This window comes from Primulina tabacum, chromosome 6 (assembly GCF_025594145.1).
Source record: "Primulina tabacum isolate GXHZ01 chromosome 6, ASM2559414v2, whole genome shotgun sequence".
Classification (NCBI taxonomy): domain Eukaryota; kingdom Viridiplantae; phylum Streptophyta; class Magnoliopsida; order Lamiales; family Gesneriaceae; genus Primulina; species Primulina tabacum.
In genome coordinates, this window is record NC_134555.1 from 3,829,259 (window position 1) to 4,117,290 (window position 288,032).

A 288,032-nucleotide genomic window follows, 5' to 3' on the forward strand; every position below is an offset into this window, starting at 1 on the left:
TGTATATATTTATAAAGTTTTGGATGTGATTCACATTTCATACATTTTGGATTAGATATGAGTTTTTAGGTGACTTTTTTTATTTAGAAATCAGGATTTTTTAATGCTAAAATATAAATGTTTCTCTTATTGTAATGTGGTTAAATGTTATTATTTGATTCATCAACAAATCATGTCAATTTTCATAAAAATAAAATGGGCACATGAGCTAATGATGGTCATATGAAGCTAATCACTACACACTCTCGGAACATAATCGATTAATGAGTAGGTCCTTTGTAAGACGATCTCACGAATCTTTATATGTGAGAGACAGGTCAACCATATCGATATTCACAATAAAAAGTAATACTCTTAGCATAAAAAGTAATATTTTTTCATGGATAAACCAAATAAAATGTTTGTCTCATAAAACACGAAATGTGATAACGTCTCACACAAGTTTTTGCATAGATTAAGTCATGAAAAAATATTTTTTATACTAAGAATATTACTTTTTATTGTGAATATCAATAAGATTAACCTGTCTCACAGATAAAGATTCGTGATACAATCTCACAAAAGACCTACTTTATTAAAATAGGTTGAGCCTAGTCTTTCAATTTATTGGACGAAAATTTATTTTATATTGCAACTTGTTTTCGTGAAATGTCACATACACATAACTTATTAAAAAAATAACATCAAATTTTCTGCTAAAATCTACCAAATTGTGAAGAAAAAATTCGTACTAATTTTTGTAGAGGTCGCAAATATTCTCCGAATAAAAATCAACGAATATAAAATAAAACAGCTTAAGTGCATTTTTATTTTTCGTAAAAAAGACTAATGTGGTGCAAATGTAGGCAATCTTTTCCCAAATGTGTTGTAATAAGTCAAATCGCTTTGATTATATCTACAACAACTGGAGAAGTATATGCCGCGGAATTCTCGAACAAATATGATTTTAATAATATTTTTTGGCTGTGCTGTGCAAAGATATGTTGACTTCTATTAAAATTTATATTTAAAAGTATGATCAAATTGTAAAAATAAAAAAATATGTTTTATGAGACTACTTCACGGACTCACATTTGACATTAAAAATAAGAGTAGGTATTTTGTGAGACGGTCTTACGAATATTTATCTGTGAGACGTGTCAACCCTACCGATATTCACAATAAAAAATAATATTCTTAGTATAAAAATAATATTTTTTCATGGATGACCCAAATAAGATATCTGTCTCACAAAATACGACCCGTGAGACCGTCTTACACAAGTTTTTGCCTAAAAATAACATTCTTTCATAAGTTGTGTCCGGTTAGAGATCCATCAGATAAAATTGACCGGACTCATTGACATTCTTATACAGAAGTTTTTATAAAAATAAAATAAAATTATAATATTTTGTTCATAATGAAATACGAGCAGTTAGGTTTCATCAATTTTATTTTTATTTATAAACATAAATAGTCCTTCAAACCAAAAATTAAAAAAAATATATAAAGAAAATAAAATTTAAAAAACCACCGAAACTAAACAAATAAAAAAATATTCACTATAAAATATAAGTATACATAAAACAAAGAATTTTATAATATTATGGATTTTCTACCTTTTTTCACACCAAAATTAGGGGTTGTCTTGAGTTGTTCTTCCCAAATTAAAATATTGATCCCTTCTCAATAGAAATATTTAGTACCATCTTTAAAAAAAAAAAATCAAATATCTAATCACAAAGGTCATATTTTCAATAAAGTTCGAAAAATAAAATATAAATATGAAAATATGATTGGAAATCTTGTTTTATTATTGTGGAAGTTATATTTGGAGCCAAAATCTGAAGATCCGTTTTATTGAATTAGAAAGGAGAATTACATTGGATAACTATTCAACCACTATTTATAGACCATTATAAATGGAAGAAGCGCTAAGACAGCAAACACGTTTTCTACTATGCTCAAATATACTTAAGCTCTATTATACTCAACACTCCCCCCTTCAAGGTTGCAACCCAAAACAGCATGGCAACCTTGGAAGAAAAGAAAGCACAGAAGGCACAATAGAAGGCACATTAACGGTTGCGACAAGGTTGATGTAAATCACGAACACCAACTTTGGAGAGCAGATAAGAATGTTGAGAACTCCCTAAAGCTTTAGTAAATATATCACCCAACTGTTCAGTGGTGGAGATATGTGCAGTAGTTATAGTTCCATCCTTAATTCGCTCACGCACTAAATGACAATCGATTTCTATATGTTTCGTGCGTTCATGGTACATGGGATTAGCTGCAATATGTATAGCCGCAGTGTTGTCACAAAACAAAGTCGTTGGAGCTGTCAACTTGAGACCCATGTCTGCCAATAAACCAGAAATCCATACTACTTCACAGGTTGTGGAAGCCATCGCACGATACTCGGCTTCTGCGGAGGACCTGGAAACAGTGTGTTGTTTATTGGTTTTCCAAGATAACGGGGAGTCTCCTAATTTAACACAATATCCTGTGAGGGAACGACGAGTCATTGGGCATGAAGCCCAATCCGAGTCACAATAAGCAGAAAGAGAAGAACACTTGTTCACAGACAGCATGATACCCAAACCAAGTGATCCCTTGAGGTATCGAACTATACGAATGGTTGCATCTATATGCGACTGCTTTGGTGAATGCATAAATTGGGTCAAGTGTTGCACTGCATAACATATGTCTGGCCGCGTGATTGTCAAATACAACAAACGGCCCACTAATCGTTTATATGCACTTGCATCTTTCAACAAATCATCCTTAGAGCCACTATGATCAGACTTATGTATGATAACAGCCAGCTCATGGGTTGTGAACTTCTTATTCTGTTCCATTGGCGTGTCAAATGGCCGAGCTCCTGCTACGCCAGTCTCTGCAATCAATTACAGCGCATACTTGCGTTGATTCAAGTAAATTCCCTCTTTAGATATCGCAACTTCAATTCCTAAAAAATATCTTAGACTCCCAAGGTCTTTAATCTGCAACTTGGAGTGCAAAAAACTCTGAAGTTTCTGAATACATTTCGAATTACTCCCTGTGACAACAATGTCATCCACGTAAACAACAAGAAGAGTAACAGAATCTGGTTCATGCTTGACAAACAATGAGTAATCATGTTGAGATTGACGAAAACCTGCCTCAAACATAACAGCAGCAAACTTAGTGTTCCACTGGCGTGATGCTTGACGCAAACCGTACAAGGACTTCCTCAACTTGCAGACTTTACGCTCTCCTTGTAACTTATAGCCTTCTGGGAGACTCATATATATATCATCATCTAAATCTCCTTGCAAGAAAGCATTAGTGACATCCATTTGCAACAATGGCCAACGATTGACTGCAACTTGCAATAGACACCTAATAGTCACAATCTTCGTCGTTGGGAAAAAAGTATCATGAAAGTCGACTCCTGGCTGCTGTGTATAACCCTTAGCCACGAGTCTCGCCTTGAATCGATCCACTGTCCCATCAGACTTAAGTTTAATCTTGTAAACCCATCGACATCCAATAGGCTTAACAGCTGGTGGTAATTCAACCACATCCCAAGTATGATTACTCTCCAATGCTGCCAATTCCAAGTTCATAGCATCCTGCCACCTAGAATCTGTGAGAGCCTCATGGTAAGAACTTGGCTCTGTTACAGAAGACATAGCAGCAAGATAGTCTTGGTATGAAGAAGAAAAATTGAAATATGTAAGGTACTTAGATATAGGATAAGAACAAGTGGCTGAATTGGTTTTAGACGGATTAGAACAAGTGAAATCCTTTAACCAAATAGGAGGAACAATGGTTCTAGAAGATCTTCGCAGCGGTGGATTCACTGAAGCTTCAGGATGAGTGACGGGAGGTGACTCAACAGCCTCAATGTTAATGAATGGGGAAGCATTGTCCATAAAAGGAGTGGTACATGGGATGTTATCAGAAACTTGACAAGGTTCAGTCTCAAAAGGAAATATGTTCTCATGGAAGGTTACATCTTTAGAAACAAACACCCTTTTGGAATGCAAGTCTAAGACCTTGTACCCTTTTTGTACGGTAGAATATCCCAAGAATGCACAACGAGCAGCTCTGGGAGAAAATTTGTGCCCAACTGGTAAAATGGAAGTATAACACAAGCAACCAAATGTTCGAAGATGATCAAAAGCAGGGGTTTTATGGAAGAGTATCTCAAAAGGAGTCTTATTTCCCAAAACAGGTGTAGGAGTTCTATTAATCAAATACATTGGTGTCAACACACAATCCCCCCAATATCTTAATGGAACATAGGACTGAAATCTTAACGATCTTGCTACATTAAGTATGTGTCTATGTTTTCTTTCAACCAATCCATTTTGTTGGGGAGTGTACGGACAAGAACTTTGATGGATTATGCCAAGGGATTGAAAAAGAGTGTTGCAACAAGAATTGAAGAAATCTGTTGCATTGTCTGTTCTGATTATTTTGACTTTGGTCGAAAACTGAGTATCAATCATGGCAAGAAAAATCCAAATCATACCAAGTGTATCTAGCTTTGAATGCATAAGGAACACCCATGTACCTCGAGAAAACTCATCTACAATGGTCAAGAAGTACTTTTCTCCACTGTACGTGGGAGTGTGGAATGGACCCCATATATCCATATGTACTAACTCAAACACCCGAGAAGTCTTAGTGTGACTCTCAGAAGGTAAACTCACCCTAGGCTGTTTTGACACAGGGCAAACAGAACAATGTGGGAACGTATCAATACTGGACACAAATGACAGTAATTTCATTCTCGAAAAAGACATATGACCCAAACGTTTATGCCATTCATAAAAGTTGATAGAAGAATGAGAAACACAAGGTTTGTCTACTGTCAAAGTATTACATCTTGTTTCAAAAGGTCAATAATTTGGTTGTAATGTTGAAAAATCATTTGGAGCAAAGTGATAGAGACCACACTCTTCTCTACAAATCCCCATTATCTTCCCAGTCTTGAGGTCCTGAAACAAACAGAAAAGTGGATAAAAAGTGACAAAACAGTGGTGACTCTTGGTGAATTTGGAAATGGATAAGAGATTGAATCGAAAATTGGGAATATATAGCACATTCTCGAGTGTAATAGCATTGTTATAGGTACCGTCCCTATCTTGCTTATATATGTTTTACTACCATTCGCATCCTCACAGATTTAGTGGAATCTGCTATAGACTTTGAACTTTGCAGCAAGGATGGGTCTCCAACCATGTGCTCATTCGCCCCGGTGTCTACAATCCATGCATGCGAAGCACAATGTGAATTGTTGCCTTCCATAGTTTTCAACTCCAGTTAACTGCTCAGTAATTAGATTCCAACCTGGAGTGACCGACGCATGAATGGTCATCGGATCATTGAAATTGTTTGCATTCGCCATGTTCGCGGGAGTAGAGAAATCAGATTTGATCTTCAAATCACAGCAAAAAAATATGCGATCTATGGTAATCACCAGTCACGCAAAGCTTGCCAGAATCCCTAGATGAAATTCCGCTGCTCTGATACCATGTTGAAGTTATATTTGGAGCCAAAATCTGAAGATCCGTTTTATTGAATTAGAAAGGAGAATTACATTGGATAATTATTCAACCACTATTTATAGACCATTATAAATGGAAGAAGCGCTAAGACAGCAAAAACGTTTTCTACTATGCTCAAATATACTTAAGCTCTATTATACTCAACAATTATTGTTCCAAGTTAATCTATATTATCATTCATTGGGTGAGAGTGGATACAAAAAGTTGTATGAAAATAGACAATGAAGTAGCATTGTGAAAATGAGTGAGTGAGGTGGACCAGTTCGACAGATCTAATCAATTTTGTGTTGAATTAGACGGAACAAGTGGTAGAGTGAGCCTATTTTATGTGGTAAGACGAGTCAAATTCGTTTTGACGAGTAGAAATGAGTGAACGAGGTGGATCGGTTCGACAGATCTAATCAATTTTGGGTTGAATTAGACAGAAAAAGTGGGAGGGCAAACCTATTTTATAGGACAAGACGACTCTAATCCGTTTTGACGAGTAGATATGCTAGTTAATAACACTGTTTTAAAATTAATTATGGCAATTAAGAGGTTGGGCCAGGCCCGAGTTTTCAGGCCAGCCCACTAATTGAATATTCAAAGTCTGCCCCGAACCAATACGAGAGCGCTTCAATTAAACCCTCGAATTTCGATTAGGGTTTAGAAAAGTATCGTTATTTCGGAGAATTTGTCTCGACAATATCTTCTCTGGGCAGATTCAAGACTGTAATGCGTTACTGTATCAACTTGTTATGTGATATTTTACGTACATTTTAATTTATTATTATTTTGTATGATTTTTCCTTTTTATTTTCTTACCTCTTTCTGGTATAATTTAGGTTTATATCTTTGAAAGTTTGCATAAAAGTTGCTAAAAAGGTGGGAATATGGTGGTGAAGGTAGATAACGATAGTAATTTAAATACAGTGCCCGCAGTGGAACAGGCAAGGAAAATTTCTGTTTTGGAATTTTTTTATCAGCTTTCATGAGTTGATTTTTTGATTAAATTAACTAAAGTTTTAAAACATGTTTGGATTTTCAGGGAAATGCTGAAGAGGACACGAATGTTAAAAAATATCTCAGAGGCGAAGGGACAAATTTAGAGGTGATTTTTTTTATATTTACAATTTTGTATTTATTTCTTCCGTGAAGGTTTTATCTGAATAATTTTATATTTTTCGCTTTAAGATTTTAAAAGATAAGAAATTGAAGGGTCAGCTAGCTGCAAGGGAAGAATTGTATGGAAAGACTGCCAAAGCTGCTGCCAAGGCTGAGAAAGTGACTTTTTCTTTATGCCATTGCTTGATATTTGTACTATTTCTTTGGTTATCCATACCCTGAATTTTTGTGTCTGTTTATTGGTATTGGAATTCTTTAGTGGCTTATGCCTAGTGAGGGAGGTTATTTGGAAGCAGAAGGTATAGAGAAAACATGGAGGATAAAGCAGGAAGTAATTGCTGGTGAAGTGGACATCCTGAGTTTGAGAAATCAATATGACATTGTCTTGCCAGGTTGAGGCCCGATTCTTAGTTTCTTCTGCATAAAATACTTGTGCAGTGATTAGATTCCTCTTTTAATCAACAATATTTAATATCTCTACTTTGTGTTGTGTGGAAGTGTCCTAACTCATTTTGCTTAGCTCATGGTCTTGTCCTTCGAAGACATGGAAGAAGTTTATGGTGTCAGAAATCATGCCAATACACTTGGTGACGAGTCTGTATTTATGCTATATGGCAAAAAAATCAGTGAAAATCGGGTCAGATGGATATAAAAACATGATTTTTTGACTGAATTGAACTTTTTTTCCTCCATAGAATGTTGCCTGTGTTCAAACCAACTATATATTCATTATCTTGAGCTCAATCTAGAGCTGATGTTGAATTCCATGTTTCCTTGTTCACAGTTACATTCTTTTATAATTTATCTGGTGATATTCTTTTGTACAAGCAAAGGCCTGCTTTATGGATCTTCTCTCATAATCCTTTTGAGATCAAAGATTTCCTGTAGCATATTGTGCCCTTCATTACTTACTTTTCCATTGCTGTGCAAAGTTCATACCTAAATGGTCCCGTTGAAGTGTGAATATCTTATTTTTCTGGAGTATTTGATTTGCAATTACAATGTTTTAACTGATTAAATGTCAAAAACACTCTTTACATTTCAGACTTTGGTCCATACAATCTGGATTTCACATCGAGTGGTCGACATATGATCGTAGCTGGACGTAAAGGTCATCTAGCCCTTCTAGACATGAAACGTATGGATCTCATCAAAGAGCTCCAGGTACCACATTATTTTTATACAGACAAAATCCTAGTTTATCCCCAGTTTTTTTTCTTTTTTTTATGTTAGGGTGGTTGGCATGGCTGACTGAGGTACCACTATGTTTTTTCTTGCATGAAATATATGACTATATCCGTCTATGGTAAATTTTCTTACAATTTTACTCTTGAAACATTCTCTTGGTAAAGCATGCCTTTCTTCCCAGACTGAAAAAATGGAGTCCATGCGACTTGAGAGTGTGTTTTTTTTTTATCAAAGTACTCGATTGTTTTTTTTCAAACACTTTATTAAAATTTGATACCGAGTTTCCGTGTAAAAGATCAGAAGTTAGAAGTTTACCCCAGAAAAAGGGATAAATAAGAGACAAAAATAAAAAAATGGCATAAAACCTAGAATGTCAGAAATTGTTAGATACTGTCAGATAGAATTTCAATCAACTTTTATAAGAAAAAAGTAGAAGGTTCAACGGCAAAGCTGTAAATTTTAGGCCTGGGGTGAAATAAGATGAGAGTTCGAAATGCCTCAGCGAGTTTTGGAGTAAATCCCTAGCTACTATTTATGTTTTTAGATAGTACCCAAGACTCTCCAAGGATACAAATTAATTTTTGAATCTACTAGGTGGAAAAACTTTACCCTTCTGAACAGAAAGTGTTTCAGGCTAACTCTGCTGCTATATATTTCTGTTTCTTGCACTTGCTCATGACCATCCACTACGATAGAGTTAGACTCAAAAATTATCCAAAACTTAACAAATTTATAGCAAGAAAACTATAAATTTGTTAACCAAAAATGCTCCTGTATAGAAGTCAGATTCTGCTGAAATTGAGGTGGATAAAGCAAATTGTTGTTAAAGATTATACGTTCTTGTTACTGCTGCATCCATATTTCTTTTTATGTGTCTCCCTTCTCAGTCCGTTCCATAGTACCCCTCATTACATAACCAGTCATTAGACTCTACGGATAACCGAGTGTTCATGCACGTTGTTGTTATTGAATTATGTTATATGTTCAGTGTGTCATCCATTTATTTTACTCGTGGAAGCATAACTATCTTCAGAAATGACTTATTAACCACATAATTACTTCTTCTTGAGAAGCTACGTTCTCTTGGATCTTGTAGGTATAAGTGTTCAATTGTTCAAGGCTTTTATTTCAGGTTAGGGAAACTGTACGTGATGCAGTGTTCTTGCACAATCAGAAACTCTTTGCAGCTGCTCAAAAGAAGTAAGTTCTTGCATTTGTTCTGTCATTGAAATTAATGGTTATCTGATACAATTTTTGATGTTTTTCAGTTTGAAAAATAAACTGATTTTACCATTAAATTTATAAGCTTGTTCGGTGCCACCGATGCTGCTGCTTCATATTACTTAATTTGAACAGTCTGCAAAAATTTATAGAGAAATAATGCTGCATGGTCAATGATTTTGTGATGTCAAGTTGAATTTTCGTCATTTTCATTTGTTTTCTACATCTCTTTTGATGCATGTAACTAAGATGAAGCATATTTGTTAAATAGGGTCATTATAAAGGTTGAACCCTTTTCCAGTTGCACATGCCTAGTTTTGAAAGTTAATTTACGATTAATTTTCTCATTTCCTTGCTGTGATATCAATTTTTGCTAGATATTCCTCTTTAGACCTCTGCTGGATTAGTCATGCTGTACTCATCTCGAGTTCATCCAGATTGGCCACTCAATCAATTATTTTTATTGGCATTGGTTGGATGGCATGGATCTGTTTATTCGCAGTAATTGCATGTTTTTTGTCTTGCTCTGTTGGTAGTTCTTGTACTTTTTTGGTGCTTGAATTGATGGATCCTGTTGATGTTTTAACTTCACTTGAAGTCGATTATTTTTCTTAGTAATGTTTTTCATAGAATAGGCCAACATGCAGTAGCCGTGCTTGTCCTTGTTTCTCATTTACCAACCTTACGTTGTTACCAACTAGCCTTCTGTTTAACTGATACATTGATTGTGTGGCGCTGACATTTTAATTAGCCAAAATAATTCAAGCTACATGTGGAAACACTTGAATTCCATTTTGCTTCAACTCGAGAAAATGATCATATCTTGATTATTTAATAATTATCATTAGTGATTATAGGTAGTATACTGTATAGTCTAGGCACGCATTTTTGAAGTCTACTTGCATGTTTCAGGTATGTATATATATATGGAGATAAGGGTACAGAACTGCATTGCCTGAAGGTTAGCAATCTAATCTCATGTGCTCGAGCTATTTTCAATTTTTCATTGTGCTAAGTACTCTCTCATGTTTGAAAGTACCCTTTGCTTTTATGTTATTGGGTTGTTGCATCAATCGCGGATGAAGTGAATTAGAAGATACCTCCTTTGTTATTTCCATTGTGAGATGTCTGTCAGATGACACTGGAAACCGAGTTTTGGGATTGAAACACACCTTTTGCAGAATGTTAAAGTGGTTTTTTTCCAAAGCTTAAGGACTATAGGATTTACATTCTACAACTTCTTTGTGCTCTATCCTTTACTTTATCTTTACGAAATCTGAACAATTGAAATTAAACCACCCTGAGAAGTTAGAAGGAATATAATGAAATTATTTTTTTTGCAAAGAACAGGAATGTTCGTTCTTGACAAAATCTTTCTTTTTTTTTCTTTTTCATTGAATCTTTCTGAGAGGGTCGTATTTTCTGTTTGTGCCAGCTTAAACTGGGTTTCTAATCGGTTTAATTGATGTTGGTTGAGATTTGGTAAACCTAAGATTGTGTACAAATTAATCATTGGTATTTGAGACTTGGGAGCATAATATCTTGAGGTCACTTTCTATTTCAGGAACATGGCGCTGCACTTAAGCTTCAGTTTCTCGATAAACAGTTCCTCTTGGCATCCATAAACAAAGTTGGGCAACTTCATTTTCAAGACGTTACCACAGGTGAGATGGTAGGCAATTTTCGAACCGGTCTTGGTCGCTCTGGTACCATGAAGGCAAATCCCTGGAACAATGTGATATCTGTCGGTCATTCTGGAGGCACAATAACCATGTGGAAACCTACCACCGCTGCTCCACTCGTCAAGATGTTGTGTCATCATGGGCCAGTTACAGCTTTGGCATTCCACCCGAATGGCCATCTCATGGCGACTGCTGGAACGGACAGGAAAATAAAGCTTTGGGACTTGAGAAAATACGAGGTTCTCCAATCGCTGCCATTCCAAGCCAAAACCTTGGATTTTAGTCAGAAAGGTTTGCTTGCTTCTGCCACCGGATCTTTCGTCCAGATATTGGGAGATTTCTCTGGCTCTCAGAACTATAGCCGCTACATGACTCACACCATGGCTAAAGGCTATCAAATACACAAGGTGTTGTTTAGGCCATATGAAGATGTTTTGGGCATCGGCCACTCCATGGGTTGGTCTTCAATCTTGATTCCTGGATCTGGTGAACCCAATTTTGATTCTTGGGTCGCTAACCCTTTCGAAACAAACAAACAGAGAAATGAGAAAGAAGTCCACTCTCTCCTTGATAAACTTCCTCCGGAGACAATAATGTTGGACCCGACAAAGATCGGTTCTTTTAAGCCAATGAGAAATAAAGAAAAGCTTACCAGAAAGAGAGGGAAGCTGAGATGGAGGCTGCTATTGAAAATGCTAAAAATATTTCTTTCAAAAAGAAAACAAAAGGTAGAAGTAAGTCGAGCAAAATGGCGAAGAAGAAGCAAGAATCTGTTGCGAAAGTCAAGAAAACTCTCTCGAAAGACCAAGTTGACAGCGAGAAATTCTCCAAAAAGAAGAGGAAGAGAATTGAGGAGGACAATCAACTACCCCGGTCCTTGCAGCGTTTTGCTCGGAAGGTCGCACCCTGAGCTCTCGTGGCAAGATTTCTAGGTTGGAGCCTTGTTAAGGTGTGTCATATTTTGGTTAATTGTGGCACGATGGCAATTATAGTTGGTTAGCATGTGCCATGATTGCAGAATTATCATGGCACGATGGTCGCCTGGTTTCGATAGTATGAATCACATCGAGAGCGTGAGCTTAGTGATATTGAAATGGATAATGTTTTTATTTTCTTGTATCATTAAATTTTGATTTATTGTATCTTATTAAGTTCAGAAAGTTTTTATAGATTATTCGATGGAATTTATTAGCCTAGAACGCGTAGAATTTAGTGGAAGGTTTATTGTTGAAAATTGTATTTTGGGTAAAGCAAAGTGGAGTTAAAATAATTTTATTACCAAATAATACATTGTGTACATAAATTTTAACAAGTAGAAGTGGGTTTCGGTTGCAAGCCAAATAAAAATCAATGTTCCCATTGTTTATTCATGTAAAGGGTATTTGTTACGATGATATCCGCTTGTTTGGCAATAGGATGGAGATAAGATGACCACCCAATTGAAGGACATGCCAAGCGGGTCGAGTGCCTTTTGTCCCTAGTTATTGTGCTAAAAATTGATCGGGTTTCTCTGCGTCTATCCAATAAATGACTGTTGGCCAAACAAATACTGGCTTTTACACCATACTTCCCATCCGCATGATTTTAGCTTGTACGGTATGTTGGTAACCAATTTCTTATTTTTTTCTGTCTCCATAATTACCCCTAAAAAAAATTGTGTTATAAATGTTTTGTACTTTGCGGACATAGAAAGATTACATCCTCGTACCAAACTATTTTACTCCAAAGCACGATTGTAACATGCCCTAGATATTCTGGCCCCGAGTCATCCTAAAGGAGTGCATGCATCTCTTTTTTATATTCGGTAGCATAAAAGCGATCACACAACTTCTTATTCATTAGAAATTTTATTTGCTCAGTTCATTGGTCAGATCGGTAATTTCAATTATTTTAGAAAAATTGATTCTCTCTTTTGTGAGTTGGTTCGAAATAACACAGATAAAACAAACCCACCTACCAACCAAAAATAAAGGCACTCCCCTTCCCAATAAGAAGCTATGGAAGTCGAAATAACCATAAATCGACTCATTTAACACAGAGATTCAATGTGTAAAGTCGAAGAATTACACAAGCCCTTGCAGAATTATGCACGATTGCAAGAATCCGATAATTTCTATGTGATCTAGCGAATGCACCTTTTGTGTCAAGGGTATAGCATAAAAAACATATCTTCGACCACACCACTCTCTCACCTTCTAATGAACTCATCAGAGATCGTCAGGATCTGTGGGAGGTTCATTATCTGACTTCTTACGACCCTTCCTTTCATTCCATCTAGTCCACGCCCATCTCAAAATGAAGAATCCGCCGATGGCATAAACCTGGATTCAATCATATAGAACATACATAAAATTAAAAACAAAACCTTCCACAGAATGCATAAGAGTTTCCTTTAATTTTTGTTTCCGATTTTTCCCAGGGGTGGGCTTGGGCTGTCCATATTTCAGACCTCAAATGGTTATGGAACACTCATCAAACTGAGCTACATTCTTCATAAGGGATTTTTTGTTCACTACATGCATTACTTAAAGTTGAATCATGTTGGCATTGGAACTAAATCCCAGATTCACATTCATTACCCTTGTGCAGATTTTAAAACAACCAAGCATGTTAGCAGTAGTTTTACGCTACACATTCTTCCCAAAATGATTCAAGGGAACAATTTTAGATATGAAAGCCTCATTGCACAATAACTCTATTTGCTACAGCAATTATACAATATCAATACCTACAAGCCCATCCTTCGTCCCATAGAACATCCATATCCTGTCTTTCCGGAGTGGAGGGAAAAAAAATCAGCTGGGATTTGTTACTTGAACAAAACAAGATCTTGTTTCCTTTAAGATATCGAGTGCCTTTTGAAAGACCTCTTTAAGTTCCAAGACTCACATGCCCAATACAACACACATGTAATCAAATACGTCAAATTTGTAGATGTTCACTATGCAACTAATTGCCAATAAAAACCCAATCCCCATGAAAAGAGAATGCATGAACAATAGCCATACCCTGCATCAGTTCAATGCGTGATAATAACATTTGACAAACCATGAATCCTGCAACGTCACAAACGAAAACTGGAAGAGCATCCTCTCAATCCTCTGAGGTAACTACCTTGTCCGCTTGTGGAAAGCAGCTTATCACCATGAAGGGTACTTAATGATACCTTACCAGCAATCAATATAAAATACCTATTCATGTTGCACGGTCCCTAATCATATGCTTCCTAGAAGGATTTGCCTACACTATTGACTCTCAGCCCCAACAAAAGGCGTGGCTGTACCCAGAGGTGTACCACGTAATTTCTTGGAGGGGTCAATATGAGGAGATTTAAATGTACTTGAAAGAAGGGAAACTATATATTTTTAACACCACGCATAAAGATTGAAATTTTTATATTTTTGGTGGTGCTTTCCACTGGGTATTCATGTGGCAATATCATGAGCAAAAATCAGCGTCACGCACTTACATGAAAATATGGTTCGGATTACCAAAGGTGGATCCAATTCCCCTTGACAGGAGCATCTAACCACTTATGAGGCTGGGGTAAGGCGTCTAGCAGTCATATCATACTCATAAACTATGCGATGGTCCCTCACACGTTAATACATACTCACCAAATTCAATTTAGGATCACCCAGGCTACACACACCACCAAGTGGCTGCTTTCTAGGTGCTTGAGGATCGTTGCTGCCTCATGAGAGATCCAAAAATCAACCAACTGATAATCGGAAGAATGCGATTCACGCATCATACATCCATTATAAAGCAGAAAGAGCTTTAAATCAACATCTTTCGAACGATGCAACGAGATTTACACAATACCTGCCAGAGAAGTATGGGGTTAGTGTTCGACTCAGCTTCAACAGATTCAGTTTCGAGCTTCAGCGAAGCAACGCCCTGCGTCGGGAACTTCACCGAAGAAGGATTAGTGATTTCATCTTCACTCGCGGTTGGCTTCTTCTCCATCGGATCGGCGGCGGGAGCAACAACATTGGCTGGCTCCACCGCAGCATCATTCTTCGGCAGAGGCAGCTTAATCCCGCGTAGTAAGTTTGAAAAAAATGCTAAAACAGGGTTTTCTTGAGTTTCTGCCATTCCTCTTAAGGGCGATGATTCCTATGTCGAATTTGGGTTGGGGCAGTGATAAATAACATCACACGCGAGGGGAGGAACGACGTCGCTTTAAGCATCATTTTTTTTTTCGAAAAATAAAATAATTTTGTAATTAATATTGTTCATGAGATATTCTGTAGAAGTAATTAATCTATTTTAAAACACGAGATATAATAGCTCAAATTTCTTTTGTTAATTACTAGATTTTCTCTAGAAATAATGAATCTGATGATATAAAAATTTTATCTCGGATATTTGGAGAGCTTATATTCAAATCTTCACAGCTGAGTGGGTCGGGTCAGATCTCTTGGTTCTGCACAGACAGAAACATGGTTAGAGGGCGCTGAAGAGTTTTCCAGCGTGACCCCTCCGATACTTAAGTTGGTCCGGAGAGCAAACTTAAGAGTGAAATATACTAGTGCCAAGTGAGCAGGAGTATGTAAATGTGTAAAATTGTAGCACATACATTGTATTTACAGAGGGAGATATTAGTTTCCTTGTCGGAGTAGAACTCTTGATGAGATAGAGTTCTACCTGAGATAGGAGATTTCAAACATTAAGACACTAGGACCATGGCGGATGAGAGTCTTGCCTCATCCTGATTAGATTTATCTGAATCTCGCATTCGTCGGAATCCTTATCTATTAATTTGAATATATTCATATCCTTTAGTAACGTCAGGGCTTAGAATTCCCGACCCTTTGGTGGGCTCGCATTTCCGATAATGCCAGGGGTTGTGAGCTTGGACTCCTGATAGGGCTAGGGATTGTTTTGGTATGGGCTAGGAATTTTCTTTATATTGGTTCGGATCCGTCGGGATGTACCAAATTTAGGGGAGATAAAAATCTTTTTTAATTTTTTAATCTATTCTATATATACATATAAAAGTGTGGATACTTGAAAAGTTTTCCAATTGTGAACGGACCTAATTACCCTTCACATATTTACTTATTTCAATTATCAAGTAACATATGTGATAATTTCACATTTAGTCTATTAATTAATAATTAGTACCAATTAACCATATTTTATGGTTATGGTTTTGTGCTTTTGACTTTTTCCCTACTTTTTTTTTCATTTTAACTTTTTTCCTACTCTTTTTTCATTATAATATTTAATTATGTCAAATTTCATTCAATTTCATTTTTTTTAAAAAATTATTTCATTCTATATACATATAAATGTGTGAGATGCGTTTACTTATTTCAATTATCAAGTAACATATGTGACTTTTGACTTTTTTTCCTTAACTAATTTTCATTATAATATTTAATTATGTCATATTTTATTTTAAAAAAATTATTTCATTCTATATATACATATAAATGTGTGGATAATAGAAAAGTTTTCCAATTGTAAACGAACGCGAGAGAAATAAAGTTGAGTTATATTCATAATGAAATGACTCATTATAAAGTATATATATTTTTAAATTTATACATTCAATAAACAAAATTTGATAGTATTTGAAACATCTGCTAAGAATGTTTAAGATTTAGGCAATAAGGGTCTAAAGGTAAACTCGACCATGGTTTTCAAGAACACTGAAACCAAAATAAGAACTAAAATTTTTATTGACTTCAGTTCCAAAATCAACTCTCGTAATATATAAATTTAATGCTTAACTGTTAAACAATTAGTTTCACCGTCTCATATATTGTATAATTATTTTATTTATATTTAAAAATGGATACTAATAGCAATTTTTAAAAATTTATATGTCAGACAAATTTATAAATTCTGTAGGACCGAGTGCTTACCGCTTTATCAAAAGCTATAGCTGGTGGTAATGGTGCAACTCAAATCTTTTAAACCCCACAACAGCTCAAGCACCACGGTTCGAACACTCTACCAAGCAGGGACAATTATTGCACCCAACAATCTCCCTCCCAATAATTGCACTCCTTGCAATCAATGAGAATCGAACCCGTGACCTTGGCTTTGATATCAATTGTAGGACCGAGTGCTTACCGCTTTACTAAAAGTTATAGCTGGTGGTAATTGTGCAACTCAAATCTTTTAAACATCACAACAGCTCAAGCACTAAGGTTCGATCGCTTTACCAAACAGAGACAATTATTACACCCAACAAATTCGATACACAAAATTTTTTAGTGTGTGATGTTTTGATATATAATTTTTAATTTATATATATTTTTAATTATTTATGAAATTTTAAGAAAATAAAAAAAAACCTACAGGAAAACAGGTGACATCAATATTACATATAATTTGACTATTATACAACTATAAAACTTAAAAACAAATGATTTCTAATGTTCAACACTACGACCTATTTCATATTAAAAAATATATATCATAAAAAACAAATAGTTTCAAATTTTGTAGGAGGTTAAATATTTTTAAATTAAATATTATGAGTTATAGTTTATTTATTTTGAAATCAAACTAACTAATTCAACAAATAAAAAAAAACATTTTTATGCAAGTTTATTTCTTTGATTATATTTCAATTTTTTATGAGAAAATCATACCGGTAGTTTAAAATTTATATTTAATAATTATTGTATGAGTTTATTAGAATTTATTTGATATTTACCATATAATCTTATTTAAATGTGTATTTCATTACATATGTTGATTTATTTATTATTTTAAATTTATATTTAACAAGAAATTAATAATCATTGATGTAGTTTATAAAATATCAATTCTGATATAAAATTAATTATATATGATATAAAATTTTAAAAACAAAAGGTAAAAAATTATGTAGGTGTTTAAATAGTATTTAAATGAAATATTATGAGTTATATTTTACTATCAATATTATTATTTCATTAGTTTTGATATTATTTTGATGAGTTAGCCATGATATTTTAAATTGATAATTATTTATCATTAGTGTGTTTAATTTATGTAAATTATGATTTATGCATTGATAAATTTCATAATTTGTGTTTTTAGTTTATTATGCTTTATACATGGTGTTTAGATATATATTTTTTAACAATTCGTTTCATTCATTTGGTTTTATATATTGTGCTAATTAAAATTTATTATATAACATAAAATTAACTGCTTGAATTTTAATTTGACAAAAAATTCAAAATTAAATTATATAAGTTCTTAATTAATTTATTCGTCTAATATAATCATAGATTAAACTCAAATAAATAACAAAAAATGTTTCAAATTATTTTTTTTAGCAAATCAAAATTTTAATATTTATCATATAATTGGTATTTACGTGCATCGCACGTGTTTCATGCTAGGAAGATAAAATAGGTAAATATACAAATTTTGCACGTGTTTCATGCTAGGAAGACAAAATAGGTAAATATACAAATTTTCAGTTTCACATGTACGACAACATGGAATCTGAAACAACATAGTATAGAAATGGACTTGAGCACAACTATTTCAGCATATACCTAAATGTGCAGAATTTCCCCGCCATTGGATACATCCTCAAGAGATTGTGTAATGTTTGAAATAAATACACAATTTGTTGATTTAATAATGTGATATTACTAAATAAATAACGATTTTTAAAAAATGAAATATGACATATTTTGGTCATATGAAGTCCAAATGATTTGAAATTTGGATACAACGTAGAAAACTCAAAGATATAAAAGTTTCATATTTTGAGTTTTAGAAAATTTGATAATTTGACTGGTTCAAAGATATATATCGGTGTTAAAATATTAAATATTATATAATATAATATTTAAAAAAATTGAGAAGGTGGAATTGAAATTCAATTTCACCGCAACAGAAGATATTCGACATAGAAGTGAAAGATTAGGTGTGTCTAGTCAAACAGTTTTGTAGTTGATAATAGATAGAGACAGTATAGTTTATTGTCTTATTTGAGTTGTGTATGTATTTATTATATTGTTTCTGTTACACTGATGTAGATAGTGTGATGATTGCACTATTTTATCGTATATGCATTATATTATTACGTCGTTGAAAAGAAAATTTTTATGCATATGACGTCACATGTTGTATGACTACGTTGCAATGTTTGGGACGTCACATATTGTCCTAAAGGTTACATGGAATTTAGATGTTCACAGAGTCAGACAAATGGCTCGTGATGCAGAGGGGTATGGCTGAATCTTTAGTCCTTGTATGTACTCTTTCCTGCAAATTGGGCTGGCATGATCAACTTTAGCAATTTCTTGATTTCTACACACTTCTTTCAACCAAATTTATGCACTCAATCAACCTCCGGATAAGCTGAACATGTCGTCGAAACCCGTAATATTCAAAATAAAACATGTCAAGCAAGCACAAATACAACAATAAAACACACACTATTTCAAACTGTAACAACATACAAAGGAGGTTTTATCAGCTTTCTTCCATCATACATTTCATTATCATTCATATATCCAAAAACTACAATGTCTTAATCTTAATTGGCATGAGTTTCAACTCAACTTTTTTTATTCACTGAACACTTGGTGTAATCCTCCTACAATATCTGTTAAAAAATGAACCTAATAGAAACCAAAATATATTGTAAACTTGATTTGCGATCATCATTTTAAACTCAATAACCAAACACAGCATTATCCGTTATCGGTTAAAATGAACGAGGCGTTCATTGTGCAACCTTTGGTATTATTCTCAAGGCATAGGCTTGAATTCACACTTTTCCAACTCCACTCCCTGTATAGTTTTATTTCAAATAAATTTAATTACAATACAACTTTACAAAGTAATTCCAAATCCTATGTTCCGTATTCTGAATCCCATCTTGTATATCATGTATACTGATGAGTTACAAGTCATGTGTGCTAATCAAATTTAAACTTGTAGCAGAGCCTGCAATAAGTAATATCCGAATTTCGGTAGAAGGGCATATATATAGAATAGATGTGAGATAGGTGGCGCCGGCTGTTGTTATAGTACGTTGCCGTCTTACAAATGTGTTTGACGAAAGAGAGGAAGTACTCCACAATGTTAGGCTAACCTGGAGAGCTGAAGCCTATTGGAGCCAACTGTTAAGAGACATTAAACCAGAGTAGTTGTTGAGCAGTATCAACCTCTCCTGCATCAGAATAGAATTGCTCTGTCCTATATCCAATCATCCCTAAAGAACTATTTCCTCCCCTATGAATATAATATTTCTTAACTTCAGGGGTGGAAAAATCATTTTTTGGGACTTGGGCACTGGGTTTCTACCAAGAAAAAAGATAAAATACAATAAATCAAATCAAAGTTATACAAGAAAATTGAATGAAATGTGATCAGATCATAAGTTATGGATCGGACCGATGTAAATTACCAGCCAATCCCAACAACCAGAGTTCACGAATTGGTTTGGAATTATGACATCTCCAATGTTCATGGAAGAGTCGAGGTTCCCGGAAATACCACAGTGGATCAGTCCATTGATGTCGAAGAGATCCAGCATCTGCTGTGTTGCTGCTTCAGCATTAACCTAAACATGAATTAACTGTTAATTGTCCACCTAAGTTGGATAAAATCTCTTAAAAAGTTTCATATATGGACTTGGACAATCATCTCCCTTAAATTAGTTTTGAGTTGAGTTAGGTTCAAGTCTCAATCTTAAAGTGATCAGAGACAGATTCTAACCGTTGCAAGCTAACTTTTGAGGTTGAGTTATAATCAAGTCTCGACAAATTCAACATTTTTTTTAGGAAAAAAAACCAGATTTTATGCATAATCATGTGAAAATTACAAACATACGAAGTCTAAAAATGCAAAGGTTTTACCATCCGTACTCCACATTTGACATACAGGACTTGCTTTCCTCTCAACGTCCCAACTCGAAATGACCTACCTTAAAAATAGTTCAGAAATATTATTGCACTTTTTAGGCAGATGCACGAAGAAATCTTGAACCAAGATTGAATATAGTTGAATCCAAATGAATTCAGTAAGTTACAGACAAATCAAGAAAGGGGTGATGAGAATCGGGGTGGAAATAACCAAGTGGAAAAGAATGCATTTTCTTCAAGAGAATAGAATGTGAATTCTCTGATTATTTCTAAAGATTTCAGTCTTAGTTTAGGAAAAGGGAAATCCCAATAAAGTCTAACTTGGAAAGTTCCAAATTTTTTTTTTGAAATAAACCTCAAATCAGGATCTCTCGGACACAAAATAAAGAAGCAAGAATTCGAGGTACTTGAGCCACTTCACGAGTTCAAAAGTTCTTTCATTTTTGTCAGTTCTTGATAACTTGTATGGTTTAAAACAATATTTACCCACGTAATAAAAGAATTTTGGTTACATTTTGGTCATGAGATTTTTTTTAAAAAAAAGAAAAAGATATTGAACATTAATATGTTCATAAATTAGCGATTGTCCTTGTCGTGTTCGAAATTAAGGTAAAAATCCATATTGTCTCATTTTCGTATTATTACCGTGACATCACAAACCAATCATATACAATTATTTTTTAAGAAAACGACCATGTCAAATATATTTCACCGTTCAAATTCAATCATCTAATTGTTCAATGAATGCAAACTTATTTATTTTTTAAGATAATAATAATTATAATAATACAAATAAGTGCAAGAATAACAATTTCAATGTACCTTTTTTCATTAAAAATGATATAAATACCACAATTTCATCCAAAACAATTTACATTTTACATACCAAAACTATGCACGACAAAAGTTCCCTCCCAAGCAGAATTCACAACCCTATAATTTTTTTATACACGAGCACACACCCAATGTCGCTTGATCTTGAGTCCTAAGTCCTATTAACTATAAGTCCCAACCATCCGTTCTTCGGCCGAATTCGACCTTCCGGTGAACCAAACTTCCATACATATCAGCAAACTTTGCCAGGCAGCTACTTCTGACTCCATAATGTGCCTTGGTATTCCTGCTAATTGCAACTCCTGAAAATTTCGAGGTATCAATCGCCCACGAGGGTTTAACGTATTCGACCACGCTGGACAAGCTTCCATTCGCGTACAAGTAGTTCATCAATACATCCTCACAGTTGAAAAATTCATCTACCAATGCTCGACCTGATGATGCATTATCGCTCCAGTACCTCTCGAACGCGACCTTACTATCCATGAAAGCCGCCCCAGTGAGAATCATGTTATATCCGTCATGTTTGCGAGCGTGTTTCTCGCCTCTATACTTGAACGGGATCCCATCCACAAGCCGAGGGTAAAATCCTACAATCCTGTCAGGGTGCTCTCGCCAGACTTTGAATCCTCTTTCAATATCATCACACGTCATCATGATGTCATCATCAAGCTCGAGAACTGCTCGAGTTTTGATCAGTGGATCAATTTTGAAACGATTGTTCAGCGAGTTCTGCTTCTCAACTCGTATTCTTACAGGAACCGCTGTGTCGAAATCGCTTAGTTCTGGAGGTATTCCTTTGTTCCACACAACGACTATCTCTCGGACCGAGGCACATCTAGAGTAATGCTTTATGTACATTTTCAGATTCCAAATCCGAGCGTCATAGGTCATTGTTAGCAACGTGAACTGGGAGTAGTGACTATTTATTGGATATGGCTCGTTTGCACCATTCCCTCCGTATATATACTCAACCCCGGTGCACATTAGTATCACAGCAGCAACGATAACCAATGCCAAAATAATTATTCCAGTATATGTACTCAATTTTATTCTGGCACGAAGCGCTGAGCTTGCTCGATTCAAACGACTGCAAAATAGTCTCAGCTTCGAAGATAGCACGCTGGACCTTTCCCAAGTCAAGAAAGTATCACTTCTCTTTCCCATGTTGTGAGGGCACCAACTCAATGGGACTATACATTTTACCACCCCGAGTAGAATTCCCACGAGTACCACAAATGCAGCCACAGATACAATTGAAACCAACCCAAGAATGAAGCGCCGTACTGTATCTCCCGAGCGTACTCGGTCCCCGTCAAGAACAGCGATCCATTCGCCAGAATGGAGCTGCTGAATATCAAGGTGATGACTACGAGCACCGTTCCAAGCATTTCGCCCCTTCCTCGACTCCTCAACACCCAAGGGAACCTCGACTTCTTTGAACTCGTTATTGGTCAGAACTTCAATTTTGAACACACGTGTACGTTTGCCATACGTTTCACCACAATCTTGACCAATACGATGAATATTTCCATTGTACACAAATGGCCTGCCTCCGTTACGAGCTCCCATGGTATTGTCTGTGTTATATATGGGGTTCTTCTTATGAGGTTTCCACGGACCAAGAGGCGAGTTGCTGTACCATATCTCAAGCTGCCCATTTTTCTTGGTGCCAATCCCGCTATGGTCCGAACCGAGAAGCCAGAACTTTCCTTCATAAGGGATTATGAAAGCATCAACGAGCGGTTTCTTCATGATTACCTTTTCCAGTGTCCACGACAAAGGGAAGTTAGTAGCACAATAAAGACGAAGTTCCCCTTTCGCACTACCCTCTGGCATCATATATATCTGTGAAAAAATGTACATTTGAAACTTATCAAGTTGAAAGAATCAATCAAGAATTTTTTTAGAAAAAAATAACAAATCGGTTTACTAGGTGTAAACTGCATTATTTATGATAACTGGGCTTCCAAATTAAAGATGAAAGAAGTGGCATTAATTAATGCAAAATCAAATGCACTTGAAATCTCACATTTCCATTATGGTTGAAGACGTATGGATATGATAAGTGCCAATCTTCATCAAGGGCTATACCCAAATGCTGCCACGTTGCTCCCTTATCTACGCTCCGCGAAACTCCAATGTCGCCTTGCATTGTAATCGAGTTCTTTGTTTCATAAAACAGGTAGAGGACATCATCCTGAATAACGAAACTCAAAATCAGCCAGAGTGATCACACGAGCATTATTTAAACATTCAAATATGGCACTGAGATTCAGCTAATCTTAGAGCACAAATGATCACACACATTTTGTCTCGAGCTCACTACTGATTTAGTAGGCCCAATCATTTTATCTTGTCAAATCTACAACAATCCATATGCGTCTCGATAACGTAGACAAAACATATGAACACCATATTTCTAGCAACTATATGCATATTACATGCTTATGCTACACGCATGGTGAAACTTTTAGACGTGATTCTCTTCCCGCGATCGTCAAGAATCAATACATGTACAACGAACCACGTTGAATAAAAAGTAAGTTTCTCAAATTGATAACGATGATTTTCTGTCTGATCTTTAGAGAATCCCAACTCAAATTAACTTTAAAACAAAACACTTAAACGAAAAAAAATCCCATACATCAAAACTCCAGCATATGGGTAACTGAAAACGTATAAAAAATACAAGAGAGAGACGGTTCTATGAGATTCGTCGACAACTTAAAAAAACATTATATCATTTTATTAAAGGAAAACGATGCATCCTATAAACAACTTGGATGAGTTTATACTAAACCATACATGCAGAGAAGAGATAAAAAATTCTGGATATTTTAACATTGTATTGACAAACTAAGTTCAAAATTTATAAAATAAAAAGAATAAGAAAAACAGAAATTACCTGCTGATAAAGAAAAGGATCAGCAACAAAATTACTGGGAAATCCTGCATTAGAAGGTGATGCACAAGTAACCACAGGGTTGGCTACAGGCCATGCTGCACTCTTGTCCTTCCATATATTCATCTGGAAAAAAAAACAAAGAATCGCGGAGGTGAGAAAAAAAAATGAAAATTTGACGAAAGACCCAGTGTTCCAGATCCCCAAAATTACCTATTTAAAAACTTCAAACAAAAGAAAATAAAGGAAGAAGCAATCAAGAAAGTAAAAGAAAGACCTGAGGAATATTAAATTATTTTAAATCCACTATCGGGCAAGAAACTGGAAAATTAGAAAGGAAAAATTCAAACTTGGATCTTGTTCACTGTCACCAAGAAATCTTAAACACAAGAAGACATGGTCAACATACGAACAGGATAAAGAAATCTTACAATAACTCTTAATTTAAGAAACCACATCTGTACTATGATCGACTAATTCATATGTTCCAGAAATTTAAAAGAAACACAAAATTAATGTATTTACTATCGGAAGTCAAACTGTTTTCTGTAAAAATCACAAAAAAATTCATTTTTTTTCTTCAAGTACTTGGGAAAATGGAAAGACGGTAACTGACCGCTTCGATGGGCTTGAGAGAAAAGGGCGAGTCCCCATAGAAAATGCCGATAGCCCAAGAACCCTCATTGTCTTCTGCGCAGCCGAGTGAGGTAACCTCCGAGCGCACGTTAGAGGTGAGCACAAGCCGACCGTATAAACTCCCAGTCAACCCCAAAACGACAAACGAGAACAAGAAATACGCAAACGCTGAAGACACGGCACACTGCTCACCGTTACTATTCAAAACGTTTCCGTTCTTATTACCGCCGCCGCCGCTCTTCCCACCACCATTTCCGCTGTGCCACCTCCACCTGAACCACAGACCAGAACCGCCACCGGAAGTCACAATTGGAATTGAAACCATTTCTGTAGGCAGGAAACTAATAATGGGTGGGGTGGAGCTCTATACTGCCGGTAAATTCTCAGCGCCGATGCTCAGGGCCAGCCTTATGCATGCAGCATTTAAGCTTGATATGATCGCGAAAAAAAATAATAAACTTCAATTACAAGAACAGAAACTGGCAGAGGTTTTAACGGGATTATAGCTCTATTTGCTTCTGGGTCGTTGGATTTCGTCTTTCTCTTCTTCCTCTGAAAAAGATTGTTGGATCTTTGAAAAATTGAACCTGGGAAGGAGACAACAAAAACCGCGGCCGGTTTTCGAGGGGGAGAGGAAGGAGAAACGCTGTAAACCCTCTTTTTGGATTTACAGTTTCATGACATTTATATTTATATTTATATGTTTGTTTTTCATATTCAAACATAATAATTCGTTTTCTTGAGATCGTCTCAATAATCTTTATGTGTGAGATGAGTTTAAGTATATTGATATTCATAAAAAAAATAATACTCTTAGTATAAAAAAATAATGATTTTTCATTGATGACCCAAATAATAAATATGTCTCCCAAAATACGACCTGTGAGACCGTCTCACACAAATTTTTGTCTAAACATTTATACATATAATAATAATTTATGGGATTACGATGATGATGTATATCTTGATTCTCTTTGGTTTGGGGATCAAGAAATTTTGACCATTAAGGCCGCGTTTGGTTGACTGGTTGGATTGTGCCTTGGATTTTTCCAGAATGGTCCGGATCGTAGAACGAGTCATTACATTTGAATGTTTTGAGTCAATCCCTTCCATTTATTTTCTGGAATTAGCTGAGAAAATACGCAGTTAGAGTGATTTTTTTTTAAAAAAAATTATTAGCATATTAAAATTACAAATTCAATAATATAAATTACTCTACTTTGCATTTTGACCATATAAATTGTCAATGTTTAGTTTTCATTCGATATCTTGTTATTTTTTTCGTTTTGGTCATTTTTCAAGTGAAACCACTAAATTCAACTAATACCGATTATTTGACATTGATATCCTTACACGTAGTTAGATCTAAGTTTTCTTAATTTTAGCTCTCTGTTGCATCCTACATTACCACAATGGCCTAATGTATTTTTCAATTCTGCTAATAATAATTTTATTATTTAATTTAACACAAAAACTTGTGTGAGGCGGTCTTACTGATCGTACTTTATGAGACGGATCTCTTATTTGGACATCCATGAAAAAATATTATTTTTCATGCTAATAATATTACTTTTTATTATGAATATCGATAAGGTTGACCCGTCTCATAGAGAAAGATTCGTTAGACCGTCTCACAAGAGATCTACTCTTAATTTTATTGGCATTTGTTTCCCTCCATTTTGAACCTCCACCATGCCGACGAAGAACAAGAGCTTCATTGAAATAAGTAAGATATCACGTAATGAAGTATGGACCGTGTATTTGAAATCTGTGCCTGGAGAAACAAACAACACAAGCCACAAGTTCGGGGTTACGAAGAATCCAAAATCAATTCCCTGCAAGTTTCATCACTGTGTTTGTGGTTGCTCTTGATTTTTATTTTTTTAAAGTTTTTTTAGAAGTAATAGCAGGTTTTTTCGCTAGACGGTCACACGAATCTTTATCTGTGAGACGGGTCAACCCGATATTCACAATAGAAAGTAATAATTTTAGCATATTTTTTTATGGATGACCCAAATAAAAGATCCGTCTAACAAAATACGATCCGTGAGATTATCTCACACATGTTTTTGCCTAGAAGTAATTGTAGTTGTTCAGAAATTTGGTGCCGGAATTATTATATCTATTTGCTAAATTTCAAGAAATCGTTCGAATTTTTTTGCACCAAAATCAGGTGAAACGCGGCGTGAGAAGATAGAGAATTCATGACGTCGATAAATTCATTACTATTAGCCACATAGAATGTTACTTGTGTTTGTCACAATAGCTAGATGTGGTTCATCAATGAAGTGCCAAATTATAGTACATTCACTTCAAAATCAAATCTCTATAAACGATAAATTCATCAATATTAGCCACATATGGATTATTGAACTCGAAACTCACCCGAATCTTTGAAGGTCTAACCCTCGCCGCATATACAATGACTCCAAGAATCCAAATACAAGACATAAAAAATAATATTTTTCATTTTGCAAATGTAATAGAAAATTCGTCTCACAAAATTGACATGTGAAACCACCTCATACGAGTTTTTTGTTATTTCAATGAACTACATCGGATTTCCCGTTTTGTACACTTATTAATATTTTTTTATTTACAAAATCGACATTATGTTCAATTCATTAGTTATTGCTTAAAAATTTCAGATTATATCATTGTTTATCAGTAAAATTTTAACTTTATTTACATAACATGTTGATTTTATAAAAGGTAGGATGATACAAGATTTAACAAAATAAATTATTCAGATGTGATTTGTTTTTTCTTGAAAAAAAAAATTAGGGGCCGATGATTTTGTTGCCTTTAAGCTTGGAACTATAGAAAATGAATCCCATTTACAACGCAGAATACATCTACACAGAAAAAGATTGGCAAATTTTTTATTTTATTAAAAAATTAAATTAAATCTTGGCTAAAGCATCATATTTGATCCGATCAGGGGTCACTGTCACCTTTGTCCAATAATTAAACACAAAAATTCTTTTGTTTTATCGGTTAGTTTTAAGGCAAATATCCAACTTAATACGATTTATCTTAAAAAAAATTATGTTAAGAATATTCTTGTTCTTGGCAGATCAACTCGTCTCACAAGTATAAACTTGTGAGATCGTCTCACAATAATCTTAGGCATAGTTTGGTACACATGATAAGATAAACATGTGATATATAATATAATGATAAGTTAATGATAAATAAGATGTAGGATATTATATTTAATGTTTGGTATGATTTTAATAAGAGTGATTAAATTTATGTATTAGATTGTAATGACAAAATTAACTTTATTATAATAAATTTTATAATTTCAAATTTGTTGCTTGAGTTCATATTTCTTATATGTTCATGCGCCGAAAGTGCTTGCATGATTTATTTTTTTACCTAATTTTATATATTATATAATATGATAATTGAGCCCTTAATTTTGTTAGTCAAGTCAAATATAAATTTTTAAGGTTAATTGAGTGATACTAATACTTTTATTGAGATTTATACAAATCATTTTATATAATAATCTCGAGTTCATTTATATAATTATCATATTATATAATATATAAAAATATTTATTTGATTTTAATTTCTACCTACAAGTAAAATGAGAGAACAATAGGGTTTATGATTTTTATATATTGATGGCAATTAAGTCATCTGTGTTGTTTTTATAATTAAATTAAAATTATCACATCTCATAAAATGGATATTTTATCCATATATAAAATTATTTATCACGGGTCCATGATAATATCATGGGCTTTCTAAAAAGGTACCAAACGTGGGATAAGAAATGATTATTTATCAATCCCTCTCTTATCTCATGTACCAAGCTATACCTTACACATTGTTGAGTAGGTTTATTGTAAAACGATATGTGAGACATGTTGATTCGATTCATATTTAAAGTGAAAAATAAAAAATTTTAGCATAAAAAATAATATTTTTCTCGTGTCGGTTAAATATGAGATTTATCTCACAAAATGGACAGATGAAACGATCTTATAAGAGTGGCTGTGTTTGATTAGAGCACTCGTAAACAATATTGTTCCACAAATTCAATGTGAAAATTAACTCTTTTACAATCACAAATATAGACCACAAATATAGACCACAAATATTTAATATTATTTTGTTTATTATTTTACCGATATATTTATACTCACGAAATACATGCAACAATTTTTTATATCATATCAAAACACTTATTAATTAAAAATAAAAATATATTTGTGAAATTCGCTTTTTTTAATAATTTTATTAAATCGAAGACATATATAGTCATAGAAGGCTTTTTAAAATATAAATATTTAACTATTTTTTATTTATTGATTATTCATTAGATATATCTAGATTTTCGTTTTATCTATTTCATGAGGTGTCATTTAGGCAGTTGGTTATGTATTTTCGGCCCCCACCATTTAATTTACCTAAACTTTGCATTTTGTCATTAATTAATGTGACGATTAACTTCTTTTTTCCTAAGATGAATCTCAAAGATTAATTTTATGATACAAATATTTTATTTGGATTATCGATGAAAAAATATTATTTTTTACGTCAAAGTATTATTTTTTATTGTAAATATGGACGCAATTGACCGTCTCATAATAAAGCTACTTAATATTTAATTTATATTTATATTTTTTTACTTTTAAATAAAATTGAAGAGAATATTATTGATTTTTTTTTTGTGAATAATAGATTATTTTAAATAACTTTAAAAATAATTATTAGTTTGAGTAGGTCTCTTGTGAGACGGTCTCACGAATCTTTATCTGTGAGACGGATCAAACCTTACCGATATTCACAATAAAAAGTAATATTTTTCATTGATGACTCAATTAAGAGATCTGTCTCACAAAATATGACCCGTGACACTGTCTCACACAAATTTTTGTCTATTAGTTTTTACTCCTTTAAAATATGAAAGAAAACTTTAAAATAATGAGGTATTTTAGGTTAAACAAAAGAGGTTTCCCAAAGCCATGCTTGACCGGTTCAATCAACAGTCGAATTATAAATTTTTAATCCGTAATAGTAAAAAATTTTAATCCACTAATTTCATAACTTACTATCATTTAATCATACTATAAATTGTGCTATTAATTTTCCCCACATGTAATGACGAAATCATTTAACTGTATTTTTCTAAATAGAAACTTACACTTTTATATTTATACAACATTTTTTTAATGTGAAATTTGATAACATTTTTCCTAATCATTCCGTATGGTTCTCGTTATTAAAGCCTCGTATTGATCATAAAAATATTAAATAAAATAAGGCTTATATAATTTCTTAATTTAATTTAACATATCTATATCTAGATATACAAATTTGACGAGTATCTATCTTGTGAGACGATCTTACATTTATATATCTGTAATATGGATCGATCCAATCCATATCTACATCGTCTCTTCTTCTTTGTGTGAATGAAGTTCACTAGAAGACTTTGGAAATTACAATTTTTGTAACAACTCTATTCAGTCGGGTTTTATCGCTACCTAACTGAAATTCTTAGATTAACTTACTTACTTACTTAAATAACACTGAAAAATACATTAATTGTCAGTTTACAAGTATTTCGAAATGAAATATTAAGAACAAATTGATCTTAATTATTTGATATAATATTTAAGCATGTGCAAAAAGTCTTGATAAGCAGTCATATTGGCCCTCCTTTTGTGATAATTTCAGATAGCCTAACTGATTTACAATATTTTTTTTATAGACTTGGTTCTAACGATCAATAAAATCAAATATTATATATGTTTCAAATATGATAGCCGTTAATCTCGTATTTTTCGCGTCACCGTCCTTTATGACAATCATACACGATAGATAGTGCTCGTGGATTTCTGAAAATTCATATATTGTTTGTACAAAAGACTCTATCCAGTAATTCAGTCTTGTAACTATGAGTTGAACTTCAGCTTTAAGTTCGATATACTTATATATCAGTTAAACATAAAAAAAGATTTGTGATACAAAACTCTCGGTCATCAAAATTTAATTGATCCAATATATCATGTTATTAATCTACTTGTAATCATTAAATATACATCAGTTAAATATATTAACTAGTCCCAATAATTTTTTTATATCATATTAAAAAATAATATGTTTTTCTATAATTTTTCAAGTCAATGTGAAAACACAGATAAATTTATATACATGGACGTCATATTCAATTAAATTTCCAAGAAATGGCGTTGGGTTCATCTTTGGAAAATGTCAATTCTTCTTCATTTTCCATTTGGATATTTTAAGAGTGTGGACGCGTTTCGTCTTCTATTTTGTGAATCGTCCCACATTCCTTATTTATTATTTGTATTTTGATTTTTTTTTGAAAAGAATAATATTTTGATTTGATTTAATTATCACTGAATGGATGGACAATGTTATTTTATATATATAAAAAAAATTATAAACCCACAGCGAAATAAGCCAATCATTACTTACTTTTTTTTTGGTTCGAAAATGTTTGATACATTATTTGTCCATTTGTCAAATCACCTTCTGGAAGCAATGCTCCCCCCAATAATTTAATGTTAGTGCTTTATTATCTATTTGGACAAAGTTATATATATATATAAAATAAGAAAACGTGAGGAACATGTCAACAAGAAATCAAAGACTTAAAAGTGGAGAGTATGTATTTTGTGAGACGGGTCAACCTTACCGATATTCACAATAAAAAATAATACTCTTAGCATAAAAAGTAATATTTTTTCATTGATAACTTAAATAAGAGATATGTCTCACAAAATACGGTCCGTGAGACCGTCTCACACAAGTTTTTGCCAAAAGTGTATTATAAAGATTAAGTCTCAACCATCGTATTTATCTGACAGAGTCGATCTGATTTGTTTTTTTTAAAAAAAAACCCATCTTATAAAGGTTTATGTTTTGTTAAAAAACTGAAAAAAAGAGTCTGAAAGTGGAGAAAAAGGTGAAAGAGAATAATTCTTTAAGTGGCTAATATGCATTATTTTCATCTTGAATTGAGGTTGTCACATATATTCTAATTAATTCTCAATAATTTGAACCTGTTAGTTCAAAAATTAGATATAAAAAAAAGTTTGGAGCATATACACAGACTGCAGGGGATTTGCCAATAAATTAATTATTTATATTATAAGTTGATATCAATTAAAAAACTATAGGAAATTTATAAAGTCTTGTTCTAATAAGATTTGTAGAATAATCGAATGTTGTGTTTAGATGAAAAGATCTTGATTTGTAGTAAGTTTCAAACCAGAAGATTTGAATTTCAAATTACAAGATTGGAAAATGAATTGGAAATTGAAACAAAAATAAAATAAAATTGAGTAATACAAGAAATTTCACATCCTACCATGGATTTGAAATGTGAATATAAAATAAAGTTGGTCCCAAGTCCTGATTTAAACAATATATCAAATGTACAATATAAGATTAAATTTACTATTCAATTTTATTTATTATTAATATAAATATATTATACTATTCCATTTTGAAGGAAAATTTCAATCAACTTTAAGATAATAAACTAAAGATGTGTTTGAATCGATAAATTTCAAATGTATTTTTGTTATCTGAAAACTTTAAATTCACTTGTCAAATTTTTATATGGAGTGGGTCTCATGTGAGACCGTCTCACGGATCTTAATCTGTGAGACGGGTCAACCCTACCGATATTCAAAATAAAAAGCAATACTCTTAGCATAAAAAGTAATACTTTTTCATGGATGACCCAAATAAAGATTCATCTCACAAATTACGACCCGTGAGACCGTCTCACATAAGTTTTTGCCTTTTATATGAGTAAGTCTCTTGTGAGACTGTTTCACGAATCTTTACCTGTGAGACAGGTCAACCCTACCGATATTCACAATAAAAAGTAATACTCTTAGCATAAAAAGTAATATTTTTTCATGGATGACCCAAATAAGATATTCGTCCCACAAAATACGACCCGTGAGATCGTCTCACACAAGTTTTTGTCTTTTTATATAGTATTTCATGTTAATTAAAATAAATATGAAGTTCACCAATTAATAATATAATTTGAAATACATTCTACTTTGTATACGGATCAAGTCATGCGACGCAGTTTATGTACTATATATACAATGAATTTTAATATAGTGTATAATTTTAAAGTAAGAAGCTTCTGTATGTATATAGGGAAATACATATAATGAATTTTCAATATGAGAAAGAATTATTCTCGAAAATAAAAAAATATGTTCTTAATTGTTTATTTTCTTAAAATAATAATAAAGAAAACAAACAAGTCGAGGGAGATAAAAGAGAGATTCTTTCACTTTCAGAATATTAATTTTTTTTAACAAAAAAAAAAGAAAGAAAAAATCTAAAGCCGCCATTTATATATACAGAAACCAAAAAAAAAAAAAATTAATAATAAAAAAGCATCGTGTATGGCAAAGAGAAGTAGCAATCTACACCCATTAATGGAAAGCTGTGACTCACGAGAATCATGCTCATTGATCAGAGGGGCTCCCCAGTTTCCGTTCAATCGCCACGTAGTTGCTGTCTCTAGCGTCAGCTCGAACCCCCTCGGTTTCGCAATGCGCCTCCTCAATCGTATCCATCACTTGGTTTTCATGTGATCTCGAAGAAGGCCTTTGCCCGCTTAACATGCAATGACAGTAATGTGAATAGATGGATTGCATTGTGTACTGGGATCTGATAGCTGAGCTGAACATCGGTTGCATGCACCACCGTCTCTCTGGGAGTTCACGAAGAGAAATTCGACATACGGGGCACGTGAAGTGCCTGTGAAGCCAAATGTCGATGCACGTTGCATGAAAGTAGTGGCCGCATACGGGGAGGATGCGTAATGTATCTTCATCATGGTATTCAGATAGGCATACCGTGCACCTGCGGGTAGGACTTTTTTTATGTTATAAGAGTATCAATAACATATATGTAAATAATCCATCAAACACGTTTAGATTCTCGATTAATGTTCGAAAAATAATTGTCCAAACTGAGCAAACAAAGCAGAGCAGGAGGGATCGTAGGGCTCGTAGAAGATGATCACTCACCGACAAATTTTTTGAATCTTAGATTAGTCCACCTTCACCACTCTGCTAGCTCCACAGCAAGCAGAAGATATGACAGTTCTCACAAAAAACACTAGCAATAGATTCTTAAAGGGGACAAAAAAGGTAGAATAACTAGTATTCTGAATGGGGTATAAAAATACCGTTTGAATACAGTGACGAGCAAAAGCAGACCGACCAGTTACCAAGCACAATTGAAGAATGAGAAACGAGCACAACGAAAGAAGCAATTTCAAGGTTCGTTAGCGAAACGATTTCAGAACGATTTATTTGAAAATGTTTTTCAAACAAAAGTTTCCATCAAATATAAAAATTCAAAACAATGTCTGTCGAGGCATAAAAAAGACAATCATAACATTCATGGAAATAGTGATGCGTAGCTTACTTCCAAGAGACTTGTACCTTCTAAAATCCAATAATTCAATAACATCTAAATTCAAATTTCCTTGCACGTTTCAAATTCGAGCTACAGAGTGAAACATTTTTGCACGTCATCAATCTGTAGCTATGCGATAAACAACAGCCCCTCATGGTAACTAGTTACTTGGTAAGTTTGGGGAGAGAGTCTACTAAAACAAACTCACTTCTTTTAATGTAAATATACAATATACATCAAGCCTGAGCCTGCTTTAGTTATTTTGGGTCTTTTTGGAGCATGATCCACTGAATTTATCATACAGTCCATTTCTTCTTGTTTATTATCTTAGATATAGATCAAATTTACTTGATGTTTTTTCCCCGTCATTTGAAATCACTAAACAGCAAAGTCTATATTTAAAAAGTTCCTAAACATCGAAGCTCACTAAACACGGAAGTCTAAGATCAAATAATTTGTGGCGTATGCATATCCTGTGCATTACATGACTGATTTCAGTAAAGGATGCACCCGCTTTCCTACTTACACTTGAGCCCCGAAAATAATTCATACCTTGATAAGCCTTGGACATTTTATCTATGATCGATCTTTCACTACAATTTTACAATCTTTACAATTATTGCCTTTAGTCTTTGAAACACATCAAAGTTAGGCTTCAAGGTTGAAGCACACTAAGGTTAGGCTTCAAAGGGCTTAGCCTGACCTTGTGTTGAGGTACAAAGGCTGAGCTTTAAGTGATGCCTAAGGGCTTTCAATAATTATGGTCAAAACAAGGTTTACGATCATGATCTCACCGGATTTCACAGAGAACCTGTTTTAAATCGTAATGACACTTAGAATATGCCCCACTCAACATTTTAATGAATTTACTGGCATAGTGACAGCGTTTATATTGGGACAAAGTACGAAGGGATGCTGCCAAAATTTGGTATATACTCTTTAAACATAAATGTTTGATCAATTCACAGTTCTTCCAAGAAATCATGTGAAACTCTGGATCAGAAATCTAACAGTTTCATGTTAATATTTCTTTTCTTTTTTTAAAAAAAAAAGAAAGCTCTAACAGTTTCATGTTAATATTTCTTTTCTTTTTTTAAAAAAAAAAGAAAGCTTTATGTTAATATTTCTGTTTGACTTTATACACTTGAAACTTTTTCGACCAAAAAAGAGGTGAAAACAAATACATGAAATTAATCCAATTTCTACTTTATAAAGTAATAAATGGGAAACACTTGAGCAAAGTCAAAGAACTTCAGTTTTTTTAAGTATCTTCTATGTCTATAAACAACCGACTCAAAATCAATGCAAGTGAATATCTCTTCAGCAAAAACTCAACTCCCATTAAAATTTTGAAAAAAATGATTCAGAGGACTGATACAAAGTCATAGAAGATTGATTAACTTACAGAGCATTTTCTTTCGAGGAGAAGCATAATTCTTGATACTTCTTTGTAGGAAAATTTGATACCACAATAGGCTCAAGGCCATGAAGGCCATGCTCCAACTGTATAAAACAAGTCAGATAAACAATCATTCAGATCTGAAAGTTTAAAGCTATCCAAGCTACAATGAAGATTCTCAATTGTCATTATAGAATAACAAAGTATACAATGAAAAAACAACAAAAGAAACTGTTGAATCAAAACGTATAGGAGTATTAATTTGGTAAAAGTCGGGCTCCCTATGTATACTGCCATAATGAAGTGATGGAGAGAAGTATGTACAAGTGAAAAAGCATAATAAACAATATTCCGTCCGAAAATGCTCAAACATGAGAAGAACTTCAGAACTACTCCAGGAAACAAACATAGCAAAATACCAAATTGATGACACACAGTCAAACTTAATTGACCAAAGATGCAACTCATGTTTGAAACTCAAACAATTACCCATAAAAATTATGATCCAAGACATATATAATGCGTTGGTTTCCATGCAGCAAATTCAGTTAATGCGAAAAATGCAAGGTGAGCACAGGATCATGTTTTTTCATAGTCTATAATATGAAGAACTAAAATACATGTAAACCTAATGTTCTAATTACGGCATCGCTACGCCTCAAATCTTTTTACTCACATAAATCAGTCCAAGTGTCACGTTTCGATGACCATACCACTTTAGAGCCATTGCTGATCAGATTTACTGAACTAATTCGGTTATTGGCAGGGCTTGATTTATTGTTTCAAATCAGGTGGTAAAATAAAGAGTCCAGACATGATAAACAAAAATAATATGATAAACAAGGGACTTGAAATCTGCATCCACACGAAAAACAGATCCAAGAATTACAAAAAAAGAAGTGAAAACAAATGCTTACACTGCTAAGATCAGATCTAAGAGCCCTGGAAAAGGACCGTCTCGACACGCTCAATCGAATCCGAGCCCAAATGAGCCTTGTGCATACAAAGACTATGAACAAAGTACTCACCGCAAATCCAATCACTGTCATTACCAAATTTATACCCGAAGATATCATTTTCTCTCTATATTTCAAGATTTCTACCCACTATATCAAAAACCCAATTCAAATATTCCTGTCCCCGCCCCTACTTTCTACTATTTCCCCTGAAAAGTTCAATTATTGCACCGTTGAACATAGCAGCTGAAAATCAAAAACCTTTTTCACAAAATAAAAAACCCACTTATAAAACGACTAAGAGAGTTCATCTGTAAACACCATTGCTAAATCCCTCATTTATCCGCTTAAAACCCAGATCTTTCTCCTTTTCCCCCCTTAAAAATCCATTCTTTATCAGCACAAAGCTCCCTTTCACTTCCTCAATATATCTACAGCATGTATATAGACTCACATTTTATCAAGAAGAAAATACTAATGGTGGTGGGACAGAATCCAGCGGAATTTGACCAACGCAGATTTCTTGAGGAAACCCCATGTTTGGGAAACAGATGGAAGGACAAGATTAATTATGTTGAGCATGAGAAATCAAGTTTAAGCTAAAATCCAAGAGCCAAAGACTCGATAAAAATGGGTTTCAACTCTCAACTACATATATCGACAAACATTAATCTTTTATTTATTGAAAAAATTTATCAAACCATAAGAAATTATTATTAAATAAAAAGCAGTTGTGGTCTTCTTCTTTTTTTAAAAATAATAATAATAATAATAACAATTCAGCCATGTGTTTCATCTAAATGGAACTGGTCCGAATTAGGGTTTGACGGTAGTGGAAAAATTGCATGCAGCAACAATCAAAACGAGACAAGGAAACATAACAATTATTAAATTCGTTATTTACCACATTAAAGTTTATAATTCTATAAAATAATATTATTTAGAGTTTGTTTACTACAAGACGATTTGACTAATTTTTATCGATGAAAGGGTAGATGCATTCATAATTATCATGAAAAATAATAGTTTCAAGATAAAATTTGATATTTTTATAAGTTTCGTCAGGTCAGAATTTTATATCACAAAATTGATTCGTAAAATAATCTTATAATAATTTATTAGTATTATATAATGATGTGGTGATACTTGGGTAATATGGAATCCAGTGAGATAAAATCTTTGTTGGATTTGTCACTTCAAAAGGAATAATAATATCAAGAGATTAGTAGAATTCATATCTTATTTTATACTGACAAAAAATCTTTGCATGAAATAATTTTAAAAAACAAAAATTCACGTGAGACGGTCTCATGAATCGTATTTTGTGTGACGGATATTTTATTTGGGTCATATATGAAAAAATATTACTTTTTATGCTAAAAATATTTTTTTTTATTGTGAATATCGATAGGGTTGACTCGTCTCACATATAAAGATTCGTAAGACCGTCTCACAAGAGTCGTAATCTTTAAAAAATATATATAATATCTTTTTTCTAAATATATGTATATGATATCTAGATGTAGGCAAAATTTGGGGGGATTGACATTTATGCCCCTGTAATTTTCTAATCATGGGAAAAGTGGGGAATGTGGTATCTAATCAGTGCTTTTTGGGTGCTAATCTTGCTGACTCTAATCCACATTAAGATTCGAGAAGTCATTTCTGCATAGATTTCAATTTAATTTATTTGGATTAAAATTTAAAATTCCGTTTTTGTTAAAATTAATTTTTTTTTCTGATTATTATAATGAATTTCAAATAAATCTGATACGAGTATCATTTCAAATTAAGACCTAAAATTATTATTAAAATTTGATATGTATACATAAATTGAGCTCATTCATCCAAGTACAACCCTCGAAGAACAGAAACTTGTATGAGATGATCTCACGAGTCGTATTTTGTGAAACATATATCTTATTTGGGTCATCCATGAAAAAATATTACTTTTTATTGTGAATAGCGGTAGAGTTAACCCGTCTCACATATAAAGATTCTTGATACTGTCTCACAAGAAACCTACTCTCATCGAAAATGGTGAATCTTGATATTGATAGCAAGTAAATGCTTACATGATAATAAAAAGAGAATCGAGATTTTTTATGTATGCATTGCGTCTTAGTATAACTTTTTTAATAAGAAATTTACGTTTTTTTTTTCCATTGTTTTAGTATAAATAATGATAAATTGTTTTTTTTAATGAAATAATGATAAATTGTTAAAATTTTATAAAGGTAAAATGGTGATTATAAAATTACCGGGGGCAAAGGGAAATTACTGAAATAAATAGGGGCAAATGAGTAAATAGCAAGACTTTTCAATCTCTAGACTCTAGAATAGGTACATGTAGGTACAGTTATTCTTTTATGACATGGACGCATAAGTTTCGCCAGCTTTTGTGTCCATTTATATGATAATTTATGTCGTTCACACTCCTTTTTTTTTTTTTTTTTTGGATAAAGCCGGAGTCATCTTAGGGACAATAAAATTTGAAAGATAATTTTTATAACATCAAAAATTTAATATAAAAAATTTCATAAAATAATAAAAAATATCACGATATAGTTAGTATAAATATCAATATACGATATATTTGTTGTAAATTTAACATTATTGAATTAGTTATAAGATATTGTGTTGAGGTCTAACAATTCTCCATGTTAGGTAGTGCTCTTATGCGGTTTAAAACATTTGAATTACTTCATTACCATCAGTTGTAGATTTTGGTAAAACGATATGCTTCTGATCCTAGTGATATGCTTCCGATCCTACAATTAGTATCAAAGTCAAAGTCAAGTATTTGATTCTCATTGATTGAAAAAAGTGTAATTATTTGAGAGAATTTGTTGAGGGGCACTAATTGTTCGTGTTGATGGTTAGAGCGATCGAACCATTAACTTGGGCTGCTGTGCAATTTAAAAAATTTGAGTTGCACGATTACCTCTAGCTATAGTTTTTTGTAAAGTGGCAAGCTCTCGATCCTATATATTGGTTAAATTTTATTTGTTTACGTTTTTTTAATCAAATTTTTCATGTTTTTTTATATAAATTTTACATTAAACGCAAGGTGCTCAGAATAGAATCATCTCTAAATTGCAGAAGATTAATATAAACTAGTACATCGACGCACGCGTTGCGTGCTTGTATAATATTTTTTATAATTCATTTGATTTACATTTAAATGATGATCAAAATATAATAATAAGAAATAGAAAAGGACTACACTGTAATTTTGATATATAAATTAAAAAATAAAATGAAAAATAAAAGAATAAAAAAATGTTGCGTGCTTGTATAATATTTTTTAAAATTCATTTGATTTACATTTAAATGAGGATCAAAATATAATTATAAGAAATAGTGAAGGACTACACTGTAATTTTGATATATAAATTAAAAAATAAAATGAAAAATAAAAGAATAAAAAAATGACTTCAGTGATAATTGAACCTATGACATAAACACAAAAAAACAATGACTCTATCCACTAAACCACATATAACTTGCATTAAAGTTTTAACATTTTATTAATATATATAATTACTAAAACAGACCATGACACCAAAATTAGTTACTCTAAGTGTCTTAAACTTAATAAAGTAGTATAGATGAATGCTTCTAACATGTAGGAAGATGTTTAAAATATAAATGAACATGTTTTAATATAAATGAATGCTTCTAGTTAAATAAGGAATCCTATTTCTATAAATTTTATCAATACGAACATTTATTATATTCAACATTCTCCATTTTAATAATTATATTATTTGTAATCAATGTAAATATAATCACTGACCTTAACTTTAATATAAATTATATGCCTAAACGCTTGTTGTTTTATCAAAAAAATATAATTGATAGTAACTGTGTGATTCAAATTTTTTAACTCATAAATCGATTCAAACATCACATTTCACTTGTTTTATTCAATATGTACGATTAGTATACTAAAAAATTTATATGTATATTAATTAAAAAATGTTGTCCCATATGATTTTTTTATTATTAAGTATGGTGTGGCTCAAAAATTATTGCGTCAATTTCATCTTTTGCGACATAATTTAAATATTAATAACAGTGTTAATAATTCATTGATGATGGCTATGCAATATGTGCGCATTATTGCCGTCTGACGGTTGACCAAAACGTTTTTTAAAATGCTCATCAACCGTAGCACCAAGTACTATCTTCATATTTAGATTTAATATACACAAAAACTCTTGTGATTTAATCTTATTAGTCAATTTTGTGAGACGAATCTTCTATCTAGATCACCAATAAAAAAATATTATTTTTATGCCAAAATATTATTTTTTATTATAAATACATAGTTGGTTAGTTTCACGAATAAAGATCCGTGAGACCAACTCCCAAGATATCTACTCTTAAATAAATAAATAAATATATATAATAGTAAACAAAACATTATCAAATAAAAAAACATAACAAAATCAGGAAAACATAAATAATTTGGATTTGATACACATACATGCGTCGTATGCCAAAAAAAAAAGTAAAAAAAAATCATATAAACGATGTTATTAATTATAGTAAGTCTCTTATGAGACGATCTCACAAATCTTTATCTGTGAGACGGGTCAACCCCACCGATATTCACAATAAAAAGTAATACTTTTTCATGTATGACCCAAATAAGAGATCCGTCTCACAAAATACGACCCGTGAGACCGTCTCACACAATTTGTTATCTATTAATCAATACTTTTATATTATTCTACAAGAAATCTTAAAGTCTTAGCCAAAACTTGTGGGTTATAAATCCACCAAACAATTGACAATGACTTGCATGGTATTGAATGCTCATAACCACAAGTTTGGCTAATATTTGATCAGCTAACGAATCTTTCTTTGCCGCTCACTACTTACTTGCATACGCGGCAATGCTGATTCATATGAGATGATGATGTCACTCATATGAAAAGGACGTCTTTTCAATCAAATAGGTTTTTTTACACGAGCTTCTTGATTAATTGGGCCCATAAAAATAAGCAAACATGAGTTTAATAATGTATTCTTCACTTATCACTCACACCAAACATACCCTAAGTACATTATTATATATTTGTCCGACTCATTAACACCCCAAACTCCACCCAAATCCATTCCCTTTTTGGTAAAAAAAAAAATTGAAAAAATAAACAATAATTCTTGAAGAAAATGGTGGCGCGCAAGAATCTTAACTGCAATTTGTTGAATTTGGAACTTTTGAAAATCTTAAAAGTTGCCCGAAAAGTTAATTTCCACTAACGATCGATCACATTAGTTGTTCTTAAACTTGATATGCACTAAAATGCGTCTATTTTTGGGAAGATATTGTCAGTATGAAAACTGTACTCACAATAAACTTTGCTTAAAATGCCACAAAAAAGTCACAAGATTAATGTACTTGACATGTTTGTATAATAATATCAATTCATTCTCGATGGGTTGTTATTTTTTCAACAAGGATAATATTTTCTATACTATTAAAAGGTCGCCTATTTATATTTTAAAACTGTATAATCGGACGTTTGTCGTTTTATCAAAAATTATAAATCTGTAGATTAACTCAAAGCTTACCCAACATATCGAGTGCTATATTAAATTAGACAAAAACTTGTGTGAGACGGTCTCACGGGTCGTATTTTGTGAGACGGATCTCTTAACTGAGTTATCTATGAAAAAATATTACTTTTTATGCTAAGAAAATTATTTTTTATTGTGAATATCGGTAGGATTGATCCGTCTCACAGATAAAGATTCTTAAGACCGTCTCACAAGAGACATAATCATTAAATTATCAGAACTCGACGAAACTTGACTTGCACCACCTTGTTTCCAATCGTGGGGGGAAAGCAAAGTCTCAAATAATTGTATTTTGTGAATTAATTATGGATTAATATATATATATATAAAAGAATTATTAATGCGAGCATATTTATTGTCAGACGGTCTCACATATCTTTAATTGTGAGACAGGCCAACACTGCTCGTATTTACAATAAAAAAACAATATTTTTGACATAAAAATTAATATTTTTCATGAATTATCCAAATAGAAAATCTGTATAATAAAATTGATTAATAAAACCGTTTCACGAGAGTTCCTGTGTATCAATATAGACAGTCTAGTTTCGGTTAGAAATTTTATTTTTGTGTGAAAATAGTTATATGGATATCACGCTTGTTACTATATCAATTATCATAATACTTATATTTTGGGTTGGCCCGAACTACTTGGAATGACCCATTTGTCAGATCTAGATACCCAACCCAAATAAATCACCCATTTCTAAACATTAAAAGAAAAGTATTTTTTTTTACTATTTTAATGAAAATATAATTTTTATCCTTTAGAATATATTTCGCTACACTTTAAGATAAATTTAGATTTAAAATTATTTATGAAAAAAATTGATTACTTTAATAAATTATTATATATTTTAAATCTATATCGCGTAAAATTTTGGTTATAAATTTGAATAAGTTTTTTGAAAATATAATTAATTTGAATAATTTCTTTTATAACTTGTGAGCCGCTACTATTCGATGTATACTTGGTAAACTCTCGAACTAACAGTAATAGCTAGTAAACCTACGTTTGTCAAGTAATTCATTTTGGACAAGGCATGCATGACAAACTATTGCGAAAATGTGTGTGCATGGGTAAATTTGAGTAATTTTACATCATTTTGAGGTATTTTTAAATTTAATAGATTATTTTACTGAAGAATATTATATTGGGGACATCGGAAGCTAGCCGTTCTTATTTAAATGAATGAATTTACTGTCAGGGGCTTGTGCAATGTGCTATATCTGTTGGAATTTTGATGCTTAATGAATGAAAATTAAGCAAGTAAATCAATGTGTTTGATTGAAAAAATTCGAAACGAAGAACGAAGCTTAATGAACGAATATTAAGTTCGGTGGTTTTGAATTAAACTCGAAATGAGTTCATCAAATATTGAAAGAACTTAAAACGAGTAGTCGAAACGTGTAAGGGATGAAAACGAAAAAAAAAACTCGGCATGTACAGTAGCAGGCACGCACTCACGCGCAAGTCTGCGCGCGGGTGCGCGCGTCTGTCGAGAGATCTCGGCAGGCACTGCCAAGAGCTGCTCGGCAGCGCGCGTGCGCACGCCTGAGCAGGCGCGCGCACAGACGCGTGCCTTCGTATTTTTCTGACTTTTTCTGACATTTTTTCATTTTCTTGGCATTGTTTGATGATTGTGGTCAGTTACAATGGCCAAGGGACACTCCTATGAATGAAAGATCATGTCTTTTAACATGAAAAACATTAAATGATTGATTTATTGAAAATCAAACATACATACACATAATTTTTCAAGCATTTGCATATTGTCTTCTTCCTTCTTCTTCAAGAGAGAGTTCCATTCATTTCCTTGTGATAGAACTTGAATATTTGAGTGCTCATTATTCAAGAGTTGTAGTTGTATCTTGGGAGAAGATTACCACAAACCTTAAGCACATTGTGAGGGGCAAATTCTTCTTGAGGAGAAAGTGTTCAACACTTGCCTCTACAAGCTATATTCTTTGTTTTCTTCTTGCTTTTCCTCTCATATTTGATTACCACAAACAACAATCTTAAGAAGAATTTTGGATTTTTGATCATTTGCAAGAAGAATATCAATGGCATCATCATCTACAACTCCACATGCAATCGTTGCACAAGGAGAGAAACCGGAGAAGTTTTCTAGCGCAGATTTCAAAAGATGGCAACAAAAGATGCTTTTCTATCTTACAACCTTGAGTTTGTCAAGGTTTTTGAAGGAGGATCCTCCCACCGTTGCTGAAAACGAAACGGATACCAACATGAGGGCCGCTTTGAATGTATGGAACCAAAGTGATTTCTTCTGCAAGAACTACATCCTCAATGGACTTGACAATGCATTGTACAATGTGTATTGTCAAGTCAAGACCGCCAATGAACTTTGGGATATGCTTGATAAAAAATACAGGGCGGAGGATGCTGGCTTGAAGAAGTTCATTGTTGGGAGGTTTTTGGACTTCAAGATGGTGGACTCAAAATCCGTAATTAGTCAAGTGCAAGAACTACAACATCTTTTGCACGAGATTCATGCGGAAGGAATGAGTCTAAGTGAGTCCTTCCAAGTTGCTGCCATGATCGAGAAACTCCCTCCATTATGGAAGGACTTCAAGAATTATTTGAAGCACAAAAGAAAGGAGATGTGATTGGAGGATCTCATTGTGAGATTGAGGATAGAAGAGGACAACAAGAGCACCAAGGCCAAGGCAAGTAAAATGGTAGCAAGGGTGAACATTGTTGAATCGAGTTTTCAATGGAAGAAGAGAAAGTTTGAGAAGCAACCACAACAAGGCCAACAACCACCAATAAGAAGAAATTCAAAGACACTTGTTATAACTGCGGAAAACCAAATCACATGGCTAAGGATTGTAGGAAGCCAAAGAAGGAAAATCCTCAAGCCAATGTATTTCAAGAAAGGTCGGTACCATTTGATTTTTCTCAACTTGATTTGACTGCAGTTATTTTGGAAGCAAACTTGGTTGAAAACCCCAATGAGTGGTGAGTTGATACTGGAGCAACTCGACACATATGCTCCAACAAAGGGATGTTCTCCATATACACTCCATCGACCTGGAGAAAACTATACATGGGGAACTCCACTACATCTGAGGTGGTGGGCACCGGCAATGTAGTACTGAAGATGACATCGGGTTTGGAAGTAACCCTTGTTGATGCACTTCATGTACCAGACATAAGAAAGAACCTCGTATCGGGATCTCTGTTGGTCAAACATGGGTTTAGACTAGTACTTGAGTCTAACAAGATTGTATTGACCAAGAATGGTCATTTTATTGGAAAATGATATCTCGATGAGAACCTTTTCAAGTTGAATGTAATGGCTATACGCCAAAATGTTGTTGAAAGTAATAAAGACAAAAGTTCTATTTACTTGCTTGAGTGTTCTCATTTATGGCATGTTCGTTTAGGACACGTAAATTTTAATACCTTGCAACGTTTAATGAAATTTGAATTATTGCCTAAACACAACGTCGATCTAAAACAAAAATGCGAGATATGTGTTGAAGCAAAAATGACCAAAGTGCCTTACCACTCGATTGAAAGATGTACAACTCCTCTAAAACTAATACACACCGATCTTGGTGATTTAAAGTTTGTACAAACTAGATGAGGGAAAAGATACTACGTGACATTCATTGATGATAATGCAAGGTACTGTTATGTATATCTTTTGAGGTCAAAAGACGAAGCTCTTGAAGCATTCCAATGTTATAAGATCGAAGTTGAGAATCAACTAGGCAAACAAATAAAGAGGGTTCGAAGCAATAGAGTGGGCGAATATGGAGCACCGTTTGATGAATTGTGCACATCTGTGGGTATAATTCATGAAACGACTGCTCCTTATTCACCACAATCGAATAGACATTGCCGAAAGAAAGAATCGAACTCTGAAAGATATGATGAATGCTATGTTAATAAGTTCAGGACTACCCAAAAATTGTGGGGGGGAAGCAATACTATCGGCTAATCACATCCTGAACAAGATACCCCACAAGAAAAATGACAAGTCACCTTACGAATTGTGGAAAGGTCACAAACCTTCCTACAAGTATCTCAAAGTGTGGGGGTGTCTAGCTAAGGTTGAACCTAAACAAGAGCGAATTGGACCAAAGACTGTCGACTGCATATTCATCGGATATGCACATAATAGTAGACTAGTGCCTATAGGTTTATATTGCACAAATCTGAAAATGCATAATTGAATACGGGCATGACAATTGAGTCAAGAAATGCGGTATTTTTTGAAAATATATTTCCTTGTAAAGAGAGGAAAGAAAATGGTTCTAGCAAGCGAAAACTTGAGACGGAGCATGTAGGTCAAGTACCTATACATGAGCCAACTCTAAATGAAAATGCTATACCATTGGAAGGCTCTTCAAAGGAGCAAGAGGCAAGAAGAAGCAAAAGGCTAGAATCTCAAAGTCCTTTGGTCCAGACTTCAATACTTTTATGTTGGAGAATGAACCAAAGAACATACAAGATGCTCTGGCTAGCCCTGAAGCTCCTTATTGGAAAGAAGCCATCAACTCTGAAATTGATTCTATTTTGCAAAACCATACTTGAGAACTAGTGGATCTTCCACCAGGTACCAAGCCATTGGGATGTAAATGGATATTGAAAAAGAAAATGAGAGTTGATGGAAGTATTGAAAAATACAAAGCCAGGCTTGTGGCCAAAGGCTATAGACAAAGAGAAGGTCATGATTTCTTCAACACGTATTCACCAGTTTCAAGAATAACATCCATTCGTGTGCTCATTGCTATTGCAGCTTTGCATAACCTTGAGATACATCAAATGGATGCCAAAACGGCATTCTTAAATGGTGAACTTGAAGAAGAAATATATATAGAGCAACCTAAAGGCTTAATTGTTAAAGGATAAGAAAGAAATGTCTCATTTAATTAAATCACTATACAGACTTAAACAAGCGCCCAAGCAGTGGCACGAAAAATTTGACAAGGTAGTATTATCAAATGGATATAAGATTAATGAGTGTGACAAATGTGTTTACATTAAAGGCACTCGAGAATCTTATGTGATAATATGTCTATGTGGATGACATGCTAATAATGGGGAATAGCCAAGAGTTGATTAAGGTACAAAGAAAATTTTGACAAAACATTTTGATATGAAAGATATGAGTATTGCTGATGTATTTCTAGGGATTAAAATCTTTAGAACTCCAGAAGCAATAGTCCTATCTCAATCACATTATGTAGAAACCGTGTTAAAGAAGTTTAACGCTTATGACTCTACCCCAGTAAAAACGCCTTTAGACGTGAATGTCCATTTGGCGAAGAGTCATGGAGAACCAGTTTTTCAACTGGAATACTCCAAAATTATTGGAAGCCTTATGTACATCACTAATTGTACTAGACCTGACATAGCTTGTGCGGTTAACAAATTAAGTTGGTTTACAAGTAATCCTCGTGATGCTCACGGGAAGGCGTTGACAAGGGTGCTTAGATATTTAAAGCACAACTCAGAATATGGACTAAATTACACAAGGTATCCGGCAATACTTGAAGGATACTGTGATGCAAATTGGATTTCTCATACCAATGACTCCAAATCCACCAGCGGCTATGTATGTATTTAGCATTGGTGGAGGAGCAGTCTCTTGGAGGTCATCCGAAACAAACTTGCATTGTGAGATCTAATATAGAATCGGAGTTCATAGCGCTAGATAAAGCTGCAGAAGAAGCTGAATGGCTTCACAACTTTCTAGAGGACATTCCATGTTGGATAAGTCCAGTGCCAGCAATCTTGATACATTGCGACAGTCAGTCGGCAATTGCAAGGGCACAAAACAATATGTACAATGGCAAGTATCGACACATTCGTCGAATACATAATACTGTGCGACAGTTGATCTCTAATGGAATTATATCTGTTGATTATATTAAATCAAAGGATAACTTAGCGGATCCGCTTACAAAAGCATTAAATAGAGATCAAATTTACTGTCTGTCAAGAGGAATGTGTTTAAAACCTACCAAATAAAGTTTTCATAATGACAACCCAACCTTGTTGATTGGAGATCTCAAGATCTTGGTTCAATGGGACAACTAAATTATGAAAACTTGAGGAATCACTCCTCATTCCTAAGACGATGAGTGAAGTTGCCTACAAAGGTAGTAAGGTTAAGTATTGTACTTTTAATGATTCTGTGGCTTGCAAAAGCGGGGTAAGTAGGATACCCCTTTACAAGGAGATCACCTATGTACGTGTGAGGACGGGCCGCCTCGATGAAACGCGTATGAAGCCAAGATGTGTTCCATGGCCAAAACGGACACAACCGATAAAACAAAATGGAAATGGAAGGAAGGTTATCATGTGGGTACAGTTGTCTGGGTTTACATAAACCGCCAAGAAGTTCAAGACATCAAGTTCACTTCGTTGCCTAGTAAATCCGATTGTATTCCACTAGGGCAGGTTCAAAGCCAAAAACTACCTCTCCTGATGTGATAATTTTTCTTATATACTCTCTCTTATGCATCACGAGCATTCATGCATTAATTTCATTCATGTGGGGGATTGTTGGAATTTTGATGCTTAATGAATGAAAATTAAGCAAGTAAATCAATGTGTTTGATTGGAAAAATTCGAAACGAAGAACGAAGCTTTATGAACAAATATTAAGTTTGGTGGCTCTGAATTAAACTCGAAATGAGTTCATTAAATGTTGAAAGAACTTAAAACGAGTAGTCGGAACGTGTAAGGGACGAAAAAAAAAATCGGCATGTACAGTAGCAGGCGCGCACCTGCACACGGATCTGCGCAGCTGCCAGTGGCAGGCGCGCACCCGCTGCGCAAGTCTGCGTGCGGGTGCGCGCGCCTGCCGAGAGCTGCTCGGCAGCGCGCGCGCGCAAGCCTGCGTAGGCACGCACATAGACGCGTCCCTTCGGATTTTTCCGACTTTTTCTGACATTTTTTCATTTCCTTGGCATTGTTTGATGATTGTGGTCAGTTACAATGGCCAAGAGACACCCCTATGAATGAAAGATCATGTCTTTTAACATGAAAAACATTAAATGATTGATTTATTGAAAATCAAACATACATACACATAATTTTTCAAGCATTTGCATATTGTCTTCTTCTTTCTTATTCAAGAGAGAGTTCCATTCATTTTCTTGTGATAGAACCTGAATATGTGAGTGCTCATTATTCAAGAGTTATAGTTTTATCTTGGGAGAAGATTGCCACAAACCTTAAGCACATTGTGAGGGGCAAATTCTTCTTAAGGAGAAAGTGTTCAACACTTGACTCTACAAGCCATATTCTTTGTTTTCTTCTTGCTTTCCTCTCATATTTGATTACCACAAACAACAATATCTTCGTGTTTTTCCAGAAAATGAAGGTCATGCAAGTGTAATTAAAAGTGAGACTCGTTGCATGCACAGCGACGAACCCATATTTTTTCCTATTGTTATGCTTTCTTTACTTCGGAGAATTGAAAACCCTTGATCGTAGTCTTTTTTTTCTGTGAATTTGATGAATTCCTACAATATCATCAAAGTGCTTGCCGATCAAGATGATATCCGACGTAGAAACAGAGGAGGAATCGGCAGATCACGGTGGCAACGAGGAGTCCGACGGTGTTAACCCGGTCATTGCCCGCCACCAGAAGAACTACACAATCTTGAAGGTAAAAGACATCTTGGACCGTCAAAGTCACGATATTCTGTCGATTTCGAACGTTCTTCACGTTTCAAGATTCGAAGCCTGCTCTTTGCTGTGTTATTACAACACGAAGAATGGTTTCCCACGAACAAAGCTGGGTTCGTAAAACCGTGGGCAATCACATGACGTGTCTATCACCTTGCCGATTCTAGTTTTGTTGGTTGTGTCTTGGAGCTTGGGATGAACACGGAAGTTCCCTATATGAGTGCAATCGGTATACTCAAGCTATGAGTGAAGAAGTCAGGAATCGGAATATAGTTAAAATTGAAAAAAGATTTGGAAAGATATGCACAATACTATGAACGGTGGGCTTCTAAGTTCTAATGATAAGTCAAAAAAGTCAGCTTGGGTTGATCTAAATCTAGCAAGAAACGTGTGTGTTCATAAATTTGCTCGACTAAAAGGAGAGCCCGATGTTCAGCTAGTTTTTGTGACGGAGGCGTGGGAACAACTGATAGTCGAATGAAGGAGCTAGGGTGTTGAAGTGGTCATATGCTTATGGATATTTCATTCTCGAAGACAGAAGCGGGAAAATGAAGTTATTCGAGCACTTGCAAGGGATGGCAGAGAGATCTCTGGAGAGTGGAGAGGCTCCACCATTGTGCAGAGAAGGAACTGATGGGAAAATACATCAGAGCCTCCGGCCGGCCTATGCCGGATTTCGAAGCAAGATGGTGCATCTCACTAGAGTTACAAGGGAATTCTTTGAAAATTTGGTCACACCGTTGCAGAGCAATCTGTCGGAAGTATCTTAAAATGCTCCCATGTTTGTGTTGGAAATTTTAATAAAATTTAGAGGTTGAATAAAAAATTATGTCTCATGAGTGTGAGAGTGTCTTTTGGCTCTCCACATTCTTGAGTTAATTGAAGAGTTTTGGCTCTTCATATTCTTGAGTTAATGGGAAGATTAATTGAGTTAATTAATCTTGCATGACTCTTGATGTATATTTTGGGGCTTATAAATAGTGTGTTCATTTTCTCATTTCATACACATGAAAATTTTCTCTTTCAAGCACTCTCTTGCATTACATATTGTTATCTTTTCATTTGGCCTCCGTTAAATCTTGGTGATAAAGTAAAGGTACGTCTTCAGCTCGCCGTAGTAGTGTCTCGTGCTAAGTCACTGCTGGTTGTTCCGCTGTATCCTGGAAAACAGACGTCCGCTGAAACCTCGAAACACATACCGGAGAGGGCGAATATGTTTTAAGGAAATTGTACATGCTACAGACCTCGGTTTGGTTTTGCTTTCTTTTACACAACATTCACACTGTAAACATCACACTTGTTTCGGTTATTGCTTTATCTCTACAAGTTTGTTTCTACGCTACTATTTTTAGCAAATTTTCTAACAGTTTGTTTGCAGACCAGCAGATCGAGGCAGCATGATTTTGCAAGTCATTCTTTCCATTAGCACTTGCATGTTTTTTTCTTGATGGCTACACTTTTGCTGAGTTTCAGTAGAGACTTTTGTTGTAGGAAAGACACATATAGGATAGGATGTTTTGACCTAAATAATTTAAACTTTATAAGGAAAAATTTATGTCACCTTCCTCTCACCATATATTGCAATTTTTGGAACCACAAATTTGAATTGATGTCGCAAATTAATTTGAATAAGTCTCTTGTGAAACGGTCTCATTAATATTTATCTGTGAGAAATGTCAATCATATCGATATTCACAATAAAAAGTAATACTCTTAGCATAAAGAGTAATACTTTTTCATGGATGACCCAAATAAGAGATCCGTCTCACAAACTACGACCCGTGAAACCGTCTCACACAAGTTTTTGCCTATTAATTTTTGTATTAAAATTTTGTTATTGTTGTTTGAAAATTGTCGATTAGAGCTAATAAGGGTACAATTAATATATATATATATAATGTATATATATATATATATGTAATGTACAATTGAATCATAAGAATTCATAAGCTTAGTTCATGCTTAAAAATACTTAACAAAAGGGTATGATTACCCCCACTTGACCGTCTTGTACAAAGTCAGGTTTGGAGTCTTGACTTTCAAACTTGACTTGGAAGATTTCAACCTTAAACTAATCATTTCCATCGTCATCAACTTACATATTATTTCCATTTAATTAAATAATAAAATATGCACAAAAATCATGAAAAAAATTATGAGATACGAAATATACTAAAAAAAATTGTTAATTTATTATTATTTTTTCAACTTACCCACGTTCTGAGTAAATCCAAAAAGTCAACACAATAATCTGTAAATCACGTTTATAAGTTGAATCATATTGGAAAAGTCATGTGTGACAGACTCAATGGGAAGACAGAGACGAGGTGAAATTGAACACCCGACCTCTTGATAGATGTCCATCATGTCGTACCATTGAAATTACCTCTTTTAGGCATTGTAGTTGTACTACTCGCACATCATTTCTTTAATTTTATGATGGAACTTTTAAAAATGTCTTCTATAAATACCTATAGGAAATTTGGCCTTAAATTGAGTTAATTTTGTCAATAACCTTTAATTATGTTTAGTTCAAATGATATCCTTCGGAATATTTTTACACTAACATGAAGATATTAAATTGAGGTAAAACGATAATATAATTATGAAACTACTACATATTTTATTATATATTTTTTGTTTCATTTGTGTAATATTGGCATATTAGTTTTTATATTAATATATTCTTATGGATATTTTATTCTTGAAGACGGAAGCGGGAAAATGATGTTATTCGAGCATTTGCAAGGGGTGGCAGAGAGATCTCTAGAGAGGCTCCACCATTGTGCAGAGAAGGAGCTGATGGAAAATACAACAAAGCCTCCGGCCAGCCTTTGCCGGATTTCGTCGAGCAAGATGGTGCATCTCACTGGAGTTACAAGGGAATTCTTTGAAAATTTGGTCACACCGTTGCAGAGCAATCTGTCGGAAGTATCTTAAAATGCTCCCATGTTTGTGTTGGAAATTTTAATAAAATTTAGAGGTTGAATAAAAAATTATGTCTCATGAGTGTGAGAGTGTCTTTTGGCTCTCCACATTCTTGAGTTAATTGAAGATTTTTGGCTCTTCATATTCTTGAGTTAATGGGAAGATTAATTGAGTTAATTAATCTTGCAGGACTCTTGATGTATATTTTGGGGCTTATAAATAGTGTGTTCATTTTCTCATTTCATACACATGAAAATTTTCTCTTTCAAGCACTCTCTTGCATTATATATTGTTATCTTTTCATTTGGCCTCCGTTAAATCTTGGTGATAAAGTAAAGGTACGTCTTCAGTTCGCCGTAGTAGTGTCTCGTGCTAAGTCACTGCTGGTTGTTCCGCTGTATCCTGGAAAACAGACGTCCGCTGAAACCTCGAAACACATACCGGAGAGGGCGAATATGTTTTAAGGAAATTGTACATACTACAGACCTCGGTTTGGTTTTGCTTTCTTTTACACAATAGTCACACTGTAAACATCACACTTGTTTCGGTTATTGCTTTATATCTACAAGTTTGTTTCTACGCTACTATTTTTAGCAAATTTTCTAACAGTTTGTTTGCAGACCAGCAGATCGAGGCAGCATGATTTTGCAAGTCATTCTTTCCATTAGCACTTGCATGTTTTTTTCTTGATGGCTACACTTTTGCTGAGTTTCAGTAGAGACTTTTGTTGTAGGAAAGACACATATAGGATAGGATGTTTTGACCTAAATAATTTAAACTTTATAAGGAAAAATTTATGTCACCTTCCTCTCACCATATATTGCAATTTTTGGAACCACAAATTTGAATTGATGTCGCAAATTAATTTGAATAAGTCTCTTGTGAAACGGTCTCATTAATCTTTATCTGTGAGAAATGTCAATCATATCGATATTCACAATAAAAAGTAATACTCTTAGCATAAAGAGTAATATTTTTTCATGGATGACCCAAATAAGAGATCCGTCTCACAAACTACGACCCGTGAAACCGTCTCACACAAGTTTTTGCCTATTAATTTTTGTATTAAAATTTTGTTATTGTTGTTTGAAAATTGTCGATTAGAGCTAATAAGGGTACAATTAATATATATATATATATATAATGTATATATATATATATATATATGTAATGTACAATTGAATCATAAGAATTCATAAGCTTAGTTCATGCTTAAAAATACTTAACAAAAGGGTATGGTTACCCCCACTTGACCGTCTTGTACAAAGTCAGGTTTGGAGTCTTGACTTTCAAACTTGACTTGGAAGATTTCAACCTTAAACTAATCATTTCCATCGTCATCAACTTACATATTATTTCCATTTAATTAAATAATAAAATATGCACAAAAATCATGAAAAAAATTATGAGATACGAAATATACTAAAAAAAATTGTTAATTTATTATTATTTTTTCAACTTACCCACGTTCTGAGTAAATCCAAAAAGTCAACACAATAATCTGTAAATCACGTTTATAAGTTGAATCATATTGGAAAAGTCATGTGTGACAGACTCAATGGGAAGACAGAGACGAGGTGAAATTGAACACCCGACCTCTTGATAGATGTCCATCATGTCGTACCATTGAAATTACCTCTTTTAGGCATTGTAGTTGTACTACTCGCACATCATTTCTTTAATTTTATGATGGAACTTTTAAAAATGTCTTCTATAAATACCTATAGGAAATTTGGCCTTAAATTGAGTTAATTTTGTCAATAACCTTTAATTATGTTTAGTTCAAATGATATCCTTCGGAATATTTTTACACTAACATGAAGATATTAAATTGAGGTAAAACGATAATATAATTATGAAACTACTACATATTTTATTATATATTTTTTGTTTCATTTGTGTAATATTGGCATATTAGTTTTTATATTAATATATTCTTATGGATATTTTATTCTTGAAGACGGAAGCGGGAAAATGATGTTATTCGAGCATTTGCAAGGGGTGGCAGAGAGATCTCTAGAGAGGCTCCACCATTGTGCAGAGAAGGAGCTGATGGAAAATACAACAAAGCCTCCGGCCAGCCTTTGCCGGATTTCGTCGAGCAAGATGGTGCATCTCACTGGAGTTACAAGGGAATTCTTTGAAAATTTGGTCACACCGTTGCAGAGCAATCTGTCGGAAGTATCTTAAAATGCTCCCATGTTTGTGTTGGAAATTTTAATAAAATTTAGAGGTTGAATAAAAAATTATGTCTCATGAGTGTGAGAGTGTCTTTTGGCTCTCCACATTCTTGAGTTAATTGAAGATTTTTGGCTCTTCATATTCTTGAGTTAATGGGAAGATTAATTGAGTTAATTAATCTTGCAGGACTCTTGATGTATATTTTGGGGCTTATAAATAGTGTGTTCATTTTCTCATTTCATACACATGAAAATTTTCTCTTTCAAGCACTCTCTTGCATTATATATTGTTATCTTTTCATTTGGCCTCCGTTAAATCTTGGTGATAAAGTAAAGGTACGTCTTCAGTTCGCCGTAGTAGTGTCTCGTGCTAAGTCACTGCTGGTTGTTCCGCTGTATCCTGGAAAACAGACGTCCGCTGAAACCTCGAAACACATACCGGAGAGGGCGAATATGTTTTAAGGAAATTGTACATACTACAGACCTCGGTTTGGTTTTGCTTTCTTTTACACAATAGTCACACTGTAAACATCACACTTGTTTCGGTTATTGCTTTATATCTACAAGTTTGTTTCTACGCTACTATTTTTAGCAAATTTTCTAACAGTTTGTTTGCAGACCAGCAGATCGAGGCAGCATGATTTTGCAAGTCATTCTTTCCATTAGCACTTGCATGTTTTTTTCTTGATGGCTACACTTTTGCTGAGTTTCAGTAGAGACTTTTGTTGTAGGAAAGACACATATAGGATAGGATGTTTTGACCTAAATAATTTAAACTTTATAAGGAAAAATTTATGTCACCTTCCTCTCACCATATATTGCAATTTTTGGAACCACAAATTTGAATTGATGTCGCAAATTAATTTGAATAAGTCTCTTGTGAAACGGTCTCATTAATCTTTATCTGTGAGAAATGTCAATCATATCGATATTCACAATAAAAAGTAATACTCTTAGCATAAAGAGTAATATTTTTTCATGGATGACCCAAATAAGAGATCCGTCTCACAAACTACGACCCGTGAAACCGTCTCACACAAGTTTTTGCCTATTAATTTTTGTATTAAAATTTTGTTATTGTTGTTTGAAAATTGTCGATTAGAGCTAATAAGGGTACAATTAATATATATATATATATAATGTATATATATATATATATGTGTAATGTACAATTGAATCATAAGAATTCATAAGCTTAGTTCATGCTTAAAAATACTTAACAAAAGGGTATGGTTACCCCCACTTGACCGTCTTGTACAAAGTCAGGTTTGGAGTCTTGACTTTCAAACTTGACTTGGAAGATTTCAACCTTAAACTAATCATTTCCATCGTCATCAACTTACATATTATTTCCATTTAATTAAATAATAAAATATGCACAAAAATCATGAAAAAATTATGAGATACGAAATATACTAAAAAAAATTGTTAATTTATTATTATTTTTTCAACCTACCCACGTTCTGAGTAAATCCAAAAAGTCAACATAATAATCTGTAAATCACGTTGATAAATTGAATCATATTGGAAAAGTCATGTGTGACAGACTCAATGGGAAGACAGAGACGAGGTGAAATTGAACACCCGACCTCTTGATAGATGTCCATCATGTCGTACCATCGAAATTACCTCTTTGGGGCATTGTAGTTGTACTACTCGCACATCATTTCTTTAATTTTATGATGGAACTTTTAAAAATGTCTTCTATAAATACCTATAGGAAATTTGGCCTTAAATTGAGTTAATTTTGTCAATAACCTTTAATTATGTTTAGTTCAAATGATATCCTTCGGAATATTTTTACACTAACATGAAGATATTAAATTGAGGTAAAACGATAATATAATTATGAAACTACTACATATTTTATTATATATTTTTTGTTTCATTTGTGTAATATTGGCATATTAGTTTTTATATTAATATATTCTTATGGATATTTTATTCTTGAAGACGGAAGCGGGAAAATGATGTTATTCGAGCATTTGCAAGGGGTGGCAGAGAGATCTCTAGAGAGGCTCCACCATTGTGCAGAGAAGGAGCTGATGGAAAATACAACAAAGCCTCCGGCCAGCCTTTGCCGGATTTCGTCGAGCAAGATGGTGCATCTCACTGGAGTTACAAGGGAATTCTTTGAAAATTTGGTCACACCGTTGCAGAGCAATCTGTCGGAAGTATCTTAAAATGCTCCCATGTTTGTGTTGGAAATTTTAATAAAATTTAGAGGTTGAATAAAAAATTATGTCTCATGAGTGTGAGAGTGTCTTTTGGCTCTCCACATTCTTGAGTTAATTGAAGATTTTTGGCTCTTCATATTCTTGAGTTAATGGGAAGATTAATTGAGTTAATTAATCTTGCAGGACTCTTGATGTATATTTTGGGGCTTATAAATAGTGTGTTCATTTTCTCATTTCATACACATGAAAATTTTCTCTTTCAAGCACTCTCTTGCATTATATATTGTTATCTTTTCATTTGGCCTCCGTTAAATCTTGGTGATAAAGTAAAGGTACGTCTTCAGTTCGCCGTAGTAGTGTCTCGTGCTAAGTCACTGCTGGTTGTTCCGCTGTATCCTGGAAAACAGACGTCCGCTGAAACCTCGAAACACATACCGGAGAGGGCGAATATGTTTTAAGGAAATTGTACATACTACAGACCTCGGTTTGGTTTTGCTTTCTTTTACACAATAGTCACACTGTAAACATCACACTTGTTTCGGTTATTGCTTTATATCTACAAGTTTGTTTCTACGCTACTATTTTTAGCAAATTTTCTAACAGTTTGTTTGCAGACCAGCAGATCGAGGCAGCATGATTTTGCAAGTCATTCTTTCCATTAGCACTTGCATGTTTTTTTCTTGATGGCTACACTTTTGCTGAGTTTCAGTAGAGACTTTTGTTGTAGGAAAGACACATATAGGATAGGATGTTTTGACCTAAATAATTTAAACTTTATAAGGAAAAATTTATGTCACCTTCCTCTCACCATATATTGCAATTTTTGGAACCACAAATTTGAATTGATGTCGCAAATTAATTTGAATAAGTCTCTTGTGAAACGGTCTCATTAATCTTTATCTGTGAGAAATGTCAATCATATCGATATTCACAATAAAAAGTAATACTCTTAGCATAAAGAGTAATATTTTTTCATGGATGACCCAAATAAGAGATCCGTCTCACAAACTACGACCCGTGAAACCGTCTCACACAAGTTTTTGCCTATTAATTTTTGTATTAAAATTTTGTTATTGTTGTTTGAAAATTGTCGATTAGAGCTAATAAGGGTACAATTAATATATATATATATATAATGTATATATATATATATATATGTAATGTACAATTGAATCATAAGAATTCATAAGCTTAGTTCATGCTTAAAAATACTTAACAAAAGGGTATGGTTACCCCCACTTGACCGTCTTGTACAAAGTCAGGTTTGGAGTCTTGACTTTCAAACTTGACTTGGAAGATTTCAACCTTAAACTAATCATTTCCATCGTCATCAACTTACATATTATTTCCATTTAATTAAATAATAAAATATGCACAAAAATCATGAAAAAATTATGAGATACGAAATATACTAAAAAAAATTGTTAATTTATTATTATTTTTTCAACCTACCCACGTTCTGAGTAAATCCAAAAAGTCAACATAATAATCTGTAAATCACGTTGATAAATTGAATCATATTGGAAAAGTCATGTGTGACAGACTCAATGGGAAGACAGAGACGAGGTGAAATTGAACACCCGACCTCTTGATAGATGTCCATCATGTCGTACCATCGAAATTACCTCTTTGGGGCATTGTAGTTGTACTACTCGCACATCATTTCTTTAATTTTATGATGGAACTTTTAAAAATGTCTTCTATAAATACCTATAGGAAATTTGGCCTTAAATTGAGTTAATTTTGTAAATAACCTTTAATTATGTTTAGTTCAAATGATATCCTTCGGAATATTTTTACACTAACATGAAGATATTAAATTGAGGTAAAACGATAATATAATTATGAAACTACTACATATTTTATTATATATTTTTTGTTTCATTTGTGTAATATTTGCATATTAGTTTTTATATTAATATATTCTTATGGATATTTGAAGACGGAAGCGGGAAAATGATGTTATTCGAGCATTTGCAAGGGGTGGCAGAGAGATCTCTAGAGAGGCTCAACCATTGTGCAGAGAAGGAGCTGATGGAAAATACAACAAAGCCTCCGGCCAGCCTTTGCCGGATTTCGTCGAGCAAGATGGTGCATCTCACTGGAGTTACAAGGGAATTCTCTGAAAATTTGGTCACAACATGGGAGAGCAATCCGTCGGAAGTTTTTTAAATAAACTCCCAGAGAACATTAATCATCAACTCTGTCTGAAGACCAGCAGAAGTAGTACGAGTTTGTAACTAATTCTTTGTATTAGCACTTTGCATGTTTGTTTCTTGATGGTTACACTTTCATTGATTTTTAGTAATATCTTGTAAGACTTTTGTGTTTAATCCCTTTAGATAATCAAGAACTTTGTTGAGTGACTCAATCAGTCAATTTTACTGGTTAGAAAGACACATATATTGAAGTACGATCAAACATTGTCGTTTTACCAAAAACTATAGCTGATGGTAACGGTGAAAACTCAAATATTTTAAACCATATAGCAGCTCAAACATCACATTTTGAAAAATTATTGCAACCAACAACATATGATAAACTAAATAATTTGAACTATAGTACAATTTAAATTTGGCAATATTCGTCTCACCATGTCATTATTTTTGGAACCACGTTATTGGTTATCCCCACTTGACCGTCTTGTACAATGTCAAGTTTGGACTCTTGACTTTGCAACTTTTCAACCTTAAACTAATCAATTCCATCATCATCAACTTATATATTATTTCCATTTAAATTATTACCATTTAATTAAATAATAAAATATGCATAAAAAATATGAAATACACTAATAATATACTAAAAAATAGTGTAAACTTTTTGCAATATCCACTCTTGATTTATAATTTTATTTATTTCATAAAGTTCGTTAAAAGGATGAAAATTTCGAATATATGCATGTTCCTCTTCAATTCTTAAGTGATGTTTTTTTAAATAAATTATTACATCGCAATTTCGAGAAACCAAGAACAGATAAAGAACATCAAAAAAAAAAAAAAACAGATGAAAACAATATATATATATATAATTATTATATAATTTCAAAAATATAAGTTAATCACTAAATTATATAATCCAATTTATATAATATATATATATATATATATACATTATTAAGTTTGAGACACTTAAAGTAATTAATTTTTGGTGTCATGATCTGTTTATATATATTAATAAAGTGTTAAAATTTTAATACAAATCACATGTAACTTGACGGATAAAATTTTTGTTTCCTAAACATCAATCTATAAGTTAAATTTTAATTTTAAATTTTTTTCTATTTATTTTTTAATTCTTACTTGCATGGTAGTCTCTCAATAATTTTTTCAATTGTATTTTCATCTTCATTTAAATAAAAATTAAATAAACTATAAAAAAACGAAACACGTATATATCGATAACTATATATATATATATATATATATATATAGTTTATTCTAGTTTTACTGGGGGTTAGTTTTTCCGTTGACCAGAAGTCAGCGTATTTCCTCGGGTCAAAACGCAACTCATATCCTTCTAATTATAAACTGTTTTCATTTTAATTTACTGACATCTAAACGAATTGTTCAACCTATATCTGCTCCTTAAATCAGTGAAAAATTTTCGATTTCTTGCTTTTTTTCCTTCTTACAGGAGCTGGAGCTGCTAAAAAAATGACTGGTTCTGTGAAGGAAGATCAAGAACCGAGGTATTGGCATTTCTTTTTTGTCTTTTTGCGTTAAACGAAGTTGTCTCAGTTCTTAATTTTCAAGATTTTTACGCTAAATCGATGTTTCGAGCTTTTCCTTTTCTGGGTTTTCATCTGTGTGGCCCCTTACCATTTGTCAAGATTTTTCTCTTCGGAATTGCTGGGTTTTTACCTTGTCCTTTCGAGAGTAGGGAATTTTTTTATTTATTATATTTTTGTATTATTTGATTTTTTAATTATTTGGCGATGTTTATGAATAGCTAAATATGATAGTTTGGAATGGGTTGATTTTGTTATGATCATGTTTATATCAAAGAAGACAACTTAATCCGTTCCAATTTAGTAGAATTTGAACTTGGAGCTTCTCTGCAGTAACAACAGCTTAAACATGCTAAAACTGGGATTGCATGATATGTGCATACTGTTTTTATCTAATTTGTAAGAATTTGGTTTGGTCATACGGTTCTAGTGCACGTGGAGAATTTTAGATGGTTCAGTTAAAATCTTGAAAAAAAAAACATCTTCAAGAAATAATATTAGATATTGCTTATCTAAATGTTATAACTTGGTACGGCATAGAAGGATTCTTGATTGTTGTCGAACAAAATTAAAGTTGATGAAGGGGACCAATTCGGGTGATTTTATTTTAGTTATAATGATAAGGATGTTGTAATTTTTGTAGTGGTGTTCAACCCATACAAGTTTTTGTATTTTCGCGTATGATTAACCTTCACTTGACTTTTGTATGGTATATTCAGGTTTTATTCACAGCATGAGAGAATATTTTATTTTTGTCATCCAAAGTAAACCGACTTGGCATCGATTGTTTTCTAAAAGTGATACTTTTCTTCTCTAGAATGACAGAACATATCATTTTATTTAACATTGATCTTATTTCAGTACACGTGTGATCCTTTTAAGTACTATTGTTACAGGGCCAACACGGGCAGGGAAGACTCCAGGGCAATGACAATTAAATTTCTTCGAGCAAGGTTGTTATCTGAAAGATCTGTCTCCAAAACAGCAATGCAAAGAGCCGAGGAACTGTCCAAGAGAGTGAGTGGCAGTATTTGATTTTCTATATTTTGTCTTGTATTTCCTGTCTTGTGGAATTTATAAAAATTCACTTTTAGATTCAGAAAATGATGGTCCAATTTTTTTTTAAAAATTCCAAAAACTGAGTGACTAAAGTTAATATCTTCAAAATGTGGTATATGCAACCGAGATCAAACAGGTGCAAGATAAGGGATTAGCATAAGCGTGAAGATATGCAATTGCCTCTTACCTGTTGGCCCCTTCTCCTCCGTGTCTAGTCCTATTTGGCAGTTATAGTCTCTAAAACTGTATTTATATCCAGGTAATGGAACTTGAAGAACAACTGAAGTTTATGTCTATTCAAAGAAATAAAGCTGAAAAGGCAATGGCAGATGTTCTTGCAATTCTTGAGAACCATGGAATTAGTGACATGCCAGAGGGATTTGATTCAAATTCTGATCAGGATGGAACCCTACATGATTTCAGGACCGATCAGTTGATGTTAAGAGAAACTTCAACCAAGAATGAAGCAAGAAAAAATGAAATGGGGGATTATTATAGCTCTGAAATTGAATCTTCACCATCAACCGGTGAAAGCTTGACCTGGAAAACTACTAAAGATTCCCAGTATTCTCTTCAAAAGAAGAAACAAGTGGACTCAATTAGTAGAAGAACTAGTTTTGCATTAAATGGTTCTTCAGCGCGACGGACCGTTAAATCATGCCGCAGGATAAGGCGCAAAGAGACTAGGTGTGTTTTCCTGACGCAGACTTTGAATTCTGGTTCATTAACCTTTCCCCTTGGACATATAACACATGAACTTACACAACTAAGAAACTCTTCAGAGTTATGCTTGAAATATGTTTTAAGACGGAAGACCTACAAAGTTTGACTTGATAAAACCACTCGATAGTTACTTGTTTTAAAGGAAAAAAAAAAGGACAAGTTTATCTTTTTGGTTATGTAATTTTGTGTTCCCTGTCTTCAAATTGACCAATCGATCACATTATACCTAATCTTGTGAATGTATAACATGCTCAACTAATTGCAGTTAAATTAAGTTAATACCTGAACTGTAAAGCCAGTTTCACAGTGCACCAAGAATGGTAATATTCATTATGTGTTATCAGAGCAGTAGAAGAGTTTCAGAATGATGGCCCTGTGAAAGCGTCATTTTCGATAGATGTTTCCAACAGCTTTGATGGTGAGACTGATGCATTATGGGATAGCAACAATCTTGATAGTGGGGAAAAACCAGTGGATAACCTCATGTTAGAATCAGAGAGTGGAAGCCAAAAATTTAATGGTCGTTACATTACTGTACATGAAAGAGATAAAGACATGGAAAGTGCATTGCAACATCAGGCACAACTCATTGGTCAATATGAAAAGGAGGAGAAGGCCCAAAGAGAATGGGAGGAGAAGTTTAGAGAGAGTAACAGTTGTGAACGGGTGAGTTTTATCAGTTTCTACTGTTTAGTCATTAAGGTAATCCATAATATGTGCAACATTATTTTCCCAATACCTCCATGGTTTGGGTTTATATTTGGCGCACTAAAAGTCTATGCTAATGAGTAAACTCACCTGTTCTATGCTAGTCCATTTTCACATAGCTAATGCTATGACACTTTTGAGGTTTTCTAGTTTCTTGTTTCACATAACAATTTGAAACCAGCTGGAATACTTTCTTCAAACCAGACGTCACACTGTTCTTCTTGTGAAAAAACAAAGGTAAAGAAAGTGTGTTGTGTTTTCAAGTGTTTTGGGTAAACATTTTGAGAGATATTGGAGAATGCAATGTGTATTTTAAATTATTTATTGAAGATAAATGTTTTTTGTTGTATATGTCATATCATGTAAGAATTTTGTGTTAATAGTATCACATCTTTCATATTTATTTGTCACACTGCGACGCTGTTGCATAATAGGCTCCTGTAGAAACTACTTTGCATCCGTCGTCAATCTACGAAACTGGTCAACCCAAGTTGCTAAGAAATTCATTTTATAAACTATTTTAAACTTTCATTTTTAACTCATGTGGTACAAGGATATTGCGATCTCCCTTCTTCAAAACACGACATCCTCGTATCGCCCTAATCCCACTACCCACTAAGTGATTTCTACATGTTCAAGATGTTGTTCTCGTGTATGTAGCATTTTATCTCATGGGTTCAAGATGTGTCTCCACACATGTAGCATTTTTGTCAACATAGCACTTTTTTTTTTGTTTTTTTTCTTTAACGTACAATCTTGAACGAGCTTTTGTCAACATAACACTTGTTTATTAGTGTTCCTGCTTGTAACTTGGCTATGATACCATCATGTGACACTGTGCACGACTGCTCAATGGGCTATTGTAGCAACTATTTCGTTTCTGTCCTCGCTCTGAGAAAATAAGAAACCCAAGTTGGTGTACGAGTCCATTATAACCTTTTATAAACCATTTTGAATTTTAATTTTAACCTATGTGAGAATGGTATTATAATAGTTATTATAATGTAGTTATTATAATGATATACGAGATATGTTAATTTTTTTTTAAAAAAGGTATTAGCTAAGTATATAAAAATAAAGTTTTTGGGAAATGATAGAAAGTTGAATTAAAAGTAAAGATTATGCCTGAAGACATAAAAGCGAGATGAAAATGAATTTTTAGAAAATTATCTTGGAGAACACAGTGCATTATTGTTTGGATTTTGAGAGAATGGAAATATTTCGGGGACATGGCAACAAATATTGCCAACATTGACATATTTCCACAGATATTGATTTATGAGGCTCAAGTTTGAACATACCAATCTTCTATTAAATGTATAAGGACAATATTGGCTGGAGAATAGAAATAAGCTCCATTATGTACCACATCATTAACAACAAATTTGGTCGATCTAATTTAAGTTCGGGGTCTACAGATCCAGGATATGAAACACAATTACAGCTTTAGCGAACAATCATTTCTCAGCAAATTGTCTTGTATGCTTTTTGTATGCATATTTTTTTGTCCTCACTCTTTTCTTGATACTTGTTATGATGGTTTTAATATTGTCCAGAATCCAGATACAATGCTTTATGCATGCTTGCCTTTTTTGACACTGTAGAATTGTCGATATAAGATAAAAATGTAGCTATAACCACCTAAGTTGACTTTAGTCTCTCGGAAAAAATCGAAAGGGTGATGTATTTTAGCATTCAGTTAATCCTAGTGAAGTAATTCTAGCCACTTGGGAACGGGGACAATATTCTTATGTTTTTCAGAATGGATACTGTAACAACTTTTTTAGGGGACACAAGGATTTTCTTGATCAGAACAAAACGCCATTCTTGTATTTTGCTGATCTTAGATCTTTGATGCATCAGATACATTTTGATCCCCCAGCATCGTTTTTATATTTTCTTGTCCATATTTACCAGGACTCAGGAGATCCTGGGAACTGTTCAGATGTGACTGAAGAACGAAATGATATTAAGCTACCTGAAGTAGCTGATGCCACTGGAATGTTATGTCCAAATAATCAAGAAACCGTCGGTATTTGCTTCAGTGAAGATCATGCTCCCAAATGTTTGCCATCACTGACCGATGCGAAAAAGAAAATCTTGCAGGATTCGTCAAAATCTCCAGAATCGGAAGTTTCAATTCTGGTGTCAAATGGTAAGAATGATCCAGAAATTTCAGGGTTGCATTACGACAGCTCTGTGCATATATGCCAACAATATATATCCATGTCAAGTAATATTTCATCCCCTTCATCAAAGGTTTCTTCTCATGCAGAGAAAAGCACACCGTTGTTTATTTCTCCGAGCAGCACTTCATCCCTCAATCTCACAATTGCGCGACAAGAAACTTCAACTAGTTTAGGATCAGTACTGGAGGCACTTCAACAAGCAAAATCATCGCTACAAGAGAAACTCAGTAGCTTGTCACTGGTGGATGGAGGAACTTCGAACACACATGATACTTTCAAAGTTCCCACTGGTTTTCATGCTCTTCTACGGTTGCCAAATGAAGATCAGTACAAAGCAACTACCATAGCCAACCATCCTGACATTGGGGTACCATCGATTTTTTCGAGTTTTCCACATGAAGTTTCTGGTGGTAAATTCTTTAATAGGCCTTACGTTGATCCTAGAATGGCTTTATCTAATGAAGTATTTTCCACAGCTCCTTCTAGCACTTTTACTGAAACCAGTTACAGAGTTCCTCCTCAGAGGTCCCTCAGTCAGCCAAGACCAGGCATAGTTCCTCCATCTTACAATCAAACTAACCACATTGGTCCTTACACAAATATTGTTCTCCCTTCTGTCAGAAATTCCTACCCGTTTCTTCCTGATTTTACCCCGACAATGAGAACCTCTTCAAGTTCAGAAACTTTACTACCTCCTGTCACACACCTGCGTTCCTACAATGAACTTTATCGGTCATACACGAATAGGTAGCCGCTCTTTGTAGCAAGCTGCTTTGTTGCTGATATTTTACGGCCTCCTGGATTTTATTATATGTATTTCTCTCTCTCTCTCTCTCTTTTATTTATTTATCATTTTCATATGAAAAAAGACTTTCTTGTATTGCAGACTTGTGTGTGTATAATTATGATCTGTGAGCAATCATTATGTAATCTGTTTGGTTTAGTTATCTTAGAAGCAGGGTGTTGAATTTTCAGGATTAATATTTTGTAGCTGTGATATTTCTTTGGCTCACTTTCTCTTTATATTTGTTAGCGAGTTCCAACATCATATTCCTAGCCTTCTTGAAGATGGGAGTTGTTGCAGTTCCTATTTTGTAATTCTATTGCAAGATTTATTTAATTTGTTTATCCCTTACAGATTGTATCAAACCGAAAGCATTGGTATAATTGCATGATTTAAATTGGGACAATCGAAAAACCAGGGATTGAATCGGGAAAATGATAAAACGGGTGACTAAATAAGAAATTATCCTGAAAACATTTGTATAAATATATGATTTAAATGACTACTCAAAGCCCTGGTGCCTTTGGATGCTCCGCCTGTCTTTTTAAAAATCCATTAAAACTTGTACTGGATTGATTACAAGTGTTCATTCAGTTTTAAGGTTTTACGACATGATACACATGTGTGAATACGTGGGGTATTTTGTTTTTTAACGTTGATCAACTATTTATTTACTTATTGGTCAAATACAATTGAAGATGTCATTTTTTTAAATAAATAGTTGACCAAGGCTATTTTGCAAATTTTTCTTTTAAATATCTAGGTCGTTCATATTTTTAGGGGTGGATTGGGTAGAGACTTGTCATGTAACCTCCTTATTTAATTTTTGTCCTGATAAGAATTGACAACTTTTTCCTCCCGATCCCGTGGCCGACGCGTGTCGATACCCGAATGTTCGGGATACGTCGGATAGGTAGAGTATATCCCGATATTTTTTTTTCATGCTAAGGTTTTGTTCAAAAACTAAATAAAATTATTGTATTTAAAAAAAATTAAAAAGTAGTATATAGAAACATTTATTTCTAAAAGAAAAAAAATTCAATTAGAAACAAATAAGATTAAAATGTTCCATATACAAATTACAAAATACAAAACGCTTGTGAGACGGTCTCACGGGTCATTTTGTGAGCCATATATTATATTTAAGTCACTCATTAAAAAGTATAAATTTTATGCAAAAGTATTACTTCTTATTGTAAATATGAGCATCACTGACTCATCTCACGAATAAAGATCAGACCGTCTCACAAAAGATCTGGTCATTACAAAATACATACATATTACAAATTATTGGATATATATTGTTAAATAGATGAAGGACATATTGCATCTCTTATTCTACATATTTTTCTAATTAAATTATTATAAATAAGAATTAATTAAATTATTAAAAAAATTAAAAATTTATAAGAATAAAATATCATTTCGTGATTCTATTATTCCATCATTTCAATATTAAACAATTATTAAGTCCACAATTAATTTTTGTACAGGCTTAAGCCCAATTATATTAGCTAAATCTATTAAAAAAATTATTAATAAACTATATTAATAATATTATTTCGGGTTTGGTCGGGAATCCCATCGAGATAAGATTTTTTTCTCGATCTCTCTATCGGGACATGAAAAATCCCGACAACTCGGGTAGAGATTTTTTTGGGACGAAAATGGAATGAGATTCAAGATAAGTTGGGATTTTGGGAAATTTTGTCAGTCTTATATATTTGATGTATTAAAATTATCAATTCAATATTATCAAGGAAAGAAAAACTGGAAAACATGTCCCCCTAATTAATGAAGTTTCAGTTTTAGTCCGATAATTTTGCTTCTTTTGTAATTTCAATCGTTTCTAATAAAAAAAGACTGAAATAGAAAATTTATCAATTTTATTTTCTCAATTATTAAGATGAATCAAGCATAATCAGACAAACAAGGTAGATTTAAAGTCACAAAAGTTATCATTTTCTGGCTCGTAAAAATTTTAACACCAAACACAATAAGGATAATTCCACTATCCAGTAAACTTTTTAGTCCAAATGGCTCCTCCATAGTACTATATAATTGGTAACACAAATTCAATGATTAATTCACGTTTCATTAGATATATGTGCAAATCTTGTTTGGAGGAGGACAAGACTAATCAAGTAATGAAACCATTACCCATAGTTCTATTATCGAAGTCAATGGAAAATTTCAAGCTCTTATGGTTGTCGAAACTACTGTCTGCACGGGCTAGGATCTTGACATGTGTCATTTCTTTACACATGTTAAAGATCATGTTCGGACATTGGATCCGTACAGGCCACACATGTCAAGATCTTGTTCGGATCTTGGATTTTTGGCCCATGTAGGCACGGGTAGGATCGACTTTACAGCTAATGCGATTCAACGCTAAAGATAAAAGATGTGCTTCAATGTTGTCTACTCCATCTTCTAAATTCTTGCCTGATGGGGTAACTAGTTTCAACGTCCAAGCGAAGTACAATGAAATCACCTCAATGGAACCACGAGTACTAACCACAGGGACTGTTTTTAAAAGTTAGGACGAGTTTAGTTACCAGGCTTAACGACGCAAACACAATACTGGAACCTTTGCAGTTGAAAGGTTCGTCTTTTGACAGAAACCATGCTGCAGTAAGACCAACCAATGGTTAAAAAGTTGCTATTAATGGGTTCTTGTTGGAAATGGAACTGCTGACTTACTGGTTAGGGGACTCATTACAACTGATGAAAGCAAGGTCGCGACGGATTGCACACCAGCTATGAATCCTTGCGCTTTCCCCTTATCCAAGATGGCCAAGTAGAAAAAAATTAGCGGTTTTGGTGCAGAGTAGTTGGATGGTAGAGAACGAAGCATGTGATACTTTTGTCTCACGTTGGTTCGCGGTAGGAGTTTATAATTGTTTACAAGATTATATGATTATATCTCTCTTCCACCCAGTTAGCCATCTTCGTGTGACAATAGTGGATATGAAGAAATTATTACTGCAGTTCACTAAATAAATTGTGTCTAACGAGGACCCGTGAGCGTAGAGCATGACAAAAAAGGTCAAGTCCAACCAATCATTATGTTTAGTTCATTCTCTATTTTCAGAATCTAACACAGGATTCGAACAAGAATATTGCAAAATACTTTCATGAATCCTCACAAATGATTTAAGATGTTTGATGACATAAGAATATCAAAAGTTGCAAGAACATGGGGGGTTTTTGGTCATGCAAGGTATGCCTTTTGTACATGAAATGAAACTCATGCAACTCTCATAGGAATTTCAAAGAATCCCCGACACTTGCAACAACACAGGATTTCTAGTCATGCAAGGTATTGTTTTTGTACGTGCCTGATTCACTAGATATTAGATCTCAGTCAAGCAAAAAAACCAGTCAGCTTAATGGAAGATCAACATTGAAAATCCTTTGCTTTCTAGCAAAGGAATTTGAAAGATTGGTGCAAATTTAACAATCAAGTTATACAAGGTTTGAGTTCCAATAATTTTCAGGGGATCGAATAATATCTTTATCTGTTACATCTCACATGACTTCAATTTCATGCTTTTGATTCCCGTAAGAACTACACCGCAAAAATTATAATAAGTTGCTTTCTTTGTCCTTTAACATAAAGTATTTGCGGTAGAGTGTAGACGAACCTGATTTACCAAGTTTGATGCCTTGGATATCACAACGCAAGTCTGTAAAATACACAAATAATGAGTACACACTTGGAATTAAACTGGATTGAAGGGGGAAAAACTTCAAAATCCTTAGCATAATCTTGCACAAATAATGGTGGAATGAGGTTTATGCAATGGTAAGTGTTCACAGAAGGTTTCACAAGGACGTAAATAACTCCAAAAGCGGCGCTCAAATATGGAACCTACAGTCAGCAAGAGACAAGTCAAAAAATAAAAATATAGACAAAATAACAAGGGACAGCACCCATTTACAAGAGGATAGACGAATCCCAAATTTCTTCCTTGGCTTATTATATAAGAAATTGTCCGGACAGCATAATAAGCATATACATTGGTTAATGGCAAGTAAAGCTGCAAAAATGCAATGTACTGAACGAAAGCATTACAATGAGTATCTATGTTAATAGAGTGATCTGGGGATGCTATGTTGCTTTATATAAAACAATTATGAAACCATAAGTCATTGGGATCTAAATACTTAACATAAATACATATCTACAGCTATGGTTTTTCATGTTTACAAGTGCAGAGACTAGCACCTGTTGAAATTTAAGATGTATGGATAAACATACTGGAAGGAACAATAGTTGTAGACTAAGTGAGAAGAAGCATCGGTTTACGGCCATACTCATCCGGCAGCTGACCTAGGAGTGGAAGAACTATAGTCTTGAATATTCCAACAACCTACAAGCGCAAAGGGCGGGTAAAGTTCTTGATTAACTGAACTCAAAAGTAGTGTGTTATACTTGACTGGCTGAGAATGACCATGAAGCTTGGTTTTTGATTTGTTTGTCACTGGAATGTTTGATTCTTATTAACGTTTACCAGCCCAAAACAGACACTTGTACTTCAGCAAAATAGAAAAATCATATCATTACTTTATTTACATTGATAGCATGAACTCGATTCTCCCCTTCCAACCCAGGCAGATGAATTAAAGATAGAGGCGGCACCGAGGGAGGAGTACGAGGAGCCAAGCTGAGTCAAGCCTTCTTTCTGGCCACTCAACTGTAACTCAAATTTTAATGAGGTTCAGCTTAGACAATATTTGTAGAACCCGTAAATCAGTAGACGTATAAGCCATGCATAATTCTAGATTTTTAAATTTAATTGACTTCATTGCATGATTATTTTAAATGCATTTATTTGAAGTTAATTATTTATTATTTCAGTTCAGTAATTTGATTTTTAGCATTTCAGCATTTTCAGTGAGGCCGGACCGGAGTTAGAGTTTAGAGATAGAATTTAAGATTCGAGAAATATTTCCAGAAGTTAATTTAGCTAGCAAGTAAGTTCATTTAAGTTAAAAAGAAGTTTAAGGAATTATTTAAGTTAGTTGAGGATTTTAATTTAAATTATTGGAGGTGATTAAGAAATGAGCTCATTTAAGTTACTTAATTAAGGGGTTAGTTCACTAAATTAATTAAAGGATTAGTAAGGCTTTCAAGGATTATTAGTTGACTAGATAACCAATTTTCCCCCTACCATTTATCATGCATTTTCGGCCACACCCCTAGAAGAACAAACTAGGACTTGCCAACTCACCTTTGACCCATTCTTGGTTGATTAGCATGCTAATTCTTTTAGCTATTTTTCCACCTTAATTAGTTAATACTAGACCACTATCCTAACCCTTGTTTGGCATGATAAAATCGGCCACTATAGTCTAGAACCACCCAAGAGATCATTTGATAGCAATTCAAAATTCAAAATTCAAATGCATGAAGACTTGGTCTTGATATGATCCTATTTTTGTGCACCCTTCTCCTCACCTTCATAACCATCACTCCCCCTCCACCTCCACCGAAAATAAGACCCCTTTTCAGTAGAAAAAACGTGAATAACAGCTAGGGAGAAAGGGAGAAAAATCGAGAGCCAAGAAAGGTAGAGAAGCAAGCCACTCCGTCTCCTCCGCGCCGTCTCGTCTCTTCTTTTCGTTTTCTTTCGAAACGAAACCAGGCATGTCTAGATTTCTTTCAAACCTCAATCAAGTCATATTATCATTTATTTTTCAGTACATGATCATGTTTTAGCAAGCAAAAACCGAGATACATGTCAAAATATTTTGGGAACACACATGCAGAATTTCGGCTCTTCATGGCAAGCTTCACGATTTCTTTTGGTTTGTGAGTTTCAGGTATTGGATCGACTCCAGGCTCCCAAGGCGGCTTGTATACATGTAGTAGGATGCATTAGGACCATGTTGGTCCATTCAAACCAGCCCCATGCTTGCTGGAAATTCAGAATGACAGCAAGTTCCCCATAAGTGCAGAAATGTGATTCGAAATTTCAGTTTTGTGTCAAGGGTTGTGGATCTGATCTTGGCTGCCCCAAGGGCCTTTAGCCATGGTTGGATCACTTCCCTAGCATGTCTAAGACGTGACTAAGTCGCCCTTTTGGTGGCTTGGTCCATGGCTCATCGGTTTTTAAATAATCAACAAGAACAGCCCCTTTCCCCATTCGGCCCTTCCATTTTTCAGCATATGGTTCGTTTCTTTTGTGGCTTGGTGTGGATCTTGGTTGGCCTATGGCCCTTAGCCACGGTTCATATCATGCTCCTAGATGTCTAGATCGTGCCATGGTCAATCAAATGGCCATTGGAATGACACGAGACATCGATCATAGCATAAACACTACACATGCACGTTGCTCTCGGTTGGACCCTTCGGTTGAGATTTGGTGTGATGCGGATTGTGGCTGGCCTAGGGCCCTTAGCCATGGTTCAAATCATTCCTTGGGATGTTGGTAAGAGTCTCTGGTCGGTGGTTCACTCCCCTAATGGCCGATAGTCTCGAAACCAACGCGAGTCTTGTAGTGCGCAGCTGCTGTATTTTTTTTGACAGCAAGTATGCTGCTGTTCAGAAGCGTCGTTTGAGTTCTTGGTTGGCTCTTAGCCCATGGCCTTGGACTGGACAGTGCCTCATTGAGTTACGAAGGTCATGTTTTCGACCGTTCGTCATTTGGATCATTTTTGAGGTCGTACGAGAATTTACGGTGCAATGTGCCAAATTGACTCTCGAAAGAGCGTTTCGTGTTTTGGCCTCCATTTCACCTAGATTTCGACCCTATCATTTTAGGAACATTATTTTATGATTTTTCAGCGTATTTTAATCATGACTATACGTCAGTTCAGTGTCGGTTCAGGTTGGCTCTGAGTCATGATTAAATGCGAAGTCATTAGGCGTCATAGTCGCATCTTTTGAACGTAAATTGCATAGTTGGTCATGTTTAAACTATTGCATATTTTTCATGGCACAGTTAGGTTGCAGCGAGCCTGGGGGACGATCCAATCCAATCCAGTTGGTAAAATTACAGGAATTTTCATTACGCCAGTTAATTATTTTACGTGCATTAAATAGAAAATGATTATTTTTGAGATTTATGCGATATGGCTTGTGGTTCATTCACTATGTGGGAGTGTTATTTTATACGGTCGCCAGTGACCGATCAGTTCAGTATGGTACCACCCGGTCGCCAGTGACCGGCCAGCTCAGATCAGTTTCAGCCTCCCCGGTAGCCAGTTACCGATCAGTTCAGCTTAGTGCAGTGGCCACAGGCGTAAAACATAATCTCAACAGAAAATTTTACCAGATATTTCAGTACAGGCTCCAAGGAGCAAATATTTTTACATTGACTTCCAGTTCAGTTATGCACGTATTATAATTGCTCAGTACAGATTATTTTCAGTATGCCTCAGGACAGGATATTTTATCACATGCATATTTTAAATTCAGATTTTTACTCGTTACCTGCGATTTATGCATGCTGAGTCTTTAGGCTCACTAGACTTGATTGTTGTAGGTACTGATGAGGCCAGGGCCGAGGGCGGGGACCAGTGAGCCGGCTTGGGTCGGCAGTAGTGGCACCCGAGGACCTCAGAGCAGCAGTTGTTATTTTCTTCGCAAACAATTTTTATCAGTTGTTGGATATTTTTAAATCGTGGTTGTTGGCAAAACTTTGATTTTCTTCCGCTGCAATATTTTGAAATATTGAACTTGATTCACCAGTGATTTTATGAATGAGGCCATTTAAGTTCTTTTAAAAAGAAAATTTTTAATTTTCCGCAAATTTTCAAGCAAGTAGTTCGAGGGCCTTCACAATATTGTTTAAACTGTAAGCTGGCTCATTTGTCTACGCCTCTCCGCGAAAGAAAACAAATAAAAAAACTACACACAGTTTGCTGGAATCCATTAAAAACTGGATATGGACAACAATAGGAGCTTGAAATTCGTCATCAAAATATCACTGATACATCTTTTCTCGATTAATTTCGTTTGTTTTTAAGTTTAAAAATATATCCCGAAAGTCATTTCATGTGTTAATATTATATTTGAGTTAGTAAGATATATAGAACTAATATTATTCGAGATGTTTTAAAAAAATGTAAAATATAGTATGCTTATAATTTATATTTGATTATTTTTTTATGAGATACACAAACAATAGTGTGTTACGTATGAGATAATGCGATATTACTTGGTGGAAGTGATTCTGTTGTACGTTGTGCTTTCGTAAATTGTATACTGGCTCTCCACCATTTGAGGCGTCTGGGAACTTGACGCTACACAACACCAACACATCCAAAAAGTAATATACATATCGAGTTTGTAAAAACTGATCCCGAATCCGAAAACTCATCCAAAACTTCGAACCTCGATGTCAGATGTGTTGTTATAAACCACCCGCTCGTAGATGGATTTTTGGTTCCCATAAATCTGTTCATTCGACGGGAAAGTGTGCACGCTAACTTTTTTCCAACTACACTTTTCATTTCCAATATACAAATATGTCTAGAAATTTTGGGAAGTCACTCATTTGGGAAACTACTTTTAAAAATTAAAAAGGAAAAAAAATAGGACACATAATTTCAATCTAGGAACCCGACTGTTACCCTGGATTCTTAGCTGCTTTAGCAAAAGACACGCAAACCAAACAGATAACACCAAAACTTCATTAACTTGTCAACCATTTGGAAGAAAGATTTAGATGGAAGAAAGTAAGAAACATAAGTAACAGAAGTAAGAAATCAAAAAACTTGATTTAACTTATGAAAGTGCCATGTCTAGCTGCCTCTTTCATCCATATTCAACATGAACATATGCTTCCTATGTTACTTTCAAAGCAAGATGAAAACCAGAATTATTTCCTCAACATAATACTAGGAAAAAGCATGACAAACATTAAAAGGGCATTGATGAAATATAAAACAGCAGAAACCGGGGGAAAAGAAGAGACGGATTGCACGGGAAGCTACTTAAACCTGCAGATATATGAGAATGCAAGCTATTCGTTTGGTGCTCCAGTTAATGCTACATCTTCTTCTTCAGCATCGAGCTCCTGTTCCACACCTTTGACTTCAGGCACATAGTGCATGAGCATATTCTCAATGCCAGATTTTAATGTAACAGATGAGCTGGGACATCCACTGCAAGCTCCTTGCATTCTTAGCTTAACTATCCCTGTGTCTGTATCAAAACCAACATATTCGATATCCCCGCCATCATCTTGTACTGCTGGACGGATACGAGTCTCTAATAATTCTTTGATCATAGCAACCGTCTCCGAATCATCTTCGTGGATAGCCGTGTCCATAGAAGCTGCGGTGTTTGAATCAAGGATCAATGGCTGCTCGGAGGAATAGAAATCCATGATCGCTGCAAAGATTTGTGGTTTTAGAAAATCCCATGAATTGTCCTCTGACTTGGTCACTGTCACGAAATCTGATCCAAAGAAGACCCTGGTGATTCCTATATGAATAAAAATTTAGATCAGAAATTGTTACATAAATCATTCACCTAAATAATGTCGGCAAGAAAATGATAACACACCTAATAGAAATCAGTAGTTCAACAACATGATTGTGGACAGTTTTACGAATTCTCTTGCAATATACACAATAGTTAGTTGCAGTGTGGGCTCACTACTAGAAACCTCATGCAAAAAGTACTTTCTTCCTTTATTTTTTCTTCACATCTCCCTCAGAAGTGCCAAAACAAAACATTGGTCCGAAAGTTGATTCTGCCCGATGAGAAGTTACACATTTCACAATCAAGATCTTGACACCAACACAGAAGTAAAAAAAATGATAAAGATATTACATTTTGTAAATAGTGTTTGTTTTATTGTTTACCATATACAACTCATTAGTTTTTCAATCTCATGAATTGTATGACTCACAAACTTGATGGTCATCCATAATTTGATACACAATAGATTTAAATGGGATTAAGATTTCCAATTCATTGCAACCAAAACACATAGTTGAGTCTTTCCAGTGTAGATGCAAAAACTATAAATGTGAACTGTCTACTCTAAATATTGCAGTTTTAATAATTATAGACAAAATTAATCTCTCTTAAGGCTCTATCCTGTCATCCACAATTTCTAGCTACAATCTTCCCACTGAACAAGCGTAGTACCTGCTTACTTTCTCCTCTATCTAATTTGTATATTCTCAGGAAGAATTTCCGATGGTTCATGAAGTGGAACTTTCAGCATTCATCCCATAATCAAGAAACAATGAACTCACAGAGTAATGCTTTTTTATGCATGCAAGCAAGCTTCTTGTACGAGAACTTTTAATGATTTAACACCATGAGCCAACTCAACCAAGAGAAGATCAGTAAAGCAGAATAATGAAACTAGTACAAGGTATTGACATCCAGCAAGTATTTTAATCCTCATTATACAAATACTTTAATAACTATGCTGCATTTTAATAACCGACACCACAACAAACTTCCATGTGCCACAAGCTGAAAATAACTGGTCAAGAAAAATAAATGAAACAAGACAGGATACACAAATAATGATGTTATTAATCAGGCTACAGAAAGTGGAGTCTTGAATCTTAATCGATCTTAGCATTCAAAAAACACAAAAAACAATCATTAAAAACCACAAACAAGTAAATTTAAATGAAAAAGAACTTGCATACAACTTCAATCAACCCATAATTTCGTATGTTGCATAAACCGGAACATGCAATGTAAAAAGATCATAAGCTCACCATCAATTCCAAATATGGTCTTTGCAAGAGGTGAACCCATAGCAGAACGTGCATTGGGGAAGTCTGCACTGCCAGCCTTCATGACCGGCTTCCCAGGATAGAACATGAGGGATGAAGGGTTAGGAGTTGATTGTGTTTGGATGAACATACTCCTCCTCTGCCCTGTCCAAAGCAATTGTCATATCATACTCACATCACCATCACCATAGCAATCACGAACAAAACCGGCACTACTACTACACTTACAGAACCTATCCCAACACGGCTAATTCAAGCAAATACAATAAATAAATACGGGTGAAAAATAACATCGAGCTTCACATTATATCCTCAAAAGATACAGCTCGCACTATTTTCTCGTCCAGCACAATTTTCACCCAGTATCTCAAAAAACCCAACTTTTTTGCATAAATCTAAAAATTATGCTTTCTTAACCTAAATGGATAAGTATCATCTACTCGGCCGCCCCTAGTCTAAACGGCCGACTCTTCCTGCTCAGGAATAAAATCAAACACTAGGCGCATTAAGAACATAAGAGTTGATATTACGAATCAAACCTTGTAAATAATTCCGTTGGCAGAGATGCATAGAATAACTCAACGATTTTGAATCGAATAAGCAAGGAGAAGAAGATGATGAGAGCAGGCGACGAAACATGCATGATCCTCTAGCTGAAAATTGTGAATTGTAGGGTTTGGACGATAGCACGCCATTGTTCCTGCTAGAGAGAATCGCTCGATATACAAATCTTCCGAGATTTTTCATCGTTAATCTCCCTATTTCTTCAGATTCCTTATTGCGGTGTTGATTAAATTGGCACGCCAAAGCTGAATAGCATCAAACTGTGTTTTTTCGAAGAAACTGTGTTTCACAACTTATTAGCAAAGGAGCAGTGTTTTGAGTAATTATTTAAAATTATTGTTATAATATAATAAATATATTTAAATTTTAAATATTATTATCCAAGAATTATTAATTATTATATCGAATATCGTGTTAAATTGACTTATTTTTTTCGTTAAATTAAATTGTTATTAATAAAAAAATAGAAAAAAATATATTTAAAAATCATATATTATTTTGTTTTTCAAAATTTTAACTTAAAATCATGGGCTTGCTTGTTTTATTTATTTTATTTTATTTTATGTTATTTTTCATTTTTGTTTTATTTTGGCGAGCTTCAGGGCCTATTGTACTTACCTTTTTATACAAATCTATATTTCCCTATTATTACCAAATTAAGGACTAGTTGCCATGACGTTGCTTCATCGTAAACTAAATATTATTAAAGGCCTTGTTTTTACAGCCTGATTATTCATCATTTTTAATTTTCAAAGCAGTTGGGACTACTTCCACTCTGCTGTCAACTGTGGTTCCTTTCACGACTATTTCTGATTCGATTGATTCCCCGATCACAAATACAATGTACCAATTTACTGGTTTATTTCCTGTAGACGAGGGTATACGGAGCAAACTGGCATGACAGTAACTTTAAGGGTACTTTTTAATTTCATGTTTTGAAAGAAAAAAATCACTTCCTTGGCCGGTGAGTGGTGAAATAGTCGGTGAAGAATCGGGAATCGTTTATTTTTTTTAACATAAGCAATGATCATCTCACATCAGAAAGTAGCAAAATTTGCAATCCAACCCGGACTATTCGACCCCGAAAAACCAGACCCTACTACATCCACCATCAGCTACTCCATGAAGGCTAAGAATGACTGAAACTAAACAAGTGGTTTCGTTCATTCCGAAACTGCAATTAACTTCTTACGAGCACAGCAACAAGGTCGGTTAAACCTCAACAAACTCAAAAGAAGGCCACAGAAAATGCTACTATAAAATCAAGAAGTATTGTTTATCAAGCGTCCTCTTATGTCACACACAGCAATGAATACATAAAAGTACGGTCAATTACACTGCACCATGGCTTCACATTTGAAGTCGTACCCATCTGACTAGAACAATCACTCTTGATCCACACTTTTTGCCCTCCAAAACTTTAACTACTTGTGAAAAATATGAAACTGCAACAAAATGGTACCTTTGTTTCAAGAACAAGGTTAAGATTTAGAAGATCAAATGGAACTCCAGCAGCTAACATCTTCGTATGGATATTTGTCTGTTAGTGGCAAGTAGCAACCCTTCTGAAAAATACAACTATACCATTGATGTGTTCACTTCTTCCTGTTCTTATTTCTATTTACTTTTATAAACTTTCGAGTTGACTTGTCACCACCACCGCTGCCCAATGAGAAACTGCCACCCGATCCCTGAAATGGGGATGGGTTCTGTGAAGCAACTTGATTTTCTTGTCCGCCAAATAAGAAGGGATTCGCTGGTGATGCAGCTGTTGATTCAAACATGAAGCCAGAGGGAGATGGGGAGACAGCTGGTTGACCAAATTGGGGAATAGAAGGGGCGGAATACTGCACCGGATCCTCGGCCATGCTATCGTCTGTATTCATTTGGTCACCATTTCCTGGAGAAGCTGCAGAACTAGAAGGTTCGTTTCCAAACACTGGTTGTGTAATATTAGGAGGCGGTGAAGACATGGCTGGATAATTAGCAGCAAATGAAAAATTGGGACTGGATGAATTAAAAGCTGAGGAAGTAGCACTCGTAGGAGCAAAGGTAGCTGAAGATGCACCAAATGAAAATCCCGTAAATGGAGAAGTAGAACCAAATACATTAGAAGGGGCGGTATTGGAGCTTAAGAAGTTACAAGCTGAAGAGGGAGCCGAAGAGCTAGCACCTAACTTAAATATGTCAGAAGCACCACTGCTGAAAGAGCTAGCAGTGTTAGGGACTGAAGAGGGAGCCAAAGAGCTAGCACCAAACTTAAATATCCCAGAGGCACCACTGCTGAAAGAGCTAGCAGTGTTAGAGACTGAAGAAGGAGCCGAAGAGCTAGCACCAAACTTAAATATCCCAGAAGCACCACTGCTGAAAGAGCTAGTGGTATTAGGGACTGAAGTCATAACAGAACTCCCACCTAGTCTGAATAGACTATTTGCTGGCTCACTACTGGAAGTAACAGCAACGGAATCTGATAAAGAGGCTGAAGAATTAAAGCTAAAAGTTTGGTGTTGAGCAGCAAACTGAGAATTGGACGAGGAAGTGCCAAAAGAAATACTGCTATTCATACTTGAGGATGGTACTAATACAGATGAAACAGATTGAGTCGATGTGATTTGTGAAACAGTTTCAACACCAGACACCAAAAATGTATTGGCACCAGCAAAAGGAGAACGTTGAAGATCATGCGCACCTGAATAACTGGCTGAAATATCAAGTCCTGAAGCGACAGTTCCAGAGTTGGCAGCATCGAATGAGTCAACAGCAGAATGCTTTCCACTTGAGCAGCTGATATTTGGTTCTTTCTGAGCTTTGGTTTTCAAATCAACTAATGCTGAATCATTGGCAGCTTGTGCTGCTGAAACTGTAGTGCTTGGATCTACCAAGGCACCAAAAGTGGCAACAGGTCCACCAGACACTGAAGGTGCCACATTTGACCCAAAAGAGCTACCACTGATAGCGGCTGAAGATCTAGCGCCATTCCCAGTAGAGCCAAAGCTTGCAATGCTGGTCGAAGGGTTAAATAAACTAGATTTAGCTGTGGATATTTGATTGGCAGCACAAGAAGAAACTGCAGTCAATGACGCTGCAGGGGAACTTAAAACAAGTGGCCCATTCAATGCAGAGGATGGTACAGTTTGTGCTTTTCCATTTGCATCTCCAGCCTTCAGTGGATGCAGAAGACCACTATGATCTGACTTTGGAATTACAAACTGTGAGCCAGTTGCAGAAGGAAGAACATTAACCAGGCTGCACATGCAGGTACCAAGATTAAAACAACGATAATATGACGTGCTAGTGTTAAACTGAAAAATAAAAACCACTTTAGCCTAGTTTTAGCTCAAATATTTCTAATTCAAAAAACCATAATTTACCAATCAGGTTGTATATAATGCGGCATCAGTACCCATAAACTTTAAAGCTAACCAATTAACCAAATGGGATATTGCAGTTTGTTAGCCAAGCTGGGGATGGCATCATCATTTAATAGAAGGTTACCATAAGTAAGAGCCAGGCAATAGTAATTTATCTTCAAGTAAGGATGGCTTACTTCTGGCATGGTAACATCATTTAATAGAACGATACTCTAACATAGTTACCAGTAAATGAGAGCCAGGTGATATTAATTTAATGCTTCGAGAAAGGTTGACTTATTTCTCCCACAGGGCATTCAGTTCCATGCCCAAAAATTGATACGACAAGATAAAAGTCTCAAACTGAAGTTGGAAAATTCATCGAATACAGGCTTATCGATCATTTGAGCCACTCTCAGCCCAATAATTGCAAATTCAAAGGTCAGGGAAAAAGCGGATAAAAATAGACATATATAAGCAGAGCATATCCAAATTCCTCGTACTAAAAGTGCATGTCATGAGCACAGGAAGAAAAGATAATAAATTGCTTTCACAGACTAACCTGCTGGAGCTTTCCAATTTCAATACCGTCGTTCTGTTGCTTGATCCAGAAGGCAAGGAGGGCAATTCATCCACGGTTCTAGAGCTAAAGAGAGACGAGGGAGGTAAATCCTTGGTTCCCTTTAGTTTCCCAAACAAATCAACTGAATGAGGATCAAATTCAGATTGGACAGCTGCACTTAAAGGAGGGAAAACGGTGCCACCATTTCCTAGTCCAATCATGTGCCCACCAAGAGTACCACTTTCAGTTGTTTTGTTTGAAATATGACCTGAAGGTACCATAGCTTTTGGTTGATTATTAGCTTTCAGAAGTATGGGTTCTTTGGTAATTGAGGCATCATTGTCAACAAAACGAGTTTCATTTGGTCTTTTTCCTTCAGCCAATGGTCCAGATGCAGCCTCATAACAATTTACGCCATCATCCTGAATCATTAAGAAAGCCATAAAACAAATGATCGTAATTTTGATTTAATGAATGTAAAAGAAAAAGAAGCTTATTTATGATTTCAGCTGTTGAACATGATAGATTTTAACCAAGGCGGATAAATATGCACAGTGGACGTGACATGCACCAGAGAGATATTGCACTAAATATCTCTGATTGCTGCTACATCATCCAATTCAAATGATGCTAAAAAGAATAAATAAAACTAAGTAGATTAATTAATGCATAAGTTAAAGAAACACTCAAACACCTACCTCTTGCGCATCCATCCTAAAAGCTCTCTCCTCAAGAGGAGGTTGAGCTAACACCCCATTTTTAACAATAGAATGAACGGTTTTACTACTAGGCCCAGGAGCTTTTAAGGACTCCACAATATCATTCTTCATTACAGCATTCAACAGTTCAGCACGCATAACAGGATTTTCAGTGGAAGTTTGTTCTGCATTTCCAGACTTTTGAACCGTAGAATCCCAAGCACCAGGTAGAGTTGCAGTGGACTGTATCCTCCATTTTTTGTCCATCTTGAAAATTCAGAAGATACTGCGGGGAAACAACATCCTCCTTGATCTTTACAGCTTGTCCGCCAAGCATACTGGGTGTCAATCTAAGAGGGGATTTATCCCGCAACTTAACTAACTTGGACTCTGGTGACTTTTCCTTTGGAGTCAACTTTTCAAGATGCTGCAAAATTCTAGCAGCCACCTCACTGGATCTGGAAGGGACATGGGTATAACTCGCACTCGGGTTGCTGTCATCCTGATTCTCCCCAACAGTTTTTGAGACACTACTCTTTGGTTTAACAATTACTGGGAGCTTCTGTTTTGAAGACACAAGCACAGATTCAAAACCACTTTCCGTTCCACTGGCAGTAACAGAAGTTTTAGAAGCTAATAGGTTGGGTTTCTGTCTGATTCTCCGAACGGGCCCAACAAATCCAAGATCGTCATCTAACACTGAATTCTTCCGCTTTAACGCCTGATATACAATATTGACAACTTTATAAATAAAAATAATATACTCAAGAAGTAAGAATCTAAACTCCCTAAGTTATATAATTACATGTCCATGCATACCAAGGGTTTAGACTCAAATTTTTCACTCTGTTCCACTAGCGAATGATATGATGGCATTGATGGCCCAGTATTATCATTATTAGTTAATCGAAATCCCTGAAATAACCATTAGCGGGAAAAAATGAACTCCGGATAACAAATTATTGCTTTTTCAGAGAAACAATAATAAAATATATATGGACCTTTTGGACAGAATGTGGATGAACTCTGGAATGTGGGGTGCGAGCCATGCTGTAAATAGCCAGTCTCCCTCGAGACTTTGGCGTTACAAAGCCAATTTCTGAAACACCAAAATAAGGAGAAGATTGCATCGTCAATCATAAGTTCAGTGATTTGGTAAAAAATGGAACATTACAAAGCGATCATGTACAGTTCCCACCAGATAAACTTCGTGTCCCTAACATTGACGGTGACATTTTGGAAGGTCTACTGCCCATGTAAGCTTTTGCTAGTTCAGCGGGAGACGCCAAATCATCTTCAATGACCTGGAGAGATTTTATATCATGAGAGATTTTATATCATAAAATTGAGACTTTGCTACCTTGAAAACATGAAGATAATTGATAGAAGCTACAAATTTCATCAATCAACGATATAAATACAAGAGATCGCGCGCTATGCCCAAATAAGAATATGAACATCGACGTGTTCATCTTAATCTTACTTTAGAATTGATGACAGGAGTTGACATAACTCCTTGTGATCTATCCCCCTCATATATGTTTTCTTCCAATGGACCACTGACAAAAGGATGCCTTCCAGAATCTGATACCACCTTCTCAGTTCTTTGGCTTTCAACTCTGAAAGAAGATTCTACAGCCCTTGATTGCAATAGTTCTATCAAATGGTCAACCTCCGACCTGCAAAAACAGAGTCACGTACTAAGATATTTTGCAGAACTTCAAAAAATTCAAACTAAAGAGGAAGGATGACTTAAGCACTTATAGTATACTTTATCAGAATAAATTGAATCCTACGGTAATCCCACCTGAAATAGTATAAATTTAATAATTCAATTCACAAACAGATGATTCTAAGGACTGATTCCTCCACTATGAAAATTGAACCTTAAAGATACATCGTAGACATATACAGTTACAAGCAACATCAATGATTGCCATTTCAATTTAATACACCTGACAGTTTCCAAGTTGGGAGATTACTGTAACATGACAACTGTTGAATTTAAGGAAAAATTCAAGAAATATAGGAAAATTGCAATCCCAACCCACCTACGCAAAAAAATGGGTACAAAATGCTTTGTTCTCGTCAATATTAAACAACTAGCAAAACTGGCCACTAAAGCAGACACGGCAGCTGCAAATGATGGAAGAAGTATGGGATTAAAAAAAACAGAACATGGAGAAATGAAGGAATATATAAGATAGCAAAACAACAAGAAGCAGAAGTGTTTACAAGAATAAGGGATGCGAGAAAAAGTAACATATGCTAATACAATCTTGTGACAATCGACGCACTTTCCACCATGAACAACTCTCACAGCCTAGAATGCAGAAACTAGAAAGCTCCTAATAGTTTGAACAACTAGCAAGTACATATTCCTTAATCATATGAAACAGAAATATATGTTCATGAATGAGAACTGAGAAGAAATTAAAACTTTACCTGCTGAAGGTCTTCTGCTTCAGCAATTGCTCAAGTTCAGAGATCCCACTGCTACATTGAACTGTTTAACGGATGGGTGAATTCACCAGCTTCAGACTTTTGTGCACCACTTTGATCCTTCAACAATCAGAGAAAATTTAATATAGCCAATGACACATTTAAATACCGAAAAAAATAATCATCATATGTAGGATAGATTGGACTAAAGGAGGACATGGAAAACAGTTAGTTGCTAGTGACAACTGACATTCTATTATCCGTGTGTATTTTGCGCATATTTCAAAAATATTGCTACATCACAATAGCGCAACGCAACAGGAACTACTCTACCACTAAATTACGCTGCATTTTAGCATGTGATCAAATGCATATATTGAAATGTAGCTTTGTAGAACTAGATGTCCTGAAGTGAACAACATATGTTGAAGAACTGGATCACAGGAAGTCATAACCCAGCAAGCACTAAACGCTTCAAACATTTCAATGCTAATTTCCACAAAATGTAAACTTCGATACTTGGACACATGAACTTTGTATAACTGCATAGTAAACTGTTTTACTGCACTACAGACAATTCCTGATCCTCAAATAGAATCCCTTCACATCTTCCATAATTGCCCTCGAGTCAGAACGTCAATAAGCAGAAACCTCTAGAGAAAAAAATAAATAACAAAAATTTCCTAACACTCATCCCGCTAGAGAACTTATCCCACACTTGCAAAAAGGTATATTTAAAACTATCAGTGGTGGCCTTCCAAAAAAAACTCAGTGGTGGGGATCTGAGGCACTGTTCTTCGAATCACGTTCCTCTATATTTACAAAATTTCTCATCATATAAATATATTTAATCCAGAAAACTCGTCCATGAGAAGGAAACGATAGCAATAGAACAAAAATCTCCAATATATAATTAGAAGAGACTTTAATTGTTTAAATTACACATCAAATATGCAAATTACAAATTACAAATTACAAGCACACAAACAAGATGCCATAAAAGATAAAGCTTAAAATAAAAATACTTAAACTTACATTAGAAACTACCGCATGAGGCTCATCAATCAAGTCACCATTTACCTCTGTTTACATCACGAGATAAATTAGATCAGTCAAGTGCATCCTCCATCGTGTTGAACAAGTGGGCAATAGCAAATGGGAGATGTATTCTTGAAGTTTTGGGAAAAAAATTGATTTGAAATGTTGGCATAATTTCATATTTATGTTTGTTATACTTTGATGTCATATGATTTGTCTTGTTAATACAACTTTTTAACAATTCCTGTATATCATGAAACACATTAGAGAAAATGGAGTAAATAATGACAAAATACACACCAATCGATGGAAAAATCCATGAGAAATGCATGTGTTAACGTCACAATGAAAAGAACGACAACAGGTGTGTGTGTATTCCAATGGCTGCTCTTTAACAAAATCTTACAGGCACTCACAAGTTAAATATACTTGATGACATACAGCAATGAATAAAACACTGATGAAACACACAACAAAAACCCCCGATCAAAACTCGAACCCAAACAATTGCCAACAAACCAAATTCACTGCTTGTGAAACAAACTCAACATAATAAAATATAAACATCCGTTAGACAAATAAAAAAATCGACATAGAACCTGTAGGCTGTGGAGGCGTGGGAGGAAGCGTCTTGCGGAAAACTGATCCGAAGAAGCGGTGCGCACCGTAGTTTATAAACTTGGATGCAGGGTCCACCACGAGCTTCGTGAACAGGCTACCGCTATTGTTGCTACCATTGTTATGACTATTTATGCCTCGCGCATATGTGGGGGGCCGATCGTAAGGCGTCGTTGGGCGGTGCCCTCTACCAAAAGGAATTTTACGAAACTTACCCCCAGCACCGGAAGTGTTGGCGGCGGCGGCAGTGGCTTCGCCTTCGCCTGATGTCGCCATTTGATGATTGAAGCTCGCGCAGAGCAGGGGAAAATGTGGGAAAGGAAAGGAAAGGAAAGGAAAGAGAGAAGGGTAATCGAGGGCGATATTTGTTAGGGTTTCGAATTTGGGGAAAGAGCGGCGGTCGCTCCCTGATTTTGAAAGTGGGATTCTTTTAGAATAAACCCTTCTTTTTGGAGTGGAATGTATTAATTCATTAATTAAATTTATAAAAATATTACAAATATTGATATGAAAAAAATAGATTTATCTTTGAAACTAAGGGATGTCAATCGGGTCGGATAGGTCAGATTTCGGGTCAACTTGCGCAAATTTTTTTTTTCCAACCCGAATCCGAAGCAACCCGAAAACCCTCAACCCGAACACGAACTCGTCTAACACGACTCAACCCGTCTAACCCAACTAACCCGAATTTTATTTTTATTTTTTATTTTAAAAAAAATTAATGAAAAAATTCGAAAAAATAAAAAATAAAATATTTTAATTTAAACACATAATAACAAAATTTTTGATTTAAATTTGAAAGTTTAATTTTAGAAAAATAAAAGTATATTTAATATATCAAATAAACAATGGTTAAAAAAATAAAAAATATATACAAAATAAATATTAAATGATGAAAATTTATCATATAAATATACAATAAATTTTGTTCAAACATACAATATATAAAAATATAGGTAATATTTTAAAAAAAATCGGGTCAACCCGCGACCCAACCCGACCCGACCCCGAACCCGAACTCGAAAAACCCTAACCCGAACCTGATTTTTTTTCGTGTTGGATCGTGTGAGATTAACGGATCGTGTTGCATTTTGCCACCCCTATTTGAAATAACATATTGAATTATTTAATAAAATTATTTTAAATATTGCATACTAAATTAAATTAAAATAAACAAATATAATATCATTTTATTTTTCTCGAATGAAAAATCGACCCGGAAAAAAAAGGCAGACCGTTGTCTACTCTCCGACATAATGAAACATGTTTTTATTCTTTAAAATGATAAAATTAATGTGTGAAACATCATGTTGCTCCCAAAAAAATCCGACATTGAACAAAAACGTGAAAATTTATTGTCGAAATAACCTTTTTGAAAATAATTTTAAGCATTTTTGTAACTTGATGTTTTAAATTAAAAATCAATGCATGATTTCTATTGGTTTTAGTCGATTTTGAGTGGTTATACGGTTTTTTCATAAAGAGGAAAACAAATTTGTTTGTGGTTGAGAGAATACAGTAGAGTAGAATACTGTAATTATAAAATTACAAATTGAATTATGGATTGGAATAATTATACTATGTTATTTATATAATTCAATCAATCGTTAGGTAAATTATCGAGACGATAATTTATTTGATCACCCCGACTATAATGTGTTATATTCAAATATTCGAGAACTCGAATCAGACACGAGATTCATCTCCATCGAATTTACTTTATCAAAAAGGATATTCTAACAATTGCATGAGATCATCATATAATTTCGATATAAACACAATGATTAGGATTCAATCATTCCAAATTTTTACATAAAAATCTTGATTAATTCGGATTGTATATGTAATGTCCGGTTACTCGTACAAATGATAATAAATGTAATTTAATATGTAGTGATTTAGCTCATTATATTTTACATGTTGATTGAGTTATTGATATTGAGATTGAATATGACTTCTAGATTGTCCATGGTGTATTGAGAATGAATATGTGTTTAAATAATGATAGTAAGATGTGTAGGTAGAAGTAGTGTAATGAAGTTGGTGGGAAATGAGATGAAAATATGGTAGTTCTTACGAGTTTTAGCATAATCATTTGAATATTGATCCAAATTGTGTGAGGCCATAACCATTAGAAAGCTAAGATATAATTTTACAACTTTCATGTTTTGGGTTTTGTCCAAATCATTGTGGAAGACAAGCCAAAAGCGCCCCAAAGTGTGTCATGTATATCGTCATTCCTTCACTGACACATGTTGGGAGAATAAGCATAACCTTTTACTCAGAGCTCCAAATAACATGAAACCTAGTTGGAGATTCAAGCCAAGACATAGGGCTACAACTTTCATGTTTACCACTTTTTCAGATTATGAAAGGAAAAAACGTTTTTGGAGCGATTTTTGATGAAACAGTGTGCAGAGCCGAAACTTGCGCGCCCGGGCAGATGTGAATGTCCGCCTGGGCGGACCTGCACAAAAAATAAAAATTTTAGGGCCGAGAGTTACCTGCTCGGGCGGTAAAAGACGTCCGCCCGAGCGCCGCCTCATGTATAAAAAGATAAGTATCGACTTTTTCAAGCATTCCTACCATTCTTACCTTTACTTACAGCAAGAACACGAAGCAAAACAAGATTTCTTCCTACCAAAAGCTTCCTTCTTCATTCTTTTCATCATTTTGAAGTTAGAATTAAGTTCTCCATCACAAGAACTTCCTAAGGGTGTAAGTTTTCTTCTCTTTTAGTTGTTCTACATGTAGAGGACAATAAATGAATGATTTTCATCTAATATATACATAGTAATTGGTTTATTGATGTATTTGACAGTATAGAAGTGAAAAACATCGTCTCAAACCAGTATTCGTATGCTTGGACTGTAAGTTGGCATGTTCTTGAAGTAATATATAAGTAATATTATGATTTCAAATACTTCTCATTGATTATTGCTATATGTACATTGTTAGTATCTTATTGATGAAAACCTAACACCATATTCCACTATTATGTATTAAATATGAAAGAAACTCATGAATATTGATGATGTGTGCTATGTTATGAACACGAACATGAAAGAAAAAGGACTGATTTTTACATGATATAGAGCTTGTTGACATCATAGATGGTTTTAAGTCCACCAAACCTATTGACCAATATATGATCATGGGGCGTGAGGTTGCCAAAGGTTGCTCCCTGACGTCCAACACAGTAGTAGCTATATAATAAAGCAAGCACGGTAGTACATGTCAACTAATGAGGCTCAAGTACAAAAATGAACATGAATATATGCTATGATATGACATGGTTTAAAGATTCATTGTTGTCACAACTTGATATGTATGTTTCTTCTACGCATATTGATACGTATAAGTGCCAACTTATTGAGTTTTATAAACTCACGTAGCTCATGTATTACAAGATCAGGTAGCGAAGATGTATAGGATGTCGGTTCCCCAATGGATGCTTGTGACGTGCCTCACCTCGACAAGAACTGAGACTTCTTATTATATAGCTTTCGCATATGTACTACACTAAATTTTATGTCAGGGTTTGAAACAAGTTCCACAATGTTTATGATGATACAAAGTATGCTTGTATATGATAATATGTATATGTATAACAATATGATGTATGGTTGTGTATCAAAATATAGTTGATGTTGTTGTATATATAGTATTGCTTGAGTTTTTGGTTTAAACAAAATGTAGGGACATCATGCCAAAATTTTATAAACCGTCAAATTGATGCCCATTGTTTGATTTGCTTCATACTATAGGTATATCATACAAACATTATTTTGATTATGGTAATTATGCTAAGTATAGAGTAAGGGTTTGACAGTATAACATGCTATCAGATATAAAAATTGTTAATTAATAACTTTAAGAATTATTTTATTTATTTACAAAATTAAATTTATATCACTGAGGTGTTTTCGTATTTTCATATTTTAAATTTTTTATTCTAAAACAAACAAATCTAAAATAATAATAAATATGTAAACAAAAATAATATTTGTATCACATTTGATGTACAATATAGTACAAACATCACAATCATTCAAAATTCAACGAGAATACAATCACCTACCGGTCGATCGACTTCCCAAATCATAGTCCAAATTCGCAAACCAAATTACTCGACTAGTCAGCGCAAAACTCCCAAGCCTACTAATATGTGTCTCATGTAGATTCACAGATTGTTAGATTAATCCGGAGATTTATTCAGTGTACATAAAAAAATAATTGTTGCGAGCTCCTACGTATAACCAGCGGGGATTCCAAACTCCGATTGTATAGATCTAATCTCAAGTGGCCGGAGTTAAGGATTCCGGCCATCTGAACAATTAAAAGTAGGTGCCGCGATTTTAAATTCCGTCTCCTAAAATTATAAAAATAAAATAAAATTATTTTGATATATTTTTCGCATTTATTTATTTATTAATAAATTAACCTCAGGTGAACTCGAACTTCGATCATGGTGGCTCGACTGCAGTCAAGAGTGTCCATATTCATTATATTGCACAGCCAACCGACTCCACCTACTTTCACATTTTACCTTCACAGAGAGAAAATATAGAGAAATTGACGCCAGAGAATTATTATTTCACTCCCAAAGAAGAATTGCTGATATTTTATTCTGTAATTGATGCATTTCGAAGAAAATGGTAAGTTTTCATCCCCGCTAATTCGATTTTACTCGTTTTGCTGGATTTTAGTGTTGTTGCTCTGGAAGAATGGAAATATATTCAGTCAGTTGCGTTTACTCAATCAATGTCCTGATTTATTTTTGAGAAGTGAAGATCCCGGATCTGTGAACTTAGTGTTGCTTGATTTTGTTTTATTGGGTGATACACGTTCTTGTAAGAAATTTGAAGAACAGGAAAAGGTACAATTCATGTAATTTAATTGATTAAAGTAGATGGAACAATATTTGGAATAGAGATACCGACCCTTTGATATGTTTTTTTTTATGTTTCTGTTTTACATGATTTCTAGATCGGTATATGAAAATCTAATAGAATTTGCGTGAGATAATAGAATTGTTGAAGTAATGGGAGTGTTAGTGGATTTGCACTATTTTACATTAATATCTATTTAATTTCCCTCATTTGGTGTGAAACCTAGAAATCGTGTTTAATAGGTCAAAAGGAAAATAGACGACTCCACAGAGGATTTGATGAAAATTTAAACCTTCATCAGAAAGCTGGAAATAGCTGTCGACCAAATATTATCTGTGCAACCACTTATCAAGAAAAATTCTGATTCAAATTGTTAGTTATTTTAATAATGCAACCTAAAATTTGAAACCAATTAAATAGCAAATAGCAACAACAAGCTGGCCTGAAATGCCGCATCCATCTCAGGGTAACAATCCGTGCTTCTGATCTGACAAAGGTATTTCTTATTTTATGTTCCTTCCATTATTTAATCTTGTCCCAGGAAAAGGAAGCTAAGAAGAAAGCTTTTAGAAAGTACCTGGAGTCTAGTGGAGTTCTCGATGCTCTAACAAAAGGTTTAGACCTACTTCAAGTCTGTAACCTACGTCTAATTTATTGATGGTTGTCCATAAACTTCTGTTTTTGATGCCTTCTCCATGTTAATTTTTTCATTTTTCTAGTTCTTGTCGAACTATACGAGCAGAACGACAAGCCTTCCTCAGCTGTTGAGTAAGTACAAGGGCCTTAAGGTTGTTTTGTTCATAACTTCATATATCGGTTGCTTTATGAACGGTATCAGGTATGATGTTCTGGCATTAGAATAGTTTAACTTTGTTGACATGTATTCCGAGTCTTTGAGTTGACTGCCTGAGAGCTTTCTGATTCCCAAAATCATTATTATTGATGTCTTTGGTATATATCATATCAGCACTCCTTGAGTTTGCCTTAATCATAGAAACACCTCAAAATCTTGAATAAATTCAACAAGGCTTCTGGAGTAAAGTTAAAGTTACGATGACCCACCTAAGATTTCATTTACATGTCCTTTGCTCTTAAATTTAAGCTGACATTTATGTAGTATTAGGGATTGGTTGTAGTTTATTTGAACCCCAGGACGATTCATCCATGATGATGCCATACCCCCTGGGTGTTGATCTAATTTACCCATCTCCTTTATTAGGATCTCGTAAAGGCAAGTCACATACTCTTTGATACAATAGGGGCATTAAATACCACACTTAATATGTATATCTTTACTTCTTTCTGCCTAAATTACCTGGGCTGCATAAATTGATTGAGTGATCGAACAGGTTCATCCAACAAAAGTTAGGTGGTCCGACGGTGGCTGAACACGAAAAGGTGCTGGCTGAAATTTCAGATCTACGAAGGCGATACGACAATCTTTTTGCTACTCACCAAGAAGTTTGTCGAGAGGTGTGACATTATTTGACTAATGTTGTTCTTTTGTCGATGTTTTAGCCTGTATGCTTAGTCTTTACCTGAAATAAGTTAAATTGCCTTGCTTTTAGTTCAATACTTTTTCCGTAGTAACAAAATTGAAATCCTCCATGGTCCTTGAGAGTTGAGACGCAAATTCTACTAAATCAAGGCTTATTAACTTCTATTCGCTGCAATTTTCATTTTCTCGAAGAATTTTTTATTCTTGAATTAAATCCACTTGATCATCATTATTGTTTCATAGATCGTAAGTACCTTTGAGAAACTTTTGTTATTTTGTATATGGGGAATATGAACTTCTTAATTTTCACTCAAGATTCCAAAATTAGATCAGAGGCTTCGGTTTGTTTGATTTGTCTTTGAAGTCGTGCATTCTTGAAGGATATGGTGGAGCAAACTGGTGGCACTCTTCTAATTTCTCATATAAAGTTTAATCCATCACCTCCCATTGTTTTCCTCGTATTTTTTCTGTGCGTACATTTTTGTGTTGGTGTGTGAAGGACAAAGGCTCTTTGGGTCCAGCTCCTCGGTAAAAAGCTAGTTGCTTTCCCTACTTATTATCGTTTGTTCTTGCTGCAGTTTGAGGAATTCAAACACAAACACATGCATGCGTCCTCCTACGAGTCTACCGAGGCTGAAGTTCCTCTTGAATTAACTGCTAAGACAAAGTAATTTCACGCACTTTCGATGCATTTATTCCATCAAAAGATCCGGCAAGACGTGCCAATATTTAATGGGGTGAAATAATGTGAAAGCTCAGTTCAAGGTTATGGCATTTAAAACTCTATTTTTCCCTATTTTAAAGCTTCTGAGATGTTGTCATGGGATATGTCAGATTATAAAATTGTCCATCTCACAGTTCTTTTTTCTTTTCTTTTTTCCCTGTTTCATATTGTTACATGTTTTGTGAATTGTTTCGTGATTGATTATTCGTCTTTGTTTGCGCAAATGATTTTATGATGGGAGATCATAGTTTTATTTTTTATTATTATTACATGTGTATTTCATGTTGGTACTAGCTTATGAGATGTTGTATCTGATGAAAATTATCGAAAACACAGTCAATGATTGAAATTTATCTCAAACGAAATTTTAATAAAATTTTCAAACATATGCTGTTAAATGAACAAGAGTCGATTGAAAGAATATCAGCGAGTCATTTCTAACATATCCCATTAGACTTAGTAATTTAAACTTAACTTAGTCTCACAAAATACGACTCGTGATATCGTCTCACATAAATTTTTATGCTAAGTGTTATTTTTATTGTGAATATTGGTAGAGTTGATCTGTATCACATATAAAATTCGTGAGACCGTCTCACAAAAGACCTACTCTTAACTCATGGTACAATTCGGTACTCCTTGGAACAAAATATGGGTGCATAGCATTTGAGAAAGATAATTTAAAATTTATAGATTTTGATTATAATATTATTGTTAATGATAAAATAATATATTAAATTTTAATTCATCTTAATTATCATATAAATATGCAAGTAATAAATTTGAAATTTATGATTTTATTTATCTAAAATTATAAAATTACATTTGAAATATATCGATCGAAATGTAACTAAAATTAGGTGTGCGTATACATTAATTTTTTTGTCATAAAAAATCGTCAATTTCTAAAAATGAAATCTCAAATTTAATAATAATAACGAAATAATAAAAAGTCAAAATCAGGAGTCAAATACCAATCCAGTGGCCGATGACGCACCACCCCAGAATAGATAATCTGTATAAATAAGCAAAAAAAAAAAAGAAAAATATATAAAAAAATCCCCAAATCACAAAAAATCTCCAATGGAATCCAACAATAATGACGGCAGCAGCAGCGGGCTCATCTCTTACTACCACCCTCAACTCCGCCACCAAACAACACCCCCTCCACCCCCGCCCTCCGCCGCCGTCCCCACACCCACCAATGGAGTTGTTGTCTCAAACAGTAACACTGGGAGTATATTGTACCCTCATTCCGTGCCCTCGTCGGCGGTTTCTTCGTCTCTCGAGGGTGTGAAGAGGAAGAGGGGAAGGCCGAGGAAGTATGGCACCCCAGAGCAAGCCGCCGCCGCTAAGCGGCTCTCGGCTTCAGCTTCCTCCTCCTCCCCGAGGACGAGAGACTCGGCCTCGGCGGCGGGTTCCGGCGTTCCTGCCTCCGGCTCATCTGCTTATTCTTCCAAGAAATCTCAGCTCGCTGCATTCGGTATTCTTGCGCTCTTTCACTGGATGTATGTCATTGTGGTGCATGTGTGTATAATCTTACGCGTAAATAAGCCATTATTGACGCTAAATATTCCGTTGCATGATAATGTTATGTATGACTTAGTCTTAGTACAAAATAAAGAGATGTTATGACGCCTAGTTTTCATTGATTTATCTGTCGTCTTTGCTTTACCTCTTTGATTCAAATTCAGAAAAAATGTTTTCATTACTGCCAAAAGAAAAAGCCCGGAAATATTTCACCTACCTTCGCCTGGATGGTATTTTCTAAATTTTAAACAAATTTGATGATGTAAGGTCTAGTGTTGAAGTTCCATTGGCTTTCTTTTTGGACTTGGTAACATATTTGTTCTGAGAAGAGGATATAATTTTCAACTTTGTTTCCTTTTTCCTCTAGTTATGTGATATGTAGTGCTTGTGGACTCTGGTTTTTGCATGCACTGCCTATCTGTGTAAAGACAAAAGTGAAGAATTCAACTAAATGTTTTGCTAAAAGGATATAAATATTAAACTTTAAAGGGAAGAGTAAATATTGGGGTGATGTCCAAGAAAGGTAGATACCTTGGGATTGAGGTGGATCCTGGTGTTAAACCAGTTTTATGTTCTCTAACTTATGGTTGGTATGATATTCTATTTCCCCCCCAAAATATCTCGTCTTTTGTCATTTGCAAGCGGGTTCTTTTCCATTGGGCTTTTATGCTGGCCGTACTATCCTGTAAATATAATTTTTTATTGTGAATACCTCTTTTCGATGCGAGTTTACCAGGCTTCATGCATTACCACACCAAATTAGTCATTTTATTAACCTCTTTTTTTTATCTTGTCGATGTAGGCAATGTGGGTCAAAGCTTCAGTCCTCACATTATTACTGTTGCTGCTGGAGAAGTACGTTTTTACATGTTAATTGTAGAACCTTCCTTACATTTTTATGCTAGGATAAACACAAAATTTTGTTCTCTCTGTCTATCACTATTTTAGAGGTTTGCCGAAATGTAATATTATCTTGCTTGTGATGGTATATCTCATTGGCAGCATTTTCTTCATATGATAGATGTGTGGTCACTGCGTCTTAGATGTTCAAAGCTGATATTAGATATATAGTCATTCAAAGATTAATGCATGCTCTTGCTCTTTTTTGAATATTCATATTGAATGCAGATTTACTTCCAAGCATGAACAGTTTAATTTATTCGATTTTGAATCAAACCGAAAGTATTGACTTGTTAACTTACTGGATTACATATATCAAGCTGTCGACATAAGCTTGGCTAATCCTGGTTATGGATTATGTTCTATGACTTGTTTGCATGTCATTAAAAATATTATTTTAAATGATGCCAGTTTTCGTTAAGATTCCAAATTGACATGACGGTGGAATGTCCTAAAAATTGGGAAGTGTGAAATTTTGGACCTTGAGGAAAGTCGAGGAAGATATTGGGAGGAAGAAGGTGGCATGGGTCAGAGCAAATGACTTTGTCTTCCTTTCTCCGTTGTTCGTTCCTAGTTCCTACATGTTCATGTAGCTTTGTGCGTACTTCTTTTACTGCCATTGCTAACATAGGGTCCTTTGCCGCCCGCGACTTTGGATCTTTCACACAAATCTCTTTCAAAATCTCATGGAGTAGCTCTCAACTCTCAACTTCTGCTTCGATAGCAGTAGTCTCGAATTGTATAACTTCGAATCTAAATAGATTGTCTGGTTCACTTTATATTTTTAGTTGCTAGAGCCTATAAAGTACTATATGAATTGCTTGTCGGACATGATGCTGTGCAATTAATGATGTTTTTGACTTTCGCTTTTCTTTTTTGATTCAAGCTCAATGTTTACGTGCAAATTTTTGAACCTTCTGCGGTCATATCTATAATAGTGAACCTGGTGCTTGTTTCTAATAGGATGTGAATCAAAAGATAATGATGTTTATGCAACAAAGTCAACGTGAGATATGCATTATCTCAGCATCTGGTTCAGTCTCCAATGCATCTCTACGTCAACCGGCCACATCGGGGGGTAGTGTTACCTATGAGGTAAATTGATACTTTGAATTTTCTTTGATAGACTTTGTCCTTCGATGTGAATGAATATACTGATGCACGTTTTCAATCATCTGGATTTCTCTTCCAATTTCCAAATTTCTTGGAGACGTGGATTCTATTCTCATATATGCCTTGGATAGGGTACTCTGATGAATTTGAAACATATAAGGATCGAGGAAGTTGAATGCAACTTCCTTGAAGTTTTGATCTTGATCAGCGTTTCGTCTTGTTTCTGAGTTGACCATTACCCACCCTTCACAACCCTATATTGCCAAAGATTAGCATGTTAAATTCACCAAATTGCTTACTGTAATTAATATGAAATGCAATTGATGCCTTCTCCAATAATTGAAAGACAATTTTTTAAACAGCATAACTTAAAAGGTGAGAATTGTTCTTTAAAGAAATTCTTTAATTGACTGCTGTAGATTACATACGTATTAGGAAATAATGTAATGCTTGAAAGAACATGAAATAGATTTATGTCTGAAGGACATTTTTGGTATTATCTGTAAAAGTGAAAAGACGTGCAACTTTTTTGACAACTCAACATGTATGTTTTCAAATTATGATCTTTAAGTGTCTAATCATGTGTCCTATGAACTTATACATGCTTCTGTTATTTTACGTTTATGCAAATAAAAAATGTTGATGCATGTTCACAGTTATTAGTTCCTGTTGACATAAACAGATGTAAAATCAGCTTTAAGAGACTAAGAATCACCATGTGAAAATGTGGTGATTATTTCATTGTCTACCATATCGACTGATTTCAAATCCTTTTCTTATATCCTTTTTTTTGTAAGATGGCTTTGTAGTGATGCATGTAATAATCTGAGTGGCATAACCTACTTTTCTTGGCATTATAATTTAGAACAATGTTAGGTTATCTGTGTGAAGTATATATAGCTCATGATGGAAATCAAATTTGTATGCGAACCATCCATCTTCCTCCATGTAACTCCGACCATATACACGAGTTTAAGAAACATTTCCTGGCATCTTTAATGAAATTTTAACAGTTCAATGAATACTGATTAGTTATAAGGCTTTAAGGTCGAGAAAAATGTTCCACGAAGCATAAGAATACAAGCACTACTTGGAGTTGAGGATGTTTTGATTAAATTGCTTTCACAAATTAGGCCAGTTAATAGGAAGTTCGGAACAAGGGAACTTGTTTGTTGTCATCAAGAGTAATTTTTCTTCACTGGTCATTCACAAGTTCCTCTTGATAAGCTTATAATATGTTTAAATTCATATTAGGGGCACTTTGATATCCTCTCTCTCTCTGGATCTTATATTCGTACTGAAACTGGAGGAAAAACTGGAGGACTTGGTGTGTGTTTGTCCAGTTCCGATGGCCAAATCATCGGTGGTGGAATTGGTGGACCTCTCATGGCAGCCAGCCCGATTCAGGTTATACTTTCATGCTAATCTTCTTCCCAGTGAGTCGCTTTTACTTGTTTCTTTCCAATCTTATCACCAAATAGTCACTGCTAAATTGTAGTCATGATATGTGTTATTTTTAGTGCTATAACTATGTAGTAATGATATTCTCAATCTATTTATATCATCAAATTTTAGTCTCGTAGTTATTCTACATCAATCAACTATAGTTCCTTTCACAAATATTTTTCTCATTAAAATTTATCTATTCAAGACTTTTAGGCAGGAAGAACTAAAATTTGTTGTGCCATGGATAATGCAGATAATCGTTGGTACATTCCTTACCGACTCCAAGAAAGACACCAAAGGAGATACCTCCTTTGGTAAGCAGCCATCACCCGCAAACTTGACGTCAGTGCCAGGTTTAAACTTCCGATCGCCTGTTGATTCGACTCATCAAATGGGGCTGGGAGGTAGCCAATTTCTGGTCCAACACTCAAGCATGCAATTGCCTCCTTCGCATTCAATGGAATGGAGGGGCAACACAGGTCATCATGGCCTGCACCAGTCTCCTGAGAATGGCGACTACGACCACATCTCCGATTAGAACAGTTTCAGATGAATTTCTCCCGTAAGATGTTTTTATTTTTTAGGTTTCTTTACCAGTCGAGACTTACCATTGTACATACAAATCGCCGACTGTTTACATTTGCATTTGACTCTTCGTTCACAAAATTCCGGAGCTAGCTTGCTAGAGTAAATATATTTTGCTTCTAAAATTCCATCCGATATATTCAAATATAAATGTATTGACAATAAATTTCTCCTTTAACCAGGAATTATTATTACTTATTTTCTTTGATCCCTTTGTTAGCCGTGCTTGCACATTTTGATGTGTTTTGTTACATATAGAACATGAATGTAATTTATAATTTTAGAGAAATTATTAAACAATTCTCTTGGTGACTAGTGATGTTCTTTTTTAGCTTCAAAATATACCCATCGAAGTGTTTTGAAATTAGACAAAAACTTGTGTGAGATGGTTTCAAATGTCATATTTTGTGAGACGATTATTTTATTTGAGTAATCCATGAAAAAGTATTACTTTTTATGTTAAGAGTATTATTTTTTATTGTGAATATCGATATGATTGATCTGTCTCACAGATAAAGATTCGTGAGATTGTTTTACAAGAGACATACTCTCGAAAGTATAATGGATTAACTTTTAGACATGGTTTGAAATTGGTTTTGGCCTTTTTCCCCTACGCATATCAGTCATTTTAAAATAGTTTTTCCAACTACAAAATTAAAATAACTTTCATCGTATAGATTTTTTGATAAAAAATACTAAATAAAATATTATCAGGGAACATGATTACGTGATAATATTTGAGTAAAATTCTTACAAAATTTATCGACAATTGAGAGAAATTTTTGTTATAATTGAATCTCGAATTCGAAACATAGTTTCAAATTTGAGAAATAAAATATTAGTCCCGAGCTAATGGAACGTTATTTAAAGCAAAACTTTAATGTTTAAAATATTTCTCGAAGACCGTATACAAATACATTGAGGTATTATTAAGGTAATAAAAACAAATAGACTAAAATTGCGAGTCTTTTGAATTTAAAGGACCAAAATTAACATATTCTCAAATATGAGGTACTAAAGTGCGAGTATTTTTATTCGATCACAAATTTATTTTCCGGCAGCATAATCGTCTCCGTGTAGCAAGGGCAAATCAAATCAATGGCGGGTGACCTTTTTCAAGATTTGCCACCCCCAGCTGTACTTCCAACCCATCAGTCTTCGAGTGCGACAAGCTCGGATAATTCTTCGCAAAAACCTCCGCCGCCGCCGCCTGCTCTGAAGAGCGCTCTGAAACGTCCCAAGCCACCGCTGGAGTCACAGCCTGAAGGTATCTATTTTCCAACTGTCGGGGAATTGCTGTATTTGTAATTCATATTTAGTCTCCGGGCATTGTGGGTTCTTTGTATGATTGTGTTTTTCAGTTTTCTATCGATTAAGTGTTGTTGGGCCCCCAGCCTCGCCCCGTACGCGGAAGAAAGCTTGAAATTTTATTTGACTTTTGGGAAGTAGTGTAAGTTGACGACCCCAAGTGCATAAAATCCTTTTGGTTTTCATAGTTCGCCAATTTTTGAGCTTTAATGTTTGCTGGTTTCAGGAGTTTTATGTGGGTGCATGATTCTGATTGTGGTGTCCGAACATAGGGATGTAATGAAGGGGAGGGATGATGGGCTAATTATTTTGTAGTTTTACTCACCACCACTGGTCTGCCATCTTAAGTCGAATGGTGATTTTGCTGATTGCTATGGTTTTAAGCTTTAAATGCTGGTGAACTCCATATGATTGTTGCTGATTTCAGAAATTAGAATTCATGTGATCATGAAGAAGAAAACATTTATTTCCTGTTTCCATTGATACATTTTTGCCTACTGTGGATTTTACACAAATTGATATTCTATAAGCCGATGAATCCTTGACAATTACTTCTTAATGCTCACATGTTTGATATTACGCTTGTTCCACTGATCTTTCTGCTACATGCACTTTCGTTTTGAATTTAATTTTCATGGTTTAATCTTCTTCAATAAATTTACTTTAGAAGTAGAAAACTGCAAGAATGCGGTCTACATGTAATGCACTTTTATGAATTGCAGCAGCAGCTCCTGGAAAACGTTTGAGATTTAAAACGACGACAGATGCCTCAGAAAAGCAAGTAATAGATGCCATGCAAAAAATAACATCCCACATTAGGAATCCATCAAAATTTTGTAAAGCATCGAAACTTGCAATACAACTAATTCAGGCTGGTAGTGTCAAACCAGCCACTAGCAATCATTTCTTTGCAATACTTGAAGGTGCAATGTCAACGTTGAGTAATTGCCATGATTCCTCTTTACGCGCCGACTATCATGCACTCTTCTCAGCTGCACAAGATACAACTGATGTAAGCCATTTGATTCCTTCTGTTGTTATGTTGACTATTTCTAAGTTGTTATAATTCGTATAATTCCTTGAAATTATTGCTGCAGTGCCTTAGCAAGAAGCAACACAATATGTTGAATTCATGGACGATTAGGGCTATCTGGGGGAATGATCTCTTCACAGATGACAGCTTTGTGGTATGTTTATCGATTTTTATGACTCTGCGTATAAATGGATTTTATATGCATGGAAAGATTATGATCTTGTTTGGTTTTGTATTCTTTGTTTTCTGAAAAAAATATTTTCTGGATAATATATCAGAGATCATGATGTTTGCTTGATCTTATTTACTGAAGTAGATTTTTTAATTCAGATGTTATATCCTGCAAGAATGTGATGCACTAGCGATAAATTAGAAAACTATAAATTTATTAGTGGGCTGTCATTTGTGGAGTATTTTTAGAATTTATAAATATAGATTAGAATATAATATAATTATAGAGCAATATCTGGAGTGGACGAAAGTCAATTTAAAACAATAATACTGTTGAGTAGACGTAAAATGATGGAAAATATGCTTTGCTGAAAAAACTGTAATGTTTAGTTCATTTTCTGAAAAAGGTGTGCTAGAAAATAAAACCAAACAGATATGTAAACTAATTCCAATGGACTATTTAATTGATACCGGTATCTTTTCACAACAAACTTTGGTTAGCACACATGCTTATATAAAGATGTTAGTGTGATTGCTTGATTTCTTGTTAATATCTTCAACAGAAATGCAGCTGTTGTTTTTTGAAGAAATAGCCCCAAATTGGACATTACATCTTTGTACTAATCTTTTCCTGTTCCGTATTTTCATAATATCCCAATTTAGCTAGGGCATGAGTTGCTACATTTAGCCCCTGGGGTGTTTCTGTTCCAAAACGGGTGGAAAAATAGTATAATTGGTTGTCAAAGGTTTGATGAATTGTGGTCATCTTTTTAAGAATTCTTGCAAAGGAGAGCATATTGTGGTAATTATTCGTGTTATGCCAATGGATGATCATAATTCAGTTCCCTCCAGAAAATTGTTATCTATTAAAATGACATAAAATCCCATTTGAAAAATTAACTATAAGATCATTGAAGATATTCAGATGTAGTTATCATATTTTGGAGTGTTTGACAGTTTGTTCGGTTGTGTAATGAGACCAAGAATCCTATAAACAGTTTGCCTTGGAATATATTTCAGTTTTCAAAAGCAACCGGACGAATAAAAGATGCAATATCAAGTCTACCGGTTGCAACTGAAGACGATGATATGGAAGAAGCTGTCAACCTCAAAGAAGTGCCCGGGATGGTAAATGCAGATGAAAAGATGAATGAAGTCTATCCCCATGCTACTTCTGAACAGCATGAAGAACTCGATCCATTTGGGCTGGATCGACTGATCACCAATACAACTAAGAAGGATGAAAAATCGAAGGGTAAAAACGAGCCGCTAACCAGGAGTAAAAAGGATGAAGAAGAGAACAGGATATTTCTCAAGTCACGGAGGGAAGCCTTGATTTCTTGTGTTGAGATTGCTGCAAAACGATACAAAACCCCATGGTCAGATTAGTTCTTGATTATTTTGTTGAAAATCTACAGTTCGGAGTGGATTCAAGGGGGACAAGGGAAAGCGGTCGCCTCGCCTGCTCCTCAAATAAAAAAGAAATAAAAAATATTTATAAAATTTTCTAAAAGTCTTGAGTTTTGCCCTTTGAATTTCATGAGTCGCCCTTCTCTATTGTGATCTTTACAACTTTGCATTTTCAGGTGCCAAACGACCATTGACATCTTATCGAAACACGCATTTGATAATATATCGAGGTTCACAACCGGACAAAGGTGTGCCATCGAGAAACTGTGGGCTTCTATTAGGGAACAACAGACACTCAGAAAGCAAGGGAAATCCGTATCTGGTAAACTTGATGTAAATGCTTTCGAGTGGCTCCAGCAGAAGTATGCGAATGAGAAAATCAGCATTCGGCATTGTGTTGGAGGGAGTGGGGATCGTCGTGCTCAGCAATGGCTTGGCTGATACTTGCCATATTCGTCTTCTCCGTGTTTTGTTAGGAAGGGATGCTCTATGTTACACCAAGTGAGGTATAATGGAGATGCATTGTTATTATTCTTCCCGCACATTTGCATTACCGGTGAAGTATATATTTACCTGAAGATTGGCATGCTATGATACTACAGATGGCATGCTATGATACTACAGATCTCGATTTGTATGAAATTTCTGTCTTACATTTAGTTGGGAAAATACCAGTTTTTGTCCCCTTTGTTATACGCTTTTGCCCGAATCGGTCGTCTTCTACCTCGTGTTTCAAATTCATCCATTCAACTTTCAAAAAACATCTGAGTTTGATAAAATTGAGGAATTCTTGAATGAAAATGACCATAATGAAAATTTTCAAGTAAAAATTATTTGGTGATATTTTTCACGTATTGAGAGTTTTTCCTTCCTTCCTTTTTTGTTTTTCCGGTAGACATTATTTATCATATAATATGAATAAGTTTTACATTTTACTTTGTTTGAAGATTGAACTTCATCCTAGAGTGTAATTTTATTGACCCAGAGAACTATTCTATTGACGTATTATATACTACCAGATAATATTATATGTTAGATTTTAAAATAAAAAATATTTTATTGGTCCATAATATTTTTAAACAATTAGGTGAATTATAAATAACAATGTCAAAAAATCCCATCCCACTATTTTAAATAGCGATGCGAGTCGGCCAAATCAAATTTGTATTGAATTTGATTGGCTGGGCTGGGCTGCAACCCACCATTAGGCAAGGCGGGGTTGGTAGGCCGGTGTTTCAGGCACTAACTGTCCTATTGAACCTGGGAAGAACTGGACCTGCGCCTTTCAGACAAAAGACTTCCCCTCCATCAGCTTTTCAAAGAACTGTGCACGCGCGTTTTGTCACATGGAATATGACTGCAGGTGCATTAAGGCCTAATTCATGGATTGTTTCACCCTGCCCGTGCAGGCACTATGAACGGCTCGGATCACTCCACATGAGTGATCCGGGCCCACCTCCATGTAAAAAAAAAAAAATTTGGCTCGGAAAAATTCGAGCCGTTGGATCGACCTTTGCGGGCACTGCCAGCATGGATAGGGTCGAGTAAACCCTAATTCACAAGGCGCATTCAATGTATTATCCCAAATATCTGTCCTCCTAGGATCCAAGGCCATCATTAATGGTGTACCAGTTTATATAGTGAATAATGTATCATATCTAACTCCCACCACACCATTAAAACTGGCTGATCAATTCACAAACGGCTCCGGCGTGTATAAACTCCATGGGTTCCCAGTCCATTCGTTCAACAATGCAGGGACATATGGGGTAGGGGTTTCTGTAGTGACAGGAGTTCATAAAGGGTGGATAGAAACTGTGTTCAAGAATGATCTCATCAAGGACATGGATTCAGGCATTTGGATGGGTTCGGGTTCTACGTAGTCAGGATAAGGTTTATCCGTTTCCTAGCTCTTAAGTAAACAGATTTGTCGACATAGGGTTATGAACATCTTGTAAGGCACAGTTTGGTACGAAGGATGATACGTTAGTTAATAACACATCTTTGTTACATCCAATGTTTAGATCAAATTATATCGTCTATGTATATTAATTTATTGTCTCTATATCATACATCTTTCATCATCCCATAGTACGATCAAATGGTGTCTAATAGTTATTGCAGATGAACTAAAAAATATCAGTGACAGTGATTGTATAAATTTATAAAAATTGCATATCAAAATTAAAGCACACTTTATATGAAACTGTCATTTCACATGGCATTTTTAGATATTTAGAGAAAGCAAAAACTATTTTTCTCTAATTTTCATTCAATTAAAATAGTTATCGTCACTATTAGAATTTAAGAGTCATTTTATGTATATCTATTAAGTGCCATCAAAGTTATATATATATATATATATATATTTTGGTGTAATTTATTTTTTTTCCACGATATCCTCCCTATACTAAATAGTTGCATTGATATCTTAATTTGTCCAACATTTGAAATCTCCATGTATCCTTTCTCTTGTTTCTAAAACAACCATTTCTATAATGATGATCTCTCCATTCTTTTGATATGATTTTTTTAAGACAAAATACCTTTTAATATAATAATAAATACAATTAATTGTTCATATTTCAGGCACAAAACACACATATAGTACCTTAGTAAGCAACACGAGTGTGGAATCTGAGATCCCAAAACTTATTAAATTGGTTCATGACGCTGATCCGAACCCAGCCAAGCAACGTCATCCTCCCGAAAATGTTCTCCTATGTGGTTTGTTCATTTCTAGCTAAACAGGATTCATATTCATGCTTTACGTTTCATACCATCTGAAAGCTCGATCCATTTTGAAAATGTTGTTTGGAATCCGCATTGACGATTTGGTTTGTGTTCCCAATAGAGATTTTTTATGAAGCTATTGCTCCAGTTGCTAGTGTACCAGCTTCTGAGCCACGGTAGTGAAGTTTAAAAAGGAATGATTTATGTATTTTGATTCAGCAGCCACGATTCCTATAATGGAAATAATTATTTCCTCATGTTGACTTCCCTTGCCAAAGGACAGGATCAATCTTTTATTTAAAAGGACTTATGGTATTACGTAACAACACATACTACACAATCAAATTCATAACTGTTACCAAATTAAAATTTTAAACAAAAATGCAGTGTATCAACTCGATCGAGATTCAACAAAAACAGAAGTCGTCCTAGAGGGTATTCTGAAACAACCTGAAGGTGAATCATATGTTGAGTCCTTAACAACGTCATCTGTTGAATTCATCTGTATCAAAGGTCACATACAGCGTATCACAGCATGAGACAACATTAAGAGGTAGAACTGACGTAAAGGTATGATTTATAAGTCTGTTGAGATGAGATAAAGGCCACACATTCAGAATACTACAGCCCAAGCCGAGTGTAGAGGGGTAGAACCGACGTAAACATATCTATGTTAGTGCAATTTCTTGACTTATTTCAACTCTTCCTTTACTCTTCTATCGAAAAGTTGTCATAGTAAAAGCATTTAAGAAAACATTATCACTCGCAACAGTTCGAGTCTTAAGAGTTTTATGATTACCTGTTATGTTTTATGCATTGCAAATGGATCATTCGTTTAGAATAATAACTTGGGCTGTCTGTTTTTCAGATTTAAGCTAAATTGGATTTGGATATACTCCAGTGATTTGGTTTTAAGACTCGCACATTTCAAAAGACGCTCAGATTTGATCAGAATGGGGTAAATACATAAAAGTAGAGTTGCATGTGATTCATATTAATGTACTATCACCAGTTCATTTCCTTCAATGCATTACTTCGCTATGCAATTTCCAAAGCCAAAATTGTACCAAGATTTTTTAATTTTTCCCGGATCAAGATCAGATTCTGATATCAAGAGTCCCGTAGGATTGAGATATGGATATTGAAGACAATCCTAGTGAAATTTATGTCCTCAGAGAAGAAATATCTCCATGCCCAGAGACAGATTACGATATGTTCTTGTTTTAAGTTGATTAAGCAGCTGAATCAGTTAGGGTGTTTGGGATAGGATGCGGCTGGGTTAAAACTTTATTTTTGGTGAAATATGAAAACTTAAAACTGGCACGTAGAGATAGATAAGAACCTGAATTGGGTGCAATTGTAGGTTTCTTCCCCGTAAAGCTGGGCTGGTAAATGTGACAACAGTTGGGGCAACATTAATGATGACAACAATGTATGAGTAGCTGCACGCACAAAACACATGATACTATTGACTCGTATAATTAGCATCACTAAATAAAACCTGACAAAAATACATTATCACCCACATGGGATCCAGTTGAGTAAGTCCGGCAACTCCATTGTATCCATCTTCAATGCTCATGACAATGACACCAGGGATCCATGATGGACCTGTACTATGAAACCGTACTCGTTCCTGGATGAAGATAGAAAAATTTTAAATAGGATCACAACCTTGTCTCAATGCCTCTTCTCTTGGAATGATTTTGAAAGATTTGAGAAATATTAGCGTGGAAACACCAGGTTTTATTTCCTGAAATTAGTAATTTTGTGAAGACAGGCAGAAAAGGCAAACAAAATTAAATGATCTCAAAACCATGAAAAATTCTAAGTGGATGAGAGAAAACTATGGTTTCCACATTTTTACCTGGATCGCATTCGCAGTCTTCAGACGGAAAAGTGGCGAAGAATATCTTATATTTAAAAAGCTTGAAAAATTCTCAAGTGCTGCCAGGATTTGACTCCTTGTAGGTTTAAAGGATGCATCGGCCAATCTGGTCTTGATTCTGAAGAAGAGGGAAAAGGAAGTGGTTAATAAAGAGCGTAGTAAAATAATATAAGAATCACATTTAACTTGATCCAACAAACATGGAAAAGATCGAACATGAAAAAGGGAATTATGCTCACAAAGGCCAGTTTCGCTCATTCTTTTCTTTTGGAGGAAGACCAACGCCCCAGTTATTTGAACTGTAGCTGAAGTCCAGCCTGAAAAGAGAATTTGAACCACGGAACTTCAGAATCAGAAACATTCACACATTAAATATGTGTTATTCCCCAATAACTTCAAATAAATTATGACATCTTACTAACTATGGACCATCTAGAGAAAGATTAGAACAGGGAGTGGATGCTGAAAGAGTTAAAATTTTGACATAGTTATTTTACATGATTGTGATGCCATTTTTTTCTCAACATCTCAATTCTACATGCAATGCGCTTTAAACAGATGAAGAGAACAATTAATGACTCGACTAATATAAATCGAAAAACTCGAGATTAGCATAATGAGCCACCTGTTGAACCAATCACCAGAATTGTATGAATCACGATCTAGCGATTTCGAGCGCAGGATCTCATCGCCGCAATGGAAGAAAGATATTCCCTGTAAAACTACTCCATTAAGAGTATATTAAAATTGTTATTCACGATAAATACGCTAATCTGGTGGATATTAGAGCCTTTGTTAAGAAAATCATTTTTATGGTGTTAGGTGGCAACTGTAGAGCTGTTAGTAAAATGCACTTCATCAGATGACTCATTCTTAGATCATCTAATGTTTTCTTTTGTGAGCTTACACACAGCCAATAGCAAGAACTTGAAATGCTTAATTTATAGAAGTTAATTTTTCAAATATTAACGCAGAAAGACAGTCAGCATTAGTGCAGCTCCATTTGAACCCCTTATCCTGGACAAAAATGCACACTGAACTATAAATCTATGGTTATATGATAAGTCTGTTAAATAAAATAATGTGATACCCATTTTTTTAACTCCAATGTTTTCTTATCGTAAGTGGACTGATTATACCAAATACTCCAAATATGAAGTCAATTTAAATCGTAGGCCTATCTACCTACCTATTGACGTAATATCTGTCTATACTAGCCTAATAAACTACACATTTTTCACGTAAATAGAACTTTCACTTGACAAAGATTTTTTGGTTACTGTAAATTCTATTGTTAACCTTTTTCCAAATAATTGAGGACAATATGCTACTCCGCATACAAGAGATAATGAAACAGAAGAATAGAATTATGAATTTAGTTGAGCCAAACCTGTGAAAGTGCTATTATACTAGTAGCCAAATGGTTCATCCTACATCTTGCATCTGCGGATATTCTCGCAGGAGTCTATTCAAAATGGAAATATACTCAGAGCAGCACCAAGACATGAAATATCTACGCATCGTCGAGAATTATGTATACCTTTAAATTCACAATGTCAAATAAGGTCTCATTGTCATGAGCAGAAACATAATTCACCTGAATTCATAAAGAATTATCATTATAGATGTATGAACGAGATATTTCAGTAAGAATCCACCTTCCATGAGAAAATAGGCAATAAAAGGTTATCATGATGCAATTTCTCTTCAAATAGGTGTAAATCGAATTTAAGAAATAAAAGGTTATCACGATGGAAAATTTCTCTTCGAACATGTGTAAATCCTTACTGTTTCGATGGGACTCGAAGCATATGCGACAGGTGCCCCATCATGAGTTGGAACTTCACATCCTTTAGCCTGATCAAAAGCAAATGGGTGAACTCCGCACAAAATAGTAAAAAAATAATTTTAGTTAGCATTCTTCGTAATGGATCAGGATCCTCTCCAGTACAAGGTAAAATGGAGAAATTGTTTCACAATAGAAAGGATGCCACATCATTTATTCCTTCCACTACGAAGTGAGCTTGATCTCTAAGATTATCTGCCGATGTTTTAAACCATGTAGGATGATTGGGAAAGAGGACATTAAACAAACACAGATTGATGGAACGAAAGAAAAAGAAGCTTTTGTAGTGTCAAGAAACACAATTACCTCCTGCCCCTCATAGTTGGTTAGCACAAATTCCTTTAGGTTACCTGCCATTCCGACCTGCCCTTAACAACAAATATCCAATTAGAGAATTTATTCAAGTTGGAAAAAACGGTAAAAAAAATCAATGACTTGGAAGCCAGAGTAAAAATATCCGAAGAGAGCAATCAAATATGTGTAATCTAACACATCCATGAAAAATATTATTTAAAAAACCTTCATTGTTAGTTATTGCTAAAAGCTATGTGCTCAAGAAAAATGGGATGATAGATATTATTTTTCTTTAGTTTATATAATATTTTGCAAAGATAAAAAAATTCATATCTATCAAATTTAATCATCAGGTTAGCAAAAAAATCAGCCAACAAATGGTCTCGACACCAGTTATTTTAATGTTTCAAAATGTGATAAAGGGAATGGAATTCTTAGCAAGCATGGTAAAAGGCCCACCCAGTTCACTGCTTGAATTTCATTGATGGGATTTGGTATCATTTAGGTGATATCAGTGAGGTATCGATATCTAAAAGGATGTATCTAGTTCAATTGTCAGAAATGGGTTTGCATTCAACAGGTATTCTACTCAAATGCAGCATAAACTCTCTGTTCTACAGCATCATGTTTAATGAGCCTAGTCAAGTTTCTCCCATAGAATCGTGGTTTGTGTAGATCACATCTTTAATTTGTGGTGCTACATAAAGATTTAACAAATGGAAAGAATTGTGGTAAACGACAGCTGCTATCTTATGATAAATTTTTGGGAATTAATTTTTTTCTTTGCTGATAAATTACCTTCAAAAGCCTCAAAGATTTGACCAGTCTGAAGGAAAAACAAAAACCAACTGTGCAGGATAACTCTTCTCTCTCTGCAGAATCAGCTACTAAACACTGATATTAAAACTAATTTCTCAAGAATATCCCAAATCTCAAGAAGTCAAGGTGAAATTTACTGCGAAACTCTCCATCGCCAATCTATTACTATATATTAAAGTTAAATCCTCTAAACTAACTACTTTTGGTTCGTTGATTAAGTTTTTTTAAAATTCCAAAATAATCCCTTAACTTCCTTACATTTCTCTAACTCATTATTATTCAGTATCTCTCCCCAATTCAATTTTGAAATATTGGGGAAAATTAGCCAGATATATGTAAGAATGGAACCTTCATTTTAAAAAAAAAATCCAATAAATATCACTTAAATTCCTTACATTTCTCTAGCAATTTATTACTATTCAATATCCATTTCCAATGCAATTTAAAATGTTGAGGAAAATTAGCTAGATACTCACAAGATTGGAACCTTCTTTCTTTTTTTTTTTATATGTAATAGTTATACCATCCAAATCTTTATTTTTTCTTTTAAAAATTTTAATCTTTCGAAAGCCCATTAGCAAATTGACGCACGACTACATTCTTGCCTTTGAGGATTGCTCACAGGCTTTGTGACGATGATCCAATTTGCAGTAAGCTATACAGATATTACATTAAAAGTCAAGATTTTGGTGTTTTAAGTTTTGGTTTTTGTTCCAAGTTACGAATTGTTAAAGGGACAAAAAGACCTATTTATGAGAAAAATTATGCCTTAAAATTTTTCATCATGTCTCGATGATTTTGTAAAACAATTTAATTATACTAGAAACTTAAAAATAAATATTTATCACACATATAACTTTCACAACATGTGTGCCACGGTCACCAGTTACTAAATATTGTTGAAGCAATTTTCTATCTAGGGATGATGACTATGAATTCACTCCCAATAAGATTTGTGTTCCCGTCAACTACTCATCAGGCTTCTTTAAAATTCAAACAAGTATCGTTCAGTTCATTTATCACTTACTTTCAGTTCATACCAGCTATCACGAAAGCAGATTAACAACAGTTATCATGATCAGAATGACTATTTGAGTACCTGAATGTGATCCTTTGCCACCGCAAGCATATGCTCTACAGCAGACTTGCTACCATGATCGTGATCGTTTGGCTGAAAAAGTAAAAGAACAGAAAAGGTTTTAATGAAAACCTATACTATAAGACTTATTTCATAAAAGTGTTTTTCATTCAAAGATTGTTACCAACTCCAATAGAACAGTGGTTGTTCAAGAATGAAAGAGTAAACTGAAATCTTCAAATATATCAAATAGTCAACTGCTGGTACAACTTAGAATATTGCAAAATAAGATTACCTCCAAAAATAAACCTGTTATGAAACCTTGTTGAAGAGGATGACCAAATGGGGATCCACCAAGCATTGCATCTCGAATCCGATCATTGAAGCTGATGCAGGTCTTAGAGAGTAAATATCAGATTTAAACACAATTAATCAATGACACAACTTGTAGGGGGGAGAGAGGTGAGAACTATAACCTTCCAATCCCAGTTCCACTGAGGTTATATTGTGATGCATTTATTCCACGCCCATTATTAGCTACTTCTCCAAAATCCCATCCTTCACCATATCTGAAAGTGAAAAATGGTAGAAGCATGTGGTAAACGTAAAAGGTGTGGAAACTGATATAAAAGTGATCAGTTCAAGAACATAAGCTACATTAGAATGTCTTGATGATGCATGAATAATAAATGAAAATGAAATAACATAATCCTCCAAGCGTACAGATAGATACTAGGCCCATCAACTCCATCTTCCAGTTTCGATAAGCTCTTAAGAACACTTCTTGCTTTTACCTACACCAATAAAAATTGAAATTATAGCACAATTATTTTCCTTTATCTGTTTTTTGTACCAAATTGTCCCGAAAGACCTCACTATGTTTATAAGAATACACCACTACATGGTCAGAGAAAATGTGTAGCTCTTCCACTTAATGTTTTAAAGAGAAGATCAATAGATTTCAGAACACCGCATCAAACATTTGTTTTTTCATGGGAACCAACACGCATTTCAAGAGCTTTGAAAAATATTTTCACATAATTTGTTCCACACTGGAAAGCAAAACATGATTTGTTCACTGAAGAAGTGTGTGATGGCAAGTAAATCATACCATGGTACGTTTCATTATATGTCCCATAAGGTCAAAACGAAACCCATCAACCTGCAAAAGCACCAAAGGATTAGAACATATAAATACAAGGAAAGCATCTAAAATGACTAGAAAACAACAGTGCATTCAAATGTCTCTTGTGAGAAGAAATCATTAAAGATGTCGTTTGGGGTTAGAGCTTTTCTAAATGATTAGTCTACGTGGACTTGATTTAAGACAGAATCCAACGTAAAGCAATGGCTGGGAAAATTTTTTAACTAAAATCTGAGAGGCATTACATGTTGGAGATCACAAAATAACTGGAGTGAACACTTTTTCGCTTAGGAGTTTGGCCCTATCCTTCACATAGAAGGATAATTTGGATGTTTATTACATGGTGGGTTTTCTGGAGTGTGCATTTAAGGCCTATTCAAGTACAACGAAAACAGAAAATTACTAGTGGAAAATCTTACTGTCATATTTGGTATAGAGCTATGTAATGAAGATGAGTGTGCACTTAGTGATGGTTCTCACATTTGGCGTGTCCGGAAAAGTTCCTTCTATATTGGCTGAACATGAATTATTTGAGTACATTGACAACAAAATCTGTATCCGCTATTTGATTAAGGGACCATCATCAAACTCAAGCAATTTGTCATAACAAGTAATAGTCCGCTTTATATGAGATAAATGGAGAAAGCATACCAAAACTGTTACCTTATAATTGATAGTCCAGTTCAAAATATCATCAATTATCAATCTTTCAACCATGAAATGCTCACTGGCTGTGTTGTTCATACACGTGCTATGCTCAATTAATCCATCAAGGTTCCTTCTAAGGTAGTAACCTGGAACAATCTGCAATTAGCATAGTATCACAGTTATAATAGCAGCACTGGTATTAATAAGGTGAACTTCCATCCGATGACAAAGTTAGACTCCCTGTTTAGACAAAAAAATGAGTCAAATCAAAATACGATATTATTCAGTTCAACATTAGAAGCAAAATATGTTTTGATAATGGACTCGTTCAGACCATACATTCCATATGGATATGGAGACTCACAAAAAACACATTCTTCCCCCCCTTCCTTATTTAGTGTCAGTCTTCGTAATCACAGCCTTTACCTGTATACAAAATTTCCATACCTGAGCAATGCTCCATCTCCCAAACTACTACAGAAAAAACTAAAACTTGATGGCCTGACACCATGCTATCAACTTGCTGAATGCCACTTTCCTTCGCATTCCAGCTCCTAGTTTAATCCCTCAGGTACCACTCTCCACTAGTTGAATAGCTATGTGAACGTAGTGGTGTAAACGAATTGAATACGAAGTTCAAAAATTTTAATATTTTTTGCTCGAACTTCGGCTCGAAATATTCGAACACATTCACGAGCTACTTGAAAATGAAGGCTTGAAATATATTTATTTAATATTATTGTATCATATTAAATAAAATATTAAAGCTCAGCCAACTGTTTTTCGAGCCAGCCTGATTCGTGATTCAGAAATACCTAGTATACAGGCTCGGTCAATTCAAATTATAAATGTGAAGGAACATACGGGATCATGATGAATAATAAGGTTCAAGGAACTATGTAATCATGGAAGCATGATGTAAAGAGGGCTAATGGAGTTGTTGACAAAGAAATGGGAAGACAAGAGTGGAAGGTAGTGATATAATATTATTCTGGAGAGAGAGAGAGAGAAAATATTGTAAATATCTTTGTTACAAGAAAAAAGTGTCAGCTGTACAGAAAAAAATAGCATCCCATTTTTTTTCTAAATCACCATTTTATGGACAGTTTTCTTCAGTACAATGACAACACTATTACATGATGAAGTAACATTAGAATGGATACGTACATAGCGATGAGGGAAAGAAAAAAATTTGTGACAAAACAAATATTTGGTGGATTATAACAGAAACAAGTACTGTCACATGACCTTGTCTAGGACAGAGTCTTTGTCATGGGGACCGCTGGCATGCAAATGATTGTAAACGACATCAAGCACAACACGAAGTCCAATGCGATTGAGTGCCTGCCATCAGATTCATTCGCTACCTTTGAGACAGAACAAATCAGAAGGCTACTGAAGCTTACAGACTTCAATTAAATGTATTACCATATGATAACATCATAACTATATCCTTTAAAAGAAGGCTGAATACGTTGTCAACTAAATGTATACCTGGACCATCTTGCGAAACTCTGTTATGCGGCTAATACCATTTGGATTACTTGCATAGCTTCCTTTTGGGACACCCCAGAGAACAGGATTATAGCTTTTCAGAGGCGGGAGCAGAAAATTGTCAGCCCAATGGGCACTGAACAAATTAGTAACCAGACAAGAAACATGGACAAAATAATGTGATATGTATTTCAAGTAGGACTAAGTGGCTCACCCCCAATTATATCCATCAACGTTCTGTATGGCAGTGACTTGAGCCTGTTGCTCTTCCGAGTCCGGTGGAAAAGATTCAAGTATCTGAAAATCTGTTTCAAGTTTCACATCATTCTGAGGCAGATCAAGATATATGATAACATATCTGAATAACAAGAAGGAAGGAAACATTCATTCAAAGACAAGATTAACTATGACCAGGAAAGCGATCAAACAAATACCAGCGAGCTAGTTCAGTTTGTACATGGAACAATGCAGTTTGCACAATTCAGCAACAAATGGCAGAAATAGTACTCACCTTCTCCCTCATGGATTAACATAGCTAAGTGTAAAGACAGCTGAAAATTTTGCCAAACAAATAGAGAATACCTTGGAATGTCATATCTTATACTTAATTTAGCCCACATGATCAAACTGACGGAAAAAAACAGATTTAAATTCAAGTATTTGCAGAATGCAAGAACAGAAAATGAGAATGAAATGATAAGGAATTTATTTCAACAGAAACAGTAGTCTTTTACAGATATGTGATCAGAATCCCCAAAGAAGATGTCATTGAGAACACAAATACAGAAGATGTCTTTGAGAACACAAATACCATGACTGCGTAAATTTTTCCCTCCTCTCCCCTATATCTGCTAATAACATATTACTTCTATATTTCCTTCCCCAGCCCATTCAAACTCTATATTTCCCACCCTTCTTGGATTCTTCTAGCGTAAACGTTCAGTAGGTGGCTTACAAATATTTTGATTGTCCTGGCCCAACCCAATATAACCCCCAAAGCCCAGGTCCCTAACACAAACTCAGAGTCAAGCAAAAGTCTTAATGTTGGATACTTGATTCTAATTAACATAAATATCATCCTGGGTTCTAAAAAATGCTGTTGAGAAAATCCACAAATACCAAATGTTGGATGTTTTTTTTTTCAAGCTACAGGCTTTGGACTTCCTCTCAAATATTTAAAATATTTTGATAAGGATTGAGGATAGATTACAATCAACAAATGCAACTAAAATTTTGGAGAAACAGATTAAATAGAAAGGAACAATACAGTTAACAAAACCATACCTAAATGTTTCCATTTATCCTTCTCATCTTCAACACCACCAAATTGGAAGGTTGGAAGCAGATGGACATGTGTGATACCAGCCTTGGATAACTTCTTAAGATGAAGCATTCCTGCCGACTCCTTCAAGTGAAAAATATTCCATCAGCGACAACTACCAACTACCAAAAGTATCAATAGTTATTTTTGTTGCCTTTGGTAAAGGTCGTGCTTCTAAACAGTTGTGCAGAGAGGCGCTTGTCGAAACTGATAATAATCAGAAACTAAGAGCTGCATGATTGTTAATTTTGAAAAGGTCAAGAGGAAGATAAAGTAAAAATATAGGATACAAAAAAAAAAAACTGATATCAGGTTCAAAAGAAACTGGTTCAAAGTTTTACCATGGAAGTGAAGGCAAGAAAGCCACCACGAAAGTCAGGATGAACAGTATTATCATTGGCACTGCAACACAGAGAGATAGATAATAGGAAAAAATAACTGAAAAGTTTTAAGGCAGTGATTTTGTTTCTCTGTCTGATTTGAAGACTTTGACGACAAATTCTTACAAATTAAACTTATTTTGGCCAAATAAATACATACTGGATTTGTTTTCGATTACTCAGTTTGAATTCCTTCGCTGATTCCAACTGTCCATATAGATACAATTATGAAGAGAACGAGAGAGAAAATTCCTTTGCCGTCAAATTGCATGCTTAGGTATTTAGATTTCCTCATTATTCAACTCTTCAAAACTTCAACAAGAATGACTCACAAAATCGGGTATAGATAACCAGAGGTATTCATATGACAAACATAGTTGTTTTACCTGAAATCTCTCACATGCAATTCATAGATACTGATGTCAGAAAAAGAAAGAAGATCTGGTTTTTCATCAACCAAGTCATCCCATCCTTCAGGTTTTGATGTTTCAGAATTTAAATTGACCAACAAGGTTCTCTTTCCATCAGCTGAGAGACTACACAAACAACATAGCTGTGTATGTAAATCATTCAGTATGCTACTTAATCCAGAAGTGGTGTAAATATATAACCATTTTTATACTACTTACCCCCTTGCATATGGATCATTTGCCATACATTTTTCAATTTTCAAGGTGCTAGGATGGTACACAGATACTTCATAGACATAGTAACAGCAATTCCAAGTTAATGGCCCACTAGCACTCCAAACTCCATTCTGCTCTTCTAGCTGGACAACTTCCAAATGATCTCCACCTTCCGGTTCCCCATATATCAGCGCACGTACGTCCTGTTATACATAGAGAATATACGACTGAAGTAGGGGGAAAATGGAATTAACAAGTTTAAAAAAAGAGAAGAAAAGAAGAACTGGAATAATTGTGCTTACCTGTGCAGTCGGTGCCCAAAGGTACAGCGAGATGGATTCCTGGGAAAAAATTGGGCCAAGTGGGCCATTGTAAGAGAATAATTCATCTAGAACACCAGGCAACTGCAAGCTAGTAATAGTGGTGCATTTGCCCCCAGCTACACATGAACATATGTGTCATGAGGCATGTCTGGAACTGAATGTGTCAAAGATAAAGGGATCAATAAAGGGAAATAATTGCTGAAATTTCAAGGAACTAAGATCCTATCAGCAGAAATCATTGCCTAAGTTATTTCACCTCTTTACGATGCACTTCTTTTTTGTTGAAGCTGGAAAATTCAAGACTATATCACTTAAATCTGTTGAAAGTACTGATAATTTAACAATGAACATACGAGGATACGTCGTGAAATTTTGCTTGGAGATAAGATTAAGAATTTACATAAAATACTCGAGAATGCTCAAACTAGCTACAGATGCATGACATTTATATAGGCTACTACCATCGCTCTTGTGAGAAAGTAAAACATGAAGCAAGAATTTTGAACTTACATGTTATAAAAGCAACAGCCAGTTGGTATTTGAGTAAACCTACAACATCCACAGTCGGAGGAACTTGAAAAGATTTATAGTCTTTAATGTGAGGAAATCTTTCGATTACCTAAAACCATACATAAATCACGGAAAATCAAAGCTTCATAACACTAGAATGTATGAACCTACAAATACACAAACACGCCAAGTAGCTTACATGTTCTGGAAGTTTATCGTTACTTCCTCCAAGGTCAATTTTTACATCATAGCCTGTATGACAAGCAGAGCGTATCAGTGCTCTATCCCCATGAAATCAAAGAATGTTACCAAGGATCCCAACTGTTCTAACAAAACCTTGAATTTCACCATTTGAAACAGACAAATTCGCAGTTTTGCTGCCATAAAGATAATATGAACCATCTCCAGCGTCCACGTCCCAAGCAATTGTTGATTTAGTGACCCAAAATGCTCTAGAATATAACAAGCTCTCCTGCAATACCTTAATGTTGCAAGAGCACATTATCAATAAATATAAATAACTGATACCCGAGACATATTCAAGATCTTTTCGTTTAACCCTGATTTTATTGATTAGTAATAACCCCCTCTTTTTTTTTTCCCTAAACTAGATACCCATCTCAACACCTCAAATTACAAGCATCTCAGTTTCATACCCACAATTCATAAACACACAACCACCAGAACAGTTGAAGACAAACGTCTTCTGGAAAAAAATCGAAAGAAATATACCTGACAAGAAGTACTGGATCCTCCATCAATGGCCATGGCTGAAGAGCATTGGATTGTAGGCGAAGTATTGAGCCTGAAACCGCGGCGGGAGGAAGAGCGTCGGCGCCGATTCACGCTCACCGATATCGAGCGAGACGTGAGAGGTGGACAAGTGTTCCAGCAAGTCCTGGAAGTAGCCAAAAATGGAGTGGATGAATGAAGAAGAGACATTTCCCAAATTCAGTTGAGTTTCGTTATCGCTCCCTCTTTTCCCTTGTACCTTAAATTTACCTTTGAGAAATTTCAGCTTCCATTTTTTTGTAATGATACTCGATATTTCGTCTCAAATTTAAAATATTAATATTAAATAAAATATAAGTCAATTTTTACTTAAAGATCATAATTGAATTTAGATTTGAATTTTAAATATATGGATTGGAATTTTTGGAAAAAAAAAAACAAATAAATATAATTTGAAATTTGATTTAACCATTAAAAAAAATTATTTTATATTAAAAAAATCTTGTATTGCTTATTTTTAAAATGATTTGTTTATTAACAATATTTATACAAATAATTTATAGAAAAAAAATATTTTGAAAAAATAAAAATATTTTTTTACTAAATACTTTTTTTAATAAATGAAAAAAAACTAGAAAGTTTATCACTAGGAAGTTAACAATATATTTACCAAATTTTGACAAATTAGGTTTAAAATATTAAAACAACAATTTTTTAATAGGAATTAATTGATTTGGAGTAATTTTCAAATATATATATATAACATAAATGTGTGCGAATTGATAATATATATTTTTAGATAAATTATACTTTATAAATTTTAGAACACTTAAAATTTATGAGCAAGTTATACCAAATTATTAGTAAAAATAATATTCGAATTAATATAAGTATTCGGAGATGGATTTGGATCATCTGCTGTAGCTGAAAACATATCACCTGGTATTGTGCTATTTTTACATGAGATGATCAGTTGATAATCTCGTTTCGTCTGACAATTTTACAATTTTATCCGACATTGCATGAGGTCCATAAGATGATCAACTGACCATCTCGTGTAAAAAGTGCACAACACCAGTTACTATATTTTGATCCACAGTAGATGATCCAAATCCATTCGGAGATGGGGCTTATAGCCCAGTTGGTCTCGCCCATTGCCACTTGTTTACAGATTAAGGTTCGAACCATCTTCCTCTTTGAACTAAAAAAAATTAATATAAGTATTTGTTAATTTTTGTATTAATTTAATTCATAACTTTCTATCAAAAAGTTTGAATAATATGCTCAAAAGGATACACACAACTAATACAGTTAAAAATCAAGAACAATGATTTATGAGCATGAGGAATGAATTCTGTTGACCATGATTTCAACGGACATTTAATAACTGGTTCGATTATTAAAAATCACATTTTGTTAATATATTCCGACCATATTAAGATAATTTTGATTACTTTTTTTCTTCGGAAACTCAACGATCAATAATTAGACAATATATACGGAGATAATTTTGATACGATGAATATTCGCCGTAAGTGGACACAACATCGATTGATGTGACGCAATCTATTGGATGTTCGTAATAATATCTCGTAAGTACTTATGAGTGAATAGTCAGAGTATCAAAACTATATAGAGTAGGTCTCTTATGAGACGGTCTCACGAATCTTTATCTGTGAGACCGGTCAACCCTACCGATATTTACAATAAAAAAATGATACTCTTAGCAAAAAAAGTAATACTTTTTCATTGATGACCCAAATAAGAGGTCCGTCTCACAAAATACGACCCGTGAGACCGTCTCACACAAGTTTTTGCCACCTATATATATAATATTCTATAAAAAAAACATTAATTAACACAAATGTTAATTGTACTAATATAATCTGGTCAATATGAATTTAATATTCAACGTTGAATTCAATTTATAAGGTCAGTTTATAAAAATAAATAAAACTTAAATATATTTCCAATTATGATTATATTTTCATATGAAATTTCTTTAGCATTCAAATATTGATTCTGATTACGATAGGTTTATGTAAATTGTATTTTAATTACTACATCCTCTTTAATTTCCAAAATCCAAATCTATAATTTTTCGGAATCGTGCAATAATTAACGAATTAATCTGACCATATAAATTGAACTTCAAAGGGATTGAAACATGTAAAGCAAGCATGGGTTCACTAAAAATCAAATACATTTTACCAATATTCCTTCTTCTTTTGAACCCTGACAACAACCTTGCATGTTTTCTTACCAGCAAAATCGCCGTTTACATCGTAAACAACCTTCATGTAAATTCTCCGACGTTGCATGTCCGTTGTCAATCTGGAGACGATGATCTAGGAAATCATACTATTCCATTTAACAGAAGTTATAGTTTTGAATTCTGTGAAAGTTGGGGTACTGGCACGATATTCTTTTGTCATCTCTATTATGGCAGAAAAGATGTGTCTTTCAACGCTTTCGCTTCAGCGGACAAAGAGCTTATATGCGAAGCTCACCTGTGCTATTGGGTTGCGAGGGAAGACGGTGTCTATGTAGCAAAAGAACCTCCGGCAAAATTAGTGAAAAAGTATGACTGGGTTATACATGGGTAAAGAAATTGTTAGATTGTACGATCGTAATAAATCAACTATTATATGAGAAGATGGTACTTTAATTGCTGTGACTTTTTTTAATTCCCAACCCTGCTTAAATAATTTTGGTGGATTCATGAAATGACTAAATAAGTAATCAACTTCTTATAAAATAAACTTTGAGAATGAGAAATCTTCATAAATAATATTATAGGGTTTTGTACGCATTATCAATTGGTATATCCATAAAAACTTGATTTTGTATATATATGTATATATATATATATGCATGTATATATATATATATATATATATAGTTTTGATATGATGTGCACCTATCGTGCACACTTATGTGAGTACCGATGATGTGATATTCATCTATTGGATAGACAATTTTTTTATGTTTCATTACATCTAATAAGTGAGTGACACGTCATCAGTGTTATACAGCATATCAAAATTATATATATATATATATATATATATAATTCATCATGCAAATAGGGTTTCAAATCACACACGCACGGTGAAAATATAGAGATATTTGGGTCCAGAGATTTGGAATAATAATTGAGCTTTTTCCAATAAACATTTATGCGTGTGTGTATATATATAATAGAATAATTTAATTTTTATTAAAACTGTATATATTACTTTTGATATGATGTTCATCAATCGTACTTACGAATATATAATATGAGTTAGACACGTAAATAGATATGGTATGGACAACTTATATATATATATATGTGTGTGTGGGCGCGCGCGCGGGCGTACGTGCACGCAATAGAATAAATCTATTGTATACCTAAGATCCACTATTGATGAGTAAAAATATATCATGCATAAAAAAATTATTTATTTCTATACACGGTAATTAATTGATCGATGTACTTCCAAAAATGCGTACGGAAACAATATCTTCGTGGGATAAGCAAACAATATATTCCTAAATAAATAACAATCACTCTTATAAATTGAATTTCAAAACCTTTAAGAATGTGACCATTAACCTAAAGCAGAAAAGCTAAATCATCCAAAGTATGAATTCACCGAATATCAAATACGTTGTACCACTGTTCTTCGTTCTTTTTACCCTAGACAACAATCGTGCATGTTTTCTTACTTCCAAAATGACCGTTTATATCGCGAATAATCTTGATGTAAATTCTCCGACGTTGCATGTGCGCTGTCAATCTGGAGACGATGATCTGGGAAATCATACTATTCCATTCAACAGAAGTTATAGTTTTGACTTTTGTGAAAGTTGGGGTTTTGGAACAATATTCTTTTGTCGTCTCTACTATGGCTATAAAGATGTATCTTTTAATGCTTTCGATACACCTGACAAAAAATTTATATGTGAAAGTCAGTTGTGTTATTGGGTAGCGAAAGAAGATGGTATCTATGTAGCAAGGGAACCTCCTGGAAAATTAGTGAAGAAATATAACTGGATAGTGCATGTGTAGAGAAAATTGTCAGATTGAGTATGTGTTCGTTTTAATAAATCAACTATATTATATGAAAAATAATACTTTAATTGCTCTGACTTTCTCTAATTCCAATTTCTATTATCCATTTTAGTTTTTTTTTTTTTTTTTTTTGGGGTTAAATCTTCATGCAAATAAGGATTTCAAATCTCAATTGTAGAGGTCCAAAGATTTGGAATAATTGAGCTATTTTCAATTAACATTTATGTGTGTGCATATGATACACACACACTAAATTCATCAATTCAAAGAATCTTGAATACAATAATTATTGATTTCTAGACAAAAACTTGTGTGAGACAGACTCACGGGTCGTATTTTGTGAGATTGATATCTTATTTGGGTCATCCATGAATTACCAAAACTCAAATACTTTTTTACCTCTAATCTTTGTACATTTCAACGTAGACAACAACCTTTTATATTTTTTACGCGATAATTATGCTGTTTATATCGTCAATTATCTCAATATAAATTCTCTAATATTGCATGAGTATTGTCAATATGGAGACGACGATCTGGGAAATCATATCGTTGCATACAAACACAAGTTTCCTTGTTGGAACCTCGCTCTTCAATAGGCCAAGAGATCATGTTACACAAATTTTGAATCATATATATACACACTATTACAATCCGGTGGGGATATAATCGATATTTTTTTAGGTAATATATCAATTTTACAAAATCTTGCACTTTAACGTCCCGGTACCATGTTTCGTCGTCGACAGCCTCATCATCCATGAAACGATGGTCTAGTGACGATGATCTCGGAAATCATACACTTGTTCGTAGTTAGAATTTCAACTTCAATTTGTGCGAGTCTACTATGATTTTTTCCATCTTCCTAATTTTTAGAGTTAGTTTTACATAGTAAGAAATAATAATAGTAGTAATAATAATTATTATTATAAAATTCATTAAAAAATTAATATTTAAACACATAACATATACGATACCTTTTAATTGTAGAAGAAGAGCCAATACATTACTCCGATTGTCAGATAAAATTATAGATATAAATTAATAGACAAAAACTTGTGTGAGACAGTCTTACGGGTCATATTTTGTGAGACAGATCTCTTATTTTGGTCATCCATTAAATTATTACTTTTTGTGCTAAGAGTATTAATTTTTATTGTGAATATCGGTAGGGTTGACCCGTCTCACAGATAAAGATTCGTGAGACCATCTCACAAGAGACCTACTCAAATTAATATTATATATAATGCCACGAAATTAATAATTCGAAAGCAGCAAAATTGTAAATTAGTTCACATATGAAAACCTTGACAAACCAAACATTATTTGGCCCACATGTAATATATTAATCTCTTTCCAAATATTTAAACATATAATTCAATACTTCTCTTGTCCTATTCAAATTGGTATGAAAAATTTATCCTAATCTATATATTTTATCCTCAATCAACAACAAGAGGTAGGGTCGTTCACAAAATTTTATTGCATAAATCGAGTAAATCTCGTGAGACGAATCTTTTATCCAACTCGATTCGTGAAAAATTATTATTCAATATGTCAAAAATATTATTTTTATGGATCGTATTTATCCGTATCATAAGATACCTACTCAATTTTATATATAATTTTTCCAAATTTATATTACGTTAATACGTCATTCGAATATATTAAGTTATCACCGCTCGACGAATTTTTTTATGTATAATGAAATAATTTTACGATATGTTCATTTTATCTGTCTCATGTCTTTTAATATATATATCAAATAAAATCCTTGAGAATGTGAATGGAGTTATATATACCACAAAAAATTTACGACGGTTTCACGAGTCAATTTTGTGAGACAGATATCCTATTTAGGTCACTCTTGAAAAAAGTATTACTTTTATGTCAAAATTATTACTTAGTATTGTAAATATGAACAATATTAACTCGTCTCACATATAAATATACGTGAGACCATACTCATTAATATTATATATACTTTCCATTATTTGATACTTCGTCTTTGGTATCTTTGTTTGTGAACCCCAACATCGATACTTTCTTTCTTTGGGGGTTAAAGTAAAAGATTTACTTTTTAAAATTTCCTCTTTTTTAAAAAACCTTTTTTTTCATGGGTCTCGAGGCAATGTACAAACATATATACATATATATACATGTGTGTGTATATATATATATAAACACACATAAAGCATTACTTTAAACTAAAATACACGTAGATATACCACTTGAAGCTAATACTTAAATTCCTACACACACAAAAAAAATCCTACACGACAATCTTATTCTCCTTTTCGTGCAACTTGCTGAGGTTGGCCAAGGATAACACATGTTTATTATAGAATCGAACGTTCATCGTTTTATCAAAATTTGTAGTTGATAATAAAACGTGATTTTAATTTTTAAACGGTACAGCAGCTCAAAAGTCAATTTTAATTATTCTATATCCAAAAACAATTATTGCACCCAACATATATCCATGTATATACACATTGAACATAAATAATACTTAAAGATATTTAATCCAATTGTCATATTCAAAGTTATCAATTAGCCGTTTTCACCGAAGAAGATTCGTGAAAAACATATCTTTCGCCAAAATAATCCAATTTTAGTGAACAAATTTTGAGTTGTATACATACCTTGGTGGCTAATTGTTTCAAAAACAAATTTTTTTTAAAAAAATAATTATTTTTTTCGATAATGATGATTTGTATTACAGAAAATGTTATCGCGAATTTTCAGTAAATAAAATTGTTTTAAAAAATTATCATGGATAGTCATTTCTAAATTGTTGCGACTTTCTTGGTATTCCCCATAACATAATTATGTAAGAAAATATTTTTTATTTTCATCTGTCCCAAATACATAGATTTATTTGTCTTTTTACACATATTAAAAAAATCAATAGAACAAAAAAAAAAAAATTCCAAGGGATCCCAACATTAATACACAGTGTTGGCCTACTTGTGATGCAAGCTTAGCTTGTGAAATAAATCCATACTTAATATTAACAATTAATATTTTAAAATATAATTTTTTATAAAAATTTAAGTTTACTATATATAGCATCTAACTAAGTGTTCAATATTATTTTTTTTAGAAAAATTCATATGAGACGGTTTTACGTCAATTTTGTGAGACATATATTCTATTTGGCTACCATAAAAAATATTATTTTTTATACCAAAAATATTATTTTTTATTAAAAACATGGGTATTATTGACTCATCTTATAAATAAAGATATATAAAATCATCTTACAATAGATCAACTTTTTTGTAAGAGAAAAAAAAAGAGCTAAATTTGTAGAATTAAAAACAATTAAAATTAGTAGCTTCTTTTAATTTTCACCATGACGCCATTAGGCAAAGAAAGTCAGCACACTACACTAGATTTTGAAAGGTATGGCTATCTCTGCGTGGTGCTTGTTTTTTTTTTTTTAAGATTTATTTTTTGTTTGGACCAAAAATTTCTTACGATAATTTGTAAGAAATGATCGTCTTACGATTTAATTTTGTGAGATGAATTTTCGACTCAACTCATGAAAAATATTAATTTTTATGTCAAAATTTTTTGTATTTCATGTTCATCTCCCAAAATACAATCTACATGTATATTAAAAGATTCAAGATCTGGTACATAACTTGAATTTTGTAAAAAAAAAAAACAACTATAAAATTGTAATATATTATATAATCCATCATTACAATACTATATATATAATATTACAGACATTTTTTTAAATAATATACATATATGTATGTATATATATATATATGGCTAGCAAGGTAGGAATCTGTTACAAAGAAAAGCGCAGCCATAAACAGAACATGTTCACACCAAATGCCCACAAAACACACACACACCCCCTCCCAAATCCCTATAACAGCCACCCCTCCAAAACTGAACAGAGTCCCTCCCCTTTTTTCATCTTGCAAAAACCCAAAAGCTTTTAAGAAAAACAAGACCACACACACACACACAACCTTCCACACAATCCCAAATTAACAGAATGATTACTATATAATAGACAATTTCTTGTAATGGTTAGATATCCCAAATCCCCCATTCAATAGCCAAGAAAGAAATCTCTTCCTTTCTTTGGTGTATCCTTTACAGAAACAGATCAAAACAATTTCTACAATAGCAAACCATGTACTCTTCACCACCCCCATTGTCTTTCTTTCCCTTCTTTTTTCAAAGAATGCTTCCCCAAAACAGCATTCTTTTGGTTTGCCTCTTCATTTACATTTCTTCTTCTGCTGCAGCTTCTGATTTCTTGAATCTCACTGTCCCACATCAGCACCCAGACCCTGAGGCTTTGGTTCAACAAGTGCAAAGGTAAAAGTTATTTTGTTCCTACATGTTGAACACATTTTGCAAGAAGAGTGATCAAGATTCTGTCTTGTTGTTTATACCATTTTGGGGATTTTGTTGTGTGGGTAATTCCTCTATTTGGCAGAAAAGTTGGGATATCTCAAGAAAAGAGTGTAGTGCTACATTTTCTATCTTGTTTTGGTTATTTGGGAAGTTTATGATATGGGAAATCACTGTTAGGACAAAATGCTCGAGAGCCTTTAAAATTTAGGCTAAAATTAAAATTTAGGCTAAAATGCAACTTGGTTTTGTTAAAGACTTCCCCTACCATGTGTTGTTTTTATCAGTTGACATTGAGTTTTGAATATTGTTTCTTGATTTCTTGGTGCTGAATAGCATTTCAAGAAATGGAATACGAACTAGCAGCAAGGTACTCACCAAATTTGACTTGTAGATTCCATTTCCAAGGTTTTTGTTGTTGTTGTGCATTATTCTGTTTCCCCTGTCATTTTATCCACTTACTGCAGAAAACACATGAAAATACCATGTAGGGTCCATTTTCTGATGACTCTAATTGATTTCCCTTCTTCATTTTTATTGCTTTCTTGTCGATTCGTCAATTCACAAAATAAGCGATTATTGGATGAACGTTGGGTAATAATTTTTATATTATATTATATTATATATATGCAGTTTCTCCAATGGGACTCATCTCTCCTCAAATAATATATAATAAAGTATATGTCCTCCTTTTTTTATTTTCTCAAGTTTCTTTCTTTGCCTTCATTTTCAAGTCTATATAATTTTTCCCATGTGACTTGTTGGGAAATAGTAAGACCTAGCAAACACCAAAGTCACACAAACTTGTGGCGATCGGCAATCAATGAGAGTGACCAATAATATATATATATATATATATTAAAAAATAGTGTATAAAATATTTGTGTTCTTGAATCATGGGACTGGGAGAGTTGATATTTTCACTCAATTCTTGCGACGTTTCTACAGGAAACTCAATGACTCAATTTCAAGAAGGCAAATGCTACTAACAAACCCACCCGAATGTCTGACGGGAAACCCTATCGACGACTGTTGGCGCTGCGACCCCGATTGGGAAGCCGATCGCCAACGCTTAGCCGATTGTGCCATCGGCTTCGGCCAAGCGGCACAGGGAGGAAAAGGCGGCCGCTTTTATCTCGTAACCGACTCATCTGACCATGACACAGTGAACCCTGTCCCAGGAACCCTCCGTCACGCGGTCATCCAAGATGAACCCCTATGGATCATCTTTCAATCCAGCATGCTCATCAAGCTCAAGCACGAGCTCATAGTCAATAGCTACAAAACCATCGATGGTCGTGGCGCCAACGTCCACATTACCGGGAACGGATGCATCACTTTGCAATACATAAGCAACGTGATCATCCATAATGTGCATGTCTACAACTGCAAACCATCAGGGAACACCGACATACGGTCCACTCCGACTCATGTAGGTCACCGTGGTCGATCAGACGGAGACGGGATATCGATTTTCTCATCAAGAAACATATGGATAGACCACTGTGCCCTGTCACATTGCACCGATGGATTGATCGATGCTATCATGGCGTCCACGGCCATCACCATTTCTAACAGCTATTTCTCACACCACGACAAGGTTATGCTGTTGGGACACGACGATAGGTACTTGCCGGACTCTGCAATGCAGGCATGACGAATGGTTACTCTTATTTTTTAGGGATTTCGAGTTAGTTTGTATCTTGATCGTGAGAGCTTCGATGCGACAGGTGACGATCGCGTTTAATCATTTTGGAGAGGGGCTGGTGCAAAGGATGCCAAGGTGTAGGAGAGGGTACGTACATGTTGTCAACAATGATTTTACACAATGGGAAATGTATGCAATTGGTGGCAGCGCTAATCCCACCATTAATAGTCAAGGCAATAGGTACACTGCCCCGGTTGACTCTAATGCTAAGGAGGTAATTTTCCCCAACTTTTCGTATCATCGATATGCTAACCTTCGTGTCCACCCGTGAGATGATCTTCGTTTATTGGATGTATAATTTGAATATGTTTCATCACATCTAATAGATGAGTGATACTTATTGATGGACACAGTAAGTATGCATGCAACATATAGTTTATAAAACTATATGTATGCATACATACCCAATGCCTTTTTATGATAACCATAGAATTGATAAATTATTACTTTTCTTAGTTAATAATATTTTATTGACTTGGGAAGTGGCATGGTTAGAAAAGTTGAATTCTTAGGATTGTGATATCCTTGTTTTTTCTATTAGCATGTAATAAACTAAATGGATCTAAAAGTATTTCTTGGTAGCCATCACGTGTGTTGCATATGAATAAATTGAGTAGGTCTCGTCTGAGACGGTCTCACGAATCTTTATCTGTGATACGGATCAACTCTATCGATATTCACAATAAAAAATAATATTCTTAGCATAAAAAGTAATATTTTTTCATGGGCCCAAATAATAGATCCGTCTCACAAAATACGACCCGTGAGACCGTCTCACACAAGTTTTGCCGAACAAATTAGACCGAATAATCAAATACTTGTCTGTGAAAATATTGTTTGTGTGCGTGAGTATAATTAATTATTTATTTATTATTGCAAGTTTCATTTCAACATGATATATATAGGTGACAAAACGTGTGGAAACGGACGAGAACGTATGGAGTGAATGGAATTGGAGAACAGAAGGGGACATATTGGTAAATGGGGCATTTTTTGTGCCGTCCGGTGCCGGCCGGAGCATCCAATATGCTAAGGCATCTAGCGTCGAGCCTCGGGCGGCTGTCTTCGTCGACCAACTCACTGTGAGCGCCGGTGTTCTTGGCGGCCCCAGGTATGTATAAATCATTTCAACTCCAATTTGTGCCCAAAAACACACACACACACACTTCAATAATATTTTATTTTAAATTTAAAAATACTCGAGAAATAAAGCTTTTGTAGCATTTTTTTAGTGGGTCACGATAAATGTGGTCCCTATAATTGGAAATCGATAATATGGGCCCACTAAACCATGATGCATACCTGTTGGGCCCATTGGACTTTATACCCAAAGTGGAGTTTGAAAAGAATCTTTAACCGATGTGAATAGTTTTGCTAATAATAGATCGACGACGACATGTTTTTAAACACTTTGCATTGAATTTGGAAATATGGATTTGAAATTCATTTATAGTTTTAATAGTAACGATGAAACTAATAAATCAAATTTTAAATTTATATCTTATTTATTTACATATTAATTGTTCAAAGTATAATAAATTTTAAATGAAATCATTAATGGATTTGAAACACCATATAATCAGGAAAATGTGAATTTGAAATTTATGGTCTTGGTTTTCTAAAATAACAAAAATACAGTTGAAATCCATCAATCTAAATGTAGCAAAAATTTGTTTGAGACGGTCTCACGGGTCGTATTTTGTGAGACGGATCTCTTATTTGGATCATCCATTAAAAAGTATTACTTTTATACTAAGAATATCATTTTTTATTGTGAATATCGATAGAATTGACTCGTCTCACAGATAAAGATTCGTGAGATCGTCTCACAAGAGACCTACTTCTAAATGTGATATAAAATGATTTGATCAATATATAATTCATATGTAATTTGAAACATCAAGTCCAATAGTATTTCTATTTCTTTCATGACTGGGATCAAATAAAACTAGGCTAACATGGGTTTACTATCTAAATTGAATATTTGAAAGTTGTGGAGGGGAAAGAAAAACAATTCATTCCATCCAAATATGTAACTTTCTAATATAGGTCTACCCAGTTGTCGTTTGCATGGACGTTTTGAACAAATTGAAATTTTTCCACCATCGTTATTATTATTATAATGCAGGGATAACAGCATTAGCATGTCATACGGTGGCCGTGGCGGTGACGATCGCGATAGCGGGTCCGCCGGAGACGGCGACTTCTTAGGAATGATATTCGGGAGCGGCACAACATCTACACAATCTTCTCCAACCACCATGATGTTTTTGTCACTTCTAATCATTTTGATTATTATACGCAGTGCCACCCACCCTCACTATTACTCTATCTTGTTGCTATTATCATAGGTATTAATAAAGAAATAATAGACAAGATTCAAAAATTGATAATGAATGCAAATGGCAAAGGCCCCGCTTATATTTAATATTCTTATCCAGATTGAGTTGCATTCGCCAGCTACTCGTTTACGTGCGTGTGCATGTTATGCAGATCATGTGTAAAGATACTTCATGGATGTTCCTTAAAATGGTAACTCATTTGACATTAAAAACGAGCACTGATGCAAAATACTTTCAAAATGTCTATAAAAATTTTGTCCAACAGGTTGAAGTCCCACCCATTGTCTAAATTCTAAAGAACGTGTATTAAAGCCTACTTTATCCATCCATCTTTCCGATTAACTTTAAATATGATTCAGGTTGCACAATAAACCGTAAATTACAAGATTTATTTACCAGAACAATAATTAAAGCATAGAATGCGGAACTAACGATAAGGAGCACGGTAACACACCTGTCATGAGTTGATGCCTATGCAGAATAGCATTATGTAGAAACCAGAAAAAAGCCAAATGCACAAATGGATTATCCACCATCATCAACAGAGTTATGATAGGCAAATATTTCAAATTCATCAAAAATCCAACATCCACGAATATTTACGAGCCTATCAAATTTTCAAAATACCAAAATAAACAGTTTGTAAGGTTAAACAGAAGGCAAGCACAATTTCCAGAGCTTGGCCATCTTTACCTGCAGCAAAATAGAATGTTTTCGAAGGTTGGAAATATAAGACTATGGATCTAGATATGGGTGATAGCAAATTACAGACAGAAAAAACAGTTGTAGAGTTGAAAAACCAGCAATGATATTTATAAATCCTCACTCACACTTGCGTATCTAGGGTCATAGCATTGCAAGGGCATACTAAAAATTTCTAAGAGTCAGGAGTTTGTAATTTTTCAAACTGGGTGTTTCTGAATTTACACCATAAACACGACATGCGCCCATCTAAGACCATTTTACCCAAATAACTCAATCGATTTTGGGATATGCTTAAGTTGCCTGCCCCACAAGGTGAGAAAAATGTTTGAGAACAGGAGGATTAGAGTTATTAAGTAAACCTATAATATTAAGGAACTGCCCCTCAATGGATGTAAAGTTGAAAGACACAAGTGTAGTAAGGTGCATTAATTCCAGTTGAACTCGTTGAACTTTCATCTCTTAGCATGCCGGCATATTTTGCATGTTGTCTTTCTCACACATGTATACCACCATGCTAAATATGTTGCTAATCACAATGGAATCACATTGGTCATCATATTCAGATGTACAGAAGATGACACATTATAACCCAAGCCCTTAAAAAGTACAAAAGACAGATGCATGGTATCTGAAGTTACCTCTAGGCGTCATGACCACCCTCCTTTGCTACTTCCGTCAGCCCAAGAGCTACTAGCTGCAGCTTTGCCCCAAGAATCTGATGGCCCTTTGTTCTGATCAGAATCTTTAGTCTGCCCTCCATCGCTAGCTTTTGGCCGATTCCAGTTTCCAAATGAGCTAGCATTATCTTGGGCGGTTTCCCTGGAGCCAGCTACGTCTTTACCCCATGAATCTGATGTTTCTCTGTCCTTGGTATATTCTTTAGTTTTATTTTCATTACTAGGTTCCACTTTGCTCCATCTCGAGGACTCATTTTGTGAGGCAGTTTCCCAAGAAGCTGATACAGCTTTGCCCCATGAGCCAGATTGTCCTCCACCTTTGTTAGATTCCTTTGATTGCCAAGTATCCATTTCAGAGTTATCAGATGGTTTATTCCATTGGGTTGATGGATTCAAATTTGTTCCCTGATTGCTTTCCTTATCTCCCCAGTTCCGACTACCCCTGCTTCCACTACCTTTCCATCCCTCGGAATCATCGTTTGAACCTCTATTCCAGCTGTAGGGCTTTTCCTCACGCAGATCACCTCCAGAGTTATTCCAATCACCCCGTCCTCTGCCTCTAAAACCACCACGACCACAAAACCCTCCCTTTCTGTCAGATCTCCCTCTACCTCCAATGCCACCCCTGTCAGAACCCCATCTGCTTTCAAAGCCGCCATGATCTGAATCACCTCTACCTCCAAAACCACCACGACCTGATCCACCTCTACCGCTGAAACCACCACGATCACCTCTTCCTCCGCGACCTCTCCAATTTCCACCTCTTCCCCCGTCGCCTGTGTCATCTAGATTATTGCTCCTATCAGTACCATTTCCAGAGTTCCAATTGCTTTTGCCACTCCAAGAAGAGCCCTGGTTACCACCAGTATCAGGTGTTTCACCTTTCAGCCAATTACTTTGGCCCCATCCAATAGATGATCCTCCATCAGCATTCTTTTCGCTCTTCCATGAACAAACTTGCGCAACTTGCCCACCTTGCGCATCATTTGCTTTGTCTTGGGAAACCGAAGTCCACACCAAGTTATTCTCCTCAGAGACTTCATAAGAACCCCTGTTGCCTTTTTTGCTCCAATCAGATGACTGACCATCAAAGGAAGTGTTTTCAGTGGTCCACGAAGGCTTATTATTTTCATTTGGTTTTCTTTCTTTGTTCCAACCATCTACATTTCCAGTGGACGTTTTTCCCCAATCAGATGAGCCAGAATTTTTGGAAACATTTGGCATGTTCCAACCACTGGGCTTATCATCCTCATTTTGTTTTGAGCTACTCCATTCATTTCCACCAGCAGATCCTTCATTTGGCTTGCTCCACGATGGTCCTTCATCATGCTTGTTCGACAAAGATGTGCCATCCTGCTTGCCCCACAAAGATTTACTATCCTGCTTCCACGATGATCCACCATCAACACCAACAGGCTTGGGTTTATTCCAACTGTCGGCCTGCCCTTTTTCAGTAGCAATTCCACCCACCATTTTAGTATCCCAGTTTTTAGTTTGACTGTCACTTGTGTTAGCACTGCCCGAATTAACCCAGTCCCCAGCAGAAATACCGATATGGACACTGTTTCCAACAGAAGCAGACTTATCATTCCATTTTTCTGACAAATTCCACTGAGAATGCTCCTGGTTTTTCTCAGAAAGACCTTCCAGTTCAGAATCTCTGCCTTTACCCCAAGCAGGCCCACTCTTTCCCCAGCCTCCCACACCATCTTTTTTAGTATCATCCTGGTTTTGCCATTTACTTTCATCTGCAACAGCAGAGTCCCGCAATGCAAACTTTATCTTTCTTCCAGGTACTTGCTTCTGGTTTATTAAGTTCTCGACTTGCATCACCCCATCCCCCACTCTGTCTATCTGATGAAACATCAGATTGGCCCCAAGATACCTTAATTCCACAGTTATCTCCAGCAGTGCTCCACTTCTCAGAAGCTTTCCCCCAAGATTCGTTTTTCTCTGCATTGTCAGAGTTATCAAGAGGTGGTTCAACTGATTTGCCCCAGCTATCAGAAGTACCACCACTAACAGCAGTAGTAGCTAGCTTCCATCCACTACCAGTTCCCCAACCATCAATTGGCCCAGCATTAGGAACTGTTTTCTCACCAACTGAGACTGCGCCCCATGATGAATTTTGATTTGAAGTCGCTTTGATCTGCCAACCAGAATCTTCTGCAAGACATTTTATTGCAAGAAAAATTAACCAAAAAAAATGATAATCAGAGGCTCGTACAAGAAACATGAATGCATTTTCCATCAGGATTGTATTCAGATTACCCTCAGTTAGAAACAAAATCTTCAAGGAAAGTAAAAACAACTACTTAAAGAAAGTTTAACCAAATAAATTAAGGCTGACATTAACTATCACTGCAGCTTCTGAAGACTAAAAGTGTCAAACACCAGTCTCGACAATCTAAGCTGATGGATGAAGCAATTACAGATTAACTTTTTTTTAACCCAACTTTTGTTACTTTTATAAAATTAGAATTGGATTATCCTTTTGAAAAAAGAAATGGCTATAAAAGCTCCAGAGCCGCAAGGATGGCATGTACCAAATGAACATGTATTGAAACTGGTGTATCTTCTATGTAAACTTTTTTTCCGCAAAAGGGACAGATGGAGTGTTCACGGATAAACTACCTCTAGTTAGCAATTTAAACTGTATCCAATTTTTAGGATATGAAGATGCACAACACATACCTTTCATGGCATCACCAGCTACAGGATCAACAGGACCAGATTCATTTGGAAGCTGCAAATACTTCTCAGTTCATCAACATTACTCGTGCACGAGAACAAACAGATGTTCTCCCATAACAAAACAGAATACCCTATAATCAAAACTAACCGAGAAGCTTGATGTTGGCAAAGACGACCAAGAAGACCGGCAAATATAAGCACACCATATCGTATGTCAGCAAGGGAAACCAACAATAACTCCAAACGCAAATGTGGAGGCAGTTTTTCTCTCAGTCATTTTCAATACAAGAAGCAATTCCCTATAGGCTATAGGTATTACATCTTCCATTTCATTAGCTAAATGGGGATCTTCTCACGACAATTCGATAAAGGTTGATAAAAGCATCTGTCTACAATTAATCAATCTGCAGTTTCGATAATTTAAGAAAGGACCACTCACAAATTATAATCTCAAGTCAAAAACGTTTTTGAGAACGAGACAGGTTCAAATTCTCAACACCATGATGATAAAAATATTCCAGAAAATTGAAGTTCAACCAAAATTGATAATGAGCATCAGTTAAGAGTTCAACCTTTCATTAGATCCACCTGCATTCCAAGTGTTAACCTCTGTTGACAATGTGGCCCCATCCATCCAGCCTTCAAACATCATACATGTTTTTTTCAATGGAACAGATATGTGAAAAAGATTGTAAATTAGACATGAAGGTGGATGCAAAATAAAGTGATTCAAACCATAAAAGGCACATTACCACTTGCGCCATCATGTGTTTCAAGGAAATCAAAAGGTTTTACATCCTCCCTGTAGAGCACAAAAAAGTTTTTCACAGACTATAGAAAACCAAACCAAAATTGAGAATCGCGTCAATTATTTTCAACTCAGAAGCAGTATGCTGCCTTACCCCTGGGAGATGGCTGGATTTCTTCCGCGAACCTCAGATAAATGCTCACTTTTCACTGCAACATTACAAGAGGTGTTTTAATAAAAATAATGATAAAGATCAATATTGCTTCATCATACCCGTTAAAATCTTTTTTTGCGAGTCCAGCTTCACAGTGACATCAGAACGACGAACAGCCAATACTCGACAAAGGTAACCCTTTAAAGGGCCAACTCTGATTCTTAATGATTGGCCAACAGAGAACATTCCATTTTCCTGGCGTTTATCTACATTGAAAAAACACATTTGACAGCTTAAAAGAAGTAGTAGTAGCTTCAAATGAGTCCAACGTCAGATTTTGAAATTTAAAACATACAGTTGCATTTATCATCCTTCTCTTGCCAAGATTTGCTTGGAGATAAAGGAGATTTTGGTGACGATGGTAAATCCATAAAGCTTGAAGACCCAGGTTCACTACCCTGAAACCAAGTCAAATTTTGACGGTAAGGGAGACCAGTATTCTGTCAAAACAAGAAAAGAAGTTAAAATTCCTGCTTTTTACAATTGAATACAGACAAACCTTTGCATTTGATGCAACGCCAGAAGAATTGACTTTCTCACATAGCTGTCCTTTAATGCAGATATAACCATCATTCTCCTGTTCACTTTCATCACACAAAAACAATATCCCTTTGTATATCTTTTTAACAATCCCTTGTTTATCCTACAATGCCAATTTAATATGCACTTAAGCATATTAGCCTTTCAAAACTTAAATACAATATAAAAATTGAATTTTCTAATAACAAGTTTAATGCCAGACCTTTAATGGACCTTCTAAAACCCGGACACAGTCGTTAATTGATACCGTGTTTGAGTGGTGGTCTATGACAGTGAATAATTTCTTATCAAACGATGCTCTTTTCAGGTCACTTTGTTTAATGGTGATCACCGATGGTCCTTCTGAGCCTTCTTTAATGACCTGAAACAAAGGAAAAGGAACAAAGGCAGAGTGGATCGACATATATAAACAGTTCAACCAGCTATAGTTTTATGAAGTGTAAAATGGTTATACCTTGACATTATCACCCTTCTCCGAGCCAATGACAACACCAAAATCCCTCCGCCTGGCACACAGGTCAGGATTGTAAAAATGATTTTAAATAAACCACAAATGCAAAAGGTAGATATAAATAAGTCCTAAAACATGATAACAACAAGAGACCCACCCAAAAAAAACCAGATCATGCATAAAACTTGTTCCAACATCAGAGCTAGAAGAACCCTTTGATTTCCCATCAGAGCTAGACGGACCTTTTGATTTCCCATCAGAGCTAGACGGACCCTTTGATTTCCCACCCCCTTTGTCTTGTTTTACATCTTGAACTAGCTGTTTCTTTTTTTCACCAAAAAGTTGAGAAAGCCACTGTACATCAGTAGATTCATCCTTTTTTGAACTCTCAAATTTCAAGAGCTCGACTTCAGTAGGAACTACACCCCAATAATTTAATGAGTCCATGGGTATTTTTTTGTACAAATAACCATCCTTCAGCATCATCCCATCAAGAAACTCAAACATCTCATTAGTATCACGGTCCCGGCGATATTGGATAAGAGGGCGGAACTCCCTGCATTTGTAACATGTTAAAGACTAAACCGTAAACACAGTGCAATAAATTATTGAACACCAACTTACTCAAGTTCACTAGAGCTGATCAGTCTTTGTGCCGGAATGGCAGTCCTCTTAGCAGGAATGCCTCCACCCTACACATGCATACAAGGCGAATATGACAGATATATTTACTAACATCATAAAAAAATGTGATTCATACGTGAACAACTTTGTGTAGTTGCAGGATGGACTATGGAGTAGCTAATCTCTTGGTCTAGTACGAATTTTACTGAGGAAAATGAATAGTAAGCGGAAAACTCATACTAGGCAATAAGTGAATTCAATTACTAGTCTACCGCCACCGCCACCAAAAGAAAGAAATGAAAAAAGTGATCAACATATTATCAGCACACAAAGTTGTAATGCAGCAGCCAGTTGAAATGAAGATTCAATGCCATGTCTGACATAACATAACCAGTTAGTTAGATCATGTAACAGAGTAGGCTGTTAAAAATCAAATAATCGCTCTCTTATTTCAACTAAATAAAAGAAGATGATGAGGCACAAAATATAACCTTCGTCCAGCCATCAAAACCAACTCCTGCAGGGAATATTAAAAAGGACAGAAGAAAAACGGGCTACAAATTCAGATAAGTTTAATCTTCATAAAAATCCCGGAAACAGTCGAAAGGTGGTAAATATAGTTCCAAACTTTCAATGTATGCTAATCCTAAGAATTAACAAATTTCGAATTGAAAAACATTAAATTCATCATCTTGAAAGTGAAAATTTCTTTCAAAAAGTAGAATAAAAAGGGTAAAGTCGTGTAAACATTAAAAAATATGCAGAAAGAATCAACTTACAAATTTTCCAGCCATTGCTTTCAAATCAATTCTTGGAATCAGCTTTGCAGTCACCTTTTTCCGAGAATCATTCACAGCTACAACCTAGAATAATCATTGAAACGTCACACAAGATTTTCGGAGAAATGATAACAAGGATTGCTGATAGCATGTTGGAAAGATGCACACCAAGATAAGGAACCAAGAGAATTTAACCATTTCAGTACAGGAACAAATACGTACCATAGCAAGATCACCTTTGTATTTCCCACTCTTTACACGGGCCCACATGCCCTTAGAAATTCCACAAGACTTGTTCCTCACAGACAACAGCTGAGACATTTCACTGTTCGGAAGAGGTGCTGACTTAGTTGAATATATGGTGCAAAGCCCTTTGCATGCCTATAGTTTCATAAACAAATGGATCAGCACTTACTCAATCCCAACCCTGAGCCAACAACAAGACGTTCAAGTAAAATGAGTGCAGAAAGAGTAGGAAGAGCACCTCATAGATATCAGATTGCTTGTCAGCTTCAATAAATATGAAGCCCTTTATATGATCAGGTGCAAATGCAGAAATTATCTGCAGCTTATTTCCCAAACATTTCAAATCCACATATTTCTGCATAAGACAGAATGCAGAATACCTCTCGCGGTCGACCTATGAGAAATTTGTTTGTAATAAATTTGAAGGAAGAAAAAGGAAGTGGCACATAAAAAACTTCAAAATGCTGAATTAGCATGTCCCACAAGTTTATAAAATATACCATGCATTTGACTTTCCAGATTGTTGGATCCTTGGTAGATGGCACATACATGTTCCCCTCTAATCTCTTGCGATCGTAAGTGTCTTCTGCATGAGTAACAAAACCAGCACCGGGTTTATATCGATCTTCCATCATTCTTTCAAACTCTTCCTCACTCATCACCTCCTCTTTAGGAATGAAAGAAACGGGCTGGACTTTCTCGGATTCATTCTTGTTATTGGACTTTTGTGCGAATTCATCTTCAAACAAATCTGTTCCAAATTGAGACAAATCGGTGAGTATTTTGAATAGGAAAAACAATGCCTGATACAAGAAGAAAAAATATCTTGATCACGATTTTATTTCAGATACGCGCATCCAAGTCTTTTAATTAAGCCCATACAGAGAACCAACCCAGCTATTAGCTAGCTTCCTAAGGAGTGCAAGTGAGTTTACAAAATATGGTTTAGTTGATACTTGATAGATTTGGATATCAGACATTATAATTTGGAAAAAGAAACTTAAAGGACAAAAGTTGGAGGCAGAAAAATGCAAGCACGCTGGGTAAATTGGCGAGAATTGACTCAAGCAGTTTATTGAAAGCCACCAAAGATTCATGCGTACTTCCCAGAAGTTAAATGCATATAAAGCTAAATTTAATTGGAAAAATAGTTCTGTTGGAAAATCGTCAAATAAATGTAGGTGCAAAATAATTTCCTCACAACTTCAAGAATGGACACATTTGAAAAAATGCAAACAAAAACCATCTTGTCAAAGCGCCTAATAGCACATAGGCATATACCCAAAAGGAAGTCCACATGAGAGAACAGCGGAAAATTGAAAAACCACACTTCAATCATTAAAAATCTTAATACCCAAAACAATTTCAAATTACAGAAAAAAATGACGGACCCTCGAGCACAATGTCGCAAGCCAAAAAAAATTCCAATCAATCACACAAAAAACAATTCTAAACTAGAATCAACACAAACAAAAACTCCCAAAAAACTCTAAACTTAACGCTTATTCTAAAATAAAACCCACAAAAAAAAATTAGAACGCAGACATAGCCACAGGATGACAGGAAACAGGATTGCACAGATCTTAGTTTTTTTTCTTTTGACAAATAATTACCGTAATCGAACATCTCGTCGTCGTCATCGCAGTCATCGCTATCCATGTCGACCTCGTATGACGCATCATCAAAGAATTTCAACGCTCCGCTTCGGTTCTTCCTTTTCCGTCCAGTTTTATCATCGTCTGCTCCGCCGCTCAATTTCCTCTTCCCCTTCCCACCACTGTCACTCACTTTCTCCTTACCTTTGGCTGACACCATTGCAATTTCTCAAAATTTCTTCAATTTTCGGGGGATTCCTCACTACTAACAGACGCAATGCAGCAGCATTTCGCACTTTTGTTGGAGAAAATTGGCGTGGAAATTTGATTTGATACTAGTTACATCGCGCGTGGATACATGTTTTTTTTTATCAATTATTCTAAAATGAAATTCAATAAATCAAGGAAAGATTAAATTTATATTTAAATTATTAAAATAAAAAAATAAAAAATGTGTGTTCAAATTTAAAAAAAAACAAAAAATAAAAGTGTAATATTAATATTATATAAAGATAAAATTAGAAAAAAAAATTGATTACGGTCATATCTTCATCTTTAATAAAATAGATATTGAATATTCAAGTTATTTTAGTCTTATATCATCGTGTGAAATTGGATTAATCAACAATTTTTATTATTTTTTTTGTTTTGGGTGTGAAGCAGTGCCCAACCAAAATACCCAACAAGCATTAGCTCAGGTTTTTTCGGAAAACTCTATATCGAAATCAAATTTGAAAATTTAAACTTAATAAATCAAAAATAAGAAAAATTAGTGAGAAAAAAAGTTATTTTGTAAAATAAATACAATATGTGCAAATGAAACAATTGTTTAACCTAATTGATTAATTTTAGTTTTCTAATTGTTAATTACGGTTAAATTAAAAACAATCTTCGGAAATTAGTATATATTGAAAAGTATAAATAAATTATATTATTCTAAATATAGTTTTTTTTTAACATATATTATGAATTTTATAATTTTCTTATGTGTAGTATTTAATCTACAATAATATTTGATTATCAGGTAAATTAACTATTAAAGTGATTATATAAACAAATTGGATTAATTATATAATTATTTTGTAATGTCCCTGGCGTCTCAACATGTGTATTCATTTAATTTATAATGCGAAAAAAACTTCAACATTAATCTTACAATTATTCACATGAGATGTTATTTTTAAAGATAACTTATATCCAACTAAAAGAAAATGCTTATCTTTTAAAACTAATGGAAAGTGGTTCTAAAACAACACGTCGTGTATATTTCTCTCTCATATCCCATTTATTTATCCGCGCACATACATGATCAAAACATAGCGAATTTAAAGACTCAACAAACATATTGAAGTACTATCAAATACGTAATAAAACTTGTAAAATATGCATAGGACAAGGGACTATATGAAACACTTTTTACTTCAATTTACGCGAATACATATATTGCAAACGTGATAACACTCAATGATGCATAAAAAATTTACTTACACACACGTCTGTGCCCCTTGACCCACACAACACCTTTTTTCCGTCCAAATCCATGTACGAAGACGCAGAAAATTGTTTCTATGGCAAGTGATTGCACAGACGCGCAAGCGCTCCCGATCGAGCCCTTCGCTCCTTCGCATGACTCACACACACGAAATGAATAAACACCATGAAACAACTCTCAATAATATCAAAACCACTCTATAGATACTAAATTAATCTACTTTCAAATCATTGCTCTCAAACTTGGACTTATGGCTCACACGTAATGACATCGTTTCACTTACTCGAATCAAAATACGTTGTTAATTGAAAATATAGTTTATCGCGCAATAACACATCGTATCATAAATATGCTTGCATCTCTAATCAAAATAATACATAAAATTGGATGATATATACGTCATTAGGGGATAATCCGGACTTTGAGAATCACGAATCTAGCCTTCATGGCAAAAAACAACTCCAAAATCTTCTTGAATTTGAGGATGTAGTTTTCGAAAACCTAGAAGCTGAGGGGAGAGAGGCGTGAACACTGAATGAAGAAAAGTGTTGTCTTCTTTTTGTTTCTTTTACTTTTATTACTTGTTTAACTTAGGATTTTGGAAACTCACTCATTGGTCTAATTAAAATAACGTAAAAATTTGTGTGAGACGGTCTTCCGAGTCGTATTTTGTGAGACAGATCTCTTATTTGGGTCATCCATGAAAAAAGTATTACTTTTTATTGTGAATATCAGTAAGATTGACCCGTCTCATAGATAAAGATTCGTGAGACCGTCTCACAAGAGACCTACTTTTAAAAAAAAAAGACATATTTTTTCCATTGTTAAAATCCCAAAAATTCAATAAAATAAATTGAAATGTGTATAATTTTTTTCTTATTTGGCTAGTTTCTTTTCTCTTCCTCTGTGTCATCCTCGATGCCTGAAAACATCAAAACAAGTTCTCTGTGTATCGTATACATTCATAAATAAATATTTAATCACCTATATTTATATTTAATCAAATAATTCATTTAAATTCTCTTGTGAGCGGGTTAGTGGATGTTGGATATTACAATTCCTATGATATAATTAATTATTTGTTACTTTAAAATCGTATAAATATTAAAATAATTATTTATATTTTTAGAGCATTACGTGTAAATTTAATATGTACATATATTAATAACTTTTAAATAGATGTTTGATAGGAAAAAAATTTATTATAATCGAATAATGCGAAATATTCTGAAACTATTATTTTTATAGGAACGTTTGAAAATTTACTTTCAAAAAAAAGTGTGAGTTAAAACATTTGGCTATGCTAAACCTTATGACTATAAAAACCCATAATTTTAAAAAATAACAATGATAATAAGAAGAAGTAATAACAACAATAATAATGTGATCTTAATTTTTTAATTTAACTATTCTTCATTTAAATATATATGGTTTTATATATAATTAAGTACGTATTAATTATTATTATTACAACATATAATATTGTTTCCATAAAAAAATGTCTTTACTTTTTAAACTTCTTGTAATTATGAAAGAGATCGATGAGGCTTTGGTTAAGATTGAGGCTTGAACTTAATTTAATCCCAGAAACTAGCTCAAGTTGGAGTATTGTTCAAGTCTACATATGCAACTCACAGAAACTCTATCTAACCTATGTATGACAACTTAGCACATCCTCCGACGCGTCCCAAGAATGAACAACTGAAGCATGAAGGACATTAACGGGTGTCACAACTATTAGTAGTAGTTAAACACAAAACGATGGACCTGAACTCTGATATCATGTTAAGATTAAGACTTAAATTTAAATCAATCCCAAAAATTAGCTCAAATGGAAGATTGTCAAAGTTTATATATGCAACTCTCATGAACTATATCCAACCGATGCGAGACATGTTAACAGTTGTAACTTATTTTATCCGAGAAAGCTATTAAAATATAATTGTGACAAAGTAACCAATTTAGTCGCATGTTTTTCTTTTGACATTATTTACTTTCGCATATTCATTGTCGTTATTACTAAAAATTACCCACTTCACAAAAAAAAATGAAAAATTAACAAATATTTTTGTAATCAGATTACGTCCACGTCTAAATACGGTCATTTACATTGGTTAAAAGATGTAAGGTCTGCGCTTCGGAGCGCAACAGATTTAAGAAACAATGCGCTTGTGTGCGCTTTACTTTGTAGCGCTAAGCGCTCGATTGTGCTCTTCATAGAAGTCGCGCAACATTTTTTTAAAAAAAGTTTCTGGCAGACTAAAATCGCACTTTGCATAAAAAATAAAATAAAATATTTGAAGCCCTGAAACCATCGTATTGTTGTCTCGCTTTTCTCACTGCCTTCGTCACTCACTGTCTCACCTCCGTCGTCTCGTCGTCCACTCTGTCCTATCTTCCATGTCGTGTTCCTCTCCTCTTTGCTGTCCAAAATTGGTAAAACAATAATTTATGAATTTTAGTACAAAAATAACTTTTATTTTTGTTTTTTGTTTTAATATGTAATTATTATTGATTTTCGGCTTTAATCATGTCAAATACAACAATTCTATCTAATCGAAAAAATATTACTAGAAATTATGCAATAATTTCAAATCTTAAGAAATCAAATATTGTATGTTGTTGTAAAATAACAAATTGTGAGATTTATCGTAACAAACTATATTTAGTAGGGACAACAAATGTGAAGCTTGTCTGAAATGTTCATAACATTTTAAAAAATAATATAAAGAGTTCATATAAAAATAGTAATTTGAATAATTAAATAGATGATATTCATGATTTAGAAGAAGACGATGATGTAAATTATCTTCAAACTAAAATGAAATGGAAATAATCAATATCTGATTCAAGTATCTCTCCTATGATACATAGTAAAAAATGTAAGCAAACTAGACATATTGATCTTTATCCAATATCCGATTCAATTATCTCTCCTATGATGCATAGCAAAAAATGTAAGCAAACCAGACAAATTGATCTTTATTTTACGAAAGACGTTGATTAAATTGCCAAACAAAGACTTTGAAAATAAAAGTCTATTCGATGAAAATAAAAAGACTCTGTAGTTGATAAATTTGCCACATTGATGTATGATGTTGGAATTCCTTTTCATGTTGTTAAATATGATTTTCTTGAGCATTGTATTAATGATATTGAGAGTTATGGATTGAGAATGAAATCTCCGTCATATCATGAAGTTATGGTTAAGTACGAACTTGCTTTTAAAATCCCATGAAAAATATCATGCTAAATATAAATGCACAATCATGACAGATGAGTAAACGGATAAAAAGAGTAAGACTCTTATAAATTTTATTTGGTTTTTTATTTTTATTATATTATTAGTGAGCTTTATAACGATACAATTATGTTAAAATTATTTAACACAAATTTTAGTCCAATTAAATGTACCTACCTCCGCATAAATTAATTTTTCTGTAAGTTCCAAAATTATATAACTTGCATAAGTATTTTAATTATAATCATTATACTTTTATGATTAAATAAAATGTTCACTCAACTTCTATCAAATGTGAATTACTATTTTTTCTTAATTACAATATCTCATTTCTTAATTCGTTTGAAAACCCAAAATTTAAATTGCACCGTCCAAACAAGTCCAAAATGAAATTCTGGTTTTGTTATAAAAAAATATATTCATGGTTTTCGTTTAATTTGGATTGGTTTGATTGGGTTTGAAATTTCATAAAACATACATAATGTGGTTTGATTCAATATTACTTAAAATCAAATCAAACTGTAGTTGAACACCCCTAATAATTACATATACCTTCCATAGTTACAAAAATATCAAATTATAGCCCTCAAGGAGTCCGAGGTGGTGAGCACTTGACATGAATTCGATTATCTTTATCAACACCTTCTCAAGCGAGCTTGTCTAATATGATTTACCTAATTAACGTGGTCTACAAGCTAATGCGTTAGTTCAAGGATTTACCCAGTGCATATCGAAAGATAGGAACAACGGATTCTCACGTGATAAAAAAATAACTATATTTAAATGTTATATTTACCGGTTCAAGATTGATGAAAAATAGTAAATAAATCCACATAATTGTTGGTTGATAGATGTAAATAACTCGAAATTAATTATAGGTAGCCCAATAAAAATAATTATTTATATTCTTACCAAATCACACACACAAAACCCAACCTTATCCAATACTTGATAAAACTCGTTTGCATTCTTGGTAAACAAAAAGTCATTCTGAGTGGCCACGTAACAATGGAGAAATAGTCTTCGTCCACGCCACTTTGAAAGAGACGGGGGGGGGGGGGGGGGGGGGGGGGGGGGGGGGCGAACCGCGACGAAGGAATCAACAAAGCTTCACAGAGATGAGCCCAAAAACAATACAAAGACAGGGGAGAAAGGGAAATAGAATCTGGCCATTTTCAAAAAATGAGAACAATATGCGACCAAAACCAAGAAAAAGACACCATTTTTGGTTCCTGCCCTACTTTTGTACTTTCCATCCAGTCTATAAATAGGCCCTCTCCCCGTTTTCAAAACTTTCTCTCTTCTATTTTCAGTTGGCCTCCTCCTCTACAAAAAAGGTATCTCTTTTAACTTTCTTTATGGTTTTGGTTTATTTTTTAATGTTGCTGTGTATTTCCGTTGTTTTCTTTTATGAGTTTAGTAATACTGCTATGGCTTTAGTTATATAAGTGTGGGCTCAAAAGCAGGGTGTGCTGGAACAAAAAAAAAAGTGAATTTTTTTGCCAAAGTTTTCAAAAAATACAAAATTCTCTCCAATATATGTTGAATGGTCCTGCCCGGGCAAAGGGATGTAATCCTGTAAATTGTGGGAGAACAGAAAGGGGCTCTAGTGGGTTTTTTATTTGGGGGTCAATATTTGTATCGTGTTCTTGAATTTCATTTGTTTAGATCAAGGTTTTATAATGCCACAGCTTGAGGTAGAGCACATGGTGTAATTCATGTGCCAGTTGCATTCCAAGAATTGAATGTGTCCGGATTTTTGGCTCGGATAAATCATGGTGTATCCCTAGTCCTTATCAGGATCATAAAGCCATGCATATTTTCGAAAAAAGAGCAGAATACTTGGTTTGAACTCCTGTAACATTTTTGTGAAATCAATGTTTACTCTGCCATCTGATTTTTCCCCTTGATCATAAATCATGCCTCAGCCCTTGAATACTGTCAAGTTTGGGTCTCTGGAGTTTATATTACAGTTAAAAGGAAGTGTGTGTTGAGGAGGATTATCTTTTTCGACCACCCGATTCCTATATGGTGTCATTCATGAAATGCTTTAGTCAGCTCATGCATGTTTCGTGATGTAAGTGATCAAAGGTCGAAGGGCGATGGTTATTGAATTGAGACGTGATGGAAATCGATACAAAAATTTCACACTTCAATGAAGAGAGGCCTAAGGGAAACTGTGCTCGTGTGAACGAGCCAAATACGCCAGTTGACATTGGTGCAAACACTTCTGTATTCGTCAATCAAGGTGAGTCGTTCCATACACTTTTTACCTGTTAAAAACATGGTAAACAACTGAATATGAAGAGATCTGAACAGTCAGGATATTAAGATTTTAAATTGTCAGATTTAGTCGTCTAGGATGTTCAAGGCCACCTGTTCATAGTGGAACTCATTTAATTCTCTGAATTTTTTAAATTTATTTCTTTTGTCAAACAATAGCTATCTCCTGGTCGAGCTTGTGTGCAAGCATGCATGTTTCCTACCAAGGCCTTTATTATTACATGTATGGGATGGAGTTATGGCCCTTCCCACATTATATGATTCGGCTAGAGGGAATTACTTTTCGAATGTTTGTGCTCTTTGGCATCTTTCATCATTTTGATTTGGGTTTTTTTCCCGGTAAACAATAGATATTGTACTTTTCTTGGGAACACAAATTTACTTATATTTTGTAGGGTAGATGGTATGATAGTTTCGTTTTGAAGAATGTTTGATGCCTAAAAACTAAGAAATGGTTGGTAATAGATGTATGATACGGGCAATAATGTTATGTAGGCGCAACTAAATGGAACGAAAGCAGAAAAAAGTGGGTTGGAGATCAATCCCAGAAACCTGCGAAGGCACCAAAAGATCCAATTTTAAGGTAATGTGAATACTTGTGTTTCAACACTAAATCTATATAGACTTTTTCTGTTCAGACAATTCAGGACTTCTTGGTCGTAAGTATATGACTGGTTTTTAAACTTTTTATCATTCAAGAATTCTGATTATAATGTTATACATCCTACAACTAACTAGTTTGGAACTCAAGCTTGTATGCTGCATTGTTGATTTTTATTAACAGGTTTGAGTTGGGTGACAACCAACTCTCATGGAAACATTCACTTTCAAATCTTTGTTCATGATGCCAGTTTACAGTTTCAAACTGGTTGGAGTCGGATAAAAGATCTTCAGTTTTGGTAAATTGACACTCTTTCTCCATTGCTTCTTGCTCTTGCAGCTGGTCCCTGACCTATGATGATCTGCTCTCGACCAACGACCCTTTCTCAGAGCCAATCCCTTTACCCGTAAGTTATCTTCATTCGAATATCACAAAATATTCACAACAAAAGTGCCACTTGGTCCTTAATCAATCAAGAAAATAAGATTTTATATTCTACGTTCCTTGAATCGACAATAACTTCAATTGTCATTGAAGCATTCATCTAAAATGCGATTATCATTGCCCCCCGCGACCGTCATTCTGGGAACATGGCAGTGCATGAAATAGAGTTTTGATGGACTTTGCAGGAGATGGTTGATTTTCTGGTCGATATTTGGCATGATGAAGGGCTTTTTGATTAAGGCAAAACACAACCATATAAATTCTCTCAATGTGGTGACATTATTCTACAGTACAGCAGATGTAATCTACATATTACTTAGATGAAGTAGTTTAATATATACTCAATACATTATTTCGCGCAAAATTTGAAATATTTTTGTTTCTAATATTTTGTGAAATCAGAAATATAACCGAATTCGATGTAAAAATATTTAGAGATTATATTTTTAAAAAACTTAAATAGTAAGTAGTAACTACTCTTGGTGAATTTTTTTTCCCAATTTCGAATTTTTCCTAAATATTCTAACTTTAATTCATATAATTTGTTCTTGAACTTATATAAGTAAGGAGGAAAAAAGTCTTTTTTCTAAGATCTTATCATATCTAAATATTTATATTTATTTAGAATTGTTATTGGTTTATGTATTTATTTAATTTAATAAATTGTGCTCGAATTTTCACTTTTTATAATTTATAAAAATGAATCTTGATTAAATCTTATGTTATTTTTTTTATATTTAATTTGTAAAATATTATAATTAAATCATCGCTAGTTAATATTAAAGGGTGGAAATGAAATACCCAAAATCTAATATCAGCGCCTTTGTCTTCGTTCCTTTTCCCGGTCCTCAGACCTCACGCACACAAATATGCACGGTTTGGAGAATAATCGCGAAGTAGCGCAGCAGGCTCTGCGGAAATGATGGAATCGACATTTTAAACTGGAGTTTTAGCAGCTGGTAGGGAAGGAAACTCGATCGATTCCATTCGACGCAGCATGCTCGGTGAAAATCGGTTTAAGCGGTGATTTAGCTTCAAATTTTGTAGAGGTATATTGGTTGTCCCTGCCTTAGATGCTTCGAAATTGGAAAAATTTGTTGTGTGTAAGCCCAACTCGATCTGGTTAAATATTTAGCATCTCGTCTTGTCATTTTGTTTCTGTTCCTTTTTGTTTTCAGGATTATAATATTGTTCTTTTTTTTTTTTTTGGGTCTTTTCGTTGTTATATTATTTTCTGTTCATCCTATGAATAAAATACAAATGAAACAAGGTGTTACTTCCAAGAATGGAGGGTTTTTTTTTTTTTTGTATTAACGGATACTTTTTCGGTTTTAGGATTCGATTTTTCTCCTTATCTGGCAATGGCATTTCCGAACTAAATGGTGAATTGATGCCTTTAGAGTCGATTATTTCTGAAAATTCAACATTGCTTACAGACAGTCAATTATTCCTCAAAAATTAAAAGACCTTTTGCAGCTTCTGCTTGGAGGATTGGAATTTCGCCTTGATTTTGCAATAAAGGATCTCACAATAATAAATTACGAATATGTGAAATTCTCAATAATTTCATGAGATTCCATGAAATATCTAGAATTTTTTGAGATTTTATATATAATTATGTGATATTTTATAAAAGTCGACAAAAATCTATCAATTTTATAAAAAAACAAGCAAATTTTAGTGCTGGCGGGTCGCGGTCCCATATTTTGTACTTCTTTTAAATATTTATATTATTAAGATGAAATGTCAATTTAAATATCGTATATATTGGTAGTCTAGATGTTTAATTAGATTAATCATAGTCACGTAAATATGTTTCTTTTATTATCAACTTTAGTCACTATTTCCAAAATCATGTAATTAAATGATCAATGTTATTGTTAAATTTTTGTAATTACGTGGACGTGAACTTAGCAACGTAATTATAAATTTTAACGTTGATATTAGTCACATAGTTACATTATTTTGACAAAAAAGACTAAACTTATCAAAAAAATTATAATTACGAAATTATAATTGATTTAACGAAATATATCTGACTGAACTGAACACGTCACAAACTGATACTTGCGGAACTGAAATTAAAATTTTGCCTATTATTAATTATTAGATTAATAAATCTTAGTTTTTCAAAAATGCACAAAATCGAACTCCCTCAAATTCACCATACACCATCAGCTGAAGAAGAATCAACTCCCACCTGAATAAAATAAATATATGTAAGCGGTCCAATTTCTCACACCTTGTTTAACCAGTAATATTGCTTTATATGATTGAGTGCTCTGCGGTTTTTTGGATGAATTTTCGTTGCAGTGAAATAATTAGGGTTTTTAATTTTGTGATATGGGTTTCTGATGATCTCGGGTGCTTATGGGTTTTGTAAGTAAGATCTAATTGGTGGTGGTGGTGGTGGTGGTGGTGGTGGGGGAAATGAGGAGTGGCTGTGTGCAATTTATATTTTTAGAAATATTATTTGCATCTCATTTTGTATTGTTTTGTTTAAGAGTTGAAGTTGGGGGGGACCTGTTTAGCTCGGATTTTCGGTAATTGTTAAGGTTTGTTATGTACATCTCTTCTTATTTTTTGAACTTATTTAGTGTTCTTCGATGTTTTTTAGCCAGAAAAATTATCCTAATATTGTAGAAAGCTGATGAATCATAATTGAAAGCTTATTTTTTATTCAGAAATTTCTGTTTATCTGCTTCATTAATCCACCGTGAATATGTTCGAGGGTCTAAACGGATTTAATTTGGTGAATTTCACATTGTGTATTTTGAAATCCAACTAGATTTGAGTATTCAGTAGATATATGGTGCATATTTTTTTATGATATTTTAATTTTATTTCCATGGTTTTTCATGACTACTACTTTAGTCTCAAATTCGATACGGGTGTTTTGAATCAATGTTATATATTTAATAAAGAGGTAATTGATTTTTCTGCTGGAGCTAGGTTTGTACTCATCAAGAAGACTCAGTATGTGGTGACCCGTCTTAGGTCGCGACTCACGGGGGAAAATGTCTGCAAAGGGTTACCACAGTGACAATGATGATGATGAAACCTTCTATTACCGATATTCCTCCACCGGCACTGCACCACAACCATCCTCCACTGCGACCAAACCCTCACGTGGCACCTCCGGCAGCGGTGGGCTTGCCCCATCCAAATCCACAGTCTATGTCAGCAACATCGACTACAACCTCACAAATTCTGATCTTTTCACAATCTTCTCCACCTTCGGTAAAGTGGCCAAAGTCACGGTCCTAAAGGACCGTGACACACGCCAGAGCCGAGGTGTGGCATTTATCCTATTTGTGACTCGTGATGATGCCTTAAAAGCAGCAAGGTGCATGGATAAAAAAATACTAAATGGAAGAACTTTGCAGGCCTCCATTGCTGCAGATAATGGACGTGCTGCGGAGTTTATTAGAAAAAAAGTGTACAAGGATAAGAGCAGGTGTTATGAGTGTGGAGAAGAGGGGCATTTGTCATATGAGTGTCCGAAAAATTTCTTGGGGCCGAGGGAACGTCCTCCCACGAAGAAAGGGCGAAGGGGTGGCGGAGAAGAAAGTAGAGGCAAAAGTTGTGAGCATATGTTCAGGGAGACAGTGGCAGAAGAGGAGGAAGAAGATGAGGATGGTGGGGAATTTGAAATGGAGAATTGGGCGTCGGCCGTGGATGGTGGAGGGGCCGAGGAGAGATTATTGATGGGTGTTGAGAAGGGAGGGGTGACAAGGGAGAAAAAGGAGAAGAAGAAACGGTATTTTAGTGATGAAAGTGATGATGAGGATTGAATATTTGGGTATGAATGGGAAATTTTTTAATTTTTTTCGTGAGTATTAGTTTGTTTGGAGTGATTTCTGGAAGCTTTGTTCTCTGTCTTTGCTTCCTGGAGTGAGCAGTCTCGTTAACTTGTTTATGCATCTTTTTTTTTTCGAGAATTATAAGTTTCTGTGTGTATGTATATATATATATAAAACTTTAAACAGAACTTATCATGTTTTTTTTTACCAACATTCCTCCATTTCGCATCTGAATTCGCTTTTGTTTTATTAATATAGCGGTGCTGGTTTGGTTATGGGTTATTCATTTCATGATAATTGGAATTTTAAACGAATGAGATTCACAAATCTTGATTACGATGAAAATTGTGGCTTAATTTATGACTTTGATTTTGTCTTTCTTCATGCATATGAGATTTGATGATGACCTTAATTTTGAGTCCGGTAAATCACATTTCTTGATTTTGAGTTTTACCAAATTGAGATGTTTCACTCTAATATACAATAGAGTGGCTCTATGTTATATCGAGATATTTACTATCAGTTTTTGTTTTGTATAAGTCGATCAGCTCATTTTAAAACAAAAAATATGGGATTTATCAATATTTTGATCATCTTATACAAACACGTTGAATTTTAATCTCAATATAACATAAACTCATCTTATAGAATGCTTATAGCCATGGGGACAAAAAGAGAGAAATATATATATGTATGTATATTTATATGTATATATATGTGTGTATTTGTATAATATTTATATGATAAAAACTTGTGTGAGATGGTTTCGTGGGTTGTATTTTGTGATACGGATCTCTTATTTGGGTCATCCGTGAAAAAATATTACTTTTTATGCTAAGAGTATTACTTTTTATTGTGAATATTGATAGTGTTGACCCGTCTCACAGATAAAGATTCGTGATATCGTCTCTCGTGAGAGCGTCTCACATGAGATCAACTCATTTATATTATTACGATAATATTACATCAAAGTAATAATATTCAAAAATAAGAAGACAAAAACTTGTGTGAGACGGTCTCACGAGTCGTATTTTGTGAGACGGATATCTTATTTGGGTCATCCATGAAAAAATATTATTTTTTATGGTAAGAGTATTATTTTTTATTGTGAATATCAGTAGGATTGACCCGTATCACGGATAAAAATTCGTGAGACTGTCTCACAAGAGATCTACTCAAATAAGAATTGTGCATTTAATAGATGATATTTGCATGTAACATGTGCAGATATCGATATATGTATATTTTTTTAATAAAATATATATATTTTGAAATTAAGCAACTTGTGTGAGACGGTCTCACGGATCGTATTTTGTGAGACATATATCTTATTTGGTTCATCTATGAAAAAGTATTATTTTTTTTCCTAAGAGTATTAATTTTTCTTGTGAATATTGGTAAGGTTGACCCGTCCTACAGATAAAGATTCGTGAGACTATCTCATAAGAGACATATTCTTGAAACTAAGAGAAGTTTATATATGAGATCTAATAACTTTTATACATCAATTTAATAATTTACCAATAGGATATATCATGTTATTCTGTAGTTAATTTTTTATAAAATATTTCAAAAAAAAATTTGTGAGATAGTATAATAAATCAATTTTATGTGACAGATCATACATGAAAAATATTATTTTTTATGTCAAAAATATTACTTATTATTGTAAATATTGACACAGATAAAGATTCGTGAGATCGTCTCACAAGAGACTTACTAAAAATATTTATGTTTGTTATTTGATAAAATGTTTCATTCTTTTATTTTTATTTGTTTATTCTTTTATTTTATGTCGTAAGCTTTGTTACTTTTATTTGTCATGCGATTATCTATCTAATGAGTATAAATTTCTCGTACATTTTCTAAAAATATAAGCAGATTTTATTAAATCATGTGTTATCTCGAATCAATCGCGATTACTATATCACAATAATATTTGATTTAATTTCAAAGTAAATATATAAAAATGAAGAAGTCTTTTAAAATTTGAAAAACCTAACAATTTTTTAGCCAAATTATTACGGAATAAATCCGCATCTCACTAGAGACCTACTCTTAAAGTTATGTTTTTAAACATGAAAATCGATTTAAAATGTCGCCATAGACTAAATCCATTTGCAATAACGAAATAAAAATAGAGCATGTCTCTTTTGACACAGTTATATTTACAATGAAAACTAATATTTTTGATATAAAAATAATATTTTTCATGAGTCGGATTATCTCAAATATCAGTTTTTTATGAATTAGATTAAATCGAAAATCTAGATTAAAAAATTGATTATGAGATTGTATCATATCAATTTTCTTTAAAAATAAATCACAAGTCAATTGTCAATCCTTACTTGTACCATTTAAATTTTTTAATAAATATAAATTTGTAACTGAAAATTGCAGCTAATATTTAATTTATAATCCTTTTAAGAAGCCCACAGAAGAGCTGACTCAGTGAGCAAATAGGGACAAAACGAAATCCCTTCTTCCACCTACGATACACTGCTGCGTATAATTTTTTTCAAGACCACGACATCAAGCCTAAATCAGCTAAAAAAGGATCATTTATCAGTTGGTTTGGATGTTTTGATTTTGTAAGTTTTTTAGGCCTTTTGCGTTATTTGGGTTTTAGAACTATTATTGGGTATATTATAATTCAAGCCTTTATTGTGAATCTTGACTCGATACTGATTGCGAGAATGAGTCCAAGATCGTGTTTTTATTAATGGGTTCGCAGTGAATTTTGATGTATATTCTTGGTTCGATAGGTGGAGGCACTTGAGAAATAATCGAGATTGTTTCTTTTCTTAATTGTGCAATCATTCTATGGAAAAATGTTGGATTTTTTCTTTATTGTTTTTACCGGATGAATTAGTGGCATAATCATTCTTTTTTTTTTTCCATTTTTTTGCGTGAATTTTTGGCGAAAAAAATAGGATTTTTGTAGTTTTTTTTTTTGGTATTATTGTGTTTCGTTGAGTAGAAGTCTCAATCTAGTTTGTAAGTTTCCGGTGGGATGCCTTTGACAACCTGATAATGGATGAATTTCTTGGATCGAAAATTTTTGCTGCTTTCCGCTTGAGTCTCTTTTTTTCTTTGTGAAAAACAAATAACAAAGATATTCCAAGTTTCATGTTTTAAATCTCCAGTTACAGGGGAAGCCATTAACAAATTTAGTTTGGTGAATTTAGTTATTTAGTAACTACTATTTACTTCTCTCTGAATTGGGTTTTGCAGGTTTTTCAAATTCGATTGCAGTGAGCTCGTCCGTCGGATGTATGATCTATGTTCAAGTAAGATTGATTCCAAATCTTTGCTGTTTCTTAAAGTAAAGTGTGATATTGTTTTGTTTGGATAGACATTTACATGGATTTCACGATCCACCAATCCTGGTTTCTTATGAGTTGTGGCTTTTTATGTGATATTCTTACATTGCTTTGAGATTTAAGCACAATGTTTTACCTTCTTTTTAATCCAGCGATGAGTATCCAATATCTTCCACAAATATGCAAGAATTTTCCACTGTCGATGGTTTTTTGGAAGTAACCGAAGACTTGGCAGACATGATAAAATACGTGGCAAATGAACCATCAGTTGGGCTTTTCTATGTTCAGAAGCATATCCAAAATGCAACGCCCAACCTTGTCAATCTCAAGAATAATGTTGTTGAAAAATCTCATGAGACGGTATTGCATACAGAAGATTCAGACGATTCTATAGCCATGATGAGATCAATGAAAGAATGTGGTTTCCCAATTGTGGAAGAAATGATTGGGGAAATTAAAAAATCTCTTTCCATCATGTCAAATAAACAACCAAGAAAAGGATTACTTTCTAGCTCCGGATCGGGTTATATTGGAAGAACTAGCTCTTGGTCACCAGCCACCTTTGGAAGTGACATCATGTTTCCTCATCGGGATAGTGAAAAGAATGGAGGCTATTTGTCTGGTGTTTTTAAGTCTGCAAAACAGAAGGTCACTAACTTAAAGTGGCCTCAAGTTGAGTCTAAGGAATCGAGAAAATCTGAGGATGATAATCTTCGGCTAAATCCTAGCCCGACATCCCCAAATGCAAAAGAAAGTCACTTAACTCTGCCAGAGGCTGAGGGTGAAGATTTATTGTCTAGTCAAGATGGTAAACAGCTTCAAGAAGAATCACGACTTAGTACAAGCGTGTCCCATCAAGCTTTACTCTCATTACACGAGAACTATGATGAGTTAAAGGCTGATAGAGAAATTAAATTAGAAGAATGGCTTGGAGGGGTCGCAGGCAATGAGGAGCGTCCTAGAGAGAAGAATTAGGGACCAAAGAGTTCAAAGAAGAACATTTTCAGTTGATGGATTTGTTGGGCTTGCTGATGTCTGAACCTGTATGATAAGAAAGATAGGATGAATGGACATTGAGTTTGCTTTGAGTCATGATGTATCATAGCTGTGCAAAGTTTGGTGAAAGCACATGTTTTTTAAGATTTATTGTTTGTTCTTCGGCATCAACCGGTAAATGAATAAAAAAAAGTTAAGTTTATGTGCATTGCGTGTGCATTCTTTGGAGTACCTATTTTGCCCCAATCTTAATGAATCCAAAATTATGTGGATGGAATGTGTACATATAGCTGTTCTAATATCATCGGTGCGCTGGCGGATGTGACTCTCCTCCGCAACATTGGATCAGTCCAATGGTCTTGTTGTGTTACCCGTGTTCCACTCTTTTGTCTATTTGATGGCACAGACAAGATTCTATGGAGTTCGAAATATAGACCATGATTTTCAACATCATTCTATCCTTAAATCGGATGAGATTTATGCACGGTTGCTCCCGATTTTTTTCATCGATCCTCCTCAACTATTCAATTTTAAAACTTTTGCCTTTATAGGTTCATTACTACATTCAGCAAGAGATGAAATCTTGAAAATTGTTATACAGGTTTAAAGTCCACTCTAAAACATTATACATTTTGTAAATTTTGTTCAGTTCTGAAGATGCTGAATGGATTGCTTTTATCAATCATTTTATTTTATTTTAAATTTTAAAAATATAATTAGTTTAAAGGGATCGCAAGTTCCAAAAAGACTATCTTTTCTGTGTTTGATGCTATCCATGTCCATTTTATTGCAGAAAAATGACTAAAGCATTTGATTCTGTTGATGCAAAATGGAAATAGACACTAATATATTCCCTTGCACCACAGAAATTCGGTATAGAGTAAATCAATTCATCTCTGTAAAATTTGACGCTGAGAATTTGAGACTAGAGAATTAGCATATTTATTGAATACCATTGATAGAAGTAGGAGGATTACAACGGTTGGTCTAAACAATGCTTGAATATCTATATTTCAAGCCACCAAAAACTACAAACTCGATGCTCACATAAAAAAAGAATGAAAAGGAAAGGGATATAGCATTGCAAAAGAGTGTTGGTATAAAAGGTGCTGGAAGATGGGGGAGACCGCAATCCGAACATATCTGATAATGCATGAAAAACATACAGTCTTTTCAACAGAGCTGTATTTCCGAGACAAGTCCTTCCATGACCCTAGAGAAAATAATCGCTTTTAGAATCTACGAGAAGTCGGTATGTGCGTAGAATGGTGTTAAGTATGCAGCAAGGGATTTGGAACACACAAAATTGTTTTGAAAAAACAAAGAGAAGTCTACATCTTTTATGCATGAAAAGGTATAGGTAAAGTTTCTCACAGCCGGGAGGTTTCATCCGCGAAGATCTCAAAATCATGAGGTTTATTAGAGAAATAATACAATTAAAGATGACTGGTGATATAAAAGTTACCTTGAAATATGGCCTTTATATTCTCGATTTCCATTTCTAAAATTTCCCAGTAACTTGCCAAGTCCCAGAGCTTGCGCCAGTTGGAGGCAAAAGTTCATTCATGATGTCTTCAAAAATATTTTCTTGAATAGATATGCCATCCATGCTATCTGAAATATTGCCAATGTAATCTTGAGACTCAAAGCTACTAACATTGTGAATTCACCCACTTCTATCAGTCAATACTACAGATAAGCATCATGTATTAAGTATATAATTTACATGCTCAACATATCTTAGATTAGAAAATGGGATTTCACTGAGTAATTAATATATTCTTTTCAAACTCGTCTGATTGTATTTTTTTAATTGCAAGTGTTGAATAGAAGAACAATGAAACTAAAACACATCACACAAAAGTATGATATCTCTACAAATCAGATGAGGAAAGCTTATTGACAATTAAATCTGTGCAAATAACTGCAAATCACCATTTTCATGATGTAACTATATGCACATAAATTTCACTCATGACTTGTTTTGCTAAGGGTACAATACAAGACGAATACAATCATATAGTCACATACAAAATTTTAGGTTTCTGCTATTTATTTCATAAATAAATCAAACCAGAGATAAAGCATGTGCAACACATACTTCTAAATTTCTCATGTAAAATGGAGTCAATATAACAATAGGAACACAGAAAAGAAAGGGCTTTAGTCATGCAAGTAATCTATGTATACTAATGTTTCCTAAGGATCAAATCACATTTAATTATTTATAACTAGGAGTAAAGAAAACCATCACATAATAACCTTTAAGAATCAGAAGCACCCTTGTCACAGCATCAGTAGGCTCCATGGTCTCAAACTTATGTGCAGCTTCACCTGCTACTAAGGCGATCAAGATTGGACCACCATCTACAGTTGCATAGCTGTAAAAAAGAAAGAATTCGCCCCGATGGCTAGGATCATGAGAGAGATGTCCAAATGTATCGAGGTCAGTTCCCCAAAAGGCATGTGAAAAGAGCATTGCGGCCTTATTTAACAAGCCAAATCCCAACCTTTTTATTCCATCAAGCTTTCTCTGAGGTAACTCAGGGATAAACTCCTATACACTGTGCACTTAAATGTCTTCCACCACATCGGTCACAGCATACATTCGAAGACCCAACAGCACCGCCCTCTCTAGTACTGCCTACTGGAGGAGCTAGATTGAGATTTCTTCTTAAATTGTTTGCCTCTTGCCTTGAATCTTTGCTGTTTCAGTTGCGGGGATGACTGTAGAGGCTGGTAAGGATGTAAACCAGCTGGCATCAGCATATTACTTCCAGATCGCTGAGAAATAGAAACTGGAACTGGAACTGGCTGTGGTTCTCCCATGAGCAGACTAGTCTCTATCTTCTTCGCCATCTCTACTGCTTGAACATAGGTATTAGGCGATCCAGTCATCACCAAAGTAAAAGTAGTCCTTTGTAGTCTATGCAGGAAACGTGAAAGTTTGGACCGATCATTTTTTGCAACATGTGGCACATATGGCAAAAGAGCAGAAAACTGATAAACATATTCAACAATTGTTTTATTGCCTTGCACCAACTGGTTAAACTCTTCTTCCTTGGCATAATAATACAAAGGTGGTGCATATTCCTTTGTAAACCGAGCACGGAATACTTCCCAAGTAATGATTTCGCCAGATTCTTTAAGTGCTTCCCCTGCAACTTCCCACCAGAGTTGTGCTCGGTCTTTTAACTGATAGACGGCCAGCTTCAGTCTGACACTTTGTGAATATTCGAGCAAATTGAATAGATGGTTTATACTTTTCAACCATTCTGCTGCTTTTTCGCCACTTTCATCGCCAAAAAATTTGGGAAGACGTAATTCTTGGAATCGAGAGATTATTAACTGCATCCCTCCAATTTTCTGAGTCAACTGTTCGACTTCTTGGTTCACCTCTTCTTCCACATTTCTAGCGATCTGGGCTGCCGACGACCACGTTTACCCCTAACAATATCCTCGAGTCCTCTGATATTTTGTGCTTCAGAGTCCAAATGCAACGCATCAGCAATAGGAACAGTGCCCATTCGTGCCAGGAATGCAACAATGAAACATCAAGCCACCGCTCATCCATGCACGTAGCATCGAGGGTCCAGGTAGCGACCCGGTCAGTCTTCGTGCAGTCATCAGGAATGTGCTAATCCTATCACTCGCTCTATCGATGAGATGTCAGGAGTGATCTAATCCTATCACTCGCTCCATAGATGACTCAACAGCTCAATAGATCAATAATGATAGCAATCAACGGAGTCAAGGCTCGAAATGCTATGCACTAATAGTATCAACTCAAATAAATGCGTGAATGCAATCACGTTATTCACAGAAGCACATAAGGCAGGCCACAATTCACTACCAAAATATTTAACGTCATTCCACAGCATTATAGATGTCATAATGAAACAGTTCATGCGTACCTCAACTGAATACCCAATTTATCACTGAAATATCATAAGGATTTCTCGAAGAATCTGATACTGTGGCAAATAATACATTTCATATCAAGTTCCATTTATTTTTTCAATATTTGAAAAATTAGTCTAAAATTCCAAAAATCCTCAATTTAGTCTTTAATATTTCTAAAATTAATATACGACAATTCTATAGCATCTAAACATCTAATTATTGAACACTAAAATTCGAAAACCCAAGTATAAAATTCTGAATTTTCGAAATTATGCCAAATAAATTCTAAAATTTTATTAATACCTCCAAGTAGCTCCGATATAACACCTACAATAATATAACATATATTAATTGTTGGAATTCAATTGAATCAAAATACCCAAAATTTGAAACCCTAAATTCTAAGATATACTTCTGAAAGTTTAGAATTTGATTCTAAGCTTCGAATTCAAGTTTCAAACAACCTAAATTAAGGTTTCTTTCAAATTTTTCGACGAAAATAGACGGTGGTTCTCCGATGGGTTTCCGAAAGTCGCGAGCTTTCTGCAAAAATTTGGTATAGTTAGCTAGCTCTTGGCGAGAGGTTTCCAAATCTATGCTTATTTTCGAAAATAGGTGACCGAGAGTGGAGTTATGGGCAGTCAAAGGCGGCACAATTGGTTGAAAAAAGAGATGCAACTTTCGGGAACAAACAGATATGGATGAGGGAGATTAAATTGTTATTATTATTATTATTATTATTAAACTTAGTCAAGTTGGGTTGGGCATTGGAACATGGGTTGGGCCGGCTCTCACAATGATGCTTGAACCACACCAAGAATTCCTTCACAACTAACTTCTCAGCTAGATGAGATGAAAAATTTCAAGTTATGCATTTTTCTATTGCAAAAAAACTTAGGCATTTTGACCATGTCACGACAAATAAAGTATGAGAATTATAACAATATCCATACTAACATTGAGTGCTAATTTCCTAGGAAGTGGTGGTCTTCAAATCGTGCTTTGTTTAATCTCTCATCAACAAAAATCTATAAAAAAAATGAACCATGAACATTTCTCACTTGCTCAGAAGCTCTAGCCATCATATCAATTGGTCATTGGAGACGTAATCCTTCCTTCAAACACTCGATTTTCTCTCCAAATTTGTTAAATCCCCCATTTGCTCAAAGTTCAAAACACAATAAAAATAAATCAACACAAAAGAAAATCCCTTGAAATTATTTAAAATTAGCCAAAAAATAAATAGTTTACATGCATATCTTACAAGCCATTTACAATATAAACTTTACTATTACTTCTGATGTTTGAACTAGACTTCTATTAATTTTTTAGGAAATAAAAAATCAACCTCACAAAAAAAATTTTAGATTGAAAATATATTTGTTTTAGTGATAATAAAATCATCGAGTTGTTCAATGTCTAGCTACTATTTCCATGTAATTAAAGATTTCAAGATGGATACCATGAAATCAAATCGGACATCCATAAAAGGTTATACTAAAGTCAAGATGTAAAGACCCGAAATCTTGCAAATGGAAGACCTTTATATGTCATAGGAAATTTCAGCTCATTTTGGCACAACGTTTTCGAGTTCCATACAGTCATAATCTTAGAAATTCGATAATCATTTTCCCCCTCATTATTGACAATTCATCATCATTTTAATGACTAATGTAAACCACAATAAATTAACCATTAAACTACCTATATTAAGAGCAAAATAATGATAATTAAGAGGAGGTTAATGACTTTGAATATGTGTTTTAAATATGAGGTTAATGGTCACGAGTAGGTGTCATTAAGAGGAGGTTAATGACCATGAATAGATGTTTTAAATATGAGGTTAATGGTCATGAATAAGTGTCATTAAAATGATGTATTAGACAATGAATAATGACATTTAAGATGTAAAGCCCAAAATAGTATACGTAAAATCCATGCATATATTTAATTTATGAAATTTATTATTTTACTTATTTATGTTTATTTAATGTATGTTAAAATGTTTTCTAGAGTTTTATGTTTCAGGCGATTATTCGAGGCGAGATCGAGGAAAGGAGATAGGGACGATTTTTTTTAGTAAATTTTAATGCAGTATTTTATTTAAGATAAGGATGGAGTATTTTAAATAATTTAATTAATTTTAGTAATTTAAGAGCTTAATTATTTAAATGATTAATTGATTTTAAAATTTTAAAGTTGTAGTATTTGTGCATCTTATTTAAATTTAAAATTTATAATGGGGTTAATATGAGATTTATTTTAAATTAGTATGTTAAATGTTTTTAAATAGATTTTTTAGTATATTAAATACATATGTTACAATTGTTTATATATATGTAGGTATATATATATATACACATATATATATCAACACACAAGCACACACACTTTGACTCACACACACACTCACACATTTACACACACATATACACGTACACACACACAACACAAAACACAAAACAAAACATGTTATTAAACTTTTTGACTAAAGAGAAGGTTGTGTTTTTAAAACACTCCTATCTCAATTTATTTATTTCATTTTCTTCCTTCTTTTTTTTTCATTCAACGAGAACATCTCCTCTAAAAATTTCCAGCATATATTTAGTAAGTTTTCTTTGAAGAAATTGAGCTAAGTTCGTCCCGGATCGTCTCCCGTATCATCTCCGCTTCGGTATCGTCGTTTCGGTATTTTTAAATATCAAAAGACACGTATAATCTGTTCTTGCTGCATCGATCATGTCATATTATGTATTAAGTTGTTTTTAAGCATAAAAATGTATGTATGATGTAGAAGTTTGAGCAGAAAAATCTACCGAATGTATTTGGAAGTATTTTTGGAGTTGAAATTTCGTGTTATGATGGTCTTTCGAAAACTGAGATTTTTCTGTACATATTTTGCGAAAACTTTCAACTACAAAAACGTAGATCTTTTTGATACGTTCGATTTGATATAAAATTCAAGTTATTTGGATTAAAAACGAGTGAGTTATTGTGTTTTTAGTATGACTGCTCAAATTAGATCCGAAAATTCCTGTTTTGATGTTCTTTCGAAAACTGCAATTTTTCGGTACATATTTTGAGAAAACTTTCAACTACAAAAACGTAGATCTTTTTGATACGTTCGATTTGATATAAAATTCGAGTTATTTGGATTAAAAACGAGTGAGTTATTGTGTTTTTAGTATGACTGCTCAAATTAGATCCGAAAATTCCTGTTTTGATGTTCTTTCGAAAACTGCAATTTTTCGGTACATATTTTGAGAAAACTTTCAACTACAAAAACATAGATCTTTTCGATACGTTCGATTTGATATAAATTTCGAGTTATTTGGATTAAAAACGAGTGAGTTATGATGTTTTTCGTATGACTGCTCAAATCGTGTTTCAAGAAAGTTATGAATTTTAATGTGTTCTTGAAGTTTTTATGTTGCAGGCTTTGTTGGGGATCGATGGGTGATCGTTGCTGCATATAAGAAAGTTAGTAATGATGTTTAGAGTATTTTTGAGGTTTCGATTCATGTCGTTAAAAGCTTGAATTATTAAGAAGTCGTAAGAAATAAACTTTAATATAAATGACAGTATTTTTGGGTCGTATAAATTGTAGGGTGATTATAAAAGTTTAGTTCATTGTTATGGTGTCCTAGAATGGTCTCATAGTGTGGAATCTTGATGCATTATGTGTTAATTGGGAGAATAGACATGTCATAAAATTTTCATCAAATAATTCGTTGGGCAGACGGACACGGACGACGGAGGTTAGCACGGGGTTCGTGCCTTCTCATTTCTTCGACACATATTTAAACGCACAGACACGGACCCGTGCACGGACCTAGGGACGGGGTCCGTGCTCCTTCTTTTACATGACACATATGAGGCAGTACCTACACAGACCCGGGGCCTGACCTGGGTACGGGGTCCGTGTAGCTTCAGTTTTTGGGATAAATATTTTATCACTTAAGGTTTGGTTTGAGGTGTTATGGTATGATTTAACATTAATGTTTTACAAGGTCAAGTGGTGAGAAATTATAGAATGTTCTAAGAAATTATTTAGCTTGAGATTAAGCATGACTTTTACGTTTAAGTTGTACACGTTAAGCTTATGAATTCATGTTAGTATGTTGCAGCAACGACACGATTGACATCCAACGAATCCCTCAGCGCTAAGTAAGTATGTATGACGTGCAAAGAAAATATTTGAAGTTTTTGAGGTATGCTAAATGTCTTGTGACCAAAAGTAAATGGGTTTGGAAGTCGGTGAACGTGGCCGAGGACCTCTCCACCCCGTTAAATTATGAACGGGTTTGAAGTTAGGATTGGAAAGCGTTAAATTATGAACGGGGACCAATCCGCCCGTTAAATTATGAACGGGTTAGATCGTGGTTGTGAAGCGTTAAATTATGAACGTGGATCAACTGGCCTGTTAAATTATGAACAGGGATCTCATGTACGTGGCAGTGGATACGTCCCTGTCAGCCCAGTACTGTGGTTTGTCTGATCAGATATTTATTATGTTATGGGTCACTTGCTTTGAAACATCCTCTACGCAAAATGATGAAGTTAAGTATGTTGAAGTATGAAAGCATATTTAAAGAAAAGTTTATGTGATGGCACGTCATATTATGTATGCATGTATGTTCAAAGTTTATGCAAAGCTCAAGTTTATGAAAGTTCAAGTTATTATGCAAATTCAAGTTTCAAAGTATGTATGTTTAAGTTCAAAGAAGTTTATGAGAGTTCAAAGTTATTATGAAAGTTTAAGTTTCAAGTATATATGTTATATTTTGAAGTTGTATGTGGTTTTATTATGTAATACTCGTTATTCCCAGTTTATACGTGTTGAGTCTTTATACTCACTAGACTTGAACGATGCAGGTGAGTACGTTGAGGAGGAGACAGGAGGTGGCGACCAAGGGGCAGGCTTGGACTGAGCGAAAGGCTAAACCCGAGGACCACTATGTTTATGTTTATTGAAAACTTTAAAATATTATGTTTTTATGTTGGATGTGAGATGATTTGAAATAAGTACTTTGTTGGAAAATATTAGTTGGGAATGTTGATTTTAATATTATTAAGTTAAATGACAAGTGACGACCGTATGAAATTTTATGTTTAAGAAAATTTTTAATTTTTCCGCAAATTTTGAAGTAGTAAAAGTACGGTACGTTACATAAGATGAAATAAATAACATTGAATAGGGTGATCATTCACCCTACCTTGGAGACCTATAAATAGAAGCTTTAGTTTAATATAAAATCGCACAAAAAATCCTCCCAGATCACTCATAAGTCTCAACCACTTCAAGCAAATAGAAGAGGCTGCATTCGGCTATTGTATTGATGTCAAAGTACGGCCCAAATTGTGACCGAGGTGTTGCCCGTGTTCGACCCAAGTTTTACCCAAGTATCGGTTAAGTTCAAATCGTACATTTGAACCAAAGGTAAGTGGCCTTTTGCTATGTATTTCTTTGTGATTTAAACTTTGTATAAGTATTTCATGACATGCTTGTATGTGTGTCAAATCATTTTCGAAAAATGCTATTATATATTTCATAAAATCTCGATCGATGTACGATATGTTCCTTCCATTTCCGATGTTCTTTGATTCTGCTGAGTTCATTCAAAAATTCCGATAAGTGCTGTTTGATACATCTGATTCTGTGGTGCACTGTTATGATTCAGTGGGATATGAAACGACGATTGTAAATTCTATATGGCCCCCATCAGTCGATATAAAACTGTGTTATGGCCCCCATCAGTGGATATAAAAATGTGTTCTGGCCTCACCCCTTAGAGAACTAACATATGGGGGACAATTTGACCATGGAAACAAGATGAATAACAGTGTTTTCGTTTGTTCTGATTTGTTCTGTTCTGATTTGTCTAATCTATATTTCACATTTCGATTCTGATTTTGATCTGATATAATATACTACGTTTTGAAAATTTGTTTGCAATATAAATTTTACATTATCTTTATATGTACTTGTGGTAATCGATCGGCCCCCACTAGCTGAGTGTTTACCAAAACACTCACCCCTTACATCTCTCCCCAGATAAGAACGAAAATCAAGTAGACGATGACGAATAAGACATGCTTCGGGGTTGGTGATGAAGTTTCGAGATATGAAGATTTCTCGCTTATGTTCTTCCTAAGTTGTGGTTCAAGCTGTACAACGCTTCCACACATATTATTTCGTTTTGGAATTTATCGCTGTAAGACAAGATTATTTTGAGTTAATGATGAAATAGACTGGTTTTGGTTTGTGCTGAACTACGAGTGATGATACCCCGTAAGAGCCCGGGTCATTGATGACCCGGAATATCAAATGGATTCCCAAATCCGAGTGAGTCTGCAGATGGATTCTTCTGGAGCGGGGCAGGTGAAGACCATGCTCTACTCTCCGGGCAGTCATAGGCCCGGGCTCTTGTATAAATCTCCCGGGAGGCATTCTACCCGGACACCTCGATAACAGTGCCGCATTCTAGTGGTTCAGAAGGTAAGATCTTGTCTCGAGAAGCGCACCTGACAGAATCCTATTAATGTGACTTGATGGAAAAGTAGAGTGGCGTGACAGGAAGTAGCAAGTAGGCACTGAAAACAAGTTACCTACTACCTTTTCTCCTATAAATAGCATGTATGTAATTCATTTGAGGGACTGGGGCTTCCTCTTCTTCTCTAGTGCTGGAGAATGATTCATTCATCAATACATGTTAATGCACATATTTACACCAGTAGCCTTTACTTTTATCTAAGTTACACTGATTATCATCTTCACCTGCTGAATTAAGCATCGGAGTGGCCACGCCGGACACCCCTCCAGCGCCCATTCACGAGTTCTTTTCTTATTTGCAGGTTACAGCGGAAGCCATATTGCAGAGATATATCTTCATCACATATATAGTTCTTGCTCAATTTCCTTCATTATCTTGATAGCAGATCCGGTGGAGCACCCGACCCTGCTCATTCATTTCACCAGGATCGCATCATTGGCGCCATCTGTGGGAAATTGAGCTCAAGACGTAGATATGGTTTTCATTCAAAAATAAGCCCAACTCTGCTTGGCAAACATACAAGTCCGACCAGCTCGGCACTCAGATCTTATATGTGGATTTCATATGGGCTCAAAGCTCAGTAGCTATCCCGGATTGGCATGAAGAGCATTTACTATGCACTCAGTAGCATACAGCTATATTAGTCACCTAATTTAGCTCAACCAGAGAAGTTTCACTCTACTGGAAATGAATTCGGATTCAATATTTCCAGGTTAGTAATTTGATTTTTAATAAAACTAAAACAGCAGGTAAAGCAAAATCTCTTAAGCCCGGGAGGTACGAGGCCCAGGCACATTATCTTAAGTCCAGGAGGTATGAGGCCCCGGCACATTCTTGAAAGTCCGGGAGGTATGAGGCCCCGGCACATTATCTCAAGCCCGTGAGGTATGAGGCCCCGTCACATTATCGTAGGTCCGGGAGTTATGAGGCCCCGACACATTATCTCAAGCCCGGGAGATACGAGGCCCCGGCATCTTATGCAAAGCCCGGGAGATACGAGGCCCCGACACATTATTTATAAGCCCAGGGTTCTCAAACCTGGCTCGGGGCTCCGCACCTCGACCACTCCCAAGTCCCGGGACATGCTCCCCGGCCCAAGGCTCCGCACCTTGGTTATTTATAAGCCCAGGGTTCTCAAACCTGGCTCGGGGCTCTGCACCTCGACCACTCCCAAGTCCCGGGACATGCTCCCCGGCCCAAGGCTCCGCACCTTGGTTATTTATAAGCCCAGGGTTCTCAAACCTGGCTCGGGGCTCCGCACCTCGACCACTCCCAAGTCCCGGGACATGCTCCCCGGCCCAAGGCTCCGTACCTTGGTTATTTATAAGCCCAGGGTTCTCAAACCTGGCTCGGGGCTCCGCACCTCGACCACTCCCAAGTCCCGGGACATGCTCCCCGGCCCAAGGCTCCGCACCTTGGTTATTTATAAGCCCAGGGTTCTCAAACCTGGCTCGGGGCTCCGCACCTCGACCACTCCCAAGTCCCGGGACATGCTCCCCGGCCCAAGGCTCTTCACCTTGGTTATTTATAAGCCCAAGGTTCTCAAACCTGGCTCGGGGCTCCGCACCTCGACCACTCCCAAGTCCCGGGACATGCTCCCCGGCCCAAGGCTCTGCACCTTGGTTATTTATAAGCCCAGGGTTTTCAACCTGGCTCGGGGCTCCGCACCTCGACCACTCCCAAGTCCCGGGACATGCTCCCCAGCCCAAGGCTCCGCACCTTGGTTATTTATAAGCCCAGGGTTCTCAAACCTGGCTCGGGGCTACGCACCTCGACCACTCCCAAGTCCCGGGACATGCTCCCCGGCCCAAGGCTCTTCACCTTGGTTATTTATAAGCCCAGGGTTCTCAACCTGGCTCGGGGCTCCGCACCTCGACCACTCCCAAGTCCCGGGACATGCTCCCCGGCCCAAGGCTCCGCACCTTGGTTATTTATAAGCCCAGGGTTCTCAAACCTGGCTCGGGGCTCCGCACCTCGACCATTCCTAAGTCCGGGAGATAGGAGGTCCTGGCACATTATTCAAAGTCCGGGAGGTATGAGGCCTTGGAACATTCTCTTAAGTCCGGGAGATATGAGGCTCCGGCATCTTATCTCAAGTCCATAAGACATGAGACTCCGACATTTCATCCCATTTCTGGGAGACATGAAGCCCCCGATGCTTTTATAGAACAAGATTGATGATCTCTTTGGGAATCCAGGCATGACTGATCGGGACAACGAGTATGACTCTAGCCCGACTATTTAAGGGATGTGTGATGATACCCCCGTAAGAGCCCGGGTCATGGATGACCCGGAATATCAAATGGATTCCCAAATCCGAGTGAGCCTGCAGATGGATTCTTCTGGAGCGGGGCAGGTGCAAGCCCATGCTCTACTCTCCGGGCAGTCATAGTCCCGGTCTCTTGTATAAATCTCCCATGAGGCATTCTACCCGGGCACCTCGATAACAGTGCCGCATTCTAGTGGTTTAGAAGGTAAGATCTTGTCTCGAGAAGCACACCTGACAGAATCCTATTGATGTGAATTGAAGGAAAAGTAGGGTGGCGTGACAGGAAGTAGCAAGTAGGCACTTAAAACAAGGTACCTACTACCTTTTCTCCTATAAATAGCAGATATGTAGTTCATTTGAGGGACTGGGGCTTCCACTTCTTCTCTAGTGCTGGAGAATAATTCATTCACCAATACATGTTAATGCACATATTTACACCAGTAGCCTTTACTTTTATCTAAGCTACACTGGTTATCATCTTCACCTGCTGACTTAAGCATCGGAGTGGCCACGCCGGACACCCCCTCCGGCGCCCATTCACGAGTTCTTTTCTTATTTGCAGGTTACAGCGGAAGCCATATTGCAGAGATATATCTTCATCACAGATATAGCTCTTGCTCAGTTTCCTTCATTATCTTGATAGCAGATCCGGTGGAGCACCCGATCCTGCTCATTCATTTCACCAGGATCGCATCAACGAGGATTGTTGTTTAGCGAATATGTGATTGTTGAACAACGTCGGTGTTGACTAACCTTGGTCTCGGGGCGTGACACAAGATGCATACTTATATGCCAAATCAAGCTGTATCAAAGACTGTAAGCGGGCTGTATAAGAAGATCAAGTTGTAGCTTAGTCTTTGACTAGTATGCTTGCGCACCAAGTTAATATTTGTACATATCGTCCCGACATTTTAAAAGATCATTTGACCAATCAATGCACATAATTTGATGTCTCCAGTGTCAAGAATGTCTCTTAAAAAGACAGATATGATCAAACATTTCTCTCTAATGAATAAACTTTTCAGAAGCCGTTTATTGTCATTTTTAGATACATATCAAGGTGCATTAATTGCGTCATACTATAAAGAAAAAAACAAAAGATAACTTTCTTTTTTGTTGTCTATCGGTACAAGTATTTGTTTTGTTGTAGATTTGATCGTTGAAGGAGTTGTGCATTTAAAGACATGATTCAAGACTGAAGAAGATACAGATGCTCGTCTTAGCACATGCTTTATGTTCATATCTGATAATTAATGATCAATTTGTGTTGCTTTAACAACTCTAGCTATTCAAGCTACTTGTTAAAGAGTTGTGTTTGTATCTGTCTGAACATAGGGTTTTATAAACAACTTGAGTTTATGTTGTAAAAGATACTAAGAGTTACGGTATGAGAATATGATAAATCATAATTAAAGTGAGTTGCTATAAGCTGTTGTAAAACCAAAATTTTTAGTGAATTCCCTATTTGATTCGAAGAATGAGAGATGTAGAAGGATTGTACATTCGAACTTCCATTTATCGTATGTTCTTTACTTTCATTTGTTTTCATATATGTCTATTTATCAATCTATCTATCTATACATACGGTTGCTTGGCTAAAAGATTGCTCAAAAGAGTATATATTGAATCACTAGTATAATAGAACCCTTACATACTTAAAAAATAATTTTCAGTGATCTAAATGCATCTAGCCGGTTAAGAAATAGATATTAACAACGGACAAGTGTTCAGGCCAACTCAAGTTTCAAATAACATTTTAAAAGAGTTTGTTCACCTCTCTGAACTCTATATTCAGTCTTACAATTTTTTTTAAAAAGAAATACATATTTTTAAAACATATCTATATTGCTTAAATATATTACAGACCCAATTGTTACTTTTCTGACCTTTAAAATACATTAATTAATTATCATCCATAATTTCTCTTTATTTTCATTTTAAAAATTGTAATAATATTAAAATAACTATCTTTTGTGGCATGTTGATTTTTTAACATATATCTAATCTAATGATTAAAAGTGCTTCATTTTTTATTTAAAAAAATATTATAAAAATATTTTTAAATAAATATACATAATCTTGCCAATTCAGTTTTATTCATAATAAATTGAATGTTAATATTAATAAATTTATAATTTTTTATTTGGAAATAAAATTTTGTGAAACCTAGAAAGTAGGAACTCAGATCTGTACACCCGCACCCAGACAATCACTCCCCTTTGAACCCTAACCTTGATAATACATAAATGATAAATCGTGCCCTCCCTTCCATCCGTAATTTTGTAATCCAATTTCTCCTGTGGAGCTGAAGTCGGGGGGACCTGTTTAGCTCGGATTTTCAGTAAGTTTCGAGATTTATTATGTAAAGCTATTGTTATTTTTGAGCTTATTTAATGTTATTCGATGTTTTTTAGCAGAAAAATTCCTGAGATTACGGCGGTGTAGATAGCTGATTAATCATGATTGAAATTTAGTCTTTGATTCAGTGATTGTTGTTTATCTGTTTCATAATCCACCATGAATATGTTCGAGGGTTTAAACTAATTTAATTTGGTGAATTTCACATTCTGTATTTATAAATCCAACTGGATTTGATTGTTTAATAGATGTATGGAGCATATTTCGTATGATATTTTATTTCAGCGCAACTGCTGCATGTTTTGGCCACTACCTGGATCGAGCTTTAATTCCTTTTACTTTGTCGCTTTCTAGAAATTAATTTCAATTTCTGTCAGGGTGTCCAAATTGGAATGGCTTCTGCAGAGGCATCCCCCAGTACACATGGCCCCAGATATGCGCCAGATGATCCTACTCTGCCTCAACCTTGGAAAGGATTGATAGATGGAAGTACGGACGTCTTATATTACTGGAATCCTGAAACAAATGCCACTCAATATGAAAAGCCGACAGCTTTACCACCACCGTTGCCACTAGGGCCACCACCTGCAGCTCCTACCCCCAAGCTAAATCCTATACCATCAACAAGAACAGTGCAATCAGATGGTTTTCAGAACCAGCAACATACACCGGCCCTTATGCTACAAGGGCAACTTATCAGCTCATCATCCCAGCAACACATTCAGCTGACACCACAGCTTTCTCAACATCAAGTGCCACCACCTGGTCAGGTGCAGGGGCCACACTTGGGATCGGGGATACAGCAGGGTCATTTGGCACCTGAACAAATTAGGACGCAAATGGTGGAGCAACCTGGTCAGCAAGTGCCATCCCTGTTGGGACAAATGTTTACACAGCCAGGTCAGCAAGGAATTTCGCAACCAACACCGCATGTTCCCACTCAACCAGGCAGCCAAGCATCTTCTCAACAGATGCAGCCTCATGGTCCACAAGGTCAAATGTATTCAAGCTCTCAGATGGGAAATCCACATGGTTTCCAATTTAACCCTTACCAAACGCCATACATAGCTCATCAACAGAACATGTCTCCACAGGGTCCACAAAGTTCCTTGCAGCCATCCCAGCATTTAATTCCGGGGTCGCTGTTACCTCACCAACAAGACCAAGTGGCAGGACTTGCTCCAAGAGACGACTCTAACTTTCATCATGGAAAGCACTCTGGTTTTGTAGCTGCCCACCAGCATATGATGCAAGGGCAACAGTTTCCCCGTCCCCGAGAACAGAAAAATGGAATTCCTCAAATAGATGATGTAGAGTATCAGCAAGGGAAGAAAGCTGGATTTTCACCTGCGCAGGTTCAGCAAACAGGGACTCCGTCTATGCAAAACTTGTCTGCAGTAGCAAGTTCCAGTCAAGCATCACATATGAGCACTACGCCAAACCAAGAAACCCTATATGGTGGCTTATCTGTCAATCTGCGACAAACCAATCCTTCGCTTCAGGTGCATCAAGCTGGGGCAGACTTAGCACATTCATATTATGGTTCTAGATTTCCAAATCAGATGGACCCTGGGATGATGCATAGCCAGCAGCAGAATCCGCCTCCTGTAGCATCAAAGATGGCTTATGAAGAAAACCATCTTGGAAGAACTGGAAATGATTTTAACTACAGCGCTGACAAGGGCGCCCCTGCAATGCATCAGCTGCCCAAGCTTGCACCCTTACCCATGGCAAGAAATCAACAGGTAATTTCTTTGTCCAGAAACATGGGAAAATAGGACGCCCTTAAATGAATATTTGACATGGGTGTATGCTCATATGTTAATGCCAGTTCGTGAAAACTATCTGTTGAGTAATGTTCTTGCTAGTTGCATATTCTATATGCTTCAAGTTGCAACAAAATCCCGTGTTGAATGTTTATTTAGACTAGTTATTTTTTGTACCAGGAAATGAGGATGGGTGATTTCCCTCAAAATGTCACTCCTATTGTCCCAGGAAGATTGAATGGTCCTGGTCCTTCTGGAGGACCTGATTTGCATGGGGTCTATAGTCATGCTTCTGGAGCCCCTCCTTTTCCCAACAATGCTTTTCTCAGACCTCCTTCAGCGATCACGGGACCTTCAGATCCTATTCATTTATCAGCAGCAGAAATTTATCGACAGAAGCATGAAGTAACCGCCACGGTATGGTCATTTTATCTTATCTTGGTTTTTAATATCTAAAATCCTAGAGGAAACACCAGTTATGCTTATATTAATGTAGCTGAATGAATAATGTGATAGATTGTTAGTTGCTGGATTTGACTTTGAACCTTGTAGAAGGGTTAAAAAGGCACAAGGTAATTTTCTGGTTACACATCTTTCTTGCTACCAAAAGGTCGGCATTCACGTGTTTTGACGTAGACGTTTGGACTTGATAATGTCTGCCACGCAAATTATCTATAGAGATTTTACTGTTGAACGATTTTAAATTTTGATGTATGACTGCTATAAATCAGCTGAGAGTACTTCAATTTTAAACACGGGGCAATATTTTTTTCCTGACCAAAACTATCTAGAGGAAAGTTATCAGGGTCGAAGGGACCATTATAAGGAGAAAGATGAATAATAAGTGATACTCAACTTGAATGAATATAGAGTCTTGAAAGCATGGTTGAGGAAATTGGGCCATGAGAAGTTATCCTACAGTTTTGTCAAGAGGAAATCCTTTTGAAATTACAAATAATTCTAGTCCCCCAAAGTTGTGTAAAATAATGACATTGCCTATCTAGTTTCATGTCATATTTTGCTCCTAATTTTTAATTTGTTTGCATTGAGGCAAGATGTCTCTTGCATTGGCAAAATCGGGTTCTGTTGTGCCATTTCTTTACTTTATTTATCAGAAAGAACTTCCAAGTAATTTTTTCAGACAGCACAAATAAAATATGTGCATGCATTTTTCTTGTCTAAGATGTGGAAGATCCTGTCATATAGCTCCTAATTTTCTCACAGTTCTCTAGCTTTACAGTTATTTGACTGAACTAATATGTCAAGCCTTTAGAAATTCTTTAATTTAGAAAGGTGACAAGGGCAAGAAGCTACTTCATAGGTTCAATTTTCATGCATTTAACTCAGTAAGTAATTAATCATGGCCAAGATTCACAGTTGCTATCAAATGGAATATATCTTCTGTTAAAATGGGGCCAATGGAAAGTAATTAAAGGCTCCATGGACAAGATTCATGTATTGGTTTGTTTTAGTGACAGCTTGTGTGTATTAAATTACCTTTGTATTGTTACACCTGTACCCCTCATAATTTTATTTGCAGTGAGATTGTTTGGCTGCTGCATTAATTATTTTTTCCAATAATTTCTACGCGAACGGATGCTCGATCATATCAAACTGAGTGATGCTTGGTTTATATTGTTCAGGGTGACGACGTTCCAGCTCCATTCATGACTTTTGAAGCCACTGGATTTCCGCCAGAATTACTACAGGATGTAAGTGTTTGAACCTAATTGGATGAATTAATATTTTCAAAATGCACATGTTATACAGAGGTGATGTTCCTTATGCCCTGCTTAATGTTTCATTTACAAAATTCATACTTTTAGCTCATCAATTCTAACTTGTCGCAGGTGCGATATCTGCTCCAGAGGGGGAGCACATGTCGTACGCTGCACTGCGATGCGCATTTCTGTGCGACAACTATTCTGAGTGTATAAGGGTGCTAATCAACTGTTGGAGCCTTCATTGGGCACTGCTTCTTGAGGGGTGGTTGGTGCCCGGTATCCAATTCACAATAAATATGTGACTGGGATTTCTAGCTATTGGCTCCGTTTCTTCTCTTTTAATTGCTCCTTTTTGTTGCCTCGAGTTGCTTCAGTAAGCAACCGCAAACCCCTTGAGCAATTATATTTTTATTTGATTTTGTTACCTTCTCCCACATTAGACTAGCGTAGGCTCAACTTTATGATAGTTTTGTCACTGGTTTGAACTTTCTTTGGAGCAGTCTACTGAAGTTCATTTTTACTCGATCTTTGCAGTTGCGTTTTGCTGGTTTCTCTGCTCCCACGCCCATTCAGGCACAAACATGGCCTATTTCTTTACAGAACAGGGACATAGTTGCTATTGCAAAGACAGGGTCTGGCAAAACACTTGGCTATCTTATTCCTGCATTCATTCATCTGCGACGACGACAAAACAATTCTCAGAATGGTCCAACTGTGTTGGTTTTGTCTCCAACCAGGGAGCTTGCCACCCAAATTCAGGATGAAGCGCTCAAGTTTGGTCGATCATCTAGGGTTTCATGCACGGTTGACCTTCAAATCTTTTTCTTATTAGCAAATCAGTTATTGCTTTAGTTATAGATGTAGACCTCAAGTTGTTGCTTTGTTTCAGTGCTTGTATGGTGGTGCTCCAAAAGGCCTTCAATTAAAAGAACTAGATCGAGGGGTGGATATTGTTGTGGCAACTCCGGGTCGACTCAATGACATCCTTGAAATGAAGAGGATTGACTTTAGACAGATCTCTTTTCTTGTTCTTGATGAGGCTGATAGAATGCTTGATATGGGTTTTGAGCCACAGATTCGTAAAATCGTCAATGAGTTGCCTCCAAGAAGGCAAACTCTTATGTACACTGCAACCTGGCCCAAGGAAGTTAGAAAAATAGCTAGTGATTTACTAGTTAATCCCGTGCAGGTCAACATTGGCACTGTTGATGAGCTCACTGCGAATAAGGCTATCACACAGGTATATATGTAAAAAAGGAAATGTTATCCCAAAGGGAAATTGAATCGTCAATAATCTTATTATACATATTCAAAAAATAAATATTATTGTAAAAATAAGTGGCTTAAGGGCCTGGAGTGTGACTAGTATGGCTATTCCTTTTGGTGGTTTCTGGAATCTGATACTTTTTATGTATGTGCTTATTGTTTCGTTGGTTGAATTCAAGCAGTTAAAGCATTTTGTTTGATATATCAATTTATTGCTATTAGTTTGACAGGTCTAAATTAGGACTGTGATACTACACCAGACTTACCTTTTTGCTCCTTCGTAGCATTGTATTCAGATTTTAGGTTTTTAGTGTTTGTCAGTGTTAGGAGTATATTACACGCATTTATATCGTTGCATTACTTTATTGATTGAAATAAATCTTTTAAGCACGTGTATTATGATTATCCATTAACAAAAAACTACTTTGCTGCAATAGCATGTGGAAGTAGTCCCAGAAATGGAGAAGCAAAGGCGCTTGGAGCAAATTCTTAGATCCCAGGAACGTGGTTCTAAATTTATCATTTTTTGTTCCACTAAAAAGTTGTGTGACCAGCTGGCTCGTAGTATTGGACGTAACTTTGGAGCAGCTGTAATTCATGGAGACAAATCTCAGGGTGAGAGAGATTGGGTTCTTAATCAATTCCGAACTGGGAAGTCCCCAGTTTTAGTCGCCACTGATGTTGCTGCTCGGGGGCTTGACATAAGAGACATAAGGTCTGGAACTTTTGTTTTTGCTTCGATTTACAATTCTAAGTATCTTTTGGATTATAACATTTTTTTGTCTAGTTTGTTTCACTTTTTCCTCCTTTTGACACTTCTGGCCATCAGTTTTAATTTTATGTTATCTACGCCTTTCAAAACTATCTTGTCACAGGGTTGTGATCAATTATGACTTTCCAACTGGGATTGAGGACTATGTTCATCGAATTGGAAGAACTGGGAGAGCTGGTGCTACAGGAGTTTCGTACACATTTTTCTCTGAGCAAGACTGGAAACATGCTCCTGATCTTGTTAAAGTTTTGGAGGGGGCCAACCAGCATGTGCCTCCTGAGGTGAGAGACATAGCTTTACGTGGTGGGCCTGGTTTTGGTAAGGATCGAGGTCCCATTAACCGTTATGATTCTGGTGGTGGTGGTGCTGGTCGTTGGGATTCTGGTGGTCGTGGTGGCATGAGAGATGGCTTTGGTGATCGTGGTGGGATACGAGATGGTGGCTTTGGCGGTCGTGGAGGCATGAGGGATGGTGGTTTTGGTGGCCGAGGCGGAATGAGGGATGACAGCTTTGGTGGACGTGGAGGGATGAGAGATGGTGGTTTCCATGGACGAGGAGGGATGAGAGATGGAAATTTTGGTGGTCGTGGTGGTGGGAGAGATGGTGGTCCTTCAGGTGCTCGGTTGGGATGGGACAGGGGTGGACGTGGCGCACATGATCGATTCAACAATTTAGATGTGAGAGGACGAGGCCGGGGCCGGGGGCGATTCGAAAGTCGAAGAGATGGCCCTGATAGAAGTAGGGGTCGGAGTTTCAGCCGGAGCCCTGATAGAGTTCGAACATGGGATTCCAGTCGAAGCCGAAGTTCTAGCAGAAGCCGTAGCAGAGATAGGAGTTATAGCCGGAGCCGGAGTTGGTCTCGGAGCCGGAGTCCAAGGAGCAGCCGAAGCCGGAGCCCTAGACGCAGCCGGAGCCGCAGCAATGATAGATACGAGAGAAGGCCACCACGCAAAACGAAATTCGACCAGGTAAATGTTTCACCACCAAAAACTGAGGTTGCACCCCGTAAACCCGAAGCATCCTTGACGTCTCCTGGTACTGGAGGCAATGCATTTAGTGGAGTTGAGCCAGCAGAGAAGGTTCCTTTGGTAGCAGCTGTGGATCTTGGCAACCTTGTTGCTGAAGCTGATCCTTCAAACAATCCTCCTGTCGAGCCCTAGGGTTGCAGATTTTGATCTCCACTATGCTGAATGCATCGATCCAGTTAGGAAGACGATTGGCATACCGTAATGCATGAATCCAAACTGGTTTTCTCTGTATTGCTAGTGTTCTACATAATTATGGTTACGACGCCACTGAGTGCCATCCAGCGATCTACCATTTTTCCTTTACATTGTCTTAGGTATTATTTGCATCCCCCTATTGAATTTGGCACATTCACTTATGGGTCTACAAACAAAAATTAATATTCGGAACTTTCGGTGTTATCACACTGCTTATTTTGTTTGAATCTACTTCAGTTTTATTAATGTGGTTTATAGCTAATTCTATCCTAAATTCTTGAAAGACATGTCCACGTGGGATGCTGTTATAAGAGCAGGGGAGATGTGCGTATCTTTTTTTGTTTAATCATATTTTATCACGATCTTTTTCACTTCCACCTTTAGTAAAGCATTTTGAAATTTACAGCTTCATTAACATTTTGGGAATTTGGGCAGCTATAGGTGTATGCAACATTCATCTTTTTTTTTTTCTTAATTGAAACTGGGGGCTCTTCTATTTTTGTAAATTTCAAGAGTATGGTACATTATCAATGTGTGCGAAGAGTTCGTGCATCACAAAAGCACATGCCGATATCACGTTTTATTAATTTCAGATATATAATTTTAAATAGTTAGGTCATACAGGTTCAAAGAACAATTTATCTTAGATTGAAATTGTGTGCACGAACTTGTGTATTTAACTGAAAAAACATAATAGGTTACATAGTACAGGGAGATGAGCAATCTAAGTAACACAAATTGAAGTCCGGTGAAAGCGTATTCATGACGAAGACGGCCGTGGCAGTCTCTTGGCGATTTCCTGCCCACAGCAAAACCGAGTTAAGTTCCACAGCAAGTGAAACCAAATAGCTTATGTTTTATGACAAAAGGAACATGGAGCAGAGTGCTCTTGCAAGCATCAACATCGACTTCAAAAAAAAAAGAAATAATTCATCACATTGTTGCAAGGTTAACAGACAGTAAGAACATTTGGACCATTTGATTATAACATAACTGGCCGATTGATGTGAAATATTGCATAAAAATGAAAGTAAAAATAAGGTAAAAATTTACCTCAAAGAGCTGGTTTATATTGTCAGCAGTCTTGGCAGAGGTCTCTATAAAGAACATTCCGTTCTTTTCAGCATAGTCATTTCCATCCTTCGAAATATACAAGAATGCTACAGTTTGACATACCAAAAGAATGCCAACAGTAGGGAAATCTAATGTAGAATTTATGTGCTTACTAGAACTGGTACTTCTCTTTTTTCAAGAAGATCAGCTTTATTACTACGAGAGCCATGACTATATCTGGGCTTCCATGCTTTTGTAACTCCTTTAGTTTCAATTATTGTCAAATGTTAATAGAGGAAAATGGCAGATTGTTCTGCGGAGTAAAATCTATGACGTTGTTGTGAGTGTAGAATAAGTACTAGAAATGCGCAATGAAATAGCAATCAGTTAAGTGCACAATACAGCTTCATATGCTAAGAACACATAACTGGTTGCTATTGAGGTTTTAATCTTACAAAGCCTACAGTAGAAGCTGCAACCAAACTTTAAAGCTGGATTCAACAGCTCAGTGCATAATCTGAGTAAGTTTATCTCGTCTTTTTTGAGAATTTTAGGATACATGATGTGGATCTCTTGGACATACCTTGACCCAATACTGTGCTTTGGTGAATGATTCGGGACTAGTAATATCATACACCACTACGGCAACTGCAGCACCTCGGTAATACAGAGGCGCCAGTGCGGCATACCTGCACAGCGGCAATGCTTGTCCGATCATTTGCACAAAATTCGTCTATCCAGAATTGGGAAAGGATTAGGTTAGGAGATTGATTGGTAAAAATAACCTTTCTTGTCCAGCAGTGTCCCATATTTCAAATTTCACTGTAGTTGAATCTTGCAAGGCTATTATTGTCTGAGACAAGAAAGATGCTCCAACAGTGACCTGTCAAAGATGTTACAAGTTTGGATAGATCCATCTGACAATCACATAATCCAACTTCTATACATTATCCAATAGTTACAAATTTAATGAGCACTATTTGGCATTCCACATAACATACATTATCCTTTACCTTAGACGTAGGATCAAACTGACCACGAACAAATCGAAGAACAATGCAGCTTTTCCCAACCCCAGAATCACCTAAGAGCACCAGCTCTGGAGATAATGGAAACTATTAAGTGCACAAAAGCAGATGCTTTTTAGTGCTTTCAACATTTTATCCAAATCATTTCAGAAAAACCTCAAACTAAAAAAATTCAGTAGTAATTGACAACCATGATCAAGGAAAACCAGAGGTGGTGAGGTGATAATGACAGCGCAACTTCTATCTCAATAGAAATGATGCAATAGGTATACAGGCCTCTGATGTTTAAAAGTTAGAATTGCAATTTGCATGGCTCAGTAGATGGAACCTGATACAATATATAGCAGAAGCAGAGTGATTAAAAATCATAGCACAGTATTATTTGATTTTATTAATTTCCTTTTTCACTAAAATATCATTCAGGCCCATACTTTCATTTCTTTGCAGCTTTACTATGCAAATTTACTTAATGTCATCTTGCCATTCCCACCTTCTATTCAATATCAGCATTAAAATCATGCACATGCACGCTATAAAATGCTCTAAACAATATAATGAACTCGACTCCCTCGTTTCTCCCGTACAGAAAACCTCACTGTCCTCACAGTGAAAATTCCAAAAAAAAAAAATTCAAAATAGGGTTATTCTGTAAGGTAGATGATTCATAGACTATAAGAATCTCTCATTAAAAGCCACAGCTGACAGCACATCTTCCAAGAACCTTCATATACACCCGTCCCCGACTTTCCACCTAATATCATCCTTGAATGAGTCTGCAAAGTCCTTAGTTGCTTTACAAGGACACACGAGAGTCAAACTCGGAAATGCCCAGCACCAATGGCCCAAAGGATGAAGTGTTCAATGATAACAAGCAGCAGCAATTAGTGATGCTCAAAGCATTCTGTCACCAAGTCAGCTCATTCATTAAAGCACGCGCAACAACAAAACACATCCAAAGACGGTAGAGCAAATTTTAGGATAATATCTGGTTTTCGAATAAAATATCCCTAGTTCGAAGCAGTTAAAACTGATTTAAAGACTCCACAACAAGCAGAAATCAGCTAACATCTCAAGTAGAATCTCACTATGAAAGGAAAAATGCTAGAAAGTTCACACATATACCCATTAGACTGTCCTACATTATACTTTGGGCAGACCGTAATACAATAAATGTAAACCCGTGATGAACTTCAGCCTTCACCTGATTTCAAGTGATAAGCTCGTGATTTTAGTTAATTTGAGACGAAACTGGGAAGACGGTGACAAGTATGAAAGTGGGATGGTTTGAAATTTCAAAATATACAGTGATACCCCATGGATGAGCCCACTACCCCTGGCCCATCCCTAGCCCAAATGGAAGACAGGCCCACCAAGGGCCCAGGTATTCTCCTATAAATACCAGGTTTGGGTGTTCAGTTGATGAATTCACTCTATTGTTTTCAGCAGCACCCTTAGCTGCTCCCCCATATATCCTCAGTCTCTGACTTGAGCGTCGGAGGGGTTACGCCAGGACACCCTCCTGGCCCCCTCCTAACGGTCTTATTTGTGATTTCAGGCCCAGGGTAATTCTGAAGCCCGTGTCTGGACTAGTGACGCTCGCTGGGATTGGACCCTCAATTTTCCGTGAGTATCACTTGGCGCCGTCTGTGGGAACACTTGAGTTGAGGCGTAGAGATGGTAAGCAAGAAAGGAAGTAGAAGAGCTACCTCAGCATCATCGCGTCCTCGGAGGGAACCCGAACAATCTCATGTTGAGACAAGACATGAACAACCGCGTCTTGAGACGAGACATGAACAACCTCGTCAAGAGACAAGAACCGAGCAGCCCCTTCACGAGACAAGGGTCGAGCAACCCCGTCCCAATGAGAATGTGGGGAACTTGACCCTAGAACAGTTGGGACAATTTATCACCCGGACAGTGGATGAGGCCATAAAGAGGAATCAAGAGTCTATGTTTGCAGAAGAGCAGGCCGCTCGCCAGGAGTGAGAGGAGAATGTGGAGGGTAGTCAGAGTAGGGTAGAGGAGATGCGACCCCTCCTCAGTGAGGAGAATCCGGAGATGGAGAAGATGTGGAGGGAGATACGGATGATGAGGCAGCAGTTGGGAAACAGAGCTGCAGCGCCCGAGAAAGGAAGTCCTTTTTCCCTCGCCATTTTGGAAGAGGGGCTTTCTCCAAATTTCCGACAGTCAAACGTTGGAGAATATGATGGACATACGGACCCCGAAGAACACTTGGGGAGGTTTGAGAATGCGGCTCTGTTGCACCAATATTCGAATGGAGTCAGGTGCAGGGTGTTTTTGGGCACGTTGGTGAGGTCAGCACATCAGTGGTTTAACACTTTGCAGCCCAGCTCTATACGTTCTTTTGAGGACTTCTCAGCTGCCTTCTTGCACCGATTTGCTAGCAGCAAGAGGCACCAGAAAAATTATTTGAGCCTGTTCGTGATGAAACAGCCAAGAGAATGAAACTTTGCAAGAATTTTTCCAGCGTTTCAACAGTGCAGCGCTGGAAAATACCAGCGGCTACCCCTGACATCATGATAAGTGCCTTCACACAAGGACTGAGGGGAGGAGAGTTTTTCAAGTCGCTGGTCAAGAAGCCTCCGTTGAGCTATGATGATCTGTTGGCTCGAGCTGAGAAATATGTAAACTTGGAAGATGCCCAACGGTACAGAAGATGGAGAGCCGGCCCGGAGGAAGTAGAGTTGAGGGAGCGGAGAAGAGAGGAAGGAAGAGGGGTGCGGGGGAAAGAGAGGAAGACAGAACTAGTAGTAGAAGACAATTCTCATACCATGTTCCCCTAGATAGGAGTCGGGACGAGGTGATGGAGGTGAGGGAGCCCGCGGGGAGGTGGGAGAAGTCGCGAAGGGTTGGGTGCAGTGCTAGATTGCCTTCACAGGATAGACGAGAAGGATCCTCATCAAGGAGTCGACAAAGGTCTCGCTCGCCCCCTAGGCGTGGTCAAGGCCCTCCATGGATAAATCAGAGGATGGGTGAGCAGAGAGGGGAAGGTGGATGTCAAGATGTCCCTCAGGAGCTCGTGGAACCGAGGAGGGGAATGAATGAGGATAACCACCCTACGAGAGGAATGATTCATATGATCTCGGGGGGTGCTACTGATGGAGACTCTGGGCGAGCTCGGAAGGCACATGGGAGAAGGTTGAAGAACTTTGAGATATCTAGGGGTGTAGACTTACCACAAGACCCCGTCATTAGCTTTGGGCCGGAATACCTCCGAGGCGTTGTGACTCCACATAACGATGCCTTGGTGGTAACGATCACCATTGTCAATTATGATGTGGCGAGAATATTTATTGATAATGGAAGCTCCGTGAACGTCTTGTTCAAGAGCACGTTGGATCAAATGAGGATGAGAGGATTTGAGTTTGAGCCGGTATCCACCCCGCTGTATGGGTTTGCAGAACACGTCATCTTGCCTTTGGGTCAGATTGTTCTTCCCCTATCCTTGGGGACTGATCCTCGGCGGGTAACAAAGGTGATAGCCTTCACTGTAGTAGATACCCCGTCAGCGTATAGTGGAATTCTAGGATGACCAGCCCTGAAGGATTTTAGAGCAGTAGCTTCCAGTTATCATCAGAAGCTTAAGTTTCATGTGGGAAGAGGAGTTGGAGTCCTATGTGGGGACCAAAAAGTCGCACGTCGTTGTTATGAAAGAATCGTGAAGGAAGAAGAAAAGAGAGGTCACGAGCATTCGCATGGAAGCTTGAGCTCAGTCTTGCAGTTGTAGAGTCATTCGGAGAAGCTTCTAAATGGGTAACTTTGTCCTGTGGAGGTACAAGAGGAGCTGAGAGGAAAGTTGGAGAATGCGCTGGGTAATGCTCTAAAGAGGCATGAGAACGCTTACCACCTTAGAGAATATCTTTACTTCATTTTTGATGTATTTCGTTCCTGAATTTGTCTTACGTTATCAGTTGATATTTAATAAAGCCAAGTTCTTATATTAAGTTCGTGGTTGTTCTTGTATTATGAGGATTATATGAATTTTATTTTACCTACTTAGGTTGCGCCTAGTAGAGGAGAGGAGTGGGAGGGAGAAAAGTTAAATTTTTCCTGCTAAGGCATCGCCTAGCAGAGGAGTAGAGGGTGAGGTGGAGAATATTTATTTTCCTGCTAAGGCATCGCCTAGCAGAGGAGCAGAGTGGGGGAGAAGAAAAATTTTATTTTCCTGCTATGTTGTCGCCTAGCAGAGGAGTTTGAGGGTGAGGGTGGAGAATATTTATTTTCCTGCTAAGGCATCGCCTAGCAGAGGAGTTAGAGGGTGGGTGCGTTGAATTTTATTTTCCTGCTAAGGCCCGGCTTAGCAGAGGAGTTAGAGGGTGGAGGTGTTGATTTTATTTTCCTGCTAAAGCCCGGCTTAGCAGAGGAGTTAGAGGGTGGATGTGTTGATTTTATTTTCCTGCTAAGGCCCGGCTTAGCAGAGGAGTTATGAGATGATGAATTGAGAGTTTGATTTTTCCTGTTAAGGCCCGACTTGACAGAGGAGTTAGAGGGTGGAGGTGTTGATTTTACTTTCCTGCTAAGGCCCGGCTTAGCAGAGGAGTTAGAGGGTGGAGGTGTTGATTTTATTTTCCTGTTAAGACATCGCCTAGCAGAGGAGTTAGAGGGTGGGCGCATTGAATTTTATTTTCCTGCTAAGGCCCGGCTTAGAAGAGGAGTTAGAGGGTGGAGGTGTTGATTTTATTTTCTTGCTAAGGCCCGGCTTAGCAGAGGAGTTAGAGGGTGGAGTGTGATTTTATTTTCCTGCTAAGGCATCGCCTAGCAGAGGAGTTAGAGGGTGGGCGCATTGAATTTTATTTTCCTGCTAAGGCCCGGCTTAGCAGAGGAGTTAGAGGGGAGTGTTGATTTTATTTTCCTGCTAAGGCCCGGCTTAGCAGAGGAGTTATGAGATGATGAGGTGAGAGTTTGATTTTCCTGCTAAGGCCCGGCTTAGCAGAGGAGTTAGAGGGTGGAGGTGTTGATTTTATTTTCCTGCAAGGCATCGCTAGCAGAGGAGTTAGGGGTGGGCGCGTTGAATTTTATTTTCCTGCTAAGGCATCGCCTAGCAGAGGAGTTAGAGTGGAGGTGTTGAATTTTATCTTCATGCTATGGAGTCACCTAGCAGAGGAGTCAGAGGGTGGAGGTGTTGAATTTTATTTTCCTGCTATGAACAATTTTAGCAGAGGAGTCAAGGGCACGGGGAAGTGGAAACTATTTCCCTTCAAAAGCTTAGTAGAAGACCTTGAAGATGGGGGCAAAGAGGGCATACTGTGTTAGAAAAATTTATTTCGTTTGTCGTTAACGAACAATGTTTGCCGCTGCGAAAATTACGGGGATCGACCTGCCCGGTCAGGTCGTGGGGGTGTGGGGGCAACGCCCCCATAATTTTTTCAGAAATCACACAGCCCTTCGCAAGGGAATATATCAAAATTCTCATCACTGGGCGAGCGTGGCACGGGGCTGGGCGAGCGTGCCGAGGTGTTGGGCGAGGTGTTGGGGCGAGGACGAGGTGCTGGCCGAGGTGTTGGGCGAGGTGTTGGGGCGAGGGCGAGGTGATAGGGCAAGGCGAGGCTAGCTGGAGGGGCGAGGGCGAGGTGACTGATGGGCGGGGCGAGGTGACAGGGCGAGCGTGTGTATGCGCGAGGGTGGCGAGGTGATGGGGAGAGCTGCGTGACAGGCGAGCTGCTCGTGCGTCGGGCGAGCTGCTCGTGCGTCGGGCGAGCTGCTCGTGCGGCGGGCGGGCGCGCAGTAGGGGCGATGTGCGCGCGGCGAGCGTGTGTACGGGCGGTCTATGCGCGAGGGTGGCCAGGCGCTGGGGCGAGGCGCGCGCGGCGAACGTGGGCAGGGCTCGGCGGGGAGGTGATGGGGCGAAGCTGCGCGCCGGGCGAGCTGCTCGTGCGGTGGGCGAGCTGCTCGTGCGCGCGGTAGGGACGATGTACGCGCGGTGCTGGCGGCGTGCTGGCGGCGTGAGGCGTCAGGCGTGGCGAGGCTGGTGCAGGCCGAGGGCGAGGACTCGGTAGGCGAGATGGATTGAGGTGGCGGCGCGAGTGGTGGCGTGATTATAGTGAAGTGGTGCTAGGGTTAACGCATAGGTGAAGCATGGGCCTGGAAGAGCTGGTGAAGTTTTTGTGGGAGAAATGAGAATGAAATGAGAAGGTGACCTCTATTTTTAGGGGAGTTCAAACCAAATCTTGTCATTCAGGACGAGATTGCGACTTGATTTGTTTTCAAATTTTTGGGGACTGACGAACGGCTGGAAAAACATGCACAACTCGCACCCGGTAACTCGGGGACAGCACAACTAATCGAACTTCGAACCTGCGATTCAGTTCGACTCGGGAGGGGGAGACTGGTGATACCCCATAGATGAGCCCACTACCCCTGGCCCATCCCTAGCCCAAATGGAAGACAGGCCCACCAAGGGCCCAGGTATTCTCCTATAAATACCAGGTTTGGGTGTTCAGTTGATGAATTCACTATATTGTTTTCAGCAGCACCCTTAGCTGCTCCCCCATATATCCTCAGTCTCTGACTTGAGCGTCGGAGGGGTTACGCCAGGACACCCTCCTGGCCCCCTCCTAACGGTTTTATTTGTGATTTCAGGCCCAGGGTAATTCTGAAGCCCGTGTCTGGACTAGTGACGCTCGCTGGGATTGGACCCTCAATTTTCCGTGAGTATCATACAGTATTTGAGAAGTGGAAGTGGAATTTGAAACAAGAAAGGCTCTCATCATTGGTAGGCATCGCCTGATTCACTGGTAATAAGGTGTCATTGTTTGCCACATGATTGCCTAATTAGAAGACCTCACTCAAACACGATGTTCTTGAGATCAGCTCTGAAATTCACCTTCAACGGATGATGCACAACCCATGGCACCGGAATATTTCGGGAATGGAATCTTATAGATTTATCCAACTTCAGATATTAGGGTTTTGGAGCGAAGAAATGGGATTGGGCGAAAATTTTAATCAGTCTTCGGAATTTGAGTTCATAAATTTTGAGTTTATTGTTGAACAGTGAAAGAAGAAAAGTTTTAATAATTTAAAAAAATTTCTTCATTTCTAAGAGTAAAAAAAAATGTTAAATTGTTCTTACCAAAATATTTTTTTTACTAAGTACTTTCTTTCTCCAAAATAAGTAAAACTCGGGTACATACTCAAACCACGTCAATAGTACTGGAAGGCTACGTTTGGTTTGGAGGATAAAATAAACTAATGATTAGTACGTAAATGATAAAAGAAATGATTGTGATATAAATGTAATATATAATGTAAAATTATATTTTGTTTGGTATGATTTTTAAGTGTGAGATAATTTTGAATTTTTTGATGAAATGACAAAATTGCCCTTTTTTTTTTCCTTCTTTACTCCAGTGGCGGCGATGGTGTGGTGGTCGGCCGGCCGGCTGTGGTGGTGGTCGGCCATCAGTAGGCGGCGGTCGACCTGCGACGGCTGCGGTATTCCGGCGGTCGGCGGCGGAGTCGGTCGGTCGTGGCGGTGAGTTTGGATATAAGAGAAGGGTAAAATTGAAAAAATAGGATGGATTAAGAGTTGGATAAATAATCCTAGGGGGTGAAGAGTGATTATTTTATCACACCTTATACAATCTAATCATTTATAGGAGAGATTGAGTTGGTTAAATAAAAATCGTACCAAACGCTTGATTAGGTGGGTTTAAAAATCATAAACCCACCTAATCCAATGAACCAAACGCCCCCTAAGTTCATTATATCATTATCATTTGAAATAACGTATGTGTACTTAAAAAAATATTTTTTAATTTTACTTATAATATTTTCGATTGAATATTTTTTTTATGATAACTAGTTTATAGTCCTATATTCTATTTACTTGCACAAGAATCAAGGATAATTTTGAAAAATAAAAAATATTATATTTTTTATTATTCGAATATTTTAATGTAATTTTTTTACTTACGGCCTAAAATTTTCAAGGGAGAGTTTTAGAGTCAATTTCCCTAGATAATAAAATCGTACACTTTTGGTTGGGGAAAGTACGTTGCTCCTAACTTGGGCCTGACAACATAATGGGCGGAATAGAATTGCTCTCTTATAACAAGAGTACGCCTGTGTAACAGTCCATAAATGATTTACAAAATAATTGATGTTAAAATTTTTGAACAATGGATGACTTGTGTCAAATCTGATATCAACTTCTCAAATTTAAGACAAGGTATCGAATTTCGATCTTTTTCTAGTTCAAAAAATTATATATATCAAGAATTTTCATGGATAAAAAATATAATATTCTACACAGAACATTATGAAATTCACACGCTATAAGATATGTATATGGGTAATTTTAATCACAAAATTCTTATGAGATCGTCTCGCGAGATAATTTTGTGAGACGAATCTCCAACAACTCGTCTTATGAAAAATTATTAATTTTCATTATAAATAAAAACGTGATTAACATGTCTCACAGCTAAAAATCGATAAGACCGTCTCATCTCAATTATAATAAAAAAATGCAAGCGTGCGTGATGGATAATGAATTTCAAAGTGGTGTCCATGTTAGTAGGCTTTGAAAAACTTGAACATAATGTGTGAGTGATATTTGGTAGATTTGATTTGACTAACCAACATCCTAAGGGAAAATCCCACATGATGTAAATTAGAGATAAAAAGGGTCCATTTTGAGCTTCACCATTGAAATTGGGGACATGGTTGGACTACTTGCTTCACACTCTTTTGAAATTGATTATATAGTCATCTTGTCATAACCATATCCTCAAATTGTGGATTGTGACCACCACCCTCTTACTAAGTTTTTGGGAGATGATTACAAAAAAGAATTTGATTATATTCTTGGCTAATTTCAGTTTGCCTACTTTTTGAATTAATTGAGCGAGAAATCGAGTCTCCAAGACATGCATGTTTCGAGTACGATATTATTCAATATATTTAAATTTTGAAGATTTGTGTGACTTAAACATGATTAGAGAGAAACAAAACAAATCGAATAGAATACTTTGCATATATTTTTTCAATATATGTAGATCGAATTATTAATGAAATTTGAACTTTTTTTATAAAAAAAATTAATCCTCGGTCCCAAACTTGACTTGATACACTCATTCTTATACGAAATTGTCCTGAGCCTGAAATCACGAATAAGACCGTTAGAAGGGGGCCAAGAGGATGTCCCTATGTAGCCCCTCCGACGATCAAGTCAGAGACCGAAGATATAAGTGGAGAGCATATAAGGGTGCTGCTGAAAAATAATATAGTGATATACATCCGAACCTGATATTTATAGGAGAATACATGGGCATGTCTTCCATTTGGGCTAAGGATTAGCTAGGGGTAATGAGCTCATCCATGGGGTATCAAAGCTGTATTTTCAAAGATATGCGTTGCTTGAAGAAAGAAAAATTTTGGTGAAAGCAACAGTGAAGAAGTGACACAATTAGCTGCAAAATCTTTTCAAATGAACTATTTTCTCTTTATAATCGATCATGATTGTTCTTCTATGAAAACATTTGAACAATTTTAAAATTTGAACAAATATTTGGTTTTTTATTCAATTTAGAGATGATACAATGTGCAGATGATGAAGCTTTATTGAGGTCATGCAATACTTTTGAAAATTTTCTGACTCGTAGGAGTTGTTATGATATTAATTTAAATGCATTATTTTGAAAGTGTTCGTTATCAATAAAAGCAAACTAGCACATGATGTAGAATTCTTGAAAAAAATAGATGGATGTTTTTCGAATGCTAACATTGCTTATAAAAACTTATTGATTATAGAGCGCGACAATCGTCTTCCAAATACAATTTGTGTTTTGTGAAAGAAGCATTTTAAATCACAAAATCGGACGAACTTATAAATGCTTCTCGAACTTTTTGTATGAATGAACTAAAATTACATACTACACTGTACAATTAAAATATAGAATTTCTATTCTAAGAAAATCGAGATTATTTATTTTTAGTAATAGAATATCAATAATCACTACATTCTTGCCAACAAACTAGCATGGTTATGCATCGGCGGAGGATGTAGAATCTTGCCCTCTCCTCTTTTATGAGACAGCTGCATCTCAGTCGAAACGACTTCAACGAGTGTCTCTCGGTAGGTTTCATGGCGGACGACGGTGGCAAGCTGTGGAGGAGTGGTGGCGCCGACGGTGGTTTTGAGTGAATAAATAATATTGTGTGATAGGAGGGAACAATGTGTAAGCATCTTGGTAAAGAAGCATGTGTTTATATAATAGGTGATCATTTCTTAAAGTGGGGGTCTACTATTTTTTGAAAGAAAATAAATAACTTTGTCAATTAATTTATTAATTTATATATATATATATTAGGAGGTGATGGCCAATAATTGGACAAGAAAAAAAAAGGTAGTTTATTTTGAATTTTTAGGCTACAAAATACATAGATCACATTAAAAAAAAATAGTTTGGATTTCATTTCCTTGTGTATTTTGAGTTAATTTTTTTTCCTAAATGTGCTGAAAATTAAATAGGAAATCTCCACTTTTTTCTAGGTTTGGATGAAATTGAACTAAAATTAATATCGGTTAAAGTTCTGGCTAGTCGTTCGGACCATACCTAGTTAACTAGATAATATGTCTAGGCTTAAACATTATTGAAATAGAGTGTTGTGAAATGATCTAAGAAGATTCGAAGTTCTGATCGTTGCTAAAACCAACCTTGTCAGATTTAAAAAGTATGACCAAAAAAAAAACCCCATAAACAATAGATAGAAGTAATACCCACGAATTTTTTTCCAAATCAATAATCATCCAAAAAAAATATATTTTTATAATAATTTGAATTATAAAAAATAATAAATATGAACTTTATAATTTTAAAGTCCCAGAATCATAGCAGTGACTTGGTGGGCTCAAATTTAGCCCATCTCGTAATATGCAAGCCCTTTTACGGACCAGATTGGTCGACATTTTTTGATAATGGTATTAAGACAAGACCCATTTAAAAATGGGCTTTAACCGAGCCCAATAGTGACCCATTGAATCTATATATATATATATATATATATATATATATTTAAATATGTCTATATTTCTCTGCTTATCATTATCATGGGCTTTCGTTGTTGTTGTTGTTTTTATTATTATTATTATTAAATATAAAGTGTTAGAAAACCCTCTTTGATTTATAATGCATATCAAGAAATGCTTAGTGACAAAATCGTTGTATACTTAAAAATATATAAATTTGAATCGCATTTAAAAAAAGAAGAAGAAGATTTCTAAATTAAATATCTCTCACCATTCAAATTCTAAATTTAAAATACACTAAAAAAATCTCTCATCCAAAACATAATAATACAAAGTACTGAAGAGGTTTCATTTGGAAATTCGCTGTGAGACGATCCCACATATCTATATTCATAATATATTGATATTGTCCATATGTACAAAGAAAAGTTATACTTTTTGACATAAAAAGTAGTAAGTTTTCACGAACGGTGTCGAATTGCAAATATGTCTCATAAAATTAATCCTTTAGACGATCTCCTAAAAATTTTATGTCAAACTTATATTTTTCAATACAATATCAAATTTAGATTTATGCATGCATGCAAGACAAATCTTTCCCTCGGCCAATATAGTTTATTCGTCTAGCAAGTTTGCTATTACGTTAGTTCGTGGATTTATCTAATACGTCTAAAAACTAGTAGTTGTGTCCATCATAAAAAAATTCTTAAAATTATCAAGAACAAAATTGGCCAACATGTGCCAAAAAATCGCACGTATTTGATTCAAAATGACAATTATCATTTAAACAAGAAACACAAGTAGATCGCGACATGAAGAGGTCTATCATATACTTTTCTTCTTCCAACTTGTGTACTCTGTTTTTCACATGCTAGATGATTAATCAATATATTTTAGATGTAGCAAACTTTTGTATTCAATATAATTTATATTGGGTTCATTTTTATCCGATCAAAATTCTAATTGTTTTTTTAGTATGTCTTATGTGAGACGGTATCATATTTGGAGTACAAAATAATAATTTTGATTGAATCGGTTATAATAAAAGACATATCTCACAAAATTAAAATGTGGACAGTTTCTTAATAATTTTTATGTGTTTTTTCAATAAAATGAGCTAATGTATCATGAGGATGTGGAATTTTGAAAAGAGAATACTACTATATCTTATGATAATTTAGGGACAAATTACATATTTGGTCTTATATATATATTTTTTTTCCAATTTTGGTCTAATTAAGAATGAATTTATATTTTTAGTTCAATAACTTGGATTTCATTTCCATAGTCCTGATAAGGTGAAATTTTATTTTTAATCATGTAACTTATATGTTACTTCTATTTTTTGTCCTTTTTTTTAATCGGAATACATTGTGTTTGTCAGACAGAAAAAACAAAATGAAAATAATATACAAGACCAAAAAAAACATACAAATTATTATACTAAAATTGAAAATTCAACAAAAGAACTGGCAATAAAAATATATGCAAGTTACATGACTAAAAAAAAATCCAATATTAAAATGACCAAAAGTGAAAAAAGTATAAATTACATAACCAGAAATATCGAATATCGGATAATTTAATATGAATTTTAGTTAGACTTATCTTAAAATAAATTAGATAAGAAACCAACTAAAATTCATCTCATATCGCCGAATAAGATGGTGTTGATTGAATGTAGAGACGTTAGAATGACGAGTTGTCCGAGACATGGAAAACCGATCACGACAATCTGTCTTTTTTCCCAATAATTCTCTAACATTATTATTGTTAATATTTGTTATTCCACCAAAAAATCTAAATAAGGAACAAAATCTATCACAATCTATTATAAAAAAAAATTATCACGATCTCTTTTCAATTTCATATGAAAAACAAAAGGATAAATAACAAAAAAAAAAATTGTGAGATGATCTTACGAGTCAATTTTGTGATATGAATATCATATTTAGATCATCCATAAAAAAATTATTACTTATTATTATAAATATAGACCTGAGTTGACACATTTCGCGAAAAAAGTTGAGAAAACATCATTTAATATAATAATATTTTTTTGCATTAACCTTTACTTTCAAGCATTCAATCATCACATAATAAGAGGGAGGGTGTTTGGCTGAGAGCTTGTAAGGTCTCTCGACGCTTATAAGATAAGAGCATCTGTTCATAGATGATTTATATATCCATCAAATTTGTAAGTTTGATACGAAGTTTCGTGTTCGATATTTAATTGTAAAAAGTTATTTTTAAATAAATAGTAATAACAATAAATGAACAAGCTTTTGTCGACAAAATTATGAACAGGTAACAGACAATGCATTGATGAGACAAATTAGATGGAATATGAAATCATTTAACTTTGTCATGAGATTTCACACGAGAAGAACTCCTATAAATAGAACCCTCATTTCATCAGTTGCATCCCAAAATTCATTCAGGTCTTCTCTCGAGTATATATCCTTCTTTGAGTGTGTAGTTCTATAAGGTGTTTTGTTATCCTGTATTAAGAGAATATGTGTTTTTTTTTTGAAACACAGTGAAGTTGTAACCTACAAAATATTATAGTGAAATCTTTTCATCTTACTCATGGTTTTTTCATGATAATTTTTAGACGTTTTCTACGTATATTTCGATGTCCGATTTTATATTTTATTTTCATATTATTATCTAAATATGCGAGGCTAAAAGTTTTATTCTCTGTCTTGCGCTGAAATAAATTTATAAATATAAATTTATAATTTAATGTAAAAATAAAAAGTTTAATTCCTACTATTCCAATTTCATCTCAATTGTTTCATCTACCATCCGTTGATTTATTTGGATTCCCACGCATATGCTGGTATGCTGCGTCGGTGCCAGCCACATTATATCATTTTGCAGACAACTAGACAAGTCCCTCAACTACAAACTTATAACAAGTCGGGCACAAAATTAGCAAAGCAACCCCTAGAAATCTAGGGTTCGCAGTTTGCAAAATCTTCAATGGAGGCCTTGTTGGGTGTAATAAATATCCTACTTATAGAGAGATCGAACCGTGGTGGTTGGGCTATTGTGCGGTTTAAAATATTTGAGTTACACTATTACCAATAGTTATAGTTTTTGGTAAAACATCAAGCGCTCGATCCAACAATTGATATCAGAGCCAATGACACATGTTCGATTTTCATTTATTGCAATGAGTGCAATTATTAGGAGGGTAATTGTTGGGTGCAACAATTGTCCCTGTTTGGTAGAGCAATCAAAGTATTTGGGCTGCTGTGCGATTTAAAAGATTTGAGTTGCACTATTACCACTATCTATTGCTTTTGGTAAAACAGCAAGCGCTCGGTCCAACAGGCCCAACCCGAGCGTCGCAAATATTTTATTTGTTTTCTTTGCTTGTGTGGGGACCCGGATGCTAATAATTTCTTAATCGTCTTTGAGAATAATTAAAAACAATTAAATAAACAGGGTCTAATTTTTTTTAAAAAAAATACAAAAGCGGAAACATATGAAATAAATTTTATTTCATTTACAAGATCAGTATCCAGATCTAAGTACAAGTTTTGTACAAAAGTAAATCATAACGACTACTGTTTATTCACTACATGTCAGGTAATGAAACAGCTACTTCTGTGTCCGAATCTCCACGCTAAACTAGTCCTCTCTCGTCCTCATATTGACCCTGGTGCTGTCCCACCTGTTGTCGTGCACACATACAAACAAGACAACTGCCGGATAACTCCTGTGAGAATTATATTCACATTAACATGCATTTCATATAAACAGATATAAAAATATGAGGCAGATATCTATAACATGTATCACGGTCAGAAACATGAATCAATATCAAACTGTAAATCACACTCTGAACATGTATCAAAATCAGAAAACATGAATCAATATCAATCGGTAAATCACGCTCTGTGACTCTGACTCGACTCATTCCTAATCTAGGGATCCCGATCTGAATAAGAACGCAACAATCTCCCACCTACTCTCCTGATCGTGGTGGCAGTACGTTCTTATTACGGACTTTGGTCATGTCCATATTGAATCTCGCTATAGAAGTTGCTCCACTCCTATGCACTATCAATATGACCAAAAGTCCGGTGTCTTGGCATATCCTGCCAAAGACTAGGCCTATCCGCCCTGGCATGTCCTGCCACTGACTCATCACAACACATACTAGACTATACATCCATAGCCTAGACATATCAAACTTATCAATTGCAAATATCAATGCAATAAGATAAAGTATATGATTTTGGGAAACTCAAGTCAAATCAAACTCGAGTTGTGCAATCCCGAATCAACATTAATTTATACCTTTCTCTTCTCGGTCTGACGAAGTCGAAGTCTCAAATTCAAATCTGTCCATATCAATCTGGCAATGACAATATCGAATAGACACGATATCAATATACTTCTCAATCAATACTGGATATAATTAGAACTCAATCAGATTATGTTTCAACGGCATAACGATACAATCTCGAAATACCGGCAATACAATATCAGTATATACAATCAACAACTCATCTGATCCAAATCTAAATAATATCAATATACCCAACAATACAGTACCAATCAGATATTAATCCCAACATCTCATAATCGATAACAACACAATTCTGATATCAAATCGGTCTAATCACAATCAAATCAACTCTGAAAATTCATAACAATTACATACGGTATCTGTTCTTCGATCCGGTTTCGATTATACGATGTCTACTATGTCAATAACAGCATATATCAATCATATCTGATTCTGGCAATATCATAATTTCAAATCATATCAGAACATAAGAAAACTTACGTCCAATTTTAGCCTGCGTCGATAGGAACAAAGTACTGAAGTTGGATTACAAATCAGACGGACGGATTTTGCGTAAATCAATTTCTAGTCTTCGAAGAAAATTCAATTTCCCCGGAGTCTCGTTTCTTGTTTCTTGCATTCTGAAGAATGAAATGGTTATATGTATATATATCTTGTATGTCCCAAGCCATGTGGCTCATTCTTTGTTAAACACGTCTCGCGCATATGCGCGACCTAAACCGACGCATATGTGCGAGACCTACTGGTCTCCGCGATAAGCTTCTCGGCAGCTCACGCATATGCGCGCACCACTTCCGCGCATATGCGCGAGGTTCTCTGGACATGGCATTTAGCTTCTGCACAACCCGCGCATATGCGCGCACACTTCTCGCGCATATGCGCGAGGTCTTCTGCCATTGTCGCGCATATGCGCGGCTCCTTGTCGCGCATATGCGCGAGGTGTTCTATCCTCGCACATATTTCATGTTTTCTTCCGTCTTTCCCAGTCTGACCCGTTCCGTCTATAATCACATCAGTTTATCCACAAACCATTTCAGATTATGATAATTAAATTCTCGGGCCTTACATTTCTCCCTTCCTAAGATCTGATTTCGTCCCCGAAATCACAGGCAATTCAATCAGATATCAAATCAAATATCCACCAGATACAATAAGAAATGGAGAATAGAACAAAATAAGAATACTCACATCAATAAAATAATTCTAGGAATCTTTGTCTCATGTCTGACTCATTCTCCCAGATAACTTCTTCGATGCGATAACAATTTCCCTGAACTTTCACAAACGGAATAATCTTCGTTCCGAGTTGCTTTTCTTTACGATCAAGAAATCTGAATCGATTTTTCAAACTAGCTCAGAGTTTCATCCCATTCGGCCTCGTCTGGTTGAATAACGTGTGAAGCATCAAACAGATATCTCCTCAATAACAATACATGAAAATATCATGTATCTCTGATAAAGAAGGACGGTAATACGAGTCGATAGATACGATCTCCTATCTTTTCGAAAATCTCGTATGGCCCAATATGTCGTGGAAACAACTTCTCCTTTCTTGCCAAATCTGACAACTCCTCCGAAAGGTGAAATCTTCAAGAATATTCAGTCTCCTACCTCAAATAATAACGGTTTATATCAAACCTTGGCATATTGGCTTGTCTATCTTGAGCTGCCTTCATTTTCTTCTGAATCAGCTTCACTTTTTCTGTCATATCTCTGATTTCATCTTTTTTTCTCAAAACTGTCTTTTCATATCATTGAACATTTTCTGCCATCAGGATGAACGCTGAATCGACTGATATGTGCTTCTGACAATATCTGTCGTTTCAAATATGAAATATTCGGCACACAAAACGATTATTAACATATAACACACTGTCACATACCTGTTACTCTGATCGATGCCCTGCCCTGACTGTCGATATCGAATTCTGAACATTCTGGACTGCTTTAATTATCAAAATAGCTCTGGTTCGGACTGTACAATATAAATTCTCCACTGTCTACTATCTGTTTCAAACACGGATTCAGAACAACAACAATATTCAATCAGATTCGAAACATCACTCATCGATACTGATCTGCCAAACTCATAAAACTGTAATTTCTGACAATGCTATCGGTCTCAACCAACTGATTACTTCTCAACTGGGCTCAGATCAACTGATATACCATTTTCGGATATAACATGCCCCGAATACAATCTGTCTCAGTCAGTGATTCACTTCTCGACAGTTTCTGTATATAACATCTCAGTTTCAGAATATTCAATACCATCTTCAAATGCTCGATTCAATCAGTCATATGCTTCGAATATCTTAGAATATCACAGATAACACAAGCATAAACTCATCAAAATATTCCTGAACATGCGGTTCCTCAACTCACAAATATAGATGAAACATCTCAAAGAGAAACACTCAATCAGATGTAACTTTCAGACAGTAAATCTTCTAACTGATCTTTCAATTCTTTCAATTCAATTAGTACTATCTGTCCAGTATTTCAAAAATAAGAACTGTACCTGGTACGCAATCAATGCTGAAATCTATCTCTCTGACTGGAAGCAATTCTGAATTCCCATATGATAAAACATCAGCAATTTCATATACCACTGGCAAATCAGCCAATGATAAGCTCGATTTCAGTAAATCAACTGAATACATAAAGAATCCCTCCGTTCTTTTCCGTAATAATCGAGTTCTCAACATCGTTCATATCCAAGGAATTCTAAAGCTATAATCTTTACCGTAATTTCCGTTCATCAATCATATCTATCTGAATCTTTCAATCTTCGGGAAAAATCAACGGTAGCTTTGTACTTGGTCAACATATCAGTACCGATAATAAAATCGAAATCGGACAACCCAAGTACAATATAATCTAACTCAATCTCATATCTGTCATACTGTAGCATACAAGATCTAACAGATCTCACTGATACAAAACATCTCCCCAACAGAAAAGAGATCAATACTACAGCAGATAATAACTCAATAGACAACGCATATGTCAATGCAATTCATTCAAGAATAATTGTATGGAATGCATTAGTATCTATCAATATATATGCAACATAACCATACAGGAAACAATTACCTGCCACTACCTCGTCAGGTGTGTCCTGGCCTTGGTTGTGATTGAGGAGTCGTCGGTGGTTGGAAGGAGTGAACAACAGATACTTGTCTATCTGTCTGAGCCCCTGATCCAGATGACTCTGCTCCCTGAGATCTTCGGAACCTCTCTGTGGACATACTCTAGCAAAATGTCCTGGCTGACGACAGACGTGGCAACTACCAAATACTCCTTGGCATTACTCTGTGGGATGTCTCCCTCCGCAAGTTCTGCAATAGACCACTGTATAACTCGGGCTAAACTACTGGAGCTAGAGGAACCACTCCCTAACTTCTTAAACTGTTTCTTGTAAGCTTTCATGAAATCTTTCTTTCCCCCACCACTACTGCCACTATCAAATCTAGACAGTGATTGCAAGAATTGAGCTGGAGGTTGTTGGTTCTGTGGGTGAGCAACATACGACATTCCTCGCTGTTGAATCAAACTTGCCTCAGCTCCCTTTGCCCTGTTCAAGGCGTCAGCAAAATAATGGGGTCGTTCCACATTTACCAATGCAGATATTTCAGGATTCAATCCGCTGATGAACTGATCAACTACAGCTTTATCATTCCCAGCCACATGAGGAGCAAAACGTAGTAAAGTAGAGAATTTTGCCACATATTCTTCAATATTCAGCTGGCCCTGTTTCAAGTTGGCAAACTCTGTACTCTTATCTTGTCGGTACGATACTGGGAGAAATCTTTTATGAAACTCAGCTTTAAAGATTTTCCACGTAATCACTGTACCATTCTGTTCTAAGGCTTCCTTGGTTGCAATCCACCAACTCTTTGCGACCTCGTGTAACTGGTGCCCAATCAATTTAACTCTACGTTCATCTAGGTAATCAAGTGAATCAAACAACACTTCAATATCATTCAGCCAACTCTCGCAGTCATCAAACGTCTCAGTACCCTTCAGAATCGGCGGTTGAAATGACTGAAACCTCTTCAACATTGTTTCCATCGGAGTTTCTGACACATCCATCTGATAAAGCGAAGTACCACCTGATTCTGGAATTCTTCGAGGAGGTATATCTGATTACCAAAAGAATTAGTAACCAAATACAACAAACATGTTTCAGTCCTCCTCTGATCATCTTATTTCTGATCAATAATCGGTTCTGGTTCATTCTCAAATAATACAAGTGATTAATCAAATCATATAATCAAGGAAACATGTAGTTTTAACGCAGTAAATCATGCTAGCAATCAAAAGCAAGGAAAGAAAACTCATTCTTCCCCGCTCACTAGCACTTCTATCTTAGTCTAAGGTACCTACTGCTCTGATACCACCTGCTGCGGGGACTCGGACGCTAATTCATTTCTTAATCATCTTTGGGAATAATTAAAAACAATTAAATAAATAGGGTCTAATTTTTTTTTTAAATACAAAAGCGGAAACATATGAAATAAATCTTATTTCATTTACAAGATCAGTATCCAGATCTAAGTACAAGTTCTGTACAAAAGTAAATCATAACGACTACTGTTTATTCACTACATGTCAGGTAATGAAACAGATCTACTTCTGGGTCCGAATCTCCGCGCTAAACTAGTCCTCTCTCATCCTCGTCTTGACCCTGGAGCTGTCTCACCTGTTGTCATGCACACATACAAACAAGACAACAGCCGGATAACTCCGGTGAGAATTATATTCCCATTATAAACCATGTATACATGCATTTCATATAAACAGATATAAAAATATGAGGCAGATATCTATAACATGTATCACGGTCAGAAACATGAATCAATATCAAACTGTAAATCACACTCTGAACATGTATCAAAATCAGAAAACATGAATCAATATCAATCGGTAAATCACGCTCTGTGACTCTGACTCGACTCATTCCTAATCTAGGGATCCGATCTGAATAAGAACGCAACAATCTCCCACCTACTCTCCCGATCGTGGTGGCGGTACGTTCTTATTACGGACTTTGGTCCTGTCCATATTGAATCTCGCTATAAAAGTTGCTCCACTCCTATGCACTATCAATATGACTAAACGTCCAGGTGTCTTGGCATATCCTGCCAAAGACTAGGCCTATCCGCCCTGGCATGTCCTGCCACTGACTCATCACAACACATACTAGACTATACATCGATAGCCTAGACATATCAAACTTATCAATTGCAAATATCAATGCAATAAGATAAAGTATGTGATTTTGGGAAACTCAAGTCAAATCAAACTCGAGTTGTGCAATCCCGAATCAACATTAATTTATACCTTTCTCTTCTCGGTCTGACGAAGTCGAAGTCTCAAATTCAAATCTGTCCATATCAATCTGGCAATGACAATATCGAATAGACACGATATCAATATACTTCTCAATCAATACTGGATATAATTAGAACTCAATCAGATTATGTTTCAACGGCATAACGATACAATCTCGAAATACCGGCAATACAATATCAGTATATACAATCAACAACTCATCTGATCCAAATCTGAATAATATCAATATACCCAACAATACAGTATCAATCAGATATTAATCCCAACATCTCATAATCGATAACAACACAATTCTGATATCAAATCGGTCTAATCACAATCAAATCAACTCTGAAAATTCATAACAATTACATACGGTATCTGTTCTTCGAATCCGATTTCGATTATACGATGTCTACTATGTCAATAACAGCATATATCAATCATATCTGATTCTGGCAATATCATAATTTCAAATCATATCAGAACATAAGAAAACTTACGTCCAATTTTAGCATGCGTCGATAGGAACAAAGTACTGAAGTCGGATTACAAATCAGACGGACGGATTTTGCGTAAATCAATTTCTAGTCTTCGAAGAAAATTCAATTTCCCCGGAGTCTCGTTCCTTGTTTCTTGCATTCTGAAGAATGAAATGGTTATATGTACATATATCTTGCATGTCCCAAGCCATGTGGCTCATTCTTTGTTAAACACATCTCGCGCATATGCGCGACCTAAACCGGCGCATATGCGCGAGACCTACTGGTCTCCGCGATAAGCTTCTCGGCAGCTCGCGCATATGCGCGCACCACTTCCGCGCATATACGCGAGGTTCTCTGGACATGACATTTAGCTTCTGCATAGCCCGCACACTTCTCGCGCATATGCGCGAGGTCTTCTGCCACTGTCGCGCATATGCGCGGCTCTTTGTCACGCATATGGGCGAGGTGTTCTATCCTCGCACATATTTCATGTTTTCTTCCGTCTTTCCCAGTCTGACCCGTTCCGTCTATAATCACATCAGTTTATCCACAAATCATTTCAGATTATGATAATCAAATTCTCGGGCCTTACAGCTTGCAAGTCCCACCTATAATTCTTTTCAGAACTTCAATATTTTTATATTATTGAATTATGACAAAATAATACGTCCGCAATTTGATGACGTTGTATGTCACGGTACGAGAATAATTCTTTGATTACAAAACTCCAGTGAGACTTTTTAATATGTCAATTTTGTGAGACGAGTTTTTTATCTGGATCGTCCCGTCTCACATACATAGATCTATTAGAACATTTCACATAAGAACTACTCTTCATTGATTGGGATAAAAAACAAATCGATAATTTTATGATGTTTATTTGCTATTTTGAAATATTTTACGTTGAAGTTTATATAAAATATCAAGACCGAGTATGTTTACATACAACTCGACATTTGTGGTTTGAAATCTCATGCCGCGATTTTGGTTCAAATGAATTTATTGTATAAGTGATATTGAATTGATTTCACATGTATCATTTAAATAACTATTGTTAAAAGTAAAAATTTACGGTAAAAAGTAAAAATATCAAACTCACAAAATATATTAAACTACACACTTTATAAAATTTTGTCTTACTCAGTTGTGTTCTTCTTCACAAATTGAGAGGCATATTAATAAAATTTCTTTGAAAATAATTCAAAAATAAATACATCATCACACACTGATTTTCAATATTACAACTCTTATTTTCAACATTAATAATTCAACTCTTATTTTCAACAACTATTACACTTGTACAAATAATAAATATTATGTGAATTGTTATTTTTAGACGACATCTAGCTAGCTTGTTTTTTTTTTTTTTGGTAGCTGTTATTGTTTATAAGGTATAAACGAATCGAGTCGGTTCGCGAATTTTTCAAGATGGTTTAGAAAATATTTATAACGAATCTGAGCTCAAATTCAATAAATAAATAAAACTTCGAGGCTTTTTTAGTACTTATTTTCGAATAATAATTCAATTAGTTCTCGAACATGTTCGAATCTTTCGAGTCGATTTCAAACTCGAGCTTTAATTCGAACCAATTCAAATCTAAAATTTTAAATTTTTTAAATTCAGGATGAAGCATGAATTCGAATAAAACTAATTCAAATAGAATTTAAAGATTTAAATTTTCATCATATTCCATTCATTCATTACTCTAGCTATTAGTCGTTAACTAGTTCAACCTCATCCACATGTTCCCTCTGATATTTAAAAAGTGGTATAAATAAAAAAAAATTCCAAAAAAAAAGAAAAAAGAAAGAGAGAGAATGTCGTCCTTGGATTTGACTACTGTCATCGCGAAATGCCGGTCTGTCATTTGACCGCTTTCTATAATTGCTTGTGTTTCTCTTCTTTGTATGCGTGAGTGGGCAATCAAGAAATAATGTGTAGCTACTGTGTGTAGTGGCCGTGTTTAAAAGAGGTTCATTTTTTGGGTGAATCTTGAATCTTCCAAGATTCATACTCAAGTCTTTGGTCTGTGCTCTGTTTTGCGAAAATTAAGGAAGAAAGAAGTCTGAACTTTGTCTACAAAAGTTGAACTTTGTCTTGCTTTCGGAGAAGGTGAAAAAAGACATCTTTATCCCACTTTCTATTTTCCACACACTGGCTCTATGTGTAAAGCTTGGTTGAATGACCGGGAAATCAGGTTCTATAAATGGAGTTTGCTATGAGAATGAGAGGCTGAGATTAATGGTGCTTAAGTCTCCTACTTTCTTGAGAGTTAGTTCTTAGAAGTAAACAGATCGTTGACCCTTGTCTGTTGCTATTTTTGTCAGTGGCCACCAATCCAACCGCAATTTTTGGGTTCATTAAATCATACCCTTTTGATTGATTTCATTGAGTTTCGAACTTCAGGAAATATAATCCCATATTCTTGGAAAAAAATGTACATGCATAAGATTTTATTATATTCAGTGTTTCTTGAAGAGATTCATGCTTTATAAGTTTCATGATGCTTGATGAGATTTCTTGTGGTGGCCTCACTGACAAGCTGTCTTGAATTTCCTTGTGCTTTGGCTGAAATTTTACAGCTTGATCTTCTTATGAATTGTAATTGTCTGTAAGTTTGTAAGGTGTTGTCTGGTTTGGATTTTAGAAAATTTGAAAGGAGAGGAGGATAGGAAAGACGACGATGAAGAATTCAGAATCGGAGCAAAATTTCTTCATTGAGAGTGAGGAAGAGGATGAGGAGAAGGCTTATAACAAAGATGAAGATGGAGAAGATGGGAATGATTCAGATTCATCGTATTGCTCGAATGATAATGAATATGCCAATCGACAAAACAGCAAGCCCAATTCTTACACCACTTCTTGGCCTCAAAGTTATAGGTGACATGATGTTCTTTTCATTCCTTTTTTTTACTTTCTTAAAATGAAAGGTTGAATGATGTGAAGACTTCGTGAATGGATTATGTCAGACAATGCTGGCGCAATTTGTTGAATTTTGAAGTCGTCAATTAGGAAATGATGTTAGATATATGATTAATTTGCCAGTCAAGTCCAAGTAACTAATTGTGAAAAACTTTGTACTTGGATGAAGATAGTACATGGATGAGATAATCCATATAAGGTCAATTATTTGTGATATTTCTTTCTCTATTTGTTTCTACTCACTAAATCCACTGAAACTGCTCGGTGCAGGCAATCCATCGATTTATACAGTAGTGTCCAGTCTCCAAGTCTAACTTTACTTGGGACACCATCGTTGGGACGCATAGGCAGCTCATTTCTCTCTTCGACTCTCACAAGGAGACATACTCCCGAAGTATTGCCATCTCTGACTAAGCCTCTTATACCTTCCGTAGAAGACGAGAAACTTCACGAAAGGCCTCCTCTACCCTCGAGAAAGCCTAGTGTGACATTTGCTGGGAAATCTGGCGTTTCACACGAACTTCCCATTTCCCGCCAATGTTCATATGGCCAAGCAGTGTTAAATGGTAGGATACCTTAATTTAAGTAAACAATGTGTAAGACCAACCGACCCTTTACTCGATAAGCACAAAATGATGTATTTATGACGGTTTTATGCAGGAATTAATGTGCTATGTGGAGTTGGAATCCTCTCTACTCCTTATGCTGTCAAAGAAGGTGGATGGGTTGGATTGTCTATATTGTTTATTTTTGCTATTCTCTCTTACTATACGGGGATTCTTTTAAGGTACTGTTTGGACAGTGAACCTGGGCTTGAAACATACCCCGACATTGGCCAGGCAGCCTTTGGTTCTATAGGACGTGTTGCCATTTCTGTGAGTCTTGCTGATTCAGTATTTTATTCTCCAACCTAACTTCATAATTGCTAATCAAATCATCTTCTGTAACACAATATAAATATGATTATTCAACACATATATTCTATGACATAACTGTTTTCATTAAGATAAAAAAAAAGGATGGATTAATTAATTTCAGATGTTGATTTTCTCTCTTGGATGCAGATTATTTTATACGTGGAATTATATGTAAGTGTTCTGGAAACTCGGTGAAATATGTAACATTTGCATCTACGACTGTGCAAGACCCAAATATATGTTATTTTAATGTATTCTTTGCAGGCCAGTTGCGTGGAGTATATTATTTTGGAGAGTGACAATTTGTCATCTTTATTTCCAAATGCATATTTGAACATTGGGATATTTGAATTAAACTCTCACCATCTTTTCGCATTGATTACCACCTTGGCCGTTCTTCCTACCGTTTGGTTAAGGGACCTCAGTGTTCTTAGCTACATCTCTGGTGAGCGCCAATATTTCCTTGTATTTGTCACATTTTTACCTCTCAGTAGAAACATTTTTTGTAGATTTTGAATCGACGATTTCGATCTAATAACCAAAAGATACAGTAATTTCAATGCATAAATTTCAAAAAGTTCAAGATTTTTATACTTACTTTAGGCTAATATGACCTCCATAACCCTTGGTACAATGACGATATTTGCTTTTCTTTTTCTTTGATTTTGATCAGCTGGAGGAGTTATTGCATCAATCTTGGTTGTAGCTTGCTTGTTCTGGGCTGGCTTAGTGGATCGAGTCGGCTTTCAGACGAAAGGGACAGTGCTAAACCTTTCAACTCTTCCTGTTGCTATTGGTCTCTACGGTTATTGCTACTCAGGACATGCTGTTTTTCCCAATATTTATACATCAATGGCAAAGCCCAGTCAGTATCCTTACGTCCTCTTAACCAGGTAAATTAAAAAACCTAAAAGTTAAAAACCTGCATTTTATTTGTTTTATATTTTCTAAGATCAAAACAGTGTTGCTTGAGTATGTGTTATAGAATATGATGTCTAGTGAATATTCGCTTTCTTGAACTCGTGAGTCGATTACCAATGCAGCTTTGGGATATGTACTGTGCTGTATGCTGGAGTTGCTGTGATGGGATACACGATGTTTGGAGAATCGACACAATCACAGTTCACTCTTAATATGCCTCAAGATTTAGTAACGTCTAAAATTGCTGTCTGGACTACTGTGCGTACACTCATGTTAGTCTTTTGTTGCAATATACATCCAATAGATCTCATTGTAATAAACTCTTTTTATATCTGTGATTGTGCAGGTGGTCAATCCGTTCACGAAATATCCTTTCTTGATTCAGTAGCTTGATTAATCCACAATGCTGCTTCATTTAATAACCCTTTATTTCAAAAATCTTTTGTAGCTGTAAGAGATTCAAGAGCATTTAATTTACTTTTAGATTCAGATGGGGTTTAACATCGTTTAATTTTGACTTTTTGAGGTTGTTTATACCTTAACTATGATTACATATGCATTAACCATGTCTCCCGTGGCAATGAGCCTCGAGGAATTGATTCCATCAAGCCGCACCAAATCGTATATGTATCCAATCCTCGTAAGAACAGCACTGGTGATATCTACTTTGATTGTGGGTCTTAGCATACCCTTCTTTGGTACGTTATCACTTTTCACTACTATGGTATTCTCGGATTTACAGAAAAATGACCTTTATTTCACATTCAAGGGCATTTTCTTGTGCCCTGTCTTTGTTACTTACCCTCTTTGAATTTTTTTCATATTCCTAAACGTAATGCCTTCTTTCTTGGTAACCTTTAACACATTGTTTTGTATCTTTTCTGTGACACACAGGTTTGGTGATGGCATTGATCGGTTCTTTATTCACAATGCTAGTTGTAAGTTCTGGTCTTAGTGTAACAACTTAAGTCCCTGCAAATCAACTGCTCTACCACTGTTTTAATTGGTCCTTGTTACTTTTGAACTCATGTTGTAGACCTTGATTATCCCGTGTGCTTGCTATTTGAGCATCTTAAGGGGGAAAATAAACCTCTTTCAGGTAAAAATCTTCGACGCTTCCTTCGTTTACACAATTATCAGAGACAAATACAATAACAAAGTTAATGGAACGCCTGCTTGCATTTTGGGGATGTAAACTTGCATTTTCAAAGAATATTCATCTGGAATTTGATACCTGTTGCATTGGGCTGGGTAGGACGCCCTCGCCTGGCAAACGAAAAGGTTTTAGCTCTTAGTTTACCCAACTTTTTTTTTGCTGTTCCTTTATTTTACAGGGATCCATGTGTGTATTAGTCATAGGTGTAGGCGTCGTATCGTCGGCATTTGGATCATACTCTGCACTCTCTAAGATAATCCAAAGCTTGAGCTGACATTTCGCAGGATGCCACATGCTCGTACGTCGCCTAAATTTGCCCCTGATCACAAAATGTCTTCAATAGTTGAAAAGTTCTTTTTTCGTCTTTCTGCTACAATTTCGAGTAGTGCAGGTCTCAGAGAAATTTTCTGATGTACCTTAGATAAAAACTTAGCTACCCGACATTTCATATTTTTATTATCTTCGTTATCAATTCAGGCGAGTCCTTTCGTGTTACTACGTAAGAATATGATGTTTGTTGAAATAGGAGCTATGGTATGAGTTATGTTAATGGATTTTGGCCTCTCGCATTTTGTAAATTTTTCTCTCTCTATTATATCATTTTTAAAGATACATACAAGCTCGTGTAGAATGTAGTCCGGTAAATATTCATATACTACAAATAACACATTTATGTTAGCAACGAAACCACAATATGAAATTAAACAAAGCTTTGAATAGTTTTTTTCTTTTTTTGGGTACTCTATAGAGCTTAAATGATCATCTACAAATTACACATTTACGTTAGCAACGAAACAACAAATATTGTTGTCATAAAACACAAATTATAATTCTTCCACTATTGCAAGGATCAAACCAGGCCTGGACAAAGATTAGGACCTTCTTAACTATCGAGACTCTTTTTCCCAACAAGATCTTCAAGAGTTAGATTTAATGTATCGGCCGATCCCTTCTTCACTTCCTCCCCACGGGCAGCCAGAAACTCCTCAACACTACCAGGTTCCCCAAACCATCCCAATCTATCAGCAATAAGGTGCAAACTGTTGCATCCATCGCATCTGGCCACCACCACACCTTTATCATATGATTCACGGCAGGTTGTCTTCATGGATCTTGTATTGCAGACTTTGCACGTAAATATCATAACACGGTCATGTCTTTCAGATATCTTCAATTTGGATTTTATAACGTGTTTTATGTCAGTCTTGTTATTTGTTGGATTAGAGACACACGTGACTTCGCCAGAGCCGGGTTCTGAGCTGCAAGTTTCTAGACGACTCTCAGCTACATTGGTAGCTTCTGCAAGTGTTTGACATGCTCTTGTATACCTACCATAGCTGTGATAAAATGAGCTCGACGCAGGATGAAAATCCCGAAACAGTTCTGCGAGGAAAAATGGGAGAGTTGCACATGAACCCAAATATCAATTGTTGCAGCACAAGACAATGCATGAAACCATGCTTTCGAGTTTCGACTCCACTTTACACAAAGAAAGGCACACAATTGCTTAAATTTAAGTAATCATAAAAGCTCCCTCTCTAGAACAAGAAATTTCCCAGATATTCACAATAAATCATCACATTCAATTATGAAAAGGTAAAAATAGGAAAACAAAGTAAAACCCAATGGTTTACGTGGTTCCTAGTATAGCCAACATCTCATCAAAAGAACAACATTTAAATTTCAAGTTAATTTCTTTTATGTAGTCAGTAAGTTTGGCCCCAAAAGTGCTCATATTATCATAATTTGGAAGGAGATTGACTTATGTTCAAATCGTAAACGAATCAAAACAATTCAAATCTTAATTGGCGAATCAAAAATTCAAACTTGAATACTTAACAAAACACAACTCCCAAGCCAATGATCCAGCAGACAAAAACGGCATAAAGTACCCTTTACCCAAAGCCTCCTTTTCAGTTTTCTCCTTCTACGATTCGCTTTCCCTCCTACTCAAATTCAGCTCCAATTATTTTCACAAAAGCGGCAATTTCATATCAAACAACGCAAATTCTGACTTAAAAAAATCAGAGTTCGAACGCGAATACAAGCAAAAAAAACACACAAAAATCTACGAATGCGGGGCGGGGTGTTAACACGTGAGTGTAGAAGTGAGTCACCTGCAGTTTTAGGGTTTTTGTGATAGCTTGCAGCAAGAAGAGAGAGAATTCGCCGAGCCGCCATTTCTGATTATCCCTCGAGTAATTTCTCTTATAAAAACCGATGCTACGTTAATATATTATGCTTCGGGTCGTAGAAAAAACTGAATTGATTTTTTTTACAGTTTAGGTAACCTGGAATACCTCGATCCATCTTGTCATATAAAATATATAAATCGAGCCAGTAATATTTGGTACTATCAAATTCTACACAAAATTAGTTACGTCAAACACTTGTGTGCTAAGATTATTATTTTTTATTGTGAATATCGGTAGGATTGATCGTCACACAGATAAAAATTCGTGAGACCGTCTCACAAGAAACATACTCATTAGTCATGCGGGTTGTGTTGATAATTTTCTCACATATTGCAGCGGATTATGAGTCGACCCGACACCTTGACTAGTATTAAGATCGCTATTTTTTCCAATACTTTTCTAAAAATATTTGTGAATTTCTATACATACATATTATATTATTTTTATATTATTATTATTATTATTATTATATTCAAGGTCAAAGTTTTTCTATTGTGTATTGTCAACTTTGTCCTTAGTTTGTACATACAGGAAAAATTTAGTGAGGATGTTTTTGTTAAATCAGTTATTATGATAAGGACAAAATTGTCAAACTACATTTATGTTAGATAATGATCAAGTTGCCAAAAAAACTGAAACTTTAAAATTCTTTGATTTTTATTTTCTAGTAGATGAATTGAACAAACTTTTTTCACAAAAAATATTAATTTGAAAAGATTGAAATACCAAAATATATTGATTTTATTTGCTTATAGATGAAGTAAAAAAGATTTTTTTCACAAAAAACTTAATTTGTAGATTTTTTCACAAAAAAGTTAATTTATAGAAGATTAAAATAACAAAATTCTTTTGTTTTATTTTCTTGTAAATAAAGTGAAAATATTTTTTGCACAAAAACTTAATTTGTATAATGATATGATGTTAAATATCTTTTATTTCACGTTCATTAAGATTAATTATTTTAAAATGAAGAATTAAATTAATGAAGCCAAATAATTAAACTAATTTTGTTTTAACAAGGTTGGTGTCATGAAGAAGGTTCGATATTTAATTACATTTACAAAATGATACAAGAATTATTAGATATAAATATAGATCATCCTAATAAATATTTTATTGATATTTATTTTATCTATATTTCTTTATCAAAATTCAAAGCCTTGGTTTATTATGAAAATTTAACGATATAAGATTGAATAATATATTTGTATTAATTTTAACTATATTTTTCTCTTTTTAAAGGCTAGAAACTATAACAATTATTTTATGAGAGATTCTTGCAATTAACGAATGATTATTTTTATAAGAGATATATATTGACAGATCAGTTATAGTTTTTGTAACATTAAAAGATATATCTTTGAATGTAAATTTTTAAAATTATGATAAATACATTTTTATAAAATTTATTCATTAGCAATACTCACTACTTCTCCATAGACAAAGTCAAAGCTAAGTTATTTGGTTTTTATTTACTTGTAGATGAAGTAAACAAATGTTTTTCACAAAAATAGTTGTTTGAATGTGATTTATTTTATTTCGTAGATTTATAATCTTTTGAATGATTTTATATATATATGCAAGAAGTTTATCTTTAATTTGGTGAAGAAATTTTTGTAAAATCAATTATTATGATGTCAAGATTATCAATCTACGTATGCTAGGCAAGGATCAAGTTGCCAATAAGATCGAAACTCCAAAATTCTTTGGTTTTTATTTTCTTGTAGATGAATTGAACATATATTTTTTTCGCAAAATATTAATTTGAGAATATTGAAATACGAAAAATCATGGGTTTTATTTGTTTATAGATGAAGCGAAAATAATTTTTTCCCAAAAAAATTAGTTTGTACAATATTGAAATACCAAAATTCTTTTGTTTTATTTGGTTGTAAATATAGTGAATTTTTTCCACAAAAAGCATAATTTGTGTAAGGACATGATATTAAATATCCTCTATTTTGAATTAATTGAGAATAATTAATTTAAAACGACGAATTAAAATAATGAAGCCAAATAATTAAATCATGTGGGTTGGTGTTATGAAGAAGGATTGACGGTTAATTACATTTTACAAAAATGATACAAAACATTATTGGATATAGAAGAAAGATGACCTTATAAATATTTCGTGAGTATTTATTCTATCTATTTTTCTTTATAAAAAAATCCAACTAATATTTTTCAAAGCCTTAGTTTATTATTAAAATTTAACAATATTTGATTGAATACAGACAGTTTTACTAACTTTAACTATTTTTCGTCTTTGTAAAGATCAGATCCTATAACAATTACTTATTTGATGAACTTGCAATTGACGAAGATGCATTTTTATAAATGATGGATATAAGTAAATCAATTATAAATTTATATAATCTGAAATGACATATCTTTGAAGGTAAATTTTTAAAATTTTTATGAATAAATCTTTACAAAAATTATTCATTATTGCTCAATATTTCTCCTTATGAGTTAAGATTGATAATAAGAAAGGCCAAATTTATTTGTTTTTATTTGCTTGTAGATGAAGTGAACATATATTTTTCACAAAATATTAAATTGAATATGATTTGTTTTATTTTGTAAATCTATAATCTTTTGAATGAGTTATATATGCAAGAAGTTTCTCAGAAAAAATTAATATATTCAAATTTAATACTTCCAATAATATAGTATGAAATATAAAAAAAATGTGTTATCGTAATTTTGTATTTTTGTATTTAAATAACATATTGCATAAATATGTTATATCATTAAGAGTTGAATACTTTTTGATAAATATAATAAAATGTTAATTAAATCATATTTTGTCAGTTGTCTAGAAGATAGAATAACCAAAATTCATTGATTTTATTTGCTTGTAGATTAAGTTAAAATATTTACAAAAAATAAATATAATTTGCAGAATACTGAAATAACAAAATTCTTTGGTTTTATTTGCTTGATGAAACAAACTTTTTTTTTCTACAAAACACTTAATTGTGTGGAGATTTGTAGAGGCATCCTATAGAGAAGAATATACATTTTTTCTCATAAGATTTGCTAATGAAGATGGCGAGAATATTGTTTTTTCACAGAGAAGAAAAAAATGATGACAAAAAAAATAGTGAAAGCAATATAAATTGAAAATATAAAAGAAGAAAACATTTGACGCAATAATTTAATTTAAGGTTTAGAATATATTATCTATATTATATTTTTATTTTTCATAAATCAATAACATGTGGTAAAATAAGTGGTCAACGTTATGTATTATACTTTTTTCTTCTCTCAAATTTAATTTTAATAACTATTGTGATATCAATTTTATATTATATTTTCTCCAATGTCTAATTTATACAAAATTATAATATTTATTACTAATATGTTTTTCAACAATTATTAATTTATTTAGATTGCGCTTGGATAAATTGATTTCAAATTTATGGATTAGAATTATAATTTTACTGTTAACAATGAAACAATATATCAAATTTTGAATCTACACATTACTTATTTACATATTATAATTTATATAAAAGTAGAATAAATTTCAAATAACATTATTTTTGGGTGGACTTGAAAAATATCATAACTAACATGAAATACTACTATATAAACATGAAATGAGTGGATTTGAAGTTTATGATGTTATTTCTCTAAATAACAAAAATACATTTGAATGTATTGAAATCCATGGATTTGAAATCCTTCCATTCAAGAATAACCTTAGATTTATAACACATAAAATTTTTAAACAATAATACATGTAGTACAAATTATATTACATTGAATTTCCTACGGATAATGCTAAAGGTACAACTAATATATCGTACTGCGATATTTACAACAATTATATCGTGAGATTTTGTTATTATCTAATGAGATTTTATATTTAATTTATCATGAGATTTTGATAAATGAAATTTCTGTATTGATTTTTTTGAATTGTTCTTATTGTACAAATTTGGTTGCACATGTAGTATTACTCATTTTCTATCGACTAATATAGCATGAAATCATTAATATATAATTTTTTGTAAATTAATCTCTTCTGATCTCATTTCTTTAACAACAATTATTGATAATAGAAATGTATTTTCACGTGCGTCGCACGTGTCTTTACCTAGTTTAACTAAAAAGCAATAATAATCTTGAATTTTAGTAATAAAAATATATTTTCGGTTGCATTTAGAAAAAGACAAAAACTTGTGTGAGATAGTTTCACGAATCGTATTTTGTGATACGGATCTCTTATTTGGGTTATCCATGAAAAAATATTACTTTTTATGCTAAGAGTATTACTTTTTATTGTAAATATCGGTAGGGTTGACCAGTCTCACAAATAAAGATTCGTGAGACCGTCTCACCAAAGACCTACTCTTAGAAAAATCCCTAAACTTAAGTTTTTCCTCCATCTTATGGAATCAACAAGCTTGGGAAAAGTGAACGTCTCTTTTAAATTGAAGAATACTTAATTCGTAATGGGAATTTGATACATATATCTCAATCAACATTACAAGCTTCGTATACAACTTGTTTCGAACTCCACCATAGATGACAAAAGTATAACGTTTTTCTAAATTAGCGACGGTTTTTCAAAAAACGTAGCTAAATTAGCGACGTTTTTTTAAAAATCGTCGCGAATTTATACGATAGCGACGGTGATTTAGAGACGGTTGTATGTTCTGTCGCTAAAACCATCGCTAATTTGATTAACCGTCGCTAATCACAAATTTTTTTTGTAGTGAATAGATCACTATCTCTATGTTATTCTTACTCATGCAGCTTAACTCAACAGATGTGATAGTTTTCATCTCCAACTCCATAAATTGAAACTCCATTCTAACATTTAATTTAATTAAAATCCTTTATAAGATTTGTAAAAGTTTTTTTGTTTTTTAGACATGTTTGCTCACGTCTTCTCAATTTTTTTTTATATTGCAAACAGTATATTTAATTTTGATTTATTGCTTATAGGACTTCTAGGCACTTTTAAAATGTTAGCATTTATATATATATAGAATTTTATAGTTTTAAAATCACTGAAAAATTTAGAAAATATGGAAAAAAAATTTCTAGATTGTTATAATAACAGAATAAAGATTTGTGTGTGTTACATGTAGCAACGTGCAAGAGTTATCATTCCAACAGAATAAACTCGAATTGAGGTGGCGCACAGCTGCATTTTTTGAGTTGTGAATCTAAAAAATCCAAAACCGAGTATATCTCATCAGATGCTGGGTGGTATTTATCACAAGCAGCAAATTGATGCATTTTCTTGGTCACTTCAATCCAACTCGAGCCTGCAAATATTTTCTCAACTCCACGTTCCTTCATGTTTCTTCTAATCCGTGCAACGTCGCACCATCGGTTCTCTTCGGCATACGTGTTGATCAAAAGTGCGAAATGCCCACTATTGTTCGGCTCCAGAATATTTAGTCTATCCGCTGCAACCTGAGCGATCTCTAAGTTTTTGTGAAGCTTACAACCGCCTAATAAAGTGCCCCAAACTACAGAATTCGGCTCCATTCTCATGCTTCTTATCATTTTTAGTGCCTCTTCAAGTAAACCAGCTCTGCATAAAAGGTCTACCATGCATCCGTAGTGTTCAATTTCAGGATGAATGGAGTATTTGCAAGTCATGTCGAGGAATTTTTTTCGACCCTCCTCGACAAATCCTGCATGAGTACAAGCAGCAAGAACATTCAAAAAGATGACACCATTTGGCTCGATTTCCTCCTGTTCCATTTTGTCGAACATTGATAATACTTCTTTGGCATATCCATGGAACGCAAGACCATCCAATACAGAACTCCAACAAAAAAGATTTTTCTCATGTAATTTGAAGAACACCACTAGCGCCCTCTCCAAAACACCGCATTTTGAGTACATATCAATCAACGCTGACCCTATATAAACATCGAGGTCAAATCTGTTGTTCATTACATACAAATGCATCTCCTTTCCTTGATCCAGCGCCCCAAGATGAGCACAAGCAGATATTACTGTGGCCATAGTCACTTCATCAGGTATAATTCCATTGCTCTTCATTTCATGAAAAGTGTCCAGTGCCTCTTGATAACGATTGTGTTTAGTGTAACAATTGATCATAGTTGTCCACGAAATCAAGTCCCTTTTAAGCATCTTACGGAACAACTCCTCTGCGGATTCCACAACCCCAGCTTCCACATATCCCTGAATCATGGTATTACAAACCGCAGTACTCTTTTCTGGCATTTCACTGAACACCCTTCTGGCAGAACACAGGTCACCATCACGAATATGTGCGGAAATAATCGCAGACCAAGCAAAACCATCTCTTTCATGCATTTCGTCAAACACCTTTCTCGAATCACATATCCTGCCAAATCTCGAATAAAAATCAACAAACGCAGTCTGAACATGAACACTTAACCCCAACCCATTCTTCCAAACCTGTCCATGAACGCATTCCCCAAACCCTACAAAAGATAAAACCCTGCAGCTCTTGACGACTGCTGGGAATGTATAACTGCTGGGAGAAACGCCATTCCTCAACATTAATGTATAATACCACAAAGCTTGAAGAGGGCGAGAGCAATTTACGAAGGCCCCAATTAATGCATTGTAGACGAATATATTGGGATCTTCCACCCGGGTAAAGCTGAAATGGGCAGCATCTACACAATGAAAGCTGGAGCAAGCAGAAATGTATTGGTTGATCAAGAAACAATCTTGGGCTGCATTGTTCTTCAGCATCATGCAGTACCATGATTCCAGCTCTTTCAAACTCAAGCATCTTTTCAATTGGTTGGCTACAAATCTTCCACTCCATTGCATGAGAATAACTATAACTTTCTTTGATTATTCAACTATTTTGAATTCACAATCGGTAATCAATTATACTTCTGGATAATCTGGCAAGCAATACTGGAAGCACAGTAACAGGTTATTACTGAAGAGCTTCTCGGCCGTGCACTTTCCGGTGAAAAAAATCCACAATTCTTAAATTAGAAGAGGTATGTCATATAATTTTTCTGTAATTCCAAGAAAATTCCAGGTTTCTAGATTTCTAAATTTTTTGGATTACGCTTAATTAATTTATTGTCTTTTCAAAATCATGTATTATTATTTTTGAATATGCAACATTGATACGTTAAAAAAAACATAGCTAGCTTCTATTTGATCTGTCCAAAACACTTGTAACATATTTTAATGTTTATTAAATTATATAGCTTACACTTCTATGTTTGTAAAATGAGTACATTATTTTTCCTGCACCTTATTGCTTACACTTGAGAATATATGGGTTGGTATGTTTAGTGCAAATAGCGGGTATGCAAAATTTCGGTTAAATCGAATAAATCGACCGAACCGAATTAATTCGAAAGTTCGGTTTTGAAATTTTAGACAATCGGTTAATTAGGTTTGGTTTCAGTTTTAATTTGAAAAATTTGGTAAACCGAATTAGTATATATATTAATTAAAATTGTATATGGGCATTAAAAATACATTACAAGAAAACCCTAAACCGAATTAAAATATATATTAATTAAAATTGTATATGGGCATTAAAAATACATTAGAAGAAAACCCAACTTTTCATATATTAAAGCAAGCTCATTCATCCAATGATTTAATCCTTAATATTTTTATTTGTTATTGATATTTTTTGTTCAATGTTTCTTGTTATTTATAAGCTCTCCATTGTTTTCTTTTTTTCATGTGTTAAAATTCGCATTTAAAAAAAATATCGGTTATTTCGGTTGGTCCGATTTGAAAATCGATTCCGTTAATTCGGTTTCTATGAATATTTCGCGGTTTGGTTATTCGAAAATAAAATCGGTTAAATCGGTTATAGATCTATTCGGTTTGGTCGGTAACCGAATAGACCGATTGCACACCCCTAACTGCGAAGGGCAACTCAATTCAATTCTTTGTTTGTGCCTATGTGCAATAAATAGTATATGTATCTATTTTAATTTTTTCATTTTCATATTTTATATAAATGAAAGAAGTGGCGATGAACAGTCATACATTCCCCAAGTTGGAGACAATCAAAAGCCAAAAATAAGGATGAAGCAATAGCAAAAAAAGTAAGAAAACAAACGAAATTATCTAGAAAAAATTTGTATGTTTTAAAGAAGAACATATAGATGAAATCAAATGGACTAAACAAACAAAAAGTGATGAACCAATAAAGGAAACAACTCGTTGTGAGATTAAAACTGGATGTAAGTCAAAGTTTTCAGTTGTGAAGGAACAAACTGATCGTGTTTTGGTTGTTAGTACCTTAATGGAAAGTCATAACCATCAACTATCAACTCCTTCAAAGGTGCATTTGTTACGCTCACATCGTATTGTTTCTGAATCAAAGAAAGCACTGAGTCAACAGTTTGCAGAAGCGAATTTACCCACTTGTCAACAAATGCAATTGTTTGAAATAGAGTCTGGAGGGCCTGAACACGTAGGTTGCACAGAAAGAGATATGAGAAAACTCTTAGGGATGAGCATAAGGGTATCAATGTCGAAACATTGATTGATTTCTTTCAGTCTGAGAAAGACAAAAGTTCAACTTTCTTCTTTAATTACGAGACTGATTCAGACAATAGATTTAGTCGGTGTTTTTGGGCAGATCCTGTATCAAGGAAGGCATACACTGCATTTGGTGATGTAGTGGTGTTTGATACGACGTATAACACCTAACAAATATGGGATGATTTTCGCACCATTTGTAGGAGTTAATCATCATCATCATACCATTGTTTTTGGTTGTGGATTTTTGAGTGATGAGAAAACTGATTCTTTTGTTTGGTTATAAGTTTCTAGAAGCCATGCCTAAAGGTGCACCAAACTTGATCATCACTGACCAGGATCCTGTTATGACGAAATCCATAGCTCAAGTTTTCCCTAAAACAATACATCGATATTGTTTGTGACACATTCTAAACAAATTCCCAGATAAATTGAACCTGGTGACTTTCCATGACCACTATCAAAGCATAAAGAACGTCATTGTACATTCTACAACATATAATGAATTTGAGAGATCATGGGAAGAGATTATGAATTGTGCTAACTTGGTACAAAATGATTGGTTATCATTGTTGTCTGACTTGCGACATAAGTGGGTGCCGACTTATTTCAACCTTATATATTTTGCAGGGATGTCAAGTAGTCAGAGATCTGAAAGTTCACATGCCTTTTTCAAGAGGTACGTCTCTAGCAACAAGCATCTATGAGAATTGAGTTTGGGGTTTACAATGTCATGAATTTTCAAGGTTCTTCTTCTTCCAAACCTAGGCTGCTTACGAATGTCATACAAAAAGACGATATATCATGTAGTTTTATGAAATTTCAATTTGAGGGTATTCCACACATGCATATGTTATCATTTTTTCGTATCAACCAAGTGTTCCACTTGCCTGATAAGTATATACTCAAATGGTGGACAAAAAAAGCAAAGTTGGAGTACTATTCTATGGCTGAGCAAAATGTGATCAACGATCTAGAAAGGTATTTGATGTCTAGACATATGAGGTTATTGTATAAAGCTTCAGCTTTAATTGATGTTGCATCTTTCAACGATGAGGGGACAAACTTCTTGGCTTAATAGTTTGATTCTATTAATATCAAAATGAAGGAAATGAATATTAATAGAGCATTAAGTAGTGGAAGTCAAAGGAGGAGAACCATGGATGGACCCATTGGTATCATTGGTCCTTCTGAAATAAGAACAAAAGGACGTGAGAAGAGATTAAATCATCAAAGGAGAAGTCAACCTCAAGGGGCAGACACTGACGTTTATGCGGGCGTCGTGGTGTGTCACATGACAATCGCAATTGTCCAAATTTTCAAGACCAGTATGTATTGATTAATTTCATTAATATTAGTAAGAATGATATATTTTTTTATCAGGTCAACTATAAATAATCATAACAAAGATGAAACTCATATGAAGAAGATTTTGGATCAATAGATAGTAAGTCAAATACATAAATTATTTTATGCATTTAAATTTAGTCTCATTGATAATATTTCACTAATCATCGTCTTCATATTTGCAGTTTTTAACAACATGTGGACAAGTGAAATGGGCTTTGATGATTGAAATTAATTTGTTTTCACTATTGTTTCAAAAATCATAATTAGAATGGTCTTCGATAATATTTTTTTAATTATTCCTCTGTATGTATTTATGTTTCTGTTGTTGGTGCTTGTATGGTACTAAATTTTGATAAGATGGTGTTCTGCTGGAATGGTCAGTGCTAAACTTTAATATTACATATTTTGTGTGTTAGTTAAACCTTTTGTATTATCAATATTCCTTGAGTAATGGCTTAATGCCCCGTAATCTCCATCCCTAGTTTAAATAGCGAGATTTGTTGTTAAAATTGATGGGTATTGCGTGTATATTTACTGGTGCTTGAAATATCTGCAAAATAAATCATAAATCTTTGCGTTTCGATTCTAAGAAAATATTCTAAGCAATTACAAACAAACTGGAAACTTCTTGCAACAACTTGCAAGAATATATTTAATCATGGTCACTAATTTGTAGATATTTCAAATTCTCTTGTATCTCTTCCAAATTCTTCTTTATCTCATCCAAGTTATGTTCTATCCCTTGCAACTTCTTTATTTGTTTAGGCTGCGAAACTTTTCCCCTTATATTTGAACTTGAAGATGTAAGTGAACTTGAACTTTTGTTTGCACTTGATTTGGAGGAAGTGCATGCAGCTTGTTTCACCGGAAATGCACCATAAGCTATTTCCACCTCATATCTATTTTTGAAAAACGGGTGGACAACACCTTAACTTCAGAAGATGCTTCTCCCCACGTGTCATAAATACCTGGTTAAGGTCCAACAAAGACGATATATGTTTTCACTGTAATGTATAAAAAATCACAAACTTTTTCAACATGCAGCAAGAAAATATTAAAATGACAGAAAATTAAAAATTAAACAACTCACCATTGTTAAAACTCAGCAACAAAGTATAGCACTGATGCAGGTCCTGGGCATCAATCAATGAGTTGGAACTACAACATTACAAGAAAAATGAATTGCACGGGAAAAAAAATTTTAGCAACTCACCTTTGGTAATGAATATATCGACTTTAGCAGATTTCAGCATAGACAATAGCTGATAATTAAGAAAAGAAGATGAACAAAGCTAGCTGCATAAGTAGAAGAAAAGAGGAAACAAAACATTCTTACTATTCAATTTTTCCACATGTATAATATTGCAATCCAAGCAACAGATTGCACACCTAACGAACGTTAATTATATATAGCCACACAACAAATGCATAAAATATATATACACCTAAATCGAATTTCACTAAACACTGGAAGAAGTGCATGGCAGATTAGCAGGTTTCATGCTCTAGAATTTAGATAGACATAATTCGAATTTCACACAATATATATCATTGGCTTCAAAATCCACAATTTTTACATAGTTGGATGAAGTGGGATCTATCATACCAAAATTACCAAAATCGTCGGAGGACGATCGTACGAGAGAAATTTCTAAGCGATTTCCCCTATAATTTTAGAATCATGAATTTTGTTCGCCGGAAAAAGCACGACCGAGAATCATGAATTTCCAAGCGGAATGAGAAACCCTCTTCTCTTCTGAGCATGAAATTGGCGATCTTCTATATCTTATTCTCAATTTTGCCCTTCACTCTTCTGAGCATGAAATAAGTCTTCAAAATTTGTTTTCCCTTCTGAAATTTGAGCATGAAATGAGTATTTTTTTTAATTTTGTGTTGTTTTTAAAAAAAAAACGAAAAAAAAAACAACTGACGCCCAAGAATACCCTGCATTCCACGACCAGACTCGAAATCCATAACATCTCCATGCCCCGCCCCATAGGATGCATTATGCCCATAAATATCAAACATCTTGTCATCCGCAGAGAAATGACCACTTTCTCATCCTTTAAATGTCTCCGTGGTCGAACCCCAGGGAGCAGAAGACATGATGTTTGAGCTATTGTAGGTTTCTTGACTCGCGGTATGATTTTGCTGTGAAGTTCCATTAGGCCTTCTGTTGCCAGAATTTGTGGTGGTCAAGGAAATGGACACTGATTGTTGCTGCTGCTGTTGGTTCTTCATTGGTGACTTCGGCCGGAGAGATTCGATTTCAGGAGTTGTTTGGATAAGGTGTGGTGCCTCCGGTGGAGGGTTCCTTCCTCCAACACCAACCCAAACTTTTCCGTCCTTGTCCGCGAAGTTCCTGATGTATGCCTGAAATGTACATCAGTCAGTAAGTCAGCAATACAAAATCAACGACACTGGAATAAAGCAGACATGGACAGAATTTTCAAATCTCGTGTGTTTTTAAAGATTGAACCTTGTCTTCCAGCTTCCTAACACACTAATTTTCCACCTATTGTTGAGCATATTACGCGGCCCAAACACAAGCTAGCAAAATACCCAACAGACAAAAAAGGACTCGTCATGCCATACAAAATTAGAGATATCAGTTGGTTGTCGGTTCTAGTCCGGCAAATATCGGATACAGCATACATTGAACCCACAAGATCCAACCATAACAACTGCAACAATAGTATTTTACGAGGTCTGATAGGGACAAAATTGCCGAAGAGTATTTTATCAGGCTTCAGAAAGGGCTGCATCTAGAAAGTATCCTGCGCACACAGGCCGCACCTGGCTGCACACAGAGCCTAGGCGAGCCAAATGTGCTGCTTTAACAATTGTTTGTAGTGTAAAAAAAATTAAAGATTATATTAAATTTAAAAAGTTAGATGATTTTATAAGATTTCTTGATAATTAATTGAAATTACTATTTAAGTACAATGATTTTCTGTTATTTTCAAAAAAATTATGGCCTTGTATAATATATTTTTTTCCCATATATTAACGGTAATATGGTCGTTTTATTATTATACCAATGGCACCAAGATGTTTATTCCACACATGTATGCCATAGGGATCGATTATTTGGAAATCACAAGAGCCAAATATATCAAAATTGATTATATATTAACTACTGAACTTTGAGAAGTGAATCTTCGATCAGAAGTACAAACAAACTCAGCCTCTTACTCTTTAGTTTCATTTGAAGGAGCAAAGGGTGGTGCCAAGTATGTATTCACGTGGCCATACAGATAGTACAAACATACCTCAGAATCGAAATTTGATGAGGATAATCCTCTACCAACTGTTAACCAACCAGAACGAATGTTATGATCTTCTCCGAAAAGCTCAACCCTTCTTCTTCCAAGGGCGAAATGCTCTATAATTCGGTACATATCCTCAGGCTTTGCAGTTGAACCTACAATTTCATTCCATATAGAAGCAGTAAAGCCGCCAACAGCAATGAAGACGAGAGAAGAAAAGTTTATTAAATATCTGTGAAGTAATCAAGGTATGAAGTGGGTAGTGGTACGGGAATACAAAATACTCTACATATAAATAAGTTGCAGCAGAATTATGTTGAAATTCATCATATTACCATTCCATCTCCCTACGAACACGTAATAATGCCTTTGGCACTCTCAAACCATTTAATCGTATAAATCTGTGCAAAAACCCAAAAATGAAAAAAGCAGCATGAACATAATTTGAACAGAAAATGGCCAAGTGCTACAGCACCAAAGGCTGCTCTGTTTTTGGAGCCACAGCAGAATGAAATTCATTGAACACACCAGAAATTTTACATCACAAATTACAGAGGTACCTAGAAGAACGAAAAAACAGGGTAATGATGATCTATTGATCTTTATAATTGGAGAAGCTAAAGTGTGCAGCCATACGAGGACAAAAGACCACTAACCCACAATCGGCCTCAATCAGATCCTTCCTAATCTCCACGAGATTAGAGCATCTCAAGGAATGCAACATGTACCTGTGTGTGTGTGTGTGTGTTTTTACATAACAAAAATAGCGCTAAAAATCGAGATATCAGTTGATTACAAAAACAAGGGAAATAAATGTCTACAATTTTCTACAGCCAAAATAGCCGGCAGTTCTAAAATGTTCTGTGGTGTCGTTCATTCACGCAAGCACCAGTTATGTGAAAAGTTAGAAAAGGAAGGTAAATAAATAATCTCATGGCATCATTTTCTCATTACAACTCCAACATAAACCAATATTATAGGAGCAAAAATGGTGATGACTACAGCTATAGGATAAAAAAACATATCGTAATCGTGCAAACAACAAATCACAACTGCCGACACCTATCCCAAGAGAAAAAAATTACAAAGAGAGGGTGATTTCCAGAAGTGAGGTATTACTATTACCGGGAAGCTACGGTAAAACAAGCTTATCGAAATGCAAGATCACCCTTACCATAAGGAGGCTCCTCTGCAATTATTACATCTGTGTCAATGTTGGCATGGATAATATGACCATCTGTACTAAGACGTACAGTCCCTTTTATCCCCATCAGGCAATGTTCCTTCATAACAATAACATAAAAATAAAAATAAAACATATTCAGGATATAGAAATACAATTATAGCACCCATTTAAACACATAAAACCATAAACACCCAAATGGAGCCAAGGAAACATCATTATCTGTATCAGAACACAACAGTTCTCAAACATAAGTCATACTTCACTTAGGAAGAGTAAATTGTTAAGAAACTAGCCATATTGCAGATTGGATTACAAATATATTTAACATCCAACAACTATGATTTCCTATTTGAACGTTGTAAATTTTTGCAAAGAAATGGAAACGGGGTTCACAACTTGTCACAGAAAACATTGCAAATGTAAAATACATGTCTGCTACTTACCACGTTTTAGGAGTCAGAACTCTTCATTTTATTTGAGCCTCTAAAATATTTCATGAAATTAAAAAAAAAAGGTGAGTAAATTAATATAATTATGATTATAGAAACTGTGGCTAAGAAGTTCTTTTTGCTACACATTTAAAACAAAAAGGAAACCTTTTTCATCACAAGTAGCTATTGGTTTTCTAATATTCTTGAGTAATACCGTAATCACGTTTTTTCATGAGAAAGACTCAATAACCGCTTATCAATTTGAGCTGGAGGTCTCCTCGAGATTGATGTCTAATTGATGTCGTGTCAGAATGCATTTCAATAGGCCCTCAATCATTTATGCCAATTAATTTTGAGATTTTAATTTGTATAAACAAAAGAAAGACACCACAATACGTCTCGGAAGACATTAGCATCATGCATGAATAAATAGTATGCTTTGAGCGTAACCTTTGAACGCCGAACCAAAGTATGAGAATCATGACGTAAGGCAGGAGTTGCATTAGCTTTGTTAGTCTTCACCCAACATATATCTTCACATCTGCGAAATCCCCACTAAATGTGCAAAGCAGATACTGAGAATTAATTATACAAATTTTTGGAATGGAGAGGAAATGGATCATTGAGACCAAAAAGAAGCAAGAGACAAAAACAAAGACAACAGATATGAGCTGGCTTCACCTTTTTAAGACATTGTCGACCTTGCTCTAGCCCAACACCTGCGCCAACCCATAGGAAGATGAAAGATGGAGTGTCAGCGATTGCCTATGAACATAGAAGAAAAGGAGAAGGAAAATCAAAATCTATCAAGTGACACAGAATGCATGGGGACAGGAAATTCTTCACAGGAATAAGACCAAAACAGAAGCAGAACCAGTGAATTTCAAATGGAGCCTTCACATACATAGTACAGACAAAAATGAAAACACCTCAATTTTCAGATTCATTATTTCTTCAAATGTCCAGTATTCCATATGTTCAGTGACGCCAGGAGCCCGGTGAACATATTCCTCCCAGGGTGGGTCTACAAGAATGACATCAAACTTGGTTCCAAATAACTCCTGAGAGAGCACCTGCTCTCGCAGGTCACACTTGTAGTACATTGGATGTGAAGCAGATTTTGCAACAATTTCATCCTTTCTCTGGATAAGATCACGAAGCTTTGGATAGTCTTCCACAACACTAGTGAGTTCCAGCTCTCTTATAAAATTCTGAGGCCGCGTGCCAGTGTCAACAAAGTTTTGAGAGTAATCATTCTGCTCCCCTCTAGAGGGAGCTCTGCCAGGGGGTCCATTAGATCTAGCAGGAAGCCATCCTCCGGATGATTTATCCTGCAACTGCCCGCATACCATTGGAGCAATAGCATTAAAATTTGGACCAGGCATGATAGGAAGAGCTCCTTTTCCAGGCCCTAAAGGACTGAAAACCAGAGAGCTATTCTGTGGATTTCCTACATTAGGAGGAAAAAGATGCGCCAGCGGCCCAGAAGGAATAGGTGGAAAACCTGGTTGAACAGGTAGCATATTCATCTCAACACCCCTAGCTCCCGGCCATATAATGGGAGCAGGCTGAAACGGTGGAACAAAAACTCCAGGAGATATAGGAGGACCTGGAGCAGGAGACATGTTGGGAGTTAAAGATTGAATTGGCCCATGAGGTGGAATTCCAAGTTGTCCAAAAGGTGATCCCACAAGGGGTATTGGAAAACCAGACTGCCGGCTGTCTCTTCCAGTAGGCCTACCCCTTCCTCCTCTCCCCATTCTATTTCCCCTAAAACCTTGTGAAGTATTTCTATTAAAGGAACCATTCTCTTGGTTTCCATGTGGAGGTAAGGAATCAATGCTATAACCTTGGCCACTATTGCCACGATTGGACAAAACACTATTCTGACCGCCAAATTTATCTGACTGAAATTCAGTGTCATCCCTCCATGAATTATGATCCTGAATAGCAAGGCCACCATCCATGATTTTACCTTTGGACTCTTCACCAGATTGTCCAGATCCATGTTCAATATCAAATTCTAGTTTTGTGTCAGATTGTTGAAAAACCTCACGTTTTTGGACAAAGGTTGAACTAGAATCATCTACTCCATGATCAAATGGTTTGGTACGGATTTCAATTATATCATAATTCTCATTTGATATTCCAAACTTAGATGAGGTTTTCACTGCTTCAGTCCTGCTTCCATCTTTTCTACCACCAGAGCGACCAAATTCACCATCAGTCCACTCACGACCTCGCCTTGGAAATTCCCACTCTCTGCTGTTACCATAGCTGGTTCCACCATCTCCAGTTTCCTTGTCTTGCCTTCTTTTTGAAGCATCTTTGAAGTTCTGTCGGTTCCTGTTTTTGTCAACCCAACTGTCATCTCTGGCTTTTGCTTTTTCATCCCATGACCCATTTTTTACCTGTTCATTCCTCTTAAAAGCACCCCGTCTCTCATAATCCGACTCAAAATTATCTGACTCGAACTGATGCTGTCCAATCTTCTCAGGAGTCCTGGACATATTGGAGCCCTCTGTATCTCTCATACTGTTATCTCTCGTTGCCATCTTAACACCTTCGCCTTTATCTAAAGGCCTTTCACTATCAGAAACTCTATCTCCACCAGTGTAATTTCTTTTCAGTCTATGCTCCTCAAATCGCTCTTTACTCGATCTTTCTTCACTCCTTTCTGAACATACTCTTCCCTCTTCTCCATCACGAGACTTGATAACTTCATCGTTGATTGAATTCATATCTCTGTTTTTCATATCAGTCGATTCAATTTCCAGATTATCACTTTTTCTTCCACACATGTTTCCAAGTTTACAATCAGAGGCCTTTCCACTTCTGACATCGATTATTTCTACAAAGTTATCGGCCATAACAACAGCATCAGATTCATCCCATTTAGAGCGCCTTCCATGCTCAACATACCCATAACCCTTTTCTCTGTTACTATCCCTTATCTGTGAATGTTTTGAATCTTTATCTACCACCTTGCCCAAATCAAATTCATGCCCAGAATGCTTAGTAGTTGACTTCTGTCTCTCACTTTCTTCAGCTTGCCTATATCCTCTGCTTCCGGACATGTTCTTCCCCTCAAGCTTATGTTCTAATTCTCCATCTTGATACCAAGTGCTCAAGCTGTGCAATGTGTTCTCCTCTGGTATTCTCTTCATCTGCTTCGAGTGTGACTGTTTCCTGTCACATTGATCACTATCAGCTCTGACTGAGCCACTCATTCTATTTCGACGTACTTTTTTTTCTCCCACTACTATCAAAGCCATCAACTTCTTCAACGCTACCTATTTTCCTCGACTTTCCTGACCTGCGCTTTCTCATATCTTCTCCATCCCAGTCATCAGCATCCCACGCCTTATCAATATCCACCTCCACAACATCATCAATATCTTGCTTCAAAACATTTCTGGCACACTCCGGTGAATCCATAGCAAAGAAGATCCTCAAAAATTGATCTCTTCACTTTATTAAAAATGAAGTGAACTAATGCAAAAGCTGCATCCTGCGAATTTTAGAGAGATAAATTAAGGGAAAAGTAATTTGTCAACCTAAACTTCCGTAGGATTTTAAAAACTTTATAAATATCTATAGGTATTCAAAATGTCAATAGACTTTTAATGACTCTATGGAATTCTATTGAGTACAAAAATTATAGCCTAAGGTACAACAATAAAATGTTAACAAAAGTTTTTGATTCAACCTAAAGATTTGGATGTACATTTAATTGAGAAATCTCCCAAATTCAATACAAGCTTTCATTCTTTTCTCATCTATTTATTTTTTTTTTATTTGTACTTTTAAAAAACATAATTAAAATTTAATTTTTTTATTAATTATTATATAACATTTTATTTTTAATTATTTTTTTTAATTTTAGTTAATCTATATATTAAATTATTGTATAAGCAAATTCATACTGATACTATACCAAAATTTTCGGTATACTGAACCAAAAAAACCTTACATTTTAAAAAAAATTATAATTTATTGTTTTAAAATATTATATATTTTAAATTTTTGTATATTTTTTCGATATTTCGGTATATATTAAAATTTTCAAATTGGATATCGTTACCGTACCGAAAAATTCGGTATTGTTACCGTACCGTATCGAATATTCGGTATACTTAAAATTCGGTAAATTCAATATTTTTTTTGTTATGGTAATCTCGGTATACCGAAAATTCGATATTTTTCCCACCCCTAACATGGCTTATATTGGCATGTGCTATATTACACAATTTTCTTTGAAAGAAGTGTCAATTTGATTAATTTCAAATTAAACTAGATAATGAAGCTCAATTGTCTTCATCAGCACAAATTTATGAAGATGACGACTTTGATCAGTTATTTAATACTCAAAAACAACAACGAGCAAATGCTAATGCATGGAGAGATATCATATCCAATGGAATGTAGAACGATGTTGATCAAATTTTCAGTAATGATTAGATTTTTTTTATAAAAGACTACTCATTATTTTGAGTGTTCTTTTAATAAAATTTTATTATGAACTTATAAAAATATTATTCATTAATATGTTGAATTGACATAAAGAATTGAAATTTTGATTTCAATAAATTGGATAGTTCATTTGTCGTTTTTCACAAATTAAATTGATTTAATTTTTAAGTAAGTAAGATTAATTTACATTCATAAATAAAAATAATAATTTAAAATTGAAGAGGTTATCTATGTCCAATAATTATTTTTAAAAAAATTAATAAAAAATAAATCACAATTATAAACTACAAAATTCACATAGTTCTATGAAAAAGTTTACAAAAGTCTACAAAAATCTTGAAAAAAATTCTATAAGAGTCTATGAAATTTGTTTTACAATTCCATGAGATTCCATAAAAGTCAATAAAAATCTATCAACTCCACAAAAGTCCATCATCTAAAAAAAGTCATTAAAAATCTTTGAAAGTATAGAATGAATACCCCCTTTTAAATCAGTGACATATTATTTTCATTTATACGAAACAAATTGATTGAAAAATATGTCACGTTAATATTTTTCAAAAAAATTTAAAAATTCTATATATTATATTAAGCGAACCATCAAGACGACTTCTGACAATCGAAGCAGTGAACAATCGTCCGGTGCCTAAGTACGTGCCATCTGAGGACATATTATGATAACAACATACATTTAAAATCAACTTAAATAAGTAAACACTACATATGCAACACTCGTTTTTATAAAATTGCCCTCCAATTTACCATGATTTCTCTTTTCTATTTTTGGATCTTTTCATTATTCAGGCTTTTTCTATAAAAAAAAAAATTAAAAATGACAAGAATTAGGTAAAGTAACGTGAGCGATAATGCAACATCCGCCAAACCACATGGAGGATGTTGCATTAATGAATTAGATTGTTCGCAATATGTATTTTTCGGTTCTTAAGATTGGAATGATAGTTTGGATTAAATGTTTCTCGTTTTTATAAAATAATAAAAAAGACAAAAATACCATTATATATGTTAAATTTAATAATTGATTTTCCTGTGACCAAAAATGGTATCAGAGCCGAGGTAAAATGATTTCAAACATAAAAATTTATTATTATTATTATGTAATTAAATGTTTGAGGAGGAGAATTTACTCAAATAACATGAATCCGAATGCAGGTTCGAAATTAATTATTTACAGGAATTATTCCAAATCTTTGGAATATTTGACAAAGGAAGATCTAATCAATGTTAGATATCAAGAAAACAGGAGAACTTATCAGAGTCCTAAAGTAAACTTATACTTCAAAATAACATGTTCCTAGAAATGGTACCGGATTCATCTAAACCTTCCGGAGATCTTAGAGAAATTCAAAAGACAATACATAATTATGGCAATATGTTGTATTATGTACCACAAAATGTGGAGAAAATATTTGAAAACCAAAAAGAAATTCTTGGAATATTAAAAGATATTCGAACAAGAATTCAAAACCTAGAACAACAACCAAGTTCTAGTAAAAGGACTTCAGAAGGAAGGTTATCACCATCATTTGGTACTGAACCCTTATTACATCAAAGAGAGAATGTCAAGTTGATGCCAAAACCTTTAACTGAAGAAGAAAAAATGATCAATCTAATCAAAATAGTCTCAAAAAAGAAATTAATCTGATAACAACTTTAGAAATGATTGGTCTAGAGGATCTCCAAGACGTTGCAGATTTTTTTGCATATCTCAAGATTGTAGATCTAAAGATGAACACAATTGGGGGTGAACAACACACTATAACCTGGTCATCTTCGCAGGAACCACCCAGAGAAAGTGTGGGATCTCATAATATAAATATGAGAGAATCCCAACCAGACTTTTACATTGGTGGAGAATCACACCCAGAAGGGACAAGATCAAGGAAGAATAAAATTCCTTTGCATCAAACACCCTATGGGAAATTTGTTTTAGAACATATACGTCCCCTTATGAGATTATGCTTATGTATTAGACTTCAAAAACAGAGAAAATCTCATAGATGATTGGACATCCGCTATGAGAATCGCAGCAGGTACACTTGATCTCAACAAAGAAAGATTAATTATAATTTTAGAAATGAGTCTTATGAGATCAGTTAAAATTGATTATGACATGAATTTGGTAGAAACCAAAGAATCAGTCCTAGTTAGAGAATCTCTTAGTGAGATAGTCGGAAGAATGTCTACCATTTTTAAAGCATAATTTATAGGGGTATATTATTAGTCAAGATACAGAGAAAAAAAATAAATATACTCAAGCTCTGTATAGTCTTGAATTACGTGACATATGTTTAGTAAATTAATATATATTCTGTTATTCACTAAATATAGATGGAATTCAGGGGTCAAAGATTATATAGCAATGCAACTTTTCTTCGCAAAAACGTCAAGTCCCTGGAGAGAAATGCTAATAAGGGAATATGTCACTGGCAATCTGGATACGTTGGCACGAAGAGCCTCTTTTCTCAAAGGAAAATTGACATAATGGTGTCATCTGACAGCATTACAAAAGAATTAGAAACAATTAAGGAGTATTAACAAACGAACTCCTTTGTGTTGTAAAGAAAATGATTTTCTAACAATTGTTGGAAGTAAACCACAAAGACATAAGAGAAAAAGTTCAAGAACTCATCCTTATGCCAGAAGTGGAAGAAGTATTTGGAAATCAAGAACAATTTGGTCTAGACAAAAGATCAGATCTTACAAATATGGGCAAAGAAGTGGACCATCAAGAAGTATGATATTATCTCAAGCATTGAGTACATCTCGAAGTAGAGGAAGAACACCTACGAAGAAAACTTTCAGAAGAGCTCACACTCGAACTAATGAAAGTTTTAAGGATTGTACCTGCTAGACATGTAGAGCAAGATGTCATATCTCAACCAACTGTTCAGAAAATGGAAAAAAAGTATTAAAAACTTTGATCCAACCCCGGATATTGAAGAAGCTGTTTATTATCAAGATCTTATTCAAGTATACCGATTTGAGGATATTGCCTCAGACAAAAGTATATATGAGGAAGAAAAAGTCTTAAGTCAGGAAGGATTTGTTAGAACATAATCAGAATCTCGCTGAAGACGAGGTGTTTCGACACGAAACACATGAATATTTGTCTGGTTTCTTTAGCCAGACAACAATATCCAATTACATGGTCCAAGGATCATGAGAGAAAATCTTAGTCTTCAGAGGTATCAGGGATTCTATGCAGGACAGGTAAAAAAATTCTTAGGAAGTCTTGGTCTAAAAAATAGAAAGTATCATCTAATCTATAAAGTTTTCAGAAGGGAAATGAAAATTCGATGGAACTTAAATGAAATAGAATGGAGATGCAACTAATTTCTTCCGAAGAAACGAAGGAGGAATTACAAAAACTCAAGATAGAAGTAGCACGAACCATGTCCTGGATTCATATCGAAGCAATCCAGATTATGATAAAAGCTATTTTTGAAGAATGAATAGATTCACCAATTGATATCGCTATATGCGATAAACGAATGGGTAACCTTCAAGATTCATTACTGGGAACAATATCAGGAAATCTCTATGCATGAAAAATTGTAGGAGTGATTTATCCAAAAATTGCCTACAACCTGGCAGATCGAGATTTTAGTCGAGCTTTGACGTTACATCAGACCTTCAAAGAAAAAAGGCTGATGAAAGAGGATAATAGATCGTATTCTATTACCTATAAAATCTGAAAAATTCAATGACCACAAGCTCATTCTCGATATACATTCCAATAGGAATGTTATACGAACGATATAAGGAATATTTTGCTGATTATATTGATTCAAGAGCTGAAATCTATACAGCAAAATGAGTTTTTTCAAATAATTTGAAAGAAGATTTACCTAAGATTGTTGGGAGAGATTTCTCTAGAAGGATTATAATCTTATGTAAAGGGATTAAAATGACAGAAATCGTGATTGGAGGTGCTGGACAAACACCTTGGTATAAGGTAAAAACACCACCAATTTATTTCCATGATACAGGAGCTGACATTCTGTTCGGAAATAATTTCTTACAAATGTTTAAGTACTACACGCAAGAAAATGAGACTAGAAGCTTAGTGTTCACAACACCTTGTGATCACAAAATCATAGTCCAAAGACTAAGAGAGGCATTTTACAGAAAATTTTAATTCAGTTTCGCAGCAAGCGTGGTGATGAAGGAAAACTTATGAACCAAAAAATGAAAGATTTTAGAAGGTTTGGAGAAACAATGCTCCAATTAAGAGAAGATAAACAGCTCCAACCAGAAGAAATAGGATGCCCCAAGATAGCTCTACATCAGAATGAGGTAGAATTTGAATCAAGGGTATCATTAGAAGATGTCAAGAAGAGGATAAAAAACAATTCCAACGAAGATCCCTTGGCATAGTGGGATAAAAATCAACTCAAAGCATGCCTTAAAAACAAGGAAGGAAAAGAATATGAATTTGTCTGATGCAAGCCTATCCCAATGAACATAATTGATCAAAAAGATATGCAGATTATAATCAAGCAATATCTGGATCTTGGTTTAATTAAAGTAGGAATTTAATCATACAACATTCCATGATTTCTTACGGTGAGATAAAAACGAATGAAATCAGACTAGTTATTAATTACCAAGAAATTAATAAGATTCTGGAGTTTGATGGGTATTTTATACCTAGTAGAGAACATCTAATTAGTTACAGACGCAATACAAAGATATTCTCTAAATTTGATTGTAAGTCTGGTTTTACCAAATTCAGATGCAGGAAGAAAGCAAGAAATTCACAGTTTTTTCCACACCACAAGGACACTATATCTGGGGAAGTATTACCAATGGAATTGGCTAATTCACCCATAATATTTCAAAAGAAAATGGATAATCTCTTTAAATATTATTTCAAATTTGTGTTTATCTATATCGATGATGTATTAATCGCATCTAAAAATATGGAGGAGCATATTTAGCATTTAGAGATTTTATCTAATGTTTGTAAAAAAGAAGGACTGGTTCTATCTGAAAAAGAAGCAGTCATTTCCACGAGAAAGTTTGAATTCCTCGGAATAGAAATCGATGATTCTTGAATAATTTGGCAGGATCATAAAATAGAAAATGTGCAAAATTTTCCAAACGAGCTAAAAGAATATAAACAACTTCAAAGTTTTCTAGGAGTTGTTAATTTTTCTGAAATGTTTATTAAAAACCTAGCGAAACATAAGAAAGTGTTCAATCCATTACCGAAAAAGATGCGAAATTTATATAGACGAAAGAACACACCCAGAGACTTAGCCAACTCAAGGAGATTTGTAAAAAAATTCAAAAAATAAGTATTTCCCAATATGAAGATGATCTGGTATTATATATAGATGCCAATAATCATTTGTGGGCGGTATTTTTAACCAAGCTCACAACAGAAAGAGAACAACCATGCAGATATTGCAGTGGACTTCTCTCAGATGCAGAAGCCATAAAATGGCATATCAACGAAAAAGAATTTTATGCAGTCAAAATGACTTTTGCAAAATTACCATTATTTTTACTTACAAAGAAATTTACTTTAAAAGTTGATAACATACATGTAAAAGCTTTCTTGAGCAATAGAATAGAATCTAAACGCGAGAAGGCTAGATTATCAAGATGGCAAGCGTTATGTCAAAATTATATTTTTGATATTGTGATTATTAAATCTCATGAAAATATTCTTGCAAATTTTTTAATAAGAGATGGACATGGGTGATATCGATGACATCATAAACATATAAAGGCATTTGAGGGAACACCTTGAAATGCTTCAAAACGAGTTCAATAAGCTTGCCCTAAATACAGAAGTTGCGGGTAGGCTACAACAAGCCGATAAGAGAATTGTTTCTAATCGTATCAGAGGATGTTAACAGGCTTATACTCAGCTATGATCTGTAATACAAAGACATATCCTCCAAAGCATTGAGAAACAACTGGTTTCCCAAATGGAGAGTTTTCGAGTACATGACTCTATACCTGGAACAAGGGATTCAAATACCTCTAGCACAAGTGTTAAGTCGGGATCATCTTCAGATAAGTCGACTGAAACAAAAATTGAAACTCCAGATTCAAATCTCGAGTCTTCAAGTGAACCCTTCACCTTGGGGATCGAAAAGTGAAAGATCAACCTTAGACCTAATACAGACAAAGGAAAATCTAATGTTGATACTAATGAAGCAATAATTTCTACATTTCAGATTTATCAACAAATGTGGGAGAAATTAAAAACAACATTATGCATTAGCCCCGCCACAATCAGGGTTGATGTTTCATGAAAATATCATAGGGTATGGATGAAACCAAATTCATATCTAAAGGAAGTAAAAGCCTGGTATGAATTCGGGGTTCTTGCCTCGGTTTATACTACATCACCTAGCTTCCCCGAAATTTCAGAACTATCTAAATGGATTCAGGAAGAGGTTCATGAAACATGGGCAAATAACGACTATTTGTCTAGATGAGACATTCTGGAGCTATACTTCTTTAGTACGACTCCAGAACCAGAACCGGCAGGAAAATGATCTCACGAAGACTTTCATTTCATCAAGTTAAGGATGCCAGATATTAATGTTCATAAATTCATCAAGGATCATCTGATAGAAGAAACATCCCTTGTTACTGAAGATGACATTTCCACCAAAAAAGCATGGGGTCTATAGGTCTATCTAACTGTGATGAACAAAGTCAAGTTTCCGTTTAAATTTTATCATAATTCGGTAAATGGATCAATTACTGTTAATTACTATGACAGTAAAAACAACAAGTTTTGCAGAAGATTTATTTGAAAAGAAAAGAAATCTTTTGTGGAATAGCAAGCTACCAGAGAGTAAAAAAATTCGTCGAAAATTCTGCAACATGGCTCATGTGGGAAGATAGTCAGAACATATCTGCCCAAAATGTCCAAATCAAAAGGAGACAGAAGTAAGTAGGCATGTAATTTGCACACTAACTAAAAGACTTGGACCCGAATGCACCTATAAATACAGAGTAAATGGGAACAAGAAAATCACACAAGAATTAAAACGAAGTTTGGAACCAAAAAAATTTATTCTACATATTTCAAGATTTCCAGAAGACGGAACAATACGATAAGAAAACAGCTGGTAATCTTCAAAGATCTATACAAACTGTTAAAAGAAGCAGTGAATGAGATTTCAGCTGATATGATCCAAACATATATCTACTGGTTATGTCAGAAAAAGCTGTTTCTAAATTAATGATCATGAAAAAGACAATTCGAGAAAAAATCGAGGGACCATTCAACCATCAACTCAACCCACTCAATAGATAATGTCGAATACAACTGGAATGCATTTAAAAAAAAAAAGCTAAGGCAAGTTTTGAAGTCCGAAATTAATATCCGCAAAAAGCTTCTATAAAAATCAAGACAGAAGGAAAATGAAGACATCATTCAACCTCTTCATTTTCTTTTAAAACATCGTAATATTTTCTTTTTCTAATTTATGTGTTTTAACTTTGGCTACTATAAGTAGCTAAACAAGTTCTTCATCCTCTACAGGAAGTTACTTCGTAATAATATTTTATATGTTTGAATAAAAAGAAAAAGTTTTTGCCCCTCTCATGTATTAGTTTCAAATTGAACTACTTTATTATACACCCTGAGGTAGGAAATGAAACAGGGTTGTGCTAAGTGCTGTTGAAGGAATCTGCGTCAGAAACCATCGGTTGCGATTATGCGGTTGGGCTGTGAGGAGAAATCTGTAAAAATCGGTGGATATAACCCCAGACACTCTGATCAAAGAGGTAAACTGTTCAATTTATTATACGGAAGCATGATGAGCCATTTATAAAAAAAAAAAAACCGATCATCTGAATATGATATATATGCTGGAAACCTTGCGTAGTTGTATGTCTTGAGGTTATATGCCTTTAAGAACATGCTCGATATGTAAAACAATACCACGTATCATAATTATGAAAAGTAAGGGTGATTTGGGAAATTTTAAAAAATTGACGAGTTAAAGCAAAGATTTGAACAGGTATGAAGTAAAGATAAAGTTGAGGATGGAGATGAGGATTTATTGTAAAGTTGCCCTTGTTTATTCTCCTCATTTATTTTATTTTCACGATGAAAACAATCATTATTATTTAAATAGCTTGTTTTGAAAACTCTATTTTTCTTACGAGGAAAAAAGAACCTAAGTCGTACCGAATAATCAATAAAATAGTAAAATGAGCCATTCCAACGTTTCCTAGATAATTATATTGGATAAATAAAAATTAATGCATTGGTGATTTATTATTTGGATATATTGATGATTTTAATTATTTTTAGATAGGTTAATCTTGTTTACGTGAAAATTTTAATTTGATTAGCAAAATAAAATATTTAGTTTGTGAGGTCTTTTTTTATTTATTTTTTCATCTTGTTTAATCACCTCACAATCATAAAATATATATAATAGGTTTTTTTGTAAGACGGTCTCATGAATTTTTATCTGTGAGACGGGTCAACCCTACCGATATTCAAAATATAAAGTAATAATCTTAGCATAAAAATTAATACTTTTTCATGGATGACCCAAATAAGAGATTTGTCTCATAAAATACAACCCGTGAGACCGTCTCACACAAGTTTTTGCCAAATATATATATATTTTTAATAAATTTTCATATTATATTTAGTTATCATATCTTAATAAAACATTTTTTATATTTATATAAACTTTTTAACTTTTAAATAATCGTATCAGTTATAACATAACATTTTAAATTTTAATATAATGTTTATATTTTATTTAAAAATTATTTAACAATAATATTATTAATATATATGCACTAATATTATTAATGGGCACCTTTCAGTTTTTCTTATTTTTTAAAATTCTGAACTTATAAATTATTCGAAATAAAATGAGCATAAAACAAGGGAAGGGTAAAATCGTAATTTCAGAGAATGGTGCACTTCCTTCAAGCATCATCATCATAATCATCCGATCTTTTTTCATTCAAACGGAACGGAAGAGAACAAGAAACACAGACCAACAAAAAACAAGCAAAAAAGTTTGCCAAACATATTTTCGCAGCGCCTGAAATCCAGAAAATATACGAGTTTCTTCATTTGATTCTCTGGTTCCCTTCGGAGGAATCAGAGGATCACCCACCAGTCTCCTCCCACCTTCCCAAAATCCTGTTTTTGTTCTTAGACTTGCGTATATATACATTTTTCGTGTATATATATGCGTAAATATCTCGCATAACACGTCCTTCGGATATTATTGAAATGGGTTTTTGAACAACAGGGAATCGTCTCAAAAAGGTGGGATTCTTTATATATAAAAATTTGTTTTTTTTTTCGGGAGTCTCGGGAAAATGGGTATGGCGGAAAGAGAAGGTATGATGCGGGGATGGCTTTATTTGATTCGTTTCAACCGTTTTGGGCTGCAATATTCACGTAAAAGATACTTCATTCTTCAAGATAACTGCCTCAAGAGCTTCAAATCTATTCCTTCTTCAGATACAGAGGTGCGTTTTGATTTTTATCGTTGTTTTTCCATTTTTATTTCATGATTCCATTGGAAACATGCAAAGAATATAAATATATATGTGTGTGTATTTTTGTTATCTTTGTATCCTGTGTTTCTGTATGGGACATGCATGTATGATGCAAGTATATATAACTAAGAATTTAGCATGAACTCCATTTATTTGGGCGAAACTTATAATTTCAATAGATTACAAATGAATTTCGAATTTATTTCCAGGCCGCTCTGTGTATATATGTATGGATGATGTATCCCGTATGTGTCGATTCCTGTGAAATGATTTGGCTTTTTTTGATCATGATTCATGATAGTTGAATATCGTGTACTTTTATGAGGTGAAAGAAAAGATTTCATTGTTTTGTATTATCTCCTGTGTTTCCTGTATTGGCATGTTGTCATACCATAATCTTGTTGTCTCTGGTTTGTCCTTATTTTAATTTTTCATCTAATGATTGACATAAAACTATCCAATCGACTTTCAATCTGTTGGAATTAATTTTTTAAATATATAATTCTATATTTGTGCTATACAATATATAAAGTTCTTTGTTTTAATAATTGGTTTTGTGTTATAGGGATAGGTACAATGGTTGCTGCACTAGTCTTCCTACCTTTGATCACCAAATAAGTATAAAGGAATCAATTAAATAATATTCTCAAATTATCTATCAGAAAGTTGGATATTCACAATGGACCACTTATTTGATATTAATTTCAAGCGAAAGCATATCCAAAGAGAGTTGATATCGATTCTCTGGAGTTGTCTCTTTTTATATTTGGGAGAACGAACAAAGTTTGTTATCTGCCAGCATTTCTATAAGATTTTAATTTTGACTGTGTTTAATTATGTAAAATCAAGGATTTGTCATATGTAGACAGAAAATCAAACTGATGATAATTAAATAAAAAGAGTTTCCATATGAGGCATGAAAATTATATTTTCATATCTTCCACTTGCTATATAGGGAAATAACGAGGATTTTTATTTAGGTGAGTGAGTATCATTTCAATGTAAAATGCTTGAGAGTAAAACAAAAAATGGAGGGGCAAAATTTACCTTTTAAAAAATTGAACATGCTAATCACTCATACTTTCAATGTGCTTCTCTTGTTTGACAGGGGAGCGTCATCGCTCACCCATTTTAGGTTCCATTCCTGGCCAGTTAGTCACCGATACATCCTTTCGTAGTCATTTTTGTCCTTAATGAAATTTTGGTGCCACGCCACAAGTCTAATGAGAAAAAAATAATGGATATTATCTTCTTTTGCTAATCCCAGTCCTTTGCTTTGTATTAATTGACCATTCTTGTGGCAGGAGCCGGTGAGAAGTGCAATAATAGACTCCTGCATTCGTGTTACAGATAACGGAAGAGAGAGTCATCATATGAAAGTAAAATTAATTTCTGATGAGTCAGTATTAGTAAGCAAAGAGCAAAATTTGTATTACCTTTTATACTTATATATGATCTATCTTGTTATGTACAGGTATTTTTTATTTTTACCCTCTACAATACTTCTAATCATAACGATCAGCTTAAGGTGATTTATCCGGTCTTGATTTTTATAACTCTTAAAGAAGACACGATGATAGTAATGGCGAATGACATTGACATACTTTAATAGCTAGGGGCAACCAGTTCTGAAGAAGCTGCTAGATGGATTCGTTCTTTGCAGGACACTGCTCTGGACCCCGTGACTAACTCAAATTGTTCAAAAAGGAGGTGGCAGCCTTTCAGGTGAGAATTCTACAATTTAGATACTTATAACTTGAAAATAACTTTTGGGAGTACTTTTGCCTATGTATCTTGCCATTATCCTTGCACAATCTTGTTTTACCTTTTTCTTAACAGCTTAAGTGTTTCAAAGAGAATGGCGAATAAAAGGTCTGTCGACTGGACTTCAGCATCTTCTGAACATGTAAATGCCATGACTTCGGATGTAATTGGTCCTTCACCGTGGAAAATATTTGGCTGTCAAGATGGTAATTACTTGAATGTTGGTTTTTAATTGTATTATTTTGCAAAAGAAATTTTCTAATATTGCCTCTTTAGGATTGCGTCTCTTCAAAGAAGCGAAGGACAGAGATTCCAACGGAAAGGTAGTAGATTCCTGCGACTCGTCTATGGGGGACCCCTTAGAGTTCATGACATTTTTCCCTCCTTTTGATTTGTATTTGAATTGTTATGTACAGCATTGGGACGACCACCCAGCCATAATGGCCGTTGGTGTGATTGATGGAACTTCGGAAACCGTTTTCCGTACGCTTTTGTCTCTTGGTACTTCAAAATCTGAGTAAGGATCCCATAATTTTTTACTTTTAGGAAAATTCTGCAATAAAGATGGAAATTTGAAGTTCTTGAGTTTTACTTATTAAATACTTTTGCAGATGGGATTTCTGCTTCTACAGGGGAAGTGTGATTGAGCATCTTGATGGTCATACAGATATAATACACATTCAGCTATACAATCATTGGTTACCATGGTCGGTCTTGTAACTAACAAGAATACATTTTGTAATATAATGATATCGTTAATCACATTTCCATTTTCAGGGCAATGAAACGAAGAGATTTGCTGCTACGCCGTTATTGGAGAAGGGAAGATGATGGCACATATGGTATGGTACTCTCTAACCCAGAAACTGATGCTGTGAAGTTAATAACTGTTAAAGTTATAATTAAAGTTAAAAGGGTTGTTCCTCTTATTTTTCCATCATTTTTTTATTTCGTGCCCATGTTCTTGTATAGTGTCGAGTTTATGTTATTATAGATATGAACTTGATAGAAGTTAAAGCTATAGCTAAAGTTAAAAGGTTTGTTACTATTATTTTTCATTTTCGTCTCCATGTTCTTATATTGTGTCGAGTTTATGTTAATAGACATGAACTTGATAATTCTATTGCTTTTGTTGCAGTGATTCTTTACCACTCTGTGATCCACAGGAAGTGTCCACCGCAAGACGGATATATTCGAGCTTGCCTTAAAAGTAATGTATGCCTTGAACTGGATTTGATGGAAAATATGGAATTCGTGTTATCTAAAATTGACAGATTGAGAATGAAAATGGATGGAAAATGTTTATGCTAATTGATTATTTCGGTGTTTTATATTTTGTAACTGAGCAGGCGGTGGATATGTGATAACTCCCACAAAACAAGGTAAACACTGTGTCATAAAACATATGCTCGCTGTTGATTGGAGATTTTGGAAGTCCCGTTTCAGGAAAGCATCTTCAAGATCAATAACTATTCGTATGCTTGGGAGGGTCGCAGGTGAAGTGCACAACTTATGTACATTTAAACAATACTTCTGATTCTAAATGGATTTTCATAATGGCGAGCCTCGTTTCTCACAATGCAGCCTTAAGAGAGATGTTCAGAGCTAAGGTAGGAAGTACTACCAACGAGTTTTTATTGGGAGAGCTTGCAGTGGAGGTTGGGATTCCTCAGAATGAGAAGGAAGAGATCAAAACTGAAGTAAACCTTAAAATGGTGGAGAAGATAACAGAAGACGAGGGATTGAAACGTCTTTCTGAAGCTTCGAGTCTTAAGGGGTTGAATGATGCTGCTGATGAATTTTTTGATGTTCCTGAACCGTTTGAAGATGAGGCAGCAGACAATGGGTGGACTTCTGACACAACCCCAGAATTTTGTTATGTGGTATTTTATACACTTGTTCCTCATCTTGTTTCCAAATTTTTCATCGCTGACATATATATTTGTGACTTGTTCTTTCAATCTGAAATGCTCAGGACATCTATCAGCCAAAATTGTCATCTGCTGCTAATTTTGTGAAAAAATTGCATGATCTTGCAGGTTAGCCCATTTAGATACATCTTACCATAACAAATATATGTGAATTTTAAAAAAATAGAAATGACTCGAAATACATAATATTTGCAGTCCAGAAAAAGGGATATGTCGACTTGCAAGAACTGTCTTGGGGAGAAAATGTTTCATGCTGTTATGGAGCCACACTTCCAAAAGATTCAAGCTTCAACATGCTATGTAGTTGGGCAGCTGCTGATCCTTCATCCTTCCTCATCCGTGGTGATAATTATCTCGAAGACCATCAAAAGGTCACATATTGATATCTTTTATTTACTTTGATCGTATTACTCTATCCTTATATCACGAAAATAGATGTATTTATATCGTTTCACTTCATATTATCAATTTATCATTATTAATATCTCCTGGAAATTGCTTTATTTTGTTAGATTAAGGCGAAGAGCACATTAATGCACATGGTTGCTGCAGATTGGCTAAGATCCGACAAGCGTGAAGATGATCTTGCTGGTCGTCCTGGAGGCATTGTTCAGGTTTCAATTATAGTTGTTTTTTTATCTTTTAATCTTGAATTCTCGAACTCCTGAATTGTTCATACTCACAAACTTTATAAAAACGACAATCAACTTTTAACTCAAATGGTCATAGAAAGGTGCCTTACTGCCTTTAACCCTCATTTAATAAAAAACTCTTACACACGTGTATAAAGAGAAAGGCTAACATCAAATTTCAATGAACAAATATGCAGAAATATGCAGACAGGGGTGGTTCAGAATTCTTTTTTGTCATGAACATACAGGTAAAATCTTACTTCTTTCCTTTGATACTTTCCATGTTCCTGATGATCTCAAGTTTAATGTATATGTATGTGTTCCATCTGCTACTAAATCAGGTTCCTGGTACAACAATGTATAATCTGGCCTTATATTACATGTTGAAAACACCCCTAAATGAAACACCTTTGTTGGAGCGTTTTGTCAATGGAGATGATGCTTTTAGGAACTCAAGATTCAAGCTTATACCATACATTTCGAAGGTACTTTTGTAGCGATGTTTCTTTTTTCTTTCTCAATAATATACATTTTTCACCTTTATCCTTTAAAGTAACATATTTTGAATCTGTCTCCCCGTAAATTTTTTTCCGCATGATACAAAATAGGACGATGCTCACATGTTTGAAGTGATTCTGCAGGGATCTTGGATAGTAAAACAGAGTGTTGGTAAGAAATCATGTTTGCTCGGACAAGCGCTTGAAGTGAATTATTATCGAGGAAAAAACTACTTGGAGGTGTCATATACTAAATGAGCCTTTTGGTAATCTTTAAGTAAAAAAAAACATCAATATCTTTAAAATGAAATGTTTAAATTTTCAGCTGGATATCAATGTTGGCTCATCGACAGTGGCAAGAGGAGTCGTTAGCCTTGTTCTTGGTTACTTGAACAATCTTGTGATAGAAATGGCATTTTTGATACAGGTAAAGCAGCAGTATAGACAAACTACAAATTATGATGAAATATGTTACTACTAAGTACTTACTAGGTTTATGTTAGGAAGCAACAAAGGCCTCCAATGCCTTGCTAGCCTCTCGATACAGGAGTGATCAAACTGTGATGCCTATGCTAATATATGGTTTATAAAATTTGAGTATATTATCACTATGACTTATTATTTTTAGTACAACAACGAACACTAAACGTCTTAACAGTTTGTATTATTTACATAGCCATACCGAGAAAAACGATGAAGAGTTTTGCATGATGTTTAATGCAAACATATGATGGTGCATCTTATCCGTTTTGTGAAGATTATGTGGTTGACTCATGGTTTAAATTGTTTAATGGTGTTTGTTTTGGACTTACAGGGTAATACACAAGACGAGTTGCCGGAAGTCCTCCTTGGAACGTGCCGACTGAATCATCTAGATGCAGCAAAGTCTGTTTCGACTGACTCTATACGTATCATCTAGTCGAACCACATAAAAGAATTCTTCAAGCATGAAGGTGAATGAAGGAAGAGAGACCCTCCAACTGATTCATATATATTCAATTTTTTTCTTTTTTAGTCTCATTAGTTTGAGGCATTGGAGGCAAAGGTGGAGGCTAGTTAAATTGATTCGTGAAAATTTCATATTAATTAATTCTTATTGTAACTACAAAAATAGTGAAAGTGTTAAAAAAATATTGATTTTTTAATTAAAAAATATTGTTTAACAAGATGATACTCTATTATATTTGATGTATGCTGAATGAAAATGTAATCAATATATATATATATATATAATAATAAAATCTATTATCCCGTATGGAGCCGTTGTTCTTCATCAACGTATCGTTACCAACATTGATTATCCTAAACTGGAAGCTCGTAGCTCTCTCGGACGACTTGTGGCCTTAATGATGTAGGAATCAATAATAGTCGCCTTCATGTTGTGTATCTGTTCAGTCACTAATAAATTTTTACATATTATTGTCTAAAATAAAATTCATGAGCTAATGTCCGTAATCAGCAGATGTGGTAACTACCATGTCTTATCGAACATTACTGCTGACTATAGTGAAAAGGGTGAGAGCAAACAAAGACCTTGCGAATTACAATGAAGCAAGAATCCTTGCCCCACCAACCAAACAACCTTTCTCATTAATTACTTCCCGTATTTTCAAACTTTCTTCCCTCTTTACGATAAATCTGCAAACAGAATCACATGTTGATACATTGTATTCATTTATATACCCAACATGTGACTCTAGAGCTTCCGTGAAAGTGACGGTAGTAATGGAGGAATAGCAGTAGCATGGAGGTAATGGTTCTTTCTTTTTCTTTTTTTTTTCTCTTTTCTGCATTTTTGAGTGCTGTGTTTCTTGTTTCAGACGCACGGGTTTGGCCCGGCATTTCTCTCTCTTTCTCTGTTTTGTTTTCTAAATTAAGTGTATTCGATTCAAATTTTTGATCATTTTTAATAATTTTTTTAAATGACAGAGTTTTATTGATTTTATAGATTTTTATTAACTTTTATATAATTTTATAGATTTATGTGGATTCATGTCGACTTTTTTGTAAAATTTTTATAGATTTTTGTGAAATTTTTTTTATAAAATTTTATAAATTTTGTACTTAATTATAACATATTATTTTTTATTAATTTTTTTGAACCAATAATTAATTGACATACATAACATATTCAGTTTGAAATAGTTTTTAAATATTTATATTTAATAAATAAATTTAAAATTTAAATCATTTAATCCTTACATGTGTATAGACGTGGGTTTGTATGCATGTTTGTAAATTTTTAAAATACATAAATTAATTAATCTGTTAGCTTGTTTTTGAATTGATAATATACATGTGAAAAGAATATTATTTAGCATTGTGTGGATATAATTTTGTATAAAAATATCATAACTTACATATTAATTAAAAATGCTAAAAAGAATTTTAAAAATCACAGTTGTTGCAAGCCTATTCAATTATTAAGAATTAAGCGACATTTTTTTGGATCATCTTTTATTATTATTGAATATTACATTAATTGTATAAGTCATAATTTAAAAATCACAAAATCAATTTTAAAATTCAAAATTTCCTATGATATTAAAATAAAAAATTATTAAATGAACAATCAGCCAAAAAATGAAAAAAAATTTGAAAAAAAAAAAGATGAAAATATATATAGAGATACACTTCGAAAATTTGAGATAGTGATAGAGATAGATGAGATGAGAGAAGATAAGAAGAGAGGTGATGTGAAGCGACATAGATTGAAATAAATAGATTATATATGAATATGAGTTAGAAATTTTAAAAATCCATCCAAATATGTGAATTGAACCAATACAATTTTTGACAATTTATAGTCGTACCTTAGGCTTTAATGTTAGTATATTAATTAATTTCATGATGTTATTAAAATTCTATTGAAAATTTGAATAGGTCTAGACTTTTATAGAGTTTTTAAAAATCAATATTTGATACCACTTGACTTATTAAAAATCTATGAAAGTCTATTTTGAATACCACTAAAAATATGTAAAAATCTTAATTGAATACGTCTAAACTTTTAAAATCCACAAAAATTCAATAAATATCTTACGTTAAATACACCCCTCTGAAATTTGGGATATGAATACATTATTGGCTTTTTATGAGCAAAATCGTCCATTTTTGGGTCCATTCTTCCACTGTTTGGGTTTTCTTTGGCCCCCCTTTTGCTGGCTGAGTTGAAGAAGGTTGAGAAATTGGTAACTGCGTGAATCTTTTTGCTCTATTCTCGAGGAATCGTTTTTAAAGTTTGAGTCTTTATTATCGTACGTTGTTTTCGAAAGGGGAGAGAAAATTTTGAATTATTCATTATTCAAACAACAGAATGTCATCTTTTTTGCAATTTCTTTCTTGTGAGTAACCTTTCTTGATAATTGTCATATTTAGCTTAATTATTACTTGATTTTGCTCTATTTTACCATTTTGAGAAACAATTACTTTAAAATTTTCCTGGGTACATTCATTGTTCCTGTGTTAAAACTTACCACCTCCATCCCATTCTCTTGCAGGAAAGTAGTCTAGTACAGTAAGTTTTTAAGGATTTCTCATGATTTTGATTTTTGCCATAATCCCACGAAATAATAACAATAATAATTCAAGATTTGCTCAATAATTCTGCTTTTTGGCATTAATTTCTCTTTCTTGTTTGGTTTTTGCTGAAAAATAACAATTTGTTTAGCACGGTGCTCTCTATTCAAGCCCTGTGTTAACATATACGTCGGATGAACTGTATTTCATTCCATTTTCCAGCTTTTCTTGTTTCAGAATCTGTGAAATATTGCATATTATTTTAAGAGTCATCAGTTGTACTTTTTGTTATTATGGACAAGAATCCAAAATTGCTTTTAGCATAAAACTTATCCTTTCTGCTAATATGCTCCGGGGACCCCATCTCCTCATAAGCTGGCAAGCATGATTTAGCTAGCTCGTACCGTCATCACACCAGCAAAGTCCCCTTCATGGCCCTACTAATCTACATCATGTGCTGCACTCTATCATCGAACCCCCATTCCAAAAATCTTGTGATCATTGCATGCATTTACTTGGCTTAGAATATATATACAGTGTGTATATTCTTTGTGTAAGCTGTATCCCAACTTCTTCTTATCTCCATTTTTGTTCTTTTTCAGAAAAGTTTTGTCCGAGTAGAGTGATGGAATCAAATTTCATGGATGAGATTGACTTCACAACCTTCTTTGAACAAATCGATGACTTGATTGAATTCCCAACCGAAAATGATTCAGGTGGTGTGAATTTCGAAACTTCTTGTGATTCCAAGGATATCCCAAGCATGTGGAACTGCGGTTTGCCGGAGAAGACCAGTCGTCTTTTCTCTGGTAGCCGTGGCACCGCCCCACCTGACCTCTCTGCAGAGCTCTTTGTTCCGGTGAGCATATGCCTTATTACATGATTGCCATTACTTATAATGGACCTTGAAATGGCATTCGGTGACACTCTAGTCCAACCATGTGTAAATTGAGTTAATGAAGCGAACTTGCATTATTACCATGTTGATTTTACTTGATCCAACGATAATCAATGTACTCCATATATTGTACATAGAAAGATCCATTCACCTGGTCGAGCATAGATTTTCTATGAGATGATTGTTTGAAAATTTAACTTTCTTCATGAAGTGATTTTGATTTTTTTTGGCAAATTGTCTGTCAGGATGTAACATCAAGCTGAAATATCACCATTTTAGACTCACGCCTATAAGTTAGAAGTTTAAATTTTCAAATTTGTAGTTTAGATTAGCTAGTCCACTTGATACAACAAGATTACATTTCGTGTGATGGATTTTTAATACGTGTTGTATTTGAATTTTGAGACAATAGTTTAGGACGAATAGAGGCTGAAGAAAGTGAGTGTAGCTTCTCAGTGGAGTGACCAACCGGGCTGGCCGTTTTTCAAGTAATGGACGTAAAATGGATTGAGTGGTTCACTATTTTCCGTTTTCGCACCTTTTGGCTTGTAAGGTGTTTATGGATTACATGCACAAAATGTTTTTCTTTAATCTCCTCTAATTCTATCCCCTCTTTGTGTGGTTTAATTTGTCAGGACGAAGACATTGGGCAACTTGAATGGCTTTCAACGAGCGGTTCTTTTTCTGGGGAGAAAACTACACCTTCAAACACTGATCACCATGGTACACAACGAGCTCGAATCAAACGCCCTCATCCAGCAACTTCCAATGCAAGGGCTGCCATTCAACTCATCTCCCCTGCATCCACCTTCACCGAGTTGCCATCAACAAAAAAGGTCTTGAAACCTGTTGGACTGGAACCGAACCGAGAAAAGAAAACCGAGTTGACTTTGCCAGCAAAACCAACAGATGCACATCAGGACCCTCCACCTCTACCAGTTAGGAAATGCTTGCATTGTGAAATAACCAAGACTCCTCAATGGAGGGCTGGTCCCATGGGCCCGAAAACGCTTTGCAATGCTTGTGGTGTTCGCTACAAGTCTGGTCGTCTCTTACCTGAGTACCGACCCGCTGCTAGCCCCAAGTTCGTTCCATCTGTCCACTCTAATTGCCACAAGAAAGTGATTGAGATGAGAAGAAACGTCGTCCCAAAACACATAGCAACTACGAAAACTACTACTGCTTCTTCTACTGCTCTCTTCGCTCCAATACTCGAGCACGTTACTGATTGTTTGCCATAGTATGCCACGGTTCTTCGTGCTCGTTCCAATCGATTTTCTTGGATTTTAGTTACTTGTCCAGTGATGTAATGGATATTTGACTGTTATTTTAGATGGTAGAAAGAGTGTTAGGCTAATGTTAGGAGTAGCGATTAAGTTTACAGTTGCAGTTTTCCTCCGTTGGGGATCTTTCTTGGAATTTCAATTGATACTGGTTTTGCAGTTGATACCACTTCTTGAATGCTGATGTCTGCCCATGTCATTCTTTTTCTTTGGTTGCGTTTCATTCTTTTGATGAATGCATTTTTCATAACTTATAGTTCATCTACTATCAATATCTCAAGTTTGAGATTAAATGTCGATTTTGAGACTCAATAGTAACATATTTCCTTTCCAACTTTTATATATATATATATATATATATATATATAGTTTCGATATGTTATAAACTCACTGTGCACACTAATGTGATAACCGATGAGTTGACACTCACACATTGGATGTACTGAATCTCCTCACTGTGCACACTAATGTGATAACCGATGAGTTGACACTCACACATTGGATGTACTGAACCTCATGTGTATTGACATAAGTGTCCATGGTGAATGTGTAATATATCAAAATTATATATGTGTGCACACGGGCTCTTGAATTAATCGGTATTTTGAAAACTACATCATCATCTTCGAAATAATTGATTAATATTGTGTATAATTTTGGTCTAATTTATAACTGTTGTACAAATTTTTTACTAGAATATTAATTTGTATTTGCTTAAAAAACATTTATTATATTGTGCCGGGAAAATTATTGGTCATTTTGGGTCAAATTCATTTATTTGTTCGGGATTGTTTGAAATTCTTAAAAATATTACATCCAATAACGGATTAAATCCAGAATTTGTTGTCCGATGGTGGGTCGATTAATAGATTCGGCCCAAACTTAGGCCCAATATAATCTAGCTTAAGAGATTCTCAGGCCCATCACTTAAGAATGAAAAAAAAATCAAAAGCTTATTTTAAATAAAGATGAACAGACAAATAAATCAGTTAAATGAAAAACAAGTACCATTTATTTGGTAGTGTATTGTAATAATACATCCATTAAATCTATAATTAATTTTCAGCCCTCTATGAATCGTTCGTCTGATAAACATACAAATATGTAATTGTAAAATGTTCATCTTTCAATTTATCGAATCGCTAAAAAAAAACTTTAGATTTTGATCATCCTCATACTCAATCTAGATATATACCTGAGTCGAACCGCTGGTGAGATCGAGTAAATTCAAGTAACTCCAATATGATATCGATTTTCAAGACAATCTCAAACACTCGGTACAGCATAGAATATTTCAACGTACCATTAAATCAAATCTGCCCATCATTTAAAATTTGTGGAAAACACATGACGGATAAAGGGGAAAAAAACACCAAGTAAATGTAGTGAGTGTAAAGTGAACTCATAAATTGTAGACCACATGTGTTTGGTAGCACATCACATTCTATGTTAGTTTTAGTACAATTACATATTTAAGGCATAAGACATTACATACTTGTCAAAAGTGACACATGGAGTGTGACATTCCATGTTTCATATCAAACTAAGGTGCATGTGCAAGGTTTGGTGCTATGAGGCCCCAAGATTATGGAGTTATATAGCCTTTTCCTATCTTAATAATAATAATAATAATAATAATAATAATAATTTCCAAATTAGGATGGATTATTTGTTACTATATATATATATAGATAAAAACTTGTGTGAGACGTTCTCACGGGTCGTATTTTATGAGACGGATCTCTTATTTGGGTCATCCATGAAAAAGTATTATTTTTTATGTTAAAAGTATTACTTTTTATTGTGAATATCGATAGGACTGACATGTCTCGCAGATAATGATTCGTGAGACCGTCTCACAAAAGACCTACTCATATATATATATATATATATATAGACACACACACATTATTATTTGTTTGTGATTCAAGTTATCGTAAAGATATTTATCGTACACGAATTACGTTTTTGACGATAATTTGCAGAACTAGTATCCGACATGAATTCGAGATCTCTTCTCATTTCGGGACATCATTCAGCCACAAGGTCATGTAAACAATAAGTAGACATTTATTTTACAGCTAAAAATTAGTATAATTTTATGAATAGACTTATTAAATGAACAACTCACTCAAAATATAATAAATTATCGAACCATTATAAAAAATAAAAAAAAAAAAAAAGGTTAGACTTGTCCACGAGGGAGAGTAAATTATTTAGATGGACCCAAATATTAATGGAGGGCCCATTAAGAAATAAAGCGCTTGCTTTGGCTGTTGGAGGAGTTTGAAGTGGGCCTACCATGTCTTAATCCTTACAATGTTCCAACACAGCTGTTCGGCAGCCAACAACAACGTCCCTGTCCATTTTTCCTTCTAAAAGTTTGTAAAAATTCTTGGAATGTTTGATAAATTCTGACAACCCATCTCTTTTTTAAAAATAAAAAAAAATAATTGTTAGCACGGATAAATTCTCTGGATAACACAGTCATCCGCAAATTTCGTAACGATTTATCTTCAAGACTTATTCGTTTATTATATTATATACACAACACATATACTTGGCATCTTCCCGCTTTACCAAAAGTTATAGCTAGTAGTAATGGTACAACTCAAATCTTTTAAACCATACAGCAGCTCAAGCACCACGATTCGATCACTCTACCAAGCAGGGATAATTATTGCACCCAACAACCTCTCTCCCAATAATTGCACTCATTGCAATAAATTGAAATCGAACATGTGACATTGGTCCTGATACTAATTGTAGGATCGAGCGCTTGTCGCTTTACTAAAAGCTATAGCTAGTAGTAATGGTGTAACTCAAATCTTTTAAACCATACATCAGCTCAAGCGCCACGATTCGATCGCTCTACGAAGCAGTGACAATTATTGCACCCAACAACATCATTATTGATTGAGGGTTCGTACATAACTTGCTATTGAACACGGCCTTTAATAAATTACATGAATCATTGGTTTTGGCTCAAAAAGTGTAGACCAAGTGGTGTTAATCTTGTCCACAAACTTAAATCTAAGTGCAAGAAACAAATTGTAATCAACAATGTTAATAGCGACCTTAAACTTTATTAATGGGTCCATTATACGGCAACGATTGACTTAATCATTATATTTTATAAAATCAATTATATCACTAAGATTTTCTAACTCAAAAATCATAATCAAAAGGAATTTTTCCTCGAATAAATTAATCAAATGCCGATTAGTTTCGACTTATCTTAAATCCATTCCTAATGAATAAAAACTCGTCTCTAATATTTTTGTTTAACAATCTGTGTTGATTAAACAACGTTAAAATTTTAGAGGATATAATAAATCGATACAATTATAAATCACTCTAAAAAAAATTATCAGCCGCGTGAAAATATAATTGTTAACATATAATATAGTATATTGTTAGTCACTCGATTTGAATTCCTGATTTTATCGATACAACTTAAATATTTTAAATCATATATATCTATATCATTTTTCAGTTGATTAAAATCAGTTGTTACATAAAATCTAAAGCTAGTGTTAATAATTTATATTAAAAAAATTAACAATGGAAAAAATAAATAAAAAAATTCCAGAGCTTACAATATATTAGACGCCAGCTTCTGAAGAATTAAAATTGCAGGGAATTAATTTATAGCAAATTTTTTAAATATAAAATTAATATATTCTTAGACATATGTTGTTGCTTTACGTTAAATGTAGACATATATTTAATATTTATTAAATCCGTAGTGATATTTTCAAGATATAAAATTCTTTAAATAGGTAGAAGAAAAGATCCGGAAAAATTAATTTTTGACATTGAGATTAATGTGTTCTTTTACTTCGCATAACTTCATCCGGGCTTGCATTTAAGTGATTTTGATTTTGTTTTTTTAGATTTCCAAGAAAATTCAAAATCTTAATTTGAAATATAAATTCAATTGATTTTAAAATGTTCTAATTCGTTTTGTTTATATAAAATTCTAAGATAATATGAATAGGTTTGTAAATTATATAATATATCAAATTTTAATAAGTCCATATATCGTTAAATATTAGAGACATACACGATTTATGTGTTATATATTTTGTTTTCGAAAAAATGATTTTTAAAATTTATATAATGGTTTTTAAACTATATTATAGGATTAAAAGTTTTTCACCCTTTTATTTTTAAAAAGAGTAGGTCTCTTGTGAGACGGTCTCACGAATCTTTATCTGTGAGACGGATCAACCCTACCGATATTCACAATAAAAAGTAATACTTTTAGCATACAAAGTAATATTTTTTCATGGATGACCCAAATAAGATATTCGTCTCACAAAATACGATCAGTGAGACCGTCTGTGGCGCCCCTGAACCTCGCCACGTAATCATACAACATGTGACGTCATATGCATAATTTTTTTTTCTTTTCGACGACATAATAATATAATGCATATACGACAAAATAGTGCAATCACCACACTATCTACGTCAGTGCAGCAGAAACGGTATAATAAATACATACACACATAACTCAAATAAGACAATAAACTATGCTGTCTCTATCTACTATCAACTACAGGACTGTTTGACTAGACACACCTAGTCCTTCACCTCTATCATGTCTCACAGCATAGTCCTGTAACCTGTCCAACAGAAACAGCCCCAAAGGGTGAGCATACACAACAATCATCATCGCAATACATAACAGTTATATTAACAACAACATAAGATATAACTGAAATGATAACAGAAATACCCACTTTGCCGTTTCTGGATAATCAGCCATCAACAACCTCAACAACATCACACTGCAACAATAACATCGACGGTACGTCGCACCCCAACTCCGGCGACAACAATATCATCGAACGAACAACAACATCGACGATACGTCACACCCCAACACCGGCGACAGCAATATCGTCGAACGAATAACATCAACGATACGTCGCACCCCAACTCCGACGACATCAATATCGTTGAACGAACAATATCAACGAGACGTCTCCCAACAACGATAGTCAACAATATCAACAATAATAAACAACAAATATAATACCAAATCATCCAATTCCGGTGATTTATCATCGTTCAACGCAATAGTATTCATCAATACTAAACAATAACAACATATGCTCGTACGTCAACACGTACCTGATAATCGAGTATATATATATCAAATCTGGCTACTTCTTTGATCCTGAGGCTTGTGATGTATCTAAATAATTCAATAATAATTATCAGATCATTGTCACCGTATCAACATAATCATAACAGCCTCAATATATAACATCAAATAGCCCAACAACAATTAATTCAACAAAATATAAAACTCGATTATAAATTATTATCACTCAACAATTTAATATTATGGTGTATTTAATTCACAATACTACCATCAAATACACTCTAATTAATTTAACATCAAATAATAGGCTATTTTACAACATCCGTCAAATTGCGAAAACTTTATATCAACGTGTAGTCTATACTTCGTAGACTCCGAATATACAATCAGAATTAATAACAGCTGACAAACAACTCTCCAATCTCAATCCAATGATTAAAAATCCCTAATTATAACAAATTAGGAATAATTCAAAATAACACCACTATAATCTTCTCTACTTCGTTAAAATAATACACTATTCAACAATCTTCAATTTCAGTATGATTTAACAATTTATCGGATTTATTCCAGAAATTGACGAATTTCAAACATCACCAAAAATATAAAATTTATACCTCAAATCGAAGACCTCGTGTCAACGATCTCAAAACTAAAGTCGGTTCGTCGATTCGATTAATCGATAAGTCGTACGATCGAAAAGAAAAATCGAAAACTCTTCTTCTCTTTTCTCTCACCTCTCGCATCTAACTTTCTGTTCAAGTTGAATTCATTCATTCAACGTAAATTTCAAAGTTATCTTTTAATTTTAATTTTTTTAAATTATATTATATTAATAAAATAATATAATATAATATAATATATAATATTTAACATTTTAACACCGGTATATCCCTTTGGATCAGTCAAACGATCAAAATTTTCCAAAACTCAAAACATGAAACTTCTATATCTTTGAGTTTTCTACGTTATATCCAAATTTCAAATAATTTGAACTTCATATGATCAAAATATGTCATATTTTTCTATTCAAAATCATTAATTATTTAGTAATCTCACATTACTAAATCAACAACTTGTAATATTTACTTCAGGCATTACATTTCTACCCACCTTAATTGAATTTCGACCCCGAAATTAATCAACAACAGTAATAACATATATAAATAAAGATACGTCATACCATCAGAATAAGTAGTGTAGAGCTCCCTTATATGTCGCTCTGTCTCCCAAGTGGCCTCTTCGACACCTCCATGCTCCCACTGAACCTTCACCATCGGTATAAGCTTACTACGAAGCTTCCGTTAAGATCGATCCAAAATACAAACTGGTCTCTCAACATAAGACATATCAGGATCTAACTGAACTTCAGAAATATCCAACACATGTGAAGGATCCAGCTCATACTTCCGCAACATCGACACATGAAACACATCATGAATACCAGATAAAGATGGAGGTAGAGCCAAACGGTAAGCCAAAGTGCCTATCCGCTGCAATATCTCATACGGTCCAACATATCTCGGTGCTAACTTTCCTTTCATACCAAATCGTACTGTGCCGCGAAAAGGAGAAACTTTCAAAAATACTCGATCGCCCTGCTGAAACTCTAAGGGTCTTCGTCTTTTATTTGCATAGGCGGCCTGTCTATCTTGAGCTGCTTTCAATCGCTGCTGTATCAACTTTACTTTCTGTTCCATCTCATGAATCATATCAGGACCTGTGACTACAGCTCGATCAACATCATCCCAGTATAAAGGAGATCTACAACGTCTCCCATACAATCCTTCAAATGGAGCCATCTGAATACTACTCTGATAACTATTGTTATATGCAAACTCCACTAATGGAATAGATGACTGCCAAACAGATTTAAAATCCATAACATAAGCACGCAACATATCTCCAACGTCTGAATAGTACGCTCAGTCTGACCATCTGTCTGGGGATGATAAGATGTACTCAATCTCAACTCTGTCCCCATCGCAGTCTGCAATCCTTCCCAAAAATGAGAAGTAAATCGAGGATCTCTATCAGATATAACAGACACTGGAATCCCATGCAACCGTACAATCTCTCGTATATACAACTGTTCCATCGTCAAGTACGTACTACTCATGCTATAGGGTATAAAATGTGCAACTTTCATCAATCGATCAACAATCACCCAAATAGCATCAATAGTTCCAATACTTCTTGGCAAATGAGTCACAAAATCCATCGATATGTGCTCCCATTTCCAAGTCGGTATTTCTAAACTCCTCAATTCACCTCCCGGTCTTCTCCTCTCCGCTTTGATCTGTTGACAATTAAGAAATCGACGTACAAAATCAATCACATCACGTTTCATTCCCTTCCACCAAAACTGAGAACGTAGATCCTTATACATCTTCTTGCCACCAGGGTAGATAGAATATCGACTACAATGTGCACGCCGCAACAGACCCTGGCGCAACTCAGATGCATCAGGAACTTCCCATCTATCCTTCATCCTCAAACTGCCATCATCAGCCACTCTAAAACAAGTATCTTGTTTTCGAGAAACCAACTCCTTCCACCGCTGAACTCTCTCATATGTCATCTGTGTATCACGAATACAACCATATATATCAGGTTCAGCTAATAAGGTAGATACTTGGATAGGAGTCACCGATATATCAAAATCATATCCCAAGGAACAACAAGACATCATCATAGCTGATAAGCGACCCACATCCTCTGCCGTACAACTCACTTTACGACTCAGTGCATCAGCTGTAAGATTGGCTCGACCAGGATGATACTCAATTTCACAGTCATAATCTTTCAACAAATCTAAATATCGTCTCTGTCTCATATTCAATTCTGTCTGGGTAAACAAAAATCTCAAACTCTTATGATCCGTATAAATCGTAAACGAGGTACCATATAAATAGTGTCGCCATATATTCAAGGCAAAGATAATGGCCGCTAACTCCAAGTCATGCACGGGGTACCTGGTTTCGTGTGGCTTCAGCTGTCTCGAGGCATATGCCACAACATGTCGATCCTGCATCAAAACACATCCCAAACCATGTAATGATGCATTAGTATAAACAACAAACCTCTCGTTTTCTGTAGGGATTGATAACACCGGTGCAGTCGTCAGTCGGTGCTTCAACTCCTGAAAACTCCTCTCACATGCTTCAGACCACTGAAATCGCACACATTTCTGAGTCAACTGTGTCAAAGGCCTAGCAATCTTTGAAAATCCATCGATAAATCGACGATAATAACCTGCTAAACCCAAGAAACTACGGATCTCTGGTACAGATGTAGGTGCAGACCACTGTAACACGACTTTGACCTTCGTTGGATCAACTGAAATCCCATCTCTCGATATAACATGACCCAAGAAGACCACTCGATCCAACCAAAACTCACACTTACTGAGTTTGGCATACAACTGTCTATATCGCAACACCTGTAACACTGAACGCAAATGCCCTGCATGCTCAGCCTCACTCCTGAAATATATCAATATATCATCAATAAACACAATAACAAACTGATCAAGATAAGGCTGAAATACCTTATTCATCAAACTCATAAACACAGCTGGAGCATTTGTCAACCCAAACGGCATACCAAAAACTCATAATGCCCATATCGGGTCCTGAATGCTGTCTTCTGAATATCCTCCTCTCTAACTCGTTTCTGATGATATCCTGACCTCAAATCAATCTTCGAATATACTGAGGTTCCCTGCAACTGATCAAACAAATCATTAATACGAGGGAGGGGATATTTATTCTTAATCGTTACCTTATTCAGCTGTCGATAGTCAATACAAAGCCGCATCGTTCCATCTTTCTTTCTCACAAATAAAACTGGTGCACCCCAAGGCGATACACTAGGGCGAATGTATCCCTTGTCCAACAAGTCCTGCAACTGGACTTTCAACTCTCTCAACTCTGCTGGTGTCATTCTGTAAGGAGTACGAGAAATAGGAGAAGTACCTGGCATCAACTCAATCCCAAACTCCACCTCACGGGCTGGTGGGAAGCCTGGAATCTCATCAGAAATACATCAGCAAACTCAGCAACTATAGGTATCTCCTCTATTCCCACCTCCTTCTTCTTCTCTGTCAATCTACAGCATAAATAAGATAACCATCATGCCCATGCTCCAATAACTGAGACATCCGGATGGCAGATACCAACGGAACACGGGGACGAGAACCCTTCCCATAAAATTTTCAACGCTCTTTCTCATCTGTATAAAAATATACTACTCGCTGATAACAATCAACAGTCGCAAAATATCTCCTCAGCACATTAATTCCCATAATACAATCAAAATCAGTCATGTCTAGAATAATCATATCAGATCTCAGCTCATAGCCCTCATAAGAAATAATATCATCTGATATCACTGATACAACTGATATATCAACTCCAGAAGGTGTCGAAACAGAAAGAGGCATAGACAATGGAGACGAGCGCATATGATGCTCAACCACAAACCTCTTCGATATAAATGTATGCGAGGCACCAGTATCAATAAGAATATAAGCAGGATAAGAACAAAAATAACACTTACCCGCTATCATCTCCTCTCGTGCATCCTCTGCCTGCTCTCGTGTCAAAGCATACACATGTGCCTGAGGCGGACCAGCTCCCTGCATACGTGGCTGTCCTCCAGAAGGTCGTGGTGTAAACTGCTGAGGCTGTCGTCCTCCTCTCTCTGAGGATCTACCTCTAGCACTCCTAGGCTCTAGTGTCCCTCACGACTAGGACACTGTCTCGCCAGATGGCCAACACCGCCACACTTAAAACAGGTGATCTCGGTCTGTGTACACTTTCTGATCAGATGAGGTCCCCCACAACGAAAACATCTCACTGCTCTGGACTCTCCTCTCTGCCCCTGAACAGACTGAGAACTGCCCCCACGACTCTCAACACGTCGTGAATCAAATCGACGCTTCCCAGATGATGTCGAAGAAGAAGATAAACCCTTCTGATATTTAAAAGACTGTCACTGTGGTCGCAATGACTCCCTAGTCGGCTCTGATAATCATCTCTGAGCTCCATACTCCTGCATAACTAACTCAGCCATCTCAGCCCTCGTCACTGCATCCTCAAATGATACCGGGTTGTTTGACAGCACACGATCAAATAACTCTAACTTCAATCCTTTCAAGAAATGCCTCATCTTAGCATGAACATTCGTAGCAATATGTGGCATATATTTCAATAATGCAGAATATCGAGACTCATACTCAGCAATAGACATACTGCCCTGTCTCAAATCCTCGAATTCTCTCTCTTTCTTTTGTCTGGCTGCTATAGAAAAATATTTATCAAGAAAACGAGACCGAAACACATCCCAATCAACAGTACGGCCCTGAGCTCTCAATCCGGCCTCAGTCGTCTGCCACCACAATAGTACATTCCTCGAAAGCTGAAATGTAGCCAATCGTAACCAAGCAGACCTAGCACACGGAGCGGTCACAAATATCTGCTCTATCCTCTCAATCCACTCCTCGGCTCGCTCACCAGTCTCAGAACTATCAAATCTCGGCGGAAGATAACTGCTGAACTGTGCCAAAGTCAACTCACCAGGCAATAAAGGCTGATCTGCAGGTGCTTGTCCCATAGGAGGAGGTGGCAATGGATTCATCTGTCCAAACCCACTGTCAACCTCATCTGTTTCCTCGTGTGGATGTACCTATTCTCTAGCTGACATCACTGGAAATCAAATTGTTAATCATATCATTTAACAATTACAATCCAGTAATTATCATCACACCTTTCGCACGAAAGCACACGCAACTAAAGAACAATCAATCACATCGAGAAATCATCAATAACAAGTCAAATGCACAGACACACGCAGATAATATCGTCATCCAACTCCCTCATCACAAACCCAACTCCTAACCATCCCAGACATCTAACATATGCTCTGATACCACCAATGTGGCGCCCCTGAACCTCGCCACGTAATCATACAACATGTGACGTCATATGCATAAATTTTTTTTTCTTTTCGACGACGTAATAATATAATGCATATACGACAAAATAGTGCAATCACCACACTATCTACGTCAGTGCAGCAAAAACAGTATAATAAATACATACACACATAACTCAAATAAGACAATAAACTATATTGTCTATATCTACTATAAACTACAGGATTGTTTGACTAGACACACCTAGTCCTTCACCTCTATCATGTCTCACAGCATAGTCCTGTAATCTGTCCAACAGAAACAGCCCCAAAGGGTGAGCATACACAACAATCATCATCGCAATACATAACAGTTATATTAACAACAACATAAGATATAACTGAAATGATAACAGAAATACCCCATTTGCCGTTTCTGGACAATCAGCCATCAACAACCTCAACAACATCACACTGCAACAATAACATCGATGATACGTCGCACCCCAACTCCGGCGACAGCAATATCGTCGAACGAACAACAACATCGACAATACGTCGCACCCCAACACCGACGACAGCAATATCGTCGAACGAATAACATCAACGATACGTCGCACCCCAACTCCGGCGACAGCAATATCGTTGAACGAACAACATCAACGTGACAACATCAACGAGACGTCTCCCAACAACGATAGTCAACAATATCAACAATAATAAACGACAAATATAATACCAAATCACCCAATTCCGGTGATTTATCATCGTTCAACGCAATAGTATTCATCAATACTAAACAATAACAACATATGCCCGTACGTCAACACGTACCTGATAATCGAGTATATATATATCAAATCTGGCTACTTCTTTGATCCTGAGGCTTGTGATGTATCTAAATAATTCAACAATAATTATCAGATCATTGTCACCGTATCAACATAATCATAACAGCCTCAATATATAACATCAAATATTCCAACAACAATTAATTTAACAAAATATAAAACTCGATTATAAATTATTATCACTCAACAATTTAATATTATGGTGTATTTAATTCACAATACTATCATCAAATACACCCTAATTAATTTAACATAAAATAATAGGCTATTTTACAACATCCGTCAAATTGCGAAAACTTTATATCAACGTGTAGCCTATACTTCGTAGACTCCGAATATACAATCAGAATTAATAACAGCTGACAAACAACTCTCCAATCTCAATCCAATGATTAAAAATCCTTAATTATAACAAATTAGAAATAATTCAAAATAACACCAATATAATCTTCTCTACTTCGTTAAAATCATACACTATTCAACAATCTTCAATTTCAGTATGATTTAACAATTTATCGGATTTATTCCAGAAATCGACGAATTTCAAACATCACCAAAAATATAAAATTTATACCTCAAATCGAAGACCTCGTGTCAACGATCTCAAAACTGAAGTCGGTTCGTCGATTGAATTAACCGATAAGTCGTACGATCGAAAAGAAAAATCGAAAACTCTCCTTTTCTTTTCTCTCACCTCTCGCATGTAACTTTCTGTTCAAGTTGAATGAATTCAATTCATTCAACGTAAATTTCAAAGTTATCTTTTAATTTTAATTTTTTTTAAAATTATATTATATTAATAAAATAAAATAATATATTAATAAAATAATAATATAATATATAAAATTTAACATTTTAACACCGGTATATCCCTTTGGATCAGTCAAACGATCAAATTTTCCAAAACTCAAAACATTTAACTTCTATATCTTTGAGTTTTCTACGTTATATTCAAATTTCAAATAATTTGAACTTCATATGATCAAAATATGTCATATTTCCCTCTTTAAAATCATTAATAATTTAGTAATCTCACATTACTAAATCAACAACTTGTAATATTTACTTCAGACATTACACCGTCTTACATAAATTTTTGCCTAAGGTAATATAGACTAACGAATATTACACGAGTTGCATACACATGCCTGATATTTTGTGTTGAATTTAGTTTTAAGCTTTCTTATGATAATATTTTATATTAAATTTTAAAAAATAAGATAAATATTGTGGGGACCCGGACGCTAATTATCTTCTTAATCGTTATTAGGATCAATTTACTAATTAAGTAATTAGGGCCATAAATTTTTTCTTTAAACTGCGGAACGTTATGAGATTAATCTAATATACAAACAGTATAAAACTACAAGTTTTGTACAACATGCATTCTAGTTCCAAATTAAGGTTCAACTACTACAATCAAGTAATGAAACCTATCTACATCAAAGTCCGGAATCACCACTTTAATCTCGATCTCTCATCATCTTCTCGACCCTGATCCTGTCCCACCTGTTGTTATGCACACATACAAACAAGACAACAGCCGGATAACTCCGGTGAGAATAAATCTCAGTATAAATCATGTATACATATATTTCATATACCAGCATATATAAAAGCATGAAATAGATATCAAGACATGTATCATAATCTGAAATCATAAATTGATATCAAACAGTAATTCATACTCTGAACATGTATCACCTAAGAAATATGAATCAATATAAACTCTGAATCACACTCTGTGATTCTAAGACTCTGACTCAATCTCTCATCTAGGGATCCCGGCCTGAATAAGAACGTAACAAGTCTCCCACCTATCTCTTACGTTCGTGGTGGTTGTAATTGATACGTCCCTATTCCTGGACTTTGGTCTGATCTGTATCGAATAGTCTGCAATAAGGGCTGCTCTGTCTCTTAAGCACATCGATACACCAAACGTCCAATGCCTTGGCAGATCTGCCAAAGACTTGGCATGTCTAGCCCTGACAATGTGCAATGGGCCAGTGATCGCTCTGTCAAAACCTAGCCCCTCTGTCAGTGACTCTCCCTCAATAGCTATCTGCTATCTACTGATTTTATACACATCAATAAAATCAGCATACTCAAACAAAGCATACAAAGGTATGAAAACAATAACATACAAGTATGTGGTTTATGGAAACTCGAGTTAAATCTAACTACAGTCGATCTCCCAATTCACATCGATTTATACCTTTCTTTCCGTCGGTCTGTCGAAGTCAAAGTCTGGAATCTGAATCTGTCAATGTCAATCAATCTGAAATGACAATATCGAGGAGTATATATATCAATACACAACTCAATTCAAAACATGTTCTGATCAATACTCAAATCAAACATAATCTGATCCATATCAACGATATCATGATACAATCGAATTCATTACTGAATCTGATCAATCTAAATCAACTGATGTCTCGACGGCATAACAATACAGTCTCGCTAATCCCGTCAATCTCAACATCACAGATATAATACCAGAGCTCATAATCAATATCAATACAACTCGTAATTTCAACGATAAATCAAATCTAATACCGAATCTCAATCAAATCGACTCCGAAAATCATAACAATTACATAAGCAGTCTGTTCTTTAATCTAACTTCAAATATACGATGTCTACTGTATCAAAAACACCATATATGATTCATGTTCAATTACTTACAATATCGTAATTTCAAATCGTATTTAAACGTAACAAATCTTACGTCCAGTTGTAGCCTACGTCGATAGGAACGCAGTACTGAAGTCGGATTAAAATTCTAACGGACGGATCTTTCACAATCACAATCTAAAAGGCGCAAGGATTTTCTTCTCAAAAGCTTCGACCCTTTTCTGAATTTGTGAGGGGAAGACGTGTAATTCTTATATATATATTGCATGCAACACCAGGAAACGTGGCTTATTTTTCATGCTGCACGTCACACCGCGGGTGCGCTCACTTTTGTACCGCGGGTGCGCTCAGTGTACTGATATACATCAATTTTTTCAGAAGCTTGGACCGCGGGTGCGCTCGCTTTTATACCGCGGGTGCGGTGACCTCACTGTAGCAACACCGCGGTTGCGGTCTGTCTAGCACCGCGGGTGCGGTTACCTTCCAGTAGCAAATCTCATACCCTACTGGCCATACACCGCGGGTGTGCTGCCTCTGGGACCGCGGGTGCGGTGACCCTACTGTAAAAATGCCCAACTCTCTGTCCATCAACCGCGGGTGCAGTAGCTTCCTAGCGCGGGTGCGCTCATGCTACTGTAACTCTTCCACATTTCATGAACTACAACCGCGGGTGCGGTCCGTTTCTTACCGCGGGTGCGGTGGCACTTTGCCAATAAACTCAAGTTTTGCAACATCGTTTCTCCCCTTCTGTTCTTGCATTTCTTATTCATACTATATATATATATTATTTCAGACATATCACCAAGAATCTCGGGCATTACAAATATTAAAGAAAATATTTCAATAGTTATAAATTTTTTAAAAATTATATATTATATTAATAAAAAAATACATAAAAATGACATCAAATTAGTTAATCTAGTCAACTCAAGAATAATAATAACCAGTAAAATATGAACATGTGTTGTATGTGTTATTATTATTTTTAATTTGATCCAATAATATTAAACAATTAAAACGATATTATTTTCAATTTAGAAGAGTTATTCGATTTAAAATGGAAGTTTTGTTTAGATTTTTTTTCTATGCGAAAGATAGAGTGACTTGAAGAGAGTTTTACGAGAATACTAAAGATAATCATGAAATTAAATATTTTGGTTTCTTCTAAAATTGTTACTCAAAAAATCTCACACTTTATAATATAATAATAAAAATAATATAGTATATATAATAATAATAATAATAATAATAATAATAAATTAATTAATTAATTAAATTAAATTAGTCATAAATTTAAATACATGTAAATATGTGAGTGTGTGTGTATATATATATCACCATAAATTGGACTTGTGTGTGTCATTTGTCAAAATTAATTCCCTCTGCCACCCTCTGGTCGGCAAACGAAGCTTCAACTTCAGGTGTCTCTTCAGACCCCCGCCCTCCACTGTGTGTTATCTGTGTCTTTGGTCTCTGTCTGTCCCCGTCTCCTATCATCACTCCTTCTGCTTTGCTTAAATACACCCCATTCTCTTCTCTCTCATACACAGATCACTTGCAGTTTCTGTACTCCAAAAGGTGTACACACACCCAACATCATTACTTACTCACATCTGTTTTTGGATGTGTTTTTTTTGGCTCTGTGGATTTGATGCGATGAAAGGGATAGAGTGAAAAAGATCGAGAATCTTTGTGAGTTTGGTGTGCTTGCTTTTTTCTAATTTACACCGCGTTCGATTTGTGTTTAGAAGTTGCAATTTCTGCTCTTGATTTGTTTTTTATTTTACATAATTGTTGATCCGGGTACCTAAAGGGGTACTGGATTTTGTTCTTTTATTACCTGTTGTGATTCTTTTCTGCGTCTTTGTGTCTCTTTGGCAGAATTTTACGCAAATGACTAATGTTATTCACTCGCTGAACAAACCCATGAATCAAGTGGAAAATATCTTGGATCCTCGGCTATGGCATGCCTGCGCTGGTGGGATGGCTCAAGTTCCACCTGTAAACTCAAGGGTCTATTATTTTCCTCAAGGCCACGCTGAATATGCTAATAAAACTGTGGATTTTGGTGGATTTTGGAGAATCTCACCTCTTATACTTTGTAGGGTATCCGTCATAAAATACTTGGCTGCTAGTGAGACTGATGAAGTTTATGCTAAAATTAGACTATTCCCTTTGAGAGGGAGTGAGTGCGATGTTGCTGATGAGGGCATGCTGTTGGGATTTGAAAAAGATGAGGAAAAGGAGAAATCCAATTCCTTTGCCAAGACTTTGACACAGTCTGATGCAAACAATGGAGGGGGTTTTTCTGTACCAAGATACTGTGCTGAGACCATATTTCCTAGGTTGGATTACTCGGCTGACCCGCCCGTTCAGACGATCTTGGTTAAGGATGTCCATGGTGAGGTATGGAAATTTAGGCATATTTATCGAGGTACCCCGCGGCGCCACTTATTGACAACGGGTTGGAGTAATTTTGTTAACCAGAAGAAGCTTGTAGCTGGGGATGCAGTTGTGTTTTTAAGGGCAGAGAATGGCGATCTTTGTGTAGGGATACGAAGGGCGAAAAAGGGGATTTGTGGGGGAGTTGATGTTGTGTCATCTGGATGGAACACTGGTGCTGCAAATTGTGCAGATTCTTTGTGCCGAGGCTTCTCCGGTTTCTTGAGTGAAAATGGGAATTTGAGCACTGGATATGCCAAGAAAGGGTGTGAAAATGATGAAATGAGACTGAAGGAAAAAGGATGTGTAAGGGCTGAATCTGTTGTTGAAGCAGCAAATCTAGCTGTGAATGGCAGGCCGTTTGAGGTTGTCTATTTTCCTCGGGCAAGCACACCAGAGTTTGTTGTGAGAGCTTCTGCAGTGAATGCTGCCATTAGAGTGCAATGGTGTTCTGGAATGAGGTTTAAAATGGCTTTCGAGACGGAGGATTCATCTCGAATTAGTTGGTTCATGGGAACCATTTCGTCTGTACATGTGGTTGACCCTGTTCGTTGGCCTAATTCGCCATGGCGTCTTCTTCAGGTGATTCAGCGTTGTACTCCCATTTCGTCCATTTGGTAAAATTCATCTATTGAATGCTTAGTTATATTGTATCATAGAAGATTGGATATATTCACAACTATAAGCCATTTCCATCAAGTAGTTTCAAATGGATAGTTTGTGAATTTCTTGTCTGTTCAATGTGAAATACTCGTTATAAATGTAACAAGTGTGTTTGCATGAAACTATAATTTTGATTATTTTAAGCGTGGCCATGTTCCTGGTTTTTTACTTTGTTTTATAAACTCGTTTGAAGGTGGTATGGGATGAGCCTGATTTACTACAAAACGTGAAGCGGGTTAATCCATGGTTGGTTGAATTGGTATCTAATGTACCGGCTATCAATCTCTCTCGCTTCTCACCGCCAAGAAAGAGGTCACGGTTTCCACAACCTTCAGAATTCCCGTTTGTGCATCTTTCGATGCCACCTCTACTTGGCAACCCCCTCAGTCCAAGCAACCCCTTGGGTTTTTTTCACGAAAACATTTATGCAGGCATACAGGGAGCCAGGCAAACTGAATTTCGATTATCTTCATCACATCTCCACTTCAAGAAACCGCAGATGGGTCTGCAATCGATTGATTTCAAGCATCTCGATTATACTAGCCCGCTGCCTAAAATTCCCACAGGGAACTGCCCCTCAGGACAAACAAAATTTGATGCATTGCGATGCAGGTTGAAAACGGGAAGTTCTACTCAAGATTTTGAGGAAAACAATGAGGCAAAGAAACCCGTGTTTGTTTTGTTCGGCCAGCCAATTCTCACAGAGCAGCAGCTCTCTCAAAACGATTCATCAGGCAGAAACCAAGAAAACATGGCCAACAATTCAAACGGATCAGGATCGGCTGTCATTCAGAATTGCCCGCTAGAAGCCTCTTCAGATGGAGAGTTCCCATCGGAGAAAGAAGAGAAGCTTGACTTTGGATTCGGTGTTACAGGACATTGCAAAGTGTTTGTGGAATCTGAGGATGTTGGCCGGACCCTTGACCTTTCACTGCTTGGCTCATACGAGGAGCTGTACAAGATGCTCGCCTCCATGTTCAACTTGGAACAATCTGAGATGTTAAGCAATGTAGTTTACAGTGATGTAACCGGCGCAACTAAACACATGGGAGACGATCTCTTTGGGTAAAACTCGTATAATCAATCACTTAATTCCATTTTTTGCAACATACAACAACTGTATCTGTGTTTAACCGATCTTTATTGTCATCGATTCTGCAGCGATTTTACGAAGAAAGCGAGAAGGCTAACCATCTTGATGGATTCAAGCAGTGACAATCTTTGAAGTTAAAACAAGAACTTGTTTTGTGATTTTCATTGTACAGTTCCAATTTAACTTTCTGAGAAATGTATGCCCTAACTTGTGCACATTCGCTATTTGTTTTCTTGTCAAGTTCTTAGATTTATTTATGCAAACTCTTAAATTCGAATCACTTTTTCAAGAAATACTACGTATCTAAGTCAAACAAGTAAAGAGATTTATTCATTGATAAGAAAAAGAAAAAAACACGCATGATCTTAGGCCTTAACTTACCATCCATGGAGGAATTTTTTGGTTTTCGGACATGAGTAGGTCTCTTGTGAGACAGTCTCATGAATCTTTATATGTGAGACGGGTCAATTTTATCGATGTTCATAATAAAAAGTAGTAACTCTTAGCATAAAAGGTAATATTTTTTCTTGAATGACTTAAATAAAACATTTGTCTCACAAAATATGACTCGTGAAATCGTCTCACACAAATTTTTGCCTTTAGACATTGGATTTTTGGTAATCAATTGTGATTTCTTTTGGAGTTAAATTCGTTATTCCATGGGAAATTTGGGGAAAAGGGAGTGCATTCTGAAGTATTTAAAAAAAAGATCGATAAGTCAATTTACTTAAATGTCCTTGTATTTTAAGTGTAAATACATAATTAAATTTGATTACATATATACATTTACTTTAAACACGTAATTAATTATCATCAGTCGACTCAACCTAAATCCTCTCTGTCGACCCCCTTTTCATTTCCTTTCCGACTACAATTTTCAACACAAATCGACGCAATGGCTAATAATAATCTGATAATATTAACGTTTATTTCGATTTATTGTTTATTTTCGTTGGTCGATCGACTGATTGAAGAAGAAAATTTCGACCATGTTTTGGTCGACCCAAGCGTGAGTCGATCAAGCTTAGATCGACCATCTATCAATGGTCAACCAAAGACCAAACAATGGTCCACCATTGTTTCATCGACCAATGGTCGACCATTGTTTTGGTAATGGTTGTTGGTCGACCAAAGCTGTTACCAAAGCAACAGCTTTGGTCCACCAAACAATTGGTGAAATGACCAAAGCAATAGTTGCTTTGGTCGACCATTGTTTTGGTCGACCAGAAAATTGCGTAGGTCACCTACGTTGTCGACCCAATGACAGCTCCAATACATTGGGTCGATCATGGTCGATTAAATTGATTTTGAGTCGACATATCTCGATTTGGGGAAAAAGAATCGTAAATTTTAATTGAAGGAAGATGTGTGTCGACAGAGAAGAAAAAGAAGGGAAAAATTAATCAAATTAAATAGTTTAATTGTAGTTAATGTAATACTCAAAAGTCAACTCCTTGTTTTTTTAAAAAAAAGTCAGAGTCCTTATTTTTTAAATATTTTCTATCTCACTCCTACTTTTTTAACTGACCCTTATTCCATCCCGAAGTATTCATATCCAAAAATATTAGGGAATTTCAATTGTCAACATTTCGTTTTAATAATCAACATGTGGTGGCCACACTCTGAAATAAAGAGTTTACTTATACCTTCTCATATTTGTCATATTAAAGTAACAATTTATTTTACATGTATTTGCCTAATATGGAATATATAATGTAAATAAATAACAGAGTGCCAAATTACCAGTGAGATTGTTAACAATTGAGCCACTGATGACTGAATGAATCATGACAATTTACTTTCGACACTTAAATTTTATAGAGTTGGTTACGGTTTCACGAATCTTTATTTGTGGAACGGGTCAATCGTACTGATATTTACAATAAAAAGTAATACACTTAGCATAAAAAATAAAAATTTTAATGGATGACCTAAATAAGAGATCCGTCTCATAAAATACGACCCGTGAAACCGTCTCACACAAGTTTTTGTCAATTTTATATCACTATTTAAATCTTAAATTATTTTTTAATGGTTAAGCATGTTAATCATGGCAATAATTATTTTATGTTTCCAAAATATTTCCCCCCTAATTTTCTTATGAAGTATAAAATATAAAGAAATAAAAACTTGAATGAAAAAATTTATTTACTTTTTGTCTCTTGTTTTTCATGCTTGTTTATAAATTTATTTAAAATAATATGTTGCTCTTCTTAACAACTTATATTCATCAATTTCAAGGGTATTGATTGCATGGAGTGATTTAATCTTGTGGTTACAACTGTTCATTTAATTAATAGTTGTTGCACCATATAATATTAAGTTATATTAGTTGTGTTGTATTTATTAATTATTACAAAGCAAATTGTACATGTGATGATGATGATGAACAAACAGATTAAGTGGATCTAATTAATGTAACTAAATAATCTCAACTCTTTGTATAGTTAATTTTTGAGTGCTTCATCAAAGCTTAACATGTGTGTTTCATAATTGTTATACTGCATTGATTGTCTCTATTTGTTAGAGTATTCGAAACGCGGTGTTTGAGTTGTTATCCGATTTAAAATATTCGAGTTTTACCGCTACCAGTTATAGATTTTGATAAAGTCGCAAACGATCGATATCATTTATATGTTTGATTTAAATAATGTAGGAAAACAAAAATGAGTAAATCACGATATGTGTTTGAAACAACTACGTTATATATATATATATATATATAATATATATATATATATATATTCACAATCTCAATTATTTTTTTATATCTTTTATAAATAAATACGGAATAGGTCTCTTGTGAGACGGTATCACGAAACTTTATCTGTGAGACGGGTCAAACTAACCGATATTCATAATAAAAATTAATACTCTCAGCATAAAAAGTAATACTTTTTCATGGATGACCCAAATAAGAGATTCGTCTCACAAAATATGACCCGTGAGACCGTCTCACACAAATTTTTGCCATAAATACGTGTTAATCAACAAAGTTTAAATAAATTTCAAACATTCGAATTAATTTAAAAAATTATGATCGGATGCGTTGTGATTTGACTTTAAAACTCAGACCCCAAGTGCAGATGAAGAAATCAACTTCCAGCCATGAAAGACCAGCAATGGTGGCGCAAGAGTGGGGAAACTCAATTGGGATTTGAGCAAAATATTAGTATAATTAGGGGGCTTAAATTAAGATTAAGTAGGGTGGACCATACATACATATATGGATCGAATCCCTAGTATAATGTTTAATACTTTGTCGGCCAAACAACACCAACAAACAAAGATTTATGGGATCGGATTCAATATTATAAAATAACCCTTTTTACCATGTTCATTCAAAGGGGATTTTGCCATGTTATCTGCATAGGTCGTGCTCTTAACAACTCAACACACGACACATGTGCTCAGCAGATAAATCATTGTTACTCATTCAACCATGATGTATGGATGAATGATCATGATTCATCACTCAACACACGTCTCATGTACTGAACGGATGATAACACTGCTGATACGAACATCTACCAAGTCATTCAAGACAAAAACTTGTGTGAGAAAGTCTCACGGGTCGTATTTTGTGAGACATATATCTTATTTGGGTTATCCATAAAAAATATTACTTTTTATGCTAAGAGTATTACTTTTTATATAAATATCGGTAGGGTTGTCTCACAAGATACCTACTCGTCATTCAAAGGTACATTGGTGGCTTTAGGATTTCACATATATTTTTAAAATTTTCACCTGTTAAATCAAAGTAAATTCTAAGTCAACATGTATTTGATATTTTCTTCTTCAACATCATCTATTTCAGTGCTCAATCTTTTGAAGTAGTAACTTTATGCCATTGTTTTGTTTAAAAGTGAGAACCGGTTTGTTGGAATGATGCTACTAATAAGTGATCTTAAAAAATTTCGCGCTTTTCGTGTTTAAAAATTTCTGATGAAAGGAACAGTTACTGAGGAGATGATTGTTTATGTCCAATAATTATTCATGTTAGAAAAATAACTAACATGTGATGTTTAGACTCTTGAATGATTTAAAAATATTAAATTCATGCGGTTATATTAACTATGATTTTTGATAAAAAGTAAGCGGAACCGTAATTCTCAACAACGGTACAAAATTTTATCACGCAATCATGGTTGTTAATTAAATAATTAATTAAATGAACTGGGCTCCCCCCTCGAGGCCCAGAAACAACGCTTGCGCCGTGTGGATGCTTGGGCCTTTCTCACTTCGTAACTAATACTATCTAATCTAATAATATATAATAGCAATCAATTAAATTATTAGATTACTAATCCCATAAATGATTATTTTTATCATGTGTCATAATTCCATAATTAATGCAACTTGACATAAAGTCAATTTCCCAACTGTAAAACACTGTCTCGGTCACAATTTTACTGATTTTGTTCTTTTTTTAAAAAATTCTAAATGAAATAAATCCATAACATGTTTTATTTTATTTTAGTTTAATAAAATATATAGATCCACGACAAATAATCCTAGAGTGAGCTGGATAAGAAAACCTTTGCTTATTTAATTATTTTGAATTTGAATTTTTAGCCGCTCAATTATGTGATCAGTAGTTAATTTCCAACTACTTAATTGTATTAGTGTACTAGTTTCTCGCATTTGAGACATGACGGAAGCTTAAAATTTTAATTTTCGACAGTCGAAAAGTTATTGGGCATCTTGTAGTTCTAAATATTTTCATTGGATGTTTATTGAATGCTGCATTTAGCGTTTTAACGGTTGACTACAACTATTCATTATTTTAAGGGATATAACTCTTATTGTATCTCCCTCGAACAAGCAACTGGAATTTTTCGTTCTTCGATCTCCAATAATTATGTCCACTGTTGAAAGTTATGTTCCTCGTCTAGATAGTACTAGAAATCTAGTTGAAATTTGTGTCGAGAATCAATGACTGGAAGGTGACGGCAATCTGGAGGTGACACGACGAGTGGTGGTTGTGAGGTGATGGCTGAAATCTTAGTCAAAACCGAGGAGGTGGCCTAGTTGTTGAGTTGAAATGAGAGAGAAATTTTCTTGACTGCAAATTTGAAACACAATGTCGCATTTATAAAATTAATGGATGATGTAGAATCCCATTAGGATTCTTGCTAATAGCTTTGCGAACTATGATGCTTACTAGTAGGTGTTTGAGTGGATGTTTCAGCTCAACTGGTCAAAATTTCTATTAGTGGTCTAATCTAAGTATATTATTATCTATATAATTTAAGCTTTTTTAGATTATGTGATCTCATCTAGTTATAGTTTGACTAGGATATTTCAATCAAATGAGTCAAAACTCATATCGGGTATTTTGTCTATCCAAAACACCCACTAGTTAGAGTTTTACTAGGATACTCCAAACACAATTCATTAAACAATCTATGATCATGGTTTCATCATAATTTCGATCGATCATATATGAGCGATGTGGAGAGAGTACAGACCTCGTTATAATAATGCAAAGTCAAATTTTTCAAAAAACAACTTACTCATAGTAACTTCTACTAACTCTATTTTGGCAGCTGTCAATTATAAAACTTTTTCACATATTTCAGGCATTTGTATTATACTTACGAATTTAGCAGTCATGCTAATTTTCACTTTTAAATATGAAATTCACTAATAAACACTTTATATGACGTGTTCGATCTCCATCAAACACAACCATCAAATTCAACTCCTTGAATTTGATTATCTCAACGGGAACATAAAATCCAATGTTTATATAACCCTCAATAGTTCAGAATACAGCTAGTCGTGGTTCACAACTCATGTGATTCGAGACAACATGTGTTCCTTATACAAGATTATCTTGGTTAGCTCAATTCTTTGCATCAACCTTTGATTACAAGAACGTCAAAACTCATATCTGATTATACCTTCAAATCATGGTAAGAGCGCTTAGTAACACCCCAATTATTTTATAGGTATCATTAATAGTTCCTGTAATAACAAGTATATAATGATTAACGATCGAACGGTGGTCCATTCAACTCATATATCCCGATCGAACCTACAACCACGGATTTATCGAGGGTTACATATAAATTCGATAATGATGTGATATATATTTGAGTAATCATAGTGACATCATATGTTCAACTAGCAAATCACTTTCCCCAAAAGCACATTTTTTACTATGACCATAGATTCCTTGCATTATTACCTCATCAAATCACATATGATATACACACTCTTACAAATACAGTGAATCTCCGATTATAATGCTTCAAATTCTATGTATATCAAAACTACACTCAAAATCATCAGTTGATGATCCTCGCAAAGTCGGTAAACAAGTCCAAGTGCAGCACTAATACGTAGAACCTTTATGTTGTCCCGGGTCCAATAACTAATGGTGTACATTCATAACCACGTATTTATCTAATTGATATATGACAACCATCTGGAAAGTAAGACGAAAGATTGATCAGTGACTGATCATATGGCACTCATTATGTATGATAAGAAATCTTTTATGTATTTACCAATGCAACATGATATATAACATCAAATTAATCTACACTCGATCATGTAATCAATTGATTGTCGATGTGCTAAATCTGTAACCAATAGAATCACGACAAAAAATATAGCAGGCTAGCAGCCTTGGTACATAAAAAAGATCTTGATTTTCTTTAAAATTGTGGTAACAAAGACTAATTTACATGAACGATACAATTCAATTCTTTTAATCATGAATCAGATGTCATAGAAGCATCATACCTACACCAGTGATCTCTTCCGAGGCAATCGCTTGCGCTCACCAGAAATCAAAACCATGACCTTGGCTCCCAGGTCACCCGTAAAAACGAAAATCCATCATTGAGCTAAAAGGCCACCAAATTAAAATTAGACCTGGAAGATACGTTTCACCACCTGCAACTTGTCAAATGTCCATGTACACAAACATTTACGCTGCTTTCAGTTTTATGGTTTAGATGAGATACAATTATTAGTATCTTCAAATAAGTTTCATCATGAAGTCGAACTGCATATCAGGTGAGGTTTTTGGCTGAGGCCAAGTTGCATTTTCAGGCACTTTAATACATTTGAAGCCTAGACTTGCGTATAAACTTTTGGCTCCAAGGTTTTGTAAGTCGCAGTGTAATGCAATTGCCCGACATCCCCAACTTCTGGCTTTCACCTCTGCTTTAGCTATTAGCATTTTTGCTATTCCCTGTCTACGGTAGCTTTGTCGGACAGCAATGTTTGATATGTAAGCAATTCCTTTCCTATACACAATGGCATCATGTCTCATTCAGACTAATAATCGGATTTATCACTGACAGAAATCAAAGATTAAAGTTGGATGTTATTATAATTATAATGCATTCATTTGATACAATTTTATTTTGATCTGGTTTTACGAAAGAGTTTTGCCACTCCAAGCTGTCCTGGAAATAGTTCTTTATGGCGAACCGAACCACATAAATTTTATATTTTTAATACTGAAAATTCAACAATCAGTTCTAAACACATGTTGATTTTTTTTGTGCTCCAACGTTTTGGAGGGGAAAAGGACTCGGCAGATGTGACTTGAAGCCCGGGCTAAGCTTACAAAAGTGAATTTTTTTTAATGTTTCTTGAAGAAACTAAAATAATTAGTCAACTTCCACAAAAGAAAGATTTTTTTATACTTCCAATCTAAAAATAAGTACTCAAAAATGAGAACTAAAACCTACCTTCTTTGAAGAAGAGGTCCTTTTCTTGGAAGAAAATCAGCGACGGTGTCCACAGTCAAAATCCCAATCACATATCCTTTACTTTGACTATGTTTTCCGTTAAAAAATCCGGCTTTGAAATCATCACTCCCCGTGAAGAATGAATCTACACCAGAACTTCCAGCTACAGCCACCATGCAAGTTCTTTTGCAGCCATTTGGTATTGAAAATCCAAATAGCATACCTATAAGCCTGTCAATTCTCAAAACAACATCTAGAGGAAAAGAATATTCAGGGAAGAAGGAACTGCAATGTGTCTCCGCCACTTCCCAGCAGTCTTCGATCCTGGCATCGCGAATGAAGATTTCAGGAGACGTGGGGAAAATTTCAAACACTTGACTAGCCCTACAAAGACCTACGAAGAAGAGAAATCCTTTAAAACAGGAACATCATAAATATTTAATTAGTTCAAAATCATTTAAACTCTGCTCTGCCTATACAACAGAGTGCTAGCCACATACTAGTTCACTTCTTATAGTTTATGTTGTTTGTCACCATTCTAGCATTGTCTATCTTTAAGTACCAAACCTTAAATTTGCCTCCAAATCTTTTATTCTCTGCACTCACTATCATAATTCATATGGTTTCGACTATAATTTCAACGGCTACCATAAAGTTCAGTTGAAATGCAAGAGATTGAATTTTCACGCTGTAAATATCAAGTTAACAATTCTTGCTTTCAAAAGAACCACGTGACAAAATTCGGTAGGCAGGTAAATGAAACATTAAATGAAAATCATTAATAGAGCAAAAAAATCATCTGACTCGTGACACTAATTCTAATAAATACATCTAGGAATTCACACTTGGATCCAGAGATAGCTCCAACACAAAAATACACCACTCATATCAATCTCATCCAAAACCCCAGTTTCTTACAAATAGGTTCAAATGAAGTAAAAATCACATCAGTCACGGTCAAATTTCTTGAATTTCTTTCGACCATCTATTTATGCTAGACTAGATGAGATGATTCACCTATGCATCGATTGTTCTAGTGGGACTTACAAGGTACTGACTATAGATCATAGCACACTGGTATCAGCATCTATTGCAATAGTGTAGATTTGTAATCATATTGGCACACGATTAAAATCATGTCAACCCAGCCTGTTTCTGGAACACGAGCACCACCATATTTGGTCACCTATTATCATGATAATTGAGTTAAATTGTAGGAATTTAATCAGACTGATACAAGATTCCAACTTCTTCTTCTTTAGCTAAGGATCGAGTTCATACCACATGGCCTACACAAAGTAGAGTTCAATTACCAACCTAAAACTTGATTTTTGATTAAAATCAATAACAGTAAACTGAATCTTATCCTTATCACACAAACAAACAAAAGCTCAAACCAGGTGCAACATAGTTTATCAAGGATGAAAAACTAACCATTTCAAATGAAATAAAATGAAAACTTTTAATTGCCCTACCGGGTCCGCCCCAACCTGATATTGTAGGAAAGGAAGAAGAGAAGGATGTGGGCACTCCCAAATGAGAAATCTTGGAAAATGAGTAAAAGGGACGATTCAGATTCTTGAAGTTGAGACAAAGACTGAAGAGGTTATTGCCCTTTTTCACAGACAACCCTCCAAAATTAATCGTCTGCATTTCCAAAATCACGCCCCCTCTCCTCTCTCAAAATTTCCTTCAATTCTGCTCTCTCTCAGTCTCCTCCCACCACGGGAAGAAAAAGAAAGGAAATGGCAACTTCTGAAACTTTCTGGGTTTAACACTCCCAACTTACCAAATTAGTTAATTATTAGTTAAGATTGTCCTTATAATTCATTATATAATAAAATTTGAATTTATCTTTACAAAAACTCAAATATATATTAATTTTCGAAAAGTTTGTCACGATATTTTATCATATATATGTATAAAATATAAAGAATAGGACTTTTGTGAGACGGTCTCACGAATCTTTATTTGTGAGATGGGTCAACATACCGATATTCACAATAAAACGTAATATTCTTAGCATAAAAAGTGATACTTTTTCACGGATGACCCAAATAAGAAATCCGTCTCACTAAATATGACCCGTGAGACCGTCTCACACAAATTTTTGTCAAATATAAAATAGTAAAGAGAATTTATTTTTAATCATAAATTTAAAATTATTAATATTTTATTGTAAGTTTTAGTATGTATATACAAATTGTATGTCTTTTGTTATACGTCATACAAATATATTTTTGTGAGAGAAAACAGCTTTATTCATATTTAAAATAAAAAATAGATTTTTAAACATAAAATATAATATTTTTCATGGATTAGGTCGGTGGTAGATCTACCATAGATAATCTCACATAAATTTTTGTGATATATAAATATTTTCACTAAAATAAATGAAATATCGAGATATCTAAAATTTAAATTTACCGAAATTTTATTAAATTTGAAATACCAAAATTTTTATATAATATATGAAATATTTCAAAATTTAGACTAAAACTAAGATCTCTAAGTTATTTTATATATATATATATATAAATATATATTTATATTATAGAAATTATGTTGTTAATTACTAGAAGATATATAAATATATTAACTAAAATTTGATAAATATGTTATATTTTAAAATAATAATTTATTAGTAGGTTTTAATATTCACGTGTTAGTAGCTAACATTTTGGATCTTATTTTAAGAATTGAAACTATTAATGAATTTATAAAAAAAATAAAACAAATCAATTAAAGCCCAAATTAAAGGGTGCTACTGTCAATATTTAGTATAAAAATTAGAATGAAGTGCATTTAAAGTTTTACAAATTTATATTGAAAATTTTTTTATAAATAAAGTTAAATTTTTTAATATTTACAATAATATATAAATAAAAAAATATTTTAGAATTTTAAAATGGTTGTAAAAATAGATCATTAATTATAAATTTATTGAAACATGTTTCCATGATATTTTTTATTTCTTTATTAAATTTCAGAAAAACTTCGTGTAATAAAATGACAACTGGGGATCGATGCCAAAAGATCTGTGTCGAAGACCAAACAACATACAAATATAAAACAATTTGAGGGTTTGATACATTTAAAACTCGCATTCCCCAAACTAAAAAAACAGATATATTTCTTCCATTTAGAAAAAAAGATATATAAATTAGGTCTGAATATCTTTAAAATAAATATTTTTGTACTGATTTGTATAAAAACATACAAATTAAGGTGTTGTATTATATATCTACATTGGAATATACACAAGACTACAAATAACTGCTACAATTAGCGACGAAATTAGAAAAATATTGTTAATTTTAGTGACTGTTTTTCCTCAAACTATCGCAAATTCGAATTTTCTTATAGGTTTAATAAAACCGTGGGTATATTTCTGATACCGTGGTAAATATTGACGGTTTTATTAGTATCAATACTATATCGTAAATCATCGTTAATGTATATGATACATCGTAAACCGTCACTAATATTAACGACAAATTTTCTTTAATCGTCGCAAGAACATGATATTGAGAGAATAATACATTTCGCGACGATTCAAGTACAATTTTCATCGTTAATCAGCGATATAATTTAATTTTTTGTTTCCATACCAAATTCACAACTTGAATTCCTTGATGGATTTTTTAGACGAATTTGTTTAAAAAGCGACAATTTGTCGCAGATACCGACGCTTTTATCAAAAAATAATCGTAAATTGCTTATAAACCCATTCATTTTCCTGCAGCAGTTTTCACCACATTTTTTTTATATAGACGAGTTTTTGTTTTTTGTTTTTGTTTATAAATTTTAATTACGAGCAAATTCACTTTAAATGCACACACAAAAACTTAAGTTTGCATTCATTCTCTGTTAGAAAAATTATGTGTTTGCACTCTCTGATCCAAAAAAAAATTTATGCATTCCCGGATGTACTCAATCATGTTTATCAAGTATAGTATTAATGACACATTTGTCTTTTCGGATGACATTAGTACAAAATATTGAAAATATGGTACTGATATATGATATTTTAGCATAAATTGTTTCAGATTAGATACTAATGTGTGATTTTCGAGTACTCGAACATATGTAGCAAACTTTGATATTAACACAATTATTCTAATTTTATACTCAAAATCTTATCATTTGTATCCGATATAAAAGAGTCGATACTCAAATATTATGTATCTGTACCATATTTTCAATGTTTTGTACATATTTTTATCAGTAAAAAACACACAAGCCTTTATAGTACAGAAACATTTTTTGTGTGGATCATATAATATAAACACATTTTTTATGACAGAATGCAAAATTAAGTTTGATTTTGAAAATTTTAAGCAAATTCACTCTTGTTAAAAAAATTAATAAACAAAAATAAGAAAGTAAGACCAAATATACTCCTCATGTTAATATAATGAATTTTATTTCACCAAATAATACAGACATTTGAAATTAATTTTATTTTTGAATAACTAATGTATAAATAAGTAACCTATTACTTTAAGATTTATAATCAAAATATATGGATTTATCCCCAAATACAAACTCATATTGCATTTAAAATTCATCTTTCAAATAATTCTTCAAATAAAATCTACTCTTCCAAATCAAATACATCGATCTAAACACAAATTAATAATAGTTGTTCGATCTAGTGACAACTCTTGAGTTGAAAGTTTATATTTTCCTTTTTAATCCAATACAGGAACACAAAACCAGAATCATTACATATCCAAAAACATTAGTAATATTTTCAAACATTGAAATTTAAAAACTTATAATGTCCGATTCTTAGTATCACATGGATATTCTACAATTGGGACCATATCACCTTACAGTCTCTTTTCTACTCTTTTCACATAATAAAGAAGTCCCAAAAAAAGCAAATAGCTGCAAGTATTTATTTCTGTGTTGTTTCTAATATGGTCATACGAAGAAGAAAAACAAAGAAAAATGTCCTGAAATTAGATTTCTCAGAAAGATATTGCCTTATTTTCCATTGTCGTACATGATTATTTTCTAGGTACGCCCGTGAATTGTAGATATGATAATGGTCCATTACTCAAAATTTATGATTTTCATAATTCTAAAATTTAATTCATGTCTCATTTGCATGTCTCTTTACATTTGAACCACATTGAAACAAAAATGCATCAACAATTTAACATACGTACAATCGATGATATGGGAAGTTATTGATAGCAGCAGAATTCAATATTTTTATGAAATAGATCGACTTTGTTTATATATGCTGTAAAAAATAATACTGTTATCTGAAATCAACATATATTATACAATATTTCTTCGTAATACAACCAACAAAAAATGATATATTTAGAATGAAAAATTATATTCTGAACATACAAATAATATTTTTCATAAGACGGATAGCATATATGTCTCACAAAGTTGAACCGTGAGATAATTTCAAACTGAATTTTTGTGTTTTAAATTATATACCAAACTTCTGGGAATCGTGTTCCTGATTCTAAGTTGTAAACATACGAACAATATATTTTATTATTATTATTATTATTGCAGCACAAAATATCAATATAGGATAGCAGAAGAGAAGATCTTAGAAAACAACAGTACCGTAGATAAAAGCACAATAACTGGTTATACATACATACATATATATACATATATATATACATATATATCCATGATCCCGAACACCACAAATAGAACAATGTTGATCTCTGATGCACATTATTTAGCGCCTATGTTTGACTCAGACATATAATTAATTCACTTCAATGCCCTCAAAGGCAAGACAGAGAATAACCAAAGAAAACAGGAAATTTCAATCTAGAGTCATTTCAATGTCTACAAATATGGCGCACATCACAAGTTCTTGAAGGCGGACCCATGAGCTTGCTTTTGAGGGGTCAGCTTTGCCAACAATGCCTTATTGTGGCAGTGCTCCGCATCAACAAAATAAAATTTACCATTAGCCTTGAAGGTCACAAAAGGCCTTTTTGTTTCTGCATGTCGAATATCTGCAAACTTGATGGTTCTTCGTAAATGTGTTGCCAGCCATGACAACATCTCTACCTCAAAGCTGTCTGAACCAGGTTGCCATCTCAGTTTGTGGATGTAAGGGCTCACAAACCAGTGAAGGGCAGCAGTAGTAGAAGCACTGAGGAATATAACGGTAGATGCCACTGCCCCCTTTAGAATAACATTCATGTCAGGTGATGTCATGAAAGTGATGACGGGCCCTAATGAAACAGAAAGGCAGCAGGTGGAAAGGGAGAGGAGCTTCACTTTCTTGATAGTATTTGATATGGGACCACAATAGACAACACCTGTGCCCATTTCTTTATTTTCCTCTTCTTTCCTGTTCTGCGGTCCAATACTAATCTTGTTAGCGTCTTCAGATGTTGAAGATCGAGATGACATCCGTTTGTAAACTTGGGTAAACTTCAAGACAGGGTTGGTGTCAATTTTGGAACCAATTGTCTGTGGGCATGGACTAAACCTAGCAACTACATGAAAATAGAAATATGAGTCTCGATCAAAATCTAACAGCCAATATTAGCTTCTGGTAGTCACATATAGAACTTCTCGTGCGTCATTGAGTTCAAACCAATATTTATCACGAGACAAGTTCATTAAACAATATTTCTCCTAACTCTATTCCTTCAGGTGCTTCAGTTGGCATTCAAAACTTCCCTATCCCAGCCTCACATACATCATGATATTCGAAAGCAGGGGGGAAGATCGGGCGCAGTCACTATTTGCTAGCCGAATCTTCAAAGGGAAGTTATTTAGAGTTTTAGACATCTTATCAATCAACCTTAGTATCAACATCGATGATTGGTCACTGTTGAGTCACCCACGCCCACATCTGTGTTCTAAATGGCGGTCAAGGGGACCGCCTAGGCGGTAGGCGGCCCTCGACCTGCACCGCCTACGCACGAGGCAGGTGTTTTACGCGGCCCAAGCTATACGGTGTTGAGGAGGCGGGTCGAGCCGTCAAGATTTTTAAGTTGTAGCTTAAAAATCTAGTCAAAATCAACTAATTTTAAATCTCAAAACCCTAGCACACCCCACTTTCTCTTTTTTACTTTTGGTTTTCACTCTCAAATCTCAACCACTAAGCCCACCACACACTTGGTGCATATGAAGATGATTTGAAAGATTAGTTATGTTTAGTCTAGTACTTGTTCTAATGATGGATAATGGTTGAAATTTAAACTTAGTTTTTTGGTAAAATTAATTATATTACTTTGTTAGCATAATAACATTAATATGATGACGAATCTTTATTAATTAACTTGTTAGTTTGCATTTATATATTTATTTGCACATTATCTGGATAATATTATATTGTATGAAGCTTCTTTGTGCTTAAACATTATTAATTACACATCTTACATAAAAATATGACTATTTTGTAGTTATATTGCATGATTGTATATGATTATCTATAAAAAATTACTTTAAAAAATTCAACCGCCTGGGCACCGCCTGGGCGGGAGGCGGCGGGTAGGCGGTCACCGACCGGCCCGCCACCGCCTCCCGCCATTTACAACCTTGGCCCACATACACACAAACAGGATTGCACACCATTGAGTCAGAGTGGGAAAGATTCAAATACATCTACTCAAACTGCATGGGTAATCGATAAAGGAAAAATATGTCCCTAACCTTTTCACAACTGCTGCAGAGCACATAATGAACTTTCAAAAACACCAATCAGCCGAGTGTGTAACTTGTATTTCGGTGGTGTTCGAAAAAATGGTAATACATAGAGAAGAAATCAAATAAAATATTATGAAATTGGATTTGATATCATGGTGATTACCACAAACCTTGACATTTTTGTGACTTGTTTAGATCTGATTTCTTTCCATATTTATTCCAAATCAATACCCATATAAAGGGGTGATTACAGTATTTAGAAAAAGAGCAATTAATTAAATTTTAGCACTGTGGGCATTGTCTCATGGACGTAGATTCAGGTCTATATGATTGCTGTAAATTTTGAGTTGTGTTGTGCTCTTTTCACTAAATATTAAAATTCAGCCTGGTGTCGAAACGTGAAGCCCTTATCTAGGTGGTTATATTTCTAAAATTGCCTATACAACTGAAATAAATAAATACAGCTACTGCAAATGTGAACAAAGATTTCAAGAAAAATGTTTTTTCTTTCATCCCTCCCAGGTTACTATTTGCGTGATTTTTAGCTATTTAAAAATTCAATCAAAAGAAGAATGTAAAGCAAGCAATGCAACATAAGTTATATAAATGAGAAGAGGACAGACATGCATAAAGAAGCATGTACATATGCAAATAATTGGCAACACCAAATTCTTCCAGGGAAAATGAACGAGTAGAAAAGAGTAAATATTGTATATTCCCCATATCCAAAGCGAGAACATTAGATCAGAAAGTGGCACAACCAGGTGCAGCAGTCACTTCAGTTTTTTTAACGGTGATCATCAAGGTTATCAGGACTGAGATCCTAAGTAGAATCAATATGAGGCCTCCAAAATTCGAAACAAAATCCGAAAAAAAAGATTGATAGAAACAACTTACCAAACCCAAGACAAATTTATCGGTTAATCAACCAATCTAATAAGCACACACCTATATATTAAAGCATTTATAAATTGCTAGTAAAGGAAAATAATCAGAAAACAGCGAACAAAAATGCATTTATAAATTGCTAGTAAAGGAAAATAATCAGAAAACAGCGAACAAAAATGCATGAGATAACCTGAAGTCAAACTTCTTGTCTGAGATCGCGCCAAATGGAGGAGAGCACCTCTCGCCATTTTTCTTCTTCCGAGGAAACTAAACTAAAACCCCAAAAGGTTTAGGGTTTTATTTTGGTTTTACTTTAGCATCATATAATTTTAATTTGTTCCTCTTCTCACCGTCCGACCACACGTGGAATTAAATAAAAATCTTCTAAAATAAAACTATTTATACACGGTGTTTTATAAATATTATTAATAGATACAGTACAAAAACTTGTGTGAGACGGTCTCACGAGTCGTATTTGTCAGACTAATCTCTTATTTGGATCGTCCATGAAAAAATATTACTTTTTATGCTAAAAGTATTATTTTTATTGTGAATATCGGTAGAGTTGACCCGTCTCACAGATAAAGATCTGTGAGACCGTCTCACAAAAGACCTACTCGACTAGAGACATATACTATATATATATATATATATATATGTATACAAAGATTTTAAACATAAATTGCAAAAAAAAAATTACTTAATTGAATTACTAATAGATTTTGCGTAAAAAAATATTATTTTATTAAAATATGATACTTATACATTAAATAAGATTTATAAATACAGTTTGAACTTTTAAATAAATTAAAGACAAGTGAGAAAAAATTTAGAAAAATAGAGAGATATAAATATTATGAAAGGATAAAATTATAATAAAAATTTGGTATCACATTTACTTATCAAAGTTAGTTAATATGAGGTGGTTAAATTTAATATAATAATAAATTTAATAGAATAATAATGAACGACGCACACGCGATGCATATGTAAAATAATTACTATTACGTATATGAGTCTTGATTATTAATAGATCGAATTGATTCATAAAATTTTGTTTATAGTGTTAAATTATTATTTGGATAAAAATAATATAATTATATTGAATTTGCGATTTGTTGAAATAATATGTCTATTTTTTTTTTGAATTTGCGATTTGTTGAAATAATATGTCTATTTTTTTTTTTGAATTTTTAAAGTGAATTAGATATTTTAATTATGAATAAATTATATGAAAAATATTACTTGAATATCATATTTTCGTAAAAATTAATATAAATAATAGATTTCACAATATTTATTTGTATTTGTTATGAAAAAGTAAAAATTTATGGTAAAAAATAAAAATCTCAAACTCTCAAAATTATCAAACTACACACTTTATAATATTTTTCTCTCAACTCAATTGTGGTGCCCTTAGCTCCTAATCGTTATTACAATGCAATCTGATTATGGTTAATTAATTACAGCGGAAAGCGAGTTTAAAATTTCTTTACAATGAGCCCAAATCATTTTATTTGAATACTAAAAATAGTATTCATCTCACGTCATAAACACGCCCACACGTAATCAAAACTAATCATATACAAACAACTCATATCCTCGGGACATGCCCCGGTGTATAGATACATATACATATATACTGGGAACAAGATATAAACATAAACCTCAGCCCAAGCTGTGGCTCCCTCCAGAAGTACCCTCTCTGGTCTCCTGATATCCTGGAGTACCTACCATTGTCCACACACAAAGACAACAACAGCCCCCCTGGGGGGGAGCAAAGCTCCGTATGGAACAACCAATCATATATACCACAGATATCTAACAATGATATATGGTATGCAATGCATGTATGTCGTGGAGGTATCAGGTAATATGCCCATCCACTGAGCACATGTCAGAACCAATCGAATCGCTATCAAATCAATGCTCGAGCTGGCACACCGGCCAATATGGGATACTCGTATGATAGCGTCGGCAAAGCGCCATCAAATCCCAAAGCTCATATCCAATCATATGGGGTCACAATTGTCTATGCTTTACGGGTCATATAATACCGGCATAGCGATTGTGTTCACAAACCCCGGAATCCAATCCAATCATATCAAGGTATCCAAGGATCATAGCTCAACGTGCATGTCATGTATCGATGTATGCATAAAATGATGTGTGTTAACAAAACATTTATTTTATACATCGATATCTCAATCTCAATGTCATGTATGCCACATCAATCAACAAATAAGCCATATAGATACATAATCTCATTCCAATCAATCAAATCAATCCGACATATATCATATAATACAGATACCTGTCGTATGTTACCCGGTCGCAACATACCTCAATTCTTCGTTCCAGTCGATGTAGCCTGAAGATATTGATATTACACTTTATCTACATCAATAACATACTCATTCCAATCAATAACATACTCCAAAATCATTAATATTAGTTTCAAATATCATTTGAAACTTCAAAAATTCATATCAAATCAAAATCATATCATAATTCAATCCTGATTTCGAATATGAGTTTATTGTCGGTTATTCTATCACATATCAGAAATTCAACTTCAAATACATGCTATTCCTAGCACTTTGATATTTCGAGCTGCTGGAACTAGAAGAAAATTACCTCAGTCAGAAGCCCTCAACGTGAAGATCACAAATATATAATTTGTTTCGCGTTTAGACAGCGTTTCGAAGTCGATTTGGACAAAAGAAATTCGATTCCCTTTCTTTTCTCTCAAAGTTATCGTATAAGAAATGAAGAAAGAAAGAGAAGAAAAGTTATTCTTATCTTCATCTCCCCCGCGCTCGGGCGGTAGAATTCTTGCGTCCCGAGCGCGAGACATTCTGCCCCCGACTCAAATATGTACCGCGCTCGGGCGGTCACAAATTACCGCTCGGGCGCGGCATGTTCTGCCCGAACATCCATTTCACATACTCTGGCGCTCGGGCGGTCACTTTCTACCACCCGGGCGCCACACGTTCTGTACCATTATTTGATTTTTGTACCTATTGGCGTCCGGCTTCTTCACTCGAGCTCTTACAACGTCAATTCTTATTCAATATTCATTTTCTCAATTCCATTGTCATGATATACATCAAATACATAATCACATGACAATTTCATTAATTATCGATAATCACATATGATTTACGATAATATGATACACGGTCCTTACATCAATTGTCTCAAATCTTTACAAATGGAGACCTATTTATAGGATTTCTTTGGAAAACAATCCAAAAATAATTTCATCATTACATACATCATCACACACTAATTTTCAATATTCAACACCTAATTTTACCTAATTTTCAACATTCAACATTATAATTTTTAACACAAATATTTTTCACATTTTCAACACTCCCCTTGTGATGATGATCATAATACAATGATTGTCTTCATTACGTATTTTTATATTGCTTCGTTAAAAACCTTACTAGGAAAAACCCATTGGGATAAAAACCATAGTAAAGGAAAAAGAGTGTAGTCACGTAAACTCCCTCTCATGTTGACATGAATAATTCTTCACAAATTCCGTAGATTGCGCATCCTAATATTATATATGTGCTTTCTGAATATTGTCGTAGGAAGTGCCTTTGTGAAGAGATCTGATGAGTTTTTACTTGATTGAATGTGACGAACATCAATATATTTATTCTTCTCAAGCTCTTTGGTGAATGCGAAGAACTTAACAGAAATATGTTTAGTTATGTCGCTTTTTATGTATCCTTCTTTTATTTGAGCAA

General features: G+C 34.8%; 25 protein-coding genes, 2 long non-coding RNA genes and 1 pseudogene across 57 annotated transcripts; 14 read left to right on the plus strand and 14 right to left on the minus strand.

The window, feature by feature from the left end:
• Positions 1-6,099: 6,099 nt before the first annotated feature.
• Positions 6,100-11,909, plus strand: LOC142548820 (putative U3 small nucleolar RNA-associated protein 7). The gene is given in 10 exon segments (XM_075657373.1): positions 6,100-6,251; positions 6,365-6,469; positions 6,568-6,630; positions 6,714-6,803; positions 6,904-7,036; positions 7,690-7,808; positions 8,965-9,032; positions 9,966-10,014; positions 10,618-11,389; positions 11,392-11,909. Coding segments are annotated over 9 exon segments (1,605 nt in total). The 5' UTR covers positions 6,100-6,251; positions 6,365-6,412; the 3' UTR covers positions 11,646-11,909.
• An 836-nt stretch (positions 11,910-12,745) lies between these two features.
• LOC142548822 (uncharacterized) lies at positions 12,746-14,894 on the minus strand. The gene is made up of 2 exons (XM_075657377.1): positions 14,561-14,894; positions 12,746-13,056 (listed from the first exon to the last, which is right to left on the minus strand). Exons 1-2 carry the CDS (start codon positions 14,831-14,833, stop codon positions 12,943-12,945), a joined length of 387 nt encoding a protein of 128 aa, XP_075513492.1. The 5' UTR covers positions 14,834-14,894; the 3' UTR covers positions 12,746-12,942.
• A 4,538-nt stretch (positions 14,895-19,432) lies between these two features.
• LOC142548017 (uncharacterized) lies at positions 19,433-20,270 on the minus strand. The gene is made up of 3 exons (XR_012820837.1): positions 20,115-20,270; positions 19,800-20,007; positions 19,433-19,495 (listed from the first exon to the last, which is right to left on the minus strand). It is a non-coding gene; the product is annotated as an uncharacterized LOC142548017 (long non-coding RNA).
• Positions 20,271-21,376: 1,106 nt separating this feature from the next.
• LOC142548824 (glucosamine inositolphosphorylceramide transferase 1-like) lies at positions 21,377-25,626 on the minus strand. Its single transcript, XM_075657378.1, has 4 exons — positions 24,927-25,626; positions 24,314-24,436; positions 23,438-23,605; positions 21,377-23,253 (listed from the first exon to the last, which is right to left on the minus strand). Exons 1-4 carry the CDS (start codon positions 25,269-25,271, stop codon positions 21,571-21,573), a joined length of 2,319 nt encoding a protein of 772 aa, XP_075513493.1. The 5' UTR covers positions 25,272-25,626; the 3' UTR covers positions 21,377-21,570.
• A 7,651-nt stretch (positions 25,627-33,277) lies between these two features.
• Positions 33,278-37,417, minus strand: LOC142548825 (uncharacterized). The gene is made up of 3 exons (XR_012821000.1): positions 36,707-37,417; positions 35,796-35,893; positions 33,278-33,829 (listed from the first exon to the last, which is right to left on the minus strand). It is a non-coding gene; the product is annotated as an uncharacterized LOC142548825 (long non-coding RNA).
• Positions 37,418-60,765: 23,348 nt separating this feature from the next.
• LOC142548826 (uncharacterized) lies at positions 60,766-66,699 on the plus strand. Of its 3 annotated transcripts, XM_075657379.1 has the most exons (8): positions 60,766-60,982; positions 61,918-62,038; positions 62,340-62,767; positions 63,148-63,469; positions 63,662-63,748; positions 64,930-65,001; positions 65,429-65,666; positions 65,787-66,699. In XM_075657379.1, the coding sequence occupies exons 1-8, from the start codon at positions 60,948-60,950 to the stop codon at positions 66,449-66,451; spliced, it is 1,968 nt and encodes a 655-aa protein (XP_075513494.1). In that variant the 5' UTR covers positions 60,766-60,947; the 3' UTR covers positions 66,452-66,699. The 3 variants fall into 3 exon arrangements, with proteins under 3 accessions (XP_075513494.1, XP_075513495.1, XP_075513497.1); XM_075657380.1 differs by lacking the exon at positions 64,930-65,001 and having other exon boundaries at positions 60,767-60,982; XM_075657382.1 differs by lacking the exons at positions 63,662-63,748; positions 64,930-65,001 and having other exon boundaries at positions 60,770-60,982.
• Positions 66,700-70,229: 3,530 nt separating this feature from the next.
• LOC142548827 (nifU-like protein 4, mitochondrial) lies at positions 70,230-78,069 on the minus strand. Of its 2 annotated transcripts, XM_075657384.1 has the most exons (4): positions 77,743-78,069; positions 77,186-77,347; positions 75,437-75,923; positions 70,230-70,358 (listed from the first exon to the last, which is right to left on the minus strand). In XM_075657384.1, exons 1-3 carry the CDS (start codon positions 77,948-77,950, stop codon positions 75,460-75,462), a joined length of 834 nt encoding a protein of 277 aa, XP_075513499.1. In that variant the 5' UTR covers positions 77,951-78,069; the 3' UTR covers positions 70,230-70,358; positions 75,437-75,459. The 2 variants fall into 2 exon arrangements, with proteins under 2 accessions (XP_075513499.1, XP_075513498.1); XM_075657383.1 differs by lacking the exon at positions 70,230-70,358 and having other exon boundaries at positions 75,196-75,923.
• A 926-nt stretch (positions 78,070-78,995) lies between these two features.
• On the minus strand, positions 78,996-86,903 carry LOC142548381 (uncharacterized). Its single transcript, XM_075656674.1, is given in 11 exon segments — positions 78,996-81,013; positions 81,680-82,101; positions 82,378-82,614; positions 82,616-83,098; positions 83,197-83,292; positions 83,379-83,476; positions 83,576-83,681; positions 83,861-84,056; positions 84,823-84,883; positions 85,845-85,901; positions 86,457-86,903. Coding segments are annotated over 11 exon segments (3,702 nt in total). The 5' UTR covers positions 86,752-86,903; the 3' UTR covers positions 78,996-79,362.
• Positions 86,904-90,943: 4,040 nt separating this feature from the next.
• On the plus strand, positions 90,944-93,829 carry LOC142548828 (uncharacterized). The gene is made up of 5 exons (XM_075657385.1): positions 90,944-91,133; positions 91,909-91,981; positions 92,087-92,135; positions 92,717-92,840; positions 93,444-93,829. Exons 1-5 carry the CDS (start codon positions 91,131-91,133, stop codon positions 93,534-93,536), a joined length of 342 nt encoding a protein of 113 aa, XP_075513500.1. The 5' UTR covers positions 90,944-91,130; the 3' UTR covers positions 93,537-93,829.
• An 816-nt stretch (positions 93,830-94,645) lies between these two features.
• On the plus strand, positions 94,646-99,361 carry LOC142548829 (AT-hook motif nuclear-localized protein 14-like). The gene is made up of 5 exons (XM_075657386.1): positions 94,646-95,072; positions 95,922-95,974; positions 96,983-97,114; positions 98,387-98,539; positions 98,832-99,361. Exons 1-5 carry the CDS (start codon positions 94,673-94,675, stop codon positions 99,114-99,116), a joined length of 1,023 nt encoding a protein of 340 aa, XP_075513501.1. The 5' UTR covers positions 94,646-94,672; the 3' UTR covers positions 99,117-99,361.
• Positions 99,362-100,185: 824 nt separating this feature from the next.
• Positions 100,186-103,778, plus strand: LOC142548830 (uncharacterized). 3 transcript variants are annotated; one of them, XM_075657388.1, is made up of 5 exons: positions 100,186-100,430; positions 101,197-101,483; positions 101,569-101,658; positions 102,696-103,054; positions 103,262-103,778. In XM_075657388.1, exons 1-5 carry the CDS (start codon positions 100,262-100,264, stop codon positions 103,524-103,526), a joined length of 1,170 nt encoding a protein of 389 aa, XP_075513503.1. In that variant the 5' UTR covers positions 100,186-100,261; the 3' UTR covers positions 103,527-103,778. The 3 variants fall into 3 exon arrangements, with proteins under 3 accessions (XP_075513503.1, XP_075513504.1, XP_075513502.1); XM_075657389.1 differs by having other exon boundaries at positions 100,187-100,430; positions 101,200-101,483; XM_075657387.1 differs by having other exon boundaries at positions 100,191-100,430; positions 101,194-101,483.
• Positions 103,779-105,678: 1,900 nt separating this feature from the next.
• LOC142548831 (pullulanase 1, chloroplastic) lies at positions 105,679-119,213 on the minus strand. 10 transcript variants are annotated; one of them, XM_075657392.1, is made up of 29 exons: positions 118,922-119,213; positions 118,526-118,661; positions 118,389-118,441; positions 118,190-118,298; positions 117,659-117,795; positions 117,360-117,559; positions 117,117-117,266; positions 116,692-116,752; positions 116,314-116,434; positions 115,244-115,334; positions 115,030-115,165; positions 114,784-114,879; positions 113,551-113,691; positions 112,855-112,905; positions 112,467-112,537; positions 112,220-112,312; positions 112,039-112,129; positions 111,765-111,836; positions 109,859-109,915; positions 109,495-109,563; positions 109,247-109,303; positions 109,097-109,171; positions 108,332-108,420; positions 107,946-108,023; positions 107,686-107,824; positions 107,345-107,454; positions 107,161-107,260; positions 106,269-106,320; positions 105,679-106,049 (listed from the first exon to the last, which is right to left on the minus strand). In XM_075657392.1, the coding sequence occupies exons 1-29, from the start codon at positions 119,129-119,131 to the stop codon at positions 105,970-105,972; spliced, it is 2,925 nt and encodes a 974-aa protein (XP_075513507.1). In that variant the 5' UTR covers positions 119,132-119,213; the 3' UTR covers positions 105,679-105,969. The 10 variants fall into 10 exon arrangements, 8 of the variants coding, with proteins under 8 accessions (XP_075513507.1, XP_075513506.1, XP_075513512.1 ...); XM_075657391.1 differs by having other exon boundaries at positions 105,680-106,049; positions 118,526-118,670; XM_075657395.1 differs by having other exon boundaries at positions 105,681-105,984; positions 118,526-118,670.
• A 7,569-nt stretch (positions 119,214-126,782) lies between these two features.
• On the plus strand, positions 126,783-131,427 carry LOC142548832 (putative pectate lyase 5). The gene is made up of 5 exons (XM_075657400.1): positions 126,783-127,325; positions 128,310-129,012; positions 129,092-129,283; positions 129,975-130,180; positions 131,198-131,427. Exons 1-5 carry the CDS (start codon positions 127,138-127,140, stop codon positions 131,418-131,420), a joined length of 1,512 nt encoding a protein of 503 aa, XP_075513515.1. The 5' UTR covers positions 126,783-127,137; the 3' UTR covers positions 131,421-131,427.
• Positions 131,428-131,821: 394 nt separating this feature from the next.
• On the minus strand, positions 131,822-141,023 carry LOC142548833 (uncharacterized). Its single transcript, XM_075657401.1, is given in 20 exon segments — positions 131,822-132,104; positions 132,755-134,575; positions 134,577-134,959; positions 135,488-135,539; positions 135,636-135,670; positions 136,058-136,126; positions 136,240-136,289; positions 136,390-136,444; positions 136,509-136,655; positions 136,745-136,847; positions 136,949-137,092; positions 137,192-137,350; positions 137,444-137,495; positions 137,598-137,996; positions 138,065-138,132; positions 138,844-138,927; positions 139,066-139,224; positions 139,328-139,483; positions 139,590-139,840; positions 140,703-141,023. Coding segments are annotated over 19 exon segments (4,380 nt in total). The 5' UTR covers positions 140,905-141,023; the 3' UTR covers positions 131,822-132,104; positions 132,755-132,763.
• Positions 141,024-146,539: 5,516 nt separating this feature from the next.
• Positions 146,540-149,188, plus strand: LOC142548834 (uncharacterized). Of its 4 annotated transcripts, none has more exons than XM_075657403.1 (5): positions 146,540-146,754; positions 147,346-147,665; positions 148,196-148,283; positions 148,641-148,707; positions 148,931-149,188. In XM_075657403.1, the coding sequence occupies exons 2-5, from the start codon at positions 147,542-147,544 to the stop codon at positions 148,982-148,984; spliced, it is 333 nt and encodes a 110-aa protein (XP_075513518.1). In that variant the 5' UTR covers positions 146,540-146,754; positions 147,346-147,541; the 3' UTR covers positions 148,985-149,188. The 4 variants fall into 4 exon arrangements, with proteins under 4 accessions (XP_075513518.1, XP_075513519.1, XP_075513520.1 ...); XM_075657404.1 differs by having other exon boundaries at positions 147,500-147,665; XM_075657405.1 differs by having other exon boundaries at positions 146,540-146,750; positions 147,497-147,665.
• A 313-nt stretch (positions 149,189-149,501) lies between these two features.
• On the plus strand, positions 149,502-152,776 carry LOC142548839 (uncharacterized). 3 transcript variants are annotated; one of them, XM_075657410.1, is made up of 2 exons: positions 149,502-149,794; positions 151,698-152,776. In XM_075657410.1, exon 2 carries the CDS (start codon positions 151,763-151,765, stop codon positions 152,537-152,539), a length of 777 nt encoding a protein of 258 aa, XP_075513525.1. In that variant the 5' UTR covers positions 149,502-149,794; positions 151,698-151,762; the 3' UTR covers positions 152,540-152,776. The 3 variants fall into 3 exon arrangements, with proteins under 3 accessions (XP_075513525.1, XP_075513526.1, XP_075513527.1); XM_075657411.1 differs by lacking the exon at positions 149,502-149,794 and adding an exon at positions 150,776-150,964; XM_075657412.1 differs by lacking the exon at positions 149,502-149,794 and adding an exon at positions 151,172-151,300.
• On the plus strand, positions 151,232-178,948 carry LOC142548838 (DEAD-box ATP-dependent RNA helicase 40-like). Of its 2 annotated transcripts, none has more exons than XM_075657409.1 (8): positions 151,232-151,288; positions 172,329-173,696; positions 173,898-174,134; positions 175,361-175,429; positions 175,976-176,245; positions 176,331-176,681; positions 177,145-177,422; positions 177,583-178,948. In XM_075657409.1, the coding sequence occupies exons 2-8, from the start codon at positions 172,344-172,346 to the stop codon at positions 178,637-178,639; spliced, it is 3,615 nt and encodes a 1,204-aa protein (XP_075513524.1). In that variant the 5' UTR covers positions 151,232-151,288; positions 172,329-172,343; the 3' UTR covers positions 178,640-178,948. The 2 variants fall into 2 exon arrangements, with proteins under 2 accessions (XP_075513524.1, XP_075513522.1); XM_075657407.1 differs by lacking the exon at positions 151,232-151,288 and adding an exon at positions 171,778-171,934.
• Positions 154,977-157,070, plus strand: LOC142548837 (uncharacterized). Its single transcript, XM_075657406.1, has 3 exons — positions 154,977-155,139; positions 155,783-155,838; positions 156,024-157,070. Exons 2-3 carry the CDS (start codon positions 155,831-155,833, stop codon positions 156,844-156,846), a joined length of 831 nt encoding a protein of 276 aa, XP_075513521.1. The 5' UTR covers positions 154,977-155,139; positions 155,783-155,830; the 3' UTR covers positions 156,847-157,070.
• Positions 178,949-179,327: 379 nt separating the features above from the next.
• On the minus strand, positions 179,328-181,909 carry LOC142548382 (ras-related protein RABF1). The gene is given in 8 exon segments (XM_075656675.1): positions 179,328-179,501; positions 179,756-179,842; positions 179,929-179,975; positions 179,978-180,017; positions 180,339-180,444; positions 180,541-180,638; positions 180,769-180,854; positions 181,906-181,909. Coding segments are annotated over 8 exon segments (507 nt in total). The 3' UTR covers positions 179,328-179,462.
• Positions 181,910-203,822: 21,913 nt separating this feature from the next.
• Positions 203,823-208,334, plus strand: LOC142548840 (amino acid transporter AVT1C-like). 4 transcript variants are annotated; one of them, XM_075657413.1, is made up of 13 exons: positions 203,823-204,035; positions 204,571-204,803; positions 205,116-205,411; positions 205,506-205,720; positions 205,910-205,933; positions 206,027-206,207; positions 206,436-206,655; positions 206,806-206,941; positions 207,030-207,049; positions 207,236-207,381; positions 207,578-207,621; positions 207,720-207,782; positions 208,018-208,334. In XM_075657413.1, the coding sequence occupies exons 2-13, from the start codon at positions 204,607-204,609 to the stop codon at positions 208,111-208,113; spliced, it is 1,638 nt and encodes a 545-aa protein (XP_075513528.1). In that variant the 5' UTR covers positions 203,823-204,035; positions 204,571-204,606; the 3' UTR covers positions 208,114-208,334. The 4 variants fall into 4 exon arrangements, with proteins under 4 accessions (XP_075513528.1, XP_075513531.1, XP_075513529.1 ...); XM_075657414.1 differs by lacking the exon at positions 203,823-204,035 and adding an exon at positions 204,050-204,167; XM_075657415.1 differs by lacking the exon at positions 203,823-204,035 and adding an exon at positions 204,099-204,120.
• A 200-nt stretch (positions 208,335-208,534) lies between these two features.
• LOC142548841 (mitochondrial protein import protein ZIM17) lies at positions 208,535-210,099 on the minus strand. The gene is made up of 2 exons (XM_075657417.1): positions 209,957-210,099; positions 208,535-209,222 (listed from the first exon to the last, which is right to left on the minus strand). The coding sequence occupies exons 1-2, from the start codon at positions 210,018-210,020 to the stop codon at positions 208,723-208,725; spliced, it is 564 nt and encodes a 187-aa protein (XP_075513532.1). The 5' UTR covers positions 210,021-210,099; the 3' UTR covers positions 208,535-208,722.
• A 4,998-nt stretch (positions 210,100-215,097) lies between these two features.
• On the minus strand, positions 215,098-216,963 carry LOC142548018 (pentatricopeptide repeat-containing protein At1g06143). Its single transcript, XM_075656389.1, has one exon. The coding sequence runs from the start codon at positions 216,833-216,835 to the stop codon at positions 215,156-215,158; it is 1,680 nt and encodes a 559-aa protein (XP_075512504.1). The 5' UTR covers positions 216,836-216,963; the 3' UTR covers positions 215,098-215,155.
• Positions 216,964-221,019: 4,056 nt separating this feature from the next.
• LOC142548842 (N6-adenosine-methyltransferase non-catalytic subunit MTB-like) lies at positions 221,020-228,309 on the minus strand (annotated as a pseudogene).
• A 9,901-nt stretch (positions 228,310-238,210) lies between these two features.
• LOC142548843 (protein ENHANCED DISEASE RESISTANCE 2-like) lies at positions 238,211-244,525 on the plus strand. Its single transcript, XM_075657419.1, has 20 exons — positions 238,211-238,740; positions 240,075-240,149; positions 240,245-240,298; positions 240,383-240,495; positions 240,610-240,740; positions 240,811-240,857; positions 240,951-241,051; positions 241,146-241,241; positions 241,312-241,376; positions 241,673-241,744; positions 241,884-242,030; positions 242,119-242,417; positions 242,510-242,573; positions 242,661-242,836; positions 242,978-243,079; positions 243,295-243,345; positions 243,439-243,582; positions 243,739-243,834; positions 243,920-244,021; positions 244,409-244,525. Exons 1-20 carry the CDS (start codon positions 238,588-238,590, stop codon positions 244,511-244,513), a joined length of 2,193 nt encoding a protein of 730 aa, XP_075513534.1. The 5' UTR covers positions 238,211-238,587; the 3' UTR covers positions 244,514-244,525.
• Positions 244,526-246,659: 2,134 nt separating this feature from the next.
• Positions 246,660-249,479, plus strand: LOC142548844 (GATA transcription factor 8-like). Of its 6 annotated transcripts, none has more exons than XM_075657421.1 (3): positions 246,660-246,785; positions 247,716-247,972; positions 248,647-249,479. In XM_075657421.1, exons 2-3 carry the CDS (start codon positions 247,739-247,741, stop codon positions 249,250-249,252), a joined length of 840 nt encoding a protein of 279 aa, XP_075513536.1. In that variant the 5' UTR covers positions 246,660-246,785; positions 247,716-247,738; the 3' UTR covers positions 249,253-249,479. The 6 variants fall into 6 exon arrangements, with proteins under 6 accessions (XP_075513536.1, XP_075513538.1, XP_075513537.1 ...); XM_075657423.1 differs by having other exon boundaries at positions 246,674-246,773; XM_075657422.1 differs by lacking the exon at positions 246,660-246,785 and adding an exon at positions 246,802-246,938.
• A 15,703-nt stretch (positions 249,480-265,182) lies between these two features.
• Positions 265,183-268,238, plus strand: LOC142548846 (auxin response factor 18-like). 2 transcript variants are annotated; one of them, XM_075657426.1, is made up of 4 exons: positions 265,183-265,506; positions 265,696-266,838; positions 267,113-267,984; positions 268,081-268,238. In XM_075657426.1, the coding sequence occupies exons 2-4, from the start codon at positions 265,708-265,710 to the stop codon at positions 268,142-268,144; spliced, it is 2,067 nt and encodes a 688-aa protein (XP_075513541.1). In that variant the 5' UTR covers positions 265,183-265,506; positions 265,696-265,707; the 3' UTR covers positions 268,145-268,238. The 2 variants fall into 2 exon arrangements, with proteins under 2 accessions (XP_075513541.1, XP_075513542.1); XM_075657427.1 differs by having other exon boundaries at positions 265,218-265,235.
• A 6,356-nt stretch (positions 268,239-274,594) lies between these two features.
• On the minus strand, positions 274,595-277,516 carry LOC142548847 (GCN5-related N-acetyltransferase 4, chloroplastic-like). Of its 2 annotated transcripts, none has more exons than XM_075657429.1 (3): positions 277,218-277,516; positions 275,728-276,121; positions 274,595-275,277 (listed from the first exon to the last, which is right to left on the minus strand). In XM_075657429.1, exons 1-3 carry the CDS (start codon positions 277,378-277,380, stop codon positions 275,007-275,009), a joined length of 828 nt encoding a protein of 275 aa, XP_075513544.1. In that variant the 5' UTR covers positions 277,381-277,516; the 3' UTR covers positions 274,595-275,006. The 2 variants fall into 2 exon arrangements, with proteins under 2 accessions (XP_075513544.1, XP_075513543.1); XM_075657428.1 differs by having other exon boundaries at positions 277,203-277,516.
• A 3,899-nt stretch (positions 277,517-281,415) lies between these two features.
• LOC142548848 (uncharacterized) lies at positions 281,416-284,609 on the minus strand. Its single transcript, XM_075657431.1, has 2 exons — positions 284,459-284,609; positions 281,416-282,221 (listed from the first exon to the last, which is right to left on the minus strand). The coding sequence occupies exons 1-2, from the start codon at positions 284,514-284,516 to the stop codon at positions 281,578-281,580; spliced, it is 702 nt and encodes a 233-aa protein (XP_075513546.1). The 5' UTR covers positions 284,517-284,609; the 3' UTR covers positions 281,416-281,577.
• Between the last annotated feature and the right edge of the window lie 3,423 nt (positions 284,610-288,032).

Coding starts and splice junctions, on each gene's coding strand:
- LOC142548848 (XM_075657431.1), bottom strand. CDS start 284,516: ATGGCGAGAGGTGCTCTCCTCCATTTGGCGCGATCTCAGACAAGAAGT. Junction 282,222..284,458: donor GACAAGAAGTTTGACTTCAG/GTTATCTCATGC, acceptor ATTTTCATGTAG/TTGCTAGGTTTAGTCCATGC.
- LOC142548827 (XM_075657384.1), bottom strand. CDS start 77,950: ATGAAAAATCTCGGAAGATTTGTATATCGAGCGATTCTCTCTAGCAGG. Junction 77,348..77,742: donor CCAACGGAATTATTTACAAG/GTTTGATTCGTA, acceptor TGCTTTGGACAG/GGCAGAGGAGGAGTATGTTC. Junction 75,924..77,185: donor GACCATATTTGGAATTGATG/GTGAGCTTATGA, acceptor TTATTCATATAG/GAATCACCAGGGTCTTCTTT.
- LOC142548838 (XM_075657409.1), top strand. CDS start 172,344: ATGGCTTCTGCAGAGGCATCCCCCAGTACACATGGCCCCAGATATGCG. Junction 173,697..173,897: donor CCATGGCAAGAAATCAACAG/GTAATTTCTTTG, acceptor TTTTTGTACCAG/GAAATGAGGATGGGTGATTT. Junction 175,430..175,975: donor CGCCAGAATTACTACAGGAT/GTAAGTGTTTGA, acceptor CGATCTTTGCAG/TTGCGTTTTGCTGGTTTCTC.
- LOC142548841 (XM_075657417.1), bottom strand. CDS start 210,020: ATGGCGGCTCGGCGAATTCTCTCTCTTCTTGCTGCAAGCTATCACAAA. Junction 209,223..209,956: donor CAAAAACCCTAAAACTGCAG/GTGACTCACTTC, acceptor TTTTCCTCGCAG/AACTGTTTCGGGATTTTCAT.
- LOC142548824 (XM_075657378.1), bottom strand. CDS start 25,271: ATGGTTTCAATTCCAATTGTGACTTCCGGTGGCGGTTCTGGTCTGTGG. Junction 24,437..24,926: donor CTCTCAAGCCCATCGAAGCG/GTCAGTTACCGT, acceptor TTTTTTTTCCAG/ATGAATATATGGAAGGACAA. Junction 23,606..24,313: donor ATCCTTTTCTTTATCAGCAG/GTAATTTCTGTT, acceptor TTCGTTATTCAG/GATGATGTCCTCTACCTGTT.
- LOC142548840 (XM_075657413.1), top strand. CDS start 204,607: ATGAAGAATTCAGAATCGGAGCAAAATTTCTTCATTGAGAGTGAGGAA. Junction 204,804..205,115: donor TCTTGGCCTCAAAGTTATAG/GTGACATGATGT, acceptor TGCTCGGTGCAG/GCAATCCATCGATTTATACA. Junction 207,622..207,719: donor CTTTATTCACAATGCTAGTT/GTAAGTTCTGGT, acceptor CTCATGTTGTAG/ACCTTGATTATCCCGTGTGC.
- LOC142548832 (XM_075657400.1), top strand. CDS start 127,138: ATGTACTCTTCACCACCCCCATTGTCTTTCTTTCCCTTCTTTTTTCAA. Junction 127,326..128,309: donor TTGGTTCAACAAGTGCAAAG/GTAAAAGTTATT, acceptor ACGTTTCTACAG/GAAACTCAATGACTCAATTT. Junction 129,284..129,974: donor TTGACTCTAATGCTAAGGAG/GTAATTTTCCCC, acceptor TGATATATATAG/GTGACAAAACGTGTGGAAAC.
- LOC142548829 (XM_075657386.1), top strand. CDS start 94,673: ATGGAATCCAACAATAATGACGGCAGCAGCAGCGGGCTCATCTCTTAC. Junction 95,073..95,921: donor ATCTCAGCTCGCTGCATTCG/GTATTCTTGCGC, acceptor TTGTCGATGTAG/GCAATGTGGGTCAAAGCTTC. Junction 97,115..98,386: donor GGGGTAGTGTTACCTATGAG/GTAAATTGATAC, acceptor AATTCATATTAG/GGGCACTTTGATATCCTCTC.
- LOC142548018 (XM_075656389.1), bottom strand. CDS start 216,835: ATGCAATGGAGTGGAAGATTTGTAGCCAACCAATTGAAAAGATGCTTG.
- LOC142548830 (XM_075657387.1), top strand. CDS start 100,262: ATGGCGGGTGACCTTTTTCAAGATTTGCCACCCCCAGCTGTACTTCCA. Junction 101,484..101,568: donor CTGCACAAGATACAACTGAT/GTAAGCCATTTG, acceptor TTATTGCTGCAG/TGCCTTAGCAAGAAGCAACA. Junction 103,055..103,261: donor AAACGATACAAAACCCCATG/GTCAGATTAGTT, acceptor TTGCATTTTCAG/GTGCCAAACGACCATTGACA.
- LOC142548831 (XM_075657391.1), bottom strand. CDS start 119,131: ATGTCTCTTCTTCATTCATCCACTCCATTTTTGGCTACTTCCAGGACT. Junction 115,166..115,243: donor GTTGATGGATATAATTGGGG/GTGAGCCACTTA, acceptor TAATTTGTTCAG/TGCCCATTGGGCTGACAATT. Junction 106,321..107,160: donor TACAATTGCACCCAATTCAG/GTTCTTATCTAT, acceptor CCTTTGATACAG/ATGAATTCAACAGATGACGT.
- LOC142548846 (XM_075657426.1), top strand. CDS start 265,708: ATGACTAATGTTATTCACTCGCTGAACAAACCCATGAATCAAGTGGAA. Junction 266,839..267,112: donor CGCCATGGCGTCTTCTTCAG/GTGATTCAGCGT, acceptor ACTCGTTTGAAG/GTGGTATGGGATGAGCCTGA. Junction 267,985..268,080: donor ATGGGAGACGATCTCTTTGG/GTAAAACTCGTA, acceptor TCGATTCTGCAG/CGATTTTACGAAGAAAGCGA.
- LOC142548843 (XM_075657419.1), top strand. CDS start 238,588: ATGGGTATGGCGGAAAGAGAAGGTATGATGCGGGGATGGCTTTATTTG. Junction 240,741..240,810: donor AATATTTGGCTGTCAAGATG/GTAATTACTTGA, acceptor TTGCCTCTTTAG/GATTGCGTCTCTTCAAAGAA. Junction 242,837..242,977: donor ATCTCGAAGACCATCAAAAG/GTCACATATTGA, acceptor TTATTTTGTTAG/ATTAAGGCGAAGAGCACATT.
- LOC142548847 (XM_075657428.1), bottom strand. CDS start 277,380: ATGCAGACGATTAATTTTGGAGGGTTGTCTGTGAAAAAGGGCAATAAC. Junction 276,122..277,202: donor ATCAGGTTGGGGCGGACCCG/GTAGGGCAATTA, acceptor TCTTCTTCGTAG/GTCTTTGTAGGGCTAGTCAA. Junction 275,278..275,727: donor GGACCTCTTCTTCAAAGAAG/GTAGGTTTTAGT, acceptor CATTGTGTATAG/GAAAGGAATTGCTTACATAT.
- LOC142548844 (XM_075657420.1), top strand. CDS start 247,619: ATGCATTTACTTGGCTTAGAATATATATACAGTGTGTATATTCTTTGT. Junction 247,973..248,646: donor CTGCAGAGCTCTTTGTTCCG/GTGAGCATATGC, acceptor TTAATTTGTCAG/GACGAAGACATTGGGCAACT.
- LOC142548834 (XM_075657403.1), top strand. CDS start 147,542: ATGGAAATCGATACAAAAATTTCACACTTCAATGAAGAGAGGCCTAAG. Junction 148,284..148,640: donor CCAAAAGATCCAATTTTAAG/GTAATGTGAATA, acceptor TTGCTCTTGCAG/CTGGTCCCTGACCTATGATG. Junction 148,708..148,930: donor CAGAGCCAATCCCTTTACCC/GTAAGTTATCTT, acceptor TGGACTTTGCAG/GAGATGGTTGATTTTCTGGT.
- LOC142548828 (XM_075657385.1), top strand. Junction 91,982..92,086: donor TCTCGATGCTCTAACAAAAG/GTTTAGACCTAC, acceptor TCATTTTTCTAG/TTCTTGTCGAACTATACGAG. Junction 92,841..93,443: donor ACCAAGAAGTTTGTCGAGAG/GTGTGACATTAT, acceptor TTCTTGCTGCAG/TTTGAGGAATTCAAACACAA.
- LOC142548826 (XM_075657379.1), top strand. CDS start 60,948: ATGACTGGTTCTGTGAAGGAAGATCAAGAACCGAG. Junction 60,983..61,917: donor AAGGAAGATCAAGAACCGAG/GTATTGGCATTT, acceptor CTATTGTTACAG/GGCCAACACGGGCAGGGAAG. Junction 62,768..63,147: donor ATAAGGCGCAAAGAGACTAG/GTGTGTTTTCCT, acceptor ATGTGTTATCAG/AGCAGTAGAAGAGTTTCAGA.
- LOC142548822 (XM_075657377.1), bottom strand. CDS start 14,833: ATGGCAGAAACTCAAGAAAACCCTGTTTTAGCATTTTTTTCAAACTTA. Junction 13,057..14,560: donor ACCCCATACTTCTCTGGCAG/GTATTGTGTAAA, acceptor GATTGAATCCAG/GTTTATGCCATCGGCGGATT.
- LOC142548839 (XM_075657410.1), top strand. CDS start 151,763: ATGTCTGCAAAGGGTTACCACAGTGACAATGATGATGATGAAACCTTC.